The sequence below is a fragment of the Notechis scutatus genome, chromosome 2 (genome assembly GCF_049901735.1).
Source record: "Notechis scutatus isolate UNSWTSFEM ecotype Mainland chromosome 2, rNotScu1.2, whole genome shotgun sequence".
In the NCBI taxonomy this organism is placed as follows: Eukaryota; Metazoa; Chordata; class Lepidosauria; order Squamata; family Elapidae; genus Notechis; species Notechis scutatus.
In genome coordinates, this window is record NC_142010.1 from 202,413,097 (window position 1) to 202,668,120 (window position 255,024).

General features: G+C 37.0%; 4 protein-coding genes and 1 long non-coding RNA gene across 10 annotated transcripts; 4 read left to right on the top strand and 1 right to left on the bottom strand.

Annotated features, from left to right (window-relative positions):
* Positions 1 to 2,419: 2,419 nt before the first annotated feature.
* On the top strand, positions 2,420 to 3,442 carry FOXB2 (forkhead box B2). Its single transcript, XM_026691510.2, has one exon. The coding sequence runs from the start codon at positions 2,420 to 2,422 to the stop codon at positions 3,440 to 3,442; it is 1,023 nt and encodes a 340-aa protein (XP_026547295.2).
* Positions 3,443 to 49,893: 46,451 nt separating this feature from the next.
* Positions 49,894 to 50,835, top strand: LOC148132476 (endogenous retrovirus group K member 24 Gag polyprotein-like). The gene has a single exon (XM_087954227.1). The coding sequence runs from the start codon at positions 49,894 to 49,896 to the stop codon at positions 50,833 to 50,835; it is 942 nt and encodes a 313-aa protein (XP_087810353.1).
* Positions 50,836 to 64,826: 13,991 nt separating this feature from the next.
* On the top strand, positions 64,827 to 195,112 carry VPS13A (vacuolar protein sorting 13 homolog A). Of its 3 annotated transcripts, XM_087957833.1 has the most exons (72): positions 64,827 to 65,322; positions 75,473 to 75,516; positions 75,677 to 75,719; positions 77,886 to 77,981; positions 78,286 to 78,387; positions 82,309 to 82,415; positions 83,133 to 83,192; positions 83,607 to 83,666; positions 85,869 to 85,949; positions 88,087 to 88,144; positions 88,979 to 89,106; positions 89,778 to 89,884; positions 90,158 to 90,329; positions 92,372 to 92,434; positions 94,719 to 94,848; positions 95,109 to 95,203; positions 95,822 to 95,964; positions 100,488 to 100,689; positions 100,785 to 100,899; positions 101,026 to 101,162; positions 101,901 to 102,033; positions 105,217 to 105,334; positions 107,612 to 107,750; positions 109,779 to 109,866; positions 112,792 to 112,961; positions 115,358 to 115,514; positions 116,880 to 116,959; positions 117,483 to 117,542; positions 117,629 to 117,779; positions 118,373 to 118,489; positions 118,567 to 118,670; positions 119,214 to 119,381; positions 121,524 to 121,831; positions 123,470 to 123,617; positions 124,845 to 124,992; positions 125,634 to 125,761; positions 127,391 to 127,560; positions 134,525 to 134,748; positions 136,256 to 136,488; positions 137,242 to 137,334; positions 137,595 to 137,951; positions 138,714 to 138,815; positions 140,970 to 141,128; positions 141,231 to 141,492; positions 143,411 to 143,571; positions 143,867 to 143,970; positions 146,208 to 146,505; positions 147,565 to 147,960; positions 148,978 to 149,082; positions 156,384 to 156,530; positions 157,986 to 158,114; positions 158,958 to 159,091; positions 159,610 to 159,739; positions 161,500 to 161,732; positions 162,370 to 162,523; positions 165,931 to 166,077; positions 166,421 to 166,502; positions 167,289 to 167,358; positions 167,760 to 167,868; positions 168,060 to 168,173; positions 169,511 to 169,656; positions 169,750 to 169,831; positions 175,753 to 175,866; positions 176,259 to 176,334; positions 176,454 to 176,617; positions 177,084 to 177,129; positions 177,625 to 177,748; positions 179,039 to 179,153; positions 190,260 to 190,345; positions 190,926 to 191,049; positions 192,736 to 192,810; positions 193,220 to 195,112. In XM_087957833.1, the coding sequence occupies exons 1-72, from the start codon at positions 65,223 to 65,225 to the stop codon at positions 193,271 to 193,273; spliced, it is 9,579 nt and encodes a 3,192-aa protein (XP_087813959.1). In that variant the 5' UTR covers positions 64,827 to 65,222; the 3' UTR covers positions 193,274 to 195,112. The 3 variants fall into 3 exon arrangements, with proteins under 3 accessions (XP_087813959.1, XP_087813961.1, XP_087813962.1); XM_087957835.1 differs by lacking the exons at positions 190,260 to 190,345; positions 190,926 to 191,049; positions 192,736 to 192,810; positions 193,220 to 195,112 and adding an exon at positions 181,425 to 181,653; XM_087957836.1 differs by lacking the exons at positions 190,260 to 190,345; positions 190,926 to 191,049; positions 192,736 to 192,810; positions 193,220 to 195,112 and adding an exon at positions 180,958 to 181,076.
* Positions 195,113 to 196,540: 1,428 nt separating this feature from the next.
* LOC113416898 (guanine nucleotide-binding protein subunit alpha-14-like) lies at positions 196,541 to 239,152 on the bottom strand. Its single transcript, XM_026675018.2, has 7 exons — positions 238,672 to 239,152; positions 226,359 to 226,543; positions 208,953 to 209,107; positions 207,609 to 207,737; positions 201,951 to 202,080; positions 198,589 to 198,742; positions 196,541 to 197,897 (listed from the first exon to the last, which is right to left on the bottom strand). Exons 1-7 carry the CDS (start codon positions 238,796 to 238,798, stop codon positions 197,713 to 197,715), a joined length of 1,065 nt encoding a protein of 354 aa, XP_026530803.2. The 5' UTR covers positions 238,799 to 239,152; the 3' UTR covers positions 196,541 to 197,712.
* A 1,546-nt stretch (positions 239,153 to 240,698) lies between these two features.
* Positions 240,699 to 247,012, top strand: LOC148132477 (uncharacterized). Of its 4 annotated transcripts, none has more exons than XR_015748052.1 (3): positions 240,719 to 240,813; positions 241,395 to 244,877; positions 246,104 to 247,012. It is a non-coding gene; the product is annotated as an uncharacterized LOC148132477 (long non-coding RNA). The 4 variants fall into 4 exon arrangements; XR_015748051.1 differs by having other exon boundaries at positions 240,755 to 240,813; positions 241,395 to 242,066; positions 242,311 to 247,012; XR_015748053.1 differs by having other exon boundaries at positions 240,755 to 240,813; positions 241,395 to 241,625; positions 241,860 to 247,012.
* The last annotated feature ends 8,012 nt before the right edge of the window (positions 247,013 to 255,024 follow it).

Here is a 255,024-nt window from a genome sequence, read left to right on the forward strand (position 1 = left end):
GTGGCGCGCCTTTCAATGTCTGCTTAGGGTGGGGCAAGGGATGTGACACTCTTTAGCCTACAAGCCTAAAAACTTAAGATATCCTTTCAGAGGTGCAATTCCAAAGATTCTCTGCATCAATTCCAGGTAGTCTTAGATCACATTTTTTTTACCCATAAGCCCTAAATGCTATTATTTTAAAGCACTCCCCGTCTCCCTACGCAGATAAATTCTAGCTTTAATTGCTCCAGACGGCACTCAGTAGCGGAAGGCTGCTTTACAATCAGGGTCCAATTGATTTCAACAGAATTTACCCGAAGGCTAAGTCTTTCCCTATTGGCCCGATAAGCTAACCTAGAGGCACTTCATGTTCATTGTACTCTATGACTGTCAAAACAAGTATAAACAACAGCCACCGTGCAGATGTCAACTTTCGTTTTCCTATCTTCGTATTCTATTTCTAATACCCAGAAATTGCAGCCTTCCTCTTTTCAGTTGAGGAAAGGTGCAAGATCGTGCTGCTTGTTTGGGACAAATTAAACGCTTGGCTCTTAGTTGAAAGATAGTAGGATGGGAACTGGAATGTGCCACTCATCGCAAAAAAAACATATAAATGGATTTCAGCCAAGGCCAAGGATCTCTGAGGCTAAGGCAGCCTTAGAACATAGACTAATTGGAGTTGGAAGAGACCACGGAGGTCTTCTAGTCCAACCCCTGCTCCAGCAAGAGACCCTATACCATTTCAGACAAATGGTTGTCCAGTCTCTTTTTGAAAGCCTCCCCTGATGGACCACCCACAACTTCTGAAGGCAAGCTGGTCCATTGGTTGATTGCTTTCACCGTTAGAAAGTTTGTCTTTCGTTCTAGGTTGCTTAGCTCTCTCCTTGGTTAGTTTTCAACCATTGTTTCTTGCCTTTTAGTGCTTTGGAAAATAGGTTCATCTCTGTAGGAGCCCCTCAAATTTTGGAACAGCGCTTTCGCGTCACTCCTAGTCCTTCTTTTCAGTCGGTAAGACGTACCCAATTCCTTCGTATGTGTTAACATCCAGACCCCTAAATCGTTTTTTTGTTGCTCTTGTCTGCACTCTTTCCAGAGTCCCAACCCCTGGAACACCTTCCTATCTCTAGTGGAAAGTGCAGGGCACCACTTTCAAAGTTTGGAAGCTTTCTTCAACGGAGCCAGCCAGCATCGCCGTGCCCTGAGAGGCGTGGTCTTTTCTCTCACATTCTCCTGCCGGCAATAAGGAGGACAGGCAAGGAGCGTCTTCAGAGAAGAGGGCGAGCGAGGCTTTAGGTGGGGGAGCGAGCTGGGGGCGGAACTGAATCCGATTCCCAGGCCGGGAGCCAAAGCGAGCCGCCTGCGAGGAGCGGAGAGAGACCCGCTTCGCCGCTGGCGTCCCTGGCCCCCACCTGGTCCGCCGAAGGAGCGGGAGAAGAAGGCGACCATTCGCAGCTCCGTCTCTTCCCCGAGCTCAGTCATGTGACGCGAGGGAAGCGGAGTGAGGCGGGGGGCTCTCGGACTCGGAGCCAGCACCGGCACAAAACCGAGCTGGGGAGCTCCGCCACGCCACAAGCCCAGCCGCCGCGCCGCCTCACCAAAGCCAACCCGCCGGCCGCTCCCGCGCTTTTCAGCCCAAGGGCAACGGCCACCGCCTGCTTTGGTTTCCGCCGGCTCCGTCCGCCTCTTTTTCAAAGGAACCGGTTGGGTCGTTGCTGCTTTTCCACTTCAAGCAGGCGAGAGGGAAGACGCGGGGCCTCTTTCTTGCCCTCCCCGGGAATCTCGAAGCGGAGCCCCAAGTCTGAGGTCGTCGCTTTGGGCCGCCGCGAAAACAGCCCAGAAACTCGGAAGCGGCTTCCTCGGGGAATGGCGCTGGGTGCGGCTCCTCGCGGAGAGAAGGGACGGGTGTGAGGGCAGGGAAACTGGGGAAAGGCTGAAGGACAGCTTGACGGGCATAGAGGTTCGTCGGGAACTTCTGCTCTCTCAGAATCGAGGCGAAGATGGAGGGAACGGAGCGGCTGGACTCTGGCGCTTCTGGGCTGAAGCGCTTGGCGAGGGCTTGACTCCGAAGCGGGGCAAAGGGAGTTCAGGAAAGGCCTTTTCTTGCCTTTGGCGGGAGGCGCCTTCGGAATTAAGCGGCTGAGTTTCGAGCTCAGGGGAAGAGGAGCGCCGGCCGCCGGGCTTGGCGGGAAAACCGACGTGAGGGGCAAGCGGACGGCGAGAGCGCCACCAGTGTTGCGCACGCGGACTGGGCAGGAGGAGAAGTTGCGAAGGGTCCGCCGACTGGGAAATGCCGGCTGAATGTGCCGAAGAGCCAGCAGTTCTCCTTGAGAAGCGGCGACAGATCCTCCTGCCCCTCTCCTGATGTGGTGAAGGGCCCTTTCTGGTCCTAGGGCGCGGTCCTTCTGGGCGGGGGCAGCCGGAGGGAGGGTAGGAATGTGCCATGCCTCGGCCGGGCAAGAGCTCGTACAGTGATCAGAAGCCTCCTTATTCTTACATCTCGCTGACCGCCATGGCCATCCAGCACTCGAGCGAGAAGATGCTCCCCCTGAGCGACATCTACAAGTTCATCATGGAGCGCTTCCCTTACTACCGCGAGCACACGCAGCGCTGGCAAAACTCGCTGCGCCACAACCTCTCCTTCAACGACTGCTTCATTAAGATCCCGAGGCGGCCCGACCAGCCCGGCAAAGGCAGTTTCTGGGCGCTGCACCCGGACTGCGGGGACATGTTCGAGAACGGCAGCTTCCTCAGGCGCAGAAAGCGCTTCAAGGTGCCGCGGCCGGAGCCCCACATGCCAGCAGCGGCAGGCAAAGCAGGGGGGATGCTGCACCCCCACCTGAGCCACTATTTCCACCCTCATCACCCGCCGCCGCCGCCGCCTCCTCCCCTGCAGCCTCCAGCGGCAACCAAAGGACATCCAGACTCAGCGGCGGCCGTGGCGGCGGCGGCGGCGGCGGCCGTAGGAAGGCTGCCTCAGTTCCAGCCTTACAGCCCGGCTCCTGGCTTCAAGCATCCCTTCGCCATCGAGAACCTCATTGGCCGAGACTACAAAGGAGTGATTCAGGGCGGTGGGTTGCCCCTGGCTTCCGTAATGCACCACCTGGGCTACCCAATGGCCGGTCAACAGATCAGCACCATGGTCAGCTCGGTGTGGCCCCACGTGGGCATGATTGAGCCCGCAGGTGGCATTCCCCTTTCGCCAGGAGAATACGGACCTTTCGGGATGCCGGTCAAGACCATCTGTCACCCATCGACACAGACACTGCCTGCCATCCCTGTGCCAATCAAGCCCACCCCGTCCATTGCACCATCCACTGCCATCTCTGCCCTGACAGTCAATCCTGTCACACAGCAGCTCTGTCAGACAACGTCTCCCAGTGCCTCCTCTTCCCTTCTTGAACAGATTCCGCCAAATCCCTCCAATGGCAAAATCTCCCTACATTCTGCCTTGGTACATTCATAGAATGGAAGATGGAGAAGTATGGCTCTTGACACAATCCTACTATCCTCTAAGATATAAGCCCAGGGCAAAGATTGGTCTGGGCCTGCTGAGTGTCTTTGGAAAGAACATTTTGTATTATTATAATTACGATTATCATGTATTTTGTCTGTTGTAAAATCAAAGTGTTCAGAGCCAGGTCCAGGTAAGAATTTCTGTGTTCGATGTTAGTCATCATAAACTCAGAAGTAATCCTGTTAATTTTGTGAAATACTTAAAGCTGTATTCAGTTAACACATGAATTGCTATGTAATGACACAAGCATGCATGTGTGCACACACACAGATACACACACACACACTCAAGCCTCAAGCTCCAGTCCCAAAAGAAACTTTATACATAATTGTGGTAAATTTTGCCTCCCTGAATTTCTTGGAAATAAGTTACCTTTAACCAATGTTGCAATAAGAAAGAAACAAGATTACATGAATGCCTATCAGAATTCCACCATTACTGGGTCATCCTAGTTATTTCAGTGAGACTTGTTTTCATGTTAGCAAGTACAAAAATGAGGTATACTTGGAGTGAATTTGTAAATATATATACATATACATATCTCAAATGAAGCATTTTAGCACTAGGTTATGAGCTATAAAAATCAAAGAAAATGTTGCCATTGATTGGGGTTTGCCACTTGTTCTGTAAAATAAAGATCCCCCCATGTTCTTACAAGTTTAAGGGTATGCAAGCTTTTTAATCACACAGAATTCTTCATTAACTTATTCAATCCTTCTTATTTCAAACTAAGTTAAGTTTAGATCAAAGTGACAGTGTCAAACAGGGATGAAGTAAAGTAGATATCTTTTAAAAGGAAGCTAAAGAAAGCAACAACAGAATGTCATGATTTCAACAGAATGTCATGATATTAAGATTAACGATTTGATTAAAATTTGTTCTTGTTATATTTTTGTTATTGTAATGTTGTTAATGTTTAATATTAGAGAAACATGAATTTCCCAAGGCCTAAAAAGTATTTAAAATGACATCCTATGGATTAGGAATATTACAACTAAGGTGTATATGATTATTTAGAGGCTCAGTTAACTCTCAGTTTCTATGCAATTTGATTTTTCTTCATTTTGTGAATGAAGAAGAAACAATTGGCCAAACCTGTTGTATCAATGGCAGAGGAAGCAAAAAAAAAAAAAAAAAAAGGGAGTGGGGTGTTTTAAAAATTAAAACAGACAAATAAGTGGAAATTAAAAAAGAAATTGGGGTTTAAATTTGCTTTGTATTCCATGTCAGATTGAAAACATTGTCACCAGAATGTACACTAAAGCGTGCAGTAAAGCATAAGTTCCTGAAGCTGAGGTGTAAACTTTTTGCCCCTTTGACCCTTACTGGGAAATAAGTTTCAGCCTATCAACACATCAATGTTATACATGTACAAAACTTGTATTTTTCTGTTTGTTTGTTTTTTAACAAAAAAATTCTTCTTGTGAATAATGCTTATCACAGCATTTTTATTGTCTTCAAAAGTACTATTCTGCTTTATGTGTGTGTGCTTTGATTTCTCCTTTTCCCACTTACTTACATACTTACCTACCAGATAAGCACTTTACACAAAGAAGTTTCAATGGAACAAGAGAATGTTCTGTTTCCAGGAATCAGCTTTTGAGCTTTGCTTTTGGTTGGAATTTGAATCTCAGCTGGTTTGTGAATTGATGTAGTTGGAGCTTTATTGTACATGGTTGTTTTCATTAAAAGTGATCTCTTGGCTTCCTGTTCTAATTCTTATGATTTATTATGTATATGTATGCTGGGATGCAACTTTGTGCATTGATAATCTTTACTATGCCACATTAGAGTGTTTCTGGAGGCTAGAGATGTTCTCTTGAATTGAGGAACAATATGTTAACCCTTTGACTAAATGTCAGAGGTTAATTTGTGTTGGTTAGAACAAAATCCTCTGAAATCCTACTTAAAAATGCATTGGTTTGTGCAAATGTATAGTTCTGAAAGAAAATCTTCACCATCCTCTAGTTTTTCTGTGAACTCATTATATGCGTCTACAAGGAAATCCCATTGAAGCCATAATATGCTTCGTGCTGAAGTGTCAGCTAGCACCAGAGTTTCTCAATTTTCTTAAGATTAAATTGCATCAGCTTTTGTATTTTTGTTTATGCAAGAAAAGGCAGATCAAAAGAGGCTCCACTAAAAGGATAAAGCGAGCCCTTAAAAAATATGCTCATAGTTTGTTTCTTTGGCTGTACAGAATAAATAGCATGCTTTCTACATTGTAGGGGTCTTCCCAGCAGACTGAAGCATAGTTCTGGGACTTTTGCTTTTTTTGGTCTAGCTAGCCTTTTATATCCATAAAACATTAATAAATCTCTAACTGAAAACTTAAAGCTATTGTTCTGCATGTATCCTGCCCAGATATGAGATGATCATCTCATTAGATGCTGGGTAATATATATATTTTGCCTCATTTATTTTTCAGTCACTAATCAACAGCAATCATCCTGATGAACCTTGTATGGAAATAAATTGTGCTGTGGCAGACATTTTTATACCTAAATTACAACCTGGGTGTTTTTTTTAAGCAATTTAAAACCTGAATTATATTTCTCATGCAATTAATTATAATTAAGGATCAGACCAAAATGATATATTAGTCCCTACATCCACCGGAACTTCTTTAAAAACTAGAATAATACCACTACATCCAATTTTAAATTCAGTGTAATTTGGAGCTAAAATTAACATTTCACCACAATTCCAGTTATTAAGTTTAGGACATTTTGAGATGCTTTGAATATTTCCTTGGTTTTTAAATGTCTTTCATATTTACTTTTTCAGGAAGTTTCTCTCCCTCAGAAAATTTGAGCACACATAATATAAGGTTGGTTCTTACAAATTATTTGGAACAGAATCTGAAGACAAAGTTACAAGTTGGACTATTGATGTGTCTTCAGTACTGAAGTGATTTTTTTAAAAAAGTAGTAATTTTTAATTTGTTTTTAAGGAAATTTAATATTTGCTTAACAAAATAAGAACCACTACAGAAAGAAAATAATTAAGGAACCAATACCCTTAGAAGTTTGTGTTCTGGAATTAAAGAAGAGTTTTAATGACATAATTGTATCAATATTTTACATAATAAGATATATAGGATAACTCGTATTAAAATCTTAGTGATAATCAATGTACCTGTCAAAACATTGGAAGACTATATCATATATATGGGTGAAACAGCAGTTACATAAACGCAATTAATCATTTGTGGTGTGTGACAGGAATCCCTGCAAAAGGCTCATATATTAGGCAGGCTTCAGTTCTTATTCCAGATGAACGGAGTAGCTTTAATCTCACCCTATGTATAAATGCTCTTTAGTTTTGTTAGAAGAGCTGAAGACCCGTATTTTGTCCTATAATTTTAAAGAAATTATAGGACATTATAGTTTCTCCTTGATTTCACTCAAAAAAACTTACAAATAGGTAGGGCAGTCACACCGCCCACCTTGTTAAAAGAATTACAAAATCGAGCCACCACTTTTTCTACTCTGAAAAACAAAATGCGAAACATGGGGTGACTCTCGGTTCAACAAATGAATGACTTGGAGCCGTTTCATTTCATACGGAAGGAGAGGCAAGCGGTAAGATAGTCTTGAAACGGATTTGTTCATTAGGGGGGAAAAGAACAATTGACCTGAGACAGCTTGGGAACGGGGCTTGGGAACGTAGAAAAAGTGGGTCGGAAGAGTGAGCTTCACGACCGCCTGGTCTCCCCGGGTAAAAGGCACCGGGACTCCGCTGGAAGGGGAACCTGATTGATGGAGAGGAGACAACAGGAAGTTCAGCTTTCCTTTAGCCCACCTTGAAGTCTTCCACCAGCCCTACCCCAAAGAGACAATCCTGGCGTTGAATATTGGGTCGGGACACCTTAAAAACTGAAGAGTAAATTGGATCAAAATAGCCTGATTGACTCAGAAAAGGCGTTCGTGAAAACGGCTGTAAATCCCCGGTGGAATGAGTCGGTTGAATTTCAGCTAGACAGGGACTGTCTACTCTTGAAGTGGAATTCTCTTTCTACTAACATGCCAGAGATAGTTGCGGTTTCTGATTTTGAGATCTGCTGTTGTAAACTGGTATTTTAACGATTTCCGTATATTGTAAATTGGGACTGTCGCTGAAAATTAAACAAGGATATGGGAAGGGAGTCACACCGTATTTACTGGGGAAGTGATTCAATGACTTTATCTTGGAACGACTATTAGTTGAAAAAGGGGCGACGAATTACCAAATGAACCCGATTTGTGTATTTATTACAAAGGATTCAGCGTTTATGTGGGCAAGTATTTCAGTTTACAGAGCAAACAAAATACTCGAACAACATATTGATGATGCAGGACATTAAAGCCCATTATAGGACATTAAAGTATATTAAACACAAATTTCTTTTAGTTTTTTTTTATGGGGGAGGAATCTGGTAAGATCTGATAATTACTGTTTACGATGCAATCATACTCTAAAGTTGAAGCTTTCTGGTGGGCATTAACCTCCCTCCATCTGTCCCTCAAATAGAATTTTCTCAGGACTGAGAGCTTGTGGTTGGGAGCCCAAATCCCACGTATTTGGCAGGCGCTGCAGGTGCTTTTTGCTGCGCCCAGTTCATAATCGTTGACCCCGCCGGGGGACAGATTTGGGAGTTACCAGAGAGAAAAACGGGAGGATCTCTCCTTGACAAATGAAAGGTCCTCCTACAGCGCCAGGGCGCCCCGATCCCGCCGAGCGGAGGCCCCGCTGTCCCTCGGGAATCCCTGGTGTCTCGGAAGGCCAGAGGGGAGCCGAGCTCTGACAGTTGGGCTGGCGGCTGGGATGCGCCATCCGACTCGGCTGCAGCCACAGCGGCACCACCAGAAACCTGCTGCCTGCTTGGCAACCTCCGGCGGCAGCGCCCAGGGAGTCGCCCAGAGGAAGGTGGGGGGAGCCCTTGTGTTTGGCAGCCTCGCGGCTCCAGGCGCGAACAATTCCCCTCCCGGCTCTGGGAAGGGCAGGTGGAGGGGGGCGATCTGGCTTGAGAACGGCCTATTTAGGTCACAGTTGGGGAGACGGGTCCTCGCCCAGGCCCGGCCGGGAAGGAGCGGATCCGCTGCCAATTGCGGGAATCCCGGGGCACCGCTTGGCTGCCAGCCTCCCTGGCAGCAGCCAATGTTTGGAGAGCCTCTAATTTGTACTGTGCACACACAGGGCCAACTCCTGAAACCCGAAACGGCCGCTGCCTGATGCCAACCCGATTAGCGGAGCTGTTTGGCCCTCGGGAAATTGCCTCGCCGGTTTCCAGCGGCAGGTCAGGCAGCGGGCAGAGGAGGCAAGGGGGACCCCGTTTGCATTGGGAACTGAGAGGAACTTTCTGCCCCGCCAGGTTGGCTAATGGTGGAGAGAGAGGTAAAAACGTGGGGGAGGGGAACACTCATGTAGCCATAAGTGACGTTGACTCGCCTATTTATACCTGCCGAGGCATCCCAGTAGGGAAAGTTTAGTGATAGTTTCACGAGGACAAAAAAAAAAAAAAATAATCCAAGTTCCGACGTTACGCGGTTGTATTCCCAGCAGTGTGCAGGGAAGTCTTTTAGCACCAAAGGAACATGTACAGCTAGCGCATGCGCGAAAAAAGATTAGAGCGGTAGAAGCTTCCACCTTCCAAGCGAAGGCCTCAGTTTGACTTCTAGAGAAAACACTTGTGCTGTGCCGTTTTCCACAGAGGAAAAAAGCGGGAACTGCCTGGGGGGGCGGGGCGGGGGTTGTAATTGCCTGGCCTCAGAATGGACAATTCTTCTCTCTTATTTTCAAGTTTTGGTGAGCCGAATAGAATTCAATGGATGAAATTTGTACTGAAATATATATTTCACTAAATACTGTTTAATTTAATTGGCAACTTTAAGATGTGCAGACTTCATTTCTCATAATTCCCCAGCCATAGGAGCCAGGCTGGGGAATTCTGGGAGTTGAAGTCCACATATCTTAATGTTGCCATGGTTGAGAAACTATGTTCATTTTCTTGCCATATCTTCAGAGCAAACCACTTCTTCATGTGCCAGAGAGAACAGAAGTTGAAAATACAAGCATGCTTTTGTGGTGTTCCTACCAGCAGCTTCATTCTGGCAACTTCAGTGTGGCTCTATAGCAGGCGTCTCCAACTCACGGCCTATTGGCCACTTGCAGCCCTGTACAATTGGTAATGAGGCCCCACAAAATAATGAAAAAAATATGTTAAAAGGAAGTTTATGTTATATTATGAAATATGTTATATATTTTATATGTGGCCAAGAGAATTCCTCATCACTCAATGTGGCCAGTCAAAAGGTTGTGAACCATTCCCTGTAGCCTGAAAGAGAGCCTGAAAGAGAGTATTGTTTGTGAGTATGCCTTGGCACTGAGTGTGCTTATTACATCCAGATCACATGTTCATCTAGGGCACTACCAGGAGATCACTTCCCTCATAAATATGTTCTTAGGTTAACTATTCCGTCTCCAACAACTGAATCCTTTCAGTATGACCTGCAGGACAATACACTGGCTAGCCTTCTCCTTCCTGTTAGCAGTCTGACTGCATATATTTATTAGCACTCTTCATGTTTTAAAAATCGTATTGTGAAAAGTTTTAATTACAATAGCAAAAGATAATGTAAGCTAAAAAAGGGGGGAAATAGCACTGTTTAGATCAGGGGTCTCCAACCTTGGCCACTTTAAGACTGGTGGACTTCAACACCCAGAATTCCTCAGCCAGCTGGCTGAGGAATTCTGGGTGTTGAAGTCCACCAGTCTTAAAGTGGCCAAGGTTGGAGACCCCTGGTTTAGATCAGGGGTGTCAAACTGGCGGCCCACGGACCACATGCATCAAGCACAGGCCACACCCACCCCAGCTCAGCGGATGAGGAAAATGTGACAAATTGTCATGTCATGGCAACTTGACACGGCGAGTTTGACACCCGTGGTTTAGATGGACAATCACATTTCTTAATGTATCAAAAAGAAAGCTGAGTAAAGAATCTGACTTCCATGGCCTGCTGTCAAACTGGATACAGGTAGTCCTCGACTTACAACAGTTCATTTAGGGACCATTTGAAGATACAACGGCACTGAAAAAAGTGACTTATGACTATTTTTCACACTTATGTCTATTGCAGCATCCCCACGGATACATTTGGATGCTTGGCAACTGGTTCTATTTATGACGGCCGCAGTGTCCCGGGGTCATGTGATCACCTTAGGTGACCCGGCAAACAAAGTCAATGGGGAAGCCAGATTTACTTAACAACTGTGTTACTAATTTAGAACAACTGAAGTGATTCACGTAATAAATGCAACAAGAAAAATCATAAAATGGGGAAAATTCACTTAACAAATTTCCCAGTCAGCAACATATATTTTGGGCTCAATTGTGGTCATAAGTCAATGAGAACTATCTGTATTGCCAACTGGATTTTGCAAAACTAAAGCTTAGGGTTTCTTTTTTTTAAATAAAGTTTTATCTGGCTTTTTCACACACAAAACACAAGTAAAACATCTTTTTTGAAAATAGCATGGTCCCGGGTTGAATTTCTTTATATAGACACAAAACTCAATTTCATGCTCCTTTTTGTATTCTATTCCATATCTTATACTATTTTACATTTTCTATATAGTTTTTCCCCTCTTTTAATTTTCTCAATTTTATTTTATCTCATCTCAATTCAAATCATTATATTTATATTTTTGTCTGTTCTGTTTCAATTTCATATTATCTTTTCTCATTAAACAAATTTTCTCCTGTAGTTACAAATTGGAGTATGACACCTTTATATCTTTTAATTACATCCATTCAACTCTTATTTAAACTTCAATATATACCTTAAGTTTATGACCTTCAATATAATACATAATACATAACTTCCAATTGAATTCTGCTTGGTACATTCTTATAATACACACTATATTCTTAGAAAAAAAGAAAGAAAGATTGTAAATATATGTAATTATAAACCCTCATTCCATTCCAGTTCAGTTCTATCATTAATAATCATTAAAATCTTAACATCTTTAACACTTCTTTTCAATTAAATATCATACTTTCTTAAAAACACATATAATCTCCATAATTAATTTTTCCCTTATTTCTCTTCACATATGTTTTATAAATCATTAGATATATCTTTTGTTATATTTATTTATTGACAATCATTCCACTGAATTACGATAGCTATTTTATCAGACATTTTAATCATACATTGTTTCATATTTTCTAAAATTATTTCTGCTTCTAATATAACCATACTATCTTATGTACCTTTGCAGAATCCCTTTTTCCATTAAGTTTTCACCCATTACCTCTAAATAGGCCCGGTTTCTCTATATTTTGCTTCTGTCCTTTATAACTTCTTTTCCTTTCTTTCTTCCCTCTCATCTTCTCCCTCCCCTTTTTACCCCCTAGTCTCTCTAGTTCTAATTCTCTCTTCTGCATTTCCCTCTTCTGTTGCTTTCTGATTTTATACTTATTTTTCACTCTATTTTTGGGAGGGAGTTGTTTTTCCCAATCTTAAACTTTCCATTCTCTTTCCCCCCTTTCCTTTCCCCCCGCCATCTAAGATTACTTGTACATTAAAGATGGCTTCTTCTTTGTCGCAATCTTCTTGTTCTGCAGGCATTTCTTGTTGTTTCTCATAATTCCAAATCTCCATTTCTAAAAACTGAAATACGAAGCCAAAAGAACCTCTCCCTTCTTGTGCATCTTCTTTGTACTTTTAAGTTCCATTTTCAGTTCTTCTAAAAGTGGAGCCATTTTAAAAAGTTTTAAACAACCACCTGATTGATTTTAGTCATTCAAAACAATAACCAAGAATCCAGAAATCATCAAGTAATCCAGATAGTCCCGAGTTATATCTTCTTATTTCTTTTTCGACTTTCTCTTCCTGGGGTTTTTGTTGTGATATTTCAGTTAGAATGTATCTTTTGGAAGTCTTGTTGAGATTTTGCTGTAAGTTCTTTTTTTAAATTCCAGGCAGTCTCCTCCCTTCCAGATCCTACCCTTTTATTCTTTTTCTCTCCTTTCCTGTTTTCAAAAGCTTTTAATTATTCAGAAATCTTTATTATCCCTTTGACTTTTTATTTTCAGCATGAAATGCCTATTGATGTCAAAGTCGATTTTTTTCCAATTTCTTGCTTAAGTCTCTTAGCTGTCAGTATAGGAAAATGAGAAAACCAAATCTTTTCCCTTTTCTCTCTCCTTCGCAGCTTAAAAATCTTCTTAGGGAACAATGTTATTGTTTTTTAATAGTTTCAATTCCAGGGTACCTTATTTGTTGCTTTTGCTGTTTGACCTGGTCAACCAAAACTTTTTCTTCTTATCTTCCTCCTGCACATTCTTTTCCGGTGGAGTTCTTCTTTGTGGTGGCCATTTCTGATCACCGCTGCAACCGCCTTCAGGAAAGGGAGTAATGGCCAGCTGGGGAGGAGAGATGCGGCTCTCCTCAACCCTGCTGGCAGTCTCCCCCCTCTTCACCACCTCTACGGGGTGGCTTAGCCCTGAAACCAGCCGGCTCGGGGCGCTCCAGCGGTGAGCACGGATCGAAGCCTCGCAGAGACGAGGTTTCGGTCTGTCGCTGAAGAAGCTCAAACCGGAAGTCCCCAAGCTTAGGGGTTTTGTAGACTGAAACTAGGATCCATACTACAGTAGTTAGGTACCAATGTAAAAGTTAATGTGTTTAGAAGTCAAACTTACACTATTTAATTTCCAAGGTGATTTTAAAACTGGATGGGTCTGTGGATTTATGGGTGTTCTTTAAAATATCTTGTTTAAAACTCACTCCCTAATTCTAAGTACAGATTCAATTGGTTTACATTGCTACTATAGCTTTAAGGTTTTGCTAGATTCCGTCTCCAGAGAATAATATTTGCGAGGAATTTCCTCCCTGGGTACAGTTAATATTTTGTTTAATGGGGAATAAATGTCACTTACCTTTCTCTCACATGAATGCTTAACTTATGAATCCTCTTCATCCCCTTCTTTATAAAGAAGGATTCATGCTTTGCTTCTGAAGTTACAATGCTTTTATCAGATGGGATTTTCTTCTACTTTTTCATTCCACTGATCCAAATGTACCCTTTTTCCAAGTTTCCCTCTTTCTACTTGTATTTTTCTTATTTCTCAACAATACAGAAACTTGAGCCACTCAAATGTTTCAAGATACGGGTTTTTTTCCTGACAGAAGAGCATAATCCAAAAAGGGACTTTCCCATCTTTTTTCAGGCAATAGCTTTGCCTTTGTGGCAGAATTGAGCAATCCTTAGAATGGGCCAGAATAAATTCAAGCAGATTTGGGATGTGCAATTTACTAAATATATTACTAATCAATTTTACTGCAGAAATACAAGGAATGACTTGATCATTTTTTTCTGCCTTGGTTTCAAAACAGTTTAGTCAGTCTTCTTCGTATTGTAGACCCTTGGGATTTAACTTGGCAAAGACAGTTGAAGTATTTGTTTATCATAGACAGGATAAATATTATCCTTGAAATTAATATAGAGTCTTCTGTCTCTTCTCAGCAGAAACAGAGAAAAGTCTTTTCTTTTTGTATCAATTTTTTTAAAACTTTTTACCTATAAAGACAGATATGCAAAGGATTGGACATTAAGAAGAATCTCATCATAACTGTGAGTTATTGAGGATGCCTCATGAACCAATAAAAAAGACTTTGTATGGATGCTTTGTGGAATTTATCTATCTGCTTTGTACAAGACAGAATAGTAAAAAGATGGTTATCTCTTTCATCCCATATCGTAGAAGCAGGGGGTAGAGATGCTACCATGAGGCTGTGTTCAGGCAAGAGTGAAGAAACCTCCCCCAACCCACCAAAGGTCAATTCAGTGACCAATCAGGGTTACAGATGTGGCCACATGACATGAACTACATTTCCCAGGATACCTTAACTACATTTACCATGATGCATTCCCTTAAGGGGACAGCTCTCAATTCCTAACTAACTATCCCAAATCCCATTAACTCTAAACTGTCTGGACAGCACAGCATCTGTACAGAACATTAGGTTCTGCATGTTTTTTTAAAGTTTGGGGTTGATATGTAAGAAGAGTGAGAATTTTACTATGCATTCAGTTTTATGTAGAATTGATTTAAAATATGCTATCAGTATCTACTCAGAATTAAACGTCATCTACTGGGGCTTATTCACAGAATCTGGTTTATAGATTTTACAATTGAAGCAAGTATGGGATAGAATTAGTTTATATATGCTGTGGTATTGACATGTAAAAGTCTAATATTTTTATGCAGAGAAAGAAGAGGTGACATTTGTATCATTCTTCCCTACCCAGTCACAGAAGGATGGTTTTATTAAAGCTACCAGTTCTCGACTGCAAAAATCCACATGGCCACAGCAAAGACACTTGTGCATCTCTTTGCTGTCCTCTAGCAGTTGTTAGGATTATTTTCCCCTCTAAAAATAGGTCTACTTCATTCTGAGTAGTTTACTATTCTGGTAATTTACTGATTGTAGGTTTTGATTTTGGAGGCAGGGATAAAAATGATTCTAATGATTTTTTCAAAAAAATGATCCTAATGATTGAGTGCATGCATTTCTACTTCCTTCTTCTAGAAGACAGGAAGAAGTCCCAGAGTTGATAGTTAAATGGCAAAAAATGTTTCTGTGAAAAATGACATATTTCTGTACAACCAGTGGCAGTGCAAGCAACTATGGAAGACTATTAATCTACAACACGCCTTCAGTTGTCATTGCAAAAATTATATTCTTGTGTCCTTGAAGAATTCCTGTGAAATGCATTCAGTTTCTTCACAATCATAAAGACTTTGCTTTTTTATTCTCTGACATTTGGTTTTCCTTTTCTTCTTTCTATTGGGCCATTGGGAGTAGTTGACATCTCTGACTAGACTACTGTCACTCCATTTATTTACATTTGACCTCCATGATTTTAATAGTGTGTAATACTGTCTGGTTGGTTTGTATGACATTTTTCAGCTTCAGAATCTTGATACAAACATATACAAGCTGAATATGTGAAGTTAGATATACCAGAAAAGTTCTAGCCCAGATTTGGATATAAACTTTAGGAGGTGGCAATCCTATAAATCTGCCTCAAAATAACAATGAAATGTATAATCCTCTGTCTCTGGTTAAAAACCTTGTTGAAAAATAATTTTTCACTACTTCCTCACTTCATGCTCATTTATCTATGATGTAAGATTGGTTTTAGATTAAAAAAACGTATTGTTTCCCCAAATCTCTGATAGCTTGTCTATCTCTCTTTTTGAAAACAGTCACACATATCCTTCACAAAATTACTCTTTTGGACATCTAGCATCAAATATGCCATTTTGAAGGAAGAATAGATGATAGAATGGAAATCTAGTAATTTAACTTTGGATAATTCTTTATTCTGAATATTTAAGTCCATTCCCTTCTGAGTTTTGGAGATGAATCATTTTAGTCGTGAAAATGAATGACATACTGTGACAGCCAGTCCGTTTCTGTTTCTCCTAGAATAAAAAGAAAACAAAACAAAACCAATCTCTATTATTCTCCCAGGGAATAATCTCCTTTTCACTCCCACCCCCCATTATAAATCCCATGAAGTTGGATCCAAATCAAACATTTAAAACCTCCCCAAAGAGTGATGAACTCCATTACTGAAATTAGATAGTTTATTTAGATCAACAGCAAATTATAAAACAAAGTACACAAAGCCTATCAGCAAAGAAGCTCAGCGTGAAGCAGTTTCACAAGTATAGATAAAAAGAAAACAAAAATCTCAGAGCGAATGTAGGCAGTATATGTATATGATATGGCCTTTGCATAGCACACTTACAACTATTTCAGTAAATCTAATTTAATGTTATCTAGCAAAACTCTTTGATTCCCCCCCCCAAAAAAATGTCTATATCTTTCTGACAAACCATTTTCCCAACCTCTCATTGGCTAAAATTATAATACTTCACATGTTTTCAATCCATCAGGCTTACCTTCCCAGCTATACTTAGGGATGCAGCTCATGAAAGCATCTTGGGGGAAAAAATGCTCCCTAATTTGGGACAGAGTAAAAGTGAGGGATGAGATGGGTACTTTCAGACTTGCAAGTTTTATTAATGTAACCTTACAGTAAAAAGAGAATTAGTATTTGTTATTGTGCTTCTTATCTGGACTAAGGCAATAAGAAAGAGCAGGCTTAAACTGAATCCCAATAAGAGGGAATGATTGCTTGTTCATTGGAGTAATCTATCTGTTCTGGGGGTGTCTCCTGATGGAATGAATGGCACTACCCTTGAAGTAGCAGGTCTCCAACCCGACACATGGTCTTAGGAGAGAGCAGGTAGAGATTGTGCCCAGGGCAGGGTACTTTCCTTAACTTTGCTGCTGTGCCAGTTGTGCCCTACTTATACTCTTGTCATCACCCACATATATTCTGCATTGGGCTGCCTTTGAAGCTGCAATTTGCTTAGCATGTGGTTGACCACATACAATCAGGCCTTGCATTCATTGGGAATGGAGTTTAAAAGGCTGGTGTTAACTTATAAAGCCCTATTTGGCTTGGTACTGGAAGACTGCATTTTCCCTTTGAAATTCCCTGGTGAGTTCAATCTATCTAGGAGAAACAACTAGCAGTGTACCACTTTAGGGAGCCAAGCGGAGCTGAAGTTGAGTTGGTGCTGCTTTTCTGTGACAGTACTTTGGAATGGTCTCCCAATGGCATTTGGTTGGCTTCCAGCCAGGCAGTTTCTGAAAAGAGACCTCTTCAAGAGAGAATATGGATCTTGATTACAGATAACAGATAATCAGAGTTGGAAGAGACCTTATGGGTCATCTAGTCCAACCCCCCACCCAAGAGGGAGACCCTACACCATTTCTGACAAATGGCAGTCCTATCTCTTCTTGAAGGTCTCAAGTGATGGTGCTCGCACAACTTCCATCTTGATTTGTTTTTTGTTTGGTTTGCTTTGGTTAGTTTTATTTTAATTGCTTTCATTAGTTTGCTAATCTTTATTTTATACTTAGGATTTATTGTATGTTATGTTTTGTGTATTTTGCCTTTTAAACTGCTGACAGTCCTTAAGGTTCTGTAATTTATAAATATGATTAATTAAAAATATATGAAATTTTGGGTACTTGGAGTCTGTATTTTCTAGTCCTGCCTTAGGCATTAAATCAACTGGATATCTCTGGGCTGGTCCTACGCTCTCAGTCCTAGGAAGAAGGCCATGACAAACCACTTCCAAAAATGTTGCCAAAAAGACCTGCAGGAACTTGTCTAGGCAATTGCCATATGTAAAAACTGACTTAAAGACCCAAAACATCCCAATTCTATATGTTTAAGGGGTTCATTTGGAAGAAATAAAAGAGTGGGAAGATGAAGGGGTACATATACATGCTGTGTTCATCTAAATATGAATAAATGTGTAATATTGAAACTAATACTCATTACTTTTACTCTCAGAAAAGAAAACTTTGTCCACCCTTGACCTTTAAATCATTTTTTTATTCCCAGGTTTTCAACATACACATTAAATCAGTGGGAGAGGTTATCCAGAGGTTTTAATCAAAATGCTGCATTTACTGAGTCCTGCTTTTTTATGCTTTGCACTAAGTCCCAGCATAGCTTGTTTCATTTCGATTTATTGTTTTGAGTAAATACAGCTATCACATAGCTCAATGCCTGAATGTAGTCTTTGTTTCTATTAACTAATTTCAGATGTGAAACCTCTAAACTGGAATTCAGAGCACTTTTGGCATGGATTAGGATGAAATTTAACCCAATCCTAAATGAAGAGTTGATATCCAGTAGTCTGAATAGTCTAGAGATTTAAAATCTGGTTCAGATGGGTGGTAAACCATTTGAAGAGGTATGGATGAATGTCAAGGTGATTTTCATGTTACAGCAATTCCAGGTTGCATCCACATTCTTCCCTTCCTGGCTGATAAAATCCATGTCAGCTACTGACAGATTTGACTGCTGTATGGTTCTAAAAGTTTGCAATATTTGTAAAATAATTTGCACATCAGCCAGAAAATTCACATGATTGGCAAAGCCACAAGTGTGTACCCTAGCCTAGCTGAATATAATAATTTTGCTTCAGATTATCTTTATATCTTAATATTTATGATAAATAATTGGACTAAATCAATTCCTTGATGTACATTTTAAATAATTTTCCATACCTCAATCTATCTAATTATTTATGAATCTTCATTGTAATTATTTTTGTTTTCAAATAAGATTTTGCAATTGTTTATTTGGAAAAATACATACTTATTGATATAAAATATGTATTTTGTTTTTTAAAAAATGTAAGTATGTAAATATCTAATTTAAAATGAAATGTGCAAACATGTTACTATCTTTGTGAAAATAACACATTGCTTTGTATATCTGTTAATTTTAGATTTAACTGCAGATACAAAGCTATGTTTAAGATTTCCTTAATTTCAGAACAAATGGAATTGCAAATAGTCAATCACAGTGATATGCAAAATGTTTGGAATTATTGCAATTGTCCCAATATCATTTTGCTTGATTTGAATTATTAAATGATTATTTTGTACTTACATTAATATTTCATCGGTTTTAGCTACCACCTGGCACTGAAACTGTGTTAAATTTGTCCAAAATTCCTTTGTTTATAGTATAACTTAAGAAATGACCATTTCTCCCTTTTGATTCACTAAAAACTTTATAATCTTTCCTGCTAAGAATGAAAAAGAAATTCTATCAGTTTTAAAGAATATCATAGAAAACAGTGATTCATTATACTGGTCATAACAACATTATTTGCCTTTGCTTCGGCATCAGGTATAAAATGTTTTATGGTTTCGAGGTCTGAAATTTGTAAATATAAAAGTAGCATAACAGACCCCTGGAAAATGTGAATGCAGTTTCCCTTGAAGAGTTTCAAGCATCTTCTAACAATGTTATCTGCAAAATGTTAAAGTCTTTAGAAATAAAGAATCTGGTGGGACCACCCAGATCTGTGAATACTATAAAGACAGTCAAGGACCGTTTGTTAAATTAAACTTGGTCCTCTTTAAAGTTTTTCAGAAAGCCTTCAATGAGTGCTTATAAAACATCATCAAATAACAAAGGCCTTCTGTTCTACTCTTCCAAGGTACTTACTTTATACTATTGCCCTGAACTGAAACTCTGCTATGCTGTGTTTTGAATAGAAGAACAGAGAGAAAGTCTGCGTCTGATAATGCTTCAAAATAAATTTTCAGGAACAGTAATTTTTTAAAATGTATATTTAACAATTCCTGGAAATAAAAGAAATAAAGTTCTTTTCTTTCATGAGTGAGCTAACATTATTTTTACTCAATTAAAATTAAAAGGAGACACAAAATTTATCACCAGAACTTATGACAATGGCTTTGGCATGCATACACAGACACATGTACTGTATAAGTTCAAATAGCTATAAGATTAAACTTTCTATAACACAGGTGTCAAACTTGCCACATCACATTGGCATCATGTGACATATTGTTTTTTCCCCTTCACAGAGCTGGGGTGGGCATGGCCTGCGCAGATGCATCTGGCCCATGGGCCATCAGTTTGACACCCTGTTCTATAAAATCAACCCAAGTAGCTATGTAAAGTATTTCAGTAACTAACATAAATCTTATGCTATTGCAAATTGAAACACAGGTTAATTAGCACATATTTGTCATGCATTTTCTCTTTCTATCTAAAACCTACCTTTTCATTCGGAATGTGTATGATTTTATGAAATATTCATTGAGGTAATAATGTGAATTTCTTACTAAGATGTTTTCCAAAAATAAAAATACATACATTTAAGGCAACATTTATCCATGCATCAATATACTGATTATTAAGTTCCAAAGTTGCAGACAGATACTGTAGTCAATTCCATGTATAATTTGTTCCAGTGGAAGAATATATCTGTAAGATCCTATCTGTGTCCAGTCATCAACATTTGGGTTTCGGTGATACACTGTTAATGTTTAATCATAAACTGTCCTCTGTATTTTATATATAGTTTTTAATAGTTATAAAGAGTATATTACCAACTATGTGAGACTCTTAAACTAGAGCTATCAAATATTGGAGTCAGGTGATCTGGCCTGATACAACTGCCGTTTGGAAGTTCTTGCAGAAAATCAACACATGAAAGGCTGAGGGTCTTGATAATATCCCTTGGCGAGTGTTAGGAGTGTGTTGACCATCTGGCCTCTGTTCTTACAGACATCTTCAATCTTTCATTGCACCAGGTTGTGGTTCCATCATCTTTTAAGACTGCGATAATTGTACCAGTCCCCCCAAAAATCTATAATTACATGCTTTAATTATTATCATCCAGTTGCACTCACTTCCATTATGATGTAGTGTTTTGAGAGATTGGTAAAGGACTATATGGCTTCATGCCTTCCCTCTACATTTGACTCATTACAATTTGCTTATCAAAAGAATCACTCTATAGATCGTACATTTTCTTGTGTGCTTAGTTTGGTGCGTATGTTGTTCGTTGATTTTAGTTCAGCATTCAACACAATCATTCCTTAGCATTTGATGAACAAACTGGACAGATTAGGTTTAATACTGCTTTATGTTTAAAGCAGTACTTTACACTTGTTTTCCTTATTGATAAGCCCCAGTTTGTGCGAGTTGGAACAAAAGTTTCCAACTCCATCTTCTTAAGTACGGGTTCCCCACAGGGCTGTCTTGAATCCGTTACTGTTTACCTTGATGACCCATGACTGCTGTACCAAGTCTTCTATGAATCATATTGTGAAGTATGTGGTTGACATGGCAGTGGTAGGCCTTATCTGGGATGTCAATGAAGATTCTTATATGGAGGAGGTGAAGGCTTTGGTGGACTGGTGCAATAAAAATAACTTGGTTTTGAATGTTAATAAAACAAAGGAGATCATTGTTGCTTTTAGAAAGAGCCAGCATAGTTATATTCCACTTTGTATCAAGGTTGCAGCTGTGGAGATGGTCAACAATATTAAGTATTTGGGGAAGCAGATAACTAAAAAATTGACTTTGTGTCTTCATATGTTATCTTTAGTGAAGCGTGCAAACCAGCATTTGCATTTCCTATGTCGGATGTGGAGATCATATCTTTCTCCTTCTGTCCTGGCCACTTTTTACAGAGACGTGATTGAGAGTGTTTTAACAAACTGCATCACTGTTTGGTTTGGTGGTAGCAGTGCCTCAGACAGAAAGTCCATACAGAGAGTGGTAAGGGCAGCTGAGAAAATTATAGAAAGCTCATTTCCTGTTATTCAGGATACTGCTTATAAGCACTATGTGTTTACATTGTTAGAGTCCCCACACATCCACTTCACAGTCTGTTTCAGTTACTCCCCTCTTGGAGCAGGTTTTGAAGTATTTCTAGCAGGACTACTAGATTCTGTATCAGCTCTGTTCCTTTGCCATCTGTCTTGTAAGTTCACAGGATTCTTACTTTTTTCACAATATATACATTTGATGTATACATTTGAACTAGACTGTGATGTTTCTCTGTGTCATATGTGTGTGTATGTGGGTATATGCATAATGGTTATCTTTTGAGAGCTGAATGCAATGAAATTTCATTTTAATGTATAGTGTACATTTAAAGTGACAATAAACCTCCTATTCTATTCCATTCCATTCTATTCGCCTATGAATCTCATTTTGGAAACCAAGCATTGCAAATCTGTAAAATCTGAAAATGTCATTATCAACAAGATTTTTGCTGTTGGGGCTATGCAAAGTATTAACTGGTATCTTACAAGATGCTTCGTATAAGCAAAGCACTCTTTCTATTAAGCTTTAAAGAGACCTTATCATTCAAACGCTTGACACACAGATGCTGCAAATCAGTTCTCTGCTTGTTCATATTTGTGCAAGCTTGTACTTTCACAGAAACCCAGCAGAGTGGGCGCATACACATATACAAGTAAACACCCAGAGGTGACATTTGAAGCATCTACAAAAACTTTGCACAGCACACGGCTTTTTAAAAAATTTAAAGGAAGTGTGCTTTGCTTACATTGATATGCTTCTGTGAACTCCTTTCTTTCCAATATGTTAGAAAAATTAATAAACCAAACAAGCTACTACTTACCTAATTATGAATATTTCATATTTTCCCCCTTTAAATTCTTATTTTAAAGTCACCCTGTTAATTATATTCCATGTGTACAAAAGCCAACCATGAGTATATTAAGGAAAAACTAATTTTCTTCCTACAATCTTCACTGCATAGTTGTAGCTTCCTGCTTGTGCTTGGAATTTGGTTTTTTATGCTTTAAGGAGAGCTATTTTTGCTTGTAAAGGGGAAGCTTAGGGACTTCAAACATGAGCGTTAATCAAGTTTTTATCTTCTCACATAATCCTTCTTTTGAAGTCACCAGATTGAAGCCTCTCAGAACAGAACAGAAAGAAGTTCATTTAATTTGTAATTTAAGGACCATAGGTTTACTTCTCTTTTGAACCATTTTTGTTCTTTTCTGTTTTGCATCCTAAAGGAAAGTCTTACACCCAGCAGTTAGAAAGATTTTTCAAGACAAAGAATTCAAATTCAAGGTAAGTGATACTGTGTATAGTTAACAAACTCATGGCTGGAAGTGTGAGATTATACTTTACAGCATATGTTATTTTCCTTGACCCAAAGTATGGCTATTTGTTTAGTTTAGTGTGACAACTGATCAGACAATATACATGACCAAAAGTTATAAGTATAGTGTGTTTATGGGAGGTCATTCTTTTTCCTCTTTTCTGAATTCTTCTATCCTATAACACTTATTGGACAAAGTTTTGCCACTGCAACCTTTCCAGTTTGGAAGGTCTTTGAAGAAAAATATACGTTTCCACATTTTAAAGTTATCAAAATTCAACAAAGATAGAGTTTTGTGCTAATTTCTTTTAGTTGCACAACACTGGAATAGTTTGCTGTATTGATTAAAATACTAAGATGTAAAAAAATATCAAGTGGAGTAAATTGTAAGACACTGTTTTGTAGTAAAGTAAACATTTATATTACCATTGTTACTTCAAATCTGTTTTCATTCCTACCTGGACTGGTCTCTACAGTTTTCTTGCCAAGAGTTTGAGAAGTGATTTGCCACCTGGGTTTATGATTAAAACTTTGTGTAACCCAAGACTAGAACTCAGAGTCTCCTGGTTTCTACCTTAATGCCTTAAAAACATCAAACTGGATCTTACCCGTGTTATAATTAAATGTTATTCAGGTAAAATTAATCAGTCAAAATAATAAATAATAAAGGCAAAATAACTTTTCTTGTATAACAGATGGTACACACATAAGTACATATATACATACAGTAGCATACCTACACATGTACACACAAATATACACACACCTTAATTTGTTTTGATATTACAGGGAATAGGAATGTTGTATAGAAAAAGTAGAAAATCTTTTTTATTATTATTTAATATGATTACCATCTTAAATATTTCAGTATAAGATGATATGGTTAAAATGATGTGCTAAATCTTGAAAAAAAAAAACCTATGTAAGGCATCCAGAAAGTATCCATGATATCAATCACTTCGAGACGTTATGTCTCCAATTGATTTATTAGAAACAGATCTGGCATGTTAAAAGCAATTTCCCAAGTGAAAGTTTTTTTGAGCGTTACACAGAATCCACCTTCTCTCCTCCCACTTCTACACTTCATAAATCACGAGAACCAATTAACTGCAACTGGAAATTCTTAATACAACATACAGAATAACCTTGAACTTTTCAACTCCTCTAACTCTCTAAAAAAATATTTGGCAGCTGAATTTCAAAGCAGACGCCCTATCTGAATGTTCACTTTTATTTTTTCAATTTATATTAATATCAGCCTACTTTTCACTAAAAACAATCTCAAAGCAGTAACATATACTGTAAATGCCCAGGCTAAAACATTTCTTCATAGACAATGGTTTACATATTGATCAATAAACTGGGACATCAGTGGTTTCTCTAAGGAAAAACTAGCACTCTTATTCCGTCACATAAGAATATTATATGAAGAAATCTGCAGAAATACAACCTGCAGTTCTTAAATTTTTGAGCTCCCTGAAAACCATCCATTCAAACAGAAGCTTATTTCTCGGAAGCCTGGTGGGATTGAATGAAAGAAAAACAGAAAAAGACAAAGGACAATCCATTACTTACTGTTTCCTTCAGCTATTTCCTCACTGGTGTGTAACCGCTGACAGATAATATCTGAGGGAATGTGATCTCAATAAAAGTAGACTCAGGGTGTAGACTGCCTATTCCTGCTTCATTGAATAAGGACCCAGATAACTTAAAATCCTACTCTCCTACGAGTCCTGATTTACTTTCACCCATGATTTACACTGTTCTCTAGATATTGTTGCAAGTCAGAGACAAACTACTGTAGACGCTGTATAAAATGCATGGCCCTGTCTTCTATTTTTGGATTTAATTTTTTAAATTACAAGACTGCATTGGTTTGTTCTAGATTGGAATTACTGAAGAGATGAAGACCCAAAACCTTAGCTGTGTAATTTTGATTGTCAGTATTAGAGTGCTTTTTTTTTAACTTTTCAAAACTGGAATTCCTGTTAAATAGTGGATAAATCATAAACTAGAAATGGGGGACCATGAGCTCTAGTACTGTCTTAGGCTGGGTGACCTTGGGCCATTAATTTTCTTTCAGCCCTAGCAACGGCAAACCACTTCTGAAAAATCATGCCAAGAAAACTGCAAGAACTTGTCTAGGCAATCTCTGAAAATCAGACATGATTGAATGGAGGATAGAGTCTTTATACAGTTAAAACCAAAAATAAATAATAATCCAATGAAAGTGTAACATATTGTACCTCTTGTTTATAACCTTCCTTGATGGCTATTATATCTTTATTTCCAGAGACATGTTTCTCCCCCCCGCCCTCACACTATGTAATGGGAGGTTAATGCATTGAGAGTGTGGTTTATGTTTATTAAAAGTTGATATTTCAGCCTACATTTCTCAGGAGAATCATTGTTGGCTTTTATAACTATTATGGCTGACCATAAAGCAAATATTTGATAATAAAACAGCAACTTTTGAATTATTATGTCTGAATATAAACTGATATTCTAACATTTTCTCATAAAATTCACATTCAGTGACTCCTATGAACACATAAACAGGCTGAGTTCAGATACTGTGCCAAGTCATAATGTGATTTGATTTTAAGGTAGTATGTTAGCATGGTTTATAGTATGGTTAGCATGCTGCGTCTAACCAGTTGTGGCTTACTCAGTGAATGTATCGAACAAACAATGGCCAAGGGCAGAGGTTTCCAGCATTTGTGGATTAGTGGACATATTTGAAATTTTGAGAATCTGTGATATTCTCACTAAAGCATTATGGATAGGCTTGCCCTTTCATAATAGTTTTCAAGAGGGAAACTATAAAGAAAATGTTTCAAGACAAGCTTGACTCCTAGTGATTGGGACCCTGACTGTATTGATTTGGAAGTATTTTACCATTGCCTCCTTTTGATTATGTGCCATCAAGTCATTTTCATCTCCTTGTGACCAAACAGATTTTCTCCATGATGATCTGTTCCTAACCTGTTCTTTCAAATCTTTCAATGGTGCACTCATCATCACTGTAACTGAAACCATTCACCTTGATGTTGCTTATCTTCTTCTCTTTTCTTTCACTTATGCACGGCCCTTACAGACCTCTTAGGATATACACCCTTGTCACGTTCCATTGCCAACCTGGAGCCTCTCTGTTTTGTCATATGGTGTTTAAATTGCACCTTGCTGGCCTCTACAAACTGTAAGTTTCTCCTGAGAACAATGAGATGTTTTGGGATTCTACTGAGCACTTTCCACAATTTAATGGGATTGACACAAACAAAAGGTCTTTCTTTAATCAATATACTGCACATACTGACTTCTTTTTGCTATTCTTTAGCTTTCAAAATTATCCAGCTTACATCAAATAAAAGCAGGCATTTATTTTGGAGTATGCCAGCTTTCGACCTTTTTTTGTCTATGTAAAAGCATCAAACTTATTTTCTAATTATCAGCCATTGTACAGTTACAGATAATGTTTCTAAAGCCTCAGTCCTATTGATATAGACTTTTAGAATTTCTTGGCTGATTCAGGTCCTCTTAGTTAGCTTTAGAGACCTAGATTGCTGTTCTTCCCTGTTGTTTAGTTTAGTTTAGGTGTGTAGTTTCTTTCTGTCCCATGTTATAAAAGCATAGGTTTAATTTTTGTTTATTTAAATCATTTATGCAGTAATCCATTTTAAAAGCCATTCTGATTGGCTTTCAGCAATGTAAACATATGTAAAGTAATATAGAAGAATATATACAACAACAATAAAACTAAAAACAGAAACACCTGCTGCTACAGTCACACTTCTCTAGTGGACTCACATTTTCATCCCATCCTAAATTCACCTGTTCCAATGTCTGGGAAAAGTGCCAGGTCACCATTTTTAATTCTTTTGTTTCACTTGACTTGTAAATAATCTTAGTAACATGGAACTTATGCCTCAGATACCCACACTTTTGATGTATTCCACTCAAGTACTTGGCTAGCATTTGCTATTTCAACACAAACCCTCCCATCAATATTTTTGATATTATTTTGTCCTCTTCAAATTGTGCATTATTTATATAGAATTTTTACTGGATTCTCATGCCATATTTTCAAGAGGCTCACGTCCTGGTTGAGGTGGGATTTTCTGATCATCAGACTTTGACCAGAAGAGTTGTCCTCTGACGTATGTTATTTTTATGTGTGTCTTCTAAGTGCTTGTGAGAAGGGGGGAAAAGTAGTTTCATATTTAGCGAAGAAGAACATAGCTTAGGTATTTGGTGTTCATTAGTTTTAACCAAGGTGATTTGTATGTGCATGTATTACTAGGGACACTTTGGAATCAAATGAATGGACATAGTGCTTACACTTGTATTCTGAATGTGACTCTGGTTAAATCCACAATGAACGGGCAACTGGTAGGTGCTTAATCACTCACATATCAACAGAGGTGACCATGGGCATACTGTGATTCTGGCACAATAATGAGACTCAGATTTAGTGCAACATATGCTCCCTTCCGCTCTAAAATATATTAGAATCCCTGAAGATTGATCCATATATTGTCCTTCATATGATGGCTGCATTGATGGTACAAGAAAAGAGGGTTGACGTATCTATTTTATTTATTATTTTAATAAAAAGCATGCAGTCAAAAATTGACATTCTTCAACAGAAGAATTTTGGCAGTACCATTTGGAAATGGCTCAGATTTGAGGTTGAGAAATGTATGTGTTCTACAGATTGTCTACCCAAAATTAGAAATAATTGACATCTGATTATTTGACAAAGAATAGACTATCACAAGAGCTGTCAGATTCCCCCAAGAGCCAAGACAACAAATTCAATGGGCACAATCAATTGACTTAGAACAATGAGACACTGTCATAAATATGACAAAGGGTGACTCTCAAAAGGGCAGACCCATTATCTCAATAGTGGAGACTGCGGAAAGAAATAACTTTTAAGTACCTCATACACTCTTAAACATATGACCCCATATACCTATGGGAAAATGTCATTAAGATGCAGAGTATGACAGCTCTGAAAGTGTATTTTATTTTTATGGTAGTTTTTTTCTAGTGAGCACAATTGATGTGCCCTTGTAATGAAAATGTGGAATGGAATAAAGCTAAGTTTTAACTTACAGAACAAAACAGTAATTTATCTTCAAAAAAAGAAATAATCAAATGCATTAAAAACAATGTGGCAATATTTTTTGCATAACCTTATAAATGTTATTAAATCGTGTTATTATCAAAAGGAAATTACAACCAGAAAAATGGATGGGCAGCCTTAAAAAATATTCTTTCATTGGTTATAGTAACAGGTGAGGGTAAGAGGAAAATAATATTTTGTGACTGCTTTTATTTTTCATCACTGAAATAGTTGGCGATTCTGCTTCTTAAATCAGGATTATTATTCTACGATTTAAATGATAAAGTAAATCTTGAGGCAAACATAGCTTTCAATCTGGTGGTATGATATAGATTGTTAAATGAAATTGTTTTAGAAAAAAAATGCTCTGGTTTGCAAAATTAGGAGCAAAAACAAAAATTAGGAAAAAAATGTCTTTCCCAATAGGTAACTGTATTCCAGAAGATATATCTAAGCAGCCAAATCAAAGGTTTTATGTGATCTCTACAATTGCTCCTAGATGTTTTAAACTTTTCATCTTATTTCCCTTAATATTAATTGTTTTTGCAATTTTTTTTATCACATTATAACTGTGTTCAACATATAAGGTCTCCTGATTACCAGGAGGACAGAATCTATTCATTAATAAATAAGGGAATGGTTTCAGAAGAAATTGGATGTAGACTCACTCTTCTTCACAGATCAAAAGTTGTTGTGCCATAGACACAGCCTTTCTTAAGTTTTAATTTGGCAATAATCACCCATTCCTTGAACATAACATCTTTAATCTATTATAAGTGCAATAACTTGTAAGGCTATCTCTGAAGACTGACAGAGACTGATTTGTCAGGCGTGTACATTATTTCTTGCAAACTCAAATATTTTCTTATAAAATAAAATTCTATTTGGATTTTCACGTTGTTTGTGGATAACTGTTTTAGGTCTGCTTACCTGAGAATACATTTCATATTTCTAACTAGAAAGTAGAACTGTTAACTCATTTTTTGTGTCTGTCTTTACACAAAAGGAAAAAACAGTCCAACCTATCCAAAATACTGTATATTGTAATGTAAAATACAGAATAGAAATACAAATCAAAATAAACAAGAAAATGGTGAGACCACCTATCCACTCTAGACGAATTGAAATCACCAAGACCAGATAGATTACACCCCAAGGTCCTGAAGGAACTGGCAGATGTGATCTTAGAACTACTGAACTATATCTTTCAAAGATCCTGGAGCACCGGGAAACTACAAGATGACTGGAAAAGGGCTGATGTAGTTTCCATCTTTAAAAAAAGAAAAAAATGGTTCCAGGAAACTACATACCTATCAGTCTGACGTCAATACCTGGGAAAATTCTGGAAAAGATAATCAAGCAATGAATCTGCGAGCACTTAGTGGCAAACAAAGTCAGAACCAGAAACCAATATGGATTTGTCAAAAACACATCATGCCAGACAAATCTTATTGCATTCTTTGACAATCTGACAAAACTAATTAGCCACAGAAATGCTGTGGATATAATTTACTTGGACTTCAGTAAGACATTTGACAAAGTAGACCACAACCTACTATTTGATGAGACAGAAAAATATGGACTAGGCAACATCACCAACAGATGGATTTGTAACTGGTTGACCAATACACTCAACATGTAGTACTCAATGGAACTGCAGCTACATGGAAGAAGTATGCAGTGGTATATACCAAAGCTCTGTCTTGGGTGCAGTACTCTTCAATATCTTAATTATTTAGATGAGGGAGTAGAATGGGAACTCATCAAATCTGCAGATGACACCAAGCTGGCAGGAATATTCAATACTTCAGAAGATGGGCTCAATAAGATACAAAAGGATCTCAACAGACTGGAACACAGGACCTTATCTAAAAAAATGAAATTATATGGTAAGAAAAATTATATGGCAAGAAAAAAACAAATACACAGGTACAGAATAAGTGGAATTTGGCTCAATAGAACTAACTGTTGGGAGATCTTGGAGCCCTATAAGACAATCACTTAAATATGTGTCAGCAGTGTGCTGCAGCTACCAAAAAAGCCTACACAGTCCTAGGCTGCATTAATCACACTTGGGATATTTTGTCCAGTTTTGGTCACCATAATATAAAAAAGATGTTGAGACTCTAGAAAGAGTGCAGATAACAACAAAGATGGTTAGGGAACTGGAGACTAAAACGTGAAGAATGGTTGCCAGAACTGAGCATGTCTCATTTGGTTAAAACAATGACTAAGGGTGACATGATAGCAGTATTTCAATATCTAAGGGGCAGTCACAAAGAAAAGGGGAACAATCTATTCTCCAAAGCACCTAAAGGCAGGACAAGAAGCAATGGATGGAAACTAATCAAGGAGAGAACCAATCTAGAACTACCCTCTTTCTCCAACAATACGGCCTCCCCCAATAGGAAGTCCCAGCATGTTTTATAGGCATGAAATGAAATTAAGCCCCTCCCCCCAAATTAAGGCCTATATTAAAACATGCGAAATGGGGGGCTTGCTGTTAGGAAATACTTTTGTTGCACACCCGGATATGGTGCTGCCTGCGTTGACCCCGATACGAAGTGCCCCACCAACACCGAGGTCAACATCCAAGCCGTCGCCGCCCACCCGAAGATGCAAGGGGGGGGGGAAATTAAGTCACCCCCAAAAAGACGGCCTAGCCATTTTTTCGGGGCTCAAAAAAAAATAAGACCCGGCCTTATTATATGAGAAACACGGTAAGAAGAAATTTTTTAACAGTGAGAACAATTAATTAGTGGAATTAATGCCTTCAGAAATTGTGGGGCTTCATCACTAGAGGTTCTTAAGAAGAGACTGGACAACAATTTGTCTGAAATATTTCCTGCTTAAGCAGGGGGTAGTATTCAGCAGGTTCTGACCAGTTCTGGAGAACTGGCAGAGGAAATTTTGAGTAGTTTGGAGAACCAGCAAATACCATCTCTGACTGGAGATTTTACAGTATCCTTCCCCTGCCACGCCCACCAAGCCAGACCCACATGGTAGTAAACATTTTTTGAATCCTATCACTTGGATTAGATCTTCCAATCCTGTTATTCTATTATTCTGTTAATGTATTCATATTTTTGTTTAGATATTATTGGTATATGTATTATTTTATCTGAATTTCATATATTGCTCTATTCTGAGAATGATAAATAAAACAAAAATAAAACCTAAACATTACATGATTTTCTGAACAACTATATAATTTATATTTGATTCTCTTTTATGAAATGAAATGTTACAGCATTTGAACCAACATAAAAGACAATTTTATTCTTATGTTTCTTGTATGGGGAAAAGCTAAGTTTAAAAATTAGTATAAAACAATTATGCCTGTACTTGTAAAATAGTAATTATGTTGTTGATTTTTTTATTTTTATTCTATATACAAACTTCAGTTCAGTGGAAGATAAAGATTTGTGTACTATGTCATGATAAAATAAATTTCAGAATTTGAAAAATCAATGTTATGGTTTAAATGTGAATATATAAATGAATAAAATATAAGCACATAAATAAATCACTCTACTTTTGTGACCCCTGAGCGTGAGATAGAAGTTTGCATTTATTTCTGATATGTGAATGGCAATGGAATTCAAGATAAGGTATTAATCATAATTAGAGAGACGATGACAGTTTGGAAGCAATAAATTCTTAACAACGAGAAATAATGCTCATCCATAATGAAACGCTTAATACATTAATTTTCTCATTAAAATGAGCCTTATCTTAATAGGTTCAATGCAAAGTTGATAAAACTTTATATTTGTGTTCTCTATTTTTATCAATTTCCATTTAAGATGTATATTATTCAGAAAATTAAATAAACCATTAAAACATAATTGTATGTATATATTCTCATAGCAAATTCCCCTGAGCGGTATTATCTTATAAGTTGTCAGTGTGCATATTAATTCATCATAGCAAGTAAATCCTGTTCATTTATTTGCTGGTAGCTTTTGGAAAAACAGATTAAAAAACAATTTTAATTCTTTGAAAGTGCAACAGGCCAAGTATGAACTTCCTGCTGTTTTTCAGGACTTTAAAATTACTAATTACTGTTCTAAATCATTTAATATGTTTGTATGCATGACTATTTATGATTCTGCTAAGTAATTCGTAAAACAATGATTTGTGCTTCTAAACTAATTGCTCTACATGTCATATGGCAGAAGGAAATGACACAAAATAAAACTTGATTTTTCCACTTTGGGATAATTCATACAGTAGTAACTTCATTTAACGATATGCTCTGAAATTACCACATCCTCTATTCTGACCTATTGTAGTTTACATAAATCTACCTTATCTAGCCTCCAGAAAGCTGGAAAGCCAGTACATAGGACCGAAGAGATAAAGTATTTGCTGCAATTTAGGGATTCTGCAAATTTTGCAAAGTAGATCAAACACTGATACAAAATTACTCTTTCATGTTCATTTGTGATGTCTATTCATACCTGATTGTTGTTGGCTATAGTTACAATATATGTGTGAACTCTCAAGACATTCAATAGCTACTGGTAGTAAAGGTTTGGAATAGCTATAATCCTTGCTTGTAGCAGCAAGGAACCAGAATGACACTGAGATGCTCAGAGAAGTTCCTTTATTGCTACTCGCCTATTTACAAGAATCTTGTCAGACTAACTTACTCTCTTGAGAACAACCAGGTAAACATTTCAGGGTTTAAGCTGGAAGGGGGGGAGGGATCAGTTCATTGTCACTTCCTCCTTTGCAAGGATTCCAAGCTAGCTAGCCTCTTAACTCCACTCAGCTACATCAGCTACAAATTCTACCACATATAGACATATAAAGGCCAGATGTCTTGGGGCCATGTACACTCAAAATATTTCATAGAAACACTATGAATGACTAGATTTTTGTCTCCATATTATAGAACTAAGAAGTATTTGGGGTACTATATTTATTTGAAAATAATCCAAAATAGATCCAACTAAACTAAGTCTATACTTTAAAAAGATTTTAAAAATAATTACAACTGGTTTTTTTTAAAGGCATTACATAATTAATAGCAAATATCTAGCTATAAACTATTATAGAATAAACTATATGCTGAAAAAGAAAACCTAAACTGATTAAATAAAAACTAAGAAAAAAGAGGGGAATCCAACAGCAACAAGGAAAAAGAAAAGAAAATAGAAGAAACAAATTAATGAAATGGCAAACCATTCAAAATTTACAATTATACCATCATTTTACATTATCCTCTTAATTTTATATTAATACAAATATTTATCCTACAATTTTTAAACAATGAATATGGAATTATGTTCAGTCTAGTCTCTCCTGTGATCTAAAGCTAGTTCAAAGACTGATACATTTATTTTACCAATTGCCAGGAATGCATAATCAATTTTTTTCACAACTGTCTCTACTTACTATATCTCAATTTCTTTATAAACAGAGAGATACCAAATGGGGGGCCATCTTTTAACAACACATTAATATATACGATCCTTAAGTTCCTCCTAAGAATCTGATTCACCATAGTAATGCCACTGGCCACATTCATAGCATTTGCTCTAAGATTTATTCATACACTTCCAGCATGGAAAGAACAATAGGTTCTTTTCTTGAAGGAAAAGATAAACCTGGGTTGCTGTTTTCCAAACTAAGTTTTTAAATTATATGAAACATATATGACATTCCTTAAAATCTGAAGATATTGTTTGGACAATGCAGGATATTCCATTTAAACTCCCTTTTTATGACCCAGTAATCCCTTAATTCAGGATGGAGTTGGGATGACTGGATGGAACTGAACATTTACTGGCGAGATACCCTTCCTGATGTCACATGGAGTTTGCAGCAGATATTTTTTCTTTATACCTGTGGAGAGACTCTATCCCTACCTTGGATTAAACTCTCAACATTTCCAAGTGGAAGGCATGAGTTTTCATCACTAGTTTCACACCATGCCGCTCAGTAGGATATTTTATTTGACTATGCCAAATCTCTTCTATATTATCCAAGTTTATAATGCATTGTTGATTAATTCTTGATGAATTCTTGAAAGCCTTCTCCCATACACTCAATATCTTTGGAGTTTCAGAAACTTCAAGGTATTGATATTCATCCATTTTAGGTAAATTATATTTTTTGTTGTGACGATTATAAAGTTTTAAAGGTATTGTTACTTATAGTAATATTCCCATTTCAGATCAGTTTTAAAGAAAAATATTACTGTCCATTTTAAAATGACTCAAAAGTGTCACTTTCTCAGGGCAACAGAAATAAAATGTTAATTTTGGCCCAGTAAGACCTACATGTACCTGACCACCTTCAGTATTGGAAAAGTGAGTGTTCCTATTATAAATAAATCTATGACCTTCCCAGGATTATTTGTTTGTTTGTTTGTTTGTTTATCTATTCACACATCTTATCACAGGGTAACTCTTACTAGGATGCTATAGAATAAATAGAACCCACAACAGTAACCAAGTAGAAGAGTAGCAGAGGAAGAAAAAATAAAGAGAGAGTAACTCCTATATTGTTGGATGGTTTCAAAAAAGATATGGCTAGTTCTAACTGTGGAATCTCTTAACCTTGAATGGCTTGGTTTGATAGCTCCAGTTAACAGGGAAAAGTTGGAGACATTAATTTGAAAGCCCTGGGAAAGTGGGAATTGCAGGTAAGGGAGGCATCTTCCATTCATGAATAGATAGAGTGAGCATCCAACAGGGTGAAATAGCTACCAAGATGAAGGATATGAAGATCTCAAGGAGGGGTTTGACAAGATAGTATGGGTATTAATAATAGACCTATCTCCTCTATCCTTCAGTTCATTATCTTATGTGGACAAGATATATAGTGTTTGTTGGCCAAAAAGGGATTAACGTTTGCTGTTTGGAAAGAAGGAAAGAGAAGACATTTTTGGTAAAAGAAATATTAACTAAAATTGGATGATTTGAAGAGAATGTAGTCTGTGAAGCTTTTTGAGGGAAAAAGGGGAGTAGATTCAGATCTGAAGAAAAGGGTTTAACTGAGATTTCTGGTCATGGATGGTGATTCTTGTTGCATTTTTAACTTTGCGCTTGTTGATCCAAAATTGTTTAAATCTTATTCAATAAACATTCCAGTTACTGAAATGTTTCATAAAAGATTGATTGCATATCAGTGAAATACAATGTTTGATATCAATTTGATATCAAATGTGATTTAAAAAAATATGTTTTCCACTTTAATCCTGTAAGGGGAAATTCCCTTCTCAGTCCAAAGCAAATTGTGGCAAGTGGGAAAAATGCTTCTCTCTGATACCCATTGAGTATCTTTGTCACTGGGGCATGGAAAGAATTATGAGTGGGGTTTCAGAGACTGAGAAGTGTGGCACCCTATTATAGTATTTAATTCAGATATACAATTAATGATTCATAAATAAATGCCAAAAATAGCCATTACTATGTTGCAGGGAATATTAATAGAATACAATCTGTAAATAAGTTAACATATTGTTATTGGTTTATGTTAACCACTGTATGTTTTAGGTGGTGAATTTAAAACACCTTGTTGCTTTTGGAAAACATGCTGTTCTTATTTAAAGATGCATAAACCAGACTTTAAGCTCTTTTGGGGGGAACGCTGATTGACGCTCCGCCTGAAAGTCAAAATCTGGACTTAAATGCATCGTTATAAAATAAAATAAAGATCAGTATTCTACTCTGTTTTGAAAGGCTCTGGGAAATGAATGTTGATAAGTGAAATATATTGTGATGGAGTTACAACATGAAGACATCACTTATAAAGCACCACAGGTATTTTCGATAAATTGAAAGTCATAACCATAAGATGTTAAGATAATAAATCTGGCTCATCCACATATTCTCCCGATGCCAAGCAGATAGCCTCTTGAGATCATTTATCTCCAGTTCATTATCTTGTCTGCATTATCTAGCAGCTCTACTCATGCTCAATTACATTTCAATAGCTTTTAACTGGTGAAATCTTCTCCAATTCTGACATAAACTTTTACTTGTTCTTTAATAAGAAATTGAGACAAATTTTAATTATTATCCAGATAACTGAACTGGTGTCATTGTTCTTAGTTGTTGAATCCCCTGTGTTATTCTTAAATTCTAAATATTATCTGGAGGGTTTCAAAAGTTGTATTTAACTATTACTATGTTTATGTTTATATACGTGACTATGTGCCTATATTTAATTCTTATATAAAAAAGAGAAAGAATAGCTACAGCAAGAGACTTAAATATTAGCTCTATTTAAGGATAATAAAGACTATAGGTAAAGTTAATATTTTGTTTAAAGATATAGAAAAAAACCAGCAACTCTTGTATATTTCAGAACAGATTATTTCATACACCATCCTGAAATGTGAGCATCAAACTAGTTATTATCTCTTTGTTAAAAACAAGGTAGGTTTTTTGCTAAAATATTTTAGAACTAGCAAAGCTTGAATACTGCTGAATGTAAAACTGTACAAGTAGCTTTCTAAACGCTGGAAATATTTTAGTATCACAGAATAAGTTAATCAAATACAAGTAAAATATGTTACTTTATTTGAAGTAAAATAATGAGATATTTATATGCACATATAATAGAGAATATATCACTTATGTCAAAATGCCAGTATATCACAGAGACAAATACATAACAGCATAGGTTTGTTTTTTTCTTTAGGATTATTGATTTTAAAGTTCATTTTTAAAACAAAACATCTTGAAATTGAAGGCTTGAGAGATATTCTTTTAAAAAACCTTATAAAAAGTTCACTGACTCTTTTTCCAAAAACACAAAGTCTGCATTATTTTATAAATATTTCTTTCGTACAGGTGGACAATCTCCCATCAGTAAAATGACGTCGTGTGAAGCTCTGATCATTTTTTGGTAAAAATTGTCCAAAGACTAGCCTTTTCTTTGTACGTAATACCAACATTACTGATTCATCATTAGACACTGGAGTATTTTAGTATTTAGTATTTATTTGATTTGTCAATCACTTACAAGATACAGCCAGAAGAATAAATATAGTTTTGAATACATGAGATAGATACTTATAAGAAAAATAAAAAAAACAATAGGACAGGGACGGTAGACACAATTGGTGTGCTTATGCACGCCCCCTACAGGCCTCTTAGGGAAGGGGGTGTGGTCAATGGTAGACAGTCTAAGGTTAAAGTTTTTGGGGTTTGCGGAAGAAACCACAGAGTCAGGTAGAGTATTCCAAACATTAACCACTCTGTTGCTGAAGTCGTATTTTCTGCAGTCAAGTTTGATGCGGTTAACCTTGAGTTTGTATCTATTGTGTGCTCTTGTATTGTTATGATTAAAGCTGAAGTATTCATTTGCAGGTAGGACATTGCAATGTATGATTTTATATACTATATTTAAATCGGACCGAAGGCAGCGTAGTTCTAGGTTTTCTAGGTCTAGAGTTTCAAGTCTGGTGGCATAAGGTATTCTGCAATGAGTAGAGGAACGGAGAACTCTTCTTGTGAAATATTTCTGGACTTTTTCAATTGTGTTAATACCAGATACATGATATGGGTTCCAGACTGATGAGCTGTATTCAAATATAGGTCTAGCAAATGTTTTGTATGCTCTAGTTAGTAGTGTGATATTACCAGACAAGAAGCTACGTAGGATTAGATTAACAACTCTTAATGCCTTTTTGGCTATGTAGTTACAGTGGGCTCTAGCACTTAGATCATTTGAGATGAATACTCCAAGGTCCTTGACAAAGTTCGGATCCTCAGAAAGATCTTGACTATTTAGCTTGTATTTTATTTTCTGACTTTTTCTGCCAATATGTAAGACAGAGCATTTATTCGTTGAGATTTGAAGTTGCCATTTGATTGACCATTCTGATACATAGTCAAGGTCTTTTTGGAGGGTAGTAGTATTGTCTGTGGTGTTGAATAGCTTTACATCATCAGCGAAGAGAACACAGTTGCACTTAATATGATCACAGAGGTTATTTATGTAGAGTATGAAGAGAGTTGGTCCTAAAACACTGCCTTCGGGGACACCACTGTTGACAGGTACAGAATTTGATAGGACGCTCCCAATTTTGACAATTTGTTGTCTGTTTGACAGGAATGCTTCTATCCAGTTATGTAGGTATCCAGAGATACCATAAGATTTTAGTTTTAGGAGTAGTTTGTCGTGTACCACTGAATCAAAGGCAATCTACAAAGTCTATGTAGATTGCGTCTATTGCTTTGCCCCGATCGAGTTGTGTAGTCCATATGTTTTTGCAGTGTAAGAGTTGCAGATTACAGGATAGTTTTTTTTCTGAAACCAAATTGTTTATTAGAGAGTAGGTTGTTTGTCTCTAAGTGGAGGATAATGGATTGGTTAATAATTGATTCCATGACTTTACAGGTGACGCAGCATAAAGAGATTGGTCTGTAATTTTCTTTTTTTTTTTTTTTTAAATAAATTTTATTAAATTTACAATTAAAAACATATCGACATTACATACACAAAAGGAAAAAAACAAAAAAGAACACTCGGTCTTACAAACTGGAAAGAAAAGAGAAGAGGAGATGTAAAAGAAAGAAAGAAACAAAGGAAGAGAAAGAGAAAAAAAAAAAAAAGATGCGTTTAAAAACAGACAATATCCTTTTTGACAGTCTGCAAGATCCAATTCTCCTACCTTAATTTGAATACACACATCTTATCGATATCTATGCTTAAATTACCCATTGTCCATTAAGCAGTTTATCTCTGGACTAACCAATTATACCAAGAGTTCCAATTATCGTAAAATGTTGAAGCCTCTTTGTTTTTAAGTGCTATAGTTAATTTATCCATTTCTGCACAATCACATATTTTCTGAATGACCATTTGTTCTGTAGGTGCATAGGGTGATTTCCAACACTGGGCAAACGCTAATCTGGCTGCAGTTAGGATATGAATTGTTACATATTTCATCTTTTTGGGTAAATGTTTATCAGAGATCCCTAGTAGGAAGAACTCTGGTTTGTACTCGATTTGTTCTTTGGTTATCTCCTCCAACCATTTTCTGATTTTTTGCCAATATTTCTGGGTTTCTTTGCAAGACCACCACATATGAAAGTAGGTTCCTTCTATGCTTTTACATTTCTATGCATTTACATTTCTGTAATTTTCAACTAGGCTGGGGTGTCCCTTTTTGAAGATGGGGAGGACCGTGGCTTGTGACCATAGTTTTGGCAAGGAGCTGGTCCTGAAAGATTTTTCAATGATTATGCTTAGAGGTTCGGCTATGGCAGTGGATAGCTTTTTTAAGAAGTAGGCACATATTCTGTCCGGTCCAATAGATAGGGATGGTTTTAGATTACGCAGTGCTTTTTCAACAATGTCTTTTGTAAAATCGATACGTGTTAGATCATTGTAGTTCTCTGTGGTTCGACTAGGAAGTACTGGGCTTGATCCATTGCTGTTTATAAATACTGAGCCAAAGAATGTGTTAAAGAGGTTTGCTTTGATGGTGTCATCGTTGCAGTCTTTGCCATTAGGTCCTTTCAGGGGTGGGATGGACCCTGAGTCTTTTAGTTTGTTGTTTACAAAATTGTAGAAAGCATGGGTGGAATTTGTGCGTAGGTTTTCCTCTTGTTTAATGTGATAATTAGTGCATTCAGTTTTTATCTGGTGGCATAGATTTTTGAATCGGCTTTTGAAGTTGGCAATGTGACCAGATTTGTTTTTTTGCCATAGTGATCTCTTTTTGGATTGAAGCTTCCTTATTGTTATGGGTAATCTGTTTTTCCTGGTTTGGGGAGTTGTTATTGGTACATATAGTTTGATGGCTCTTTTGATTTCTAGTAAGAATATGTTGTAATGGTCTTCAACAGTATTGCATCCAGTGAATAGAAATTGCCAATCAAGGGAAGAGAGATTGTTGATTATAAGATCATAGCTGCCTTTTTTGAAGTTATAATTGGGGATTTTGTCATTGTGATGATTTTTGTGTGGACGTATGTTGAGACAAAAGTCAATCATGTTGTGGTCACTGTTGGAAAAGGGTTCTTTAATTTGTATTCTGTAAACTGATTTCAAACTATTGCAGAATATGAGATCAAGGCAGTTGTTAAGCCTAGTATTGTTGGTTACTAGTTGTTCCAGTCCCAGATTTGTTACAGCATTGTAGAAGGTTGCATGTATGGGTTCAGTTGTACATTCATTTAGGATCCAGTTAATATGAGGTAGATTGAAGTCACCAGGAAAGATAAAAGTGTGTGGGCAGGATGCTGCCCATGTTAGTAGTGTATTTAGCTTGTTTACATGTTCGATGTCATAATCAGGTGCTCTGTAACATAGTAAGAACCGAAATGTGATATTTAAGGTCAGTTCACAGATAATGGTCTCAGGAAGAGCAAGCTCTTGGGTAACTTGGATGTTTTTTAGATGTAAGGACTTTTTATAGAAGATAGCAATGCCACCTCCTCTAAGGATTTCACGATCGGATCGGTAAACATGATAGTCTCTTACTCAGGTAATGGAGTCAGGGAGAGATGCGTTGAGCCATGTTTCACAGACAAATATGATGTTGAATTTAGCCGTATTTAGTAAGAGGAGAAATTCAGGTATTTTATTTACAAGGCTTCTTGCATTGAGTAGCTTGCATTTAAGGCCAGTTGTAGTTTGAATTGAGGTAGTTGGGGGCGGGCGTGCCTAGTCTTGGGTGATCGTGGATTGGTTGAAGGAGGTTTGGATGCTGAGTCTATATAGCTGGGCCACAGTTTATTTTAAGTAAACTACAGTGACTTGGTTAACACTTTGTGCTTATTAATAACCCATTGTTTTAAATAACTATGGTCACATAATGCACTTAGCCAAAATCCAATCTTAGGACTTGGTTTACTGTGTCAGCTGAAGAATTCTGAGTTTCACAGGAATTCCACAGATCTTAAAGTTGCCAAGTTTGAAAAACACTGATCTATGTAATTGTCCAGATTGTGTTTGGTGTAGCTTATGTAGCCACAATAGCATCATCTGTCCACGAAAATAGAGAGAGGAAATGGCCTAGAGAAACTAGAATCCTCAAAAGGGAGCACTTGAAGCCACTGCATTTTGTTATAAGCCTCACTTGTTATATGACACAAAGAACCAAGTCCAGGAGTACAGCAGCTGTACAGGTAAAAATGCAATCATACAAAGAGTCACTGGCTTTATGAACAGTGGAGTCTTGACACTACTTGACATTCATTCTCAATTACCAGATTCAGCTTTTCCTCCTTCACTAAACAACAGTATAAGATGCTTCAAACAATAGAGTGGCAACTGTGTGTTTAAGCAACATGCTCCACTTCTTGGAAGATCTCAGGTCTGCTGATAAAAATATCAAACGTTAGATTATGTTTGTCAGCAGACACAGGCTATTTGAAATATAACCTGTTTTTCCCCCTAGAGAGAGCTCTCATACTTACATTATAGTAATAAAATCTCTTGTAAAAAATTATTTTTTAAAAGAAAGAGGCTTGAGTCCCATGATTACCTATAATAGCAACTGTGTGAAATGTTAATTACTTTTTTCACAGATTGTCCTTAGTTTCTTGTACAGTGATTACTCAGAGCACTACATTAAGAATCTATAATAAGAAGGTACTAAAGCCACATAACTATTCATTTGTGTCCAATTCTCAGAGACTGCCTGGACAAGTCCCTGCAGTTTTCTTGACAAAACTGAAATGTTTTGCCACTATCTCTTTCCTAGGGCTTAAAGTAACTGGCCCAAAATCACCCAGCTGGCTTTGTGCCTAAGGCAGGGCTAGAATATACAATTTTCCTGTTTCTAGTCTGATGCTTTAACCACTACACCAAACTGGCTCTCAACTTGTATTGAGGGAAGTACAAAAATAGATATTAAAGAGTTTGAAAAGTATCAGGATAGTCCATCTAATTTTTTCAGATTTCATTGAATGTGTATGCAAAACATTTTCTCTTATAACCTGATCACTCAAATAAAAGCCCCACAGCATTTTCTGAGATGTTGTTGCTTCAGTTCCTTCTGACTTTCAGTTCCTTTTGACTTTTTGGAGGAGGAGAAGGATGAACATCATTTCTACCAGGACTTATTTCTTAGAATTATTGCACACTTAAAGAGTGTCATCACTGAGAATGTCATGTTGAATTGGCCTTTTTCAATTGCTTTTCAAAGGCCCCAAGCATCAATATCTTTTGTCAAACCAAAAGGAAAATCCACATTGGTGGCTATCTTGTAAAATTACTAGTCAAATAGCATTACTTTTTCTTAGTGATAGACTTTTAAAAATGGCAAAATTCTTGAGGAAAGACATGGCAACTTATAACAACAAAATCACCTAAAACCCTTGCTGTTTTCAATTATATAAATAATATCAAGGTGGGTTTTTTTAATCTTTATGGGGAATCTGGGTGTTTTAGTAAATAGATTCAAATTATCACTTCTTACCTTTTCAAGGACAGATTTTAGTCACATATATTTGGCATAAACCTAATTTTGTTGATACAGGGTATAATTACTAAACTATATTGTAGGGTGGTTTTAGGTTTGTGTATAGTGTATGAATTTTCGTGTGTACCCTAGAATCCCTTGCTATGCATTGGACCAATTTAGTTCCTTAAAATTTAGAACATTAGTCCTAAAATGCCCAAATAAAGTCAATCTTTTTGGGGAGTTGTAAAGGAGAAGAAAAAAAAAAAGAAAGAAAGAAAGAGGGAGGGAGGGAGACAGAGACAGTGAAAGAACAAGCTTAAACCATGGTTTTTACATTACCTGAAGCATCACAGTGAATATTAACACTTCAGAAATTAAAATCAGTATATACTTTTCTTCTAACTTTCTGTAGCAAGTTTTTTTTTATTAAACATGCAATTAGTTAATTGCAAGATTACAATTCAATTTGTAACTGTGGTCTTGCATTATTAAGAATTATATTAGCCAGGGCTATTTTAGAAGGCACTATATACGGGAATCGTTATGGTTGAATTGGGAGAAAATTAAGAAACAATGTTATTTGAAAATGCCAGTTTGGTTATCAACTATCGAAGCTTTTTCCTATCCTATAGTTTATAAGAAGGAACAAACAGTTAGATATGGGGAAATATTGGATGAAAAGGGTGAACTTAAAACGATGCAAAAGTTAGAAGAACAAGATATAAAGATGAGTTGGTTTTCATATGCGCAAATACACTCAAGGTATCTTAAAGATTCTAAAACAGAAGGATTTTATGATAAATTGACTGACTTAGATAGGATTTTGACAGGTTCTGATGAAAAGGTGATTAAAAAACTATATAGTCATTTGTTGGAAATTAAACTAGAGGAAGAACAAGTCAAAGAAACAATGATTGCTTGGGGGAAAAACTTTGGATATGGGATTGATTTGGAGAAATGGCAAAAATTGTGGTCTCAAAATTATAAAATGACAATGTCAGTAGCATATAAAGAAAACTTGTATAAGATGTTTTACAGGTGGCATTTCCCCGACAAGAATAGCAAGAATGTTCAAGAACAAATCTGAAAAATGCTGGAAATGTCATCAGACTCCTGGCTCATATTACCACATGTGGTGGACTTGTGAGGACGCAAAAAATATTGGACTAAAATTCGCATGTGGTTGGAAAAAATGACAAAGGAACATATAGATTTGAAACCAGAGATTTTTTTATTGGGAATCTTACCTGATACATTTAATAAAAATTTAAAGTACCTGATTGTAAATGTATTAACAGCGGCTAGGATTGTATTTGCTAAAAATTGGAAAAGTGAGAAAATACCATTAGAGGAAGAAATCATTAAGAAAATATTGAACTGTGCTGAAATGAGTAGATTGACATTTGAAATTAGAGAGCAAGAAGATAAACAATTTTATGAAATTTGGGATCTTTTTTACCAATGGTTAGATAATGCAATATAATAATAGAATACTTAGAAACTTAGGAAATAATGAATATATTTATTTATTTATTTTTTCTTTTTTTTTCTTGGCTTTGATAACATTTTTAGAATATTTCACTACGATAGACTTGGTATGATTTTATGATTCGTAATAAGATAAGCTAAATAAATTATAGTTATCTCGTTTAAGTATGAATTACTAAAATCAGTTAAATGATTGTTTAATAACAATATTAGGATATACAATTGTTGATTGATAATATGAGTTACTATGTAATATAACTACTATGATGGTTATGAAATAGATGCACAAAAAGGAGTGATAAACCAACCGATGCACTGTCTGTAAATATATGAAGAATAATGATGTTTTTATGTCATGTCTTATGTTGTTTGTGTTTTTGTTTGTTGTTAAAATCAATAAAAAAACCTTTTTTTAAAAAAAAAAGAATTATATTAGTAATAACTGGTATATAAGTGCACTTGAATATATTATCCATTGTTGGTTCAGGACCTTAACAGTATAATGGAAAATCTGACTGATATTGATTAGTCTTCTATTTTGCTACTGGTGATGCAAATGGGAATTATTTTGCAAGAATGGTAAAAAGCAGTTACAAAAATTACAAAAGACAGGGTTGTGTTTTTTTTTTTAAATGACGACATAAGTAATTCAGTTTTCATGCTGCCATCTTCTGGTCATGTAATGAACTAAATGCATTTCATAAAGCCATGGAAAACAAGAAACATTTTTTTTACCCAAAGTAGAGTTATTTCCTGAAAGTAAGTTATGTTTTGAAGCTACACAATCCAATCAGGCACAACAGCTTCATTTGATAAAATAACTGAAAAACATGATGTAATTGCATTAGAAGTTTTAAATTATTGTAGTTCTGATACTATAATTATACTTGCACAATGATCACATAAATTGTTTAATATGAAATAGACTTCAAAAGCATTATCTTCCATTTCTCTAAATGATTATTTTTCTAAAATCTTTCCAACTGAGTTACGTACTCATATTTACTGATGTAATAATACTGTACGATTTTACACTGTATTTATGCTATCTTTACCACATTTTAACATTGGTGTTTATGAGCCTATAAGCGTTCATGTGTAAATATGTAACTATGGTTTTCATCATCAATGTATGTGTTTAAATCCTAAATTTTATCTGAAAGGTCAAGACAGATTATAAGGGAGTCTCCCCTAATTGTGCTGGCTGTAGTTGAGCGGGAGACTTGAATCTGGGAATTCCCAGGCCACATCAAGCTTCTTAATTGCTATATACTTCCTCTCCCCCTCTCCCTCTGTACTTGTCTTGTACCCAAATGTATCGCTCAATCAGTGTTGCATGTATTACAAAGAAAAGATGGGAGAAACACCAAATCATTCCATATGAGTTAAATTAAATTTTATGTGAAGAGATTAATAAGAACAATAAAAAGAATTGGGTGAGACAAAAGGCCTTTGTAATAATATAGTATAATAAAAACAGATATAAAACCATATCATAGACCAGCATAAAATTTAATCAAGAAACATTCCTCTCGTTTTGAAAATGCTTCCAGTGAGGAACAGCAAACTGACTTTTCTCGATTCACTGGACATATTACAGCCAACAAGGCACCTTGATGCTGGATCTGGACTACTGAAAATTTTCTGCAGGTTAAGGAGAGATCTTGAGATTACTCAGTTACACTCTGGATAGCTGTTTTTGCTTTTCTGAGTAGATGGTAGAAACTGGTGTTTTTGCCTTGTCTTGCAATCTGCTGCGAATGGCAAGATTTCGTTGTGCTCAGATCTGTTAACGTAGCTTTTCATGGACTCAGTGTTTGACCATATCTATGACCATGTTAGAGGTTTTTAAAAAATTATTGCTTATTGAAGATTGAAAAACCTTCAAAACTGCAAGTCTGATTTTTGCTGGGTGAGTTTCTCTTCAATCTGTTTGATTGAAAAAAAGTTACATATTTAAAGTTTTGTAGAATTTTCTTTTCTGCAATACACAGCAAAAGGGTGATAATAGTGCTGATTTCAGAAAGTTTTTAAACACATCAAGGATTCAGATGAATTTGAATTAAATACTCTGAAGTTAATTAAAAGGATTCTCTGTTGTGGGAAACATTTTTGTATTTGTATTTTGAAATGATAAGATTTTGAAAATTGGATACTAGAGCTGCCAGATGGCTACCTTAAAGGAAATGTTTGATGTTTGGGTCCAAGAGGTTTTCAAATTATTTACCTCTATAATGAAATCAAAAAGTGGCAAGTGAACTGCTATTGAACAAGCACAATTGAATAAAACTGAAATTGACTTTAAGGTGGATTTAAAAAGTACAACTAACAAGAAAAAGATAGAAATATTGGATTTACAAATGGATTTAGATGATTAAACATTAAAAAGGATACACAAAAGATAAATCAAAAGAACAATGTGGATTATTTTCTTTATTGGAATATAAGGTCTACAGGAGTTACTACTCTGGAATTACTAAAATACTTTGATAAAGATAAAAGAATTTTAAGGAAAGGGAATATGAAAAAGTAGAACTTGATTTGTGGGACTTAAAAATTGCTTGGAGACAGAAATACCACCCCCTAAAATTAGTGTTCTTGATTCTGGTTAAAGCAATGGATTTCCTCGTAGTCTTTGACTTACAATCATTTGCTTAAAGATCAGTGGAAGTTATGATGCCACTGAAAAAAAATTACTTATGAGCAGACCTCACATTTTAAATTGTCACATGGTCAAAAAATCAACATTTGGGAACTTGGCAACTGGCATGTATTTACATTGTTGTAAATTTCCAAGGTTCACTTTTGCCATTGTGACCTTCCTAGGGGCTTCCAACAAAGTCAAAGGGATGAAATTGGATTCATTTACCCATGTGATTCACTTAATGACCACATTGTTTCACTTACCATCTAGAGCAAAAACATCATAAAACTGGGCACTGCTTAATGACATTACTTAGCAACAAAAGTTCCAATCCTAATTGAGCTCATAGATCGAGGACTATTTGTATAACTCTGTCCCTGGCAAGTTAAGCTATGCTATGAATGTCTTGTTGTAATGGCTTTCCCATATGCCAGCTTGGCCAATGAGGAAGAGCTGGCTTCAGGGATTTTGAAGCAGAGCGGGGCTGAGAGAAGCATCAGGAAGATGCAGAGGATTGTGAACCAGGAGGGGATGGGCAAAAGGAGAGGAGAGGCCAGGAAACTTGGAAAGACTATCAGAGGACCAATAGGATGAGGACCTGGTTGAAGAAGAAAGAGAAGAGATACAGCTGCAGCCAGGAGGCTCAGGCTTGGAAACGGGGCAGAGAAGGGATACAGCTGCAATTGGTTAGTGGGGATGAGGAGGAACTGCCTCCTCTGCAAGATCGCAGGGCACATAGGAAAGTGCAACAGAGATCAGCGAGGCTACTTACAAGGAGGCAGCCTTGCCCCTTCTGATGAACTGCATTGGCTGGTGGCTACTAAGCCCAGCCCGTGAAGCAAAATGATGTTGGAGACAACTTGCCCATTTGCTTCTCTGCTGTGCATATGCTCTGACTTCATGTTTCCCAATTCAAGTTCTGTGCCTTGTTTTCTGATTTTGTGACTGGATCTTGGATTTTTGTGTGTGGATTTGCGGATTCGTGCATAGCCCGCAGATTTTGTACTTGCTTTTGATTTCATGCCTTGGCTGTGACAATTTGGACTCATTGAGACTTGGCATTTCTTGTGAGTGGGATCTGGGGAATAATATTAAGGGCTTGCAATGCTTTAATAAAGCTGCAACCTCCTTAGCGTGTGCATGCATCAATGGGGACAGGACACTTATCCTGTTGCCTAAGGAACTACATTGGGCGGGTTCCAGGAGGCAGGTCTTCTCTGCTGTGGCACCTACTTATGAAATATTCTCCCCCTGCCTGAAGTGAGGTTAATACCCTCCCTGTAAATGTTGCAGAGGTTGCTAAAGACTTGGCTATGTCATCAGGCTTAGGAGTCCCAGGGAATCAGTGAAATCCTGAGATGGCACCATTATTGCAGTTAACATTCACTCTTTCTTGCGCTTTATGGTTTTTATATTTTATATTATTAATGATATAGTACTTAGAACTGCTATCGCTAAAATACCATATCTGGCTTTTAAAAAGTCTCACAGTTGAGCAAGAGATATAAATGTAGTTAGATAGCTACTTGGTTCTCATTTAAGGTCTAAATATGATGTGAAATTTGCCAAATTCATTCTGTTGTTCAATATCAAGTAATATAGTTTTAATCATTTGGAAGACTTGTTTATATTTTAAAAACAATAACTGATCAAGAGAGAGAACACCTTTTATTGTATTATTGAATGTCAAGAACATTGGAATTAATCTAAAACAAAAAAGGAATCAGTTCTGTTGGAAAATTTTGGCACTTAAAATTGAAATTATGCCATGTCTTCTTTAAAAATTATATTAGTGGATTAAATAACTGATGATGTTGCTCCAAATCAGGCCTTAGTTGAATTTGATGTTAAATCAGTTTACAACTTAGATAAATTGGTTCATTTAAAAAAAAAAACTTGAGCAAGGCTAATATAAGCTTGGTTTGGAGACAGTAGTTTTAGAAGTAAAATCTATTGACAGGAATAAAATAAATTCCAAATTGTGCTTCATGAAGAAGGATAGGTACTCTATTTTCTTATTTTTCTATTACTTATTTTCCATAGAAGAAATGATGCTAGGGCAAGATGCTAGGGCAAGATGTGTCATGGCCTCATGCTCATACTATGAGCACTCATGCTCATACTATGAATAAGCTCTTCCAGCCAAACCAGTGGAATGTTCAGGGCACACCTGCTGTAATGGGCCAAATCCATTGTGTGCCAAGCCTCACGTGAGCAACCTCAATGGTTCCGGTGCATGCTAGGTCTCACGTAGGCTGAAAACAGACACCAGGAACAAGACCATAAAACACGTCACAAGGGCAGTTAACTGGAATGCAGTTTGGTTTGCTAGTTTAAATTTACCATGGCATGGTTATTGGAAGATGCGATGCATCCACTAACATTCCTACGCATGTAACATAATGATTGGATAAACTCACCCCCTTTGTGTGTTCCCAATAAAAGGAGTTCCCCAAACCCTGATCGGGGCAGCTCACCCAAGATAGAACTTGCGTTAGTGTCTTTCTTGATGCATTCGACCACCCAGTGAGAAGCCTTCCATATGCGGAGCAAAACCGCATTTGGTGACCCCGACGTGATCCACTAAAAGGAACGGGTGCGTCTCTCTTCGACTGCCTATCTCACCCGGCCGGGCGAGCCAGTTGCAACTCAGGGAAGCCGTCTCGTGTCACGGATCCCTCCCCAGGAATCTTCATCAAAGAAGACATCCTCCTTTCAGGTGAGTATGGGCGGAAAATTCTCCAAAGAGCAGATGGCACATTTGCAGGAATTAGGGGAATTAACGGGGAGTTCAATTCGTATTCTTGGAAGTCAGGGCAAAACGCTCCTGATTCCAACTAAGAAGGACCTTATTACCCTTTTGACTTACATTCACACGCAATGCCCGGCTTATCCGGATAAAGGGTCCTTGAAAGTTTCCACATGGCAGCGTTTGGGTGACTATCTTCATAGCAATCCCAGGGCTCCACCAAAAATTCTGACCACGTGGAGGACAGTCCTGGAATGCTTAACAATCCATGGCTCAGCGCTGACCAAGACCCCCTCCTCTGAGGGGGATCCTCCTCCTCCCTATACAGCTGAAACCAAGACAAAGGACGCTTTCCCTTTAGAAACTTCCCCCCCCACTGCTCCTGAACCCACGAGTTCTCCTAACTCAAATCCAGCGAGGGATCAGACACCCATGGGAGCATTCGCACAAGCCATGATGCAGGGACGCAGAGAAGGCTCTCTTACTCTAGAGGAGCTCTCTCTCTGTCCCGTTGAATATGAGGGGGATGAAGCCGGAAATATGGTGCCTAGACTTGAACCTTTATCTATGAAATTAATTAGAGATTTAAAACAAGCCGTGGCCATGTACGGCATCCAGGCACCATATGTCAGAGGCTTCATTAACACCATCAGCACCTCCTTTTTCATGTTACCCCAAGATTGGAAGGATCTTTTTCGCATGATACTGACAGGACCACAGTACGTTGTTTGGGAATCAGACTTTCGTGCCGAAGCTGAAAAATTTGCCCTCGATCATGGTAGGGTCGCGAGAGCAGATCAAATTTGTGGTATGGGTCAATTTAGGGACTTAGCAACTCAGGCGACACTCCCACAACGTACCCTTACCTTTGCCAGTATTATTGCAATCAGAGCCCTTGACAAAGTTGATGATCCTACCTCTGGCATCGTAGGATCTTTTTCAAAAATCATTCAAGGCTCAAATCAGCCGTATGCCGAGTTCGTAGAGGAACTTCAGAAAGCCATTCATAGGCAAATCTCTAATGTAGAGGCCCGTAAGGAGCTTCTGTTAAAACTGGCTGTTGAAAATGCTAATGAGGATTGCAAAAGGATTTTGCAGCCTCTATCTGCCCGAGGGGGGGCCTCCCTCTCGGACTATCTAAAGGCTTGCAGAATCGTGGGGACTGTCTCCTACAATATGGAGCATCTGGCTATGGCTTTGCAGCAAGCAAGCTCTCAGAACAGGCCGGCCGGAAACTGCTTCAATTGTGGGAAACCTGGCCATTTTAAGGCACAATGCAGAGCCAGAGACAATACACAAAACAACACCAAGCCTAAGACAATATGCCCCAGGTGTAAGAAAGGGTACCACTGGGCAAGTCAGTGTCGCAACAACAATTCTCAGCCACAGGGAAACTAGAGGAGGGGCGATCAGCCAGCCCCACTCCCAAGGCTGACTCCATATCTTTCCACCTAATTGCCTCTGAAGATATGGAAATTGACATCCCAGGCACTGTTTACTTTCTCCCCACATGCCTGAAAACGATCCCCCCTGCCATGACACCCCTCATAATCTATCCCATCCGAGACCTCATGGCAAGGGGAATCATTGCTTCTCCGTTTTTGAGAGACTCCGATGACTTTTCCTCAGTAGCCATGGCAGTAATTGGAAACACTCCCACAAAAATTAGCAAGGGAGAATTAGTAGCAACCGCTATTCCAGTACCTGTTAAAACAGATGATGCATGGGCATTTACTGTCCATCAGACAGTAGAACAAGCCAGGCCTGTGTTACAATTTACAATCCATAACAAGGTCTTCTCGGGTCTCTTAGATACTGGAGCTGATGTAAGTGTCATCCGAACGGCTGAGTGGCCGGACGATTGGCCTTTGGAAACTGCCCCAGCCGTTCGGGGAGTGGGAGGAGTTCAGCACGCCCACCGTAGCAAACAGTGGCTACCGGTGAGTTCTTCTGATATTTCTCGCACTGCCTACCTCCAACCTTTGGTCCTTCCACTGCATACTAACCTGTGGGGCCGTGATCTTATGTCTCAACTTAATGCGAGACTCATTATTGATTAATGGAATCTTTTGCTAGAAATCCACTACGGTTGCAATTAAAAACCACAGAACCTGTGTGGGTAGATCAATGGCCCCTCACTATAGACAAATTAGAAGCCCTGCACTCACTTGTTCAGGACCAAATTGTCAAAGGGCACGTTGAACCATCTGTCAGTCCATATAACACCCCCATATTTGTTATAAAGAAAAAGTCAGGAAAATTCAGGATATTATGTGATCTGAGAGCTGTAAATGCTATTATAAAACCAATGGGGGCATTACAATGTGGTCTGCCAAATCCCAACATCATCCCTGAGAAATTTGATTTAATGGTCATTGATTTAAAAGACTGTTTTTTTTCTATCCCTCTGCATGAACAAGATCGTGCCTTATTCGCTTTTACACTACCTCGTTTAAACAACTCCTCTCCCTCCTCCCGCTTTCAGTGGAAAGTCCTACCTCAAGGCATGCTTAATAGTCCCACCATGTGTCAACACTATGTCAACAATGTCTTGCTACCCTATCGTTCAGCTTTCCCACAATTTCTGGTGTATCACTACATGGATGATATCCTTGTTGCAGCTCCTGGACCACCGGGTACGGTGTTCACTTCATTCTCTTTCCTGAAAGCCGTTCTTGCAGAAGGAGGTTTGTACATAGCACCTGAAAAGGTGCAAGTACTAACTCCATACGCATATCTGGGCTATAAAATGCTTTCTGCTACTGCCTATCCTTCACTTCCCTCTTTGTCTCTACCTTCTCAACCCACCTTGGTTCAACTTCAGCAATATCTGGGTACCATAAATTGGGCCAGACCTTTCCTGTCTTTAACCACTGATATTCTCTCTCCATTGTTTGAAGCCCTTACCTGGGGAAAAAGCCTGCTGACATAATATCCTTGCAGCAACCTCAACTTCAAGCAATAACTCTCATAGAAGAGAATATCCGAAAAATATGGGTAGACAGAGCTGCTGCCAATACTCCTTTAGATATGGTCATTTTGGCCACCCCGAGGCTTATGACCGCAGCAGTAACTCAAAAGGACCAAAAACTCCACATCATAGAGTGGATCCATCTTTCCCATACGCCACGATGCTCCATCACTTCCAAATCAGCTCAATTGGCTCAATTGATCATAAAAGGTAGGAGTCGTGCAAAATTACTTATGGGAATAGATGTCTCCACACTTTTCATCCCTTTTTCACTGCAAATATGGGAACCTCTATTCCAGAACTCCCAAGAAATCCAGTTTGCCTTAGCTGACTGGCCTGGACTAGTTTCCTGCCACCCGCCGATCCACGTTTTCAAATCATTCGGACAATACCCATTTCTTTCTCCTCTCCCATCAGCAAAGGCCTTTGGTCAACGCCTTGACTATTTTTGCTGATGGCAGTAGGGAAAGAGGAGCATGCGCTGGCAAAGGAATGGGGTGTGGCACACTAAAACCACCCCTGTGCAAACATCACCACAAAGAGCTGAACTTGCTGCAACCATATTAGTCTTCCAGAATTTTAACGAACCCATCAACTTGATCTTAGACAGCCTATATGTTACTCAAATAGTCTCTACTATCCATGACTCTTACCTCTCTCCTGCAATTGATAAAAACCTCCTCTCTCTTTTTGTTACATTACAACACCTTGTTGCACAGCGTCAACATCCTTTCTTTGTAGCACACATTCGTAGCCACCAACCCTTCCCAGGAATCCTCCAGGAAGGCAATGATGTGGTGGATCAAGCAGCTGCAGGCATCATGACATCACACACATTGACTCCTTGGGAGAGTCATTCTTATTTCCATCAAAACACCAAAGCTCTCATGAAACATTTCAACCTCACGATGGCAGAAGCCTCAGCCATTAGGCAACAATGCCCCACCTGTAGTCAACAAGCCCATTCCATTCCCTTAGGGGTAAATCCCCGCGGGTTGAAAGCCTGCGAAATATGGCAAATGGATGTTACTCAATTTCCTTCATTTGCCCCCTGGAAGTATCTGCATGTTACAATTGATACTTATTCAGGGTTCATAATGGCAACTCCGCAAAGAGGAGAAGCCTCCAAACATGTCATCAATCATTGCATTCGCACTTTTGCATCGTTGGGACGCCCAAATGAAATAAAAACAGACAATGGTCCTGCATACACTAGCACAGCTATGTCAGAATTTTGTGCTAAGTGGCAAATTACCCACAAGTTTGGTATTCCTCATAACAGCCAGGGACAAGCCCTGGCAGAGAGAGCTAACTTGACGCTAAAAACAGCGTTAGAACGACATTTGATCAAAGGGAAAAGAACCCTTGGCCTCCCAGCGATGCAAGACACTCTTAATCTCTGTCTTTATACACTCAACTTCCTCAATCTCTCAGGCACCCCTGCTGTGACAGCAGCAGAGCGGCATTTTTCCTCCCCCCCCCCTGATTCTCCCAAACCACAGGTATACTACCGCCAACTGCCAGACCCTACTTGGAAGGGTCCTGCTGCTCTCCTCACCTGGGGTCGTGGCTACGCAGCTATCCAGCTTCCAGATCGTGTCCTGTGGGTTCCTGGACGGCACATCAGACCATACCACCCCAAAGTAGAAAAGTCACCACCTGCAGACATATCAACATGATTCGTCTCGTTGCCTTGCCAACCCTCTTCCTCTTTCTTGCTGCACATGCCTCCAAGGTCTCCATTCCATCTCGAGTGACATACTTCACGCCAGGTACTCCCCTCCTGCTGACCTGCACTGCATCTGGGGACATCTTTCCCCCCTACCTCAGATGGTCAACGCTCCCTAAGCCGTGGCCCCACATCTCCAGCAATGCTTCCTTCCAGATCAACACTTTTGAACATCCCCCGAACTACACTCCTCATACTTCGCCCCACTGCCACCACCTATTATTGCTCCGGTCGACGCCTCTATGATTCCATAAGCAACATTTATGAATCCTGGACAGTCCTTAGACCCCGTTCATCTCGTCATTATCACAGACAATTCGCAAGTCAGCCTGACATTTATGCTCAGGCCACCCCTTTCTACATCGAATTAAGAGATCGCAGAACTCTGCCAGCGCATCAGATGGTTGCACCCCCTGCCTGACCAAAACCACGCAGGCAGGATCCACTCAAATAACTCTCATCTACCATACCCAACAACCGCAGAAGTGCCTTCCTACGGGAAAAACTTGCCAAAACAATGGGACCATGTACCATCTATGCAAGATGAACTCAAAAACCATTTGCTACGATCCCAAGGCAGCTGTACGTCTCAACATCACCTTATGGGCAGGACTTCCAAAAACCTCTGGCAGATCCGATCCTGAAGGGGAAGGAAAACTTTATTACCTAAACCACACCACCGTGCTCAAGGACGGTATTAACCCAATTGTTTTAATCTTTGATGTTTGTGTTGCTTGTTCTAAACCAGGGGGACATTCATGTGGGTCGGATGACTGGAAATCAACGTACGCTCACAATCATAAATACTTGTGTCATACACCCATTAACTGGGCCATGGGGAACCCCAACCACTGGACCCCTTGTGGAGGTTCCATTGAGTGCTCGGGTTGGTCTTGTGTCTGTGATTATACCGGGGGAGGGTACTCAGGTTGCAATCATCTGTCACATTTCAAACGAATATCAGGGTCTACCACAGACAATAAGGTAGAAATCACTATCTCCAGGCAACACCCTGCCTTGGAAACTTATGGTATAGGGATTGATGGCACAGGAATAGACCCAAATACTTACATTACCATAAAAACTGAAATAATTTATGAAGCGAGGAAACATCATTAGGCTGGTCAGTATATAATAATTTAAGGAAATTAGAAAAAGCCCCTGATACCAGCATTATTGCAAAAAACTTGTTCATGGATATGGCAGAAAAAATTGCAAAACAACTTGCAGTAACCAATTGTTTTGTCTGTGGGGGAACTACCACAGGAGAACAATGGCCATGGCAAGCCTTAGAAGCCTCGCCATCTCTGTTTAATAACATGTCTTCTGTAGGAAACATAACAGCTAGAATAGCTTCCGATCCACTTATCTGGACAATTACCACTAACTTAATTGGTAGAAACTGTTTTTCCCGAAATGGATCCACTCCAGTAGGACACCTCCTTTGCTTAGGTACATGGGATAACTCCTACCAGACTTGGACAGCACCTGACAATGCTACCACCACACCTGCCAAATTCAACACCTCTCTCCTACCTTATCTCTATGACACAACATCCTCTCAAATTTGGACAGCTCCAAATAACATGTATTGGATTTGTGGTAACCTAGCCTATCCGTCCCTTCCAGCAGATTGGCAAGGGTCATGTGTATTGGGGTGGATAAGACCTTCCTTTTTCCTCCTACCGATCTCCATCAAGCAAGAACTGGGCATCCCTGTGTATGATACATTATCCCACAAGAAAAGAGACACCGATAATACCTTTGCAGGTTTCCCCTGTCAATCAGAATATGAAGGGGACACCTGGACCTCAGAAAGAATCGTCTGCACCTTCAGCATTGCTAGTTGGGCCCAAGACGGCTCCTGGGGGTACAGAACCCCCATATACATGATTAATAGAATTATGCGTTTACAAGCTGTTTTAGATTTAGCAGGACAACGTATAGACAAGGCTCTAAACACTCTAGCAACTGCTACGGACAAATTACGCACAGCTGTCTACCAAAATCGTTTAGCTTTAGACTACATACTAGCCAAAGAAGGAGGGGTATGTGGTAGGTTCAATCTTACGAACTGTTGTCTTCAAATTGACAAAGTTGGCAAAGTAGTAGCACAATTAACAACTGAGATGCGACAATTAACCTACAATCCTAATCAAGTATGGCAAGGTATTGATTTTAAGAATATTTTTAGTTCTTGGTTCCCTAAACTACCAGGATTACAAGCCATAGTAGCTCTCATAGGTATGATTGCTGCAGGATGCGTTATTCTTCCATGTGTATTACCAATATTTGTTCGTACCATCTCCAATAGTCTGTCTTTATTAGCTGAAAAGCGTGCCATTGCACAGGTTAATGCCCTCTGGGAAAAAGAACCTCTGTACAAAGTCATACCCTCAGAAGACCCTGATGCGTGCGCTCGCACAAGTTTTTGCATGGGTAGTGATGAAGATCCAGAAGAAATTCCTCCATATAAAACTAAAACAGAGGAGATGCTGTAATGGGCCAAATCCATTGTGTGCCAAGCCTCACGTGAGCAACCTCAATGGTTCCGGTGCATGCTAGGTCTCACGTAGGCTGAAAACAGACACCAGGAACAAGACCATAAAACACGTCACAAGGGCAGTTAACTGGAATGCAGTTTGGTTTGCTAGTTTAAATTTACCATGGCATGGTTATTGGAAGATGCGATGCATCCACTAACATTCCTACGCATGTAACATAATGATTGGATAAACTCACCCCCTTTGTGTGTTCCCAATAAAAGGAGTTCCCCAAACCCTGATCGGGGCAGCTCACCCAAGATAGAACTTGCGTTAGTGTCTTTCTTGATGCATTCGACCACCCAGTGAGAAGCCTTCCATATGCGGAGCAAAACCGCACACACCAGCCAGGAGTTGTCTGAGGATGATCAAACCCAAGTATCATCAGAACAGCTGGAACAGTCAGACTATTGTAAGCAATTGGATTTGGCAAGAAGAGCAGAGAGAACAAAGATGCTCAATGAGGTTCCTTACCAAGCAAAGAAGCAACAATCTTAAAGATTGCTAGCTGCAGCCTGATATAAAAGGCAGGCCTAAAGCATGTTTCTCTGTTGGAAACAACTGATTTTTCTGCCCTAATGTACTGTTCCTGTGTATCCTGCTCATGTAAAAAAAACAACAACCCAACAACTCTGGCCTTTGGGTGCTGATGAACTAGCTTGGCTCTCTGAACCTTGGACTGGATTTTGCATTTTTTTCTGTATGATCCTGCTAACCGTGAAACAGGTAAGCTTTCTTTCCAAGAGACAAGGAAGTATCTTACATTTCTTTCCTCATTTGCTATCTATTCAGCTTCAAACAAAATACTATATTACAGCTTTTTGCACCTAATAACTATGAACTTAAAATCTGAAACAGGATAAAATAGATGTTTGGGATTGGCTTTAGAGTCTGAATGGCTGTATATTTTTGAGTCAGTAGCTAAGATGGAGACTGTGGAAGAAATAGAATTACTTGAACTGTTGGCAAGTATTTAAAAAAAAGCATTAAATTTCAGCAAAAAATAAAATCCAAATAAATAAAAAAGTAAAAGGGATTAGGGAAAGTTAAAGAAAAGACAAAATCAGGACTACAAGGGGAAAGAAAAAGAAAGGAGAGAAAATAACTTCCAACTTTCTTTGGTACAGATACAGATATAAAACACATTAATCTCTTCCTCTTAATTCAATAATATTAAATAATTTTCTATAATCATAAGCAGTTCTAATTGTCAAATCCTAAAAATGTCATTAAGTTTCTATAAAGCAGTTGAACAATGATTTCCAAGTAGCAATAAAGTTAGCCAAAATATTTTATTTAATCAGACTAGTCATCTGATTAAGCCATCTCAGCCAATTCCATTAGCTTTTTCATCCATTCCTCCATTCTAGGTATTTGTAAGTCCTTCCATCTCTGTGAGGAACTGTTAGCAACTATTACAAACTTTGGTAATGGTGAGGGGTGGGGTGGAGCCTCTGCAGTGGTTGACAAGGAATGGCCTTCAGGAGAGTTATCTGTCTGTGACAAACTTAAAATATCTGTCACTCATTATCTCCCAGGTTACAAAACTTGCATATCTCTGTCAAGGTCATCTTCCTTACTCCCTATAGAGTAATAACTTCAGAGAGTTTCAAACTATCAGAAACCACCAACAAAATCTCCTGATTCTGTGCCTGGGACTGGGACAAAAAACAAATTCTCAAAAGGCAGAGGGGATTGGAACGATTCATGCCTTGGAGGAAAAACTTTTGTTCTCCAGTAAACACAGCAACCAAAAAACCACGTCTTTTGATTATTATCACGTGATATTATTTGAGTGATGGGACCTGGTATATATCTGTCCACTGAATTAGATTAGTAGAAGTAATTGGAGACAGGTGGTCCTGCAAATAGCATGGTCCTATTTCAAGAAGGGCTTTATAGCAATTTTTAATTGTACCCGGATAGCACTCATAAATGGCTGACAGACAATTCACTGAGTTATAAGAAAGGGGAAGAGGTAGAGCATAATCAGACTCACAAGAGTCTGTTTTTATAGCCAATCTCAATAAAAGTGGTTTTAGTATCCTGTCGAATTGTTTTCTTGGTCTGGTGTGCCTACTAGGGCTGTTAACCTGGTACAATAATTTTAATATTTTAATTTTAATTTAATTTAAAGTCATACATTAAATGGACAGCATGAATGCACAGCATTATAAATTGGTTTATTTTATTTATTAAATGTATTTGTCACCTGTCTCATTTCAAACAACTCTAGCTGGCTTGCAGCATAATAAATATTAAAATAATAAATGCATAATTTAGATACATTTCATCTCTCCTACCAATGACAACTGCTGCCTCTATTTTTTATGGAAATCATCTCCATTCTTTTTTTAATGTTTTCATACTGTTCTCATTTTAAAGAAGCTTATAATCATGCTAAAATCAGTTATCTGGCTAATTGTTTTAAGACAAGGTGAGTTGCTTTACTGTGTGGGCTTTAATTGCAAGGATTCATCATTTCACAGAAAAGAAACTGCCCATCTGCTCCACTACTGTGTGAAACCTTGTTTAGAGAAATAAATTAATGTAAAAGCACACATAGAACCCATTATAGCTGTATGTAATTATCCTCAATTTACTTCTCCCAAGGTAGTTCTAGTGTCCTCCAGGGTAACGCAATCATAAAGTAATGATCAAAGCCACAAATTCCACATGATCAGGTAGTTTTATTTGGAAATACTACATCTATATTCATTCTGGAAGAAATAATCAATGCTGTCTTGATGTTAATGTCAAGACTGCTCAGTGAAAACTAAGTCAATAAAGCTTCTTCATATCTGACTCTGTCATTTCCCTGTTTCCATGATAGAAATAGAAATAGTAGAAAGGAAGAATAGGGTCTGTCTGGGTTAAGGTGGGAAAGCAAGAAGTTACTTCTAATAAAATATATTTCTAGTATTCAGTATAAATCTCTGTCTCTCTGTGTGTGTGTGTCTCTGTGTGTGTGTGTTATACACACCACATACACCCCAATATATATTGGCTACCTCTCTTACCACAGGAAACTTGTGATGGCTTACAATCATTAATTTTAATATTAATGATATTAATAACCCACCTTTATTCATGTGTAAACCTTGAATTATTATTTTTTATCCTAATTTTCTACGCACAAGAATAATTCCATAGAAGATTGTATTTCTCAAAACTCTAAAGAAACAAGAGAAAAGCAATTCATGAAGTTCCTCTTTTTTTTGATAAGCATACATTTACAAGCATATGAAACTGGCCCCAAGTTTTATATTCTATGTATATAACTTAATTACAATCCTAAAAATTATCTACATTTACACTACTGAAGTTAATAGAATGTGTACAGTGACTCTGGAACTTGAGCTATTTATGCATTAGCTTTGGAATTTAAGCTGCTTACTACAAATAGAAATCAATCTCCTCATCTTATTAGATCATCTTAAAAAGGACATATAATTAGAACTTACAATTCTTAGCTATATTTTAAAATAAACATTCAATATATCATTAATTTTTTAAAACTTTGGATATAGTACAATGTTTAGAATTAAAGTTGTCCTAATTAAGTTATTTTTTAAAGAGCTCCTTTTTATATGGACAATATAAAAACTTCACTGAAATCACATTCTGAAATGTAAAAAAAATGTTCTAGTCACAGACCTTCAAAAACAACATGGAATCTCTACAATATTCTGTAGAAAGCTGTTCATCCTGACAAGTACCTATATAGCTTTCTATGCTTAAGCATCCATAACTAAATTAAAAAGAAAATATAACTCTTCCAATTCAGAATGAATATTATATACCCAAAGGAAGTTCAAACAACCACATCTGTAGCCTATATAATTCTACTTTTTTTCTACAAGACTCCATTTCTCATACGATTCTATCTGTTTTGCACCAGAATCTATTAGAAAATTGATGTTTATTGATGTTCTCATGTTCGCCTTCACATTAAAAAAAACCCAATACTTCTTTGTAACTAATTTATCTGTATAATTTGATCTTTGTCAAACTGTATTTATATGTATACCCTATTATCAGAATTGCATATTTAAAAATGGCACACATGGTGGGGGGTGTTGAGGGAGAGAGATTGTGCCTAGAGGCAGAAATTGCAACAAAATATGCACATTTCCAGTATCCCTTAAACTGACATTCAATTACTGGGACCTGGAGACTACCAATCCTGGTGGACTATACCAGATGGGCAGAGACAATTGAAGATAAGTAGGACCTTAGATAGCCAGGCCCCACACCATGAAGGGTATTAAGAGGAATAACCAGCACTTTAAACTGCACCTGGAAGCCAACTACAGTTAGCATGATTATAATATCCCTCATCACTACCCACTGTAGTTTATTCTTGTCCATTCTGGATGCTCTTCTAGGGCAGTGTCACATAAAGTGCATTACAGTAATGCAATTGTGAGAGTGAAAGGGTATGACTGCCTGCCTGACAGGCCTCCTGATCTAGGAAAGGGCACAACTGGTGTCATAAATGTACATGTTCAAAGGGCCAAAGCTTCCATCTGCTTTTTGAATAGTTGTGGAGAGTCCAAGAAGACCTCCAGCACATGAGCTTCAAATGGGGAAACATAATACACAATAAAACATAATAAAAGTAAAGTCCTACACTTAGGCAAGAAAAACCAAAAGTACACATATAGACTGGGTGAAACCAGGCTCAATAGCAGTAACTGTGAGAGGGATCTTGGAGTCTTAGTGGACAACCAGCTAAATATGAGCCAGCAGTGTGCAGCCGCCGCCAAAAAAGCTAATGCAATCCTAAATTGTATTAACAGAGGGATACAGTCAAGATCAAGGGAAGTACTAATACCACTCTATAAAGCCTTAGTAAGACCACACCTAGAGTACTGCATCCAGTTTTGGTCACCACATTATAAAAAAGATGTTGAGACTCTAGAAAAAGTACAGAGAAGAGCAACCAGGATGATTAGGGGACTGGAGGCTAAAACATACAACAAACGGTTGCAGGAACTGGGCTTGGCTAGTCTAGTAAAGAAAAGGACCAGGGAAGACATGATAGCAGTCTTCCAACATTTGAGGGGCTGCCACAGGGAGGAAGGGGCCAAGCTATTTTCTAAAGCGCCTGTAGGCTAGACAAGGAATAATGGATGGAAACTGAACAGAGATTTAATCTGGAAACAAGGAGAAACTTTCTGACAGTGAGAACAATCAACCAATGGAACAGCTTGCCCTCAGAAGTTGTGGGAGCGCCATCACTTGAGACTTTCAAGAAGAGATTGGACTTTCATTTGTCAGAAATGGTGTAGGGTCTCCAGCTTGGGCGGGGGGTTGGACTAGTTGACCTACAAGATCCCTTCCAACTCTTGATTATCTGTAGCTAATACTATTAAAATTCTACATTTGATCTGGGAGGCCCAAATAAATGTAGCTTTGTCAGGATTTGGGTTGTGTGTGAAGTTTAATAAAGAATAAAAAAACAAGTCAAAAGTTAAATAGAATCAATTAAAAAATACAGCTCATAACTGACATTGGGTATAAGAAACACTCACTTGCATAAGAGAATGGGCTCATTTAATGGGCTGGATTTTTACAGCGTTATGGAAGGCTAATGGGATTTGGCATGCTATTTAGCAGACTTGGAAGTCTATTCTTGCAGTTTCTTGCTTAGCTTCTCCAGAAGTCAGACAATTTCAGCAACTATTTTACTTACATTAAATAAGAGGTAATTTTTATTTCAGGTTTCTAGACCCAGATGTTGGTAACTGTCCCTATTGCCATGTTACTGACCACTGTACAGATTTCAGTATCAAAACCATATAATCCAGAATCAGACCAAAGCAACTACCAGATTAATCATTTGAAGCAAAAAATGAACTCATTTTCCAACAAATGGTTCTCCCTCACAGAAAAGCCCAATAGTATCCAGATAGTAAAAGATCATCCCCCACCAAAGCAAAACCCAGCTGCCAAACCCACAGCCTATAAACCACAAGCCTTTATCTGCCAGCTACAGATACAAATAGCATAAGGGCAGGTCAGAAGCAAGCACAATAATGGCAGTTGTGCTGCCTTTCTAAGACTTGGGGTCGAAGGAAGGTGACAAAATGATTGCCAACTTCTCATGGAAGCTAGATCATGTTGTAGGAACACAGCCTGAAGTGGAATGTCTTTGACTTATTAACAGTTCATATAGTGACAGTTCAAAGTTACAATGGTATTGAAAAAGTGACTTATGACCATTTTTCACAGTTATGACCAATGCAGCATTCCCATGGTCATGTGATCAAAATTTGGATACTTGGAAACTAAATTTATGATAGTTGCAGTTTCCCGAGGTCATATGATCACCTTTTGCAACCTTCTGACAAGGCAAAGTCAATGAAGAAGCCACTTAATAACACAAGTGCAGTGATTCACTTAACAACAGTGGTAAGAAAGATCATAAAATGGGCAAAATTCACTTAACTTTTCACTTAATAGAAATATTGGGCTTAATTATAGTCGTAAGTTGAGGACCACCTGTGAGCTGGAGTTGCAGCAGGGAGAGACTTTTCAGAGGGGAAAGAGATAGTAGAGCTTGGAATGTAGGCAGGAAGAGAGCAAGTTTGTATCTTCCCTAGCAATTTGTGAAATACAGGTGGTCCTCATCTTACGATTTGTTTAGTGACATATGAAGTTACAATGGCACTGAAAGAAATGAGTTATGATAATTTTTCACACTTATGACCGTTGCAGCATCCCATGGCCAATATTCAGACACTTGCAACTGGCTCATATTTATGATGGTTGCAGTGTCCTGGGGTCGGATTGATCACTTCGGACAAGCAGTCAATGGCGGAATCAGATTCAATTTACAACTATGTTACTAATTTAACAACTGCAATGATTCACTTAACAACTGTGATAAGAAAGATCACAAAATGGGGTAAAACTCACTTAACTGCCTTGCTTAGCAAAATAAATTTTGGGATCAATTGTCATAAATCAAAGACTACCAGTATAGCTATAATTATTGCAGATAATTGTAGTCTAGCAAGATTGTAGGTGAGCCACAATAAAGAAACTGTTCAGAAGTCCCTGTGTTGTGTTCATGGTTCTTTAGGCCTGACAAAACCAGAAACCAAGTGTTGCTGGACCTTTGCTGTTGTCAGTAATGCAAAAGGTATGTGGCTTGTGAAAGATGTGCCAGTGCCTGCCAACACCGAAGAGATGTGCCACTTCCCAAATTCATTTTTGTTCCTACAATGGGTTGCTGATCTCAAAATAACATAATAAGCAATACTAATTTGCACTTTGTAGCTATGGTTGAAATAATATGGGAAAAATACCATTTTAAAACTAGTACAACTAATGATTAAAGTTATTTCACTCATTACTGGGAATGAGATCAGGGCAACATCAATTCACTTTAGGGGTAAACATATACATGTAGTCAGGACATGATGTTAAACTACTTTTGATAGGTGTGTCAATGATTGGGAACCACTTGTCTCAATTCCACAAACTATGCTCAACAAAATGCACCTCCTAATTCCAGCAGATTAGCCAGCCACCTAATGCTATATAAAAAGCATTACTAATTTAAAATGCATTTTCTGGAGGATTTCCAGCAACGGGCAAGATTAAGGTTATTATCATAATCCAGATGATTTTTGTTTTTAAAAAATCCTATTAACAATACTAATACTATGGAGAAAAAAAAAACATTTTGCATCCATGAGGTAGCCGCAAATTCATGCCCAGCCCCAGCATTAAAGGATTACAATCCACAACCTCTTTTGTACAGCTGTTCAATCCTTATTTACACAAGAAAAGTAACCCAAGCGAAGTAGACGTTCTTTGCCCCTTAGAAATCACGCCTCAAAATTTCAGCTTCCCGTGCATTTTTTTACGGAGGCAGCAGCTGAGTTTCTACAGCATGACAAGACTGGCTGAGGGTCTCTGTGCGCCCAGCTCAGGTGGGACAGGACCTCCGGCTCTTCTGAAGCTGTTCACACGCGCCCGCGGTTCGTTAATAACAGCGGGCCGCGGAGAAGGAAGGGGGCAAAGCCAGCGAGAAGCGGGGAAGACAACTCCATCGCTAACGTTTGGGGTTCACGGCAGCCCGCCCCTCCCTTCAACCTCCCCCCCCCCTCACTGCATCTGGAGGAGCAGTTTTAACCGCGAGTCTCGCGCGACGAAGAAGAACCCAGCCCTTCCACCCGTTAAAGGCGCGCGCGAGCCCCGAGCCTCCCCGGCGCGGCATCGCCGGTTTCTGCTGAGGCGACACTGAGTCGCCACCTCCAGACGCCGCGCGGGGAAGGCTTCTCGCTTTCGGTCCCTTCACATTCCCTTCCGCGCCTGCGCGCTTTAAGCTAGGCGAGTCGGGAAACACGCCGAGCCAAGCCCGAGGCCGTGGCGCCACCCTGTTCGGAGAAGAGAGAGGGGTGACTGGCCGGCGGGAGTGGGGAACTTCCCGGCGGGGGTTTGTTTTGTTTTGTTTTCCCCCCCCCTCGTCAGGCGGCAATTTAGAACTGGCGGAAAGGGGAGCGAGCGAGTCCTCCCGCTTTCGAGGATGGTGTTCGAATCGCTGGTGGTGGACGTTCTGAACCGGTTCCTGGGCGATTATGTGGTGAACCTGGATAGTTCCCAGCTGCAGCTGGGCATTTGGGGAGGTAAGCCCAGAGGCCAAGTTGGCCCCGGCCGGGTTGGAGCGGAGCTCAGCCTCGTCCGGCAGCCAACCCCCTCCCCCTACCTCGGAAAGCCCCGTTTTCTTCAGGAGGCGGTGGCAGGGGCTCCTCCCCTTCGCAGGGCACGGCCGCTAGCCTCCCGGCGCGCCTGCTCGCCCGCGTGTTCTGTGTCGCTGAGGGAAGGTGAGCGCGGTCCTGCCCCGACTGACGGAACCGGGACAAGTTCTCCTTCTTTCCCGGCGAGCGAAGTGTCCCCGGAGCCAACGCGGGCGGCCTCGCTTGAATTGCTTAGCTGTTGTTTTCCTTCCTTACATGGCCAGGCCTTCTTGTCACGTGCCACGCCTTGACTTCTCCCGTGTTTGCTCTTCGTTGTTTTTTTTTGGTGCGGGTGGGGAGGGAATCTCCTTTAAAGGGAGACTGTAAGAGAGAAAGTTAAGGCCTTTTCGCGGTGTGGTGGAGAATAAAGAGGCAGTTATGTTAAACGAGCTGTAAAAACGGTGTATTTCCGCGTACTGTGCCTCTCGTTCTGTTTAAGGTGACTTTTTTGGGTGGATGTGGGAATCTAAGTATTGCATGAACTTAATGCTGTGGCCTTTGCCTAATCATACGCGGCTTCGCTGATATGCATGAGCAACATGTTCATTTATTTCATAATTGTAGAAGGTGTCTGACTCGGGAATGACACTTGGAAACTTACATAAAGAAAACCAAAAGATGCAACTATGTGCAACCGAAATAAAAAGTCATTCCCTTGCAGAAAGTCAACAGATAATCAAACTCCAATCCTGGGAGTGGACCATGTTTTCAAAAGGGAACTGGACCTTCTGATTTTTCTTTTTTCTTTATTTGAAGACGTTTTGCTTCTCATCCAAGTAGGTTCTTCAGAGCTGAAGAAGCTTCTTGGAGGAGAACCGAAACGTCTTCAAAAAAAAGAAAGAAAAGAAAAACCAGAAAGTCCAGTTGCCTCTTGAAAAAGCACCTTTGGGACAACTATAACCTGGATGATTGAGAATCTCCATAGACAAAAGACTTTTAGGTTCCTTGTAGAATGGGAGCCTGCGGATTGCTTTTCCAGAGTGTAGGCACTGGGACAGAAAATCTTGCAGTGACAATTTTGTTTGATTGTCATTCAAGAATAATGATAGAAATCACTTTTATTTGTGTGTTATACCTAATACAGGTAGTCCTCAGCTTATAACAGTTTAGTGACTCTTCAAAGTTATGTCATTGAATGGTGTTTTTCATAGTTATGATCTTTGCAGCATCCCCGTGATCATGTGATCAAAATTCAGTTGCTTGGCAATTGGTTCATATTTATGACCGTTGCTATGTCTCAAAGTCATGTGATTACCTTTTGTAATCTGACAAAGTCAACAGGGAAACCAGATTTACTTTGCTAACTTATCAACTGCAGTAATTCACTTTACAACTATGGCAAAAAAAGTCATAAAGTAGGGCAAAGCTGACTTAACAAATGTCTCACTTAATAACAGAAATTTTAGGCTCAGTTGTGGTTGTAAGTTGAGGACTACCTGTATCTCCCTGCAGTTGGGACCAGGTTATCTGAGGGACCATGTCTTGCTGGTCACATCTATCTCAGAGCTGGGAGGCAGGGAATGCTGCAAGTGCCATCCCCGAGGGAGGTACATCTGGTGGGGCCCAGAAGAAGGGCCTTCTCCGTAGTGGCTTCCTCCCTCTGGAACATCATTTCCCCCAGAGATTAGAATGGCCCCCACTCTAATACTCTTCCAGAAGGCACTGAAGACCTGGTTCTGCCAGCAGGCCTGGGGAACCCAGAGCAGGGTGGAGCCCATTAAATGGCTCATGTGATCTGTCGTCAGGGCGGGGGTGAGTGGGAGGTGGGGTGTCAATTTTTGTTATATTGTACTATATCAATTTATTTGATTCTCTTTGTTAGTTTTATTGTTTTAAATTGGTTTTATATTCTGTAAGCCACCTTGAGTCGCCATGAATGAATAGATAGCAATATAAATTCAATAAATAAATAAATAAATTTGAGTTGTTTTCAATCACAATTCTTTCATTGAACTTCCAATTTGTTATTGAGGTAGTAATTCAGGTCAAATGTAGTTTTGGTAAGTGCTTTAAGAAATTGAATATGTACCATGTGGAATATATGTGTATTTTAGGATATGAATACCTTAGAATTGGTGAATTGTTTGCATTGTTCAGCATATTTGATCTTTGGTTGATAATCCGTAGATGAGTTAAATATTTTCTGATGATAGGCTGTTGATTTGATCAATTTTGTCTTTTTTGGTCCAAAATAATTACAGAGGGAATAGGAAATAAATGCTGTGACTAGATAATCCAAGTTATTGAAGTTCACTTAAATATTTCAATTTCTGGAAATGTTCCTTAGAAAACTAGTGTTTGATTTGATTGCACTTGAAATGAACATATTTTTGATACAATGCATATAGTGAGCAGACTAATTTAAGGATAACATGAGTGCTTTCAAAGTAGTTTTATTTGCTAATGCTCTAGATGTGTGATATGTATCCTACTCTGATAACCTATTCTGCCCTACATACAGCCCGGCATTAAAGTACAAGTAGTTCTCAACTTACAACCACAATTGATCCCAACATTTCTGTTGCTAAATGAGACATTTGTTAAGTGAGCTTTGCCCCATTTTATGACTTTTCTTGATACAGTTAAGTGAATCACTGCAGTTAAGTTAGTAACAAGGTTGTTAAGTGAATTTTAGCTTCCCCATTGACGTTGCTTGTCAGAAAGTTACAAAAGGTGATCACACGACCCTGGGACACTGCAGCCATCATAAATATGATTCCGTTGCCAAGCGCCTGAATTTTGATCATATGACCATGGAGATTCTATAACTGTTTGTAAGTGTGAAAAATGGTCATAGGTCATTCTTTTCAATTCTGTTGTAACTTCAAATGGTCACTAAATGAACTGTTGTTAACTCAAGGACTACCTACATTGAAAAACATTTTTTTCATTCATTTGGTTGAGAGGAAGAGAGGAATTTAAATTTGCTGTGCGGAAGATAGTGAAATATTCTTAGCTCTTAGAATGCTGATATTTATGCATATTAAATCTTTAAAAAAACAACTTGGTGTTTTTTCTTTCCGTATGTTATAGACCAGTGATCCCCAACCTTTTTTATGCTGCAGCCCGGTACCGGCATCAGCTGGGCGCCCATGCCTGGTACCGGCATCAGCTGGACGCCGCCATCTTTTTGATGAAAAAGTGCTTCCGGTGAGCTTTCTACCCGGAAAAGCTCACCGGAAGCACTTTTCATAAAAAGATGGCGGCGCCAACAAACCAGCGCCCGGTAGGACTTGTTCCACGGACCGGTACCGGTCCGCGGACCGGTGGTTGGGGACCCCTGTTATAGACAACTTATTTAGCTCCTGATATTAACTAGTGATTTAAGGATATATGAAATGCATCTTCTACCTGTTCTTAGATAGTGTATATATTTTGCAAACTAATATCAACAATAAATATTTCAAAGAGCATCTTAGTTGAACAGAGCACAGGGAAAGGAGCAAGCTACCTTTTCTATTATAAATAGTATTGGAAGTAAGAGAATAGAAAAAAAGAGAAGACTAGAGAAACATACCTAATACTAATGGTGTTATTTGTGGTTAGGATATATTGTACTGTAGATGCTGCTTAAATTTAGAGTGGTTGAAATACCAGTAAGAAAATCCATGCAACTATAAATATACCAGCATTACATATTAATCATTGGTTAGGGGATTAGCTCAAATACAGCACTTATCTTGGAGTTTGAAAGGTAGTAGTAGTTTTGCCTATGTTTTCTAACAGATTTTTTACCCTTTTCTGTGTATGTGTGGGAAAGATAGTGAAACTCAGTGATAGAGCCTATACTTTTATTCATAAAGTCCTAAATTCTAAACCTGACATTTTCAGGTAGATATTAGTTTGGTAAGTGCAACAATTGGTTCAAGATCTAGCTAAGAAACACATTTGAGTTGGCCCCATGACTGGTTACCGTGTCCTTTCACTATAATAATTTTCATACAGTATGTGGCACCAACAATTGTTTCCTACTTCAATTGTCTCTCCAATGGAGGATACCAAAAATAAGAGACTTGTTCCACCATTGTGTTTGCTTTTCATCTGTCAACATTTACAGTATTTACAGTATGGAGGAACAAGATGCCCAATATAAGGAGAAGGAAAAAAATCTGTTTAGTGGGGAAGGATAAGGAAGAAGGTGGTTACATTTCAGTTAAATTAAAGATTTTTTCCTCTACTGAGTTGCCTGAAAACATAAGTTTAATCCATTGCAATACATTTCAACTACATAACTTGATTATGCAATAGAATTTTGCATCATACGTTTTCATTATCTCTGTATTTTAATACTTGCCCACACTTACTCGAACTTTTCCATCACCTAATGTTAGATGAGCTCATCTTTTCTGGAGTATCATTGTAGTTGATAAATATGGTTGATACAACTGAATGTTCTACTGATGTTTCATCTCAAGGATTTTACTTGGTCTTGTTCATGTAGCCTTTAAGAGGACCTTATAGCTCTTTCTGTGAATGTCTCATTGATTTTCTTACTTTCACTCCTTGACTAATTAATTATTCCATGGTTCATGTTTTCCATCATTTTTGTTGTGATTTTCATGTGAGAGAAAGTAGCCAGCAAACAGTTTCATACACTGCTCAAAAAAATAAAGGGAACACTTAAACAACACAATGTAACTCCAAGTCAATCACACTTCTGTGAAATCAAACTGTCCACTTAGGTAGCAACGCTGACTGATAATCAATTTCACATGCTGTTGTGCAAATGGAATAGACAACAGGTGGAAAGCAGAGGCAGTTAGCAAGACATCCCCAATAAAGAAGTGGTTCTGCAGGTGGTGACCACAGACCACTTCTGAGTTCCTATGCTTTCTGGCTGATGGTTTGGTCACTTTTGAATGCTGGCGGTGCTTTCACTCTAATGGTAACATGAGACGGAGTCTACAACCCACACAAGTGGCTCAGGTAGTGCAGCTCATCCAGGATGGCACATCAATGCGAGCTGTGGCAAGAAGGTTTGCTGTGTCTGTCAGCGTAGTGCCCAGAGCATGGAGGCGCTACCAGGAGACAGGCCAGTACATCAGGAGACATGGAGGAGGCCGTAGGAGGGCAACAACCCAACATCAGGACCGCTACCTCCGTCTTTGTGCAAGGAGGGACAGGAGGAGCACTGCCAGAGCCCTGCAAAATGACCTCCAGCGGGCCACAAATGTGCATGTGGCTGCTCAAACGGTCAGAAACAGACTCCATGAGGGTGATATGAGGGCCCGACGTCCACAGGTGGGGGTTGTGCTTACAGCCCAACACCGTGCAGGACGTTTGGCATTTGCCAGAAAATACCAAGATTGGCAAATTTGCCACTGGCCGATGTGCTTTTCACAGATGAAAGCAGGTTCACACTGAGCACATGTGACAGACGTGACAGGGTCTGGAGATGCTGTGGAGAACGTTCTGCTGCCTGCAACATCCTCCAGCATGACCAGTTTGGCAGTGGGTCAGTAATGGTGTGGGGTGGCATTTCTTTGGGGGGCCGCACAGCCCTCCATGTGCTCGCCATAAGGTAGCCTGACTGCCATTAGGTACCGAGATGAGATCCTCAGACCCCTTGTGAGAGGATATGCTGGTGCGGTTGGCCCTGGGTTCCTCCTAGTGCAAGACAATGCTAGACCTCATGTGGCTGGAGTGTGTCAGCAGTTCCTGCAAGACGAAGGCATTGATGCTATGGACTGGCCCGCCCGTTCCCCAGACCTGAATCCAATTGAGCACATCTGGGACATCATGTCTCGCTCCATCCCCCAACGCCACGTTGCCCCACAGACTGTCCAGGAGTTGGGGGATGCTTTAGTCCAGGTGTGGGAGGAGATCCCTCAGGAGACCATCCGCCACCTCATCAGGAGCATGCCCAAACGTTGTAGGGAGGTCATACAGGCACGTGGAGGCCACTCACACTACTGAGCCTCATTTTGACTTGCTTTAAGGACATTACATCAAAGTTGGATCAGCCTGTAGTGTTTTTTTTCACTTTCATTTTGAGTGTAACTCCAAATCCAGATCTCCATGGGTTGCTAAATTTGATTTCCATTGATCATTTTTGTGTGATTTTGTTGTCAGCACATTCAACTAAGTAATGAACAAAGTATTTAGTAAGAATATTTCATTCATTCAGATCTAGGATGTCTTATTTTTGTGTTCCCTTTATTTTTTTGAGCAGTGTATATTATGAAGATGCAATATAAATGGGGCATAATATTATACTAAGTGGATCAGAAAAAAATGTTAAACTTTAGTGAAAATTAAATTATGATCATTAGTAAATGACAATAAAAAGCACACAAGTTTTTCTAATATATACATATACATATTTTTCTAATATATAAATATATACTACTCTTGCTATTACTTGCTAGATCACTAAGTGCCTGTCTAAAATTATTCTCCAGGTTATTTTATGTGAAGATCAACACTTTTGTATTATTTTTTCTTTCTTATATCCACTTATCACTATATAGATAAGACAACTATATAATTTCTATTTCCTGGCCTTATTACAAATGTGACAACAACCAAGGTGATTTGTCCTGGCATCTGAGTGCAACATGAAACCAGCTTAACAGCTAGCTGAAGCTAATTTAAGTCTGCACTTCATCTTAAAACTTAAAGAGTTACAGAAGTTGTGATTTTAATAATGTGCCAACTCCTGTGCTCAGCTAGATAAAGAATTCAAAGTATTTCTCATTCTCTGACTTTTAGTTGACTTTATTGAAGGCATTACTGTCTATATATAGGCTTTGTTTGGATATTTTTTCAGTGAATTCAGGAAGTGATTTTTATGTATGCATGTGTGATTATCCAGAAGTAGATACAGAATGGTTTTACGTGGGCAGTTCTCTTCAAAGATGCAGTTCATTGCCTGAGAACTGCACCCGGCCCTTGGAAAGTGCCAGTACTGTGTTCCATGGAACCTGAAGTTCCATCCATCTGCCCATCAGTCAGCTGCTCAGAAAACTATGTATGAGATGACCTTCCATTAGAACGGAAGCAAAAGGCAATCATCCTACTGAAAATTGCTAGCCAATGTAAAACTGATTTTCTTTTTTGCTGGAAGAAAACAAAAAGCTCTTCAATTCTCTTTTCCTCTTGGTAAAGAAACTGAAAATCATTCTATTTTTGGAGCATGAGGGATGGCAATTTATATGAAAATACTGTTTATATAAAAATACATATAAATTATGTGTGCACATATAATATATGGGTAGATGGTTGTGTGTGCTTATGTTTGTGACTGTATGCTGAGATTGTGAATGCAAACAGATTTAGGTGTACTCTCACAGGTGCAGTCCTAAAGAACATGACTTTTTGTTTTTTGCTAAAACTTGTTAGCAGTTTATAAAAATTGCTATATGTTCTTTAGACTGTTGAAATTTTCTTAGTATTTCCTCTAATTTTATATATATACTTACTAAACATATTCCTATAACTTTTAACCTTTATTTCAATAAAAATAGTTGGCAGTGTCATTGTTCAGTAGTAAAAGGCTGAAAAGGACAATGGAAAAGTCATTGGACCAAATCTGAATGCTCTGGATCCTATGTATAACTATTGAAGAAGATGCATGTAATAAATTTAACTCTGTTACTTGCATTATGAAGGATAAAAATCTATAGGATGTATTTTTAAGTGAAAATATTTCTTAACATGCTATGCTGAATTGTTAACTTTATCAGAACATATTTTTAAACAAAATATGTTCTTAATCATTAATTTATAGTCCTTCTGGTGTTATATCTTGGTAAATAGCAATACCTTGGCAACCTCATCAGAAAAAGAAAAAAAAAGTTTATATGTACTGAGGTCCAGTGATGGATGGGGACTTTTAGGTCTCAATTCAAAGAAATCCAGGAAGTAAGGCCTCACTCTTCTCTGCATGTTCTCCCCAAGATTATAATGCAACTACACATAACTTCTAGCTGCATATTGCTATATTTCACATATACATTCTGGTATAATAATATTCCTGGAACTCTTGTGTAATGCGTAGTTTGGTTTGAGCAAGCTGGCAACATAATTATGTTTGCTGAAATTGCAGCAGCTTAATTGAATCTGTAAACTTTGCAGCTGATTGCAAAATGTCTTCTAGTTTATATACTGGAGTTGAGGTCTTGATGTAGAAAGATTTGATCTATTTCCCCTTTCTTCCCTTTTATTGGCTCCTGAGGCTGGCTTTTTTCAAGGTCAGGAAATTTTGACCATAAGGAATACCAAAGGGTTGTGTGCTGATTCATAAATATGACAACGTAAATTTGCAATCTTAGGACTTCCTGTTTGAGCTTCTTCGGTGACGGACCAAAATCTGCGATCATGCGCAGTTTTGATCCATGCTCGCCGCTGGAGCGCCCCGAGCCGGCTGGATTTGGGGCTAAGCCATCCTGTAGAGGTGGTGAAGAGGTGGTGAAGAGGGGGGAGACCGCCAGCAGGGTTGAGGAGAGCCACATCTCTCCTCCTCAGCTAGCCATTACTCCCTTTCCCGAAGGCGGTTGCAGCGATGGTCAGAAATGGCCACCTCAAAGAAGAACTCGACCGGAAAAGAATGTTCAGGAGGAAGATAAGAAGAGAAAGTTTTGGTTGACCGGGTTAAACTGAAAAAGCAACAACGTAAGGTACCCTGGAATTTGAACTATAAAAAATAACATTGTTCCCAAAGAAAACTTTGAAGCAGCAAAGGAGAGAGGGAAGGGAAAGGATTTTTTTTTCTTTCGCACTGCAGCTGCATCACTACCCGCTTCAAACCCCTCCGAGCCATACATGAAGTGAACTGACACCAGACCCACACCCACAAGGGCCACACAAGATGCTACCACCACACTTCCACGTAGAAAGCAGACTCACACACACACAGAAGATGAGACACGACCACGGACCAGAAGCTGCACTGCAGCTGCATCACTACCCGCTTCAAACCCCTCCGAGCCATACATGAAGCGAACTGACACCCACCATGAAGATGCGGCACAACCACGAACCCGAAGCCAAACAGCAGGATCACAGCTCACCAGCTCAAATCCCCCAGCAACTAAGACTAACCTGAGCACAACCAAGCTCCCACCTGAACAGAACACGGCCAACCCCCCAACCAATCAGAACACAGCCAAACCCCCAACCAATGAGAACACACCCCCCCCCAATCAAGTCACACCCCCACTAGCAGTTAAAAGGAAGAAGCAGCTGCAAGCTCACATTACTCTGAGAAGCACAGAGCAGAAGACACAAGCCTGAAGATGATGAATGAGACTTCATCGAAACGTTGCCTAGATACTTCCAATCTTACGCGGGAGAAAACCCGAATAACCAAAGATCCACATACAAATACCCGCGAGAACCTCAGAATACACACACACACACACACACACACACACATATAAAACATATATAAAACATAGTGTGTATTTTAAGAATGTACCAAGCAGAATTCGATTGGAAGTTATGTACTATATTGAATGTTATAATTTTAAAGGCATAAATTGAAGTTTAAATAAGAGTTGAATGGATAAATTTAAAAGGTGTCATACTCCAATTAGTAACTACATGGGAAAATTTGTTTAATGAGAAAAGATAATATGAAATTGACACAGGACAGACAAAAGTTTAAATATAATGATTGGAAAGACATTGAAACTTAGAAAAAGATATATAATTGAATTTAGATATGAGATAATTAAAAATAAAGTTGAGAAAACCAAGGCAGGGGAAAAATATGGAGAAAATAGTACTAAGATATGGAATAGAACACAAAGATGAATATGAAATTGAGTTTGTGTCTGTATGAAGAAGTGATAACACGGAATCATGCTTTTCTCAAAAAAAGATGTTTTATTTGTATTATGTTTTTGTGAAAACCCAATAAAATTTATATTAAAAAAATAAATTTGCAATCTTAGTCTGAAGTACTGCATTTTTTTTTACTTTGCTAGATTTCCGTTAAAATTGTTAGAATTCTAATAAGTGGTATTTCTAACTTAGAAATGTTGTAAATAAAGTTTGTTGTTCTCTGATTATGTTTTTTTTCCAAATTTCTTAATAGGAGCTGTAGCACTTAAAAATCTTGAAATAAAAGAAAATGCATTGGTAAGTACTAAAGTGTCTTTCGCATCATAGCCCTTCATAAATACATGTTTTTATTCTGTCTTAGGAATTAATAAAAAAACATTTCTGCATATTCTGGGTTCTATGCTATTAAAATAATGTTTTTGTCGTTGAAATGTAATTAAAACATTTATCTTTACAGTATCAATTTGATGTCCCCTTTAAAGTTAAAGCAGGTCATATTGGTAAGTAGAATTCTCAAGCTTTTTACAATAATTAATGAAATTTGTATTTTTAAAGACATGGGGTTTTTATTTCTTAGAAATGCATTGGTTCATTATGCAGCTATTATCTATCAATAAAAAGTTAATGCTTCTTGAGAGTTTTTGATATTCATGTGCAATTGTATATGGATTAAATAAAAGCCTATATGTTTAACCTTTTATCATTCAGTGGATATTATATTGTAGTAGTTCCTTAATTAAGATATTTAGTGAATAGTTGTATTTATTAGCTAAAAATATGGTTCACAGTTTTGGTTAATTAGCAGATAATTAATGGTATTCAATACATAAAAATACATCTTGTATTCTTGGTTGATCTAATTTGACTTTTTTATATGCAGATAGTCCTCAATTTATGACCACAATTGAACCCAGAATTTCTGTTGCTAAGTGAGATATTTGTTAAGTGAGCTTTGCCCCATTTTACAACCTTTCTTGCCACAATTGTTAAGTGAATCACTTTAGTTGTTAATTTAATAACATGGTTATTAAGTGAATCTGGCTTCCCCATTGACTTTGCTTGTCAGAAGATTGCAAAAGGGGATCATTGCAAACGTCATAAATACGAGTCAGTTGCCAAGAATCTAAATTTTGAGCACATGATCACAGGGATGCTGCATCAGTCATAAGTGTGAAAAATGGTCATATGTCACTTTTTTCAGTGCCATTGTAACTTTGAATGGTCATTAAATGAACTGTTGTAAGTTGAGGACTACTGTATCTCCTATATTTTATGTATCTACTTTGTTACTGAATTTAGATTCAAATATTGAGGTTGTATTTTTTCTTGATTTCAATAAGTTAGTAGTTATTATAGGTGCTGGTTGTTATCTGTAAAGCCCCAAATGGCATAGGACTTGGTTACTTGAAGGACACCTATTTTCAGTATCTCCAATATTATCTACCCAGCCAATTTTGGGCATTTTGGATTCCTTCCATTAAACAGTGCCATCTGTTGGGTCCCTGCTCTATGGAATGAAGTGCCCTCTGAGATTTGATTGATTCCAATCTTGCTGGTGTTTCTAATAGCTTTGAAGGCCCATCTCTTTGCCAAGTTTTGGGCAAGCATGATTGAAGCCCCCATTTGGTTGTATGGATTTGTTTCTTGCTCCTACCAGTTGCAATCTTTTATTATTATTTATTACTCTATTGTTTATTTCTTTTACGGTTGTTACATGTGAATCTCCAAAATAGTTGAGAATCGGACAGTGTACAAACTTTACAAATAATAATATATAAAAAAAGCTTCACTGGTCTTTTCCCCCTAAATTGTAAACAAATTGTAAACAAATTGTAAAATTGTAAATTGTAAACAAACTGCAAGCATGGTTAAAGTAGTGCCATAGTGTGTGGTTTTATAATAGGAAAAAATAACATTCAGATTTATATTCAAATTTTATGGTCCAGCTGACTCAGAAGTTGGAAAGTATTGTATATTTTATATTTCAGCTGAGACAAATTCCAAAAGGGGTTTAGTGGGAAAAGTAGGGCCAAGTCCGGTGTATGTTACTCCCATCTTCCCATTATTTGTTTTCCCTTGATTACACACACCTAATATAAACCTAACTGGCAAACTTCCCTGTTCCTCCCATTAATCTTCTTGCATTTTCCTTTGCTTACCTCTATTTAGCAACTATTCTACTCAACCGTATTGTATTATAGTCCCCTTTTCTTCCCTTCCACATCTTGAACAATCACTGCATTGAATGACCATGTTTTCTCCAGATAAAACATTAAGGTCCATGCCTCAATGAAATATATCACCACTCAGAATTAATGAGTTTTGTGCATGAGAGAGTCAGTGCATAGAATCTTTTGCCCATCCCTAAAATGTGTTTTTCTTTTACATAATATTTTTTTAAATATATGCATGATATGTTTTAAATTATGAGGAATATAAATTCAATTTATATTAAATTCCAAGCAAAAATGATGAGAAATAACCACCTAGCTTGATTCAGATTAGTAGAATTATCCATATTATTTGCAACTAATTTTTATGTAATGTTAAATATGAGACTTGGAAATATTTTGAAGTAGAAAACATTAATAATATTAAATGATTAAAGTTGTGATTAAAAATATTGTTGCATTTTTTAAAAAATGACTATTTCTTTGTTATTCTAGGTCAGCTAAATTTGCAAATACCATGGAAAAATCTTTATACTCAGCCAGTTGAAGCTGTTTTAGATGAAGTTTATCTGCTTATAGTACCTACAGCTAGTAAGTTTATTAAGAAATGGAAATGAACTTCATAACATAAGTATGTAAATTAATATTTAGCCAGTATAATTTCTGCCTCTTTATTTTTAATCATGCAATAATTTGGGTACCTATAAATAGTCTGACTTACATATTCAAAGTCAAACTTCTTTTTCAAGTTAAACATGTAGATTTTTTGTAAAAAAAAAAATTCAGAGAGTCAAATACAGATACAGTCAAATAAGACTTAATTTTTTATTTGTGCGATTTCAGATGTTGATTTAATCTAGTTGTGTTTAATTATTAAAGTAATCCATTCTGTTAGGTATTAAATATGATGCTGAAAAAGAAGAAAAGCAACAGCTGGAAGCAAAGCAAAAAGAATTGCAAAGAATTGAAGATGCAAAACAAAAGATTGCTGACAAAGGTAAGAAAAGATCCAATAGTCATTCAGTTTTAACTTCAACTCCAACTGAATGGTGGCTCACAAAATAAAGCATATCAAAAGCAAATCAATATGAATACAGTAAAATTAATTTAAAAAGAGTTACCAAATACAGGTAGTCCTTAAGATATGACAGTCACTTAACAGCCATTTGAAAATCCCCCCCACCCCAGGCTTATACAACCTTGTTTCAAAGTTGTGGTGGCTGCAGCACTCCCCATGTCTTTTTCCCTTACAACCAACCATAGTGATACTACAGTGCCCCCCACCTCTCCCCTTATCCTATTGGGACCCTGCAGTGCTTGGGTCTGCTCTCCATGCCTCTTGGAAGCGGGCACCATTTTCAGCACTTTCCACAATTTCTTGTGGAAATGCTGACTACTTTTGGAGTTTTCTGTCAAGATCAGCTGGCCTTTGGGAGACTGCAAATTTCTCCTGGATCTTGCTAGGCTTTGGAAAAGCCCGCTGCCTGCATGCAAGGGTGACAGCTGCAGGAGAGTCATTCCAAAAGAGGTTTTCCCCCTTTTCCTTGCTTAACCCTTCCTTCCCCCAAAAACCTAATTTGTTCAAAAAAGAAAACAGAAACAAAAGTTGGGAGGGACAGACTTGTTGATCTTTCTTCCTACTCTTCCACCAATTAGGTAACAGAAAGAGGGTGACAGAATCTGTCAGTTACTTATTTGATGGGTGACTGCCAGACTGAAGAGTAAAGGAAAGGAAGGAAGGGAACAAAAAAATATATCTTTCTGCAGCTTGCATTGAGGAACTGAAGAACAAGTTCCACTCAAAAGAAAAAAATGACTAGAACACATGCAGCAAACAGCCCTGGCAGAAGCTGGGCCCTTGGAAATCTTTTTGCTGCTTGTCTGATTGCCTTTACAGGAATCCTAAAGAGAGGGTGTAAAGAGGGTCAGACAAGCAGCAAAAAGCTTTCCAAAGAAAGTTCTTCTTCTCATCTGATTCTCTCCAGGACCCATCTAGGAACGTTTTAAAGGCAAGCAAGCAAGCAACAAAAGCATTTTGCTTAGTGTTTAAAACAAACTGGCAAATCTCATTCCAAATTGTTTCTAGGATTCTGAATTCTTTTATTGGCTTGTAATTATTTTCCATTCTTTGGAGCCAGTAATTCTCAAATATTTTGGTCTCCTTAAAAATGATACAGGACCAAAGGAGCTTTGGGTTACATGCATTATATCTACCAATATTTACTGTATTAGAAATTAAAACTGAGAAATTCATTTAAAATTTTTAGCAGAGTATTCTAGTTGACGCTTTCTTTTGAAATTGAGAATACATTGTGTTTTATTTCATGCTGATATCTTCTAGTAGCAAATCTAGAAAGATGCCATGGTCAGAAGAGGTTGAATATTATTTTAAATATATTGAATATAGAGTTGCAATCTATTCCATATACACTGCTCAAAAAAATAAAGGGAACACTTAAACAACACAATGTAACTTCAAGTCAATCACACTTCTGTGAAATCAAACTGTCCACTTAGGTAGCAACACTGATTGACAATCAATTTCACATGCTGTTGTGCAAATGGAATAGACAACAGGTGAAAAGCATAGGCAGTTAGCAAGACATCCCCAATAAAGGAGTGGTTCTGCAGATGGTGACCACAGACCACTTCTCAGTTCCTATGTTTTCTGGCTGATGGTTTGGTCACTTTTGAATGCTGGCGGTGCTTTCACTCTAATGGTAACATGAGACGGAGTCTACAACCCACACAAGTGGCTCAGGTAGTGCAGCTCATCCAGGATGGCACATCAATGCGAGCTGTGGCAAGAAGGTTTGCTGTGTCTGTCAGTGTAGTGCCCAGAGCATGGAGGCGCTACCAGGAGACAGGCCAGTACATCAGGAGACATGGAGGAGGCCGTAGGAGGGCAACAACCCAACATCAGGACCTCTACCTCTGTCTTTGTGCAAGGAGGGACAGGAGGAGCAATGCCAGAGCCCTGCAAAATGACCTCCAGCGGGCCACAAATGTGCATGTGGCTGCTCAAACGGTCAGAAACAGACTCCATGAGGGTGATATGAGGGCCCGACGTCCACAGGTGGGGGTTGTGCTTACAGCCCAACACCGTGCAGGACGTTTGGCATTTGCCAGAAAATACCAAGATTGGCAAATTTGCCACTGGCCGATGTGCTCTTCACAGATGAAAGCAGGTTCACACTGAGCACATGTGACAGACGTGACAGGGTCTGGAGACGCTGTGGAGAACGTTCTGCTGCCTGCAACATCCTCCAGCATGACCGGTTTGGCAGTGGGTCAGTAATGGTGTGGGGTGGCATTTGTTTGGGGGGGCCGTACAGCCCTCCATGTGCTTGCCAGAGGTAGCCTGACTGCCATTAGGTACCGAGATGAGATCCTCAGACCCCTTGTGAGAGGATATGCTGGTGCGGTTGGCCCTGGGTTCCTCCTAGTGCAAGACAATGCTAGACCTCATGTGGCTGGAGTGTGTCAGCAGTTCCTGCAAGACGAAGGCATTGATGCTATGGACTGGCCCGCCCGTTCCCCAGACCTGAATCCAGTTGAGCACATCTGGGACATCATGTCTCACTCCATCCACCAACGCCACGTTGCACCACAGACTGTCCAGGAGTTGGGGGATGCTTTAGTCCATGTGTGGGAGGAGATCCCTCAGGAGACCATCCGCCACCTCATCAGGAGCATGCCCAGACGTTGTAGGGAGGTCATACAGGCACGTGGAGGCCACACACACTACTGAGCCTCATTTTGACTTGTTTTAAGGACATTACATCAAAGTTGGATCAGCCTGTAGTGTTTTTTTTTCACTTTCATTTTGAGTGTAACTCCAAATCCAGATCTCCATGGGTTGCTAAATTTGATTTCCATTGATAATTTTTGTGTGATTTTGTTGTCAGCACATTCAACTAAGTAATGAACAAAGTATTTAGTAAGAATATTTCATTCATTCAGATCTAGGATGTCTTATTTTTGTGTTCCCTTTATTTTTTTGAGCAGTGTATATCAAAATATTTCCAAGAATTGTGCAGCCATCACTTATATTTGCGGCTATTTATTACTTGCTTATGACTTACATATTTAGCATTTGCTTAAATGTAAGTATTTTACCATAGCATATATGCTGTTGGTTAAATGAAATATTAAAGCTTGGCTGCATCTTTGATAAGTCACTTAAAAGGTATAATCTACTTTGGATTTAGTAGACTTTTTACCCATTTAATGAATTATTAAGTGTCTGTGGAATCACATATAATCATAACTTGCAGCCTGCCAATTTAGTTATTGACTATTATTATTTTCTAATGCTGTGGAACTGAATCACTGTAGACTGAGATTCTGAATAATGTTGACTTCTCACATCTGCATCAGACATAGTCACTTCCAGTTTGGTTCCAACTTTAATTGACTCAGCCAGCAACAAACGTCTGTGTTAGATTTCAGTAACAAATGTTATATAGAGGATCTCAACTCACTTCATTCAGCTGAAGGACCATTTATTGCAAGGATTCCAGTGATCCTTTGTCTTGAGTTTTCATTTCTCTTCACCCTTCTCTTTATCCTCTCCCCCTATTTTGGGCTTGACTGACCAACTTCCATCACACTTTGGTTACGGATAGTATGGCTGCTTGTGTCATCTCAAATCATTACATGAAATGAGTTCCTAAGCACCGTTTCTTAGTACCATGTTTAACAAGTCAGTCATCTGTTGTTGCAAAAAGAAGTGATTGCATTCATCCCTTCGAAGGAACTCATATTTAATTTCTACCTACACTATTTCTGTACCTGTGTCTATGTGAATATATAAATAAAACAATTATAGAATTACCTGTTACATATTATTTATCTGCCTAAATCAAATGTAGCCTCCGTTGCTTAATATTATAAAGTATTCATTCACTTGATTTAGATAAAGCACAAGAAAAGCAAGATACTTTCATAGAAAAGCTAATTACTCAAGTTATAAGAAACCTTCAGTTGAAAATTTCCAACATCCATATACGATACGAGGATGATGTAAGTATATGTGCATAGAATATACAGATACGTTGTAAAAATGTGAATGATACTTCAGATGGTTGTATAGATGGATAATCTATCTGTTCACCCATAAAGAAAGTTATTGCTGAGATAGTTGAGACCGTGCTATCTATACTTGTCTATTGCATCATTATAATTTGGAAAGTTTCAATGATGGTATGATTGCAAAGTTGCATATTAAATTATTGCTTTAAGTACTGGTGCAATGCTGGGGAATGTTTGAGCAAATAACGTTTGAATCCTCATTTCTTTCTCTGGTTTTAGTGGATTTCAGAACTAATGTCTATATAAATTCATACCCTTAGATTTAAAACTAAACACAGCTTTTCTCTGTCTAAAGCCCATAATAATTACATAAATGCAATTCAGATTTAGAAGGTACTATTTTATGCAGCAGTACACTAATCTAAAATGCATACACGTAAAGGAGTATGTGTAGAGTAGAGCACTAAGAATACTATGTTGGGAATATTAGGATGAAACATAGTTAAGATACAAAGTTTAGCTAATCTTAACCCAAAGTTAATCATAACAATTCATATCCTGATTTATAAAATCAGTACTTATACATAGATAAATTATCAAGAAATGTTTTCTTTTGTTATAAGGCACACGTTGCCACAAATTTTACATCTTGCATGCTGTATACCTGTATTGTTGCATATTGAAAAATATTTGTTTTGTTTTTTCCAGATCACAAATAAAGATATTCCACTCTCATTTGGTATCTCACTTGAAAATTTTAGTTTACAGGTATTATCGTTGCTCAAGTTTTTAATTAAAAATTTGTTTCTGTTTATGAATGTTTTAATATGTATGTAGCTTCTTTAATCTGAATAATTCAGGAATAAATGACAACTTTGAAAGTCGAAAAGGCATAATTTTAAAGCAGAAATGGTTTTATGATTTAAATTGAACAAATTTTGAATATTGAATACGCTTGTTTGCATCATTTATAAAGAAAAAAGATCTGAAATTTGATTGGTCTCCACAGAAATGTTATTTTTATATTTGGGAAGTGACTAAAATTGTTTCTGTTCAGACTTTCTAAATGTGGAACACAGCACAAATCCCGTCAGGTGTTCCTGATGACAGTTGGGGAAAATCTTAATGTTGTTTTGTCTCATCAATAAAGTAATGGCAGAATAACTTCTGTTTCTATTCCAGACTTCAGATCAAAATTGGAACCCATGTATTCAAGATGCAACCTCTAAATTGTTCTATAAGGTAGGAGTCCTAGGTGGAAATCCAGTTGAGTAGAATGTGCTATGACTTCTGAGTTTGTTAATGTAAAGCACAAGCGAGGTTTCATTCTTTTGCTATTTGTTTCACATATTAATCTCATTTTGAGCAAAGCTAAATCACAAATACACTGAATTGTTACATGGCAAGTTTTTTTATGTGCATGTAATTTTGATACATTGAAGGGACTAAAAGTTTGTTAATTCCTTCAATATCCTGCTTTTTATTCAGGAACTCAAGGTGGTAAAGTTGATCAATAAGTTGAAATTATTATATGGCTTAGTAAAGTGTGATAACCAGCTAATGGTTCATAGAGCATTGGTACATGAAACTATAGTGATTTCTTCACTCTTCTCATAAATTTCTAGAAATAAGAGATAAAGAATAGCAACCCCATTTTCTAACTGATCCAAAGATTGTCCATGTTTAAGCTGGTTTTGAATTGTGGAAATTTAATCATGGAAACATCAGTATCTGAAGAAGTGGCTATATTTTTTTTCAACTGCCACACAAGCAAGAACTTTCTTCAGTCTCATAAATAGGAAAGCAAAGATGAAAGGAAGGCTGTGAGAAGGCCAAGGATTTGTGTTCTGAAAGAGCCTGTTCCTTATTGTCAAAACTATCACAAGGAAGAACAGATACACAGGCCACGTTGTTTTTCATTTTTTCCAACACCCTTGCCTCCTTAGTATTTATATGATATATAATACTATATACTTAGTTTTTATATACCATACTAAACTATTCAAATCCAAAGGAATTTTGAATGACTTGCATTCTTTCCAATAATAATTTTTTTAAATCAACATATTGTTGATCACTTTTGGTCTATACTTGTGTTAATTATGCGGACTTTATAACGAAAATGTGTTTGAATCATCTTTGTTTTCATTCATTGTAATGAAATGATTTTATACTTGAAGTAGGTATGCATTAGGCCCATCCATTAGTTTTTATGTTAAAACCTCATAAAATCTATAATTGATCACTGAGACAAACCATTTTATTTGCCACAGTGTTTAATACCTCATAGTAGCAAAAATAATATAGCTTTGTTTTACCTTCCAACATGTTGCATGTACTGTTGGATGCTTTACCTCCATACTTCTGAATTACCCTAACATGCAGTAGAAATATTCTGGGTAATTCATCTAATTCAGACTTAACATTGAATTACCTTGCTAGTTATCCAGCAGTTCTGTTCCTCGTGAACTACTTAGATGCTTTAAGATGGAACCATATGCAAGTTAATAGATGATATTCTTAAACATTTATGCCTACCCTTAGATATTGGTTAATATCTGTAATGATATTGCCGTGTGACAATTCAACAAATAAAACTGTTAAATTCATTTCAATGAAACTGTGGCCAATAATAATTAAATAAATAAAGTCAGTCCAGAAATACAAGCACTACAGTAATTTCAGCTAAAATGTGGCCACCAATAATAAAAATAACTGAATGAAACAATACAACATTATATTGCCCTTCCCACACCATGCTAAAGCAGATATACTTTAAGTGTTATTTTAATATTATCTTGCTGGGCTATTTGAAATTTTGGCCTCCTTTTAGGTAAAGTAAAGTGATTTATTCATCAGATAAATAGTTGTTTTATTCAAATTTCATTTGTAATTTAAACTAGAATATTCTTTTTTTTTTTTTTGTAGTTTTTTTTGCTGGGACATACTAATAGCCATTTTCTGACATATTTTGCCAATATTATTTCTGATGGCCAGAAAATAATCCCATGAATCTTTTAAATCACAATTATGATTATTTTTAATTCTGTTACTACTGTTTTAATTTTTGTTTGTTAATTTCATCATAATTATAGATTATACAAATATAAATTTAAAAATAAATACAAGGGAGAAGTATCTTTTTTTGCTCTGATTATCATAGTTCATAATTGAGAACTAATATTGTTACATGTTTTCATGCATCTCAATTTGCCCAGTTCCCCTTCTCTCCCCCCCCTCCGCAAGGCTTCCAAGCCGCAGAGATTGGGGACTGCTGCTTTATTTGATTTATTTCAGTAGTTCCATTTACATGTGTTTAACTTTTGTCAAAGATATATCAATATTTGTAATAACTTTCATAAACATGAATATGTATAAGATATTAGACCATGATAACCTTACATATGATATTCAGTAATTTCTATTTATTTATTTTTATTTCAGTTAGTTCGATTGGACAACTTCTTTGCATACTGGAATGTAAAGTCTGAAATGTATTATCATGGTGACTATAAAGAATCTTTGGTAAGTAGACAAAGCTAATAAATTATTTCAAGTATGATTTGTCCAGAGCGAATTACAGTTCATTTATATTTTTATACAGTGTCTTTTTAAGCTAAAAAAAAAGATCATTAATGCTGTAGCCTTGTATTAGTTAACTTTTCAAGAAGCACTACTGATGAGAGAACCAGTTTCATATGGTGATTAAGACATTAGGCTAGAAAGCAGGAAAATGTGTTCTAATTCTGCCTTAGGCACAAAGGAAGCTAGGTGACCTTGGGCCAGGCCCTCTCTCTTAACCCTAAGAAGGAGGCAAGGACAAACCTCTTCTGGAAAACCTTACCAAGAAAGCTGCAGGGACTACTCAAGGCAACTGCCAGGAATCAAAAACTGACTCAAAGGCATAAAAAAAAAGGTTCACTGAAATTAGCAAATTTATGTCTCTTTTCTTTCTTTTCAGCTGATTTTGGGAATAAGTATTATGTATGAAAATTAATTATAGCCATTAAATCAAGAAAAAAATCAGAGATTTGTATGGGAAATATTGTATAGCTGTTTTGCAAGAAAGTAGTCATTTATTAACAACTCTGTTTCATTGTAAAATGGTACAGAAAATGGTCTTGAAATAAAACAATGAAATAATATAAAATAAAATCAGGGTAGAATTATAAGGCTAGATTGAAAATAACTGATCAAAATAAAAGTTGTTATCTTAGATTTTAACTCCAATTTAGTACTAAGGCCAACCTGTTCCAAATTGTAAAATAATATTTGTTACGGATACAAGATATGAACAATACATTAACAGGAAAAATGTTTAAAGATTAAAAGTTTGGAATTTAGATTTGGCATTTTTGAATTTGTATACAGGCAGTTCTCATTTTATGTCCAGTTGTTCAGCAACTGTTCAAAGTTACAGTGGAACTGAAAAAACTAGTTTATGACTCTTAAAATGCCTGATATCTTACTGCCCTGTAGTCACATGTTGAAAATTTACAGCTTCCTCACTGCCACCCAGCCACGGCACCCATTTCCACTCATGACACCCACTCGCAGTTACCTATTGCCCACCTGCAGTACCTGCCCATGGCACCCATCCATTTAAGCTCATCTACATACAATGACAAGCACATCTACATACATATCAGCCGACCTCAACTTTTTAAACCCAATTATTATGAAAAATGTATCATCCATGTATAAGCTGACCCTCACATTTTTAAATTTTCATAATCGTTTTATTTGTAGGTAATCTACAAATTACCAATTTTTATGGGATTTTGATTAAAAAATTGAGTGTCAGCCTATCAATGGATGGTTTATCTGAGAACTTATACCAGATATACAGGTATTTTAAAAAGTATTATTATATATGCTTATGGATAAACTCATCATAAAATAAGGCAAATGCAATTTTGGGGATGTATTTTTGCATCTAAAAATTTTAGTTTATTCATAAGTGTATAAGTACTTTTCTTCAGTTTTCTTGAAAATGTTCAGTCTTTCAACTAAAAACCTGAGTAAGTGAAATATTTTAGAATCTTGTCGTATCTTGGGACATGCCATTGCAGAGAACCCAAGCAGTAAATTATATTCTCATTAATAATATGCCCATCTAATTATCAAGTATGTATATTTTCTGACCAAAGACCACAGTAGATATTTTGAATTGAAGACCTCATGTTAACTCGGGATTTATTAATTAATTGCTTCATTTTGGTCTATGTTTAGACAATTAAAATTTTGTGCTTTATCATAACTTTTTTTATTCTTCATTAAATAAGGCCAAAGGGGTGTGTGTGGATGATTGTTTTCCTCATGATATTTTTTTCAATCAGATCTTACTGAACACAGGTCAGAGGTCAGATTAGTTTCTTCTGATTTAGGCAATCATCTACTGTGATTTAGCGTTCTAAGGGTGATTTGCATTTCACTGTATTATCATAATACATATTCCCACATTTTTAAATGGGGAGCCTCTTCTGCATGATATATAAACAGAATTATTGAACCTGTGCAAGATATATCCTTGGATTTCTCTATTTTAATTTAACATTGATCAGTCTAGAATATTGCTTGAGAAAAATACTCTCATTGGTTTATATTGCATTTTGCATTTTTATTGTGAATAAATTTTCAATCAATTTTTTTCCCTAAAAAGAGTCACTTAAAATATGGAATTGCAAGCACTAATGTGATTCCAGAAGGCTATACTTTTGGTAAGTTTTTAATATTTCCTAACAAACTTACATTTGGAGTACAGTAAGCATAGGTATAATTTCCTCTTGGAGCTACCTTGTTATTTAGTCCAAAAACTTCATTTAAAACAGACAGTTGTGGTTAGATTAGTTTTGTAAGGAACTCAGGCAGAAGTGGTATCCAGCAAGTTCTGACCAGTTCTTGAGAACCAGTAATGGAAATTTTGAGTTGTTCAGAGACCCGGCAAATACCACCTCTGACTGGAGTTTTTACAGTATCCTTCCCCTGCCACGCTCACCAAGCCACGCCCACAGAACTTGTAGTAAAAAAGTTTGAATCCCATCACTGAACTCGGGGATCATATTATGTCTGTGCTAAAATGTTATATTGACTTCTGATTTACTTCTGGATAAAGTACGAAGAGGTATTTATTACCTTGAAAACTCTGTATATTTATAGGCCTAAAGAAACAAAAAGTAGGTTTCATTGTAAGATAGTGTTTGGCACTATGCTACCTATCTAGGACTAAATGTAACATTTTATTGGCACAGTTCCACCTTTTTTGCATCATCACAGTAGGATAAACTGCAATATTGATGTGACTTCTTGATTATAGAGATTGTAGTAAAATCTTTGTTTTATCCTCCAGAATGCTATATGTGAGCAAACGTAGCATAGCCTTGTCCTTTTGGGCAACTGGTTATAAAATTTAGCTTTCACTTTGGTGCCTAAAAGGGAATCTAATTTTCGTATCCCTCCATAAGGAGCATCCATATGATATTGGGGGGAAAAACAATCTATTTGCATGACCTATCGGTTTCTTGATTAACTTTTTCTAAAATTCTGCTTTTTAGTATTCCGTCCGATTTCAGCTAAAGCCAAACTCCGTATGAATCCGCGATCCGATGTTGACTTTTCTGCACCAAAACTAGATCTGGATATAAATCTTCAAGATATAACCATTGAACTGAATAAACCACAGGTAACGGCATAAATGATTTAGATTTTTATAGCAACCTTTTTTACTTCCTGAATTAAATTTTCATTGTTCTATTTTCATTTTTTTATAAGACTATAGTTTTCAGTAATCCTTGAAAGAATTCCCAAATTTACATTTGAGTAGGCTTGTATATCAAGGTTATTTAAGTGTTAGAAATGTGTCCTTGGAAGCAGACAATAGCAAGACACTTTCAAAATATTGGCAAGAAAACTGTAGACTTGTCAGACACCTACCAGGAGTCAATACTAACTCAAATGCAGAGTCAATTAATCAATTACACTGCTATCTGAGGATGGAACTTTTCATACTCCTGAATTTTTAGCCATATTGTCGTACATTGACTGGATACTTCCCACATCATTCACTTTTACAACACTTTCCACATAGCCATGGGGATTTTTAATCATGTATTCGTATCAGTATTTATTTGCGAACAACTTGAAATAAATATATCTGCCAAAGAACAGAGTTTTCTTGGAATACTTACTACTTTAACTCAAAGTTAAATACTGTATTATCATTATAAAATGAAAACTTTTAATGTTACAGTGTATTTGACCTTTAAATAACTTTTAAGACAAACGCTGTTTACATTTTATTGTAATTATTATTCCATACTAGTAGTAAGTAAATTTTTGCATTTTTTCTTGCAGTATTTCAGTATTATGGAACTCCTTGAATCAATTGATATGATGACACGGAATTTACCATATAGGAAATATAGGCCAGATGTTCCTGTTCACAACAATGCCAGGATATGGTATACATCCAATAACTTTTGGAAATTTCTACAATTCTGATGGTTTTTCTGTTAGAACATTCTCATAAATTGGAATTCAAAATCCCAAAGAAACTTGATAGGGAAGATTTTCATAAGTACCCTTATTAATAAAGTAATAGATTTAATTTTTGTATTTTGGGGAAGAGAATCAAGAATTATAAATTAATTTGTGAAGATTGCTTTATAATTTAAAAAGAAACATTAACTTTGCATGCAATATTATGTCCTAACATGTTTTATTTTTTCTATTAGGTGGCGATATGTTACACAAGGCATTCTTGAAGTAAACATCCAACCTAAGCTACAAATGTGGTCTTGGGAACATATTCGATACCATAGGAATCAAGTGAAAAGTTATAAAGAACTCTATAAAATAAAAATAACTTCAAAGAAGGTTACACAAGAGACTTTGTTTATGTTGGAGGTTAGAAGTTTTAATCACTATGTTTATCACAAGCTACACAAATAATTGTTTTCCAAAATATAATGTTGGATTGCATATTTATTTATAAATCTCCACTGGCTGAGAGGAAGTTCCTCCTGACATCTTGTCTGAATCTCTACTTCATTGTGGTTTTCCATTGATTCTGGTCAGTCTTACCCTGTCTAGTCTATCCCTTCCTTGGATAGCACTTCAAATATTTGAATGCTGTCCTCTTAATTGTCTGTTTTGTGGCCTAAAAATATCTAATATACAATTGTTCCTCACAAGATTTTGTTTGTGGCCTCCTTTCACCATCTTGGAAGCTCTCCTGTGAACTTGCCAGTTAGTTACTATCCCAAATGTTCCAAATGGGCCTGACCATGACAGGATAGAGTGGATGAATTACTTTCCATTGTCTGGAAGGTATGGTACTATTAATGCAACAAAACTATTACTAACTTCTTTCTAATTCAAATTCTGTTAATATCACCCACTCAGAAAAAGGTGGAACTACTATAAAATGGTAACATCTACCCTCTGTTCTCAGAAGCAATACCAATAAACACTGGTCATTGATACTAAATGCATCTGAGAGGTGCAGAAAAAACAATTTCCCTTTTCCATCCTGGTTATGCTGGCAAGTGTGACTTCTGTCCCATTCCCAGGCATAAACTCTGACTAAGAGATAATTCACCGGGTAGAAGTTGCCCAGTTAATTGTAATGAGAGAACACTTTTTCAGGAAGGAGTCTATCTTCTTTTCTCCAGTTCTTTCCTCAGTTGAACAAGGGAAGGTTCCTTTTGCCAGTTGTCTTCTACTCTGAATGCCAAAACTAATTGTGCATGAAGGTTCCAACTACATATGCATATCAGGGGCCTGGGTAAGGAATAGGGACAAAAATACCTTCTCCCAGTTTTAATTCAACAATAATTAAGATATCTCTTGGCCTTCAAAACAAGTAAAATCTGCTTGACGTTTTGGGATTTTTGATAGTAAAAATAGGTACCCTAAACCTTTCAGTGATTTAGGCCTTCAAAATTATTGATACAATTCATGCTAGCAGTGATGGGGGTGCTTCTTATATTGTGTTTGCAGTTTGTCTGCAATAGATTTGAATCTTATCATTTCAAAATGATAGTTCAGTGGCAGTATATAATATTTTTTTTCTTAATTTTCTAAGAAGATCACTAAATCTTTGCTGCAGGTTGACTGAAATTTGGAACAATAGTATGTGGTTTGGAGTAGAGGATATGCTATAGCAACTTATGAATCTTTGGTTGTTAAAAGTTCTACCACAGGCAGTCTTCAATTTATGTTCATTTGTTCAGTGACCACTCAAACCTGAAACCATGCAGAACAAGAGGACTTGTCTATGGAGATTCTCAGACATCCAAGTCATGGTTGTCCCAAAGGTGCTTTTTCAGGAGGCAATTGGACTGTTTTGTTTTTCTTTTGAAGATGTTTCGCTTCTTATCCAAGAAGCTTCTTCAGGTCTGACTGGATGGTGGGGAATGGAAGGATTTATATTCCTTGCAGACAACTGGTCATTTGCATTCTTTTAGAGAGTTGTTGAGGTCACTTGAAGGTTTGTCTGTGTCCTCAGAGTCACCTGAGTAGTGCAAATGGCTGTGATTCCTTCTTGGAACTGCTGGAAAGACTGTTGTCTCTTGAAAAAGCACCTTTGGGACAACAAGGGGACTTATAACCAGTCTTGGACTTTTGGCCTGGGGCCTTTGCAGTATCCCTTCAGACACATGATTGTGACTTGGCACCTAGCTCATGATTAAAATCTTGCAGCAAGCCATTCCCTGTTAGTTTCCCACAAGCAAAGTCATTGGCAGGAACTTGGAAGTTATGGTCATGTGAGGTCACTACATAATGACCCATGAGGACCTCACTTAACAATAACAACCAATACTGCCATCTCTATGCAATGCAGTCACATGTCATTACACTTTACAACCACATTACTTAGTGATGGAAACTGTAGAAATAATTTAAATAAGTTTGTATTGCATGTAACATTGTACTTTTCTTTATAGGATCTAGAGAAGACTTTAGATATATTCAACATCACTCTAGCAAGACAACAGGCAGAATTTGAGGTAAATGTCTTCTAAACCAGGGGTCGCCAACCTTTTGGACCTCAGGAACCACTAAACTCATAATTTTAAATCCCATGGACCTGAGACCCTGGGAAAATCCCAAAACAAGTTTGCAGGAAAATTCCCCAACCCGTTTTCCTTCTGATCGATCATTCTTTATTTGGGATCGCAGGATACCATCTCCAGCTCCGTTCTTGGGGAGTGGGGGAGAGACTTTTGGCTTCATGCAAGCAAAGCAACAGAAGCAGCAGAAGTCTTTCTTTCTCTCCCCCAAACTCCGCCAGAAATGAGTCTTTGTGAGATTTGTCGTGCCGGCGCAGCCTCTTGGAGCAGGATGCCTTGTAGTAGGGTCCCAAAGACTCATTTCTGCCGGAGTTTGGGGGAGAGAAAGAAAGACTTTTGCTGCTTTCCTTGCGTGAAGCCAAAAGCAGAAGAAAGAAGCGGAAAGAAGCAGCCTGGTGGCCAGGCCAGGCACGTGGGGTGAATGGGGCAAGTTTCCTCCTCTATCCTTTCCCCCCCTCCCCTCACTACCCCGTGTTGTTTGCCAGGCAAGCGACTCAAGCCTTGTGTTGCCAGGGGCCATGTGGGCGGTGCAGCCCTGTATTCCCATGCAGCTTGGATTAATTGTTTGAGGGGGGCGTGCTGGGGGTGACATTTCTCTGCGGACCACCAAAACTTACGGACCACCAGTGGTCCCTGGCCCACTGGTTGGTGACCACTGTTCTAAACTACACTATACAAAATGTAGTGTCTTTATTTCAGCATTTATAATGTAAATTATAAGTATAATAATCAAGATTATTAAATTAATACAGGTAATCTTTGACTTATAACAGTTCATTTAATGACAATTCAGAGTTACAATAGACTGAAAATGTTGCAATATGCTGAAAAAAGTGACATGACTTTTTTCACACTTATGAACATGGCAGCATTTCCATCCTGATCAAAATTCAGATACTTGGCAACTGACTCAGATTTATGAGAGTTGCAGTGTCCTGGTATCATATAATCACCTTTTGTGACCTTCTGACAAACAAAAGCAATGGGGAAGCTAGATTCACTTAACCATGTTACTAACTTAAGTACAGTGATTCACATAACAATTGTGGCAAGAAAGACTATAAAATGGAGCAAAGCTCACTTAAGAAATATTTCATTTAGCAACAGAAATTCTGGTTCAATTGTCATAAGTTGAGGACTATCTGTATATAAGAAAGTCAGACTAGATCAACCAAGAATACAAGAACGTATTTTATGTATTCAATATGATTAATAATCTGCTAATTAACCAAAACTCCTGTGGACTCCCTTCCCTTAGCATATGGCACTTACAGTTCTTGAGAAAGTGTAGATGATATAAGAAATAAATTATGTAGCTGCATTTGAGCATTGTAGCAGTATTGGTGTTGAAAAGCATGGCATTCCTTTGTCTTTTGGAGCTTTGATGAAGTGATCACAACTCTTGAATTAATGAGATTAGGAGACTGTTTCTGGCAGCCCTGTGTGCATTTTGTATGAAATATTGGCAGTGATCCTATCAGGAGTTGAGGAAGCAAATGCCTGGCCATTGTCAGGAGCTGTTTAATGAAGTTTAATTGAACTTTTGATTATTGTGCATTATAAAAACTTCCTGAACTTTTTACCTTTGCTGATAATGTGGTTAAGAACTGCAGGATCTGGATGACAATATTTGCAGCTAGGGGATACATATTTTCTGAAAGAGATCAATGGTGATGGCAAGGGATCCAGCTGGCTCACCTTGATTTCCTATTTCTGCACTCCACAGAGTTTGTTGAGCTGGATTTCTAAGAGGGGAGGGGGAGCCTGATTTTGTAAAGGATGAAATCTTGAAGGGTGAGGGAGGATTCCTGATTCCCAGGGTTATAAATCTGTTCAGTATGCTGAGGCAGGAGCTGGAAAGTCATCTGTCCATTGTGGATATTTAACTTGGATTCTGGCAATGTAAGGGGTAACTTGAAAAGGATTGCCTAAATTCTTCATCAACTATGGGATAATACTTTTCAAGAATGAAGCTCCAAAATGAGTGTTATTTAATCTTATGCTCGGAGTTAAAAAGTAGCAGTTGCTATTTTTTGGTACTATGAATTTATATTATGAAAACACTCCTCCTCCTTCAGATTACCCATTTCAAAGAGATGCTCAGATTGGGTTGCATCTCTCCAGGCATCTTGCTAGGTTTTCTTTATAACTGATACAATAAATGCATTATTTGATGTTATACAATTAGTAATGTTAATTTATGCTTTGTTTTGCATAATAGGCTATTAAAGCTGGATTAAAGATTTTCAAACCAGGTGCTAAACAAGATGATGAAGACTCTGGTGGCTGGTTTAGTTGGATGTGGGGATGGTCTGGAGGAAAAAGCAGTGAAACAAAACAAGAACCAAAAGGTATAAAGATGGCAGTTTTGATCTAACAATTTTGTAGTGCTGGAGTAAGCGTTCACTATGATTAAACACCAAATTATCTTATAGTACCTTTAGATATTAGAAAAGGTAAAGTTGCTTCTACTAATGGAGTAGATTTAAGCATTTGACAAAGCTGTAATTGTAAAAAAAAATATTGAAACCCTTATGTGTTTGTTTTAGAATGCTACCATATGAAAATTGTGCTTGTTTTTTGTTTAATGTAGTAACATTTGATATTGCAGGTATTGAACAGTTCATGACTCCACAAGAAAAAGATAAACTCTATGCAGCAATTGGTTATAGTGAAACTGCTGTCGATCCAACATTGCCAAAAACGGTGGGTGCAATTTGCGTAGGATAAATCAGAAAACATTTGATTTTTAAAAGCAATGCTATCTTATAATGAATGATGATATCTAAAGTACAAATTAATACATAGACCTAAGCATTAAATAATTTGTTTGCTTGCTTGCTCACATATTGAATGTAAATGAACCAGACTTTCGTAGTTCGGATGGAATGCATGAGAACTGTAAGCTATGGGCCCGTAGGACTTTGTCCAAAATCCATTTCCTAGAACTTTAAATATTAATTGGTGCAGACATTAAATATTAATTGGTACATAACTGAGTTTAATTAGAGGAAGGGAGAATCTTCTTTGAGGAAGGGAGGGATTATTTGTGTTGTCCTTTCGTGATATACCATTCAGAATTTTTTTAATTATTTAAAATTAAATTATTAGAAAATTATTTTTAAAATTATTTTGAATAATTAACTTAGAAAAGACATCCCATTATAAGGCATTTTTCTTACATTTGGTGTTGTGTTTTCAGTCCAGTTTACCTATTTTGAGTTTCATACACAATGATTAATTTTCTGAATTTCAAATGTAATCATTAATAACATTTGGTTAAAATGTTCTTTAGTTCATGTTCTTTTTTGTTAATTTGCATAGTATGAAGCTATGAAGCTTTATGTAAAATTAATAAGCATGTCAGTGCTAATCAGGGAAAACACGGAGAAACCTGAGCTGATAAAACTTGCATTAATTGATCTGTGTACGACAGTAGCACAACGACCTGGTGCTGAAGCAATAAGGTAAGCATTTATTTAAAGTAGGTAAATAGAAATATGGTTAAAATGTAGAGCCTTTCCCTTAGTGAGTGGCCATGTATGACCGTCTTTCTGTATTGGCTTTGCCCTGTCCATCTGATTTTCCTTCTGGTTTTGTGCTCTTTGGTAGCTTTTTTGAAAGAGACATGCAAAATACGTTTCATTCCTGTTATTTGATCTTTGTCTAAAGAAACTACCTGAGGGTTAGTATGGCATGGTACGTAGTAGATCTAATGTTGGATTTTCATCAGGGAATTAGGTACTGGACAGATTGTTGTTCTGATGAAAAATATTTAGAGGAGGGACCATTCAGCCATTATCTCCTGCAAGAAAAGCAAGATATAAATGCAACAAATAAGTGAAGATCTCTTATAGTGTAAATCCAACTTTTCTAGAGGCAACCAGAAAAGTTGACATTTTGTTGAGATTTTGAATGCAATTTGACATTGGAAAAAAACCCAAGAAATTATAGGCTTATATTCTCTAACAATAATAACAACAACAAAAAGCCCACACGTACAGGTAGTCCTTGATTTACAATGATACATTTAGTGACCATTCAAAGTTATAATGGCACTGAAAAAAGTATTACAACTAGTCCTCACACTTACCATTTTTGCCAAATCCCCAAGGTCAAATGATTACGCATGTGGCAACAGGCATACATTTAAAACAGTTGCAACATCCTGGGGTTATGTGATCAGCTTTTGCAATCTGCTCAGCCAGCTTCTGACAAACAAAGTCAGTGGGGAAACCAGATTTGCTTAATAACCAAGTGATTCACTTAACAATCATGGCAAAATTGATCATAAAATCAGATGTGACTCACTTAACAACTACCTTGCTTAGCAATGAAAATTGTCACAATTGTGATTCAAGGACAACCTATATAAGAATTGAAAAATCTATGCCTTAGATCAGGGGTGTCAAACTCTGGGTGACTGAGCCAATCACTTTCTCAGGCCAGCCCACTTGTGGGGAAAATTAAGAGGCAGGAATATTAGGTATGCGTGCCACTTCTAGTTTTATGTATATAAAAAGGTGGGAAGATGATGGTGATGATGATGATAATATCATCATCTAAAAATACGGTACATAATATGGGCTTTTTGTTGTTACTACCGTGTTTCTCCAACAATACGGCCTCCACCAATAGGAAGCCCCACCATGTTTTATTGGCATAAAATCAAATTAAGCCCCTCCCCCCAAATTAAGCCCCATATTAAACATGCGAAATGGGGGGGGAGAGCGGGGGGGGGGCTTGCCGTTAGTAAGTACTTTTGTTGCATGCCCGGATATGGTGCTGCCTGCGTTGGTGGGGCACTTCATATCGGGAGACCTTCCACCGTTGCTTCTCCCTTCTCCCTTGCTGCCCCTTCTCCCTTGCTGCCGCGGCGTTTGGCGTGGCCAGTCAGGGCTCCTCCCTGCAACCGGAGCCCTGAGGAGACACTTGGCTTCAGGCGCTCCCGTCTTCCCTTTGCTTTCGAAGGTAAAGCGAATTATTTTACAAAGCCTCCCCTGCCCGAGAGGGCAGCCCAACCCCACGTGGGGAGGCTAATCTCCCGGGGCCTCTTCCGTTCCTCCCCGACCTCCCTACGCTGCGTGCCTCTGACGCGCCACTCCCTTCAGCCCAGCGAGCTCTTCCACCGCAGCGGGTGGCTGCGGAGCAGCAGCAGCGGGTCTGAGCCGCTCGCAGCGGAAACAGCCACCACCCGTAGCCCGACGCGGGGAGAACGAGTGAGGTTAGCGCCCGCCAGCCCGGGCGAGATTTGGGAACGGGCAGGAGGAGGCACGCACACACCCGCGGCTCACTTTCCCAGCTTTGCCCAGCCCTTACGGCTCTGGCGCGGCCCTGGCAGGATGAGCGGAGGGTCCGGTGGGGAGGCGCTCGCTGCCCGCCAGGGCCTCCTCCTGCCCCTCGTTCCCAAATCTCGCCTGGGCTGGCGGGCGCTAACCTCGCTCGTTCTCCCGCGTCGGGCTACGGGTGGTGGCTGTTTCGCTGCGAGCGGCTCAGACCCGCTGCTGCTGCTCCGCAGCCGCCCGCTGCGGTGGAAGAGCTCGCTGGGCTGAAGGGAGCAGCGCCAGAGGCACGCAGCGTAGGGAGGTCGGGGAGGAACGGAAGAGGCCCGGGAGATTAGCCTCCCACGTTGGCTGCCCTCTCGGGCAGGGAGGCTTTGTAAAATAATCGCTTACCTTCAAAGCAAAGGAAGACGGAGCGCCTGAAGCCAAGTGTCTCCTCAGGGCTCGGTTGCAGGAGGAGCCTGACTGGCGCACGTGGCTGCGCCAAACGCCGCGGCAGCAAGGGAGAAGGGCAGCAAGGGAGAAGGGAAAGCAACGGTGGCCGAACCCGAAGGTCTCCCGAATATCCAAGCTGTCGCTGCCCGCCCACCCACCCGAGGATGCAAGGGAGAATTAAGTCACCCCGAAAAGACATCCTAGCCGTTTTTCGGGGTCAAAAAAATAAGGCCCGGTCTTATTATGTGAGAAACACGGTAGAGAATATAAGCCTATTATTGGATCCCTATAATGGTCTGTTTTTTTCCAATGTCAAATTGCATTCAAAATCTTGACTGTTCTTTTCTGGTAACCTCTAAAGTTGCTAGAAAAGTTGGATTTACACAAAAAAAGAGGTCTTATTGCTACATTTATAACTTGCTCTGCATTACTTTCAAAACCCTTTTAGAGATAATTCACATGGGAGTAAAGTGCAGCAGGGGTCCTTCCTTTCCTTTCCCATATAACTTTGAAACTTGGTAAGCCTTCTGCATATAATTTTACTACATATTATATGAATATATGTAAAATGAATTTTAAATAATTTAGTTTTTTTAAAAAAAAACTTACCGTATTTGCCGGCGTATAAGACGACTGGGCGTATAAGACGACCCCCAACATTTCCACTCAAAATATAGAGTTTGTTATATACTCGCCGTATAAGACTACCCCCTCTTCCACACACCTTCCACTTTTGCACTTTTTTTTTTTTGACGCACTTTTCTGCTTTGGACAATTTTGAAATGAGCTAATCCAATTTTGAACCAAGAATATGCAAATAGCTATGGAGTTTAGAAATGAGTTTTAAAAATATTTTTCATTGCTTACCATTAAGCGTAAAATATGTTGTAAATAAAATGAGAACACAGGAAACGTTCTCTTCTCAATACAGTTGATCTCTCTCTCTCTCTCTCTCTCTCACACACACACATACACACACACCAAAAACCCGGACACTGAAAAGGCTGCCAAGGAACAGTATATTCAATGCCTTCTCTTTAATCAAGAAACAAGGAATTCCTTAGAATCTTTTTTTTTTTCCCAAGTGGCCCTCTTTAAAAAAAAAAATGGAGGTAACACTTTCATTCAAAAAGTCTTCCAGTATCTGAAGTCGCTCAGACATATTGAAGTGAGGCAGGAGAGTAAGTGAAATTTGAAATGATCCAGCTACCGTTTTCTTCCCCTCCCGCCCGAAGGCCATTATCTCCACGTCAAAATGAACGAGGGGAGGCAAAGAAGCCAAACACGCTAAAAAGGATCTCTTTATTTTCCTACACAAGGTCACACCTACTTTTCCGCATTCAAAGGACAACCTCTCCTCACCACCACCACACACACACACACACCCCAATACCCGCAAACAATGTTCTGGGCATTAATCACCATTGCTACATTAACCTGGTAAATTTATACCCTGCCTCCCCAGTGTTGCTTTGACGGCAGGATTTCACACAGCGGGCGCTCTCTCTCTCTCTTCTCCGCTCTCCCACCGTTCGCACATGTTGGAAGCACCGTAAAACCTGATAACCCACCCGGGGCTCCCCATCCTTAACCTACAGCCGCCCGCATGCAAAACCTGCGTGCAAAAAGAAAAAGAAAAGTACGCCGCACGTGAGGATCTTGAATCCTCTCCTCCCCACACCGCTAAGGAAGGAAGAGGGGGAAAGGTTGCGCAGCGCGTGGCGAGTGACACCCGCACACACACACACACACACACACACACACACACACACACACCGCTCCCCCCAGCCTCCCTCCCGGCTGCAACTCAAGCTCGAAGTGGGAGTCGGAGTCCTCCCGGCGTATAAGACGACCCCCCCACTTGGAGGCATGTTTTTCAAGGCAAAAAAGTCGTCTTATACGCCGGCAAATACGGTATTTGTAACTTGCCTTTTATTCAAGCTTAGTGAATGCCATTAGCGATACTTGAAATCATTTCTAGGCCATGGTCATTCATCATAAACATGCCCATGGAAACTTTTTTCCCCTTTGATCCTATACAACGATGTGAGAAATATGTAATTGGCAAAAAAGTCAAAATCCTTCATCTCCCCATTGTAATTTTCTGACTATTACATTATGAGAGCATAGAGCAAAAACTTTGTAGTAACTTCTTTTGAATAATATAATATGTTGTTTGTTTGTGCATGTGTGTGTGTATGTGGTGTGTATATGAAATGTGTTTGTGTACTTGTACCTTTATGTATGCATATCCTTTGTGTTCTATTTTTCAGATTTGAATCAAGCGTAAGTGCATTTGAAGTTCAGGGCATGGCTCAGAAAAAAACAGTACCCTGTCTGTTGTCCTCTCACACAGTCCATTCACAGCGCAATGCATCACTCTTCACGATAATGTTTGAAACCAATCCCTTAGATGAGAATTGCAATCAGAGACTAATAATAGAGTCACAGCCTTTGGAAATAATATATGATGCTGTAAGTAGAAAATGCTTATTCTACAAATCAGGTTTTAAAAAGACCCACATTCTACATTAAGAATATACATGACTGTTCTTTTATATACTTATCAGATGACTGTGAATAGTTTAGTTGATTTCTTCCGACCCCCAAGTGATGTTCATTTAGAGCAAATAACTTCAGCAACCCTAACAAAATTGGAACAATTTCGTGACAAGACAGCTACAGGTAAACTATATTTTTACACACATGTGCGCACACTGAATTCACACTGTAACAGCTTATCATAGTGTGAGGAGCAGAGTCTAGCTCAAGAAACTGTTACTAATGCAATTTTTTGACTTTTTTGTCTAGGATTAGTGTATGTTATAGAAACCCAGAAGGTCTTAGATTTAAAAATAAATCTTATGTCTTCCTATGTCATTGTTCCACAAAATGGATTTTACGAAGCTACATCAAATAAGCTACTTTTGGATCTAGGTCATTTAAAGGTAACCCCTTCAAATATAAAAAATGCTTATATTCTATGTCTATGTTATTTATTTTATAACCATTGGCTGACTTAATCTGAGCATAACAGAATTCATTTCAGGCCCATGTTTAGTCTGAGTAATGCCTGGTTGGAAGATTTGGGAATATGGCAATAACCTAGACATGGGGACAGAGGGCAGAATGTAGAATGCAGTGACAAAGCATTTCCATACAGTTGCCATGAAAATGGATCTGTCTTGAATTAACCAGGAATCAAATTTGATTTAAAAGATATTTTAACACACACAGAGAGAATATTTTATAATTCAGTTAAATAATGTATGTTAATTTCCACAGGTTTGAAAATGTCCATGTGATGATATAATTTGAAGACTTAACTGTAGTGGGCAATTTAGATATTTTCAAAAGTTCAGTATTATAGAAATGGAAAACCTTGGGCCAAGGATTCAGTCCAATTTGCCAGGCTAATAGACCTTAACCTGTATAAAAAAAACAGCAACTAAGTCACTTTGGGCTTGAGTGAGGGACAAAACATTAATAGAATGAGAAACGCTGAAGGAAGCAAGAAGTGCAAGATGAGATGGAGAGGGTAACATTCCTGATTTTGCTCTATGTATTAAACAATGCTGTATGCAGGATAGTTCAGGAGTGTTCCCTGATTTGTACAGAGCCCTTCTCTTTATTTGTAATCTCTTCTTGGAGTATGTATTGACTATTTTTATTGTTTTTTTTTAAAGATGAGTAGTAAATGTCGGTCTACCTTGTCAGATATCAAAGTTGGCGAAAGTGCTCTAGAAGATATTATGTCAAGAGCTTATGATAGGTTTGACATTCAACTCAGTAGCATACAGCTACTTTATAGCAGACATTGTAAGTATTAAATTTTGTTGATTTTTAAGGAATAATATGGAATACCCTTCTTTAACATACTAAGTAAATTTTCCCTTCCCTATGGATTCTATTCATCAAGTTATTGCTTAATGAGAATCATCTCATTAAGGCTCAGCTAAACATGGTTTTCTCTTCACAAAATAAGAGTCAAATTCATTTAGGTTAGTTCATAATATTAGGCCACTGATTGTGTCCATCATATTAAGACTGTAGAACATGCTTAGAAATATGGGAATCTCAGAACATTTCACTGTCTCTATGCAAAACTTATTCTCAGATTAGGAAGGCATAGTTCAAACAGTACACAGAAAAACAGACTGGCAAAGAGTGAGAAAAGACTGTATATTCTTCCATTATTTAACTTCTATGCTGAATAAGTATCGAGGAAAACTGAATTGGAAGAAGATGAGCATGGTTTTAAAATTGGAAGAACCAGCATTAATAACCTGCTACAGAGAAACCTGACAAAAGAGAAGCCATTAGTCCCAGCTCTGTCTGCCAAACTGCTCTGTAATAAGAGTATGTTATATAGTTGGGCATACAGGTGAAAAATTAGAATATCGTGCAAAAGTTCATTTATTTCAGTAATGCAACTTAAAAGGTGAAACTAATATATGAGATAGACTCATTACGTGCAAAGCAAGATAGTTCAAGCTGTGATTTGTCATAATTAAGATGATTATGGCTTACAGCTCATGAAAACCCCAAATCCACAATCTCAGAAAATTAGAATATTGTGAAAAGGTTCAATATTCTAGGCTCAAAGTGTCCCACTCTAATTAGCTAATTAAGCTATAACACCTACAAAGGGTTCCTGAGCCTTTAAATGGTCTCTCAGTCTGGTTCAGTATGACTCACAATCATGGGAAAGACTGCTGACCTGACAGTTGTGCAGAAAACCATCATTGACACCCTCCATAAGGAGGGAAAGCCTCAAAAGGTAATTGCAAAAGAAGTTGGATGTTCCCAAAGTGCTGTATCAAAGTACATTAATAGAAAGTTATGTGGAAGGGAAGGGGAAAGTGTGGAAGAAAAAGGTGCAAAAGCAGCAGGGATGACCACAGCCTGGAGAGGATTGTCAGGAAAAGGCCATTCAAAAGTATTGGGGACTTTCACAAGGAGTGGACTGAGTTTGGAGTCAGTGCATCAAGAGCCACCACACACAGACGGATCCTGGACATGGGCTTCAAATGTCATATTCCTCTTGTCAAGCCGCTCCTGAACAACAAACGTCAGAAGCGTCTTACCTGGGCTACAGAAAAACAGAACTGGTCTGCTGCTCAGTGGTCCAAAGTCCTCTTTTCTGATGAGAGCAACTTTTGCATCTCATTTGGAAACCAAGGACCCAGAGTCTGGAGGAAGAATAGAGAGGCACACACTGCAAGATGCTTGAAGTCCAGTGTGAAGTTTTCACAGTCTGTGTTGATTTGGGGAGCCATGTCATCCGCTGGTGTTGGTCCACTTTGCTTCATTAAGTCCAGGGTCAGTGCAGCTGTCTACCAGGAGATTTTGGACCACTTCATGCTTCCTTCCGCAGACGAGCTTTATGTGGATGCTGACTTCATTTTACAGCAGGACTTGGCACCTGCCCACACTGTCAAAAGCACCAGAACCTGGTTCAATGACTGTGGGATTGCTGTGCTTGATTGGCCAGCAAACTCGCCTGACCTGAACCCCATAGAGAATCTATGGGGCATTGCCAAGAGAAAGATGAGAGACATGAGACCGAACAATGCAGAAGAGCTGAAGGCCGCTATTGAAGCATCCTGGTCTTCCATAACACCTCAGCAGTGCCACAGGCTGATAGCTTCCATGCCACGCTGCAAAAGGGGCCCAAACCAAGTACTGAGTATAAGTATATGCATGCTTATACTTTTCAGAGGTCCGATATTGTTCTATGTACAATCCTTGTTTTATTGATTGCATGTAATATTCTAATTTTCGGAAATTGTGGATTTGGGGTTTTCATGAGCTGTAAGCCATAATCCTCACAATTATGACAATTCACGGCTTGAACTATCTTGCTTTGCATGTAATGAGTCTATCTCATATATTAGTTTCACCTTTTAAGTTGCATTACTGAAATAAATGAACTTTTGCACAATATTCTAATTTTTCGAGTTTCACCTGTAATGGTTCAGTGACTATTGTACCAATTCCAGCAGTGACTGTTCTTTTATTGTTGCTGAGAATAGCAACCAAAAAAAGATATTTTCCTAACTTTGAAAAAATTAAGGTTTAGAGAATTCATAGCTAATAAGAGCTAAAAGTAAGAAGTTGCATAAGAGCAAATGTGGTGAACTTTGCTAACCAACAGTTCAGTCGATAGAAGCAAATTGCATTTTTTTAATTGCAATTTATTTTGCAGATTGCAAAATATCTCTTGGTAGCAAAAAATCAGACATTATTCTCCTACTTCAAGTGGAATCAAAATATGGATATCCTCTAAGGCCTGAAGCATAGCAAAGAAGGCAAGCAGCAGGATTGACATTGAAACCAATAGCAGCAACACCATGTAGTAAGACTACCACTAGGTTATACTCATAACAGGGCCCCTCTGAAATCCAAGATAATCATAGAAGCCAAGGAAGGTGGGGCAGATAGAAGCCCTTAATACTTTTAGAATGCAGCAGGAATCTGAGCTGAATCTCCTCCATTATTAGAATACAAACTGGAGAAATAGGAAACATTGGACAATACATCAAGAAGCTAGACCTGGAGCTCTGGTAAAACAACAACAAAAAAGCAAGTCAGCTTACCAAGGCTCACCCCAGCAGTTTAGGATACCGAGAAGGGACAGAGTCTATTGGGCATGGTTTACCTACAGTATGAGAGTTGCAGCAAAGGCACTCTAGCCCCTAAGCTAGTTCATAGGAAACACAGGACCATTCCAGAGCAAGTGGGAAATAAGGGAAACTAGTCACCTTGACTTTTAAAAGCTCAAGCAAACCCTATCATTCATCTACTTCTACCTATTGGGTTTACCACAATAAAGATGCCACTAAAACTAGTGTAAAGTTGCTCTTTGTAGCTTTAAATTAGCATCAGCATTGATATAGCCAAGCTTTTTAAAATAGATGAAAAACACTTGGGAAGCATCTATTGTACTGTGATATAATTGTTTTTCAAAGTTTCTTACAATAAATATTTTTTCATTTCTAGATGAAAACTGGGAGGAGGCTCGTAGGTTACAATCCTCATCTCAACATATCTTGCAACCGCTAGATGTGAAAATGGAACTGAACAGAGCAATGGTTGTAACAGATGCAAGAATGCCCAAGTATAACTACAACAATTATAACTATTTTTTATTACTCATACTACTCTTACTATAAGTATTGTTCATTTGATGGAGACTATGATTATATATTTCTTCCATATCTGTTGACCTTCTACCAGTAAATCCAATAGACATACTTTTAAATACCAAAAAAATAGCAGAATATTGAACCCAGTAATCAAATCTTGGAATTAGACCTAGGTTAGATTTTTAGTTTACCCAGGGGTAGCTATTTTATAGTAATTTTATTGTGAGATAAATCATCTTCAAATACCCCTTGATTTATGACCACAACTGAGCCCAAAATTTCTGTTGCTAAATGAGACATTTACCAAGTGAATTTTGCCCCATTTTATGACTTTTCTTGCCACATCTGTTAAGTGAGTCATGATAGTTATTTAAAAACATAGTTATTATGTGAATTTGGCTTCCCCATTGACTTTGCTTGTCAGAAGGCCGCAAAAGATGATCAACTGACCCCAGGACTCTGCAACCTTCATAAATATGAACCAATTACCAAGCATCCAAATTTTTTCATGTGACCATGGGTAATGAAACAAACAACATGTTAAAAAGTTATTATATTTATGTAGTTGCTTTACCAAGCACATCTAAATTATATTAAAATAACCAAAATATCTTTACAATTCCCAAGGAATGTCACAACTTTTGAGCAGCCCTTATGTTTGGAATTGAAAGCTGAAAAGTTTGACACACCCTAAATTGAGGATGCTGCAACAGTCTTAAATTTGAAAAACAGTCATAAGTCACTTTTTTTTAAGTGCCATTGTAACTTTGAACAGTCACTAAACAAACTATTGTAAGTTGAGGACTACCTGTATTGAGATCAAAGTATGGTCCTATAAAAGCTATGGCTGTTGCTTATTTAGTGCTCTGTTTTGGTCAAATTTATTTCTTGCTTTGGGATGATGTATGCAATTCATTCATTGTCTGGTTTCTGGTGCGCATGCGCACGCGCAGACCAACTGACCAACGCTCATGCCTGTGCCAGAAACTGGAAGCTCAGTTTCCTGGTGCATGCATGCAAAGACCAGCTGGCTGCAACGGGCGATGGCTGGCGTGCCCGGAAAGATGGGTCTGTGTGCAACTTCCAGCAAGCGTGCCATAAATTCGCCATCACGGCTATAGACTAGTAATACAGCACTTTAGTTTATATTTAGGACCACTTTATCATGGTAAAAACCATGAGTGCTGGATAATCTAGAAATTGCATGGGCAACGTTTTGAGTTGAGACAGAAATATATTTAATTTGTTTCTTTCATAACAGAGATTATTTGAAAGTGACTATCTAGTATTTAAAATGTTCAGTTTGTAGTATATCAATTCTATTTAATATCCTGTTGTGTTGTTAGCTTATAAAGACGTATGCATATATAATGCATTTGCTACGTTTTCACTACTTGGGGTTACCTAAAATGGCATACAGTTTTTCTTTTCATTAACTTAGTATCAGCTGCTGAATTCACTCTCTAGTGCTCATGATTACAGGTAGTCCTCAACTTATGACCACAATTGAGCCTAAAATTAAAGCAGGACTATTGTTAAGTGAGTTTGCCCCATTTTATAACCTTTCTTGCCACAATTGTTAAGTGAATCACTGCAGCTGTTAGTACCATGGTTTTGAATTAATGTGGCTTCCCATTGACTCTGCTTGTCAGAAAGTCACAAAAGGTGATCACATGACCCAGGGACACTGCAACTGTCAAAAATATGAGTCAGTTGCCAAGCATCTGAATTTTGATCATGTGACTAGGGGGATAGTGCAACAGTTGTAAACAGTCATAAATCACTTTTTTCAACGCTGTTACAACTTTGAGCAGTCAATAAATGAACTGTTGTAAGTCGAGGATTACCTGTATTTACAAATGTGAAATAATCTCAGTGTAGATATTGGAGGAATCCTCATTGTGAAAAGCACCCATTTATTTTGTTTCCAATTCCAAGAAGCCAGTTGCATATCTAATAGAACTATCATTTATATCCCAAGTTTATGGTAAAGCTGGATAAGACGCTGAAGATATGGTTTTGCCAATAGATATGGGTCAGGGAAATGTGGTGGAGCTGGTGCAGTGGCTATACTGATTGTTTTGATAAATGGGTTTATGGGCTGTGAGTTGTGTGTATTTTATGGTAGTTTTTATATGCTTTTATTTCTCTTGTTTTTAAAATGATGCTTTTGTTGTTATTTTTATTTGTTTTGATTGTAAACTGTACAAATCCTGGCTGGATTTATTTTTCTAATGGTTATTTTTTAGGTACAAAATGTATGGTGAGCTGCCATTACTTTCTTTTAATATCTCAGATGAGAAATTAAAATCTATTCTGGAACTTATTGACAGCATTCCAAAACCAAAAAATTCATCTGACTCCACAGCTGTTCTACAACCTTCCAAGGCAAGTTTAAATGTTCATTGATAGTACAAAAGATTCTTGGGCAATTTAATCACAGTGAAGTATTTGATCGATGTGATATTTCCTTATTTTGCACAAAGGAAATAATTAGCAGAAGTCATATAAGCAAATATTTATTTAATGTCTTTATTTTCTTTTTTATCTGTTGATAATTTGCCAGCATAGAAAAGTGGATTTTCAGGGAATAGCAATTAGGAAAAATTACAAGTTTTTAGATATTGTTTCAACTTCTCACTTGCTGCTGTGTGAATTTGTCATGATAGTGATCTTCTTACCAATCCTCCATGTCATAGCCACGTAAATTGCAGTAAGGTACATGTCTTGTAGTTTCAAGAACTCAGCATAGGAGCATTAAAATTAGGTCCATGATGTGACAAAGAAACTTGTGGGTACATGGTTTATTTTTATTCTGATAATTTCATATTATCATGTGGACTGTGGACTGAATGAGAAGGAATTTCCAGCTGTCTTTCAATCACAGCCAAAAAACTTTATTATATTAATCTCAAGTTAGTCTTTGAGTAGTAAGGGGCAAACAAATCAAAACCTAATTTATAAAAGGCTGGATAGTCAATTGAGATCCAGGAGTTTATTTTTATTAGAGCTTACTCAGAAGCTTCAGATTTGGTTTGTACAGATGCCTTTGGATCTGGATTTAACTTGGATTTTTCAGGTACTTGCCATTAATTTTGGCAAATAGGCAAGCCACCAGATTTGGCTACGGTAATAGACAAATTACATTTAGACTATTGGATTGTAGGTAACCCTTGTTTAAAGTTCGTTTGTTTAGAAACAATTTGGAGTTATGGCTGCACTGAACAAATGGTAGTTAATATCTGGTCTGTGAAGTTATGGCTGTTGCAATGTTTGTGCAATCACATAATCCAAAATTAGATGTTTGACAGCTTGCTATAACTGCAACTGCGTGGCTGCTCCCACCACCCCCATCTCCCCCCCCCCCCAAATCTCTGCCATTTTGGTTGCCTAGTATTCTGGAGCTCTGCCACCTGGTGCTCCATGGGCCCTGCTCTATCACCTTGCTTAATGTATACTTAATTGTTTTTGACAGTGGCAGGATGAACAAAGTGCAGAGTTGCAGGGCCAGTGGAGTGTAAGGTGGCAGAGCCAGCAGAGCACAGGGTTTCAGAGGCAGCAAAGTGTAGGGTAGCCAAAAGGGCAGAGATGAGGACTAGGTAAGCGGATGTGGGGAGTTGAAGAAGAAGCAGTCTCTTACTTTACTGGAGGGACCAAGCCAGGGTCTTCCGTTAACAATGACAACTAGGGCTGCCTGCATTGCATCACTTAAATGATACATTGTGACACTGCACTTTAGAAATGCCTCACTTAGAAAGAGAAATTTTGGTTGGTTCCAATTACTGTCATAACCCAATGACTGCCTTCCTACTATATGGATAATTTTATGAAACATTGACAAATTCATCTGGTACATAATACAGTCTAAATCATATTTACATGCTATGGAAGTATGCAATTTCTACTTTGAAAACAGTGTTGGGTTTTGGTTTGTTTCTTGGTTTGTTTCAGTTCAAAGAGCAGTCAGGTCATCTAAGATTAGGAGAATCTGAAGGCCTACCTTCTATACAGATTTTCCTACTTGCTGTACCTGAAGCACTTCCATCTATTCTTAATATCTATGACCGGATAGAAGATATATTTAAGTAATTGTTTTTAAAGTGTTGAACAATAATGCTGCCCCACAGCACAGCAACAACAACTACTATGTTGTTTTGTTTTGTTATCTTTCATTATATTTACTGCCCGGTTGGCTTTATTGTTGGCATCATATACTTTCTTAAAAAGAGGAGATTTGTAAGTCTTGTCTCATTCTAATTAGCTGTTGTATGTTGATATTTTGAAATTTATCATTATTATTGATGTTATAATTTAATGACTTTGAACAACCAGAAAAAATAGGTAAATGTTTATATTAGCCAAGGGAGTAATATATTCCTGAACTAAAGAAGATTATATTTTGCTTTTGTATTGCAGCTTCAAGCATCTTCTCTGATAACAACACCTCAAATGTCGACCTTAGTAATTCCATTTTTAGAACCTCTTTCAATAGCTGGATCAAGTGGTAAATGTTCATTTCATGTTTATTTAATCTAGTAATGTTTACTTATAAAATGTAAATGTTAGAAAAAATACTGGATAATAAGATCTATTGCAAGGAATTAATGCTTATCAGAAGAATGGGAAATAGCTGTGATAAGTGCATATTTCTCTTTGCTTTTTTATATGGAAGTGAGAATTGGCAAGGATAGATCAATCATAATAGTATGCTGACTGCATTGGAAATTGGTACTTAAGTGTGTGTTAAAACAAGAAGTAAGGTCAAGAATGAATGGCTGAAGAATGAATTGTTTTTTAAATGGTGATCAATGAATAGGATCAGATTGAAAAACAAAGCATATGAAAAAAGAATGAGTGGATTGAGAGGAAGGGGAAATATAGAGTAGAATGTATGTATATTATATATACATATGTCCTACATTTGTATATTAAACAGTCCCATTCAAGTAAAAAATTGATTTCCCCCACCAGTACGCCAGGGATGGGGAACCTTTTATGGCTCACTCAGGAATTCTGGGAGTTGAAGTCCATAAGTGATAGAAGAGCCAAGTTTCCCTACCCCTATCATAGGGTACAATAAGCAATCAAATCATACTAGGAAACAATAAATATAAATCGTAAGGATACAAGCGACAAAGTTACAGTCATACAGTCACAAGTGGGAGGGGATGGGCGATGAGTGATGAGAAGATTAATAGTAATTCAGACTTTGTAAATAGTTGGACAGTGTTGAGGGAATTATTTGTTTAGCAATGATGGCATTCAGAAAAAACTGTCCTTGTGTCTAGTTGTTCTGGTGTGCAGTGCTCTATAGCGCCGTTTTGAGAGTAAGAGTTGAAACAGTTTATGTCCGGGATGTGAGGGGTCTGTAAATATTTTCACAGCCCTCTTTTTGACTCGTGCAGTATACAGGTCCTCGATTGAAGGCAGGTTGGTAGTAAAAAAAATTTCTGCAGTCCTAATTACTCTCTGGAGTCTGTGTCTGTCCTGTTGGTTTGCAGAACCAAACCAGACAGTTATAGAGGTGCAGTTGACAGACTCAACAATTCCCCTGTAGAACTATATCAGCAGCTGCTTGGGCAGTTTGAGCTTTCTGAGTTGGCGCAGAAAGAACATTCTTTGTTGTGCTTTTTTGATGACATTTTTGATGTTAGTGTCCATGTGATATAATAGAACCTAGAAATTTGAAGGATTCTACTGTTTGTACTGTGTTGTCTAGTATTGTAAGAGGTGGTAGTATGGGAGGGTTTCTCCTAAAGTCTTCTCCAAAAGTCTAGTATGGGAGGGTTTCTACGGTTTTGAGTGTGTTCAGTTCCAGATTGTTCTGGTCACACCACGAGGCAAGTTGTACAACCTCCTGTCTGTAAGTGGATTCGTCATTGTCTCAAATGAGACCAATCACTGTTGTATCATCTGCAAACTTCAGTATTTTAACAGATGGATCGTTTGAGATGTAGTCATTGGTATATAGGGAGAAGAGAAGTGGAGAAAGCACACAGCCTTGGGGGGGGCTGTGTTAATTGTACAGGTATCAGATGTGATTCTGCCTAGCTTCACCTGCTGCTTCCTGTCTGTTTGAAGCGTATGATCCACTTAAAAGTAGGTAGGTACCGCTAGCTAGTTTAGTTAGAAGAATGTTTGGAATTATGGTATTGAATGCTGAACTGAAGTCTACAAAGAGGACCCTTGCATAGGTATATGGAGATTCAAGGGGTTGCAGATGTAGTGCAGAGCCATATTAACAGCATCATCTATTGATCTATTTGCTCGGTATGCAAACTGCATGGGATCTAACAGCAGAGCCGTGATGGTTTTTAGGTGGGACAGCACTAGCCTTTCAAAGGTTTTCATAACCACCAATGTTAGAGCAATTGGTCTGTAGTCATTCAGTTCCCTGATGGAGGGCTTCTTTGGCACTGGGATTGATAGTAGAGCATTTGAAGCAAGAAGGAACATAGCACATCTCTAGTGATTTATTGAAGATTCTGGTGAATATGGAGGCCAATTAGTCAGCACAGACTTTTAAGCAAGAAGGAGTTATCTTGTCTGGCCCTAGTGCTTTTCCTGGCTTTTATCTGTGAAATAGATCTTGCACTTCTTTTTCTGTAATCACCAGAGATTGTGAACCTAATGGGTTGGGGTCAGTTATAGGAGGCTTGGCTGTTGTTGGTGTGTTTGAGATGGGGGTTGTGGAGATAGGTGGCTGTAGTTTCCTTTCAAAGGTTATAACTAGATGTAGCTAATGAAAAAGAAAGCAGTGAGAAGTTTAATACAAAAAGGCAATAAATAAATCTATGTGAAAAAAAGTCATGAAGATACATGTATAATAATTTGTGTTGGTGCAAACTAGATTTAGTTAGAATTTTGTTTCTCTTCACTCTTGACTTGTTACTTTCCGCATGTTGTATAACACTGGTTACCACAAAATAAAATAGTTTAATGGATATGTATGTATGTATGTATGTATGTACCAGAATTTCATTATTTTATATAAGTGTTTTCATGCAGTTTTTTTTTCCTATAGGGCTAATATGTTTTATTTATGCAGAGACTAGAAATGAGCAGAAAATAAATCTGTATGCCTGGGTGATGCCTGTAGGTCAGCAGTGTTTTATGACTTCCACTTGTTAATCAGTAGCAACGAACAAACAAGATTAATTTTTTATGTAAAAGCACTATAATTTCAGTTTTATTCCAATATTCAAAAATAGTCTCAGAATTACTACTTCATGTGCCTTTTGTATTAGGATATGGATGGTAGGTCTTGGAGCTTGAGCCAAATAATAAAAACAAATATCTAAATAGAATCTCATAAATCTAAAGTCTGTCTATGTTAGATTCAATTATTGGGTTTTCTTTATATAACACGAATAAGTCAAAATGGCAGCATGTTTTAATAATTATTATTTTACCTTGAACTGTTTATTAGAATCTGAGGATGAATTTTATGATGCTCCAAGTAGTCCTTTGGAAGACCTACCATTTTTTGAAGCACCTTTGGGCTCACTGAGTAGAGCTAGTAGCTTCCGAAAAAACACAGCAAAAACAGAACCTTTGAAAAACATGACTGATTTCCAATTAAGATTTGAAATATCTGAGGTAATGCTTTATTTTTTACTATTAAAGATTTATGACCATTTATGTCAGACTGTTTATGTATGTATGTTTTCTTTCTGAAATGTATGTTCACACCTTTATTTTATCATTATTACTATAGTTGCTTTATTACTGTTGATGGGCAACAGTATCTCCTTATACAGTATATGACTAGGTTGAACAAGGACTACCATGCTACATTTATCTTTAACAACTATATCTCAAGTTCTGATATTGTGGGAACAAATTCATTTGATATTTTCTTGTCTTCCTAGAATTCACAGCTGTCCATTATCTTAAGGACAAGGGGATCACCAAAATACTAGGATGTGGGTTGTCAATAGGTACTGTGAAAGGAAGAATCGTAAGGGAAAGTAGAACAGCAACAGAATGCAGTCATTTATTTAAGACTTCCAGTGGGCCAAACCAAAGGGGCTAAAGGAACAAAAGAATCAAAAGAATATTGGCTTAATTTTAAATATATATTGGTGGCTTTCCATTTTTGTAATTATTTATGAATTTTATTGTACATTACTGATCAATAACTTTCATGTATAGAAAGCGGGCTGCACTGACCCAGATCATAGCCATGTATCTCAGTGCTATTCTTCATTATTTTCTTTAATACATGAACGAATAATCAATTGTGCAGAGCTCAAGGCATGAATATTTTTATATGGGATATAGAATTTTAATAAGACTTACAGGTACATGATTCTGTTTCTTACCTTTCGGTTCTCTTTAAGTCACTCCACTAGTAACATCATTATGAATTTTCCATATGCCTGCTGGATCAGTATTGAGAATGAATGGATGGATGGATGAATGAATGACTGAATGAATCTATCTGTATGTATATGCCCCCCCCCCACCCCCCATCCTTATTTCTACACTGCTGCAATCAAATTACTCTAGGCAGGTATATATTTTTCTGTATTTTATCATATACAAGTTTTGTTTTATTCTTGCACTTTTTTCTCTTCAATTTTTATTATTCAGTTGAATTTTAATAGACTATAAGTGTTGGCATCTGTTTATTTTCAGCATCTTTCTCCAATAAATCTAGTAACACTATAACCAATAAAACTATATTTCATAGCTGGCTAGACCAGTTACTTAACCATGTTTACAGTCTAGGTCTTAAAAAATCCAAAATTTGAATGTTTAATTCCAAAATATACAATTAAACATACAGTCATGAACCTATATGAATTTTCAGTGTTTCTGCATAAATGATCTGTTTTCCATACAAGCACTAAAATAAGATAAAAAGAACCCAGTTCTGACAAATGAGTCACAAATAGTATACTTGTACTTTTATTTATTGAGGAAAATGATCCACAACTACATATGAATGAAGAATAGAGAATGGGAAACAGGAAAAAAAAAGCAAAGCAACAGTGATCAGTCACATTTCCTTGGACAAAAACTTAGTTTATTATTTTATCAACTGTGATTGTAGCAGTAGCCTTACATTGGGTAGTAAGAATTAATACAATCAGTTTGGGAGAATGTACAAAGAATTTATTGTGACAAAGACAATTATATAATTTTATTATTCTAGTGTAGGAAAAAAGTTTCTTTTGATTGAAACAAGCACTTCATTATATTGTGTTACTTTACGGCAAAAGAAGATTTGATTTTCCTTTAACTTAGTTAATAAATAAAATGTAATCTTAGGCTTTCAACAAACTTAGAATTATTGGCATAACTTTTGATGAAAAAATAATTACTTATACAGGACCACAATTGAACCCCAAATTTTTGTTGCTAAGTGAAAGATTTGTTAAAAGAATTTTGGCCCATTTTAGAACCTTTTGTGCTACAGTTAAGTGAATCATTGCAATTGTTAATGTAGCAACATAGTTGTTAAGTGAACCTGGCTTCCCCATTGACTTTGCTTGTCAGAAGGTCATAAAAGGTGATCATATGATCCTGGAACATATATATGAGTCAGTTGCCAAGCATCTGAATTTTGATCACATGACTATGGGATGCTGAAATGGTTGTGTGAAAAACTCCTTAGTCACTTTTTTCAATGCTGTTGTAACTTTGAATGGTCACTAAACGAACTGTTGTAAGTCAAGGAACAACTGTATTCTGTTTTTTCCTTCCATTGTTATGTACTTAAAATGTATTCCACAAATTCAAAAACTATATTTTATTTATTTGTTAGGTTTTTTCCCTGCCTTTATTATTTTACAGGTAACTCAAAGTTATTTGTGCTTACTTTATAAATTAATCATTTTATATCTTTAAGAAGTGAAAAGTTGCTTTAATTATTAAAAGGGAAATGATTGTCTAGAAGACCTTAAAAGTTATTTCCAGTCCTATAACCTCTCTCCATCCTTAGGCTATTGAAAATTTGGATAACCATCTTGTCTTTTTTAAATAAACAGGTGTTCGTTCAAGTGTGTCGTCTTGCAGAAGACATTGAAAAGCCAATTCTTCGGCTGGAAATTTTAAAATTAGGCACTGAACTTAAGCTCAGAACATATGACATGACTGCTACTGCTTTTCTTAGAGAAATTTGCTTAATGTGTCCAGAATATATAGGTAAGTATTATATATATGATTTTAAATGAGCAAATTGAAGCTACTACCAGTATTTTTTTAAAGTTAACAGTTCATTAAAGTAGCAATTTGCTCTACTTTTATTTTAGTTGAACGAGAGAAAAATTTAGTGAAAACTTCCAGCAACAGTCTATTCTTATCTAAGTGCCCCATTAAATGCCATTATAACTTTGAATGGTCACTGAACTGCCTGTATAAGATTAAATTAAACTAGCTTTTGTCTGTTTACAGATATAAACAATACGTGCTCTGTTTATTTTAACAATACTTTATTTAATTTTATGGTCAAAGGCAAAATCAAGCATACAAAAAGAATAATAATAATAACTTCAATATTATTACTTCAGGTTATTTAATCTTTTTAAATGTTTAATTGCTTTGTATTAACTTTTTATTATGCTATAAGCCACTGTAACTGTGATAGTGAGATGGGTAATATAATTTTAATAAATAAATAAAATAGTAGTAATAGTAATAATTGCATAATAAATTTTCAGTTGATATTACTCTCTTTAGGTTCCTTTCATGAAACTATAATACAGGTAGTCTTTGAGTTAATGACCATTTTTAAACAACCATTCAAAGTTATGATATCGCGGAAAAAATTAACTTACGACTGATCCTTGCACTTACAACCATTGCAGTAATCCCCATAGTTGTGTGACAAAAATTGGGCCCTTGGCAACTGATGTCTATTTATGATAGCTGTAGCTGTCCTGGGTCCCATGGTCATTTGTTACTTTCCCAAGGGGCAAATTGGGAATAGGGAAAGCCAGACTTGCTTAGTAATTTTAATGGTTCACTTAATGAATGTGACAAAAGAGGTCATAAAATCAGGCATAACTCATAACAATATTATTGCTTAGTGATATTCAGGTCTCAATTTTGATCATAAGGTAAGAACCCTAAGTAATGCTTTACAGATTCATGAATTTCTTTGTTCAATGTAATTAATTTTGCTTTTATTATAATTAACTCATTAATTAATCTTAAATTATTAACTATCAAAATTTCTAGTGTCTTAGAATGAATCATTGTGACCAATCTTGATTTTATGACCATTTTTTCTATGGTTATTGGTTATTAAGCATATCCAGCTTCCCAAATTGACTTTGCTTGTCAGAAGCCAGCTGGGAAGGTTGCATATCGCAAGCATGTGATTGCAAGACACTGCAACCATCGTAAATAGGAGCTATTTGCCAAGCACCTGATTGTGATCACACTATTGCAAAAGAGGTCAGAAGTGACTTTTTCCAAGGTCGTTGTAACTCATGGGCTTTCTGTATTTGATTCCAATTCATTTGTTTTGCACTATGATTTTAATTTTTTTAATGTTTCTTTAATTAGATAATAAAGAGAAGCCTGTTTATATTATTTCAACTTTGGATAATTCAGTGGAAGATCTTCTATCAATTGAATATATCAAGGTAAGAGAAAGGATTCAATTTTTCCCCTTAAAATTTGTGTGGACAAATATTTAAATTATTTAATTGTTCAGGAATAAATGTGCTGGAAAATGAATAGAAGGAATTCAAATTAGTACAGTAGAACCTCTGGTCATGACCATAATTCATTCCATAACTTTGGTCGCAACCTGATTTGGTCATGACCCAAACCTAATTTTGGAAATTTGGCGTTTGCAAAAAAAATGGTGCGGAAGGGGAAATTGGCTGTGAAAAAAAAATTGTTTTGGTTGGAACCGTATTTGGTCATGGTCAGAAGCATTTTTGACCAAAGGTTCTACTGTATTAAGCATATTTATGAAGGACAGGTTTATCATTGGGTAATAGATAAATAGCAATGTCAATAGTTAGAGAAGGCTATTCCAAAAGTGTGGTAATTACCAAAGCAAATACTGAGAATTTATTATAGATCTACTATCTATAGAGTTCTGGTGCAGCTATGTTCTGTAATATTTTCAAGTTTAAAATGTCATGTTTTTGACTATAGGCAGATATTAATGCTCCAGACCTGAAGAGTACTTACCAGAACGTTCTGCAGCTGATAAAGGTAATAGTTATGGTTTCTATTTATATGGTTGCTATATCTCAGAAGGTGCTTTTAAAACATATTAATAAAATGCATTTGTTCTTTAGGTGACTTTTTCTTCTATAGATATTCATTTACATACCGAAGCACTTCTGAGTACAATGAATTTTCTAAATAATCTCCTTCCAACTCAAGAGGCTAATACAGTAGAAATTGTCCAGGAAAAAGAAGAAAAAAAAGAAGTTCTTAGGAAATTTAGTAAGGCTTTTCCATATCAAACTTTGTATTTCTTCTTGTATTTCAGCCTTATTTCACATTCTGGGTTCTTTAAAAGAATATTAAAGAGATTATTTCAAGATTAGTAGTTCCCATTTCTAAATCAACATAATTTTTAAAATGCTGACTAATAGGTATTCTTATGTTCCAAGTGTCCATTTGAAAACAGTTTTGGATTTTGTTGATGAAACGAGATAAGGAGAGAATTATATTTAAAAAAAATGATTCTTTCCATGACTGATGCTAAAACATTTATTATTTAAGAAAAGTTATCCCTTTCAAGCAGTTTAAAAAAAATCTGTTGAAAGCTTTGTTATAGTATTTATCTGAAATAAAATCTCCATTTATAGTGAGAACAGATGGACCAAATGCCTTCCGACATATAAACTGTAATTCTTTATAGTTCTAGTTGCATTAGTGTTTTTTTTAATTATAGTCAGATGAGAAGAGTCAACAGCCCCCTTCTCCTGATATATTTTCTTATTGATTTCCTCTTTTGAATTGGGTGTGAATGCTATATATTAATCTCAGGAAATTCAACTTTCCATTTATTTGTAATTTTTAATTTCCCATAGGTTCGAAAAAATCAAAACATGAGGATGTTTGTGATCTCCATCTTTTGGTAGACATGAATTGTTTGCGTATTTTTATAAGAGAACAGAAACGTTGGATCTCAGAAATTAGCATAGAAGGTAAAAATAAACAAGATTGTAGAAAAAAGTCTTTGAAAATGAGGCTTTATTTACATTTATTATTTTTTTATATGTAGGTCTTGATAGCCAAGTGGTAATGAAGAAAGAAACAACTGAAATATCTGCTAAATTAAGGAATATAATTATTGTGGATTGTGATGTGACAGCACTATATAAAAAGGTACAGATGTACTTTTAATGTGTTGATATTTACTAACTCAAAGATCAGTTTGTTTTAAGCTTTAAGCCTTCTATAGAAAACAGTGCATTTTGAGTTTGAAATACTGATCTGCCCCTGGTTTAGTAGAAGATGCTTTAAATTATTTAATTTTTCAGAGAAGAAAGTCGAATTGAATGTACTTTATAACAAAGACTACAGACAAATTACTCCTCTCAGTTTAACTTTATTGTTTGCATTCTATATCTAGTTACTGCTACAGTGCACATATTGGATTGGTCCCTATATTGTACATTACCTCATAACACAGATATTTTTTTAAAAAATCCTCCCCTTTCCTGCTTTTAATATGTGCTGTATAGGTTGAAGATGATACATTTTCTTCCTAAAACTTTCCATTAATTCAATGGATCAAAGCCCATTTCATGAACATGAAGGATTACATGAATAGAAGGGGAACCATGGGATTTTCTCATGGCATTTTTGATAAACACATAATTCTTTAAAATTTATACTATTTATACTGATTTTTTTTTTTATTTCAAGGCTCTGTATATAACTGGAAAAGAAGTCTTTAGTTTAAAAATGATTACATACACATGTGCCACGGATGGTGCTTCCTTTACAAATATGAATGCTGTTGACAGCAACATTTATTTAACTGTTGGATGTATTCAAATTGTTTTTGTCAACAAATTTGTTTCTGCAATTTTGGTAAGTCAAAACATTTTTTCTGATATTTGTAAACTAACACACAGCTTGGATGATTTTAAAGTAAACTCGTTTTGCTTGTTCTACTCTATAAAAAGCTATTGAACTTGTTTTAGCAGTCCCTATTTATTGTTCAGTTGAACTATGTATTGATAGAAGAGATTACTTAAAGTGTATATTGTTAACTGTAAAATTGTTAAAACAACTTTTCAGCCAAGCATTATCCCTGAGAGCAGTTTAAAATATAAAATATAATTTGTATTATGAAATTTAAACAATACATGCATTATATATATGTGTGTGTGTGTGTGTGTGTGTGTGTGTGTGTGTGTGTGTGTGTGTGTGTTTTCTTAAGTTTTCGCGGGTACTTACATGTATGGCCTTCAGCTTTGTTCGGGTATTTTCCCACGTCATTATAGTTGTGCTTTTAAAGTTGTAGCAACGTTTCAGCAGAATCTCATCTGCCATCATCAGGCTTCTGTATTGTGTCCGTCTGTGAGTCAGACTTATATATATATATTACTTTCATATTAAGTTCTACACTTGAGGTTCTGGTACACATCAGAGATTAAGATCAGTGTAGCGAGAGACAATATTTCCCTCTTTGATATGTGCAACTTCGAAATAGAATACTCAATATAATTGCAGAATAGTTAGTTGTGGAAGAAGTGTAATCATCCTCTAAATAAAGTTACTGTCCAAGAAACCATGTCTATTAAGGACTCCTAGGAGGTGGCATGTGCTTGGCTAAATAGTGAGTAATGTCTCATTACAGGATGGTATGGTGTCATGTGTTTTGAAAAAGGCAGTAGTATGCCCCCCTCTCAAGAGGCCATTGTTTGTTGGACATCTTTCATCCAGTCTCCATCCTTTTTTTAGATCTTTTTAACCCACCTTTATTTTTTTTACATAAATAACTCAAGGCAGCGAACATACTTAATACTCCCCCCTCCTCCTATTTCCCTCACAATTACAACCCTACGAGGTAGTTTGGGCTGAGACACAGTGATTAGCTCAAAGTCACCCAGCCAGCTTTCATACCTAGAGCAGGATTAGAAATCGGTGCCTCCTGGTTTCTTGCCTGGTGCAAGACTGGATCTCTTGATGAAAGGTTGTTGAGAGAGTGGTAGGCACTCAACTTCAGTGGCTCCTGGGTACAACAGTTTATCTTGACCTTTTCAGTCAGGGTCAAGACTGGATTATGCACTGAGACAATATTACTTGTGCTTATGAATGACTTCTGAGAACTCAGGATGTGGGTGGAGCATCTATTCAAGCACTCCTGTATCTCTCATATGTACTTGATATCATTGACCATGGTATAATCTGGATTGGTTTTGGCTGTTGGGAATGGGTGGTATTATCTTGCAGTGATTCTCCTCTTCCTTCTGTGATTGGTTCAAGTTAGGGTTGTGGGGAGGAGGAGAAGTCCTCTACATTGTGGTGTGTTTCAGGGCTCGGGCCTCATTTTCCTCTTTAAATCTACATGAGACAACTGGAGAAGATCTTCCAGCAGCATAGGGTGCAGTATCATCAGATAATCAGCTATGTATCTCCAGCTTTGGCCTGGCACATGACACTGTTCAGCTCTTGACCCATTGCCTGGAAGTTGTGAGGATCTGGATAGGGCAGAACCAGCTCTGACTCAGCCAAAGTAAGATGGAGTGGCTTAGGATTTTTGGTCCTCCTGGTTCTGGTGAGGTATCACCTTTGATGGTACTACCCAATCAAAGGTGATACTTCACCAGATAAAACTGGTGTGCAGCTTCCTGGACTTCTGCTCGGGCTTAAGATACTTTCTTTTTTAAAAAAACAAGTTTTATTCATTTTTCCACCATTTAACATCTCATTTTAGAGAACAGCATAATTACAGGTTTCTGTGCTTAAGATACTTTCTGTGGGAACCATTGAGGAACTGGTACTTGCAAAATATGGTCCAAAAATGTTTGGACTGATTGGACTGTATATTCCTACTTCCTTCAAATCTATGTTTTCCTTAACGTAACATTGTTCCTGAAGTTACTTAAATGTGAGGTGAAGATGATAACTGATATGATAATTTGGAATGCATATGGGTTAACACTAGCAGATTAAATATGCCCATTTTACTTATTTATTGCTGAACTTTTTTAATTTAAATTCTAGGCTTTTGTAAACAATTTTCAGATGGCAAAGGAAGCAATTACTGAAGCCACTGTTCAAGCTGCTGAAAAAGCAGCCACAGGTGTAAAGGAATTATCTAAGCAGAGTTCCCGAATGGCACTGGACATTAACATTAAAGCACCTGTTGTCATAATACCACAGTCAGCAGTATCTACTGATGTTTTAGTTGCTGATTTGGGTATGATCACAATAAAAAATGAGTTTATGCTTGTGAAAACAAAGCTTCGTTACAGTGTCCCACCAGTTCTTGACAGTATTTGTGTGAAGCTGAGTGAACTAAAATTATACAGGTAAGTTAAAATGATTTCATAATTTTTCTAAATGTAATTTCAAAATAAGCAATTCAATTAGAATAGTATGATGTGGTGTGCTAAGTTAACAACCTCAGCTTTATACTATATAACCACCAAAAAGTGATTTTGAAAAAAACTAATTCTATACTTATATCAAATCCAGACTTTCCTAGTCATTCTTTTTTTCTTTTCCTTTTCAAAATTATTTTATAATTCAAATTAATTAAAATAGCTCCAAAAACCTTGAGTATTTTGTTTGAAAGTCCTTTTTCTTGACAACTTACCTCCTCAATTTAAACGTTGACAAATAGAACAGAAATCTATACTGTAAGTCAGTATAGATTTCTGCTGACAGTAGAGTAATATTTTTGCTTTAGGAACCCTTATGTCTGAAAAATTCATACTTCTCAATGAGTTCCAAGTACTGAAATAAAGCAAGAAGAATATAATGACTCTTTAGTATACAGCAGTTGATTCAAAATCATTTTTGCAATCTAAATTGAGTTTTTCCAAAGTATGCTGAAGAATTAAATTAATTCATTAGTTATATGTACAATTATAAGGCAATAGTAATTTGGATACTAAACTTTCACCATCCAGAAAGTTCCAAATTTCTTATCATTTTCTGCTATATCCCTAGGTACAAGGGGCACAGAAAAATAGAAAAAAATGTTAAGCAATTTGCAGTAGATTTGAAGGGCAAATAATTGGGGGAATTTGGGGAAGAGGAAAAAGAGTCTCTTTTTCTAGTCCAGACTTCTCTTTATGTAATTTTCCTTTCTTTATGGCAAAAAGACCCAAGATACTTCAGTTGCGGGAAAAGAATGCAAAACCAAAAGAACCTTAAAACCAAGTGGAGAGCCTGGGCCTCTTTCTAGCTATTTCCTGTAATTCCCAGCAGTATTTTTTTTTTTACTTAATGCCAAAATGACACGTTTTTGTTCTTTTTATAACTGCTGATCTTCAGTATATATTTAAAAAAATATAAGTAGTTAAAAAACAAGTACAAAATATGGACAGAGAAAAACATTTAACGCTAATAAATGTCAATACTAAAAACTTGCTCCATTATGAACATTTTCTATTTTTTAATAAATCTCTCTCCTGAGCTTTAGGCTAAAAATAGTTAATACTGTTCAAATCATTAAAAGTTTATTATAAATTGTAAATGATGCATTCCACCATTGCTATAAGTTATAGCACTAGTTGATATATGAACTCTCAAAACCAAATTTTAATTTTGGCATAATCCTGATATTAGATTCTAGTATAAAGATTATTTCCAAATAAGCTTAAATTCTTTGTAAGATTTGCTTGTTAAATACAAAGTTATTCTAGATATCAAGGTAAAATCTCAGAATTTATTTATCTGTTTTTCCAGAGAGGGAATCAAACATCTTTTCAAATAAAAGGTGTATAAAATCCTTGTGACCTCTAACATGTACAAAGCCAATTCTGTATATTTTGAAGGAACGTATGGTTTGGTAAAATCTGTAATAATACTTTGCATTCTAATAGGATTGCATCTTTCAGAATGTATTCATTCTACAGGAAATCATAGTTAATTTAAATAGATTTCCTGTTCCTAATTTTATTTAATGCATCACTTTGGATATTTTCCATTTTTATTTTTAGATCAAATATTATGAATGGATTATTACAAAATGAATTACAACTACTACAGCCATTAAATCTTGAAGTTAAAGTTGAACGCAATTTAGCTGCTCTTTGGTATCATGAAATTCCTGACATTAATATATTTGGGCGTCTCAAGCCAATTAATGTAAGTTCTTTATTTAGATGTTTTCAGAAATCGATCCCATGCACAATTTGAACACAGATATTCCTAAAGTATACTTTAAAAACATACCAGTAGCTTTTAGCATGATTAATGTCAAATAGAATATAAATGTTTTATCTATGTTATGTCATACTTTGTTCATAGCTATATTTTGCAACTTAACAATATATAAAGGCAAGAAAAAAAATAGGAAATAAGGTTTTGTGCTGTTTATGGAGATTCTCAGTCATCCACATCATGGTTGTCTCAAAGATGCTTTTTCAAAAGGCAACTGGACTTTGTTTTGTTTTTCCTTGAAGACGTTTTGTTTCTCAACCAAGAAGCATCTTTGAAAAAGCACCTTAGAGATAAGATTGTGTGTTGTATCCAGGTTGAGTTTGAGCAGACTTTTTTTTTTTAAGGATTTAGTCTGAGTCTTAAAATCTATTTTTGCCAAGGCCTGTATTTATTTGTTTATTTATAAGACTTATATGACTTCCCATCTTAAAACTAATCCCTGGATTGTGGTTATAAAACCAAATAATATATAAAATATTACACATATTTTATAAACTCAAACATCGTACAAAAGATAAAAAGCAAAGCAAAAAATAGAAACAACAAAAATGAACTCAGTTTAAATGTTTTATAAGCTTAAATGTTTATATCGTGTGTATCTGTAAGCTGCCTCTCAGCCATTTGAGAGTGTTTGGCATATAAAAGTGGTAAATAAACCAGTAAATAAAAGGTCACACACGAACCATGGCATAAGGTATTATTCTAAAGTCCAATCCAATTATGAGCTGGATTTAGAACTCTCCTAATCTGTGATAGTATATACGTGCACCTATAGACACATTCCATATATATTCTAACGACAAACACTTTAAAGATTAAAGAGTAAATAGTGAGGACAGAAAAATGAAATGCAGAAAGTACAATAAGTGGCAATTGTTAACAAAATAGTTGTTTATATTAGCAAAGATACTGTGCTAATCAAAGAAATGACTGTGGCAAAAGGAAAGGAGAAATCATTTTTTTACTGCACAGAAACATTCATAGGACAACTTTTACAGCAAAGTCATATTTGAAGTATTTCTGTAAATTAATGATTGACATTGAAAGGGTAAATACATTTTAAAAACAAATTAGGATTTTTCTAAGTAGTAATAATTTCAAACATCCTCAAGCAAAAATAATGTTTTGTATTACCTGCTTTTTTCCCTAAAGCTGATTCTCAGTGAAGGGGATATAACTACAATGTTGAGGACTTTGAATGAAAATTTAGGAGATAGTTTTGAGCCTCCATCTGCACAAGAAAAAAAAGATGTGTTAAGCATTCATAGTGGAGCTGCAAGTGTCTCCCAGCATTCTGGAGGTATTTTATTTTCAGTTAAGCTAATTCTTTCTTTTTTTGCTATTAAAAATATAATTGTTTTTGCTCTTTAATCAATTAATTAAATAATATTTCACATTGGTTGAAGTGATTGTATGAGAGATGTATAGTTGTATAATTAGAGCATGTATATATGCTTAGAAGTAGATTTATTTAGTGAGACCTGATTAAAAATCTCTTCAGGGTTTACTCAAAATACTCCGCTCATATTTACTGTGAGCAGAAATGACTGTTAGCACCAAACACCTTGTTATGCCTTCTATATATAAAGATAAACTATCTGTTGTAGAGATCCTTTTCTATCTGTGGAGGGTTTCCAGGTGATTACAGACCTTGATTTTTCAATTGGCCTCAATCGTCTGGGAAGCCTGCATAGATAGTAGAAGTTCAGCTATATAGATGGTCATCCTTTATATGTGGTGAGTGGTGAAAGGATAATGCAGTTACCACACTTCTTCCCATTTTCCTTGCATGCAATCAGACTATCCCTGAATATTTGAATATTTTAAGATGCACAGTTTTACAACTTTGGATACTGCAAGCCATTTTTCTTATGAAAGCTTTTCATAGTAATAGTACTTAATACAATATATGCTTAACATGTATGTCTCTAATGTTTAAAGCTGGAACAACAGTGGTGACATCAGCTGTGGTAGAAATGCACTCCTCAGTTAAAGTAAAAACAGCATTAAAACTAGACTTCCAGTTTGATTCCCTGACTCTAGTTTTGTACAGCCCACAGTCCAAGCAGGTAAGGAAAATATATTCTTTGAAATTAAATCATTGTAATTTTTCAACTGGCTTACTATAATTGCATAAACTTATTTTGTGGATACTTAGACAATGGAGCAAGCATTTATCCATTCAAAGCAAGTAAGGAAATAAAAAAAAACCCTATAGTAATAATTGCTGGATATTATTCTTTTGGTCTTATGTATGAGTACCTTTTTTACAGTAAAAGGATAAACTTATGTGAGAAAAACTGTTCTGTTTCATTAAAAAAAACTAAATTATTTGGACATAATCCATATTTTTGATGTGCTTGTTATCTAATTCACATCAATATTACCTATGCAGGACAACAGACTGTATGTTTGTTCAGATCTATTTTAGGCAGTCTCTTATTTAGCTGACAGAAAGACAACCTGAATTTAAGACAACACTCCATTACAAAAGAAGAATAGATGGAAATACACAGTACACAGAAATACATAAGCACATACTAAAATCTTGAATAATGTACAGTTTCCCCTCTTTGTTATTCATTTAAAAAAACTAAATTATTTGGACATAATCCATATTTTTGATGTGCTTGTTATCTAATTCACATCAATATTACCTATGCAGGACAACAGACTGTATGTTTGTTCAGATCTATTTTAGGCAGTCTCTTATTTAGCTGACAGAAAGACAACCTGAATTTAAGACAACACTCCATTACAAAAGAAGAATAGATGGAAATACACAGTACACAGAAATACATAAGCACATACTAAAATCTTGAATAATGTACAGTTTCCCCTCTTTGTTATCCTTAAGATGCCATCTGTATACTACTAAATCTCTCTTCATGATCCTTAACAGAGTGAAACGGTGCATCATAAAAGCAACAAATTTTGAATCAATGTATCTCAAATGGACTAACTTACAGAATGCACCCAAAATCTGGGAATGGAATTTGGGAAGTTTGGCTGTTTTAGAGCTACTAGCTGCTGCTATGGTGCTGCTGCGGTCATGTGATCTTCCTTTTCAATAGTCCATGAGAGGTTACCAGTCCTCATGCCCTTCCCCATCTAGCAGCAGCCACTTGGGTACCTGTTGGAAAGGGAAGGAGAAAGAAACAGAGGAAGGAATTCCTTTGTATTCTTCTTGGCCCATACCACTCCTCCTTGTGCTCCCTGACCTGTGCTGTCCTCTACTGCACTTTCCCTGACCCATGCCATCCTTCCTGCTTTTCTTCTTGGACCTACATACCACCTCTTGTACATTTACCATATGCTCTTCATGATCTGTATCACTTCCTTGCATGGCACCACTTGGACAATCCCACACATCCTTCCCGACCCAGTCCACCTTTAGTAAGAAATTGAAAAACCAGTTTGGTGCAGTGGTTAAGACACCCAGTTGGAAATTTGGAAACTGTAAGTTGTAGACCTGCCTGGGTGAGTTTGCGTCAGTCCCCCTCTCAGTCCTAGGAAGGAGGCAGTGGCAAACCACTTCCAGAGAACCTTTGAAGAAAAGTACAATGACCAATCCAGGTACTCGCTAGAAATGAAGGAAGGAAGGAAGGAAGGACATTTGTACATTTCTTGTGTGGATTGTTTGCTTACTGTATTAGGCAATGTACTGTATTAAATTATTTGTTTTCTTTTCAAAACAGCCTCAAGTTAAGGATGAACGAGATAATAGTCTGAAACTTGCAGAATTTAAATTATTGTTAATAGCTGCTGCTGTCAAGATGTTATCAGATGGGTCACTGAATGCTTCAGTTAAGTTAACAGATTGCACCTTAGATGATAAACGAGAAACTGTACAGAAGGCTACACCAAGGTGCTCATTTTTCCCCAAAAGAATAAAACTTAAAATTGTTAACTTATATTGAATATTTGTGTTGATAGTAATGCATGCAAATGATTTTTACTGTATATAAAAGAGATGTGTAGTTTTCACTGCTGCTAATACTTGGGACAGCTTGTTGAGAGCTTTTGTTTGGTTCCATTTCTTCCTCACTTTTCAAAAGGCTAAACATTCGAATTTAATTATTAAGACCAAATACATAGTTATGTGAAACAGTATAAAATTATACATTAATATAATTGCATTTGAAGTTCTAACTAGCTTAATGATATTGGATCAAGAATGTAGATTCTTGGAATATGAGTACATGCATTCATGGAAAGTGATGAAATCCAGTGGAGTTTCCTGATGAAGGAAGTGGGACAGATACTTGCTGATTTTTTCATTCTATCTAACCTTACTATGTTACTTTAAATATTGTTTGAGAAGGTCTTCCAATTTAGAGCAGTATTGTGGGTCTATTATGATAAATGAACTGGCAAAAATTATTTCTTACTACTTATGCTGAGTGGCACTTTAGACTGAATAATGGGGATTAATACCATTAAATATGTAGAGGACCTCTGCCACCTAAATCAATTTAGGACAATTTGGATATATGTGTGGTTTAGTACATACAAAAAGTAATTATTCAATCATATTTTTAGTTTCAAAATTTGGAAATCATATTTACTAACTTACTATGCCACCCGTCTCACAAATGCAGTGATTACATAATCAGTGGTGTTCAGATAAAGTTGATGAGAATCATGAAAACAGATTTGGACAATATTTGAATTTATATTTATAAATGACAAAGTTTTGCAAGGATAGAAAGACTACGGAGAAGTATAGTGTATGGTATCAATATAAAGTAGATTTAGCTATGTTTCTTTCTTTTTTCTTATCTGCCATCTTTGTCCCCCCCCCTCCCCCACTATTTCTCACTTGCCTTCTGGACTGCACCTTAATGTGGTCTGTTAAAAAAATGTTTAGTATGTGTGCATATATAATTGTTTCAAGTTATATTCTGCATTTCCATACCTGTGAAATTCAAGGCAATCAGCAGACAGAAATAACCAAATAATATAATCCAAAAGAATTTTTAAAAAATTGGTTTAATATAGAACTATACCTGAAAGATGAAGGTTGTGGACATGTCAAAAGTTTTTAAAAGGTTCATAAAAGTGATAGAAATTCTCCTGATATATATACTTAATATATTCATCCTTCCATAGGTACTCTTTAGGTTTGGCCAATATATATATATATGTTCTGTCTCACCTGTACCCACAAGGTGAGAGTCCAAATGTCCCAAAGGAATAAACACGAACAGACAAAATCAGGAAACAGAGTTAACTTTCCTCTGTAGTTGTTGTTGGCAGCTTTCCCAGAAACTGTCTTCAAACCCAGATAAGAAGTCACACGATAAATCAGAGCCGAAAGGCAAACAGAAGGCTTCTCCCAAGCTGAAACGTAATTAACGAAGTTTGACCCGAACAAGGATCTCTAGCTAACACGCCTCCTTATATTCCCTGAAGGGGCATGTCAGTCTCTCTAATTAGTCTCTGATTTGACGTTTCTTTTCAAATTGTGCTTGACGTCAGCCTACGTCTAGTCCTTGCATCAACCCAACATTCGTCAGTTTGATCATCACTTAAAGACTCTGGCACGTTCTGTGGATCAGCTACTGACACCTGAGGCATAATTGATGTGGAAGGTTCTGGAGAGGAAGTTGATTCCGACACTTCCTCATCCTCCTGGCTCACGTCTGCATCTCCCATAAAAGCAGGTTCAAATTCCAATGCCAAACCCTCCTCATCACTCGAACCTGTGTCTTCTGACACATCAGACTCAAAGCGCACAGCAGGCTCAAACCTCCCAGTCACAACATACATACATACATACATACATACATACATACATACATACATACATACATATCCTGTTTCTCCAACAATATGGCCTCCCCCAATAGGAAGTCCCATCATGTTTTATAGGCATGAAATGAAATTAAGCCCCTCCCCCCAAATTAAGGCTTATATTAAAACATGCGAAATGGTGGGGAATGGTGGGGGGGGGGGGCTTGCCGTTAGGAAGTACTTTTGTTGGCCTTATATGAGAAACACGGTATATATGTGTGTATAATTTTTTTTTTTGAAACAAATTTTATTGATTTTAAAGACAAACAAACCATCGTTAACCATTAAATACATAAAACCTCTCCATTATTAATTTTACAAGTCAAATAAAATATTATTTTATACAACATAATTTTATTTTTCACCATTTCAATATAACCATATAGATATCTCTTAACAAATTTCTCATTATTTCTCTTTTCGTATTCAATTTCATTAATTGTTATTAATTTTCTATATTTATCCAGTTTATAATCATCATCTTCATTCCTCTCTGTCTTGTTTAACATTATTCTCATCCAACATTCCTCCGAGGTTTTATTAATTCTCAAAGAAAACATAGACACACAAAACACAAAAATATAAAACTTCTTTTAAGAAAGTAGTTTGGCCCCAGATTACCTCTCTTTGTATGGACTTCAATTAAATTCGTGCTCATCTTGTATACCATTACCTATCTTATTTACCATTCTATATCTTCTTCTTTTTTTTTTTTAACAAGTTTTATTAATTTCAGAAACAAACAAATCATCATCAACCATTACATATTTGAACCTTTTTCCATTATAAATTTTACAAGTCAGATAAAACCTTATCTTATACAATACAATTCTATTTTAAACCATTTCTATATGAGCATAAAAACATCTCTTGTCCTCTATTTCTTTCTGACTTGATTATCGTCATTCTCTTTCTGTGTTTCTAGAAGGTTTCACCAATACTTCTCAAAAACATAAACAGACACAAACAAACATATAAGAAATCTTTTAGTAAAGTAACTTGGCCCCCGGTACCTCTCTTTATATGGGCTTTAATTATATTCATGCTCATCTTACAGATCATTACCTATTTTGTTTACCATTCTGTATCTTCTATATATACTTCTCCACACATTTCACTCTTCATAATTCTGTCTTATTCAATCCATCTTAATTTAAATCATTATATTTGTATCTTTTGCCCATCCTTTATTATCCCTCTATCTCATTCCTTATAATGAAAAAAAAGAATTTCTCCTGAAATCTCTAATCAGAGTATGATGCCTTTCTATCCTCTCCCTAAATATTAGATTAACATTTAAAATGACACCTAATACCCAATCTGATTCTGCTTGGTACATTCTATCTATTAATTTTACTTTTAATAACAATAAAAACAGAGTAATAAATCGAAAATGTTTAAATACATAGTATCCTCCTAAATACGTAGTTAAATAATAAATCTAAATAATAAATCTTATAGCATTCTCATTGCCTTTCCCTTCAATATTTTATTACATTTTAAAAATCAATCATTATTAAACATTTCAACATTTTAATTTCTTATTAACTCTTAAGCCATTCTAATTTTCTATTTCTAATACAAATATTACAATACCGTCTTATGTACCTTGCAAAATCTTTTTTAAGAAAATTTATACTTTACCCTTTATCCCTAAAAAAGATTCCTCTTTTCCCATCCAATTTTAAAACTTTGTGGCTTTTCTCCGCCTTTCCCCTTTCTTTCTTCCCCCACCAGATCTTCCTACCCCCCCTTCTTCTAACCTCTGTCTTGCTGGCATCCCTTCTCTGTTGTATTCCCTTTTTCTCTTGTTTGCTATCATTGTATTTATTTTGCATCATATTTTTCTCTTTCTTAAATGTTTTTTTAGATCTTAAGTCCTTCATTTTCCTCGCTTTCTTCCTTCCTTCTTTCTTAGATAAGTTTTGGGATTCATTAAAGATGGTGTCTTCGTCTTCTTCTTGTTGTTGTTCCATCTGTCGCATTGTCTGTTCATAGTTAACCAGCGCCATTTCTAAAAATAGAAAAGCTTTTTCCATACCATCTTTACAGGCTGCTTTTGTTTGCTCATATTCATCCCTCAGTTCCTCAAAGGAGAAAGCCATTATAAATCTTTTCTTTTCTTTTTTCCCTCTTTCTTCTTACTCCAACCAAAATATTCCAAAAGAAAAGTAAGACAATCCCAAAGTCCACAATCCTCAATCAATCAAGCCAAGCCAAAATTTCCTCTTTCTCTTCCAGGGGTAGTATCAGACAAAGGAAAAAAGAAAATCCAAATCTGTGTTTTGAAGCCTTATTAAAGTTTTATTTCTGTCTCCAAATCCTTAAGGCATCTCCTCCAACAAAATCCAACCAGATAAATATATTTTTTGTCCTCTCCCTTCCGACTTATCCCATAAAGTTAGTTTTACCTGAAAAAAAAACAGGTTTCTCAATATCCGTTTGTTAATTCCGTCGGGAGGGAGAGTAAACTTTCCTTTCAGCACCTCAGAATTGCCGCTTACTTTCTCTTGTGGAAAGAATCATCCAAAAAGCCATCACTTCCAGGAATTAAATTAAATATATCTCAGAGTCCTGGATCGACCAAGAAGACTTTCACTTTTAAAAACTTTCTTCTCTTCCTCCTGCGCATACTTGCCCAGCTGCCGGCTTCTTTGTGGCGGCCATTACGGACCGCCGCTACGCCATCTTGGTAAAAGGAGGTTCTGCCGGCCAGGGAGGGGGTCTGCAACACCCCCAAACCCTTTTCCGGATCCCCCCTACCTTCAGCTGCCCCTGCAGGGCAGCCTTGCTCCGCACCCTTTCGGATCGGAGCCCCAAAAGCGGCTAGCGCGGCAAGGATCGCGCAGCTTCGCGAATCCCTACCGCTCGCAAAGCCGACAAACCGGAAATACCATTCTATATCTTCTATATAACTTCTCCCCGCTTTTCACTCTTCTTATTTCTATTTTATTTAATACATTTTAATTTAAATCATTGCATTTATATTTTTGTCCATTCTTTCCAAATTATCCATTTATCTCATTCCCTACAGCAAGTAAAAAAAAAAGAAAGAATTTCTCCTGAAATCACTGATCAAGGTATGATGCCTTTCTATCCTCCCCCTAAATTAATATTTAAAATAACACCTAATACCCAATCTGATTCTGCTTAGTACATTCAACCTACTAACCTCTAAAGAGAGAAAATAATAAGTCCATAATAATTAATATAATTAAATAATAAATCTAAATTTTAAATCTTATAGCATTCCAATTGTCTATTTCAAGAAACAAGTGCTACAATAATGAGTTTATAATAAGATCAAAACAAGAGTAAATTAAACTTTTTAATTAAACTCAATATTTTAAACATTCCTTTTAATCTTTTATTAAATTTTAAAATCTATCATTACTAAACATTTCAATATTTTAGTCTTTTGTTAATTCTTATAACATTCTAATTTTCTATTTCTAATACAAATACTACCATACCATCTTATGTACCTTGCAGAATCTTCTTTTTAAAGGAATTATACATTACCCTTTATCCCTAAAAAAATTCCTTTTTTCCCATCTTGTTTTATACCTTTGTGGCTTTTCCTCCCTTTTCCCTTCCTTTCTTATCCCACCTAACCTTTTTACCTCCAGCTTCCCCTCTCTGTTGTATTCCTTTCTCCTTTTGCTCAGTAACATTAACATTGAATTGGTTTTGCATCTTATTTTTTCCTTTCTTAAGTATTTTTTTAAATCTTAAGTCCTTCATTTTCCTTTCTTTCTTTCTCCTTTCTCTCTTAACTAAATTTTTAGATTCATTGAAGATGGCGTCTTCTTCTTCTTCTCCTTCCATTTCCTCCATCTGTTGTTGTATTTGATAATTAACAAGCGCCATTTCTAAAAAGAGGAAGGCTTCTTTCACAGCGTCCTTTCTTTCTTCATATTCTCTAAGTTCATCAACAGATAAAGCCATTCTTTATTCTTCTTCTTAAAGCAACCAAAATGTTTCAAAAGTTAGAGCAATTCCCCAAAGTTCCAGAGAGAGTCAATCAGTCCAAACAAAACACAAAGTTCTCACTTTCTCTTCCTGGTGAGGTATCAAAGGGAAAGGAAAAACCTCCAATCTATATTTTAAAGCCTTGTTGCAATTAATTTCTGGTCTCAAGATCTTCAAGGCATCTCCTGCAACAAAATCTTAATATATATTAATATATATTATATATATATATATATATATATATATATATATATATATATATATATATATATATATCCTCTTCCTTCCCACTTATAACAAGAAGCCAAGTTTTTACCTTTTATAAAAAAAAAACAGGTTTCTCAATGGCCATTTGTTGATTCCATAAGGAAGGAGAGTGAACTTTCCCTTTCAGCACTCAATTTTGCCGCTTGAAATCCTCCTCTCGAAACGAAGTATTATTCAGAAAACCATAGTTCTCAGGATTAAACGCCTCTTAAAATCCTGGGTCAGCCACAAAAACTTTCTCTTAACAACTTTCTCCTCTCTTCCTCCTGCTCAGTCTTACCCAGCTGCCGGCTTCTTTGAGGCGGCCATTACAGACCGCCGCTCGACCATCTTGGGAGAGGGGGGTTTTGCCGGCTGGGAAGGGGGTCTGCAACACCCCCAAACCCCTCACCAGCTCCCCTCTATCTTCGGCTGCCTCTTTGTGGCAGCCTTAGCCTCCAGATCCGTGGATCGGAGGCACCAAAGCGGCTAGCGCGGCAGGGATCGCGCAGGATCGCAAACCGGAAGTGTGTATAATTTTTTTCATAACAGTTTGAAAGGTGAGAGGATTAGAACTCTGAAAAGAAACTTCGATGTATATAAAGCTTTAAAAGATGGCATAAAGCATATTTGTTTCTCAAAGGCTATTTAAATAATTATGGAATGACAAACAGAGCAAAAAGTAAGATGGATAAACTTCCAGATTTCATGATTTTATGTGATTTGAGAGCTATATCTAAGATTATGCACATACCGTCTTTTATTATTGATATGTTATAAAACAGAATAAGTTATTATTCTGTCACCTTGTCTTTCAGAATGGTAGAAATGAAACATGGATCTGAAAAGAAAGTCATGGTGAATATAAGCTATAAACAGGGGAGAGATGACACCACTGTTGTGGACACAATTGTTGAGGAAACCTATCTCTGTGCTAGTGTAGAGTTTCTGCTTGCTGTTGCAGAAATATTTCTAAATGCTAATGCTGAAAGCACTGCTGCAAATAAAAACTTCAGGCAAACTCTGACTACAAAGGAACAAGGTCAGTAATTGGCACCAATATATTTTAGGTACTGATTAATAGCTTTGGCTTCATTATGAGGCTGTAACTTTGCATGATGCTGTGATAAGCATCTTACTCGATAATTTTATGTCACAAATTGGATATATGCTATATTTCAAGTGTTCCTATATTCAATTTTTGCTGAATTGAATATAATTGTAAGGGGTTATGTGATTCCTTGCTGTGCAAGTCATCCTTCTTTCTAAAGAGGCTGTCTGAAATTCCTAACAGATAATTAAGAGAGTGTTCTAAAGCCTGTGAAATGTCAGTAAGTTATCATTTTGAAATTCATTGTTTATTAAAATATGTGAAAAAAGGAAAATGCAGGCTGCTATTTACAATTGCAGTGTACAACATGTCTTGAAATTATAGAAATAGAAATATTCTAAATCCAGAGCAGTAATTATAGAGGCAAGAAATCTACAGTGAACATTTTTATTTCAAAATTTTGGAGTATTGAAGTCTTTTTACAGTCATAAAAATGAATGAAAAAACATACTATAGACTATAAAGCTGTCCTTATGGGTACCAGGGATTGGTTCCTTGGAGAAAAGTTTTTCCATGGACCAGAGGCGGCATGGTTTCCCATGCTGCCTACATTCCGCAGATGAGGCTTCGTTTTTTTGCACTGCCCAGTTTCTGGCATGCTATGGACTGTGCCAGTCCACAGACTGGGGATTAGGAACCCCTGCATTATTAGACAGCAAGTTTTCCAATTGCTACAATTTTTTTAAATGGAAATAGCTATAAAAATTGTTTCTGATAGGACAACATTGATTCTTTAAAAACAATGTTTCTCACACAGATGGGTATGTCAGGGTACACAAACACATAACAAACATAGATCTAAAGATAAAAAGATTTTCTTCATCATTTTATTCTTAGGAAAAGGGATTTTTTTGGTGATGAAAAACATTTTACATACTGTTAATAACTATTTTGCTTAGCTGCATTTTAAAATGCCTAGAAACTCTTAAGTCAGCTTCATAAAATCATATAAAACAATTAAAATTTAGATAAAAGTAGGTGAAGTCATTAAAACTTGCAGTCTTAAGAATATGGGAAATGAAATCTTTACTGATTTGGTAAATTTTGTAAAAAATGGCTAATGCATTTTTATGTCAATAATTTTATATAGGAGGTTATCTAGCTAGGGTTTATGTTTTCTGTGAAAAACAGATTTGACACTTCTATCAAATAATATTAAAGTAGAACCATGTGATATAGGAGGCAAGATACTACTTGACATAATCTTAGACCAGTTGATTTATATTAATTACCAATGTTCAATTGAGTTCTGTTTTAATTTTAAGTCTTGCCGGAATCTGATTTGTTTTCCCTATATTTTTTATATTCTGTCAATCAAATTGTTTATTGTTAGTATTTTCAACATTTTAAATTAAGAGCAAGAATTAGTGAAATAGATACATTGGGCAGTAAAAATATATGCTTCCAATCTTACTAAATATATGCATTACATTTTTAGTTCCTGTGCAGTCAGCATCCACAATGGAAATAAATCTTACTGTTAAAAACCCTGATATAGTGTTTGTGGCTGATTTAACTCGAAAAGATGCTTCTGCATTGGTAGCCACAGCACAGTGCGAAATCTCCATAAAGAATGCACCTGGAATGTATAAAATGACAGCTGTTGTAGAAGATATAAATGTGAAAGCTTGTCCATTTTTTCCAGCTCTGAGGAAAGGAAATATTACCACGGTAAGATTTTAAGATAACCTGATCTAAGACTGAAATCTGCCATAGTGCTATGCAATTTCATATTAAAGCAATGTACTTGGATTGCCTATATATATGTAGCAATATCTATCCACAATAGTCAAGTTCTCTCTTGTAATTAAGATGGCGGGATGGGTAAATTGGATAGATAAATAGAGAGGTTGCTTGTTTTCTTGCTTCCTTCCTTTAAAGATAGTTTCATTCTGCCAATTACACTTTCTAATTAGTAATTCAATTTAAAATTATACAGTCAGTAAAATATAACATTTCTATGGAAGCAAGGTTGTATATGAAATATCAACAATAATTAAAACGCCAATATCATGACTGAGAGGAAATAAAATGTACCAAGCTCTCTGACTTGATGGAAGAATCATCAATAATTATAAGTTGCTGTTCTGATTTTGCAGTATTGTTGGAAATAGACTTTATCCAATCTTGATCTGTAGCCATATCACTAACCATGTCTCTGGTACTGCATACACAATTCATACACTGACATTAGGAATTATGTATATGATTTTTCATTATTACTCATGGCAGGTATGTAAATGAAAACATATGCATATAGCAACAGATTGACTTCATGGAAGCTTGTTTCCTACGATCATAGAGAAATCAGTTTCTAAAATACATTGTTTCATTTATTTGCAGCATGTATTACCATTTTCCTGAAGAAATTTACATTCTTAACATGCGGATATTCATATTTATTAATTTATTATTTGATTCCAGGTATTACAACCATGTGATCTTTTCTTTAATATGATGCAGTCAGGTGAAGAACCACAGAAAGCTGAGCTGTCAATAAAATCCCTAACGATTAAGGTATATTAAATATATATTTAAATTAATATTGAGACTAAATATAGTGCTATTTTTAGTCTTATAAGGTATGGGAAAACTCAAATATTTTTTTTTGTATGAATTAACTCAGATATTAAGTAAATGTTACATAATAATTTAAAGTGCACTCCTATCTATTTCCAACATAAATATTTCTCCTTATATTGTTATATCTAATATTTTAGTAATTTCTTTATTCTCTAATTTGTTAAACTCCATAATTTTCCTTTTTTTAAAATCAGGTGTCACCTATTATCATAAATACAGTTATAACTATCACATCAGCACTTTTCCCTACCAAAGAGGCTGCAGAGAAAGATCTTAGCCCCGTACCGCCAGATCTTTGGGATAAGAAGAATATTACAAATCTAAATATGTGGTTTCTTGAAGAATCCACTGAAAACAAACATCCTGCTTCTGTAGCTGAGTTGATTCCTACAGGAGAGTCATTAACAATGAAAATTGAAACTGTTGTTTTAACTCTTGAAGCTGGAGTTGGTCACAAAACAGTACCAATGCTTTCAGCAAAATCCTCATTTTCTGGAGAAGTTAAAAATTGGAGTAGTTTAATCAATCTCTCATCACGTCTTGAACTAGAGGTTAGTACAATGTTCAAAATATGCTTCACTTTGTAGGCTGTTTAAAAATAGTTATGCAGTGGGATATGTTGGTTGATATTTTTCCCACTATTTTAAATTCAGCAAAAAGTTCTGTTACCACGAGATAGCTGTTGAATAATCTACATTAAACTAAGAATAGTACTTCTTACGCTATCTTTACATTGATGCATATCTTTAGTGCCTTTCTCAACTTCCATCTTACTACAATACAGATAGTCCTCAACAGTCCTTTAATGGCTGTTCAAATTCCTCAAAAGGTACTTACAACCTGGTTACAAAGTTCTAACATCCCCCTGCCCCCCATGATAATGCAACTGCTTTTAGGGCCCTTGGCAACTGGCCCACAATTATGGCTGTTTGCAGCATCCTGTGGTGATTTACAACATTTTTGCCAAAATCCAACATTTACTTCCAGTTTTGGGCAAACATCCCATAGTGAACAATAGGCTTGCTTAACAACCACACAAATAGTTGCAAAATTGGGCCAGTAACATGATGACCCTTTAAAATTTTTTACAACTTTGTTGAAGACTACCTGTAGAAACATCCAAAATCGAGATTTCACTGTGATGACAAGCCAGAAAAGAGGATGTAGAGGCATTCTTCCTCCAGTTTCCTCTTCTCCCTTACATTTTATATAGTAAAGAATGAACGTTATCTTTTTTTAAATTGCTCTTCATTTTCAATTCATTCAAATTGATATAAGCTAATTTTTACATTTCATTTAATTTATATTTTTAGGTACACTATTTCAATGAAATGTTTGGTGTTTGGGAACCATTACTTGAGCCTCTAGAAGTAGAAAACAGTGATGAATTCAGTCCATGGGTTCTAGAATTAAAGGTATGATTTAGAATTACAATTTCACTTGAGTATAGGATAGATATGTTAACAAATATAATAAATGTTCTTCGTGATCTATCATTGTAATAAAAATATTAAATATATGATCTTGTTAAACTTATTTGAGAAGAATTGTTTCTTGCTTGTTACTTATTAGTAGAAATGTTTCCTTGTTTTAGAACATAATCCAGTGTATTCCTACTCCAAAGCAGGCGTAAAGGAGTATTAGTCTTCTGGCTGTTCAATCTCTTCATAGTAATTTGGGTTCTGGACTGAAAAGAGTACAGTTTGAAACTCTTTATTCTTATATACTCCATATACTTGGGAAGAATATGATTGTGAAATATCAATGTATTTATTATATTTTGGTTGCACATAGGTTTATCTCCCTGCAGTAATCTGATACATTATGTTACATACTAAATGGTCATCCAAAATCTTGCTTTTATTCTAGTATTTGATGATTTACAAAGATTGTGTTTTATTGTGTTGAGTGTATTTGAAAACACTGCATTTATTAAAATGCTTCAACTGTATTTCAGCTCTCTGTTCCAAAGACACCTCAACTATTATAATGTTGGCATTTTTGTAATCAATACGTTAGTTGAAGCAAAAATTCCCAAACAAATTTTATATTCTTGAAATATTTATTATCCTTTCTACTGATATTTTCTCATGAAAAATGATGAGCTAGCACATCTCCAAACAAGTGAAGACAATGTCGTGGCCATAATCAAAGAACCAGCAAGTAGTCTGGTCCTCTCCAGATGAAGATGATCTCTGGGTAAAAAGGGAAACCAAATTCTCAACCATGGCAGAGTCTTTTTAAGATCACTGGGTTTGGTAACCTCAATTTCTAATCAGTTTTGGAAATTAGCTATTTAACAATCTTCAGGCTATTAAAATCTTTAAGACAAGTTTGTGAGATTCCTTCATTCTAGAATAAAAGAAAAATTAAGTTAGGAACTTAAATAATTTGAAATAAAAGTATAAAACTAAAGACTTTAATTCAAGAAAGTTATACATGCTTAAAAGACTAGACAAGTTTGGAATATTATGACTTTTGCTTTAAAGTTTAGAAATAATTATATAAATAAATAATGCCTTCAAATTAAATTGTTTACTCTATTTAAATTCATAATAGAAATTTGAGACTTTGAAAAATGGGACGTTAGAAGAGACTATTTATTCCAGGCACAAAAGGAAAAAGAAAAAAAGAGAAAGATTTGCCTTTAGTCTTTGGTCAACATTGGGACAAAATGACAGAAAATATTATGACATTTGAAATACTGCATGAGATATTTGAAGCACTGATATCTGGATCTAATATATCCAAAAGTTGTTAAAGAAGAAAGTACAGATGTGAAAAAGAATAGCAAGTAATTTACAAGATAAACAGCTAAAATGAACCTCATCAGATACTGAAAAATTAGAAAATAAATTGTTCATGTGCAGGAAAAATTTATAAGATATTATAAGATAGAGATGGCATTTAAAGTAGAAATGCAAATGATACACAAAGATCTGGATAATGATTCTTTACTATATCAAAGTTTTCAAATTTTATAAAGCTTCAAAGAAGCCTTTAATGGTGGGGGAGGTGGGGGGAGGAACTGAAGAAAGATCAACTCATGCAACATCTGAATAAATCAATTACTGGAAGCAAAAGGAAGGAATGCAAAATTGGTGTGCTTGACCAAGGTTAAAAATAAAACATGTTTCTATAAAATTCTGGGTAACCTTTTTGTTGGCACTAGATCCGAAATGTTAATAATTTGTATATGAATAAGGAATCTTACAGGAAGATACTTATATGTAACCTTATAGGGGGATGAACAATTACTAAATTTGTACTTGTGATGAAAATAAAAAGTTCCTACTTTAAGTATTTCTCCCCCCCCCTTTTAATTTAGTACATCAACTATTTATTTTTCTTTTCGTAGTTCAGTTTATATTGTCTTCTATTTTAAAAAAATCTTTTAACAAATATTTTAAAAAAGATATATTTATTATATTTCTTCCTACCATCTTGTATTATTTAACAACACTTTTAATAAATTATTATTAGGCTAACTTTACAAAGCATTCTAAACTTTAAAAAAACTTTCACTTCTAATTTCTAATTTTACATGTCCCAAATATTTTCTCTTTAAGATGAAAAAGAAAAACAAAAAAGCCTTTGTTGAATCAGTGGCAGAAGAAGAACACTATAAAGTGCCTGAATATAAAACAGTAATCACTATTTATTCTCAAAATCAGCTGAACATTACTTTATCTAAATGTGGACTATTAATGTTGAGTAATCTAGGCACGGTAAGAGAAATCTTAATTTGGATTTGGGCCTTTAGTGAAGAAAATAATCTATAGAAAAAGATATTAATTTGAAATTTTGTTGATTTTTTTTATTCTTGTTAGGCATTTGCAGAAGCAGCTACCGAGGCTTCAGAAACATTCAAAAAAGATAGGGCCCCTTTTGTATTAATAAATTCCTTAGGAGTCTCTACCAATGTTTTGCCTAGTGAATCCTTCAGCGTTCTTAATCATGAACCAAAAGCAAATTCATTTCATCTTGAAGATGGGCAAAGTCTCAATATGGAATATATCAGAACCAAAAGTGAGCAAGACCAGTTCACAGCAATGACCACTCTAAGCAGCAAGGTATTCTTCATTTGGCTCAGTAAGTATGAAATGAAATGTCTATTACTAAACATCTAAATGTATATGATGCAAGATTTGGGAGATCCAATAGAATAGAATAGAATAGAATAGAATAGAATAGAATAGAATAGAATAGAAATAGAAATAGAAATAGAAATAGAAATAGAATAGAATAGAATAGAATAGAATAGAATAGAATAGAATAGAATAGAATAGAATAGAATAGAATAATAGGAACAGGAACAGGAACAGAATAGAATTCTTTATTGGCCAAGTGTATTTGTCTTGGCGTAAGTACTCTCAGTATACATAAAAGAAAAGATAAATTCATCAAGAGTCAAGAATCATAAATTACAACACTTAATGATAGTCATAGGGTACAATAAGCTATCAAATCATACTAGGAAACAGTCAATATAAATCGTACGGATACAAGCAACAAAGTTAAAGTCCTACAATCACAAGTGGGAGGGGATGGGTGATAAGGAATGATGAGAAGATTAACAGTAATAGTAGTGTACACCTTGTAAATAGTTGAATGGTGTTGAGGGAATTATTTGTTTAGCAGAGTGATGGCTTTCAGGAAAAAAAGATAAGATTAGCTAAGATTCTGCACAGTTCCGAGGACCCCCAAATCCCATTCCTGGATGGCCTCATCCCACCCCTCCCAGGAGTCCCCACGCAACCCATTTTGGATGCAGGTAAGTGCAGGGGGCACGCGGAGACTTGGGGAGGGTGAAAAACAGGCCTCCCAGAAGTTTGGGAAGGCCAGAAATGGACCCGTTTCCGGCTTCCAGAGAGCTTTCAGAGCCTGGGGAAGCCGTTTTCATCCTTCTGGAGGCTCGAGAAAAACCTCCAGAACGCAGGGAGGGCAACCTCTCCCCGCCATGGTGCAGGAGGCCGACTAGGCCATGCCCACCATGGCCACGCCCACCCAGACCCCTGAGGTTGATTGTCGGGAGTCAGCACATTCCAAAGATTAGTATCAGCCTTGGAAGCCATTTTTTACTTGGAAGCTTTGAGGCTGCCACATTCAGTGCCTGGGAATTTGGGAGAGGGGATTTCATAGTCGGGTAGAAGACTAGCCAGAACAACGTTCTATCTCAGAGACTCAAGGACATGTTGCTGCACCTGGAGAGGAGTGATTGGTGGGATGTCTCCAGTTGGGCCATGTGATGGATCTTTGATTTCTCTTTCAGGAAGGGAAAACCCGGAACTTTAGTGTTTAAGAAAAGTCTGAAGTCTTTTTAAATAGCTGTCTACTGTATGTAGTTCTAACTGGTGATGCAGTGATTAGCATGCAGTATAGCAGGCTAACTCTGCCTATAGCAGGAGTTCAATCCTCAAGGTTGAACTCAGCTTGTCATCCTTCCAAGGTTGGTAAAATGCTGACTCTAAAACAGCTTAGGGCTGTAAAGCACTGTGAAGTGCTTTAAGTCTGAGTGCTATTGCTATTGCTTCATGGCTTACATTCATTAATATTGTGAATACAGTACATTAAAAGCTCTTTTTCTGAAACTAAATTTTTCAGGGAAAAATGAGCAAATTAGCAATCACTTGTATAATAGAATCAAACTACATTACACATATTATGAGTCTTGTAACTAAATATTTTTCTAAAATTAGCTTCCAATGTCTCAATTTGGATTACGGGGAAAGAAAAATAACATTGATTGGGTAGAGGATAACAATTGCATTAATAAATTAGGAAAGGAAGAATACAAGTTAAATTAAAGCTCCTTTTATTATAGCACTTGTTCAAATCAGTGAAGGCACACAAAGCAACATTTTATTAACACATTAAATTCTTTTTTCACAGTATTTATGTATTTGCAATTAACTTAGGTACTTTTATTTCTCCTCCCTCTGTCTCTCATAGCCACACAGTGATCAGTGTGGCTTCATTTTGGATAATGTTTTTATCTTCATTTTTTTAGCTCCTCAGAATCATTCTACTACTGACAAGATCCCATTGACAAAAGTGGGTCGGAGCTTGTACAGAGTTAGACATAATGATTCAGGTGTTGTAAGATCTATTGTTTGTCAAATTGATACTGTTGATGGGAGCAAGATAGTAACCGTACATTCTCCAATTCAGGTGAGATATTTTCTTTTAAATTTTACTGATCAGTGGGAATCTCCCAAGTACAATGTTTTTATTTATTTAAAGAATCTTAGTTTTGGAAGATTAATTGTTTTATTTCCTATGCATATCAGAGCAAATATACAATATTTTATAAAGGTATTTATAAAATGGATATCACATCTTCCTAAATGTTAAATTTCATTATATTTTTCAGTTGAGTAGAGATTTAATTAATAGATGAAATGAAATTGTAACATAGTTATTTTTTGTCAATTGACACATACTTTTTATTTTCTGTATACTGTAGATAAAGAATCATTTTTCAATTCCTTTGAGTATATTTGAAGATGGAAAATGTTTGGGAGTAGCACTACCAGATAATGAATTTAACATACCATTAACTTCCTATAGGTAATTAATTTCTTTTTGGTATATTATTTATTTTGTGCATATATTTATTTTGTAAATATCCATTGGTAAATTAGTTTCTAAAAGTAATAAATCAAGAAATAATAAAGGTTCTGGGGGTAAAGGAATATAGTTAGATTAAATGTTTAGCTTGTACTCTTTATGTATTTGCATCATTATTAATAACTTTATACTCCCAGGACTATTTCCTTTTTAACATTGCTGTTTAATATTTCCCAGTTATTTATTCTTGGAAATGATCATTCCATCAAAAATCTAATACTTATTGATGAAGACAAAAAAATTAGAATAATTTTTATTTAAAGATTTACATATATAACAAAAAGTACATTCAGAGAAAAAAGTATACAGGTAGTCCTCAATTTACAATCACAATTGAGACCAGAATTTATATTGGTAAGCAAGGCAGTTGTTAAGTGAGGTGCACCCAATTTTACAGCCTTTATTGCCATGGTTGTTAAGTAAATCACTGCAGTGTTTAAGTCATTCATGTGATCATTAAGCAACTCTAGCTTCCTCCATTGACTTTGCTTCTCAAAAAACATCTGGAAAGATTGCAAACGGTAGTTACATGGCCCCAAAACACTGCAACCTTAGTAAATACTGTACATGTAACCATGGGGATGATGCTATAATCATTACATGCGAGGATTGATTGTAAGTCACTTTTCCCAGTGCTGTTGTAATTTTGAATGGTTACTAAATGAATGGTAAACTGAGGGTTAGTTGTAGTAATTGCAAAAGAAAGGAAAAAGACAAAAGAGAGAGAAAAGAGACAGAGAAAACAGAAAACATGAACAGTAATATAAAGAAATGGCTTCTAATTTTCCTGTCGGCAGTAATACATACACTTCTAATCAAACCTCTCACTTTTTCTCTAGGATTACATCATAATTCCCTTCTTCTGTAACCTATTCTTTCTAATCATTAAAATCATAAGTAACAAAATCATTTTCTTTTTTACACAAAAAGTCTATTGGGGTTTTCAGTCATTGATTAATGTCAATACTGTAGTGACCTTTCTCTAATCAAAGAAGTCAATTGGCTATCTCAACAACTTCTGTCAGTTTTACCAACCATTCCTCTATGGTGTATAGTGTTGAATCTTTCTATCATTTGTGCATATACTCCATTATTTTGACATAATCTTCTATAACTCTTCCAGCTGTGCCCATCTGTCCTAAAAGGAAAAGTTCTGTCTTTTATTGAATATTAATATTTAAAATCCTCCGCAGCAAAGTGTATATTTGAGTCAATTTTTTAAGCTTTTTATATGTCCACCAATCCATAGATACAGTCATATAGTTTCTTAAATTTATTTGCCATAATTCACTGAAGGGCTTACAATAATAAAAAGGACAAAAATAAAATGTATAAACAGAACAGAATCAAAATAATAGAACAATAAAGTAAACAATGGCAAAGGAACAAACTAGAATAAATTCATCAATATGATAACTAAAAAGATGGATTTTTGCAAAAGAGGGAACAAAGGATGGGGGAATTTGGCTTATACTATCCTTATTAATTTTGTAAAATCCACCAATTGTTTTCAGATTTAACAATAAACAATGTTCCTATGAAGCTTCAGTCATTTGTCTAGTTCATTTTACTTTTTTCAAAAGCAATTTTATCAAATAATTAAACCTTTCTAAATTATTGTCTCATTTATCTGTTTAAAACTTTCTTAATCACAGTCTTTGCTTGTAAGTCAAAATCATTTAAGATGTTTTTTTTTCTAATCTTAATTTAAAAAGTTACTCATTGAGCATTCTTATTCCTTCCTGCTGGTTGAATTATTTCTCTTAGATTATAAATTAATGATATCCAATCACAAGAAAATAATAACACCTTCTCATTGAGCCATTCTATCACCTCTACCATTTTATGACAATTAAATATTCTCCCCAAAAGCATTGATCACTTGGAAAACCATATCTATCCATAGGACTATCATCTAAGCTTGCAGAAGGTAGATAGAATAAAAGATAGGTAACCTGTCAACCAGGCCATGCACTGATGTTACTTAATAAGGCAACAAAAGACCTGTAATCCAAAATGGTTACATTTATAATGTATTTGAATGCAGTTTGTTTAATATTATTTGTGTTGCTTCTAATTATATTTTGTTCTAGTTTCATTTGTTTAAATCTGGATAGAAGTATTGAATATTCTTAATAGAAAAAGAAAATAAGAATAACTATTATGCTTATTCACAGGTCATTACTGTTTTTTCGACCAGTAATTGATGCAGATGAAACTTCTGAAGAATATGAATCCAGTGAAGGTGTTAGCTTTGATGAAATGGTGAAGAATTTTGACAAATTGCTACAGAAGAAATGCCGGTCTTTAAAATCCCCTAATAACCCACTTATTATCAACATTGTTCCAATGCAAGATACTTTGATAACTTCAACTTGTACAGATGATCAGTGGGATTTACCATATGTTGTTCATTTGTGGTCTTCTGTTATTCTCCGCAATCTACTTCCATATCAGATTGCCTATTCTTTAGAGGTAGTGTTTTTTTTCCTAAATTCCCTTTCGCTTTCTTCGGATCTTATAATTTAGACTGTATCCTCAGTTTCACCAAATAAATGGAATTGAAATCCCCCAAAATATGCTTGGCCATGTCCAGAATTCAGTTGCTGCTGCATGTACACACTAAATATGAAAGAAAATTCTCTTGAGTTAATAGTGTTTCTTCAGTTAGTCTTAGTAAAGTAATTATTAGCTGGTCTGCTACTTGATCTGAGGAACATTTATTTTAGATCATAAGTATAAATATTTGGTATCTTTGATATCTTTCTTAATTGCAATTATATCTTTGCACTGATACAATAAATGTGCAAGTACGTAAATGCTTATTAAGAATATGATTTTAAAGAATTCTACATAACGCCCAATATTTATTTTAAATCCTTCAAAAATACTTTCTGATGTAATTTATTTTCATTATATGAAAAAGTATGCAAACTTCACATTTGAAATGTTTTCAGCATGAAGCTTTCAATTTAGGAGAGCTGTTTTTGAGGCCAAAAAGTACTAGCTTGACATCACTGGAAGTGTCTCTATGCATTTCTGATATTACTGGTAACAAGTTCACTTTGGAATCATCCTGGTTAAAAAAAAGAACAGCAACAGAACTTTTCCAGTAAGATCAGAGCAGCCTATCTCAGCATTTTGAAATAAAAAAACAGCAATTTGAAATAAAAACTAATTCTAATTCAAAACATTTCAGAAATTTTATAAGAACAAGCTGAAGAGGATTATGAATCATGGTATCAAAGAAAAAAAAAACATATAATATTTGGGGAAATATGTGCTTTTTAATAATAGAATTGCTTTTAACTTCCCATTTATTTTATTTTATATTTATTATTAATTATTACCAAAATCTCCCAAGAAAATAACCCAAAGATAATTACTTCAGATGTCATATTTCAATACAAACAGCTTTCCATTTCATTCTGCACAATTGTTCATTAACTAATAAAAACAATAGGAGATAATTAATATGATAATTAGTGTATTGATTATATGTATTATAATTTTATTGAAACTTTGCTTTCACAGGGATATAGTACCACGTGCAGTGCTCTAGAAGCTGGATGTTCTGCTCAGATTCATAATGCATTACTGGATCAGAGCAAGCTAGAATTGCGTTTACTTAATTATCTTGATAAAGATTGGACTACTGAGTACTGCATCCAGTCAAATCAACAAGAAATTAGTTTCATCACATTTTCATGCATTAGTGATCTGGATAGGACAGATTTGGATATAGCTATCCATGTGACATATGCTACAGGACAAGTGATTGTAGCAATTCACAGTCCCTATTGGATGGTCAACAAGACGGGTCGAATGTTACAGTATAAAGCCGATGGAATTCACCGCAAACATCCACCTGACTACAAGTTGCCACTTCTCTTTTCTTTCCAGCCTAAACACTTTTATCATGATAATAAGGTATTGATTTTAGTCTCATAAATCAACTCTTATCATATTTAGTTTTCCAGTACTTTGAATCTTATTACTATAAAAATGCTACAAGCTATTTTTAATGATAATTATATTTTAATAAATTGTTATATTTAAGACTTAGGAAGAGATGTTTTTAACATGGCACTGAAAAATATGGTTTTTAAGAGTATCAATAAGTAAGGCATATGATCCTTATTCTATAATACTTTAAGTAAAAAAACAGTTAATTCTGCATATCTTTTGTAACATTACTTTTTTTAAACAGCCAAAAGAGGAAGTCTTCAGGGAGTCTAAAATTTATTTATTTAATTGTTTATTTATCAAATTTATTTGCCATCCATCTCATTTCAAAATGACTCTGGGTGGGTTACAGCATTAAAATATAAAATAAATATTTATAAAATAATAAAAATGGAGTTATAATCAAAGAGAAAATTATAGCTAAAATATGGGGAGGGAACAGGATGCTCAGGAGATACATGGGATTGCCTCTAAATGTATCAGCTTCCTCAAGTGTGATGCTCGGTCATCGGGGTCCCAAGCCATCTGGTAGAACCAGGTCTTTAGACCCTTAAGGAAGATCAGAAGGGTGGGAACTGATCTCAGTGGGCAAGATGTTTCAAAGGTTAGGAGCCATAGCAGAAGCCCTTCTCCTGCACCCCACCAACCAAAGTTTCTTGACTGTGAGGTCCCACAGCATGCCTCCTCTGTTGGCGCACGTGGGCTTGTATAGTTGCTGAAACATAAGAAAAATAAGACAAAAGAAAAATCTCCCCTCTTGAAATAGCCAAATGAAGATTTGAGAGTGTTTAGCACCCCAAAGTGTTGTTACAGCTAGCAAATGAACTGAAGTTTACATGGTTTGGTTAACTAAAATGTGAAAATGAAGCACTTCAAAATACAGTATTTACAGGTTTATTTAATTAAGAATATTAACCATTTTTATATTTTTCTTTAATTATCTTCATGATAAATGTTGAATAACAAGTTTCCTCCTTACAGGTTCAGCTCATGGTGACAGACAGTGAACTTTCTGATCATTTTTCCCTGGATACAGTTGGGAGTCATGGCTTTGTAAAATGTAAAAGCCACAAAAAAGAATACCAGGTAAAGTTTTGCTTTATTGTAATTTTCTGGCAGCCATATTTTTGTATGTTTTCTTTAAAGGAAATTCTATTTCATTTAACAAGGTTGACTTCCAAATAAGTTTCCAGAGCATTCCAGTTTTTAGTCATATTCAAGCCAGCCCACCCCCTGCATTTCATTTCAGTTTTCTTCAATATTTGAAAATATTGAACAAACAGCTTCACAATTACTGGATGGATTTAGTATTTGCTTCATTTCGTTGCCTAGGACAAGTGCACAATTCCCTTACCTCTTAGACTAAACCTGGTCACAAATTTTATTTTTTTTTAAAAAAATTTTTTATTGGTTTTTAAAAACAAACATAAACAAACAAAACATGAAAACATCAAGCTATCTTCCATAGGTGTACATACAGTGTGCCGGTTGGTTTACAAATTGTTTTGTGCTTCCATTTCGTAGTCTTCAATTACAATTACATTGCATATAATCTCATATTGTCAATCAATAATTAAATACCTTAGTATCATTATTAATCAATCATTTGACTATACTTTTATTCATGTTTTACAAGATAATCATAATTTACTTAGTTTATTTTATAACAGTTCATATTGTCTTCCCAAATCTATCCTAAAATCATTTTGTAGATATAATAAAAAAGAAGTACATCTTTATATATTTATTATTTTCTAAAAGTCTACATATTTCATTACTGTACTTTGTTGTCTAACCATTGATAGAAAAGATCCCAAATTTTATAAAATTGTTTATCCTCTTGTTCTCTAATTTCAAATGTCAATCTACTCATTTCAGCACATTCCAATATTTTCTTAATCATTTCCTCCTGTGATGTTATTTTCTCATTTTTCCAGTTTTTAGCAAATACAATCCTAGCCGCTGTTAATACATTTACAATCAGGTATTTCAAGTCTTTACTATATATTTCAGGTAAAATTCCCAATAAAAATATCTCTGGTTTCAAGTCTATATGTTTTTTTGTCATTTTTTCCAACCACATGTGGATTTTAGTCCAGTATTTTTTAGCATCCACACAAGTCCACCACATATGGTAATATGAGCCAGGTGTCTGATGACATTTCCAACATTTTTCGGATTTATTCTTGAACATTCTTGCTATTCTTGTCAGGGGAAAATGCCACCTGTAAAACATCTTATACAAATTTTCTTAAATGCTATTGACATTGTCATTTTATAATTTTGAGACCACAATTTTTGCCATTTCTCTAAATCAATCCCATATCCAAAATTCTTCCCCCAAGCAATCATTTCTTTAACTTGTTCTTCTTCTAGTTTAATTTCTAATAAATATCCATACAATTTTTTAATCACCTTTTCATCAGTACCTGTCAAAATCTTATCTAAGTCAGTCAATTTATCATAAAAACCTTCTGTTTTAGAATCTTTATCATACCTTGAATCTATTTGCGCATGTGAAAACCAATTCATCTTTATACCTTGTTCCTCTAGTTTTTGCATAGATTTAAATTCACTTTTTTCATTCAATATTTCACCATATCTAACTGTTTGTTCCTTTTTGTATATTATAGGATACGAAAATGCTTCAATAGTCGATAACCAGACTGGAATTTTCAAATAACATTGTCTTTTAATCTTCTCCCAGTTTAACCACAGAGACTCCCATATATAATGTCTTCTAAAATACCCCTGTGTTTTAGTTCCTTTATACCATAAAAAAGCATGCCACCCCAACAACAGATCATGTCCTTCTAATGTCAACAATCTAGTATTTCTTAATGTTATCCATTCCTTAACCCACATCAGATTTGTAGCTTGGTAGTACAACTCCCAATTAGGCAAACCAAATCCTCCTCTAATTCTAGCATCTTGCAAAAGTTTTAACTTTATTCTCGCTTTCTTACCTTGCCATATATATTTCAACACAATTTTATTTAAATCTTCAAAGTAGTCTTTTCCAAGCCTAATTGGAATTGTTTGAAACAAATATAAAATTCTGGGTAATATATTCATCTTGATTGTTGAAATTCTCCCTATTAGTGACAGTTGTAAATTTCCCCATTTCGCCAAATGTAGCGCTATCTGCTGTTTAAGTTTAATATAATTATTCTCTTTTAATGTACTACATCTTGCTGTCAAATATATCCCCAAGTACTTAATCTTATTCATGACCTGAATTTTCAATAGGTCTGCCAGTTCTTCCTTTTGTCTTAATAGCATATTCTTTGTCAAAATCTTTGTCTTATCTTTATTTATTTTCAAACCAGCCACCTTTCCATTTGTCTCTATCTTTTCTATCAATTTTGATGCTGTTTCTAGAGGGTCTTCTAAGATGAAAACCAGATCATCCGCAATTGCTTGCAGCTTAAATTCTTCCTTTTTAATTCTCATTCCTTTTATATTCTTTTCATCTCTAATATTTCTGTTTAGCACTTCCAAAGTTAACACAAACAACAAAGGTGATAGTGGGCACCCTTGTCTTGTTCCTTTTCTTATATTGATAGAGTCTGTCAGTTCTCCCTCTATCATTACCTTTGCCGTTTGCTTATAGTATATAGCTTCTATTGCTTGAATAAATTTTCTAGCAAAACCCATCTGTTCCAACTGTAATAACATGAATCGCCAATTCACATTATCAAATGCCTTCTGTGCATCTAGAAATATCAGAGCCATTTGTTTTTCAGGATGTGCCTCGTAGTATTCCAAGGTGTCCAAGATTACTCTCATATTGTCTTTAATTTGTCTCTTTGGCAAAAATCCATTTTGATCAGGATGGATAAAATTATATTTTTTAAGTCTTTCTGCCAATATTGAAGCAAAGATTTTATAATCTGCATTTAGTAGAGAAATGGGTCTATAGTTCTTAATTTGTAATGGGTCGGCCTCCTCTTTTGGAATAAGTGTAATATAGGCTTCTGACCATGATTTAGGTATCTTTTTCTTTAACAGAACTTCATTCATAACAGAAATGGAAGATTCAACGATTCTTGTGATATTTTATAAAATTCTGCCGGAAGTCCATCTGGGCCTGGTGCCTTTCCATTATTTTGCTTCTTGAGTGCTTCAGTTAACTCCATCATCGTTATATTGCTTTCTAACATTGTTTCAGTCTCTTTAGGTATCTGAGGTAAATTAGCATTCTGTAAGTACTGTTTAACTCTTTCCTCATCAATATTCTCTTGCATATATAATTTCCCATAGAAGTCTCGAATGATTTCCTTCTTCTCTTTGCTGCCATGGCAAAATTGGCCTTGGTCATCTATTAATTGCAATATTTTCCTTGATTCTTTCTCCTTTCTCAATTTGTATGCTAACCATCTACCTGGTTTGTTTGCGTTTTCAAAGTAGTTCTGTTTAACACCTCTAATTTTCTGTGCTAATTCTTCTTTTTCTATTTGACCCATTTTGTGTTTAATTATATCCATTTTTAGCTTGATGTCCTTTTTCTGTGGCATTTTCTGTAGCTCTTTTTCAAGTCTTTTATGCTCATCCTCTAGGGCCTTAGAGGCTAATCTTTTCATAGTATTCCTTTTCCTTGTATAGTCTATTATCAAGCCTCTAACATGCCTTCATTATATCCCATGCATTCTGAATTAATGTATCTTCTTTTTTGTTTTCTCTAAAGAAAAAAGCCAATTCTTTCTCCATCCACGGTGTGAAGTCTTTTTCCTTTAAAATAGTATTATTTAACGTTCATCTAGATCTTCTTTTTTGTCCTTTCCATTTAATTGTCATTGGATTGTGATCTGCCCAAGTACTTGTTTCAATATTTATTTCTTGAATATTAGTTATCAATTCTGTTGACATCCATATCATATCTATTCTGGACCATGATAAGTGTCTATTTGAATAGAAGGTGTATTGTTTAGTTTTAGCATTTCTTTCTCTCCATGTATCTTTTAAATTTATTTCATCTACCATTTTAAAAAAAGATTTAGGGAGGGTCTTTCTGTTTTGCTTTATTGTTTTCTGTGCTGTATAGTCCAATTTATTGTCTACGATTCCATTAAAATCTCCCATCATAACTATATTAGCATAGTCCAGTTCGATTATTTTCATTTGTAATTTTTTGTAGAATTCTTCTTGTTTGTCATTCGGAGCATAATTTGTAATCAGGAGTGTTTTCATATTATTGTCCATTATTTCCACCATTAGTATTCTTCCATCATCATCGGTATAGATCAATTTTGCTGGGGTGGTCTCTTTAATATATAAAACCACTCCTCTTTTCTTACATTGTGTCAAGGAAGTAAATATTTTCCCTAATTTTGGCTGTACCAACAATTGCTCACATTGTTTTTTAATATGTACTTCTTGTAGACAAATAATATCAAATTTTAATTTCTCTAATTTATGAAAGCTTTTCCTTCTTTTAACAGCTGAGTTAAGTCCATTTATATTAATTGTAATCAATTTTTTCTCTTCCATGGTTATATTTTATAGTTAGGTTTAGCAGCTCTCGTAGATCTTAGTTCACGTTGTTCTTTGGCTTCCACCTTTCCACCTACTGCGCCTTCTTCTTTTTCAGTCGCCATTTGGCAGTCCTCTTAAAATTCAATTAGTGAGATCTCTTTTTCTGCCTCTTCCTCTTTCCTTCCAAAAAATTCTGTATAAAATAATTCCGCTTTCTCAATTGAATCAATTCTGTGTCTCTGTTCTTGCCATGTGAACATTAAACCTTCTGGAATCAGCCATCTATAGTTCACCTCTTTTTTAAGTAGCATTTTAGTCAGGAATCGGTATTCTCTTCTCATCTCTCTCACTCTTCTGGGTATTTGTTTCAAGACCACAATCTCCTTGTCTTTGTATTTCAATGTTTTCTCTTTTGCCACTTGCAATATTTGCGTTTTAATGGCTTTCTTTGTAAATCTAATGTGAACTTCTCTTGGTAAGCTATTTCTCATCGCATATCTTGTGAAAACTCGATAAACCTCATCTATTCCATCCATCATCTTCTCTTGAGTTATTTCCAAAGCTTCAGCCAGTATTTCTATCATTGTCTCAGCTAGGTTTTGTCCCTTTTCTTCCTCTATGTTTTGGAATCTAAGATAGAATTCTGATCTATCCATCTCCCATCTCAACATACCACTTTTATCTTGTTCAACCACCATTAATCTATTATCAATATCTCCAATCTTCTTGTCTCTTTGTTTATCTTCTTCAATTTTTTGGAATCTCTCATCATACTTCAACATCATTTGTTGGATGTTCTCCACTTTTTTATCAGTTTTCCCTGTTCTTTGTTCAATGTTCTCTGTTCTTTGTTCGATGTTCTCTATTCTGTTTTCAATATTCTTTGATCTTGCTTGAATATTTTGAATTCCTTGCATAATCATCTGCAGAGTCACTTTTTCTTGTTCTTTTTCTTGCTTTAACATTGTCTGTATTGAACGTTGTCCTCCAGATGGTGGAGAGGAAGAAGTAGAAGTTGAAGAACCAGGAGCTGTAAATTTCCTACTCATTTTAAGCAATTCAAAATCTTCAGGTTCTTCTAAACCTTAATCCAATTATGAAGTAACCAATTATAGTTCAAAATAAAAATAGTAGAAAAAGGAAGCCCAATAATAATAATAAAAAAGGGGAGGGCAAAATTTCTTCAGGTTCTTGTATACCTTAATCCAATCAATAGTTAGGTGAAGAAAAAGACTTAAGAAAAAAAAAGGAAAAGGAAAAATTCTTCAGGTTCTTCAACACCTTAATCCAATAGAAAGGTCTCAAATAGAAAAAAGTGCATAAAAATAAACCAGAAAGGTAGATGAAAAAACAAAAATACCAGGAAAGGGGAAAAAAGGCTTTTAAGGCTTTCCCTTTAAAATAAAAAGCAAACGTAGAGATTGAACTTCCAAAGAAAAAAGAAAAACAAAGACAAGCTCCAACAAAGCCAAAAACCCATATAGTTATTACAAAAAAAAAAAAAAAGATAAAAAGAAATACAATAAAGCTGGTGAGGAGGGATAGCACAACTTAGAAAAAATAAAAAGGGTACACTGCACTTTGTTTAATTATCCAAGGCTCTTATTATAACTCTCTTCTCCAAAAACTTATCACCTTTTTTCCCCCTACGTTTCAACACCAGACTCCAGCTGTTGATAGAAACCCAGAAGAGCACCTGCAATAATACTCTCCCATGCTCTTCCCTCTATCTTATCAAATAGCAATGTCCTTGAAAAAGAATCTCAGTTCTTTCTTTGTCAGCTTTGTCTGGTCACAGGGAAATAGAATATTTTCAAGCCTCTAGTTGGCAGTGTTACAAAGTTTCTTTGCTCTTACTTTCCCTCTCCTTTTCCGAGCAGGATATAATAAGAATTAATAAAAAAAAGAAAAAGATATTTTAAAAAAATGAAAACTAAAGGGAGCCTCTAGCCTAAAATATTACAAAATCAAAAAGGAGAAGAAGAAAATAGATATAAATGAAAAAACCAGTCCAGTTTCAAAATACAAGATCATATATAGAAAATCCAGCACTGAGAGAAAAAACAACAACAACATTACTTTGACATTCCTGTTTAAAATCGCCGCTTAATCACTTCTGTCAAAAACTTTTACAGATTCTTTCTTTTCCTTAGGGTGTCCTTTCAGATCTTAGAATAAAAAAAAGGTTCTCACCAAACCGGCACACTCTCTCTTTCTGCTCTCTTCCGTTTCGGAGCTGTTCCAACTTCAGCAGCTTTAATGGCTGCCTCTTTGCCGCTGGCAAGAAGAGCTTCTCCTGGATCTACCAGGGACTTTGCGGTATCACTGGGATTGACAGGATGCGCTCTTCACTTTCACCGTCTCTTCGGGACGGTTTAGATCCAATAGGACCGTCCAGGAGCAACAATATCGGCAGTGATCTCAGACCTCCAAGATCGCATGCCGTATCGTCGTGACGCCAGCTCTGCCCTGGTCACAAATTTTAATGCCATAAGCAATATCTTTTAGATATGTTAGCAGCAAATGTCTATCCAGTTCCTGTGTGGGGGAAAATTTAAAGCAACCTAAATCCTAATGGCAAGCTTAATATTTTATATGCTTAGTGTTTTACTTATTTTAGATGCTGAAGTTAATAATCCACAAATAAGGGTGGAACTTGAACAAAATGTAGTTGAATTTGAAAAAGCTATTGTCACTGTACACTAGATAATGTTAACTGATATATAGCATAGGTATAATATGTCTTCAGAAGCAAAAGAATTCATCGCATGTATTTTTCACAGAATTTATTTCATTCTCATTCACTCACTACAGGATGAATTGTATCTTTTCTTGAAGAAATATTATTTAAGAAAAAATAAGGACATTGTTAACAATAATGAGACTTTTATATTAAAAATTGTATTTTCCAGGTTGGTGTTACTATACATAATAGCAGCTTTAATATCACTAGAATAGTGACTTTCACACCTTTTTTAATGATCACAAACAGAAGTACACACATTTTAGAAGTAGCTGAACATGGCAATGAAAATTGGATACCAGTATTTTTTCAACAGGTAAGTCTTTAAGTTTTATATCCATTGTAATAATTTTAACTTGATAATTCATGCATAAATTGTTTCTTTGCATCCATTAGATTTTTTATTAATAATTATTTACCTTATTGTATATTACAATATAAAAGACTTGGTTTATACACAATCTGGGAAGGCTGTTTACTATTGTAGTTAAGGGACCAGGCTAGAAACCAGGAAACCAGCTGGATAACCTTGGGCCAGCCGTTCTCTTTCATCCCTGGGAAGAAGGCAGTGGCAAAAATACTGCCAAGAAGCAACCAGTCCAGGCAGTTGCCAAGACTCAACAATAACTCAAAAGCAAAAATAAAATAAAATATGCAATATTCAACAATATCCTATTGTTTTTATAGTGCTGATTTGAAACAAAATAGCTACAACACCATATATATATATATATATATATATATATATATATATATATATATATATATATATATATATTATATATATATATATATATATATATATATATTTTTCTAATATATATATTCTTAAGTTTTCGTGGGTACTTACATGTATGGTATTCAGCTTTGTTCGGGTATTTTCCCACGTCATTGTGATTGTGCTTTTAAAGTTGTAGCAACGTTTCGGCAGAATCTCATCTGCCATCATCAGGCTTCTGTATTGTGTCTGTCTGTAACTCTGAGAAGCACAGAGCCGAAGACACAAGCCTGAAGATGATGAATGAGACTTCATCGAAACGTTGCCTAGATACTTCCAATCTTACGTGGGAGAAAACCCGAATAACCAAAGATCCACACATACATATACATACATACATACATACATACATACATACATACATATATTCCCTATATTTTAAAAATTGTGTAATATCTGATGCATTGACTTGTTAGTTCCCTCAAAATTTCAGCCACATAGGATAAACATTTTTAAATGTATGAAAATGGACAATGATTATTAAACAACTATTCTTATTATAACTGGCTAAAACTATACAAATTGCCCAAAGTTAATTCTACCAATTTAAGTTAAAGCAGTGAAAATTTGCATATAACTTTTAATTTTCCCAGTTAGCATACTCCTTTGTCCAACAAGGCAGTACTATTATTATTTTAGTTATATTCTAGTTTTATGCTACCATTTACTAAAAATTGCAGTTAGAATTCTGTTTATTTTTATAAATTGAAGCATCTGAATTACATCTGAATTACATTTTCACAAGGGTTTTTTATACTTTTACTAATATGTTTTTTTCTAAAGACACATACAAATTTCTAAAAGCAATTAAAAAAAATTATTAACATTTTTATTGTGCTGTATTCTAGTATTCAGTGAAATTTTGCAATTGGCTCTCAGGATTTTGTATATTGTATAACTTTGGAGTCAAGTAAGGAAGAAATACTGTTTTTTTTTTATAGCTATAGTTCCATGATATATTTTCTTTATAAATGCATTTCATTCTTATTTCAGTGTGTTCCATTTTGGCCTGAAAATAATGACAGCAAGTTACAGGTTAGAGTAAAAGATTCTTACATTCCATCCAAAGTTATACAACTTGATAAACAAGAAAACTGCTTACTACTTCATTTAGATAACAAGGTGAGTATATAGAGATAAATGTTAAATGAGAAAAAAAATGACAGATTGCCCACAGGTTGCCTCCCAACCTTTTAAACAAATAAATAGTAGCTGGTGATGCCATAATTTTAATGTAATAAAGTTGAGTTTTCTGCTTTTTGAAAGTTTTGGGAGGAGTATTTTAAACTGGGAGTAGGAATTTCAAAGAAGTCATACTGATAGTTCTTCCTATGCTTATCCATACTATCTAACCAAATTTCTATGGCTAAAGTTTGATGATATTGATGTCAGTTTTAAGTATGTAGTCTACGGGTGCTGAAGGTAGTATATGTCCTTTGGCTGCTGAACTATGCCATAAGAAGTTCCAAGCTAACTTAAGGAGTTCCTTTTCTCTTACTTTTTTAAGACTTTAAAGATAATCTAGTGTACTTGCTATAAAGTTTTGTGTAATATCAAAGTTTTTGATTTAATTTTTATGGAGATGCACTAGTCTACAAATATTCATGTGTTCTTATTTGATATGATTGCATAAGGCAAAATAAATACATTTGTTTAATTTGAAACCATGCAAAAGTGTATATCTTTAAACTTTTAAAACCTGCCATCATTGCTTGAATATCTGCAATTAATACAATTATTTTTATGATAAATAAGATCAGAAGTGAATAGGACTAAAATGTGTTATCAGGTTTTGGAATTTTGTAAGGATTTGGGAATATGAACCCCTTTCCAAGTTTTAAAATAATAGTAGTAATCTACTATTTTGCTGTTAATTTTGAATCAGAAACATTGAGATCCTTGAATTATGTGAACATCAATGTAATGTGTATATTGTATATCATTTCATCTTTGCATATCTGCTAGCTTGGTGGCATTGTTGTGGATATTACGCTAGCTGAACATTCAACAACAATTACATTCTCTAATTACCATGATGGTGCAGCCCCATTCCTGATAATTAATCATACCAAAGAAGAAGTAATTGAATATGGACAAAGGTATACAATGTGTACAGTGTATACAATGTTTTATTTGTATATTGTTAAAAATAAACAGCATAACATTTAGTGCTGTATGAATAAATAGTGATCATGTACTATAAGAATATCCTTGTTAATAGTGTATCTAACACAATTGCTAAATTAATTTATCCTGTTTACTGGTTATTATTGTTTGAGCTAAAACTAAAGAAAAGTTTTTCAAATAAAACAAACTCTGCAATCTATCATAAACCTGTCACTTTAACTACATAGATTAAGAAGCAGCAGAGTTACAGTGAAATATAAATATCTGAGAAATTAATATATTAAGTCTACCTATATATTAATAAGCTTTTTCATTTAATTTTAAAATCACAGATTGAATATTGTAACATGGGAATGTTTTAATTGAGTTGTCAGAGTTAATTGATAGAAATTTAATAACATTGGAAAATAATAGCTTTGGAGGAAAGATAAATGTTTTGCTGAGGATGTATTTTGCATTGAAATCTGTATTTTCCTATTTTTGTTTGCAGTTCTCTCACTTCAATGGAAGAAACTTTAGAACCAAATAAAGCAGTATTGTATACATGGGCAGATCCTGTAGGTTCCAGAAAACTGAAATGGAAATGTGGAAAGAACAGTGAAGAAATAACTCAGAAAGATGTATGTATAATGTTCAAATCAGTATAATACCTAACAATCAAATAATTTAGCTTTTAGAAGGGATAATGTTTAAAATGCAGCAAATAGGCTGGAAATGGGAGGGAATAGAGGGATAATGGAAATCTAGGATTGAATAAATTGAGCTATGTGCTGTGACCCTAAAATAAAGTAGAAATAAGCTATCTCCATAAGTTTACACAAGTCTTTAGCACAAGATGGTAGTTATAGGGCCCTATCTGATTTTTTTATAGCTTTATCTGGATAAGAAAATCTAATTTGTGTCATTGTCCAGACTTATTTTGGACAATACAGGCACTAGTTAATAGCTGGTATCAGAGCTATTGTTCCTCTTTAGTTGATTAAATTATCTGTAATTATGTCTCCAGAGCATTCAGAATATATACTTAAATAACTCCACTGAATATAGACTTTGCATTTGGTTATGTTGGAAAAGCTTTGTAATCAAACATGCATAGCATGCTGTGAGAGATCAAACTTTTAAGATTGTGGAAAGCATTGGAGTTGACTATGAAAAAAACAAACATAGGACCTATCTTTAGGTGATTAGAAATTATAGAGTGGTGGTACTATTTACCTCCAAGCATCTTCATGAAATCAATTCTAAAAATTGCTGTAAAATCTAACATACATGCAGTATACATTTTGTGATATACCAGAATATACTAATAATTTAATGATTAAACCATGTTAGTTTATTCTGACATTTATATCCTTCTATGTATAGTATCCCAAAACCCACTCTTAGAGCAGAATATTCTTATGAATATCATTTGTTTCGATACTGTAACTTGTTCAGTTCAGTTGATTACTGAACTGAAATTATATTCTGTGAGTTCTTTGGCTCATAGAATATACACTGCATCACATATACTTTGTGATACAGTTAATATTGTATATGTGTATAAAACTTAAAATGGTAGAATGATATACTCATAATAAGTGAATTTATTAATTGCAATCATGCCCCATAAGATTAACCTCTGGAGGCTTTAAAAAGTGTAATAATAATAAGGCTACATTGCTAATAAGTTGCACTACATGCTGTTATTACAATTTAATTATCTGTGACTTCAGTGAAGAAATATGTCTTTCCCCTATTAAGAGATTAATTTATTTTAAGCTGTGAGAATATTACATAAATCCCTTCATTTTAGTTTAATTTAATTAATTTTCTCTTAGGCTACCTTATAAAACTAGTATTCTCAGAATGCCTTAGGCACAGAATAAACTGTTCTTGGATTATTCTGAATTTGTTTGTGCTCTGGTTATTTAAGCATGAAGAAGGCAGAATATTTTTATTGGTATGCTTCACTCCTGATAGCCACAAAACTGTCATGATTTGTGTGTGTGTGTGTGTGTGTGTATCTCTGTGCATATGTGTGTGCCAGTATATGCACTTGCATACATAAAACCATAGATATACATACACCAGATTTCCATAGAACTCATGAAAGTAGCATATAACAAACATATATAAAACAATTGATATTGAAAATATTTAAGCAATTGTAAAACAACTTTTAATTTAAATATGTGAATTAGCTAAATAGCTTCTTTATAATCACTCTGAGGTTGGAGATCCTGAAGTGCTGTATTCCCTGCCTGCTGCAGGAATACCCCATATACACCTTTAAATATGGTCCAGGTAAAGTTTTGTATGTTATCGAATTGGAAATAAAAGCTTTGAGCAACAGTGCTTTGAAGAATGTCTGATAATTAATACTTATCTCTTATTTTAGGACCTGATGACACCATTTCAAGTGGGAGCCAAGCACATTTTTATAGTTTCATTTTTTGAAGGTTTGCAGCGTATAATCTTATTCACTGAAGATGAAAAAGTTTTCAAAATGACATATGAAAGTGAAAAAGTGGAATTAGCAGAACAAGAGATAATTGTATCATTGCAAGATGTTGGAATTTCTTTAGTAAATAACTATTTAAGACAGGAAATAGCATACATTGGAATCACAAGGTAACTAATATATTCAATTTACCATTGACATTTCAAAAAACTAAAAAATGTAAAATTTAAAATATTAATATTAGTAATGTATATTATATAGTAAATTATACTTGATGTAATTTAGATTATTTAACTCTAGAAGTGAGCATAATGTATAGGAACTATTACAAGTCCAATTGTAACCTAGAATCTTTTTGTACATGTTAAAATGGTGGCAGATTTTTATCTTCTGTCTGAATAAAGTATGCACAAACAATTTAACTTTGCCATCATGTGCTGCTTTTAAATTTGATACGGGAAAATAATGATGATTTATTGGCACAATTACAGGCCAACAGCTAAATAAATGCCAAGTTTAAAGTTAATACTTGACAGAATATAAAATGTATATTTGCACTAAATAATTGAGGATTATGATGATTGAATTTCTACTACAGTCTTTTTAATAACTACATTAAAGTGTCAATCATAGAATAGTTTATATTTCCAAGAAGTTTTAATGCAATTTTTTTAAAAATATGAAGTATCTTTGATATTGGAGACTTTTTTCAAGTTAGTAAATCTCAAAGATTTAATACAGTTTTATTGCTTATCACAGTTTTACAATTTGATAAATAATCCTTTTTTAAAAAAATTTACTTGCAAGCTCCGATGTAATTTGGGAGACCAAACCCAAGAAAAAGTCAAGATGGAAGCCACTTAGTGTGAAACAAACGGACAAACTGGAGAAAGAGTTTATTGAATACTGTGATAACTCACCTACAGAAAATAAAGTAGTGGAACTTGATGATAATATTCCGGTAAATTGAAGTTTTTTTAAAGGTTTTTTTTATATGCTAATACCAGATTCCTTCAAGCATTTGCACACATTTCCCCCTTTTTCTCTTCTGCTAATGTTATGCCATACATGTCATTTGTTCCATGCATAGGTGGGTAAGTTTCATTTAATAAAATTATGGAATATAACTGTTTCTTGCTGCCTGGGAGAGGCGATGAAATCGGGGTGGACTTCAAAAATTTTAGCAAAGGGTTATCTGCCTGGTTGCTGGATGGATGTGGTCATGGTGGCTGTGGCCTAGTCGGCCTCCTGCACCTCCCCGGGATCCGGAAGCTTTCCTCAAGCCTCTGAGAGAGCGAAAACAGCCTCCCCGGGCTCCAGAGGCTCTCTGGAAGCCAGAAACGGGCCCATTTCTGGCATTCCTGAACTTCCGGGAGGCCCATTTTTCACCTTCCGTGTGCACCCTGCACTTACCTGCATCCAAAACGGGCTGCGCAGGAACTCCGGGGAGGGGAGGGGTGGGCGGGGCCAGCCAGGAGTGCGATTTGGGGGTTCTCCAAACTGCACAGAATCTTATCTAGGGGCTCTCCCAAACCCCTGCGAACCCCTAGTCACACCTGGATAAAATCCCTTATTTTCATCTGTTGTAGTTTTCCTTTATGATCTCAGAACAACGTTCAGAACTTTCTGGAAGTAGTCAAAAATTCATGGAGGGAAATGTTCCTGTAACTATGCAAATTGAAAGGGGCATAAACTTTTCTGTTCAGTAACCTCTAAAAAAATATTTTTGATTTTCCAAAAGAGCATGCATTAGCCCTTATTTTCCTTAAGTTGTTTTTCAACTCTAAGTCCAGAGATGAATAGTTTTTATTGTTTCTTGGCTGTTTTTAATTACCAAATCCTATCTCCGTATCCCTTAAGATAGTATGGGTTATAAATATTTTGATCAATAACTATTTTATTTTAATTCATTAAAACATTTAATTTAATCAATTTAATTTGTTGCAATTGGGCATTTTTTGCTTTTTCCTGTGCTTGTGCAACTTTGTGGAAATAATCTATTTGAATGAATGACAAGGCCCAGAAAAAAATCTAGAATAACTCTGGGAATTCATGACTGTTTTAGGCCATAGCCACAAAGCCTCTTTGCTCCAGCAGAATATTGCACTAATCACTTCCCCAGATATATTACCATGCCTGCCCCTGTATTTCGTTGCCAGCCAGTAACTTGAAATCACTTTAGGTGCTCTGGTGTTGATGTTAATAATACTTGCATGAGATGGTTTGAGGTAAGACAGTTGGGAGCCATGATCTGCTTGGCCCTAATTGTTCCAGCAGGTCTGCTGTGGGATACCCTCTTCTATCTTATCCCTGGGCTTGGGGTCTGTTTTGTAAGGGAGACAGGAAGCCTGGCTTGTACTGTATAACCATTGTTTTTAAAACAGGTGGCTGATCTGTAGCCTAGAGTTAGTGAAACTATATAATTAACCAGTCCACCCCCAGTTCAACATGTGCAATTGAACGTGTAATTGAAACTACTAAGCTTTTGTAATTTTTATGACCTGTTACGGGAAATTTCCTGCCCGGTGGCCAATGTTCTCCAGAATGCTGGGTCCTAATTTCTTCTCCTAAATTGCTAGGGCAGTTTGCAATTGTCACTCTTGATTTTCCTGAGCAAAACTCCTTGGTCAGATGCAGTTGTTTAAGAACCTGAACGGTGTTTAGACTAGCGTTTTTCAAAAGCCCATCATATAAGTCAGGGGTCCCCAATCACGTCCGCGGACCGGTACCGGTCGCTGGCATGGAACAACCCTTACCGGGTCGCTGGTTGCTGAAGGCGCCGCCATCTTTTTTGGTAAAAAGCGCTTCTGGTGAGCTTTTCCGGTAGAAAGCTCACCGAAGCGCTGTTTCGTCATAAAAAGATGAGTGGCGCAGCGCTGGGTGAGCTTTTCCGGTAGAAAGCCATTTCTACCCGAAAAGCTCACCAGAAGCGTTGAGCCGCTTGATCATTTTATGACGAAACAGCGCCCGGTGACGCCACCGAAGCGCCTTTTCGCCATAAAGATGGCGGCGCCCAGTTGACGCTGGCACTGGCCGCTGGCGCCCAGCTGATGTCGGAACCGGGCCGCGGCGTCGAAAAGGTTGGGGATCCCTGATATAAGTGATGGCACTGGGCAGCATTATTTCCCAGTATAATCAGTTCCTGGGAGATAAATTTTTCTTTCTTTCTTTGTCTCTGTGGTCCTGCATATTTAAGATTTATTTGACCACATCATCCTTTTTTCCCTCTGGTTCAAGCAGCAAAAAGTAATAATCTGTAGCATAATAGCCAAGGAGGCAATTCTGTGTTCCAGGATTCTGAATATGATGTTTGTTTGAATGCATACAGTGCAGTCCTTGGGAATGAAACCAGATGAACAGATGAAGCAAAACTCTTCTAACATGGCAGTAAATTTCTTGTGTAAAACAGAGATTTTTTATTATTTGTGAATTTTCAGAAAATCTGTTCCTATTTTCATAAATAGCATGGTATTTTGTATTTCGCTTTCTTGATACTCTTAAAGATTCTATGGCAATGTAGTGAGGAATTTCTCAACATCTTTTTGGTCTCTTAAAGATATAGGATATGCAGATACCTGCATTTTGACTGAATTTAAACCTTTTATGAGAATACCTTTTAATCATATCACTTGGGTTTTCAGATACAGAGATTCTGATATCAATTAACATTGTTCTTCAGCCAGTCTTAGAAATGTGTGTGTGGGGGGGGGAGGGGGGGGAGGGTACTGACCTCTTCAGCATTCTCACTTCTATCTTAACCTGTTTTCTTTTCCTTTAAATCAATATGGTAAATTGCTCCTTATATTGCTGATATTCTTTTGGCAAGATTGTGTGAGAAGTAACACTGCTCAGTTCAGTAACTACATTTTGAATTAATGAGACAGGATTGTAGCCAGGATTTTTTTTATACCAGGGGTCTCCAACCTTGGCAACTTTAAGACTTGTGGACTTCAACTCCCAGAGTTCCTCAACCAGAGTTCCTCAGCTTTGCTAGCTGAAGAACTCTGGGAGTTGAAGTCCACAAGTGTTAAAGTTGCCAAGGTTGGAGACCCCTGCTTTATGCCCCAGTATCTAGATTTCTGCTTTCTCTCAGCACTAATAAAGATGATATTCAGTTGAATTTAATTGGAGTTATTTCTGAGTAATCCTGGAGAAGGTATAATTGTTAATTTTAAAACAAAGTGATTAACATATTTGGATAAAGTTTAAAACATTGTCATTACAATTGCATACAATTGAAAAACTAAGGATATGAAATGTCAGAAATATATGGAATTTAAAAATGCTTAGTTTGAGTTATGCTGTGACCTTTGATTTGAAAGGTTAATTTAAAAAATTAATTACAATTTGGATTTTGTCTTATATCAGGTCTGTTTGACTCCTACTGGTAATGACATGAAAATATTGCAGCCATATGAATTTCCTGTGAGAAGAAGCTTTTTGCCAGCTTTAAAAGTACAATACAGTACCTCTGAACATCAGTCTTCTTTCAGAGTTCAAATCTATAGAATACAGGTATATCAGATTACCCACAATTCATGGTGAAAAACAGATAATGGACAATCATCTTATGTATAGTTTTAACACTATTTCCTGTTATTTGTTTTTAAAATATCAGCATTAGGCTATACTTAAATAATGTATGAAAATTCAAATTTTAAAATGAACTTTTGTTTTGATAGAAAAACCAATAAGACATGATTAGCTGCTAACTTCTGTAGATTAAGACTTTTGTTTGGGGAATTCTGCATTTCAAATTTATAAAGCTAGCATAATTGTAAACTACAACAAAACAATTTATATAAAGTGAAAATACTTTCTAACCTGTGGTGTATTGTCTTATAATTGCTCCTATCAGATACAAAATCATATTCCTGGAGCCATATTTCCTTTTGTGTTCTATCCCATTAAACCTCCCAAGTCCATCTCATTGGATTCAGGTTTGTTAATACAGTTTAATACATTATTATGCTTTTCTTGCATCTGTAATACTTTAAGGAAAAATAAATTAAAATATATGAATAAAAAGCCCTTTCACAATACAAAAAAGTAAAATAAGATAAATTCACTATATCTTATTAATACATTTATATATTTCATCCTAAATTTGTTAGAAGCTGAACATATATAACTTTACAAAAATACTTGCACTTTTTCACTTGGATGAAGTGCTTTTCAATAAATAAGAGTAACCAATTTTTTTAGAGGAAAAAATGATTATCTCTCCAGGTGTGAAAGTAATCTGAAGACAACGTTTCTATCACTTGCATTTTTATCAAACTGATTTGTTCAGATTGCTTTCACTTGACAAATGTACAATGAGTCTGGAACAATATAATTACAAATTGCAAATCTTTTAATTTAAGACAGTTTAGCTAATGTCATTGAAATCTTAAAATTATTACTCATTGATGTCACTAAACTATCATAAGCATGCACCTGCTAGGATTTAGAATTTGAAATGTTTATGAATGTCTATTTCTCATTTTAGTAAATGGCTTCATTTGGTCTCATATGCTGTGTTTGTGTGCGTGTGTGTGTGTTTGTGTGTGTGTGTGTGTGTTGTAATAACTTGGTTCCTTTATTCAACTCATTCATTGCATCCTTTGCAAATGATCTCAAATGATATCATTTTATCATTGTAAATGGTATCAATTATATATATTACCTTTTATATATTAGAATAAATAATATCCTCCATGAAAGTATGTTTGGAATTTTTATAGAACCCAAGCCATTTACTGATGTCAGTATTGTGATGAGAACTGCAGGACATTCTCAGATATCACGCATAAAGTAAGTATTTATGCTTTTTACAGTCTTAACTTGGGGGTGCAATTGTAACTTTCTCCACTTGAAATTATTGGAATTCATTTCTGACTGAATATGTATAGCATTGCACTGCAGTCCTTTACCTTTGGAATAGGAAACTTTATTTAGTTAGAAATAAATTGTATTGTAATCACTGATTTTTTTTCTTTTGAGTAGACATAATTAGAGTAAAAGTATTAGAAGTAATGTGTTTACTGTTTTTTGTATTAATTTTATAAAAGTTTAATATAAATGCATAAAGTATTGTTATATGAATTGTTTGGTTATTTGTTCACTGAGGCATTTTCTTTCATTCTTGTTGTTGAAATAGTTGCATAGCTAATAGTTACATATTTCTACTATTTAATGGTTTCAACTTTTTATAGGTATTTTAAAGTTTTAATTCAAGAGATGGATCTCCGATTAGATCTTGGTTTCCTTTATGCGCTGTCCGATTTCTTTACACTTGTTGATGAACTTCCCAAAGACCAAGAGGTATGAATTTCTATAGGATATTTTTTAAATAATGCAACAACGAATCGTTACATAATCTAGTATTTTTTTATCGATTATGTACTACATATGAACTGCTATGTAAAAATATATCAGTAATGTCTATAAAGTTTTTTATAGACATTACTGATAAAAGTTTTAAGATTTACTACCTTTTGTCAAATTTTTCACAGGTTGAACTTTTTAAAAAGGATATCGAATCTGCACAGGAAGAATTAAAGAATGCAGTATCAACTGACACATCACAAATCAGTTTATATGAATATTTTCATATCTCTCCAATTAAGGTAGCCATTAATATAACATTTGCTTGTTTAAATAGAGTTAGCAGTGAGTATTAAATAAGAACGAATGCCTATCAGTATTTATAGTCCTCATAAATCTATCAGGAGATTTCTATGAAAATTCTGCCATTTTAGTAAGCTCCAATACTCTAGGGCAGGGGTCCCCAACCACCGGGCCCCGGACCGGGACCGGTCCGTGGAACATTTCCTACCGGGCCGCCGGTTTGCTGGGCGACGCCATCTTGTTTTGATGAGAAAGTGCTTCCGGTGAGCTTTTCCGGTTGGAAAGTGGCGTTTGCGTCCTGAAGGAATCCTCGCGCCTTAGTTTCATCAAGGAGGGAGGGCGGCTTCGAACAAAACTAAGGCGCGAGGATTCTTTCAGCACCCAAGGCAAGGCGAGCCGAGCGACCGTCCCGAAGCCGTCCCGAAGCCCATCAACAAAGGTACAAAGGAGGAGTTGAAGGTGGCGGGGAGAAGCGGGGGACGGATGGCTGGCCGGTCGCTCGGCTCGCCTTGCCATGCGTGCTGATGCCGGTACCGGGCCGCGGATCATTTTGTAATGCCGGTACCGGGCCGTGGCACAAAAAAGGTTGGGGGCCACTGCTCTAGGGGGAAAAGCAGCAGGACTAGTTTTACTAAGAGCTACAGGTTCCAAATATAAAAACAAAAATAAACTGTCAACAGAATGATGCATCCTACCGCAATGAATACTTAATTCAACAGGTAATAACAAAATTGAGTAACATCAATAATTTTTCACATTAAAAAATTACAAAAATATTTGAGGAAAGCTACATCCAACAAATAAGAGTTGTTGGGTTTTATTGGAAAAGTATATTAGCTTTAGTTGCATTTTTAAAGGATGGCCACAATCCCAAATGTTTATACAGGTAGACCTTGTTTAGTAATCCAATTGAGATCCCAAAGCGATCACTAAAGGAAATTGTGACTGTTCTTACAATCTTACTTCAGCTTTGCTTTACAGACCTGTGAAGGCAATAAATGCAAGGATTGGTTGCAAAGTTACTTTTTCATCATAGTCGTAACTGCAAACAGTTTCTAAATGAGGCAGTTGTTAAACAAGAACTATCTGTATTGCAGAACAATGCAGATGATAGCAAAGTTTGATTTTCCAATTTAAAAAAAACTGTAAAAGCAGGTGACATAACAAAATAGATGGTTGTCTGCAACATTGGCATGGATTTTGCAAGGCAATATGGCTATAACTATTGACAAATTATCAATAATTCTTACAGAAACAACAAAAAATCTTTCAAGAGTTAAAATATTATTTAAAGTTTTAAGAGTCTTTCAATTCCTTTATTGATTTTTCCTTTCAGTTGCATTTAAGCTTTTCACTCAGTACTGGTGGAGAAGACAGCAACAGAGATGAAAAACACAAAGAACTGATTCCGGTTCAATCCTTAAACCTCTTGTTAAAGAGCATTGGGGCCACACTTACAGATGTGCAGGATGTTGTTCTTAAGTATGTGGACTACATTAATACAATAATGTTATTTAGAATAGTACTTACACTTTATTTTATTTTTCATTTATGCATGTGATTTGCCTGTTTCAGGTTGGCTTTCTTTGAACTGAACTATAACTTCTGTACTACCCAACAATTGCAGTGGACAGTTATCATGCATTATTCAAAGCAGGTTAGTATAAGCCAATGTGAATTAACCATATGAGCACTTTTTCCATATAGCTGAAATGCTACACTGATTAACTAGGCAGAAGTAAAAATGTATCTATCAAAGGTCCAGTTGTCCTTGTTTTCTTTACTTTCCTTTTTTAATAAAAATTTTAAAAAAAGAATTACAAAAATGCAGGTTTGACTTGACTTATCTCAGTTGAGTCTGAAATTTTGGTCTTAGGTGTTGCAGCCATTAAGCAAGGTGTCCATACTTGCTCAAAGACTGCAATTCTGACTTTTTCTGTTGCAAATATTAAGCAATTGCAGAGTGACTGAGTGGACAAAACAAAGGAGCTGTCCATCGAAACAGCAGAAGAGAATTCCTGTCCTGGTTTGTAGAAATGAAGATCCTATCCTAAAGGTCCAAGCTTTGTTTCTGCAGCCCACCACAAGCCTTCCCCCTGCATTCGTATGTATAATAAAATTGCCATGCTAGCCAAAAAGAATGAAACTTGGATCTTTAGGGTCTCAAGTTTCCTTTCTCCAGCCCAGTGCACCAATTACCCTTTCCTTCAGTGTGCCAAAGGAAACTGCTGGGCTGGGCTGGAGAAAGGAAGTTAAGTTTCCTTTCTCCGGCCCAGGAGGGTGGTTCCTGTCCCCTCTCCAAATGCTAGCGAATGCAATGTTTCGAAAGGGTAAAAAGCCTTTTTATTGTTACAGAAACATTGTGTTTATTAACTTTCTAGCCAGAAAACTAGCAAATCTTTCTGAATGGTAGAAAGAGGCTGTTTTTACTGTTCAGAACAATCTTATGATGTTTTTGAAGGCAAAAAAGTTTAGAGAGACCCTTCTATTCAAAAACATTGTGTCCACTAATTTTCTGGCTGGAAAACTTAGCAAACACAAAGTTTCTGAACAGAAGTAAAGCTGGGGAAAAGCTAGCTTATTTTCTCCACATTCTCTTGTGTGTGTTTGTGTGTGTGAGAAAGAGAGAGAGATAAAGAGGGTGGGGGCAGGGAGGGAGAGGGAGAGAACTATAGTGCTGAGGTGAAGAAAAGCCTTCACCCCCAAGATTTTAATTACTCCACAAACCTCCCCCCCCCCCAGGAGCCCCCATGTCCTGGAAGAGAAATTCCAAACAGGATGCCAAGTGGCTGAAATGTGATCATGTGATCATGGGGATGGTACAGCAATTAACTTCAAGGACAGGTCATAAGTAGTTTTGCCTGGGTTTCTTATAACTTCAAACTGCAGTGTGACTGGTTGTAAGTTAGGGACTATCTATAAAAATAATATAACAATAAGAAAAAAATATAAGTATTTCTGGTGTGTGTGTGTGTTAAACAGAGAGAAGTTTTACACAACAATCACTATATCGTTTGGAATACCCTAAGCTAGAATCGTTGCGGGAAAGGCTACCGCTATGAGCTGAGAATGGAAAATGATGCATCTAAAAGAATAGTCATCCCTTGAAACTAAAGAAGGATATCTAAGATTTAAGAAACTTATGCATAATCAGAATACAGATGAAAGCATAAGGTTTGCCCAAAACAGGAATTGGCAGCATGTTTTAGAGCAAAAGCATCAGTTAGCCTCACAGCTTTATCTACAACAGCCTTCTATTTTGACACAGCCAGGCATAGGTTCACAATGACAAGACAAGCATTTTACTGCAAGCTCCACCTCTTTCATACACATATGCAAGGTCATGAACATATACAAAGAGTTATAGCCTGTGTCACAACAATGCAAAGCTTATTTCACAATTTCTTTCTTTCATGCTATGGATGCCTCTGCTTCCATGTTCAGGATTTTGCAAGCTCCAGATTCTCTTGACTAAATAGCAGATTATACAAAATGAAGCCATGTTCCTTAACAGACCGCTAGGGGGTAATAGAAGGCAACATTCCTCAAAATCCACTATTTGTCAATAAATAGCACTTCTTTTTCCCTTATGATAAAATATGTGTTATTGGAATTTATTTCCCAATTTCATTCAGTTCCCAATTCTCAAGGTAGTTTTAGTACTAAATATTTTAAACTTAGAGCCACTATAAAATATACCTCAGTAGGGCTATATCTTTTTAATCAGTGGTGGAATTCAATTTTTTTACGACCAGTTCTATGGGCGTGGCTTGGTGGGCATGGCAGGGGAAGGATATTGTAAAATCTCCAGTCAGAGGTGGTATTTGCCGGTTCTCTGAACTACTCAAAATTTCCACTACCGGTTCTCCAGAACTGGTCAGAACCACCTCTGTTTTTAATTCTGTTTCTGTTCATATTGAGGGGGAGGAGGGCAAAAGCTAGATTCTAATACAGTTTTTTTTTAATTTTAGTGTGTGCTTCTCTCTCTCTCTCTCTCTCTCTCTCTCTCTCTCTCTATATATATATATATATATATATATATATATATATATATATATATATATATATATATATATATATTTTCTTACGTTTTGCTGGTACTTACATGTATGGTATTCAGCTTTGTTCGGGTATTTTCCCACGTCATTATAGTTGTGCTTTTAAAGTTGTAGCAACGTTTCAGCAGAATCTCATCCGTCATCATCAGGCTTCTGTATTGTGTTCGTCTGTGAGCTGTGATCCTGCTGTTTGGCTTTGCGTTCGTGGTGACTTTAAAAATACCAGAACTCATTTACAATCAAATACTTTAAGTTTTTATTAAATGTATCAGGTAAGATTCCCAATAGAAAAATCTCTGGTTTCAAATCTATATGTTTTTTTGTCATTTCTTCCAACCATATGTGAATTCTAGTCCAGTATTTCCTGGCCTCCTCACAAGTCCACCACATATGGTAATATGAGCCAGGGATCTGATGACATTTCCAACACTTTTCTGATTTATTCTTGAACATTCTTGCTATTCTTGTCGGGGGAAAATGCCACCTGTAAAACATCTTATACAAATTTTCTTTATATGCTACTGACATGGTCATTTTATAATTTTGAGACCACAATTTTTGCCATTTTTCTAAATCAATCCCATATCCAAAGTTCTTCCCCAAACAATCATTGTTTCTTTGACTTGTTCTTCCTCTAATTTAATTTCCAACAAATAACTATATAGTTTTTTAATCACTTTTTCATCAGCACCTGTCAAGCGGCTAGGATTGTATTTGCTAGAAATTGGAAGAGTGAGAAAATACCATTAGAGGAAGAAATTATTAAGAAAATACTGGAATGTGCTGAAATGAGTAGATTGACATTTGAAATTAGAGAACAAGAAGATAAACAATTCTATGAAGTTTGGGATCTTTTTTATCAATGGTTAGATAAAACAATATAATAATAGAATATATATATATATTGGTTTTGATAATATTTTTAGAATATTATATTAAGATAGATTTGGTATGATTTTACGATTTGTTATAAATTAACTAAATTATAGTTATCTCGCTTAAGCATGAATTAGTTAAATTATAGTCAAATGATTGTTTAATAAGGATATTAGGATATATAATTGTTGATTGATAATATGAGTTATTATGTAACATAATTATTATGATGACTATGAAATAGATGCACAAAAAGGAGTGATAAACCAACCGATACACTGTCTGTAAATTTATGAAGAATGATGATGTTCTTATGTTATGTTTTATGTTTTATGTGTTTTTATTTGTTGTTAAAATCAATAAAACTTTTATAAAAAAAAAAAAAAAATACCAGAACTATCGCCAAAACCGAACACTTCAACAACAGAATAATCAGAGAAGCCATAGAGATAGAAAAACGCCCACACAGCATGAATAAACGAGATGATACCTCCCGCCTACCAGCCGTTTGGAAACCCACCCTCATAAACAAGCGAGTACCTAACATGAAGAATGACACCAGACCCACACGCACGAGGGCCACACAAGATGATACCACCACACTTCCACGTAGAAAGCAGACTCACACCCACACAGAAGATGAGACACGACTACGGACCAGAAGCCGTACCGCAGCTGCATCACTACCCGCCTTAAACCCCTCCAACCCATACATGAAGCGAAGTGACACCCACCATGAAGATGTGGCACGACCACGAACGCGAAGCCAAACAGCAGGATCACAGCTCACCAGCTCAAATCCCCCAGCAACTAAGACTAACCTGAGCACAACCAAGCCCCCACCTGAACAGAACACACCCCCAGCCAATCAGAACACAGCCAACCCCCCAACCAATCAGAACACAGTCAAAACCCCAACCAATGAGAACACCCCCCCAGCTAATCAGAACACAGCCAAGCCCCCACCCAATCAAGTCACACCCCCACTAGCAGTTAAAAGGAAGAAGCAGCTGCAAGCTCACATTACTCTGAGAAGCAAAGCCGAAGACACAAGCCTGAAGATGATGAATGGGACTTCATCGAAACGTCGCCTAGATACTTCCAATTTTACGTGGGAGAAAACCCGAATAACCAAAGATCCATATATGTATATATATATGTGTATGTATGTATATATATGTATGTATGTATGTATGTATGTATATGTATATGTATATGTATATAGAAATCTATTAAAAATCTGACTGCCAGGTAATATGATCTTGTGTAGATTTCTTTGTAATCAGAAAAAATTCCCATAAGAACCAACTTTGCCACTTCCGTTATTACATCTTCCTTCCAATACATCTTATTGTAGGAATACAAATCATACAGAATTAGATTCAGCATCAGTTTGTTCATTTACTATTTTGTTGCTTTAGTGTAAAACATTTCCTTTCAGAGAGGAATCCTGTGCTTCCAAACTTTTCCAAAATGCAATTTTCTTCTGTCCAAATTTCTATTAAGATTCTTTCCACATTAGTTCTATAACGAGAATTTTGCTTTATTGTCAGGAAGGGATATGTCACTTTCATCAGAGTGATACAGTTCCAAGGAAAAATCATTTCATTAATTCAGAAGCAGAACTTGGTAGGTGGCCCCTTTGAAAACCTAGGTTGCCGCCTTTCCTTGACCTATAGCACCTTACTTAAAAGCCATGAAATTCCAGCCCTGGCAGTCAAGGATTCCACAATCTTTTCTGCCTATCCATCCATCCATCCATCCATCCAATTCATGACATCTCTCTTGAAAATCATTTGCAAGATAAAACCCAAACTCGCCAAAATTGTACCAAATTCTATACAGAATTTTCTATATCTTGCTTCTATTCTGCGTTTTCAAGTATGCATATAACAGGAATAATTTTTTATTTGTACACATTGACAGAATATTTTTAAATTTTCAGAAACAGAAAAATTACCATTAAAATACCTATAAATATTTTAAATATCTTCATTTGCTTTTGCCTTTTCAGGAAGCCCAAAATTACCCATTCACAGCAATACAACACCCTGGATTTCTGAATGATACAGATAGTCCTCAACTTATGGACTGGTCACTTGAAGTTACAGGGCCCTCCCCAGAGCTACTTACCACCTGTTTTCAGAGTTATGATTAGTGCACATAAGCATACACCCTGCAGTCATATGACTGCATTTTGAGCACTTGGTAGCCATTTGCAGTATCTTGCAGTCATGTGACTGTGATTTGCATTGTTTTGCCTGCTTTCTGGCATTTACTTCTGGTTTTTGCCTCAGTGTATATTTACAACTGTAATTCTGGGCTCAATTAAAGTCATAAGTTGAGGACTATCTGTAATGACAGCAGTGCTGGGACAGAGGAAAGTAGACAGGAAATATTTGAAAGGAAAGGAAATTGCTTTTTTTAGTGTATAGTATCCATCTTCTGTATGGGCTGGAAATTAGCCATTTCTGTTTCTCCACAACACCAATTTCCCTTCTACAAATGGAAATCCAGAGAGGCATTTTTAGCTTAGATCTCATGCATTTAAAACAATTGTTGCATCAATATACTTGCAGAAAAACATTGTTCCAAATTACTGTTAAAAACTTTTTTTTTTCATAAAATCTGATTTTTATTTCAGGCAATTAAACAAATGTATGTTCTTGTTCTTGGTCTGGATGTTTTGGGCAATCCATTTGGATTCATAAGAGATTTATCTGAAGGAGTTGAAGCATTTTTTTATGAGCCGTATCAGGTATGTTTATTATTTATACAAGGACTGGCTGTATTTGTAAATGTTGGCTATGAAAATGTTGAATTCACTTTACACAAAATTCTACAGAAATGTGGAATGATAGCAAGTTTTGAAATTCTTCAGTCACAGTAGAAGAGAACAAAGGTAGTTCTAACCTTTGCTTATCAGTTTCAGTAAGAATCAACTACTTAGCTTAGCCATAAATGGCTTTAGATATCATTATCCAAGGCTTTACCTTTCCTATTTTACTTCCTACATTACTTATAGTGAGTATCAGATAGACTTTATACTTTGCTTGCTTGCTTATATTTACTTCATTTTTTTTTCATTGGAGAATTTATCATTGATAGTAAAATAGTAATTGTTTTTTCATATTTTTGTTCTTTTCTTAGGGGGCTATCCAGGGTCCAGAAGAATTTGTAGAAGGAATGGCACTAGGATTGAAAGCCTTAGTTGGTGGCGCTGTTGGTAAGAATTATTTTTAACATGGATTCAGAAATGCCATATATTCATAATATATATTGTGCTTTTACTATATTTAAATTTTCTAATTTTAACAAAAATTCTCTTTTGTAATACCGTAATAGGTGGACTAGCTGGTGCTGCTTCAAGAATAACTGGTGCTATGGCTAAAGGAGTAGCAGCAATAACTTTTGATGACGATTATCAGCAGAAACGACGAGAAGCAATGAATAAGCAACCTGCTGGCCTGAAGGAGGGCTTTACTCGTGGAGGAAAAGGCTTAGTATCTGTAAGAAATATATATTTGAATATTTAGAATGGCTTCAAGAGTAGTATATTGTAAGATTAATAGATTCTACTATATAGTGCAGTGTTGGTGAGGTGTCGGGGGTTTTCAGTTCAGTGTGTGTGTGAAGGGTGTGTGCTTGTGTTAATTTTCATGGTCATGATATGCACTGAAGATGGTGCTTGATTTCATTGTATGAGGTGCAATGACAATAAAGTAAACTAAACCAAACTAAGAGCTGGGGCAGGTCATTCATATCTTACTGTCTCCTTTTATTTAATTTTTTTAATGGTAAAGCGGATTGTGATTTAGATTGACAACTTATATAGATACAGGAAATATAAATTAACTACTTTTTATGATTCAATACTTTGCCTAGTATAAATCATTTATAAATTTTAACATAGAAAATATTTAAAATATGCATTCCATTTCAGGTGGAAAATGAAATATTTATCTCTGTTCACAGGGTTTTGTCAGTGGTATAACAGGAATAGTAACTAAGCCAATAAGAGGTAAGTTACTATTTATAAAATGAAAAAAATTCATTAAGTGTTTCATATCATAGAAGTTAATAACATATTTCTCTCCTATCAAAGAAAATACTGCAAATTATCAATTTTTTAATCGGGATTAATTTGTAACAACTTTGCTGTTGACTGGATATGGGCAGCCTGCAAGGGAATTATTTTTTCATCTAATGGTTGTCTTCATAAATAGGAAAAACTATTCACATTTTACCATGTTTATTATGTCTTCTGCTGCTACTGTGTAGCTATTTCTCCCATTTTTTTTATCTTTTAGAAGGCTGTAGTCAGAAACTCAGATGTTTTGCTCTCAATCTGATTTGGCTTTTGAAAGCCATGTGGGAAGGAAAATTTTATTAATGTTCCTTGATTTTTTTTTCAGTAAAAAAAATTGGTACAATAACTTTGAATATAACTTTTGATAAATTTGTGTATAGATTTTTATTTAATGCTTCCTTTAAATGTTGTTGCTTTTTCTTCAAGGAGCCCAAAAGGAAGGAGCAGCAGGTTTCTTCAAAGGAGTTGGGAAAGGATTAGTAGGAGCAGTAGCAAGACCTACTGGAGGAATAATAGATATGGCTAGCAGCACTTTTCAAGGAATTAAAAGGCAAGGCTAAAATCATGTCTAATTGTTTCTCTATAAATTTGTCAATTATCTTCAAATATTTTCAGTATCTGAAATGCAAATAATTCTCATCTCTATACTACTAAAACTCTTGTTTTCGTAATCTTTACCTGGGCAAAGCAGTGCATTATAGTGAAACAACAGGTAGTCCTCAACTTATGACAATTCATTTAAGGATGGTTCAAAGTTACAGCACCTTGGGAAAAGTGACTTATGATCTGTACTTACACTTAAAATCATCATACCACACCCACCATTACTTGATTGCAATTTGGGCAATGTGTAAAATAGGGTTGCATTTTACGACCATTTGCAGCATGTTGCAGTCACATGCTTGCAATTTGTTACTCTTTCTCCCCCCTCCCCCATTTTTGGCAAAACAGCTCCCATTGGAGAAGATGGATTTTTCTTTCTGACTGCTGTAAAATTGTTGTAAAAGTTGGTTCAATTTGACTTAAAACAGTAATAATTTATGATAAAAAATTCCTGTCCCAATTATAGTCATAAGTCAAGAACTATCTTTTTGAACAAAGATACCTCAAATCGGCTTAACTACAGAATGTTTCCAAGATCTAGAATCCATGACTCCCATGGAATTGACATTTGGCAATTTTTATCAAACATTTTATGACATAAAATTATTATTAAATAGTTCATAATACAATACAAAATGTCATAAAACATTTTTCAAAGTAAATGCATATCTAAATATGGGCCTCTCAACAGCAGGAGAAAAATGCCTGAATGTAAGCAATATGCAGTAGATCTTGTAGAGCCCTGAGCAATGAGGCAATCGCCACATTCCCCAAGGTTCATATATGCATGGTGGTATTTCTCAATGGTAGTGGCAATGTTAGGGTTGAAAGTGAGGCTGGGCCAAATGTCGCTGTGCTGGATGTCCTAAAGATGGGAGAGATATGCAGGTGTGACAGAACTGCAGTGCCCCCATGGTTGTAAAAATTTTTATTACATGGGGGTGCTGCATTGGCCATCCGAAGACAAAACAAAGAGCAAACCTGTGGCTTAAAATTTTTCATTTTTAAAGAAATCCACCATGAAATTTATATCATAAAATTTACTAGACACAAGAGCTGTTTTGTTAAAGTTGCTGCATCTGCATATCAGTGTACAATTGTAACATATTTATTAAATAGTACTGTTCAGAGAAATATATGGGGGGGAAAGTCTTTATGTAATCTTATTTACAGCTTGAATTAAATAGGTATGCCAATATTCTCTCTAAGTACATAACCATTAAACTTGTAATTTCAGAGCTACAAATGCTTCTGAAGATGTCATAAGCCTGCGTCCTCCACGCTTCTTTGGGGACGATGGAGTCATTAGACCTTACAGATTAAGAGATGGTGCTGGAAGTCAAATGTTACAGGTGAAGAGAGTAAACAGCCAAAAGTATAACATATTTAATATAACAGATTATACGTTATTTATTTGAATATATTTTTATCTTTATAGAAGTAGAGTGATTTTAACACTGCACATTTTTTTAACTTACCATAAATTTGAATCACATTTTGAATGATAATTACAAGAATATGATAATGTGCCACTTGGTTCCAGTAGCACTAGCACTTAGACTTACATACCGCTTTACAGTGCTTTTAAAGTCCTTTCTAAGTGGTTTACAGAGTCAGCATATTGTCACCAACAATTTGGCTCCTCATTTTACCCACCTCGGAAGGACGTGGCTCTTTAGATACAAGGATTTAAAATCTATATTCATTTTTTTCAAAAATAATAGCCAACACAGATTTATTGTGTGAAAATACATCTGATCTTTTGCAAAGTCAGGAGATTATTAAACCCCCTTATACATAATTTTCTTCCTGGCCTGGATATTTTCCTTCCTGCTGGCCCCCTTTCCACATGCATGGAGCCATTTGTTTGGAACATTTGAGACATATTCTTTTTTTAACTAGATGAACTGTAATCTTTACTATTTTAATTCAATCTACATAGAATATTTATTTTTAAGTTAATATATTAAATCTAATAGAAAATATATCTGCACATTTAGAAATTGAGTTGAAATGGTTGATAAACATAATTTCAATATGTAGCTGAACACCTAAAATCTCATTTTGAACAAAATTAAAGTTTTATTATGACTTAGTTTTGTTTTATTTTACATATTTTTAAACAGAATTTTTAATCTAGAGAGTTTTACATTTTTAGTAACTTAGAGGAATTTTTCAAATGCTAAGTTTATATAAATTTATTTTTCTTATATTTTCTGTTTTCAAAAGAACTGATTTAGAAATCTGTTTTTAATGAAATGATTTTATATATTCCATTTCTATTGGTGATAAATAAAAAAATACAACAATAGCCAAAATAGCAATAATTTATCTAAAAGACAGTACACCATGCCTAGGACAAATGATTGTAAAGAATGTATATATGCAGGACTATAAATAAAATGTTTTCTGGTGATGGTTAAAATGAAAAACTCTTATTAGAATCCCCCCCCCAAAAAAAAAAGCTTTAAGTTTAAAATAGTGGCTTTTTGCAAAACAAGAAACAATGATAGATAATTTTTAAAATAAACTTAATGCATTTAACCAAATGTTCTTGTTACACTTTTTTTATTTTAAGATTTGTAATAAATGTTACAAAAGGTAGTAATAGTACCTTTTGTACTTTGGAATAGTAATTATTGCTTATAAAATTCAGGAAAAAATGAGGAATTTATACTATAACATATTAAATGAATCTTGTCAGTTATTTTCAATATTTTATGAAAATTTAATTTATTTTTCCTACTGAAGTTGTCTTCAGAGTGAGGAAAGAAATATGTCAATAACATGAGTATAGTAACTGTTTACTTCTTAAATTATGTATAAGTTAGAACAGTAAGTATAACTTTTAAATAGCCTAATAACTAGATTGAGTAGATTCTTCCAAAAACTGTAGAAATTTGAACTAAGCTGAAGCTTTGAAGTTCTAGCCTCATATCAGTAACAATAAAAATAAAAACACCTTGACTGCCTGCCAAGCAATTGCTCTACTTTTCCTCGTATCTAGTTCAGCAAGATAACATAATCACTCATTTCACATCCTGCTGTCTAAATCTGTACAAATTAGGCTAGAAATATTAGTATACAGTCAGTTAGACAGTATTCATGAATTGCAATTATAGTATGTTCCAATTTATTTACAAATTTTAATTTTAGCTCTGAGTAGTTGGCACCATGATCCATAAATCTGGTATGCCTCCAGGGAGTTACATTACATTCCAAGGAAAGAAGGAAATCTATTGAAAACAAGAGCAAAGCTGTTTGGATCACAAGTTATCTTTTTTCAAGGTTTTCCGTTTTATGCTTTAGTTATAAAATTTATAAGTTCACTGATATACAAAATGTAAATTATTTTACCTTACATAGCCATGAGCCATTTTAGCTTGTGCTTTTTAAATTCAAAAAAATCTTAGGACATCTTTAAATAGTTGGTTGAATAAGAGGTTGAAATATAGGATTAACATACTCCATTGATTAGTGTTTTTCTTCTGCATGCTATAATTCAAAAGCTACATCTCATCTTTAATTTTATTCTTTCATTCTCTTGCATTTAAAGTTTCTACCCAAATTAACTAGCATCAACTAACTCTTCTGCTTCTTTCTTCTCTTACTCATGCTTACAGAAAAGACAGGCCTACAGGAAATGGACTTTGTGCCATATTAGTGGTAGTGATGATGATGATGATGATGTTAATGATGTTGATGATAACAGTTAGGATAATAATGTATGCCTTACTTGTTGAATTGCAACAGCTGAATGTTATATTTCTTTTATGAGACTGCCAGAGAAAATAATCCAATAATTGTTATAAAATTGTGTTTTACATGTAAATTTTAAAGTATATTCTAATCAGCAACATAAATTAAAATAATTTGTTATTTAACTTGTCTATATTTCAGTTGTCACACTGAAACATTGTTTGATATTGACCATAATCTTGTGATAATTACTTAATTGAAAATAATGTCAGAAGATTATGTAGTCCTTGTTAAAGTACTGTATTTTCCATTCCTTTATTTTAATTTGATGTTTTAAATCATTTGTGCGTTTTTTAGAAAAATTCCTTTTATATATGAATACAGTGTCTTGTGTTCTCACATACATTGTGGATGTTAATATTGTCTTATATTCTTTTTAGGTATATTGTCTTTATTCTGTAATAACAATAAATAAGTCTATATAAGAAAAGATTGATTTCTTCTGTTCAAATTTTCACACCATTTTACTTAGCCTTCTCTCCCTTCTAAATTTTTAATGGAATAGTTTAATCTATCAAAATTGATTTATTTATAAAGATACCTTTATGTCTTACACACTTTCATCCTTAGAGACTTAGTTTACCATATTTTTGCTTTTATATTTTCATTTATTTTAAATTTATCTTATTAAAAGTAGAGCGAATAGAAGTCTTTTATTTCTCTGATTAAAAAGAACTCTTAATAATGGCCTCAATGTAAGTATATGCAGAAATAATAAAAATTTGAAATATTTGGATGGCCAATCAGTAAAAACTATATTACCAATGAGCCAATTTTCCATTTGCAAATTTGCTTCTTGCCAACAGAAGAAAATTAAGAATATTCAAAGATTATTTTAATAATTCTACATAGGATCTATTCTGTGATCTGTTTCTAAATGAATCTAGAGCAGGGGTGTAAAACTGGATTTCTTTGAGGGCCGGATTAGCATTGTAGTTCTCTTCTGTGGACCGGCGGCAAGGGAGGGTGGCAGTGGGGGGTTGGACAGATGCCTCCTGCAGCACTATGCTGGCCAAAATGGAGTGCAGGAAGCCCACACACAGCCCCCCTGCACCTCATTTTCACCCTCCATGGTCTCCTGCAACACTCTGTCGGCCGAAAACAGTCCGTGTGGCTCATTTTTCAGCCCAATTTGGGGCCCATTTTTTCAGCCCAGTTTCAGTCGGCAGAGTGCTGCAGGAGGCCATGGAGGGTGAAAACGAGGCGCAGGGGGCTGCATGTGGCCTGTTTTAGGTGCCAGAGGCACCGTAGGCCAGTCCCTTGATATTTCCAGGCCCATGGGCCTTGAGTTTGACACCCCCAATCTAGAGTAAGAAATCTACTCCATTCTAAACTTGATGTTGGTAGCTAAAGTATAAAAGACTTAAATTGGTGGTTTTTTCCTTACTGTTGTTTTCTTTAAAAAGTATATGTAGAAGTTTATATATGGCTATTTCTGTTTCATCTGACAGTGATGATCCAAGGGCCATCTTGGAATTATATAATAGGTTTAAATTCAGTGGTTTATTAAACAGTTTCTTTTACATGTATATATATTAGTAATTACAATAGCATAGCACTTAGACTTGTATACTGCCCCTTAGTGCTTTACAGCAGGGGTCCCCAATCACCGGGCCGCGGACCGGTACAGGCCGTGGAGCACTCTACCGGGCCAGCAAAGAATTTTTAAAAAAAAATGGCGGCTTTCTTCACCTTCGGTGAATGCTGCTGGGATCAGGGATCAAGGACACAAATGAAAGAAGGGGAGGGAGGAAGCAACCGAAGCCTGTCCTTCTCTCTGGGTTAGCTCTCTCAGTCTCTCTCTCGCTCCTCCACCAGCACAGGAAGAAACTGCTTCAAAGAAGCAGGGGGCTTTTCCTGTCGCTGAGCGCCCGTTTCTCCCCCCACCCCACCCCGTCCGCCCGCTCACCTGCCCGCTGCGCTGCTGGATTCAACCCAGTGCTCCGTTCTGCCTGCCTGCCTGCCTTCGTTAATGGTTGAATCGGAACAGCTTCGGCTGAGTAAAAGAGCGAATAGTTATTATTCTCAGCCGAAGCTGCTCCCAAACAACCAGAAACTAAGGCAGGCAGGCAGGCAGGCAGAAAGGACACTGTGGATTGAAGCGGGCGGGCGGGGTGGGGGTGGGGTGAACGCGAGCGTTCGGGAATAGCTGCGGCGACAGGAAAAGCCCCCCCCTCTCCCCCGGTCCTTGCAAAAATTTTCACAGCACTCTCTGGGCAATTTACAATTTCAACATGTTGCTCCCAACACTCTGGGTCCTCATTTACATTACAATTACAATGCTATTAAAATGCAATTTTCTTAGGAAATTATAGCTTTAAAAGACATAACTATGAGCTTATTTTTTATCAGAAAACAGGAAACAAACTTGGATTTGCAATGGATTATTTCTGAGATAGGATCTTCCAGAATACAGCCAAAATGTTTCCAACAATCGTATTTGTAATATACTCACTGATCTGGAATAATTTTTCAGTTTCGCAAGCCAAATGGCCTATATTTTTCTGTTGAAATATTGGGTTTATTGATAAACAAAAACAGATCTCTGGACCTACTACTATAGAGAGTTTTTTAAAAAAGAAAGAAAGAAAGAAAAGAAGTGCATTTTTTTTCTCAAACCTAACCTGAATCTTTTGTTAGTCCATATAAATTTTATTTTTTTCAGAAACTTAGCACTAAGAAAAGAAGTGGCAACTTTATGTAGCAGTGCTTTATCTCTATTTTGTGACGACAACAAGTCTAAGTCAAACCGTATAATGGATAGTTGTATCTCACTTTAGATATATGGACAAATAAAATACGATTTTTGATGAATTCATAAGCATCATAAATAAAAGTAGGGTAGGTGCCTTCTCTATGGCTTCATTATCCAAGAGTCATTTATCCTTCTGAATGAGGTAATAAATAAATATTTTCTTAAGATCAGCTATATGAGTAGAAATTGTTTAGGGGGGGAGGGAGGAATTCTGATTCTATGAATATTACAAAAGTAGAAATCCAATAAGAGCACAACGTATTTATTATTCCTCAAACCTTTACGTCAATTAGATTTGGTTTCTGATTATACATATTAGGTAACTTCGGAAATGACTGGACACAAATTACAACTGAATTATTCATTCATTCAATTTCTATAGCGGCCCATCTCAATCAATGATTCTGGGCAGCTTACCATTCATATCCATTAATGGCTGGAGTTTTCCAGTATTGTGGGATTAATACAACGCAATGTAGTGTTTAAAACTTTCTTGCCATGAACAGGATGAAAATAAGAAGTTGGAACAATATAATGGAGAATTTTACTTGTACTCATTCCAATAAAAACGATGTATGGATAACATATATCAGGGTTGAACTATGGAGTCTTTGGCACTCTCTGAGCTTGATTGTTTCCTTGCAAACATTTCATTATCTGACTAGGTTACAATATCATTGCTAGTGTGTGTGTGTTTTGGGTTTTTCTGTTTATATACTGGTAGTCCTCGAGTTACGAATGTAATGGAGCCTACCAATTACATTTGTAACCCAAAGATTTGTTGGAGTGATTTATGTCAAACAAACTGGATCAGTCACTGTTTTCGCCCACACTCATCGACTGCACAGGTTGTTAAGTACACATGAGGCATCTCAAGGTGAGGGGGGGGGTAGCGATGGAACAGGCCACCTGCTTCAGACCACCCAAGGCCTCCGCTGACCAAGATACTCATACTCCCTCCCCTGGAGTCCCCACAATTGCTCCCTCCCCCCATCCTGTCATGCCAGGTCACTTACCTTGTGAAGATCTAGTGAGCTGGCTCTTATCCATCCTCTCAGCCATGGTTTCCTTCTAGTCTCAGTGCAAAAAGCATTTGCAAGCTGCCGAGATTTTTGGGCAGTGAAATAACATTGTTTCAAGCCTCCTATCAGCTTGCAAATGCTTTTCATGCCATTCCAGTCCCCAGTCAAGCACTTTTTGCACCATTCCAGATCACCACAAAAAGCTTTCAAAAACATGAAAGATCAGTAACACAAGATCTCGCGTAACTTATCTTGTGTGATCTCGCACTACTGTACTTTAGGTCTCTGTTCTCTGTGAACAATTCTGTACCAGATCTGCGGCAAAAGGCTTTGCAGAGGGAAGTCCTCTCCTTTTGCAAATCCTTTTGGCCTGGATCTTGTGCAGGCCTTAAGGTAGCTAAGTGACATGTCATAACCTGACAATTACCTGTAGTAGCTTTCCCTGCCAGTGATTTTTTTTTGGGGGGGGGGGGGTATTCCTTTTGGTAGTTAGTTGAATAGAGTATTGTTTTCTGTTTGCTTGCTTGCTTCTTGTCTGGTGTTAATCCCTGCTTATCTTGGTATTTGCTGCTGCAGAGGATGTGGTTTTGTCCTTTTGTTCCCTTCTTACTGTTTTATTCTCTTTGACTGGTATGTAAATGTGGTTTATCTCTATGTGTCTATTGGTGGCTGATTTTTCGGAATGTCAAGCTTCCAGGAATTTCTAGTGTGTTTAGATTTAGCTTGTTCTCGAATGATCAGTTTTCCAATTGCAACTATGGTTGAGTCTGTCTGTGTGTTGTGAGTTTAAGGAGTTTTCAGCACTCCACTAGTCTTCTGCCTGCCTGTCCTACAGTATATAGTCGCTGTTGTAGTCTTCATACTGTGTGATGTAGATGAACCCTGATTTTTCTTCTTGCACTACTGGGTCTTTTGGTTTACTTAAGAAAACAATACTCTAATCAAGGAACTGCTAAGGAGAAAACCATACACACATCAACACCGGCAGGGCAAGCTACTATATATAAACAGGGAGCAAACCCACACTCACTAGCACTGATGTTACCTAGTCAGAATGTCTCTAAGCAAACAACAAAGCTCAGAGAACACCAAGACTCCGCAGGTAAGGGATTGCTACCTTTGGTGTCTTTGAAGTTGAAATATAGCTTGGAATCTTTTAAATGCAAAAATTAACTATTTTGCACATTGGATGGTCATTTTCCTTTAAAACAAAGTGGATGTGTTTATATATCTCTGAGGTCTTAATATTTTTAAAAGCAGTAGAGATGGAACCATGCAGAGAATGGGATTCTCTAAAGCACAAAATTTATAATATTCATAACATTTCCCCTTACCCTTAGGGATTGCACAACATTGTTATGCTTTAGACTGGGCTGTGGTCTATTTTTTGATAGTGTCTAAGAATATAGCTGAGGGAGCTGCCAGACTATACATTTTTACTGTACTATTTGTACAATCCTTATATGCTAATAGTAGCTTTGCCAAAGCTGAGAGAAAGAAGTATTGATTTCCACTTTTTTTTTCCAGTTCTTCCAATTGGTGTAACAATTCAATCCAAAGAGAGATGTCAAGCGGATGGGCCACAGTGATAATACTTCCTTTAAGTCTTGATGTTATTATCTATTCATATAGAGTTTCAAAAGATTCAGTGTTTAGAAAAAGCTGCTATAATGCAAGATAGAAATTTAACAGTAAAATATGATAAGACAAAGACAGTTCCCTGACTTTTAAGGATATACTGTAATTGTAAGAAAATCGATAGTTATATGCGTATTAAGGAGCAAGCACAAAGTTACAAACCCTCTGGTGATCTCATTGTCCTAGCAGCTAACTTCAGAGGCCTGCGTGTACAGTATTTGGAGATCTGCCATAGCAGGTAACTTTACAGGATCCCTTTTGCAGCTAACATAACTGTTTATTGATAAATGGTTTCATCAGGGAAAATGTGTTATCCCATAAAACAGGACATTTATTTTATTTTATTTTATAGGGCAAGTGTTCCTTTTATTTTACAGGCAACCAGCACTACAGTGGAATTTTTCAGTTGGATTTTCATTTTCAAAGGGGACATTGAATATATGTAATATCAGATTGGTAGATAATTTCTGAACTTATTAATGTTACATTAGGTGCGTATGTGTATTTGTAGATAAATCAATAAATTACAGTACATTCAGTGCCAAACAGGGAAAAGGTGAGTGGGTTCGCTAAAACAGATCTTTATTTATAAAAATAATAACCAAGGCTCCTCAGGTAAGGGATCTGCTATGTTTGGTGTCTTTGTAGAGCTCCCGTCAATTGTTTGATGGAACAGCAGCTATTTGCCATATTAAGTATATAGTTCCAATTCATTTAACCCAGTTTGAAAATATAAAAGAGAGCATGTACCTAAAAAAAGGTTAGCTGCAAAATTTGCAGAGCAAAGATGAAGCTATATCAAAAAGTATCAAAAGCAGTTCTAATGATTTTAGTCCCTCATGCAGAAAATCTTACAAGGGTCTGTCTCTCTGTTTTTCTGGCAGTAAAAATACACGTCTTTGAGGAAAGCAGCATATACATTTCCAAAAAAAATTGTAATGTGAATTTTGAGGGAAATCTCCTTGAGTTGAGTTCAACTTGTAATAATTATATTGATACATCCAATTATTTTACCTGGATATTTTTCTTAATATATTAAAATCAGTTTCCTATCATCCTGCTATGTGTACATTTTTAGAAGTACATTTAAAAATAATAATATGTAATTGGAGATGATTGCACTTTAAAAAATATTGGATGTGAGATGGAAGATGGTCATTATAGTTGTTCTGACCAAGGCTTCCTGAGATCATAATTAAGCACATACTTAGTCCAAACAACTCCTGTTTTATTTCAGCGCTGGGAATTATGTTCATTCCTAGTCTGTAATGAGTCCTGAACAGTCTCTTGAGATAAGCACCCACCTTTATCTCCTTTGAATTGCTGCCAACAACTAAAGTGCCAAATTAACTGTAAAAAGTCAAACGTACAAAGTCCACACAAAGGTTTAATCCAAATAGAGTGAACGACGTTGCTTCCTGCAAAGGTTCCTGTCCCTTTGCACTTCCTTTATATCTTATGGGAGGGGCAATCACCTTCAAGCCTTACTCCTGAGTCGCTCCTTTTGTCTTAGCTGCTCTTGCCTTCTGGCAGCTCTGAGCACACGCGCACTAGGAACAGGCTCCCCTTGTTTCTCTGCTTCACTGCTGTCAGATTCTGGAGGCTCTGGAGTCAGCACAGAGTTATCCAGATGGAAGTTATCCAGATGGCCCTGGGCCCATCTCTGTATCGGACTCAGGACCATTGTGTGAGTCCTCCCCGGACTGGCCCATGTTCTTCCCCACTGTCCGATTCTGCTGCCATCTCCGCAGGCTGCCGGCGGACCACAACAATAGTCCTCCACTGTTGTTTCGCCCATGTAAAAAAAAAAATAGGAGTAATAACGTTTAAGAAGATATGTTAGGATTTGAAGCAATTCATTAAGTGTATGATATAAACAAAATATGTGGAACATTGAAATAGTTCTGGTAAAAGGCTGGGGAAAATCAGATCTAGATAGATGTATCACTGATTCCGGATATATACTCCTCTTCCCCACCCCAAATATCTCATTCATATTTGGGGGTATTTTTATATTTATTACTTTAGTTAATCAAATTGTGTAGATAGCAACCGCTTTGATCTGATCAGATTGATAGCACAGCTTTAATCTTATCCAGAGAAAGCATATTTCCTAAAGTCACAGATGATCTGGCTATGTTTAGATTAGATTATTGTATTCATACATACAGATCTTTTGATGATTCAGAAGCTCTGACTTATGAAGAATACAACTCCTTGTTTTATCTTAGGGCCAGGATATTACCTACTTTGTATTAGGTTTACTATTGCATGGACTTTTCAGAACTATGTCTTAGTGCTTTAAATGCCTGAATGGTTTGGGGCCAGGCATTCTGACTATACTACAAATCTATCTAGATCTCAAGATAAACCTACAAGATCTATTTGGAAGCTCACTAGCAATAATATTAAATCAGCTCTTTTCATTGCTGCCTCCTGAATTCTTTTGCTAGGCTTGTGCATGCAGCCCTTATGTTGATGCTTTCACCATGCCATATGCCTTTCACTATTCATTACCATTTTTTTTTTTATGATTCAACTGCTGTGAATACATTGCTTTAATTAATTTTTTACACAATGTATATATCTTTAAGCTCAGGATACTGTGTGACTTGAGGGATGGATAATGATTCATTGATAAAAATAATAATTTTGTATGTAGAACTAATGGGAGACAGCATTATACTCAACACAGAGGGTGTGTTTGTTGTTGTTGTTGTTATTCCTGAATATAATGAGCAAATTACCTTAATAACTTAAGAAGTTATTCAGCCTGCATACAACTCACTGTTTAGTGAGTTTAAACATGTACTTTTGGAAACAAAGGTATGAAAGCATAGGATCCTTACATTTATTTTCCTTTTGTTTCCTTTGGTATGTGAGCCTACGCAAAAGAAGAATGGAATCTGTTTTTTATTTTGAATAATGTTGGGTTAATTCAAGATACCTTTATGGTTTAAGATTCATATAACCTGAAAAATACAGCTTTTTAAGTCTTCCAATAGTCTCAAGATGTAGTCCATTCATTATTTTTGAAACAATGCCATTTTGCATAGGATTGTTCAGAAGAACTAATAATTATGTGGCATGTGATTTAATGGACAAGAGATAGGGAGAGGCAGGATAAAGTTAACGGAGAGCTGCTTACTCATAATAGATATTCAAAGTATGAAGTTCATCCATATTTGTATAAAGTTTTAATATTATCTAATGCAATATAAATCTTTTCCTCAAAATTAAGATGCTATATTCTAGGGAACTCTACAACTTTTTTTTTCTTTTAGAATATTGAAAATGGAAGATTTGCAAAACTACGATACTTTACACATGCAATGGTTAATAATACAGATTTATTAATGGTTACAAAAAGGTAAGATTCCTCCAGTATTACTTTCTTATTCTAAACCAAAAGCATTTATGTTTAATCAAAATGGTTCCCAGAACAACTTCGAAATGTGAGTAGAAAGATAGTTCTTGTCTTCAAGGCTTCTATGCCAAAGATGGGAGAAGGTAGGGGAGAGAAGTGATGAAAGGAATAAAAGATTTCCAGCTATTAAAATTACAGTTGTTATGAACATCTGGATTGTAATTAGTACTCAATTTACTTTAAATTAGAGTAAAAATAATTTTGTGATGGACAAAATTATTTTCTAAACATGAAAGTGAATTTGGAATTAAATACAGTGGATAGAACTTGAAGTTAAAGATGAAGTATGTGTAGCAATTTTAATTGCCACCAGGCTTCATTTTTTATCATGTTTTTGGTTGAGCCAAATAAAAGTGGACTCTATATTTGCGGGAAAATGCTAAGATTAAAAAAAAAAAGACTGAAATTGAGATAATTTTAAACTGGATGTTATATGACATTGAAGGCTTAAACATTTTTCTCAAAAAAAAAATAGTTTTATGATTGTATTTGTTTTAATTATTTGTCCTGTGTTCATATACAGTGGCATATTGTTTGTGACAAGAGGTACGTTTGGACAGTTAACATGTGAATGGCAGTATACTTACGATGAATTTACCAAGAAACCATTCATTGTTGATGGAAGAAGGTTGCGCATTGAAGCAAAGGTAAAGTTATGGATGGTAGAGATGGAACAAAACAAATTACTTGATTAACGTTCAAATAATTATATTTATAATATAAATATGAGATTATTAGTAAGAAATTTTTCTATGGATAATACTTAACTAGTATTAGCCAATAAAGGACACGTTATCATTTTTAATGTATATATTTTTTCATGGAGCTTGAGTTTCATTTGTTTGTTCTATTGATTACAATTCACTCTTTCTTTGCAAACCTTCACCATCTCCCAAATTACTATTGTTGCCTTCCCTCCTTGCTCAGTATCATAGAAAAATTACTTGCTGGAAGACAGTCTTTTCACCATTTCTTTCCTCTGGATCTGTACCTAATATTCTGGTCCGGTCAAGAAGCAAAAGTCATTCTATTACCCTGGAATTATCTGTTTTCTGTTACTCTTATTTCCATGCATACAGATTGTCCTCAACTTATGACTGGAAGTTATGATGGATTCCCCCCAAGAGCTACTTACAATTCAGTTTAAACTTAAGGCCATTGCACCCCCATGGTCATGTGCATAAAATTTGGGTGGATTCTCCCTTACAACTGACCACAGGAAACTGCGAAGACCTCCCCCCAACTATATTCTCCCCCATCCCTGTAGGACTTGGGCCAGTTTCTCACTCCAGAGGATTCCACACTGTCCTCCCACACAATCACTCCCTTACCTTTTGTAGAGCTCTGAAGCTCACATTGGGGAAGGAAAGTAGCTTGTTCCATCTCTCAACTAGGCAATATGGTGTCATCCTATGAATGAATTGTTGCCACTCCGAAAATCAGGCTCCTGATAGAGACAGTCAGACATTACTTGTATGTTACATACAAAAAAGATGCTTTAGTGATTAACCTTTTTTTCATTTAGGTCATAACATAAATCAAGATACGGAAACTTTCCCATGCCAAACAGGACTTCTGAGTTAAACTCTTGCAAAATGAATTTGCAAGAGTTTAACATGCCAGAACAATGAATAAAATGATAGGATTCTCCTTCACATATTTAGTACTCCACCCCCTTTTGTCCTACTAACAAAGTACTTTTGTAACTGTATTTGGGGTCCTTTCTCAATCAGTACTTTCAAAAAGATTTTATCTATATAGCTATACTTGAAAATCATCTTGTACAATATTAAAATTGTAATTTATTGTTTTACTAAACTTTATAAGAAACCTTTAGCTTATTTATTTAAATCATAGTGATTGGCAAAAATGTCTATATTCTACTATATATACAAGGGTCACACCCTGTTGCAGAACAGTCTAATGTAGTCTGCTGTCTTAGAGATTTCATCTTCCCACATAGCAACTTTTTCCACTCTTGTGGTCTCCAGCTGTGCTAAATCAGCTGAAATCCAGTGCATTTGAAGGTATCAGGTTAAGAAGGTTTCTGATGAGGCCTCTTTTGCTCTAACTGCAGCAGTTCGATGCTGCTCATCCCCCCTCAACTGAGCACTCTAAACGTTCAGAAAAAAAGATTAAATTTGGGAGCCAGTCACAGATTGTTTTGTGCGTTAGGGGAGAAGATCTGCAAAACGTAAAAGACATTTTAAATAAATACTAATTTCATTATATAACTTGTGAATCCTTTCCTGGAATGGAAAAAAATAGTGCTGCCTAGGTATTTGGAAATTTGCTTTTAATACAAACTGTATTTGTTTGCTTGTTTATTTCAGGAACGAGTGAAGTCTGTATTTCATGCCAAAGAATTTGGAAAAATAATTAATTTTAAAACACCAGAAGATGCAAAGGTGAATATGAAATGCTATTACTACATAATATATTAATATCTGTTTTGAAGGAATTAACTGAATGTAATGTACAATATGTGGATAGTATTTCAGATGCTGGTGAATTGCAATTCCCATTGTTCTTTTACAGTGCTTCTTAGTGATGCTGGGAGTTGTAGATAGGTCTGAAGTGCCCAGATTGCATAATCCTGGTATCAAATTTTTCCTAGTAGAAGTAGCAAGGCATGTGCGTGACATTTCTCAGAGAAGCTGTTTTCATCCAAGTGTGGCTTAACCAGGTGATTCACAGTAATGTCAGCTATGAGATTCATGACATCATATGAATTGTTCAGTGCTTCTATGCTTTATTAGTTTGTACATTTTCCCCCATTTTTATTAATTAAATCACTTTTGCTTTTTTAATTTCAAGTGGATCCTCTCTAAGCTGGAAGAAAAAGTAAAGGAGAGTCAACCAAAACTATGACCAGTTGAAGAAAATAAGAACATTATCGTTGTTTTATACTTCAAAGCATGTGACACTATTTAAATACAAAGAGATTGACACAGTAATTTTGTGTATTTAAATCAATTGTTTTTGAATCTTCTACACTATTGAGTGAAAAAGGTCAGTTTTATCAATAGGTGCAAGCAATTCTAGTGCCGAAAGCTGCTATTGAATTGTGGCTTATTTGATTTTGTATTTATAAATTATAATTGCTTAAATCTAAACTAAATTGGTTTTATTTTTTGATCTGCCACGTAATCAACAAGACCAAACATCTTAGCAGAGTCTTATGATGTAGTAATCAGGTTCTTCTCTGCTCATAACTCCTTTTGTTCAGTGTTTATTTAAAGGTAATATTGTAATGATATATCACATTACTTAATATTCACTGAAATTCAGTTTAATTCAGGAAGACTGATTCAACCAGCGGTGTTCCAATATTCTGATATTACATTGCTGACCTTGCTTTGTTGGAGAAGCTTTTTGTTTACTAATAGATATATATATGTATATAATGAGGTAATTTAATTTTTTATTAACAGATAAGCCTATGGTACTGTAACACCATTTTTAATAATCACATTTTTATATAATACAAAAATTAACAAAATGTTCTGGTATCGCACAGTTAAGCAAATAGCTATCAAACAAAATAAGAAATTTTGTTGAATGGCAATTTAAAGTACTAGTTCATTTAGGCATGAGCTATATTTTGGGTTTGAAGTCAAAAGCATGTTTCAGATGAATGGGGCTTATATCCTATAGGTCAGCCCTCCTTAAAGAAACTGACTTTTTCTGGACTTGCAGAAGAACTTCAGGAAAATGCATGTGTTTTTCTGCACACTCCGAAGTACTGTATTAGCTTTGAATCATAGTTTTTCACTTAAGAATGAGTTACATTTTGGATATGAAGTCACAAGCATGTTTCAGAGTGAACATGTCCTGTTGGCATCTCCTTAAAGAAGCTGTGTCTTCTTTTGGACTTGCTGAAGAACTCCAGGAAAATGCACACATGTGTTTTTGTACCCACTCTGAAGTACCGTTTCAGCTTTGGATCCAAAGTGGTAACAAACCCTTGATTTTATCTAAGAATGTCCCTATGATTTGGGGTGGGGATGTACAGGGAAAATCCATGGCTCATTACAGAATATTTCATAAAGTAATGTTAAAACTTTCATCAAAATGCATATATACACACACATACAATATCAGGATGGGGAAAATTATTGCACAATGTTAATTTTAAGACTATGCAAATAAACACTGCCTATCCCCCCCCCCTTTATGACAGAGGCTACTTCATAAAAGAGAAATGGAATGCAAATGCACATAAAATATATTGCCTAATACAGATTTGAATAGTTTGATGCATACAATAAATGTCTGCTGCCAGAATATTCTTTCCAGATTGTTTGAAGAATTGTGGTAGAGGAAAACTAGTCTTTGCTAGTGGTGCTTAAACTAATCAAACTGTAGCTTTGTTGGAAAAGCTGAATAAAGTAAATGGCATGCCCAGTGTGACATTATGTGTTATGTATTTATAATATATTCTGATATGCTTTGTGTAACTGCTTGAGGCAAGTACCCTAACCCCATTGCATTGTTCCAATCTTTTATTTCTTTATATAACTCCTATAAATTAAACTATCAGAAATGCCAAAGTATAATTTATATTGTGTGGCTCAAGTTTGTGATACCCATCTAGGGTCTCTGACTTCACATCACACACTTGAGCATTTTCAGTCGCTGCATTTAATTGTACAGTAAGGCCAACTATATAGCATCTTTAAAGATATACAATAAATACATATATAGCTTTTACACTTGTTTCATTTGACCTTATTTGGATGTAGTTTTTAAATTCTCATCATATCTGCTCGGTTTATTTTAAAAGTTATCAAATAGGCACATATGTAAAATGTTTTGGTAGGTATTTAGGATGTTGCTGAAGGACCATAAAAGGAGAAGAAAAAATCAGCTTGGATAGAGGGGAGCACAGAACCAAGAATACTTGTTTTCACGACCAAATCTATGTTTAGGTAGAGAAATTCATTTACGGGTAGTTATGGAATTATGACCATAATTAAGCCTGGCAATTACAGTTGTAAATTATGACAGTTGTAAAGTAGGTAACCAGACCCTTTTAAAAAAAAATCTTTTTCATTACAATCTTGAAGCAAACACCAGGGTCATTAAGCATTTGCTGTGGGTTGTTTTTTGCTGGAAATTACAAGTAAATGCTGGTTTCCAGCAGTCATGAATCATGGTCACAACTGCAGGATGCTGCAAACTGCCAAAAGTGTAGCCAGTTGCTAAGTGCCAAAAATGCAGTCACGTGACTATGGGGCAACATTTAAACTTTGAAACCTGTTTATAAGCTTTTGTGGAGTCTGTTGTAACTAAATTAAATTTAGTTAATTTAAAAATGTATGAACTGCCGGCTCTTTATAATTACCATCATGGCATAATTTTCATGCCGTTGTATAGTCAGATATATTTATAGATATTGGGAAAGTTTCTTTTCTAGATTAAACAAAAATCCTCAGAGGGAAAAATGTGACTGTGGAAATTAAATTACATAATACAGTTGATGGGTCAATAATTTTAATATACCGCCCAATCATTTTTTGCTCTTTTTTTTAAATTAACGGAGATGCAAGCAATTATTTCAGAGGGTTTTTATCAAATGCCGTTTCACAATAAAGCTCTACCTTACCACCACCGTCTCATAAGCAAACTTTTCTTAATTTCAACCGTTCTCTTCCTCAATTAGCACAATAACATATGTCTGCATTGAGAAGGACCATGGATTCACACAGATCTGGCCATCACTGATTTTCTGCCACTTTACCTTCTCCAAACAAACAAAAAATTGAGGACAGTTTGCTTAAAATAATGCCAAACTTGCAACATTACATGGTCTCCTGTCCACAGTTGTCACCTAGCGACCACCATGTTCCAGCAGCACTTTAGAGGCCACACCAATAGAAGCAGCTCACCCTGCTTTTCCTTGAATTGCCTCTGATTTCTGCCCAAATAGTTTATCTCCCTTCCCTGCCTCATTCCCTCTGTATTGAGTGACTGAGATTGTAAAGCTTGAAAACGAAGATTGCTTTTATTGATCCAGTTGTAGGCTGCTGTAGAGTAAGTGAGCTATAAAAGATTTTGAATAGGTGAAAGATTTTTCTTAAAAGGGATCGAATGGAGAATCAAAGCATTATTCAAGTTATAAACAAGGATTAGTCGATCATAGAAAGCCACTGTTTATTTAGCAAATTTATATAGCTACCCATGTCACTGAGCAGCATACAGTCAACAAATGATTAAAAACAAATATAACAATCATTTAAAAAAAAAAAACACAAATAAGAGACCAAGATTGTGGGAGAATATCAATATTCTAAGTACAGTGGGGCCATCTTACAGGCTCCCTATGGGTTCCTCAAAGTTGTTGGGAAAACCATGTTTTATTACAGAGTTTTCAGAAAGCTGGAATAGGAAGAGAGCCAACCTCACTTGGGCTCGAGGGCAGGAACCGCAGCAGAAAAGACTCATATTTAGGCTCCCTTCAGATGGAACTTCTTAGCAGATTGGACCCATAATGCACCCTTCCTGGCAGATAGATGTAATTGGGAAGAGAGGGTCCTTCAAACAACTGCCTTTGGTTTGTTAACCTATTAATATTAATGCAAATGATATTAAAGCATCAAAGTTTTCCATAAAAGCACCTGTCAGTTGTAGTTGCCTGTCATTAAGTAAAAAGATATACAAGCAGCCTCTTTAATATCCATCGTTTGATTGCAAGTAAAATAAGTACTCTTCAATTAAGTTCAGCTCATGGTAACTTCATGCAAATTTCAACAGGAACAGCATGTGAAGACTATTAGTCCCTTCATCAGACCAGTTCTGGCTTTTTTTTTTAAAAAAAAAATCTAACCTGAGAGGATTAGATAATTCAAACCCAAGTAATAATTAGGCTTTGATTTTGGTTTTTTTGAGCCTAAAAAAAGAGCAACCAACTGCTGCCACCTGTTAAGGCTGATTTTTCACTGCAACAAGGAGAAAAGTACCATTAAAAGCAGATTTAATAAGTAATTACTCAAATCTAAGCACACCTCTTTCTGTTAAATAATAAGTCTTAAACTCATTCTTGTGGCCTCACTAGGTTTAAATGCACATCTATTATAAATTATGAAAGGATCTCTGTGATTATGACCAAAATGCTCACAAATCTCCAAAAATTTAAAAGCAGACTATTCAAAATCTTATGCCTTAAAAAGTTCTAAATTTATTCGAAGTACCCTTCCATATTCAGCAAGGACACAAACAATCTTTTTTAAAAAAATCTATTAACACAGAATATAAGTAATAAATAAAATTGCGTTATAGTCAAACGTATGTAGCTGGTTCCCTTTTATTCATGTCAAGTTGAATTCCTTTAGATTCCGAGTAAGGATGGTGTCTTTAACAGCTGCAAAGACAAATCGAATGTTCTCGGTGTCTGTGGCACATGTAAAGTGGGCATAGATGTCTTTGTCTGAATTCTGATCCTTATATAACTCCAGAATGAAGTCTCCAGCAGCTTTGACATCTTGTTTGGGTCCTGTTCGAAATCAAAATTGATAACTTGAGAAACCCAGATTGAGATCTCCAAATATGTTTTTATATTTATTAGTTGTTCAGTAGCTAAATCATGTCTGACTCTTTGGGACTCATGGTCCATAGCACGCTAGGCTCTCCTCATCCTTCACTATCTCCTGAAGTTTGCCAAAATTGATGTTTGTTCCATCAATTATCTAGCCCAGAGTTCCCCAATCTTTCCGGATTTGCGGACTGGCCGGGGTGGAGGGGGAGGGGATGGTTCCGTGGAGAGGCCAACAACTACATGCATGCTTGTCTGCTGCTTTCATGGCCCAGTTCTGAATGGCTCACAGCACAGTAATGGGCCGTGGCCTAGGGGGTGGGTATCCCAGCTCTAATTACCTCCTGCCATTCCCTTCTCCTGTTGCCCTCAATGTTTATTAGTGTAATCCAGTCCATTGTTTTCAAACATGCTGGATTGAACAGATGATAACTTTTTATTCTAGCATCAGTATCCATCTCTTAGGATTAGAATCTGATGATGTGTAACTTCAATTACAATAATACAGACTAAGTATTCCAAGTAATAAAATAACACAGGAAAACCATGATAGCTGACAGGTTTTACCAAGATAGTGCCAATTGTGTAAGTGAATAGAAGAAATTGTACTCCTGCATAACAGAGATAAGCCCTATTTAGAATAATCATTTACCTCGGAACTGGGGAAAATAGTTAATTAAATGAGAATACATAATTTTCTCTTCTAAAATATCTGTTTTGTTTAAGAACAAGATGATTGAAGAATCCTGAAACCAAGGGTAGGTAATTACTGTTTTAAATAAGGCCTTGCTTTCTTCCAAACGATTCTACAAGAGAAGTATAAAAGAACAAAGAAGCATTTTTAAATAGGTTATCTTCAAAAATTAAAATACCTTCATTTAATACTCAAAACAAAATGTACTCTACCATTTTTTGCATCCTGACATACACAAAAAATGTAATTAATTTGGGCAACTATATTAGCTATCAAGGCAATGCCATAAACTCTGTTGCACATCTTAAAATAGACATGTGGAGATGGGAAAACTTCACTGGCCTGTGGACAGAATGTTCCTGGGAACACTGGAACTTCCTCCCCATCACCTCGGGAACACAACGATCTATTTCTTTTTGGGATAGTGCAATAGTTTTGGAGAAGTGTCCTCCCAGAAGAGCACATGTTTAATGCTGGCAGATTTCCAGAAAACTACTGGACCACCTCCAGAGGGCACAGTTGGCAAGAAAACAAGTATTCTGTCCCAGGAGTGGTGATGTTTGTGTGTGATTAATAATATGCAGTCCATATGTATCCATATGTAATTCTTGCAACCAAAGAATTACTAAGATAACCACTGCTACAAGATCAAGGTGCTGCCTGATAGCAGACCACTTCCTTGTAAATGTTTATTATGAGTGCTTTACAGTTATTGTTACAGTTACCTGTGCTGGAGGATTGCAATGGACTGTAGGATTGTGATACAGGTAGTCCTCAGTTAATGACCATTCAATAAGCTTCTCTTTGAAGTCACCACAACACTGAGGATAGTGGTCATGACCTTTCTCAATGTTCCTATCATCCCAGGACCACCTTGGTTATGTGGCTGCGACCTAGACGCTTGGCAATCAGCTCACACTTACGATGGTTGCAGGATCCCAAGGTTTTACATGATCCCGATTTGCAACCCTCCCTGACGGTTTCCCACAAGCAAAGTCAATGGGGAAGCTGGCAGGGATGATTGTACTGTAAATTGCTCAGATTAGCCTCCCTCCACCCATGTAACATGCCCCACCCTCTGCCCTCATGACCTGCTTTGCTGGCCACCCGTAAACCATCCCTGGACCTTCATGCATCCTCCCTGAACCTTGTTATGCTCACACACTCTCCCAACCCCTTAGACACCATCTCCGCGTCTCGCTGAGCTCATGCCGTGCCTCCCTAGCTACTTGATCACTTTCGCCTGTCAGCAGCCATCCCAAGTCTGTACCAGTTATTCCCCCTTGCACACCTTCCATGCCTTGCTGCACTTGTACCATACCTCCCCAACAGCTCACTCTGACTTTCACCCGGCAGCAGCCATCCCACATTTTGTTGCACTCACCTCCCAAGCCACCTGTGTGCCTTCCAGGACATTTGCACACCCTCGTGCACTCTTCTCTCCCACTCAGCAACAGTCGTTTACCTGCCTGCTGGTCTGCTTGCAATCTACCAGAGATTTGCACATTTCTGCTGGCTTCCCTGCTGACTTTGGCTGTTAGAAGCTGTGAGGCGGAGATCACTTAACCCACAATCTTCTCTTAACAATGGCCATGGGCACTACAGGGATTGCTATCATTAAGCAATGCAATGACATGACATTGTGCTTTATGATTCTATTGCTTAATGATGGAAATTGTGGTCCCAATTGCCCTTATAACTCAAAGTCTACCTGTACAAAATTCCTGGAGGCTGGCTCATAGTGGAATGCTTTGGATGGTGTAGATTGTAAGTTCAGAAAAATCATTAGTAGGGAGGAACAGAGAGACTGAAGGAGTTAGGGGATGCTCAAAGCTAATGTCAGTTGGCAAATGGAAGATATAGGCAGAAGATCTTTGACCAGCTCATGCTGGTGCACCAACTGCGGCTCTAACTTGAGCAGGAGGTCTGTGTTGTAGTAACTCGGGCCTTTATCACTTTGTACATGTGATTGTCTCTGAAGATCACTTAGGAGCCTCAGATAGTGTAGATCAGGGGTGTCAAACTCAAGGCTTGAGGACTGGATCTGGTCAGAGCTTGGGAGCCGGTTTTGGCTGGCAGGGCGCTTGAGTCACCATAGGTGCTCCCGACTCAAGTAACATCAAGCTGGCCATGCCAACCCCGCCCCCTGAGGTTAAACACAACCCTGATGCTCCCCTCAATGAAATAGAGTTTGATACCTCTGGTGTAGATGGAGTGCCCTATGTGTTAAGCCAGGACAAGTGGCCAGGATAACATTATGCAATATCTGATTGGTTTCCAAACAGCTTTTAGTATAATTCAATATTCTGGTTTGACCTATGAATGCATTTGATGATTAGGTACCTCCAGGACCATATCCTCCAACCAGACTTGACCCATCTGACTCATCTCAGAGGCATTGCTCTTGAGGAACTGATCCTTCTTTGGAACAGCTTCCCTGCAGAGCTCAGCTATGTTCCCTTGATTGTTCTTTGAAGATGCTAAAAATTATACTCTTCCAGAGAACATGTCTTGATTGAGATGCCACTAGGTTTCATTTTGTGGCTGATTACAGGTAGTCCTCGTTTAATGACCTATCACTTAAAGATTATTCAAAGTTATTGCAGACTCCAACCTCCCCAGGTTGTAATCCCTTTCTTGAAGTTATGATTGCCACATGTGCGCGCACGCACACACCCATGGTCACATGATTGCATTTTGGGTGCTTGGCAACTAGCTCACATTTACTACCAGTTGCAGCACCCCCAAAGTGCTGTGATCATATTTTGCAATGTTTTTTGCCAGTTTCAGTTAGTTCCTGGCAAAAAAAAATGCCCATTCTGAAAAATGGATTTACTTAACGATCATGTCATTTGCCTAAGAATTGTGGTGACTCATTTTATAAACTTGTAAAAACAGTTGTAAAATCAAATCAAGTCATATGGTGACCCACCTAACAATCACAGTGACTTACAACCAAAATTTCACACTCAATTGTGATCATTAAGTGAAGCTATTTATTTCCTTTATTTATTATTAATAATAATAAATAATAGTACAATAAACATTAATAATAAATAATAACAAACATTAGTTTATTTGCAACTATGGATGTTTTATTATTTTTGTTGAACATGAATATACCTCTGCCAGAAGCCCAAGCCAATTATACTGGTATAGTTTTTCTGTTAAGGGCATAGTTGGGCAGTTATCTCTTGAGTTCTCTTTTCCCCCCCTAGATAACTGGTACAAATATCAGCCTTCCATGGTAACTTCTGTTAAGATATACACATGAGTATTGAATAACTATTTATGACAGCAATTATTTTTCTTTTTCCTACCTCATTATGGGATTCTGCCAGGACTTGGTCATATTCACTCAATGCAACTAAAAATATAATTGAGGTCACATTGTCAAAACAGTGAATCCATTTCCTTCTTTCTGATCTTTGTCCACCAACATCTACCATTCTGTAAAAAGGAGCATAAATCACTAATCATCCTGTAAAACACTTCACCAAGCAACAACGTTGAGGCTGCACTTTGCTAGAAAGATATATTGATTTTTATACAATTGATTTTTACATTTTACATTTGGAAAAATTAACAGGTAAATATGTTCCACTAAAATGATGGAAAAGTTATTTCAAGTTATCTGAGCTTTATGGGTACCAATTCTATTGGATCAAATAATGTGTAACTTCATCCCATCTCCACAACTCTTCCACAACACACATTCCTAATGGCCGCTGCACTACCGGTAAAACAGAATAAATGAAGGTGCATAATGCAAGCGTCATTTTTCTAATACACTAAATAAAGTGTGTCCAAATGTGGAAGATGCTGAAATGGGCAATAGCAGCTTTCAGGAAAACTCAGAAAAACAGTTCCTACTGCTACCCATACTATGGCTGTTGGCAGGGGGGATGGGACAGAAAGGGATTGCAAGACTGGCTGGGAAACTATCATGGACTACTGAAAGGAAATTCGCGTGATTGCAGCAGATCAGAAGTGCTGCAGCAACCAATAGCACTACATTGGGCGTTGGTTCTTACCTGACACGCCATTTCTCTGGAGCCGTGAGGATCATCCAGAGAGTGGGAGGTGCTTCAGTCTGCGTCGTTGAAGGCTGAGCTTAATTACTGAGGATCGCTCCGCCCTTCATCACGTGGCTGCCTTGCGATCCCCAGTTTATGCGAAGTTGAGAGTGAAGAGAAGATCTTGCTCTCATCTTACTATGCTAAAGGGTTCATTGGCCGAAACAAGACCCCACCAGACGGTGAACCAATAAGGGTGGGGCTGGATGATCCTCACGACTCCAGAGAAATGGCGTGTCAGGTAAGAACCAACGCCCATTCTCCTGGGAGCCGTTCGGATCATCCAGAGAGTGGGACATACCAAAGCTTGGCTGTCCTACGGGAGGGACTCCGTCTGGTTCTGTAGTCCCTGCGGTTCCTTGAGGACTCGCTGGAGGACTCGTCTACCAAACGAAGCCTCCGCCGAGGCAAATATGTCTATCTTATAATGTCTAATGAAGGGAGATGGGGAGGCCCAGGTGGCCGCCCGGCAAATATCCGCAAGTGGAGCCTGAGTGGCCCAAACTGCCGAGGTGGCTGCACTTCTGGTGGAGTGCGCTGTTATCCCGCTGGGTACCGGCAGAGCCTGGGACAAGTAAGCCTTGGAAATAGTAGCTTTAATCCAGCGTCCGATAGTTGACAGGGACACTTTGTGGCCTAAGGATTTGGGCTGAAAGGAAAGGAACAGGGATTCGGACCTCCTGAAGGGCTGGGTACGCTTAATGTAAATGCGGAGAGCCCATCTTACGTCCAGGGTGTGCCAAAGCTTCTCCCTTTCCCGCGAGGGATTGGGGCAGAAGTTCGGAAGTGTGAGCTCCTGTGCCCTGTGGAACGCTGAGTTGACCTTGGGCAAGAAGGTAGGGTCCGGCCGGAGAACCACCCGGTCGGCATGGAAGATGCAAAGGTCCTTCCTCACCGACAAGGCTGCTATCTCCGATATTCGGCGAGCCGAAGTAATGGCCACCAGGAACACGACTTTGAATGTTAGGAACTGGAGTGAGGATTCCCTGAGAGGCTCAAAGGAATGTTTGGTAAGCGACACCAGGACCTTATTGAGGTCCCAGGTAGGGTATCTGTGTACGGTTGGGGGACACAAGTTAGTGGCTCCTCTGAGGAATGCCCTAATGCGAGGGTGGAGGGAGAGGGAACCTAGGTTGTCACTAATAATGACGGTTGAGAGGGCTGCGACCTGACGCCTCAGGGTGTTCGGGGGAAAGACCTTTCCTCAGACCCTCTTGGAGGAATTCCAAAACTTGAGCGATGGAGGGTGAAAGCGGGTTGACCTGGAGACTATGGCACCACTTGCAGAAACCCTTCCAAGTGGCATTGTATATTCGGGTTGTTGGGGGCCACCTGGCGGCTAAAATGGTATCAATAACCTGGTCAGAAAACTGCTCCTTTCTCAGACGTTCCCGCTCAACCTCCAGACGGCTAACTAAAGCCACTGAGGATCCGGGTGTTGGAGGGGCCCGAGAAAGGGATATCCTGTTCGGGGGGATTTTCCAGGGAGGGGCCACCGATAAGTTGCGGAGGTCCGCAAACCATGGGTGTCTGGGCCAGTAGGGTGCCACTAGAATCAGCTCTGCTTTCTCGGAGATGAGCTTCTGAATGACTCTGGGGACCAGGGCTAATGGAGGGAATGCATATAGAAGCCCTGTGGGCCAGGGGCAACGGAGGGCGTTGTGATTCTTGGCCCCGTGGGAGGGGTACCTCGAGAAAAACCTGGGGAGTTGTGTGTTGAGCGGGGATGCGAAGAGGTCCACTGACGGGGGACCGAACATCATGGTCGCCTCCCTGAACAGTGACGGGTGGATGCGCCACTTGGACTGGTCCACCGTGGTGCTGCTTAGCCAATCTGCTTGGGTGTTTGAGTCCCCTGAGATGTGTTCGGCTTTGAGGGAGAGGAGATTGTGCTCCGCCTAGCGGCAGAGGCGTTCGGCCTCTCTCATCAAACGTATGGACTGGGTGCCCCCTTGTCGGTTGACATGAGCCTTGGCGGTGACGTTGTCCGTGAGTATAAGGACATGCCGCCCACGTACGTGAGGGAGGAAGTTGCGCAGGGCCAGGTGGATGGCGCGGAGTTCCAACCAGTTTATACTGTATGCCCGTTCTACCTGTGACCATCTGCCCTGTGTCGAGAGCGCGTGGATGTGAGCGCCCCATCTGGACAGGCTGGCGTCTGTGGTGAGGGTGAGGCGTTGGGGCTCCTTGAAGCAATGTCCCTTGTTGATGGCGGGACTGGTCCACCAGAGGAGAGACGTGAGGACCCTTGACGGCACCTTGACCGTGGCCTTTGAGTTGCTTCTGCCGGGCCCAGGGAACAATGGAGATACATGAGACCATTTTACCCAGTAATTTAGACAGTTCTAAGAGTGTTACCTTTCTTGATCGTCTGATATGTTTGACAGTTTCCTGGATGCTAAGGAATCTCTCGGAGGAAAGGAAAACCTTTCCCTGAACTGAGTCAATGACGGACCCCAAGTGGGTGATCCGTGTAGATGGTAACAGTTGGCTCTTTTGCCAGTTTACTAGGAACCCATGGTCTTGGAGAGCAGAGAGAGTAGCTCTGATATCCTTCTCTGCTTGGAGTCTGGAGTGAGACAGGATGAGGATGTCATCCAGGTAACAGTAGAGATGACATGGGCCGCCAGAGCCGCGAGGACCTTAGTGAAGGTTCTCGGGGCGGAGGCCAACCCAAAGGGAAGGGCCACATATTGGAAGTGGCGATGGTTGTAGCAGAACCTGAGGAATTTGGAATGGGAGGGCCGGATTGGGATATGAAGATACGCCTCTGAAAGGTCTATAGAGGATAGCCAGTCCCCCCGCCTGATGCTCAGTAGAATGGACTACAGGGTGTGCATCTTAAATCTGCAGTAGATCAGGTAACGGTTGAGATGTTTGAGGTCTAGGATGGCCCTCCATCCACCTGAGGATTTGGGGACCACGGTCGGCGAAATGGTCGGCGAAATGCTTGAGGCGCCCGCCGATGGGAAGGGAGGTACGGAATCTATCTGGAGCGCCGGAAAGGCTTCCCTCCTGAACCCCTGAAGGGACGCCTGTAGCTGCCGCCTCTCCTGTTCCTGTCGCCCGGATCGGTGTAATAATCAATATCAATAAGATAGAAATATATGCATAAATATATATCTGTAGATATATATATAATATTTAGTTAAGTATCTATTTGTTATTATTGTTATTATTGTTATTATTATTATTATTATTATTATTATTATTATTATTATTATTATTATCATCATTATTTATATATATATATATTCAATTCGAGGTCTGGTTCGGTGCTCCCAGGGGGGAGTGGCCCCAGAAATTGCTGTTAGTTATCACCAATTCGCCAAATTAAACGCCTGAGGCGGGGATGAGGCCTCTGGCAGCTGGAGCTCCCAGGCAACAACTGGGAGGGATAGGCTGCAATTTCCTGCCCTGAGCGTGCTGCGGAAAGGCAAGATTGCCAATTATATTAATATCCAGTAGCTCTCACAGGCTGGCAGGCCTACAACAAGAGCTAGCCCCTTCGCAGCCCAACGAGGCCTTTCAAAATGGCGCCCGACACGCGGCGGCGCCCAAAATGGCAGCCGCCTACTATCCTTTAATAACGGGCCGCTCAGAGCAATAAATAAGCCTCTCCGGCACGTCTAGAGGCCGAGAGAGGCAGCCAAGTAATTTTCGCCCCTTCCTGGGGTGATCGGCGTTCACGGTGGGGAACACCAGCTGCGCTCGCTGAGCGCGATCGAATGAAGCCGCTACGAGAGCGGCGTGGAAAGCGGCAGGAAGAGGACCGAATTAGGGGTTGCGCGAGCGCGAAAGCCGCCCGCTCTTTATCCCCTCCTGGGGGCGAAAGAACGCGCTCCCCTGCTAAATCAACAATCCGAAATGCGCAGAGGCTAAGGAGATCGAGGCAAATAACAAGCAAACCTGAGGAATTCTCTGGAGAAAGGCAGTTCTTGAATCGGCCAAGGAGTGACGAGATACACAGCCTAATCTCACGAAGGCTGAGCATAAACTGGGGATCGCAAGGCATCCACGTGATGAAGGGCGGAGCGATCCTTAGTAATTAAGCTCAGCCTTCAACGACGCAGACTGAAGCACCTCCCACTCTCTGGATGATCCGAACGGCTCGCAGGAGAACAGCCATAACTTCATTCCTCAAGAATCATGGGTCTTGGATCTTGGACACATTCTGTGAGTCCAGCTGAGATACCTTATTCAAAAATCATTGCCTTATGATGCACCGTTTCACTCAGTTTAAGGTCAGGACAACTACAGTTTTAGTTGTTTATAGATTAGGAAATATGATGCACAATGGCTCAGCAATTAAAGACACTGAGCTCCCATTCCTTGCTCCAGCTCCTGCCCACCTAGCAGTTTGAAAGCATGCAAATGCAAGTAGATTAATAGATATCATTTTGGTGGGAAAGTAACAGCTTTCTGTGCACCTTTGGCATATGATCATGGAAATTGTCTTTGGACAATGCTGTTTCCCTCGGCCAAGAAACTGAGATGAGTACCATTCCCTAGAGTCAGACACAACTGACAGGGAAATCTTTACCTTTAGATTAGGAAATAAGACTTTTAAATTAAACACAGATGAACAGTGGAACCAATCACAGAAGGCATGCTTCTTTTCACTGAATATGATCAACCAAAGGCAGGTTAGCCTTCCACCATGGACATTTTAATTTGGACTTGATCTCCTAAATGATATTTTTTAAGTTCTGATTCTATGATTCTGAAATCTTTATTTACAGATGAAAATGGATGCAGCATAATAGCAAAGGTGAAACAAGATTGGAGAGGATTAATCTAATCTTGTGTATTTTCTTTAGTTATCCATTTACTGAAAACAATTGGTGCAATTTTGGACGTATGGTCATGATGACTAAGAGAAGGCCTTAAGGACAGACTTACCGAAAAGGAACTTTTTGTAGTACAAAAGGATATTCAATTATTCCAGTGGTTGGTATTCTCACTCTAAGGACATCTTGCTCATTTGGCACAAATGATGGCATAGCAATACGTTCTAAATCTGAAAGGAAACTTCAAAATCAAAGTCACACATCTTTTTAGTTCATGCCATTAGAAAGCATTTCATGTTATTATAAATTAATCCAGGGGGCCTGGAGGACTTCAAATCCCAGAATTCTGGCTGGGGAATTCTGGGAGTTTAAGTCCTCTGGGCTTAAAGTTGCCAAGGTTGGAGACCCCTGGATTAATCCAACAGAGACTAAAAGTGATATTTCACATGAAAGCTAATATAGCAAAAACAAACAAAGAAACAAAAAGGATTGAAAATGTATTCAGAATCAGGATGCTGTAGTGGAAATCTTACTTCTTGAAGATTGCAGACAGCTGTAATGCTTCCCTATATCTGCCACTGCTCTATATCCTCCCTCTGAAGCCTATATGTTCTGAACAGCCCTGAAGGTTGGACTTCTCCGTCAGGAATGATATAAAGTGATCTGTAACTCTAATTCTCTAATTCTTTCCCATATGTTCCCTGATGTGATCTGAAATATGTGCATCTTTGTATTACTTTATTTCTGTTTTTAAATTCAATTCCTTGTATGCATTCAGAGTTCCTTTGGGGAGCAAAGTGTGTAAGATGAATATGATGGTGATGATGATATGATGATGATGACTTCAAAGATCAAATATCCAATTATTTTACAGATAGCTAGATAATGTACAGGAAGAATTTGTAATATCTATTTAACCGAGAAGGACAATCTCCTGGAAACATTTTATATGCATATCCCTCACACAGAAAAACAAAAATATTTATGACAGTCACCTAAAACAAGGTTATCAAAATTTGGCATTACAATTATATTTTTCGATAGCAATATTTCTTTTCAAATTAAGAAGAAAAAAATCAGGCTTCTGGAAATCTTATCAAAATTGGGGGTAACCTCAATGCCCTCAAAACTCTGAAAAGAGACTTAACACCTTCAACTTTGAGCCTCCAATGATGTCGCTGGGTCAACAAGCCCACTGCAGCCCTCCAAGGACTCCCCCAAAAAGGTAAAGGGGGGGGGGGTGGAGGAATTTCCAGTTCCAACCAGAGAAACACTATGTGATCCTGTCATGCATTTGTTTCAACTATGTTTTATTAACTGTTCAAGCTCATAAAAACCGAACATGCACACGTAGTAAAATCTATTCATTAACATTCCATACAACAAAGCAATAAATAAGCAATAATAAATATGTTTAAAAAGCCAAAGTGAAGTTTGCAAAGATTACTATACTTACTATTTAGCTGAGTCTGACAATTGGTATTCTCTCCGTCGGTGGTAGCACTCTTGGATGCCTGGATCCTCCCATAGCCTCTTAATTGCTTCCGCATATTTTCTTTCCAGGCTTTCTATTTTGTCTGCTTGTACATCTTCAATCATCCGGCTGTCATCCTGAAATGGGGAGTGGGTGGGTGGGTGGGTAGGCATAGTTATAGATTGAAAAATCAGTTTGAACAACAGAAAATATCAAACTGGAGTTCATCAGTTCTATGTTAAGCAATGGGCACAAGATAATCTGTCCAATTCAGCAGCTGGAATGAAGCTTCACTTAACAAGCAATCTTTATAAGGTTGAGCGAGATAACTGTGGCAAACATGCGATTTATGGAGGACAAGGCTAAAACGTTTATTGCCTCCATAGTGTATCAATGGCTTTGAAATGTTGAAGAGAAACCACCAATATCTAAGGAGGCTGTTTGGAGATGCACGTCCAGGGTGGGATTCTACCAGTTCGCACCTATTCGCTAGAACCGGTTGTTAACAATCTAAGCAGTTCGGAGAACCAGTTGTTAGAAGAAATTACTGGCCTAATCCTGTAAGGAAAGCAGGAAGGAAACATTCTGGTGTTGCTTACAGAAACTGCCTCTCCGTTAACCCTTATTACATTCTTGGCAGGACTAGACTTCCTGTCTCAGGAGCTTCTCTGGAGTTTTTTTCCCCTCCTTTGCTGGTACTTTGCTTGTGTGGAGTGACCATTTAAAGTTACAATGGCACTGAAAAAAGTGACTTATGACCATTTTTCACACTTACGACTGTTGCAGCATCCCCACAGTCATGAGAGGCCAGGAGAGGAGATGCGTGCCTCGATGTGAGTGATACTGAGTCGGCCACACCCAGCCAATAACATGACCACCAAGCCATGTCCACCCAGTCACATGACCACCAAGCCATGCCCACCACCTAAGCCACGCCCACAGAACCGGTTGTTAAAAATTTGAATCCTACCCCTGTGCACGTCCCTTGCTCTATTTAATGTAGATTTGAACTGCTTCAAATCTAGGTATGCAATCAGAACTCTGAATGGCTGGCTCGCCCGACAACCAGGAAGACATAAATAACAGAATAACAGAGTTGGAAGGCACCTTGGAGGTCTTCTAGTCCAACAGGCAGGCAACTCTATACAGACAAATTTCAGACAAATGGTTGTCCAATCTCTTCTTAAAAACTTCCAGTGTTGGAGCCTCCACAATTTCTGGAGGCAGGTTGTTCCCCTGATTACACAGTGGAAGACACTGTGTTCCACATTGATTATACAAATACCCTAATTAAAGCAGCCTTTAAAAATACTACCTATTGCTATTTTCTACAAAGTACCAAATAAATACCTATCTGTTCATTTAAAAGTTTGCCTAAAGTGCAAAGTGATGAACAAAAATTCCAACTTAAATTTGGAGGTAACAATGCACCTTCTGAATTAGACATATGAGGACAAGGAAAAAAAGCATTCACCCAGGTACACCAACTCCTGCAAGCACATAGCTCTCAGTGTATCTTAGTACAGCTCTTAAATAGTCAATAGACAACAATAAGAGATTGTTATTATCTTGGCTTATTTCCCTCTCCTTTCTCAGTGCTGATCTTATAAGCACATATATAATGAGTGTCCTCCAAGCAGAAAGGAAAAATGTTAAATAAATAAGCAAGCAAGCAGTAACACATAGTAACATTTGAATTTACTGACCCAGCAATCAGTATCCCAAATTATTTCTTGGATTTTTTTTTCAAAAAAAGAAGAAAGAAAAACAAGCAACTATGGTCTTAAAATCTGACATCTAATCCCATATGTGCAGGCATAACTTTTGGCAGTAATGTTCCATGATAGAAATGAATCTAAAATGAAAATAAATCTCGTCACTGCTAAAGTACTTGGCTTTTCCACTTACACTAGGCTAACTCTCTGATTCCTTTAGCGTTAGTCAGAATGTGACTTTGAGGAATGAAGAAATCAGGCACTTTGGAAATGTTATACAAATGACTGAGCAGCAGATGAAAACATTTGCATTTGACTATGCAAATAAAACTACCCTGAAATGCACGAAAAGCTCTAGATTTCTCACTTAAATAAAAAAAAAAATCATACTAGGTCTTTTGATTGTAATGCATTTACAAGTGCTACTACTATAAATTTTGGAATTTTGAAACTTATATATTAAGATTTTGGAGCTAACCAAATAAAGTAAACAGTTATTTCGTCTACTGTATAAATCGTATCATATATTAGATTATGTTTTAAATTGGACATTATTGGGGAATTAAAGATTCTGGGCAAAAAAAGTGTAAACCAAAAGTTTTGATCGGTACTAGAATTTACAAAATGATACAAAAAGCTTAAGCTTTTAAAAATTAGAGGAGAACTTTGAAGAATTAATAACTGCAATAACAGTAACAATGTATGCTTCTATGTATAGACAATCATCCAGTGTTAATCAAGATGTCAAACAAACCTTGCTTGATGCAGAATCAAAAATATTAAAGTGTGGATTATAAACAGAGAAGGCATTTAAAGTGGAAATACAAATGACAAGTCAAGAGAATGACTCAGATAAGAACATTTTACTGGATATTCAAAAGAAGCTGGCTGAAGTTTTAACAATTAAAAAGGAAATAAAATTGTAGTACTTGGAACTGTAAACTGCCCAGTCATTTGGTTGAGATAGGTGGCTATAAAAAAAAATGAATAAATAAATAAATAAATGATTAACCAAGACAATAGTTTATTTGATAAAAGTTAAAATAAGGGGAGGTAAATTACAACCAGGCTTGCAAAATGCCATTATTGCAACTGCAACCAATTTCAATGAAGAAGAGCTCTAGTCTTCCTACGGAGTCTGTTTCCAGCTCTGGTCTACCTCACAAAGTCAACACAACCATTGCTTTCAATAAAATTACTACAGGTTTTATAACTGCAGTCTTTTATTCAACAGATGGTAAAGTACATAACATAAAGCTAATTGATATATTAAAACATGTACAGAAAAATCCAAATAACCCTAACCCTTGCAGTAAAGTTAATTGTCATTTAAGACGGTTGCAGCTTACTTATAAAATCTGCCGCTTCTTTCCAGGAACATAAACTGAAATATTCTATTATAAAGTCTATTCCTATTTGAAAAGTCATACCCAAGGTGGTCACCATAGTAACTAAGCACTGCCACTTTGTCTGTGTCTGTGCTGGGCTAGATACTATGCCTGCTACCCAGTAATAACAGAAGTGCACCACAATCGGTTCTTTGATTACAGCATTTCCATGCTATTTGATGAGGGAGCAAAGTAGAAATGGTATTTGACCAAGATGTTCCTGTATATCCAAATCATACAAAGCCTGCTAGAAATCTGCTTATCTAAATGGTTAATTACTGCTATCACCAGTTGAAACCAGCACACACTGAATTCCCGATAAATAAATTCTTCTTTTGCTGAAGTGATAAGCGAAGTTAACAAAACCCTACCGTTCATTTAAAGTTTTTATCCCACTTTCCATTCCAAAACAGTGTTCAAGAGGCCTGATAATAAAGTGGTCAAGATAACAAGCAATATCATAAGGGAAAGTAAATTAAGGTAGGAAAAAAGAAAAATATAGGCCACCTCCTTCAGCAAACAGATCAGCTCAGGTGTCAAAACGCTGCCAGTATTAACAAAATGTTTGCTTGCCAGCAGCAAACATAAGGACGGAACTAGCCTGCCTGAACTTCCTTGCTAAAAAGTCCCAGCCATTAAAAACAAAGCTCTCTTTCAGGTTGCCATCAAAATCGTCCCTCACAGAGAGAAAGGGTTCCTCAAAGAGCAGCTGAAAAATCTGTCATTTCAAAATCTATGAAGTATGCCCAGGAAAGAACTGGGTACCAAGCCAACAAATGAAACACACAAGTAACCTCAGGGAATAATCTGTTTGTGGCATTCTAAGTTAGTAGAAATTTGAACCCATTTTTAAAGGAACAGCGTGAACAAGTTATGATTACTAGGGCAGTGCGTGGTTCAAAAACTATTCCGAAAAAGTGCACTGGGCCTCATGAAAGTGCAGTGCAGCTTTTCTGCTCATTAAAGCACACCATCTTGGTGCAAGCCCAAAAAATAAATGCAACTACCTTAAGGAATAAAGGTTATAAAAGCTTTATAAGCTCAATAAAGCTTATCAATCAGCAACGTCTCCTGTTTTCACACTCAGGTAGACACCTGGGGGAAAAAATCAGACTGCTTTTATGAAGAGCAAAATGCTGCTCTCTGCCTGACCTAATTATTTCTTCTAACCCAGCTACTTCTAGATAAATTAGGAATATCTTGCCTTTCCTGAGTTACAGTTCCATGTATGCAGTTTCATCTATACCAGCCATTCATCAAATGGCTTGAATTAAGTTAGAAAAGAAGTACAAAATATTTGATTTTAGTCTCCTTTTTATTATGTTGTTATAAATGTTAGCACATTGCATTGTTTCCAAAATGAAGTCAAATTTGATGGCTGTTTTGGATAAGACAAAGAACTCTATGGATAAACATATAAGGAATTATTATTGTGCTGTTACAAGTGTGTTGGCTGGAGATATGAATATATGTGTACTTTTGCATGCAGGCAATGTTGTTTTCATGCCAGAATGATTTGCAGCAAATTGTAAAGTAAGTACAGTTCAATGAGGGGAATAGATCTGAAAAATAATATTCAGGGATTGAAGATAATTGGAATTTACTTGGAAAATGAGGTTGGATGCAATTGATAAAATCCTCAAAAAATGCAAGCCCCATGAGGTTTAAAGAACAGAAGGGAAATGTATGGGGTGGAAATTAGAAAGGGAATAGCGTGCATGTGTGTCTATCCAGTATGCATGTACGGTATACATTTCCCCATAAACTAATCTGAGAAAATAAACATCTGTAACCCTTCCAATTTTTGATGGAATAATTCCAAAGTCAGTGCTGTAGAGCTGTACTGGAGGCTTTTGCTTGTTCAAATATCTGTAATTTTTTTTCCACAGGAAATAATTCCAAGGAAATAAAGCCAAATTAGTGAGCGCCGGTAGGAAAGACTAGGCTATAATGACTGCCAAGTTTTCTACATCCTGCGGAAATATATCACAGGGTTTTTGATGTAGGAGAAAAGTGGAGGATGGAATGGAATGTATGCCATTTGGAACTCCTGTACGAAGCACCAAAGATAAATTCAAGGAAACTGAATGAATTGTAAAGTAATATGATGTCTGTCACTCATCAGTGGGCAAACTTGTACTGTCTTTAAATCAAAGTGATTCCTGCTCTCACTGAATCCTCTTTTCTTCTTCCTCCTCCATCACTTCCTCCCTGCACTGCTATCTGTCAGCTGTTATAACAGATTATAATTTATTAGTTGTTCCGGTAAGAGATAGGAGATGGAGCTCCATAGATAAAATAAGAATGGAACATGTCCAGAGTTGTATCTTTCACCTTAAATAGATAACAATCTTTCCTCTTTGATTCTACTTCATCATACAGGTTTATGAAACCAATTCATGTCCTCTCAGGAGAAAAAAATATTCAGTAGCTGTAACATATCAGGAAATGAAACCCTTCCCAGCTAATCCCAAGATCCCAAGACTGCACATAAAATTTAAGTAAGAGTTTTAAAAAGTCTATTGCACATTACTGTAAATCTCAGAGTTTTTATTTAGCAGGAGAGAAACAAGGTACTCAGATAGCGTGTCCCATTCTGGATCCCAGGCCCCATACTGTACATTTTATTAAGATTTTATAGATTAAATGTACTAAAATTCTTTGACCTACTCCTGTGCGTCATTTACCATCATAATTTATAAGGCATCATTAGCTGACTTACATAGCACAAATTCTGTGATGCCTATTCATTGATTTTTACAGATGTTTAAATAACCTGTTCCCAGTCACCCCAGAATTTAGCATACTTGTCTTGCCTAATTAACAAAGGAATTTATGTTAATTTCCAGTTGAATATTTAATCCTAAATAGCACAATCAAGATCACCCGCTTAATCTAACATGCCTCCATGGCTTTAACCAAGGCCAGAAGAAATAATGCAGCATAGAATATTAACGGCAGAGCAAATGAATTTAGAAATAGCTGTTCTAGGAGAGCAATTCAAATGAGAAAAAGTGGTATATGGAGAAATTAACATTCCTTTCTTCTCTAGAGTGATGGTTTAAAATTGGGACATTTCTTTTAGCTTTAAAAAAACAATCTCAGGGAATCCCTTAAAAATGCTTATTGTTCTAATTTTATTAGGTGGTTTTTTATTATTTTACCGTATTTGCCGGCGTATAAGGCGACTTTTTGCCCTAAAAATCATGCCTCCAACTGGGGGGTCGTCTTATACGCCGGGTCGTCACGATGCTTGACCAGTCAGGGCTCCTCCCTGCAACCGAAGCCCTGAGGAGACACTTGGCTTCAGGCGCTCCCGTCTTCCCTTTGCTTTGAAGGTAAAGCGAATTGTTTTACAAAGCCTCCCCTGCCGAGAGGGCAGCCCAATAACGTGGGGAAGCTAATTTCCGGGGCCTCTTCCATTCCTCCCGACCTCCCTACACTGCGCGCCTCTGACCCGCGCCGGTCCCTTCAGCCCAGCGACCTTTTCCACCTCAAAGAAAGGCCAGGCGGGAGCTGCTCCAGCGGAAGCAGCCACCACCCTTAGCCCGGCGGGGAGAGCGGGCGAGGTTAGCGCCCGCCAGCCCGTCCTTCCTGCCTTTGGAGGCACCTGCACGGAGCGCCTCCGTGGCTCGGTTTCCCCTACCGGCGGGTCCTCCTTTCGTGCGGAGGCTGCGGGGGAAGGCGCTCGCCGAGAGGATCTCTCCCTCTCTCCCCACAAGGTCAACATCTGCGCTGCAGAGGAGAGGGCTGCAGCCGGTTCCTGCTTGCTGAGTGGTGGGGGAAGCCGCGGCCCGCCCGTGCGAGATTTGAGCAACGAGGGCAGGAGGAGGCACGCACACACCAGCGGCTCACTTTCCCAGCTCTGCCCAACCCTTATGGCTCTGGCGCGGCCCTGGCAGGATGAGCGGAGGGTCCAGCGGGGAGGTGCTCGCTGCCCGCCAGGGCCGCGCCAGAGCCATAAGGGTTGGGCAGAGCTGGGAAAGTGAGCCGCGGGTGTGTGCGTGCCTCCTCCTGCCCCTTGTTGCCAAATCTCACACGGGCGGGCGCGGCTTCCCCACCACTCAGCAAGCAGGAGGAACCGGCTGCAGCCCTCTCCTCTGCAGCGCAGATGTTGACCTTGTGGGGAGAGAGGAGAGATCCTCTCAGGCGAGCGCCTTCCCGCAGCCCTCCGCACGAAAGGAGGACCCGCCGGTAGGGGAAACCGAGCAGCTGGAGGCGCTCCATGCAGGTGCCTCAAAGGCAGGAAGGACGGGCCGACGGGCGCTAACCTCGCCCGTTCTCCCCACGCCGGGCTAAGGCTGGTGGCTGTTTCGCTGCGGCGGCTCCCGCCTGGCCTTTCTTTGAGGTGGAAAAGGTCGCTGGGCTGAAGGGACCGGCGCGTCAGAGGCGCGCAGTGTAGGGAGGTCGGGGAGGAATGGAAGAGGCCCGGGAAATTAGCTTCCCCACGTTGGCTATTGGGCTGCCCTCTCGGGCAGGGGAGGCTTTGTAAAATAATTCGCTTTACCTTCGAAAGCAAAGGGAAGACGGGCGGCAGCAAGGGAGAAGGGAAAGCAACGGTGGAAGGTCTCCCGATATGAAGTGCCCCACCAACGCAGGCAGCACCATATCTGGGCATGCAACAAAAGTACTTCCTAAGAGGCCGGCCTCCGCCGCACCGCCTCCAAGTGGGGGTCGTCTTATACGGCAAGTATATAACAAACTCTATATTTTGAGTGGAAATGTTGGGGGTCGTCTTATACGCCCAGTCGTCTTATACGCCCGGCAAATACGGTAATTGAAATAATACACACCACCTAAATATGGGATTAATAATACTGGCCTAATATTATAAAGAGGATGCCAAAGTGCCTGAGTTTAAGTAAATAATTAGAACGAAAAAAAACCCATCTGATGTGCGCCATGAATTTATGTTATTAAAACTTCTGTACTTGAACCCGGCATCTATAATATTTGAAGACAATAGTATTGATCTATATTTCACAACAAAGAAGATAAGCTTTAATGGACAGAAAATTCCACATCTAATTTATGTTTAAATCAATACTTTCCAAGAGTTTATATAAGTTCAAGTCTTAATTGGATATATCTTCCTTCCTTTTTCTTTGTACACATTAGCTACTTTCTTCTGATGGACATCTCCCTCTTGAGCAACTCAAACTGCAAACATACACACAAGTCAATTTCAATGTGATTTATAACTGCTTTTGGTGAGCAAATAAAACAGAAACTGAAAGAAAAAGAAAAGCAAAATAGATAAAAACAAATAGCATACACAGCAATCCATCTTAAATCTTCCTGTGGAAGTTTGGGTGCTAAATAACAAAACTTTACAACAACATTGTAGGTTGTATAAATAAACTTTATCAGCAACTAGAAAATCGAACTATAAACTGTCTAATTGCCTGGGATTGCTGCTAGATGGGGAAAAATAAGATTTTGGTGCAACGTTCTATAACTCCTACAATATAAAGGTGTGTGTTATTGATCACCACAAGAGCACAAGCAATGAGCCAGAAGGAGACGCCAGTATCTATCCCATAAAAGTGCTGAGGGAAGGGCATTGCAATGGGATCTGATAAAAGCCCAACAATAGCTGAAGCAGGCCAGAGGGCAAATTGTAAGGAGCCATGCCTCTTGGATTAGGAGTTTTCAGTACCCTACAAAAAATTGGCAGTTGGTTTAAATTAAACTACAATTCAATTTGGAATAATTGTTGTGCGATCAGATTTCTAATCTGAGCTTGACCAAGGTTACATAAAAGGGTCTAGAAAAGGCTAAAAAGGTAAAGGTAAAGGACCCCTCGCACATACATGCTAGTCGTTTCCGGCTCTAGGGGGCGATGCTCATCTCCGTTACAAACTGGCTAAAGAGTCAGCGCTGTCCAAAGACATCTCTGTGGTCATGTGGCTGGCATGACTAAACGTCGAAGGCGCATGGAACACTGTTACCTTCCCACCAAAGTGGTCCCTATTTTTCCACTTGCATTTTTACATGCTTTCGAACTGCTAGGTTGGCAGAAGCTGGGACAAGTAATGGGAGCTCACTCCGTTACGCGGCGCTAGGGTTTTGAACCACTGAACTACCCACCTTTCTGATCAACAAGCTCAGCATCATAGCCACTGAGCCACTGCATCATAAAAGGAGTTTCTGCTTAAGAAACTTCTTCGAAGTGGATTAGAAATTATTGCTGGGAATTCAGTAGGAAATACAGTAGCCAAACAATGCAAACATTTTTTAATATTAGCTTTCACTATGTTTGACTTCACTATGTTTCACTATCAAGAATCTATGATACGCAGAAACTCAGTCCAAAGTAGAAGTTTTCAAACAGGGTCTTTAAAATACCAAACAAATGTAAATATTGATTTCATCCTTACTTTCATTCAAAAGAATAAATATGCAAAGGCATATCCTGAAATCTCTTGAGTAATCCAACTTTGCATTCCAACAAATAAGAACATTAATACAATTAAGGCTTTGTTATTTTTTTTAAAGCCACTTGGGAGAACACCACTTAAAATCCTGGTTTTTGCAAACAAAGCTTGATTACTTTGGCATCAGGACACAACTACATGTCCCAAACTGTGGTAGGTTTCCAAATTTGCATCTATTGGTTCTATGAGAGGTTCTATGTACACGCGTTCAGGACTCAGACCAACCTCTGTGTGTGCTTCGCACACGTGGGTATTCAGCAGGTTCTGATCAGTTCTGGAGAACCAGTAGCGGAAATTTTGAGTTCAGAGAACTGACAAATACCACCTCCGACTGGAGATTTTACAGTATCCTTCACCTGCCACACCTACCAAGCCACACCCACATAACCGGCAGTAAAAAAAAATTGAATCCCACCATTGGCGTGGGTGCCTAACACGTGATTCGTGCACACGCAGGGCTCAAGCACCAACCTCTGTGTGAGCTGAGTGAGGTGAGCTGAGTTGTTTTTTTAACTCAGCTGAGGTATGGCAATCCGCTCTGCCATACAAATCAGCTGAGCTAAAAAACAAGGGAATATAGTAAGAGGTAAGGGGGTGGGTGGGTGGAGTCAGGCAGAGGGGGCATTTGCCGGTTCTGCAAACTAGTCAAAATTTCCGCTAACGGTACGCCAGAACCAGTCCAAACTGGCTGAATACCACCTCTGGTCCCAAGGATATTGAGGGACAGAGCAGCCTGCCCTTCTTCCCTAATGCGAGGTCTAGTGCTCTAAGATTTTTGAAAGATAAGTGTGCAATTGGTGACAGGGAGTGGGTGGGAGGAGGGCCTGGGCCCTGGTGGGGTGGAAAACCAGTCCAAGGCCTGCAGGGACCCAGTGGGGTAGAACACATACCCAAGACCTGAAGAGACCTGGCAGGGCAGGATGGGGGAAATAGGAGGAATAGGTGGGTGTCCCTGCTGTTGGTGGTAAGGGTACATGACCGTGGGGTGTTCCAGTGGCTGTAACTTCAAAACTGGGTGGTGGGTTGCTTTTGGGGGGGGGGGGTCCTATCATAATCTTGGTTGCTAAATCACTGATTATAAGTCAAAAATAACCTGTATAGCACTGATAAGGTATTTTTGGAAAGCAAACTAATAACAGCAAAGAAATTGAAGTTCTCCTTCAATCCCATGTCATTTCTTACCATATTTTCCTCTCTAGACTAGACTATTCTAGATTCTTCTTTAAATTCAATGATAGCAACCTAGAAAAAAAAGTTATGAGGATCACCAGAGGATTTGGCCACAGGCAGGGATTCTATCATGTCAGGGTTGCAAAACTTGAAGAAGCACTATAGACCAGGGGTCTCCAACCTTGGCAACTGTAAGCCTGGCAGACTTCAACTCCCAGAATTCTGCCAGGCTTAAAGTTGCCAAGATTGGAGACCCCCGCTATAGACCACTGAGCAAGCCAATTGCAGTTCAGGAATATAAATTAAATGGCTATTCTGCTTCTCCTTAAAGCCCAAAATCTCCACAGAAAATTATTTCTACTGTGCATTAACGCTTACCATTATAATTTATTTCTAAGATTGAAGCAGAGTTTGCCTGCTGCTAACAGAAACGTATTATTCCACATCCTGCATTTTGAGGCAACTTTTTTTTGTGTGTGTGACAAACACCCCCCCAAATACTGTACATGAAAGATAGTATCTTGGCCCTCTTTTTTTCAAAACTAAATATATTTAGTTTCCTCAGTAACTGTTTATAGGATTTATCAGTTTCCATTCCTTTGATTATCCCTTGGCTTTGTTACTCTTATACATTGCCCAAAAAAATTTAAAAAATGTATTTACAATGCAGATTATAGTGGAAACTATATTTCTACTGGTGTGGAAGTATAATCATATTTGTTCTTTTTAAAGCTATAACCTATTGTTAATTCATTTTGCATTGGATATTAACACGTGGGCTACAGCACAGAAAGAGTAGTGAATTCAAACAAATAATAGAGAACTTTGAAGGAAAAATATTCTGATAGGTTATTTAAGGTGATATGTTGGGTGAAAAGAATTCTTTTTTTGTTTCAGAGATACTTAGAAATATATATTAGAGAATATATAAATACAACAAATATTTAATATAAAAATATGAGAACAACAGTTCACTTTTCTGTCAGGATACAATCCACAGAAAAAAACTAATATAAAACAAAATGCAATTAAAACTCAATTAAAATGCAATCATAGTAACAAGAGTAAACAAAAGCTATCATCCCTCCAAACCAGGTTCTAGATTTATTGAAAAGCCAAATTATGAAGCCATAACAGTTGTTTTATTGTTTGTCTCACTCATTTGGCAGGGCTGCTTGTTTTTCACTGTACCCATCTAGTTTTACAAGGAAGCTCCTCAACACTTGTTGTGACAAGGGATTTTGTTTTTCAGCCAGGGTGTTGCAAATGGCTGATGCTAAGTTGTGGTGACCTCCCAATTTGGGACTGGTCCAAGGTCATCCAACTGGCTTCCATGTTTAAGTGACAACTTGAACCTGGCTCTCCCAGCTTCTAACCCAATACTTAACCACTCAACCAACCTGGGTCTCATATGAGACTTGTATTCTCTATACCCGGGAACGCTGCCAGGTGATGTAAGAACACTGCTTTTCACAATGACCAACCAGACATTTCTGAAGCGTAACAAATGAGAGATGGAGGACTCCTATGATTATTCATCTTCAACTAAGATGAATATTTGGAAGCTCTCTGCACCCAACTCAGAGACAACAATGAAACTTCAAGACTAATAAATTCTCTGTAAAGCCATGCAAAAGTGTCTTACAGCTACAAATTCCACAGTTGATTATGCATTCTGTGAAGAAGTGCTTTATTCTGTCTCATCCAAATCTCCTTCTACCAACTTTCTTATGTGATTCTTGAATCTAGTGTTTCAAGAGAGACAAACAGAAAACAGAACTTTTCCTTATCTTCCTCCAAGCCATTGTCAGATGTGAAAGATCATGCCCACATGTGAAGGTCCAATTAAACTGATTTACTGCTACTCATGCCTTTCACAGGAATCTTCTCAACTAAGGTTACCACTTTGTAGGAGTTAGATAAGGGTCAATGGACCCGCCCCCCCAATTGGTGGGGGGAGTTGGACTTAGCTCAGTTGTAGCTACAGAGATTCTAGGTTGATCCCTCTTTTAAGTCCACCCCCAGGTTCTCTCACCCTTCCTCTACAGTAGTTGTCTCCAAACTTGGCAACCTTAAGACTTGTGGACTTCAACTCCCAGAATTCTCCAAGTCCACAAGTCTTAAAGTTGCAAGTTTGGGGACCCCTGCTCTACAGTTATGTGTGATCAAACACATTTTGATAATATTCCCTCTCAGTTGCCTTTTTCTAGTCTGAAAAGTGCCAGATATTCTTTCTCATAAGGTGGATATTTGATTGCTCTCTTCTGCACCTTTTCCAGATCTATTTCAAATGCAGCAGCCAGAATTGTACAAAGTATTCCAGATGATATAACACAGGGCATTATCCTGTTGGCATTTTATTTTTAATCTCTTTTCTAATTATCCCAAGCACAAAATTTGCCTTTTTGACAGCTTGTGAAAAACAGTTTCCCTCCAACTGTATTATTACACATGATTACACTAATTATCTATAGGAACAGACAGGTAAGACCTGAAAAAATTAAAACGTCAAAAAATAAAAAGAAATATTTATTTATCTCCTTTATTTATAAAGGAGATGAATAAATAAATAAAATAAAATCAACCAATTTAATGTTCTCAGTAGCAATCTATGCCTAATTAATTTTGCCTAACAGCACTTTACATTACGAAGTCATAGGTCTCTTTGTTTTAGTCTGGTATATATTTACATTATACTATCTTGCAGAATGAGCCATAAAAGGATGGGAAGGGATGATCAAAGAGGCTAGATTCTTTAGCTAGATTCTGGAGAGACACATGGAAGTAGCCCTCGACTTACAACAGTTCATTTAGTGACCGTTCAAAGTTAAAATGGCACTGAAAAGTGTGGTTTATGACCATTTTTCATACTTATGACCGTTGTAGCATCCCCATTGTCACGTAATTTACATTCGGATGCTTGACAACTGGTTCATATTTATGACAGTTGCTCTCAACCAGTCCTTGAGTATTGAAGATTTGTCTTTAAATGAACCCAAACTCCAGCTCCTCTTTAGGACAATGATGGTTTATTCAATACAGCATCAAACAACAAATACTCTAATCAGGCAAGAATGGCTAAAACCCAGGCAAGGCTAGAGTTGGGTTTTCTCCCTTTCCTTTTATCACCATTATCATGAGACACACCTCACCACACCCAGGCCTATACGCAGTTCTAATTCTGGCCACGCCTAACCCATTATCCCTAAATGCTATTAACCCTATAACATGTCTACATCCCTACCCTATTCCGACCCTCACTAACTGATCCCCACCTGGTGCCACCTTCACCATGTTTTAACCTAAGTCTTAATTACCACCTATATGTGCCCCAACCCCCTCTAACAATATGCACCACATCAATACATGAAAAGAGCCAGTTCCAGCAGCCTGGCAGTTGTTGCAGAATCCATCCTCAGCTCTGCTGAGTCATTCCAAAGCCATCGGCCAGCACACAAGCAGAAATACAGATCTGGCAGCAGCAGAGATAAGGTGACATGGCCAGCTGACTTGCTGTGAGAAATATTCGGAGCTGACGGGCTCTGGGTAAACTCGGAGGCCGACAGTTGCAGTGTCCAGGGGTCATAGGGTCAAGGCCTACCTGTATATCGTCGTACAGATAGCCCTTAGGTTACAACCACTAGTTCAGCAACTGTTCAAATGATGCTGAATGAAGGAGACTTAACAACCAGTCCTTCAAATTGTGGCTGTTGCAGCACCCCTGTAGTCACATGATTGTCATTTGTGATCTTTCCTGCCAACTTGCCAGGAGTAAAGTCAGTGGGGAAGCTGGCTGGAGGTTGCAAGTCACTCTAATTAGTTACCCCCAATCCTGCTGTTTTATCTCTTGAGGAGTGCCAGGCTGTAGTACACAAATACACATACATCTATGTCCATTCGCACCATGCCATAGTCTCTGCCTGCACTCATGCCTGTTCTGACCCAGCTCCCCAAACATGACAACCCCTCTGTATTTAAATCAATTATTCCTTTATTAGGAGCGCCAGCAGCCTCAGCAAAAAGTTTCTCTCTAAATGTTTCTCTCTCTCTCTCTTTCAAGTCTGTCCAGCAGGGAGATGCATAGTTGTCTGCAATATCTATTCATCTCTGCCCCCTGCCTTTTATCTCCAGAGCTAGGGTGAGACTTTGCTAGCAGCGGTGGCTCTTCTATCCTAAGGATCGGCCCACAGATTTCCACTGCTCTCCTCTTCCTTCTCCATGTGTCAGTCACGGCACACAGCTGTTCCTCCTCTTCCTCATCAGCCCCCTCCAGACATAGGGACTCTCCATCTGAGGGCTACTCAGGGTCCACCTCTGTCTCTCTCTCTCTGACAGCTCCATTCCCTCTTCCCCTTTAGAGCTATCAGGTTGTCCTGATGCTGACCCTGACTCCCACACCTCCTCCTCATAAAGTTGGGGGGGGGGTGGCCAACAGGCCACAACAATGCCACATGGCAGCACCCATCACCTATGTTCACATGCACTCCACAGCATTCACCTGCCTACTGGCCTGTTTGTAAGCCACCAAACCTGAGACTTCTCATGATCAGAACTGGCAACTTCCTGCTGGATTCCCCATTGACTTTGCTTGTTGGAGGCCAGCAGGAAGTAGAAAGTTGCAGTCACCTGAGGCCTTTGCTTAACCTGCCATCCTTGCTTAATAATGGCAACTGTCAGGAGTGCTGTTGCTAAGCACTGCAGTCATGTGACATCATGCTTAATGAATGCATCACTTAGCAACAAAAAGTCTAGTCCCAATTACCACCATTAAGGAAGGTCCACCTGCAGTTTGGTTTTGGTTTTTCGCCTCCTGCTGAAATCTCATCTTTTATGTTGGGAACAGCAGGTGGATATCGTGAAATTCTTTGCTTAATTTTCCTTCCCAAAATCAATGCAGAAGAGATCATCTTGCGGCATACAAATTGTGATAATGCAAAAGCTGTAAAAGCTGTTTTCTGTGATAGGCCTAGACAAAATATTACCAGCACACCTAAAGCAAAGATGCATAGTGCCAAGACTATGGCTTTCCCAGTTATAACAGATAGTTGTGAAAGCTGGACTGTCAGAAATGCCAAGGAAATAAAAAAAATGCCTGTGAATTGTGCAAAAAAAAGTCAAAAATGCCTTGGACTTGGACTGAAAAAAGACAAACATTTACTACTAGATAAAATCAAAGCAGACAGTTTAGTGAAAATGCTAATGATGAATTAAATATTTGGGACACATAACAAGAAGGCAAAAATCATTGGAGGAACCCTTTGATGAAAAATCAAAGTGGTAAAAGAAACCAGCAGAACACCGGATAACTGGATACAATCACTACAAAATAAATATAAGCTTTGAATACCTAAAGAAGAAATTACTGATAATCCTGGAGAAATGATATCCAACTAATTGGATATGTGAATATCAAATTGGTGTATCAAATTGATGACAAGTGTTAATGGCCCTATAGACCTTCTTCAGAACCATCTGCACTCAACCTGGCACTTCCAGTCTCCCAATGGTGCATCCATCGCTCCTGTCATCAAATAAATTCACCTTGCTATTGTCAAGGTATCTGAATCTCTTTTCCAATAAATTTTCCCATTGCTACCTGACCAAGTGATTGCCAAGTAATTTAATAACATAGTCCAAGGGAGTATTGATCAACATCTGGAAAAATCTACCTGATAATGAAAGATCCAACAAAAAGGCAGCATCCACTAACTACAGAACATTTACCTGCTTATTAACAACTTTCAAATTGCTAACTGGTGTGATAGCTGACGCAGTCCTACAACACCTAATTGAAAACAAGCTTTGTGCTCCCCCTGAGCACAAAAGAAACTACTCAAACAGCAGAGGAACAAAAGATCAATAGAGGAAAACTGAAGGATTAAAGATACCTTATGGAAATAAAATGGCTACAAATACTGGATATCCCTCGGGCTGACAACAACATACTGAAGTCAACAAAAATGAACAGCTAAAATGAACCAGCAGAATGAAGGAGATCTTAAAGTCCAAACACAGTGGCAGAAATAATATCAAGGCAATTAAAACCCTGGCGATTCCAGTCATTAGATATACAGCTGGAGTAGTGGATTAAGCTCAAACAAAATTAAAAGGTCTGGCTAGAAAGACCAGAAACATAATGACTATAAATCATACCCTTCATTTAATGACAATATCAGACTCTACTTACCAAGGAAAATGGGTGGGCATGAAATGTTGTAAGTACACCAAAGAGTTGAAAAATAAAAAAGGAGATTAGAAGAATATCTGAAGGACAGTGATGGAGATGCAATGAAGCTACTACACTATGAAGGCTTACTGAGCATTGGATAGGCCAAAAGCCTTATATGGCCAGAATATAAAAAGCTGCTGGACAAAACAAATAATAACAAAACTTGGCAATAGCTAAAAGCAGGAAAGTTGAAGAAAAAGACGAGAGACTCCTTTGCATATGTACATATAACATATTCCTAAGCCCATCACACTGTGAAATAATACATGTTTTATCATAAGGTTGAAATTCTGGATTAGAATCCATAGAATCACTGCATATTTCCGGCTACATTAAATAATCATGCCCTACCCAAATTGACTGAATGGGTTTATGCCAGTGCATTTTTACTTAACCTAACTTATACAATAAACAGCAGAAGTGATTTTAATTTATGTGCAATACTATACCTTGCTTTGTTCAGATGAGTATGGTATTTGTAAAGCATCCATAGCGCTCACCATAGCTTGCATAGCGGAATATATGTTTTGATAAACCAGTTTTGTGTAGCTTTTCCGCTCTTCTTCTGTAAAGCCTGATCCATGAATTATCTTCATCTGCTTGATAAATGTACTTTTCCCACTCTCTCCTGTACCTGTAAGAAAGGAAAGAAAGGCGAACTTTTAAAGGGAAGGGAGATTTCATTCCTTCATGCTAATACCAACTGATGCACTCATCAGTTGCAAGTATAATTTGGTACTAAGTAAGGAGATGCCTGAGGCACAGACAGTCACAAAATTTCAGTTTTTATATAAACAATAATATACATAATGCTTTTAAGTCACTATAAACCAAGTCAGAATAATGAAGTCACTATAAATGAAAGCAGGGATTGAAAACATTACATTAATTCACAAGAATCTGAAAGAATAAGTCTGTTATTGAAAATCTTTCTAATACACCTACATATCTATACTTTGGGGGAGAAATTCTTTAAAAATTGTAACAGAAAATCCCCTCTTCAGGTAAATTTACTACTGATATATTTAACATCTCTTAAAGTGTTAGTAAAGAATCTACTTAGATATTGTACATTATATCTTTAAAACGTTACTAGCTATAAGAATGGTGGTTTGACTGCAAGAGACCCTAATTTTTGTTTAAAACCCCCATGCCACCACTAGAGGTCTCTCAATACCATAAATGAAAATATTGAGGGATTGTAAAACTCAAATGCTTCAGATGATCCGAAAATGCCTGTGTCTCCTGTATGGTTTGCAAACTACTGAGGCGATTTTAAAATTATTATAAGCTAATGAAGCTAATTATTTCTATCAAGTTATCTCTGTGTGTACTGGTTGTTTTTACCGATACATGTTTCATTCTTATTCATCTTTAAATTATTCTTATTTATCTTTCACTTCTTATCTTTCACTTCACCAATACAACACTATGGCTTCTCTTCATTTTCTCTTTTTAACCTCCCCTTAATAGCTTCTGAACATTAAAAAAAAAACATAGTAATTTGGCCTGCAGACAGTTTCTGTCTTTGACTTGACTAAACAATATGTTTAACTGGTAGAATGCACTGGTTGGGTTGATATAAGAAGCTCAGTTCATTAACTTGTGAAAATCTAACCAATTTGTTAAGTTGTGTTAACAAGATGGTCACTAGGTTTAGGCACTACTGTAGCGCTTTAAATGATCACTAGACAATTCTTACCTAGTTGGGTCATCATTCCAGAGATACTTCCTTACCTAAACAGAAAAACAGAATGACTACTACTGGGCAAAAAAGCAGTGGGAGTGAGCCAGAGCAACTTCTGACTTCCTGCTGGCTCCCCCATTGAGTTTTCTTCTGGGAAGTTGGCAGAGAGCATCAAAAATCTTCCCTCTCTTCCTCCCTATCATTTCCTTCCTCCCTCCCTTCCTTTAAAAATAAATAAATGAATAAAAGTTTTAAAAATTAAAACAGCAATGAACACAGATTTAGAAAGGCACAGATTTTCTTGAAGGAAAATACAGCAGAGTATTTTGGTAGGCCATTGCTGTTAAGCCCAACACCCGAGTAAATTTAGATTTGATACTGAAGAGGAAAAAGTGCTGGTGCACTCTTGGCTGCCAATTTAAAGCCATGCTAAAGCCCGAATGTGTTTCTCTGTGTCCCTTCTAACGCACTTCTGAGATCAGTCAACCAAGCCATCTATATAAAAACTAAAGCGATAAAGCTAAACAACTATGTTTTTTGACAGCCAGTTTGACAAAGCTGGCTAACAACTGGCTGACAAACTGTACTCAATGAATAGTCCTTAATGGTACTACATCTACATGGAGGGAAGGCAAGCAGTGGAATACTACAAGGTTCTATCTTAGGCCCAGTACTCTTCAATATCTTTATAAATGACTTAGGCTTCTTGGATGAGAAGTGAAATGTCTTCAAAGGAAAAGAGAAACAAGGAAGTCCAGTTGCCTTCTGAAAAAGCACCTTTGGGACATATCAGCAGATATGGTGGCTACTTTCTTGTTTTCCATATTACGTATCTGATATTAGCACAGTTGAGAAAGTCCAGAAATATTTTACAAGAAGAGTTCTCCACTCCTCTACTCATTGTAGAATACCTTATGCCACCAGACTTGAAATTCTAGAACTAGAAAACCTTGAATTACGCCATCTTCGGTCTGATCTAAGTATGGTATATAAAATCATACACTGCAATGTCCTACCTGTCAATGAATACTTCAGCTTCAACCATAACAACACAAGAGCACACAATAGATACAAACTCAAGGTTAACCGCACCAAATTTGATTGCAAGAAATACGACTTCAGCCACAGAGTGGTCAATGTCTGGAATACTCTACCTACTCTGTGGTTTCTTCCCCAAACCCCAAAAACTTTAACCTTAGACTGTCTACTGTTGACCTCACCCCTTTCCTAAGAGGTCTCTAGGGGGCGTGCATAAGCGCACCAACGTGCCTACCATCCCTGTCCTATTGTTTCTTTTATTTTTCTTATATGTACCCATTTCATGTATTCATAACTATGTATACACTTATACTTATTATCTTGTAAACAATTGACAAATCAAATAAATAAATAAATAAACTATAATCCCCTTTTGTCCTGAATGGCTGCTTTGATTGTCCTCAGCTGAAGAATTGGGATGGTTTGAAGCCTGCCTCCCCTTTGGCTGCCGTTTTTCTCATCTCCAGTGGCATTCTCTTTCATTTCCATTTATTTTTTACATTGTTTATTTACCAGTAATCTTCTTATCTTCTTAAATAATCAAATTGAATTAAACCTTCTTAATTAATTTCTTCTTTAATTGTAACTCTCTGCATCCCTTAATACCTGGTGTTGCTGCCTTGGTCCCTGGAACTTCTGGAAAGGTGCATGGACTTTTACAGTCTGTCCTCTGCCTATATATGCAGGCATTACATTTCAAGGGAGCCAAATAATACTGGAGAACTAGAAAATTACACGTCAGAGGAGGAAGACTGCTGTCAGCATAACCATCTCAGTTATTCCTTCCCCTCCACTCTAACTGCTGTAGTTAAGATGTGAAAAGTATTTTTTGTGCTTATAACATCTCTGCGGTCTGAAATTGATAGGGTTTTGATAACTACGGGAGTCTGGCTTCTTCACATTTTTATGGGAGTTGGGTCATATCTAGACCAAACCTTCATAATCTGATATTCCCGCTGCCACTTTCATATGTTTGACTATAAATAAATCATGCTATAGATAGTGATGGGAATTATATTCAGTGCATCCGTAGGATACCAGATTGTGGAAAGTTTATCTTGACAATTTACTACAGTATTTATTTGTTAAATGGTCTTTTGACTTGAGGTTGAATATAAGTGTTTATCTTCTGGAGACCACTCTATAAAAATCAGCCTCTGATCACAGCTGGACTTAATTTTTCCATATGCTTGCATGCCTTGAGGCTATGTCTAAAATTGCTCTGCTCATTAGAAAATGCTGTGTGGAGATATGCCATGATAGATAGCTTCATTGTATCATCAGATGATGAATCCATAGGAATTAAGAAACAAAGGGCCTGAGGTAATGAATCTTGCTCTTGATTTTAGAAGAATGTGGAATAACTTTAGAATCTATATAGATCAGCCACTGGTTACAAAAACATCAGCAGGTTATAAATTATTCTTATTATAATGGAGAAAGTAAAGCCTCTTTGTCGGCTCTTGTGTTTCATTGGAAAATGGAAAAGGAGAACAACTGGGGATAATAATACATTGAAAAGCGGCAGCAAGAACTGATTGCTGTAAATGAATTTCTTTCAGGAAAGCCACAACAATCTCTAGATATTGAAATTGTGGGTTTAACTCTTAGACATCTAAAGCAAACACTGCCTCATTGAATGATCAATGGTTGCAGATTTGTGCCTATATTGGGATGGCGGTATTATTTAAGCATACAAGATTCGATGAGATTTCAATGTATTTCCTATTATGACAAATATCTTAAAATCAGTTTTATGAAAGACACTTCAGATGGATTATAAGACCCAAATGAGAATATAACTTTTTATGGAAACAAGAAAGTAGCCACCATATCTACTGATATGTCCCAAAGGTGCTTTTTCAGAAGGCAACTGGACTTTCTTGTTGTTGTTTTTCCTTTAAAGACATTTCGCTTCTCATGCAAGAAGCTTCTTCAGCTCTGCAGGATAGTGGGGAATGCTGTCTGTAAGGAATATAAATCCTTCCATTCCCCACTATCCTGTCAGAGCTGAAGAAGCTTCTTGGATGAGAAGCAAAACGTCTTCAAAGAAAAACAACAAGAAGAAAGTCCAGTTGCCTCCTGAAAAAGCACCTTTGGGACAACTATGACCTGGATGACTAAGAATCTCTACAGACTCATATCTACTGACGTGTCCCATGATATGGGATGTTTGTTCCCTTTCTTAATATTTTACCAAACAAATTAAAAATAGCAAGAATATTCACATCGTTAGAACATGACTTACAACACTTCATTTAGTGACCATTCAACATTACAGTGGCACTGAAAAGAGTGACATGGCCATTTTCCACACTTAATGACTGTTGAAGCATGCCCGAGGTCACACGATCAAAATTCAGCTGGTTGGCAAATGATTCATATTTATGATGGTTCCAGTGTCCAGGGCTCCTATGATCCCTTTTGCCGACCTTTCGACAATCAAAGTCAGCGGGGAAGCCAGATTCACTTAACAACCGGGTTGCTAGCTTAACAATTATAGTGATTTACTTAACAACTGTGGCAAGAAAGATCGTTAAAATGGGGCAAAATTGATTTAATTGTCTTGCTTAGCAACAGACATTGTGGCCGTAAGTCAAGGAGTACCTGGATTTAGAGAACTTGTGCCATTACCCTGCCTTCCTATGCCATGCGCACGACATTTTTCATTCAAATGGGGCATTACCACCTCCTGCAACCCATCTTCTCTCTTCATTTTTTCTCCCTGACCCTTTTTTCTTTTGTAAATTTTTCTTGACCTTTAAACATTGATTTTAATCTGGACCTGATATAGCTTGAAATTTTGGCAGTGGTTTGCTCTCTGGGCTTGACATTTAGTTTTATTACCAGTCTAGGTAACATCATCAATGGGACTTTGGTTAAAATGTCTTGTTCTATTCCTCAGCTCTATTGCTGTCTAAGACCGTAATAAAGTTAAGTTCTGTTCTGTTCTATTCTATTCTATTCTATTCTATTCTATTCTATTCTATTCTATTCTATTCTATTCTATTCTCTCAGCTAAAACAAGGGAAAACATTGTTTCACAAAAACAACAGAGTGTTACAAAATGTTGGGGAGATTTTAGATGTCACTCAAGTCACTTAGAAGCCCACCAAACGGAACTTAATGGAAGAAAAACAAAAAACCAGAAGCTGAATAAGCCTAGACCCAGGAATTTTCTTTTGTGCTTGAACTGAGCTAAATCCACATACTTTCCACATAAGGTTTCACATTGGTCTTTTCAGCAATATAATTTATGGTGCAGGCAGGCAAGGGAGAAAACAATTTGCTACTGTTATATTAAATAATTGAGTGCATTTTTTTTGCCTATCTGCTCCAAATACTCCAGAGATCTACCAGAGGACCCTAAAACTGGCTGATGTTACATTTTTTTCCTTTGTCATAGTAGGTGCAAGCTTAACTGATCATTAATGAAGCTAATTCTACTCTGTATGCAAATTTTCTATTGGAATGCAGCAGTGAACTAACCTAAATAGATGGCCAGAATTGTAGGGTTGACCACCACGCAGCCTCAGACCTCTGATTACTGAAATGTCAAAAGGTTATCAGGGCATTCCTATGTTTTGCTGGGTCCTGCAAACCACAGTACTTGGCATTTGGATAATACAGGCTTGCTCAAATTTTCAGACACCCTCCCCCTAAATTCACAAAATAGATATGTTTTTCAAGAGTCTGAATGTTGAAGTGATGACTCTTGTAGGTAATACAAGAAACAAATAAAAGGAAAGCTAATACTATTATTTTTTTTCTAATATTATATTAATTGTTATTGTCTTCTTGTTCTATGCATTATTCCTGTCATATCTCAGGGTCCGCAGAAGCGTTGTTTGGGGTTTGATGCATAGTGATGCTACCTGGAAATTACAGCCAACTTGTAGCAGAGTCTGATGCCTAACCTCCTCCTTTCTCATTCAGGCTTGAGACCAGCAATGGTGGAGTTATATATATTCACTATTAATGTCTATTTTATTAATTCTGCACTGTAGTATATTTTTCTACTGTAAAAGTTCCAGAGATAGAGAAAGCTCACAAAGGCAGACATAATAACTAACAATAAATACCATAGTATACATATAAAATATCTGGAGTCAGAAATCATTCCTTCCTTCGTACAGTAAACATCCTCTTCTCCACAGAAAATAAACTCATAGAAATACCTTCCATCCCCCACTACTATTTTTGCACATCAAATGTATCTGTCAAAAAATGGAAACTATTTTAAGTGAGGATAATTTATCTAAAGTTTATCTAAAAATTGTATTGAGGGATATTTTCGCCCCCTAGTGAAATTGAAAAGCCTGCTGGTTTTACTGTTACCAAGGAGACATGCCGTCGTTCTCCCTTTCCTTTGAATGTTTTTTATAACTCAGAAAAAGCAATGATTATGTTTGGTTTTTGCAGACAGGAAATCCACTTCAACACTTAATACAACCACAATGCTCTCTCATTCATGTGATACTGAAGTTTTGAAGGAATTAGTTACGTATTTGTACAAAAATTAATAACTGAAAATATTGAAGAATTCCTTATTGCGAAGGGTTTGTGAGGTAACTCGGGAAGAATATCTAGTCTGTTACTTGAGAACCATGGCATATCTGAAAATTAAGTAGAAGATGCAATCACAAGTATATTAATACTTCAGTAATTGCAAACTCTCCTTGACCCAATTACTACAGTACTATCGTTCCCAAGTTTCTAACTTTACATGTCACCCTGTCACTCCATCAAATCAGGAAGTAAAAACATCCTTGTTTGCCTAATCTCATAGTTAGGACATTTTTTAAAAAAAGATCGGATAAAAATACAATAACTATTCTGCATAAGTAAACACAAAAGTGACTCAGGGCCCTATGACTAATGACAATAACTGGTCCTCTAGCTTTTATGCTTATATGTTTACTTGCTTCACCATTCTTTTCCTTTTTCTCTCCATTCTCTGGAAAACTGAAAAAAATGGGTAAAACCTTGCTACTCTTATTACCTGGTATATGGGCGTGTGTGAGTGTGTTTTACTGAAATGAACAAGTTTGACTCTGAAATGTTTCCATTTCACTGGAAATGAAGGGAGACGATAAAGAAAATTATTCAGAAAATGCCAAGTCATGAAAATGAGCTGCATACAAACATTGCAAATGTCTGACTATATCAAGCAAACAGAAATCACTTTCATTCAAAAAATGTGTGCAAATCAATATTTATAAATGTATATCAATATATATCAATGTATGTTCCAATAACTGTAACCAGAAATTGTAGACATAAAATCAATTTTACTAAGGAAATGAATAAAATGCACTGTAAATTTACTTCGTTGCAGTTTTAACATTTTATTTCTTTTATTTATATAGCGTATGAACTATCTTGCTCAAGAGCCTTGTAATCAAATAAAATGCAAAATTAATGCAACAAATAATATAAAATAAACATTAACAAAAATATAATGGCACAAATAATTTTCTAGTTACTTAATTATTAAGGCCTTCCAGAACTATTTCTTGGAAGACATAAGAGAGATGTGAGCCAGTTTGGGCTAGTGGTTAAGGTACTGGGCTAGAAAACTGGGAGACAGTGAATTCTAGTCTCACCTTAGGCATAAAAGCCAGCTGGGTGACTTTGGGCCAGTCACTCTCTCCTAGCCCATGATGTCAGGCTTGCATCACAAGCCGATCAGTCAATTCCTGCGGAATGGGATGGACTAACACTTGGTTGAGCCAAAATTAGAAAAAGCAGATTTTGCACTTGCAGGAAAACACAAAGAAGAATAAGAGGGAGACCACTCATGTGCTGGGGATACACTGTTACAAATGAGGGGAGCAGTCATCAAAATGCCCTCCTCTTTGACCCTTCCTGTCCTATCTCTTGATAAGAAGAGACTTCAGCAAAGAACATCTTGTTCACCCAGGTCTATCATGCAGAATTTACCTAAGATAGAAAATTTCCCAGGGACTCAGCTTCTGAGCCTCACTTGAAGGAGGTTGCAATGATCAGTGTACTGCAAAAATAACTGTTTTGAGAAAGCTTGGGCAGGAAGATACTCTGAAAGTATTACTGCTTATAAAGCCATGTACATCACCATAAACTCCAATTGAGCCCAAGAGCAACCAAAGGAACTTAGAGTCACATATTGCATAGCACCAACCTTACAGTGACATAAATTGGGATAAGGGGAAAAAAAAACCCACTGCTTATCTAATCTTGGGATGCCCCAGGCATAGGGTGCTCTAGAAGTGACTGGGTGAGGTAGTTGTATAGATATGAGCTTAGATACTCAGACTCTGAGTTACATAGGACTTGGTCCCATCATTGTTATTTAAATCTGGCAGATTGTGGGAATGGAGGTGAAATGAATATTTAGGGTCTGTCATTCTGCTAAACAGTTCTCAGGAACCCATCTTAAAAAGTACTTTTTGTCTTGGTTTGTGAATATCCAATGCAGTTTTTAGTTTCATTCAAAATCACTGCTGCAGGAGTAGCAAAATAGAATGAGCAAATAATTAACCACAAATGAGGTTCAGGCATAACTAATGTGGTTTTGAAAGCACGTTACAATACATTAGTGGCTTTAATGAGGTTTAGTTGCGTCAATATTTTGGTTACCAACTATTTTACCTATGCTGATTCAAATCACTATCCTTGATTTTCAATTGTTTTAAGACTATGTTGCTAGTGCTAGTTATAAATGGTATTGGCAAATAAAATGAAATTTGCTTTATTTGATGTTTAGAACAGAAATGCATGTTCCAGAAAATTCACTTAAAAAGTTGTTATTACTTCTATGAAAAAGTCAAGGTTTCATACATGAGCTTTATCCCTTTTTTCAAGCACTCTAACCAGTACTTTAAAATCTTTTTAAAATGTACTAAATAGAATATCTCTATTTATCATATGAGCAAGAAAGAAATGGTTATTGCTATTTTACTATTATGTTTGTAAGAATAAACATAAAAATGCTTTGGAAAAATAGTTCACCATTCTCCTCCTACAATTCTTCCTCCCTAGTTCCAAGCAGCCATTTGAAATTTGAATTAGATTATAGCGAAGCTTTTTATTCCATGTCATTCCTTGGCCTATCTGACTCAGCAACGTCAATACCCATTTTTTTTCTTCTCTATACAGGTAGTCCTTGACTTACAAACCACAATTGAGCCCAAAATTTCCATTGCTAAGCAAGACAGTTGTTAAGTGACTTGTGCCCCATTTTACAACCCTTCCTTGCCAGTTATTAAGTGAATCATTACAGTAGTTAAACGAATCATGTGATCATTAAGAGAATCTGGCTTTTCCCATTGACTTTGCTTGTCAGAAGCTGGCTGGGAAGATCACAAAAGGTGAACACATGACCGTGAGTCATTGCAACTGTCATAAACACATGCCAGTTGCCAAGCACCCAAATTTTCATCATGCGACCATAGGAATGCTGCAACAGTTGCAAGTGTGAAAACTGGACATAAATCACCTTTTTCCAGTTCTAACTTTGCATGGTCACTAAACAAACAGTGGTAAGTCAATAACTATCTGTAATGACTCAAAATACATTTCTCTTTCACATGAGCTGCTTCCCATCCTTAACAACCATTTACGATATTTTGGACAAGTAAGTAGTATATCCATGTTGTAAAAGCAAAGTGCTACTAACTCCCACCTATTTACTAATGTCCTTTCCCTGGAATGCCTCTGGGCATTCTATGCACCTAAAAATGGTGAAAGTCTATGGAGATTCTCAGTCATCCAGGTCATGGTTGTCCCAAAGGTGCTTTTTTCAAGAGGTAACTGGACTCTCTAGTGTTTTCTTTGAAGACGTTTCGCTTCTCATCCAAGAAACACTTTCAGCTTCTTGGATTGGAACTTCTTCAGCTTCTTGGATGAGAAGCGAAACGTTTTCAAAAAAGGGCCAGAGAATCCAGTTGCATCTTGAAAAAAGCATCTTTGGGACAAAAATGGTGAAAGGAAACAATATTGGCTAGTTGGAAGAGAACAGGGGAATGTCTTTTCCTTCTCTTGCTATATTTTATCTGTTGAGTTTTGCATGATGAATACAATAGTAAGGATATCAGCAGAGAGACATATGAGACTTTTTTTTGGCCCTTTGCTTTTTAGGATTTATGATTTGGATGGTCAAAATGGGTGGTCAGAAAAAAGAAGGCTTTGTTGCTAGAAGGACCATCCAAAAAGGATGACTGGTGAAGACACAGGCTGTTCCTCTACCTCTCTACCTAATCACACCACGATCACTATAACAAGAGTGATATCCCCAAAACATTGCATTCACTTCATCCTTAGACTATCAGTGAAGTTCTCAATTACACCAGTGTTAAAGCTTATTTATTTCAAGACTAACCCAAAACAACTTCAAAGTGCATAAAATCTCTTAAGCATCATCACCCCTTACCATGGGAGGAAAGTCAGATGCCTGTCAGAGACTGGAAACAGAGACAATAAAGGTGGGATGACAAACAGCCAACAAATGCCAGGCTGGTACAGTTTCTCCTGAGTCAAGAATGGGTGGATACAGGCTAGATCTCAGACATCAGGAATGGTTCATAGGCTGATGTTTGGCTTGTGGAATCCCATACTCAAAGAAAGAGGCAGGAATGTGTGTGTGGAGGGGGAGTGACTTGAAAGTGATAATTTTCATTGGGACCACAATAAGAACTTTATTCGCTCACAGCTTCTTCTATTAATTTTTTTTCCTTTTGAAAACACCATGCAGAGAACCAAGCTGTAAGCTTGTAAACTTAGCAAAAGGTGCAGGCTGATGTTAACTATTGTGTGTTGTTGCCTTGGCTGCAGTGTGGGCTTCCTTCCTCTGGGCTAGTTTTAGCTTTCCCACATTAACCTAATGCAGAGGTCTCCAAACTTGGCAACTCTGGGAGTTGAAGTCCACAAGTCTTCAAGTTGCCAAATTTGGGGACCCCTGATCTAATGGTTTAGTCAAATCCAATGGGGCTGCAGAATCAAGGCAGATGATCATTATTAACTGCACGCTGGCCGAACCATCCCCAAAATAACTCTCCCAACTCTGGTCTATCATCATAACAACCTTGGGGAATGGATTTATCTCAGTAGTGGCTTCCCAAAGCACATGGTGAGTTTCATGGCTGAACCAAAAAACTGAATATCGGCTCATGCCACCTAGGAATAACTAGACGTGCTGGGGTTCTTGCACCACAATAGCGGTAACCCCCCACACACACCCCAGAAGCCCTAATCTTAGTGATAACATGCAATAAAGTACCCAGCAGAAGAATAAATTGTGCAAACGTGGCAAAGAAATCACACTGCGATTATGTAAACTCTGCCCACATTCCCTCAGTTCCGTGTAATGTAAACTGGACTTCAAAGTCTACTCAACAGACTACAGTATTACTCACCTATTCTAGATAAGAAGCCAGTTTGACCCTCCCCAAACAATTTCTGAATAAACTTCCTGCATTCAGCTGTCTGTATCTCTCGGTAAAGTAAGGTTGGAAATAGTCTTGAGTAAATTCCCTAGAAATATCAGCACCTTGGTGTCCGGTCCTGCTCCTTAAATTGGGAATATATGACCTAATTTACTAGTAATTTTATTTAAAATAAATTTTTTAAATTAGGAATAAGCACAATTTATATATCTCAGCCTCAACTACTATGTTAACATTACAGTCCAAAATAATACTAGCAACTTTTAAACAGAATGTCTATGGAGATTCTCAGTCATCCAGATTATGGTTGTCCCAAAGGTGCTTTTTTCAAGAGGCAACTGGACTTTCTGGGGTTTTCTTTGAAGACGTTTCACTTCTCATCCAAGAAGCTTCTTTGGCTCTGGAGGTTCTTCAAAAGAACCTCTTCCTTAACCATTTGGGGAATCCTGCCCTAAATCCTGCGATCTTGGCACAGGTGAGCCCATGGTTCTGCCTCTGCCCTGGGCAGGTTCCTGATCTGTCCCAGATCGCTCCTGAAGCGGATTCCCAAGGGTGGCCTGACCGCACCCTGGGCTCACCCAACCCCAGGCAGGAGGACGGGCCTACCCGGCTCACCCAAAAGCAGCAGCTTCAGCTCGTCGCCGGAATGCAGCTTGTCTCGACGCAGCCGCCGCTCGATCTCCAGCCTCAGGAGCCGGCTCGTCTTCTGCTCTTCGGATAAGCAGCAGCATTGCCCGCCCATGCTCGGCAGCCCCTCGGGAGAAGCCGGCCTGAGGGGTGCCCCTTTCTCTGGGGAAACGTCGAAAATCCCTCGGATAACTCGGCCGCTTCTTTCCCGCCACGCAGACACACAGATCGGGCCGCTCGAGGGTCCCGGCGGGGGGCCGTAACTCCGGCTTGAAAGGTCAGCGGACTCGTCTTGTCCCCCAGGGAGAGGCAAAGTCTCCTCGGTCGGTGACCCAGGCTCCGCCCCTTCAACTCACGTTCACTTTTCGGGAAGGAGACTTCCCGCTTCTGCCCGAGGCAGCTCTGCTTAGTTTTGGCTGCGAGGGAAAGTCTAAACTTGCAGCGTTTACTTTCTTTCCTTCCTTGTGGGGTGAGGATCCGGCGCTGTTCGGGAACAGCAGATCCGTTTCCCCCGTCGTCGTCCCCGTCCCCTTCAGACGTTCGGGATGAAAACCCGACAACCTCACGGTTACCTCGGTTGTCTTCGGTCCAGCAGACTGGCGCACCCTCGCCATGGCCCTGCTTTAGTTCGGGGAATCGCTTCTTCCCAAATGTCGAAGCGCCGTCCGTTGAAGCGCCGTGACTGAATCGACGCCTCGTGTTACTGAACCAAAAAAAAAAAAAAAATGTTTGAAAGACTTACTCAGCGCAATGTCCTAAATCGTGGCTTAACAAGCCACAATGTCTGGCTTCGTGCAATGTTAAGCCGAAGCCAAGCCATGTTATGGGGCAGAACCAGTTTAGTGTATGCTTTGCTGTTCAGTGGCATTGAGGGGGAGGGGGAGAAATCAAAATTCAAGATGATGGGTGTGTTGTGATCCAAGCTCCACATCCCTCTTGTCATGCACACATATAAAACAGGCAGAGGTTGGGTTGTGACGCAGCTCCCACCATCTGGCTGGTTATGATCAGCCTCCTTTGGAGGAAGCTTCTAAGCCCTAATGTGGCTTGTGGCTTAATATAAGGTTTGATTCAGATTATGGTTTTTTTTTTTAAATAAAGTTTTATTATAGTTTTCTTCCTCTTGTATTACAGCTTCAATTTTATAAACGTGATATACTGGTTGTATCAACATTATACATTATGCATTCTAATTCTATTATACCTATAATAGATACGATTCAGATTGTTAAGGTCATTAACCATGGTTCATGATTCAAGGATATGTGTGAAGCAGGTGAGTAGATTCAGTGAGAACTATCAAAACTCACTGGAAACAAAACCAGCTTTTTGAGCTAGTAACTTCACAACAGATCCAGCTCACCTCTTCAGTGAGCGCCAGTTGCCACCAGTTATTGGTGTTACTGGTTTTACATCTCTGGATTCCTTACTTGCCTCTGTTTTCTATCAGTGTCAACACTGGTGTCAACATTGGTGGGGTTTTCTTGCTCATTTCCCGTAGCTTTTCTCAATTTTGTCCTTCTCTTTTTCTGCATGCCTTTACAGGTATATTCTTCCCAGTACGGATATCATTGCACAATGCACATCCCGCTCCAGGCAGGATAAATAAACTTCACTGAGCTGAATTTTTGAACCTTTACCTGTTGGGTGGATACTACCTTGTACACCTTCAGTAGTGAATTTCTCTTACAAAACGTTGAGAAGCAGGAAGCAAACAAGAAGCAATAATAATATAAATTTACACTACTTAGTCTAAATATTTCTATATATCTATATCTATCTATCTATAACATACATACATACATAATACATACATACATATGAAACACATGGATGGATGGATGGATGGATGGATGGATGGATAGATAGATAGATAGATAGATAGATAGATAGATAGATAGATAGATAGAGTGGGAGAGATAGATATAGATGACAGAGAGGGAGGGAGGAAGAGCTGAACAGTTACTCAAAATGTTGCTGATTGCTCCATTCTAAATGCCCTTCCCTCTCAGTCATGTGACTCAGACAGGAAGTATATAAACCTGCTTTGTTCCTCCCAGCCCTTGTAGAAATATGTATAGATGCACAGAGGTGCAACATTCATTCCACAGTAGAAAATGAAATCACCTTGTATGTATACTATTGGTAAAGAGTTGGGAAAAAAGGATTACTCCATCTTTTTATTCTTTTCAAATCCAGCAAAATCTTTGTAAGAAATTAAATAGAGGCTTAAGACTTTGGCTAATAGACAGACTTAATATAAAGAAGTTTCTGAGGTGATCAAACTGGCTAGATATTATATTTTTATGACATATTCTCTTGGTGCTCTTCAAAAAAAGTTGTAGTTAGTTACTTCCAATTAGGATGAGAAATACTTCCTATGGGGTTGCTGCTCTTGATGCTTGCAACATTGGCTTCTTCTCTTGGGTATGCTTTCATACTCTTTCCAACTCCCTTGAGGATCTCCTTGTCCTCATCCTCCCTCCCTGCATTGCTATATATACTTTCACCTTAAATCCTAATTTCCAGAGGAGGTTGAGGATTAAATTTGGGAAGGGATTTCTTAAACTGGATTTATTTCCAGACAGTTTACACATGGGAGGCTGGCAGATGATGGCTGCAGTGCCGAAAAGGCTATAAAGCTTATTCTTGTTCTTACTGTTTATTTTATTACTCATACTTCAACATTCTTACTCTTTTCTTTTCTGCAGAATGACCCTGCTAACCTTGAAAGGAAAGTGATGGGGATATATTATGGGAATTTCCCAAACTGTGCATGATCCATACTGAGGCATATTAGCTTGTGTACTGAAATTAATAAACACAGTTGGGCCTAAGGAATTGTTAGGCTGGAGGGCCCTCTTTCTGGGAATCAGGAAAAGAAGATGGGATAAAGGGCATTCTTTCAGAGTTGAATTGGCACCTGAGGATTGAAAATTAAAGTAGCTAGTTTTCTTGAGGAGAAAAGGTAAGCCTTTCCGGTACATAATTGGTGGATATTATTTGATCCCAGGATTATTGAGCTGATAAATTAGTGTCTTTTCCTGAATTTAATCCTGCGTTGTAGGGAATTCTCATTCCCCCCCTCCCAATCCATAGGTGCTGCCTTTCATTTATGGATAAATAGACTCGATCTATGCTCAATATTTAGTAAATTCTGTGATCTGATTCCACAGATTCCTATCTTGCAAACTTCAGCCTTGATGTCTTATCTTCAGTAGTGCTTATTGCTCTTTGATATGCTAAGAGCAAGGGTGTCCTTGGCCTAACCAGGAGAATCTGGTAATCAGGGAGTGGTGATAGTGAAAGAACTGGAAGAGTTCATGGTTATTTATTAATATCAGACTGCCTCCAATATTGCAGACAGGAACTACAAGTCACAGGTAATCTATGTTTTATATACAGAATGCAAATAAGGAGAAGAAAATGGCTGTGGTTGAGTTTAAGCCATTCTATACATTGGTCTAATAAAAATATTAGACATTATTTTCGTCCCCGGACGAGTATAATTAATTTTGCTTTTGGGTGAATATTGGAAGTGTAAAAGTAAAGAAGGAATTTTTATCATCTATGGTGGACATGTGATAAAGCAGCAAATTTTTGAGTATGATTCATATTTTAACACAGAAAATTTTGAAAATGAAGATAATGATGAAACCAGAAATTTTCCTTTTCCTCCTAATGGAAAAAGACTTGGAGAAAAAATTGGGACTTTGATACTATATATGTTGACAGTAGCAAGACTATTGTATGCACAAAAATGGAAGGACACTTCGATTCCTACCATGTACAAATGGTTGCAGAAGCTGATGGAGTTGGCTGAAATGGCAAAACTGACTATTTCGATTAAAGAAAAGAATGTAAGTACTTTTATTTCCACATGGAGACCACTTCTGAACTTTGTGCTTCAAGTGGAAAAGAATGAAACTTTTATTTTGGGTTTTACTGATTAGACTGACAGATCGTTATAGTTTAAATTATTATGAAAAAACAAAAAGTTATGATTTGATGTTAATGCCTTATATTATTGCAACAGACAGAGTTGGAAATCAATGTTTCTTTTTCTTTTTTTCTTATCCTTCCTAACTCCACCCCCCTTCCTCCCCAGTTTTCCTATTTACTTTCACATTTTGTATCTTATTTTATCTTATAATTAAATAAAAATGTTAAACTTGAATTTTGCTGTTGGGGGTACTGCTATTATTAATAATAATGAAGTGAAAGAGGCTATAACATTTAGCACCTTATTTAACAGTGTTATACAGAACAATTATTGCTCTTTAGACTTCTGTCATTTTAATATTCCATTTATCAATAATTTTAACATTTAGTGCATTTTAGGTCTATCCATACAGGTAGTCCTCCACTTATGACTGTAATGGAGCCTACTCATTATGATAAGTTATGATGATTGTAAAAATAATGGTCAGGTGAATGACTGATTTTACTCTTTTGTAGGGGAGGAGTGTTTAGCAAATGCAGCAATTGTAAAGCTAATGCTATGGTCATTAAGCAAACCAATTATTCACTAAGGGCTGGTTTTGCTAAAAACCAGAAGTAAATGCCAGGTTTTGGCAAAAACATAAAATCTGGTCATATGACTGCAGGATGCTGCAAACAGCCATAAATGCCAAGAGCCTGAAATGTGGTCATGTGACCAGGGGATCAGCTGTCAGAACTTTAGAACAGCATTATAACTACTTCTGGTTAGCTCTGTCATAACTTTGAATGTTTGCCAAGCAACTGGTTATAAGTTGAGGATTACCTATAGTTTCAAGTACATATTATATGTCTATCCATAGTTTCAAGTGTCAGGTTTCATCAAAAGATATTTTGGAAAATTAAAAGTAAAGCTGGATTAACTTGTGTATCCCATAAAACAACTTCATTTTGTTGTGGTTTACAGAGGGCCTGAAAAAGCCTGGCTGTTTGAATGAGAAACAAAGAGATGTTGTATCGGAATGAAATCCAAAAGCAAAGTTACTTTTAGATCTAATCAGCTGTCATATGCCTACCTCCAGATGCATAATAGAAAGCTGATAGAAGATTTTTGCAAAATATGTATTACTAGCTCGATACCTGTGCTTCACTACGAAGCTATGTGGTCGGGCTTAGTTTTTGGGGAGGAAAATAAGGGGGGGAAATCTGCCTCTGCTTACCAGCATCCATCAGTATTCATCTGGCTAGTGTCCTGTCAGTGTGTGAGAGAGTTCAGGGCTGTTTGGAAACTGAAATAGTATTTACTGTGTGAGCAAGAAAGAGACAGCAAGGAGCCTTGGATGGCTTAGCTCAACTGTTCTGTACTAAAGCTGCTTGGTGCTGTGAAACTAAAACTGAAACTCCTCTCCTCTTGTTGTGTTTTGCATTTGGAACAGATTTCTTTTCAGGTGGGGAGGGGGAGTAGAATTCCTTAGCATCAGAGCGGGTTAATAATAATATACGAAATACTAATGCTCTGATGGTCATTTTGAAAAATCCTTAGTGAGAAATCAAGAGGAACATATGTGCCAAATTTCAAGTTTGTAGGCTTTACGGTTCTGGAGATTTTATGATGATGTGAGTGGTATATCGCTTTTATATCAGAGGTGGTATTCAGCAGGTTCTGACCAGTTCTGGAGAACTGGTAGTGGAAATTTTGAGTAGTTCAGAGAACCGACAAATACCACCTCTGACTGGAGATTTTACAGTATCCTTCTCCTGCCATGCCCACCAAGCCATGCCCATAGAACCAGTAGTAAAAATTTTTTGAATCCCACCACTGTTTTATATATAGAGATGTATTTATAGATGAGCAGTGTGGTGGCTTGCTTCTCACTCAGAAAGTTGAGAATTCAGTCATGGCTAGCTGCTGATGTTTCTCTCCCAGAGCACATACAAAAAAATAAATAAAATGCTGTGAACTCTATGTTACAACAGAAAGAGCATCCAGCCAGTAAATGATGAGCTCCATCCAGTCACCCCAACTCAACCCTGAATTAAGGGATTATGGGGTTGTTTATAAGGAGTTTAATATATGATTTATATCATATTTGTTTCCTCTGGTTTCATTTTACACTTTGGGGCTACCACCCTATAATACAAGAATAATATAATGAGGAGAGGTATCAATAAAGCAAGAGCTGAGCTTCCTTTCCTATACAAAAGATTGAAACTCACTGATTAAAATGACAACAAGCCAACAAAATTATGCCAAGGTAATCACAATACAAGAGGATTTGTGATAAGAATGGAATGTGCGTATCCATCAGCTGATGCTGTATTTCATTTCTAGACTTTCCAGTTTTGTGTTTATTTGGTCTTAACCACAAGGAGCTGCTCTTCTTAGGAAGAGAAGACGAGGAAATGCCTTCGGAGAACCATTTCGGTGGAACTGGAGAAATTAAATGATTAAAGACACAGTGGTCCATTGAGCAATTAGTCTCTATCAGAGACTGTGCTGGACAAGAGGCAGATTTTAACACATGACTCAAGTGTAGTTTTAGCCATTGGTCAGAACCTTTAGTTTTATTTTAGGAAAATTCTGGTTGATCATTTTTTTCCCTAATATGTTTTGATTCTTGTATTTCTTGCAACATTGCTAAAGAGAGAAGTCTCCTCTGATCAGCTAAAGAAGTCAATTTTACTACTCTAGCAAAATAGCAGCAGCAGCTCAAGAGAATCAAATGTTTAAAATTTGTATGGTATCAGGATCAACTTACATGGGCCACTTTAAATGTGTTTATCTCTAAAATGTCCTCATTTCTGTCCTAATTTTGTGGTAGCATGAAGGGGAAAAATTGGATACTTGTCAACCCCCTCCTAGATCAATCAATATTTACTTTGGCCAAGGCATAGCTTTAGAGGCAAGTATCTTTGAATCCAAGCTCTTTGCTAAGATAAAAACATGTGGAATTCTTCAAAATAAAGACAACTTAAATTGAAGCTGAGAAAAAAAACCCTGAGGTTAGCAGCCTCTCAATTTATTACAATTCGGAGAAAGAGAAAAGTTGAGAAATAACTGAAACAGAAAGAACAACTCTTTTTGAGAAAGTACTACCTCTGAAAAGACAAGTCACATGACTGCAGTGACTTCAGTCTGATCTTTGATTTATTGTGCTGTGCTGACATTTTTGTTTTATCAATTCTATACAGTTATTTTAGAATTCATCTGTATCCTTCGATTGTGCACAAGAGGATAACTTCTCCTTAGAATCTAATTTGAGGCTTTCTCCAGCATCTATAGATCCTGGCAGAAACTTATTTGTAGCACATGAGTGGCCTTCTGTGGTCAGTTGGGAGTCTTACATCTTCTGCCATAAGTTTCATTTAAAAAACAACAAGCAGCTATTTTCCCAGAATCTGAACACCTCTATGACTGATTTCCATAACTACTGTATTAAATGTTTGCATTTCAAATTTTAGATTTTTTTTTTCCTTAAAGGAGAGCTTATTTTGCCTTTGGAGAAAATCATCTATTTGACAAAGAAAGAAGGAAGGGCTGAAACCCTTAAATACATGCATATACGCTATATGGGCAGCAAGCTGCATCACACTGACCTTTTGAACATTGGAAGGATAGGATAGGCTTATGACAGCCCTATATCTCTCAAGGTTAGAGGGAGGAATCTAATGAGGTATCGAAGCAAGTCATAGAACATAAGAGATGGCAGGCAGAATTATTCAGCTGCTTTATCAAACTCAGAAGGCAGGGCAGGTTGTGATCGTCTAAAGGACTTTGTGAGAAATGGAATCAGACCTCCAAGCATTTACTTCCCAAACTCAGCTGCTCTGTACACGTATCTTATTAAATAAACATTATCATGGACGTCAGACAATGATTTGTAGCCCATGGGACATGGAGATTGGCATGCTACCTACTTTTACCAGAATGCCTTCAAAACCATAATTGTGAAAAATTGTGTGACACTATTTATCTTTCCTGACCTCCACAGATCTTCTTTACTCAAGAATTGAGTCCTACTCCGTGACAGAAACTTGATCTTACCTGCCCTTTCCACATTTAGGAACTCTGTGAACCAGTCTTGAATCAATACTTAGGTTCTGATGCCTAATATGTCTTGGAATGTGACAGAAAAAAAGTGGCTAATTGAATGATACAGGAATGCTGTTTATACAACTAGGGTACTTGAGAATTACCACCAGTCTACAGATGAATGCTGGCTGAGTCCTGGGGTGAATTCAGAAATCTGTTGTCAAAAAAGAAACAAATACCTTTGCAAATAATTGCAATTGCCCACATTGAGTTGTGTGCCAATAATTCTTACTCTTCAATTTTTTGACTCTCAACTTTGACTATGCTTTTCATTAAAACACTTTTATTGCATTCCAATGTTGACTTGATTATTCTTTTGCCTAATCAATCTATGTGTTGATTTTACCTGCCTGACTCATCTCCCTTTCTCATCCCTTATGGGGAACAGAGAGGGAGAGAGAAGAGCAGAATAACTCTAATCATTGCTTACATGCTAACTCATGCTTACAGAAAGCAGGCCAACAGGCCTGGATGCAAGACTATTTCATATTAACCTCTAGAATAGAATAGAATAGAATAGAATAGAATAGAATAGAATAGAATAGAATAGAATAGAATAGAATAGAATACTTTATTGGCCAAGTGTGATTGGACACACAAGGAATTTGTCTTGGTGTAAATACTCTCAGTATACATAAAGAAAAGGTACATTTGTTAAGAATCATAACGTACAACACTTAATGATAGTCATAGGGTACAATCAACAATCAAATCATACCAGGAAACAGTCAAGTGGGAGGGGATGGGTGATAAGGAGTGGTGAGAAGATTAACAGTAATAGTAGTGTACACTTTGTAAATAGTTGAACAGTGTTGAGGGAATTATTTGTTTAGCAGAGTAATGGCTTTCAGGAAAAAAACTGTTCTTGTGTCTAGTTGTTCTGGTATGCAGTGCTCTATAGCGTTGTTTTGAGGGAAGGAGTTGAAACAGTTTATGTTCGGGATGTGAGGGGTCTGCAAATTTTCACAGCCCTTTTTTTGACTCGTGCAATATACAGGTCCTCAATTGAAGGCAGGTGGGTAGTAATTGTTTTTTCTGCAGTCCTAATTATCCTCTGAAGTCTGTGTCTGTCCTGTTGGGTTGCAGAACCAACCAGACAGTTATAGAGGTGCAGATGATAGACTCAATAATTCCTCTATAGAACTGTATCAGCAGCTCCTTGGGCAGTTTGAGCTTTCTGAGTTGGCGCAGAAAGAACATTCTTGTGCTTTTTTGATGATGTTTTTGATGTTAGGTGTCCATTTTAGGTCATGTGATCTGGTAGAACCTAGAAATTTGAAGGTCTCTACTGTGTTGTCTAGTATTGTGTTGTTTAGTATTGTAAGAGGTGGTAGTATAGGAGGGTTTCTTCTAAAGTCTACCACCATTTCTACGGTTTTGAGTGTTCAGTTCCAGATTGTTCCGGTTACACCACGAAGCAAGTTGTATAACCTCCTGTCTGTATGCAGATTCATCGTTGTCTCGAATGAGACCAATCACTGTTGTGTCATCAGCAAACTTCAGTATTTTAACGGATTGTTTGAGATGCAGTCATTGGTATATAGGGAAAAGAAAAGTGGAGATAGCACACAGCCTTGGGGGGCCCCTGTGCTGATTGTACAGGTATCAGATGTGATTCTGCCTAGCGTCACCTGCTGCTTCCTGTCTGTTAGGAAGCTTATGATCCACTTACAAAAAGTTGGTGTAAAGTTGCAGTTGATGTGTAAAGACTCTAAGTTTTCATCACAAAACTTATATATTATAGTTATATCCTGAGACCAGCTGTTGTTGATATATAAACATAATCCTTCACCCTTTGTTTTACCTGATGTCTCTTCAATTCTGTCTGATCTAAATGTCTAAAATCCTGGGATGTATATGGTGTTGTCCCCACAAATTTGTGGATTAAGCCAGGTTTCAGTAAAACAAAGAACAGCTGAATTATGAAAATCAGAATTCCATCTATTTAAGAGATAAATTTCATCCATCTTGTTAGCCAGTGAGTGTAAATTAGTCAGAAAGATTGAAGGGAGAGGAGTCCCCCCCACCCTATTTCTTAGTCTGTTTAAAATTCCCGCTTGTTTACCTCGTCTCCTCTTCCGGTGTGGTTACTTCTTTGCTTTCTTTGTTGTAATCCATAGCACCGGGGAATTGGTTAGAATCTCCTCCACATTTGCAAAGACAGGTAGGGGTGGGGAATCAGAAAGCTACTCCTTAAGGAAACATTGCCTAATTCTTAGCAGATGGTCTCGTGAGTATGAAATCCGTAGTGAATTGCAGATAATAATAAGGAATAAAGAAACCATTAGAGAGCATTTCACCAAGGCAGCCATCATCGGCACTATCTTGGAGATGCCACTATTATTGTATTGTATTGTATTGTATTGTATTGTATTGTATTGTATTGTATTGTTATTATATTATATTATATTATATTATATTATATTATATTATATTATATTATATTATATTACATTACATTTATTATTTATTATATTATATTATATTATATTATATTATATTATATTATATTATATTATATTATATTATATTTATATTATATTATATTATATTACATTACATTACATTACATTACATTATATTATATTATATTATATTATATTATATTATATTATATTATATTACATTACATTATATTATATTATATTACATTATATTATATTATAATATATATTATAATGGAGATGTTCTATTATAGCAGGCAGCAGACAAACATTAGTTTGGTCAAAAATCAAACTATCATGTTAATAGTGAATACCTTCCAAATTAGGATACTTGGGGAGATAAATACAGTAGAGTATTAATAATCTCTGGGTAAAACATATGACAGATGGGTTTAAGGAAACTGATTGATTTCAATTATTAATAGTGTGCTCATATACGTAACAATTTGTACTTTGTGGATAAGCATTAAGAACTAACTACTACAATTATTATTACATTTCCTACTGCAATATTTAGTCTTCTATTATTACCATCCTATACAGACACAAAGAAGGAATTATATCATAGAGAGTAATATATAGCTTTTTCCTTGGCTGACACAATCATTCTAAATTTAACTGGTTATCATTGACCAAACATAATCATAACCTTCTTCTACTTACTAGATTTTAAGGACCAGGCAGTATGATATACAAAACCATTTTTTAATATGTAGGCAATATTAACTCAAATAAAACATCAATACAAATTCATCAAGAGGAGCACTGGAGAGCTGACAGCCTGGATTTGAGACCTGAGCTCCATGCAACGGGATGAGCTCCAATTATTTGCCTCAGCTCCTGCCCACCTAACAGTTCAAAAGCATGTAAAATATAAGTAAACGGGTACCACTTTGATGGGAAGGTAACAGCATTCCGTGCACCTTTGAAATATAGCCATGCTGGCCACATGAATTGTCTTCAGACAATGCTGGCTCCCTTGGCCAAGAAATGGAGATGAGTACCATGCCCCAGAGTCACACATGAGTGACAGGAAAAAATTTATCTTTATCTTTTTACAGATTGATCATCTGTAAAGTTATCAAGTTAGCTTTTCTCATGAATTTAGAAATCCCCATTCTATTTAACTTACACTTACACTCAACACAATTCTCACAAAGCAAATTTTTTTAGTGTTCTAGAGATTAAGTAGGACTCAGTCTTAGACTGCTCGCTATTAACTATAATGAACAATGATTCCTGTTTTATATTTAAGGTTGTTCTGCCTTCTGAACATTATTTTAAATTGGATTAGGAAGATACCATTCATTTAAAGTAGTTGTAATTTCAAAATCAAAAGCTAAAAGGTGTGTAGTAGAATTTCATGTTGTAAGTCTATTAAGGAAAATCCATCAAGTTTTATATAGTTATAAATATATTATTTAGTAGGGAGCTATGCATGGTCCTTAAGTTTTTTTTGGTTAATATAAAGTGATACACATGCCATAGTATGGACTTACTATTGAATTCTTGTTTTATATGCATGTATATGAAGGTGTAGCAATATATCTTGATAATAAACTAGCCCATCTATATTAAAGATATACCATCCAAGATGGGGGACTGGGAGAACATATTACCCTTTTCAAATATAGTCAGGATATGTAGCTTTTTACAGATCAGCATGCCTGGTTAGGATACAGTACTGCACTTTGAAACAATAATGGGAATAAAAGTATTTATTCCTATAATTATAAAAGAGCATTTAAAGATAACAATGAGCCAAAAGTACTTTAAGAGATGCAAATGTAGAGGAAGAAAGATGCTGGAGTACAAAAGTATGGCCAAAATGCTGTAATTTTAACTAGTGCAGTCATTTGGGTATTATTATACATTAGCTGTTGCCAAAAAAGATTCAGTCTCAAATCATAGATGATACATGCATTTGAAGGATATTAAGAACAAGCATAAGTAATAAAATACTGCTGAGTTAAAATTACAAGAGTTCCATCTGGTCAACATGTAGGTCCTATAAGGCTAGCTTTCAAGATATTATTATAAAGAAGTCACTAACAAGTATGTTGAAGGAAGGACACATGGCTGAATCCTTCTGCTACCTGGCACTTTTTAAATCTTGTTTTAATCTTTCTATTTAAACTTACTAGCTCCCATTTCATTTCCAGAGAACCTGTTCAAACATGAGTATTGTCTACAAAATTATAGTAATTGCATTCAAGGTTTACTTTGAAGGAAATACAAGAAAAGTGACCCATTTTCAAGAATATAGGTATAATAAGAATTACTGGGATTATCAATGTTTTAAATGCCATTTAATCACAGTTAAAATGAATTCCCATATACTAGAATAAAATGGAAATGTACTGCTGATGAAGCATGCCTTGCAATGTGTAAACGAGTTATTGTGAATTATTCCTGGACAATTCAATTCAATAGAGAGATCAAAGCAGATATATTTATTAACACTGTATCTTTAAGTGAATAATGTCTCATTCACCTAAAAGGCCCAGAGAGCAAACACAAAACTCCAGATTAGGTGCTAAGATGTGCAACTGAATGTTCAAATTAGAATAAGGCTATAGAACAAAAATATACATTTAATATCAACTATGATGTATGTATATGAGGTATGTGGGCTAAAAAGCTATTTACAAAAGTCAGGAATCTGCCTAAATAATAGGAATCAGCCATCTGCAATATGTTCCAGAATTTAAGGTCAACAATATGAGGGAACTCCAAAGCCATCTTAATTATACAATTGCATTTCCCCCAGAATAGGGTCTTAGGAAAAGGTAAAAATGTAATCATAGCAGTCACAGCTTTTCCACATAAAAAAGCAGTGGGATGCAATCATATGGTTGCGGCGTAATCTTAATTTTTTTGACCCCACCTGCAGACATCCTTGAATGTGGATCTGGCTGTGCTCACCACTTTTGAAATGAAGGTACTGTGGCTGCAGGTATGAAAGCATCCTTCCTCAGTAAAGATCTTGGCTTGAAATACAAAAGTTTCAAGAAGAGGAGCACATCTTTATATCTGGTGTACACTTTATTTTTGTTGTATGTTTTAACACTTATTAAAACTCTTTTAATCATTTAATCTGTGTTTTGCGATAACTCCAAAACGGGAGAAGTCAACCTGTACGTCCAAAGAAATTTGACACTCACAACCAAAAGCTGTGAAAGCCGAGCTGTCTCTTTAATATGCAGACATTTCCCCCTATCATTTTTTTGGGGGGGGTGGGGGAATCATGCAGTCATTCTTGACTGATACATCACATAAAAAGTCTGTTCTCTTTAAAACTTGGAAATCAGAAAAACAAAAATCCTGCCATGGTACAATTAAAATGAAACTGGCTCAGATAATATTCACAATGAAAATGCTTTTGAATAAAAAAGGAAACGCTTCTTGTCCATTTATTCATCTTTTGTATATCTGGACTGTATATCTGGAGTGAGGATAGCAGATTTCAAGGTTTAGAAAAAGAGAAGCCATAAATATCTCCTCTGGTAAAATCATTTCTATGTATGGATATGATCCATCAGCTTTCTTAGACAAGCCCCATAGAAATGAATGGGAAATACTGTTGCACAACTTCCATTAAATATAAAATAGACTGAGAACAAATTTCAGTCAGACTGGGATCCTAATCATAATTAAGACACAGCTTTCCAAGAAACTGATTTGCAGTGTTACATTGTTTTGGCAAAGTTACAAATTTTCTTAAGTTTACTTTGGATAACTGAGGAGGCACTATTATCTGGGCTCAAAATCTGTTAAGGCATATACAAAAACCAAACCCGTAACTATCCTCACCCTAATCTTCAGATAATCAATCTTATATGGGATGAGGAGTACCACTTTAAAAATCTGTGTTGCATTTTGATCTCTGGCATAAAGCAACGTAGTGATGACAATTCAAAGTTATCTTGGCAGTCAAAGTTTTCCTTCAAATTCCCACCAAAAAAATGTAATTTACCTATACTATAGCTAAGGAAAACATATGTCACGTTTAAATTCTTTATTATGGAAATTATACCGAAAAATACAGAGGTCTATAGGAGATCAAGATGATGGTCTCCGTTGAGGTTGTTTCTTCATAGTTTTTGATTCTTCCCTCTTCTGATGCTTCCAAAATTCTTCCAATGATCCATAATAAAGAACAATTCCACATCCCACAGCATATTTAACCTCTTGTCCTTTTCTTCCTTCAACCCATTTTAAAAAAAAGTAGAAAAAAATTCCACTTAAAGTGGAAAGGTTTATTTATTCCCTTTTAAAGAGAAGAAATGTTGTCATACACCAGGTATGGGACTGTTACCACTTCCATTCAAGACAAAAACATTTCATAGGTCTGGGCTCTGGCCTTTTCTGACCTCACACAATCACAAGCCCAGCACCTTTCTGCTCCTTCATGCTCAAGTGAAGTTGAAGAAAAATTTCACCTGCTTTAAGTGTCTCATTAACTTTAATGCATGGATTTCTTCCGACCGTCATGATTTATTTATTTTTTTTGCAGGCCCACAAAGAAGCCTGAAAAATGGCAGCTTTTGGGCTCCATCTTACAAGAGGCTCAAAGCACTTTTTCTGAATTCTTTTCAAAGTATACACTGCTTTCACGTGCCGTCCTCATTGAAGATCTGGTGAACTGGCTTTGAGATCCTGAGCATCAGATACGAAGTCACTTTTACAAGGTCAGTTGTGATGAAAAAGATGAGTCAAGGCTACTAGCTACTTTCTGGCCATTTTGTTACCTGCTTGCCATCACTTCTTCCTTGTCTCCATTCAGAACAGGGGAGGAAAGCTTTGTAAACTGAGTGAAGTGTTTGCCATTTCAAATGCTACACAGAGATTCAGGTCCATCAGCAGTCTTCCTAACTATTACAAGAATCCTGTAAAATTGGTAATTATATATATAAAGTTTCATTCTTAAAAGCTCAATGGAAACAAGCAGGTGCAATAAATAATAATTCCTTTGTATGATATCCTTCATATTGCATCAACATCAGGAAAAAGAATCCCTAATCCCATAAGAAAATATTTATGTGTCTTTTTTCTCCTACAGTGCCAATTTTAGTTAATTTTGACATTCCAACAAAAAATATTTATCAGCTGCAACATTGTCACATTTAAAGAAAATTGACATTTTTTTTCAAATGTTAGTTTGAACTGAAATTTGAAATATGACTTAAGCAAGGAAGTGACAGCTGAGCCATTGGTTTTTTGGGGTAACAGATGGTAGTTGTTGCAAAAATGAATTTCTATGAAATCTCTGGTAGCATGAAGCAATTGTATGTTTAAAATTCCCATTGGGTGTTGGAAATACAAATAAAAAAAATTCTCAAATGGAATACATGTTGAAATGTGCACCCTATATTTAAAAAAGCTTCCAACCCAGAGCAATTTTTCATGATGATGTTCTTGCACCTTGTTCCTATTATCCTTTCTTGTGAATAGCTTCAACATATGCTCCCATCGCCTTATGAAAGCAGACAAGCTTAACTAATCGCAGAGTTGCCAGCTCAGTGGCTTTTGATAGCTGATCAATGCCTTCAATATTAAGTGGCCACAGAGAACCTTCACTGTGGTAAAAAAATAAACAAACAAAAAACCCCATTTTTACCATGAAAAGACTGGAGACGCAAACCTTTCTTTTCATTTGCCAAAGAACAATGTAATCTGACAAGAAAGAGCTTAAATTCCTCTGGGTGTTTGCATGTGCATGAGTGTGTCCATTCCGCAGTGCAAATTATTTTATACTGCATGATGCTAGTACCACTCTGAACTATAACAACTGTTTGTAGATAAAAATTAAAAAAAAATCCTAGTCAGAAATAAACTGACAAAATGTACATTCTTCTCTGTTAA

Bases quoted from the DNA above. Each gene is read 5' to 3' on its own strand.
- FOXB2 (XM_026691510.2), top strand. From the start codon at position 2,420: ATGCCTCGGCCGGGCAAGAGCTCGTACAGTGATCAGAAGCCTCCTTAT.
- VPS13A (XM_087957833.1), top strand. From the start codon at position 65,223: ATGGTGTTCGAATCGCTGGTGGTGGACGTTCTGAACCGGTTCCTGGGC. The intron at 75,517-75,676 runs GTAAGTACTAAA...TTATCTTTACAG, and splicing joins AAATAAAAGAAAATGCATTG to TATCAATTTGATGTCCCCTT. The intron at 190,346-190,925 runs GTAAGATTCCTC...GTTCATATACAG, and splicing joins TTATTAATGGTTACAAAAAG to TGGCATATTGTTTGTGACAA.
- LOC113416898 (XM_026675018.2), bottom strand. From the start codon at position 238,798: ATGGGCGGGCAATGCTGCTGCTTATCCGAAGAGCAGAAGACGAGCCGG. The intron at 226,544-238,671 runs GTGAGCCGGGTA...CCTTTCTTACAG, and splicing joins GCTGAAGCTGCTGCTTTTGG to GTACAGGAGAGAGTGGGAAA. The intron at 202,081-207,608 runs GTAAGTCTGTCC...TCCTTTTTACAG, and splicing joins CTACAAAAAGTTCCTTTTCG to AATGGTAGATGTTGGTGGAC.
- LOC148132476 (XM_087954227.1), top strand. From the start codon at position 49,894: ATGCAGGGACGCAGAGAAGGCTCTCTTACTCTAGAGGAGCTCTCTCTC.